Source organism: Ochotona princeps, chromosome Y, assembly GCF_030435755.1.
Source record: "Ochotona princeps isolate mOchPri1 chromosome Y, mOchPri1.hap1, whole genome shotgun sequence".
In the NCBI taxonomy this organism is placed as follows: Eukaryota; Metazoa; Chordata; class Mammalia; order Lagomorpha; family Ochotonidae; genus Ochotona; species Ochotona princeps.
In genome coordinates, this window is record NC_080866.1 from 11,687,365 (window position 1) to 11,975,722 (window position 288,358).

Sequence of the window (288,358 nt, forward strand, 5' to 3'; positions counted from 1 at the left end):
CCACTTCCCAGCCAGCTCCCAGCTTGTGGCCTGGGAAGGCAGTCGAGGATGGCCCAAAGCTTTGGGACCCTGCACCCACATGGGAGACCTGGAAGAGGTTCCAGGTTCCTGGCTTCGGATGTGCACAGCACCGGCCATTGCGCTCACTTGGGGAGTGAATCATCGGACAGAAGATCTTCCTGTCTCTCCTCCTCTCTGTATATCTGACTTTGTAATAAAAAATAAATAAATCTTTTAAAAAAAGAAATGCTTTTTCTGTGTACTGAGATTATCATTGTTTTCCTTTTTTGATAGGCTATAGCATGTGTCACATTTATTGCTGTTCAATATCAAAGAAACACAGCATAATGATGCTTATGGTGAGCTGTGGGATTTGATGAGTAGTGTTTTCCTGAGGATTTTTGCAATCAGTTAATCAGGAATAGGTCTCTCTCTAGTATCACTGTGTTTTGTGATTAAGCAAATCAATGCACTTTGTGATTAAGCACAACATTCTTAGAAGTGTGAGAGGATTTGTGCCTTAAAATTCTTTGGAATGGCTAAAGAAGACTTGCTACTGATTCGTCTTGGAATTTATGGTAAAAGTTCACATTGAAGCCATCTAATCTGAGCTGCATTATGTGGCAACGGTCATAATTCCTTCATATGTAAGTACCTCAGTTATTTCTCTATTTAGGTTTATTATGTCATCATGGCTGAATAGTGCTATATATTTAGAACTTTCTCTGTGCTTGTCTGTTTCAAATCATCTCGTAAGATGACAACAGCATGGGAGTTTGGGGTTTGGGGTTGGGGACAGGGGGCTGTGTAATGCTGGCCCTGCTGGCAGAGGAGAGCAGAGGTGGTGGGTTGTGTGTGACATGGAGAGAGAGGCTGACAGAGTGTGTGTGTGTGTGTGTGTGTGTGTGTGTGACAGAGAGAGAGAGAGACAGACAGAGGGAGAGAGAAAGAGAGAAAGAGACAGAGAGAGAGAAAGATGGGAGTATTGGAAAGTGTGAGAGGTGGCAGGAGGGCAGCAGAGTCCTCCATAGTCTTAACTCTGGCCAAGGCCCTGACTGGATGAGTCACTTCCACTGTGGCAGGGAGCCAGAAGCCAGGCACTTAACCACCCAGAGCAACCCAGCCAGCAGTCCGAATTGCATGGGTGTTGGGCTGTGCATGGTGTGGGGTTGAGCAGCTTGCACCACAGGTGCTCTCGGCTAGCCTGAGCTCTGCTCGGCTCAGGCAGCACCCTGTGAGCATGAGTAGGTCCTGGAGTGCTGAGGCAGACCTGCAGGACCCTGCCCACGAACTGTGTGCAGGCCTGTGGTTAGCCAGACCTGGAGAAGGGAACGTGGCAGTGTTCTGCTGGGTCTCCCGTGGTGTGGTGTAGCCAGAAGCACACTGCTGCTGGACTGCCGAGGTGGCACCGAAAAAGCAGCTCCTGGCAAGCGCAAGTTCAGGCTGCGGCCCAGAGCAGAGCATCAGGGTTGTCGGGAGTAGAATGTGCAACCCCTGTAATTCTGAGCATGGCTGCTGGTGCTGTACCTTGTGGGAGGGGAGGGCGGGCAGCAGAGGCCTGGTGAGCTGAGGTCCAGGCTGTTGGGCAGCACATGGGGCTGTGGAAGGGAAAGCAGTGTGACGCCTGCTGCAGGCTCCATGTTCAGTAGTGCCTCAGGTGTCTCCTTGACCCCAAGTGGATTACACACCACCTGAGCTGAGGAATCTCATCAACAAGCAGGATGAAGATGTGCTGAGCTACGTGGTTGGCTTGGAGGTGGGGATCCGGGTGTGTGTGTGCTGTTGGTGCAAGGGTTGGGTGTTGGCGAGAGTGGATCACGGGGCTGGACGTTTGCTGGGAGGAAGCATGAGAATGTGACCGGGGGTGTGGAGAGAGGGGCGGCATGTGCCTCTGGGCACAGTGGGCTCACCGTGCTCCCCTTGGCAGGTCAAGGAGCTGAGCTGTGGCCAGGGACACTGCAGAATACGCTTTTGCTTCTGGCAGAACCCCTACTTCCGCAATGATGAGATCTGCAAGGATTACTGTCGCAGCGTGCGTGGTAGGCAAGGCCTAGATGGTGCAAGCGATTCGGTGGGTTTCCTGCCCAGCCATGGGTGCTTGTAGAGATCCCATTCCCGCAGGATACAGGGCTGTACGTTCCAGCGCGATCCAGTGGTTCTGTGACTGTGACGGTGAGCCACCCGCCTACAGCCCGGGCCCTGCCCACTCAGCTTCTTGGATTGGCTGAGGGACCATGCCTTCTCAGGCACCAACAGTGTTGCCTGGATGAGAGCACCCCTCATGTGCATCAGCTCACTCGACTCCAGAGCCTTTGCAAGCGTCAGGCAGGAGGCTATCAAATTCTCTGCAACCCTCAAATCCCAAGGAAAGTCACAGAGGCACCAACCCAGGGAGTTGTCTGGGTTGAATGTGACAGGAAGCTTGCCTTGCTGGGTCATGTGTCCATCTGGTGTGGTGCCTTGCCCGCAGCAGGGCATTTGTGCTTCCAGTGACCTCTACAGCCATCTGCAGCAGGACCCAGTAAAGCACGCAGTAGGAAAAATATGCCATGCCTCCCAGGAGGGCAGGATTCCTGAATGTGCTCTTAACACTGTTCCCACAGGGTGCCTTGTGGGAATGTGTTGGGGACATGTCACTTTTCCTCCCAGGTAACTAGTACTTGAGACTTTTCCCTTAATTAGCCACCTTTTCTCTACAGAGGGCTTTATCATGTATCTCACAATTTTACATTCTTGGTGGCACTTTGTACCCTTAAATAACAACATTATCCTTCAGTTTGTTTATTCGTGCACAACAATGTTTTTCAATATTGATAAGAACCCATCTCAATCAACCTATATTCTTATAAATATTGCATTCATATAAATTTTTGGGAAATTTTGTCTCTTCCCCTATCATTTGCTCATATGTTACCACTAATTCATCTCCTTCGTCTCTGAACAAACCAGTACTTGATGTGTTATACTTAATTCTTATACAATGATGTATGCTATGCATGATTGAAATTACTTCCAGGCATGCTAGCATTTTTCAATTCTCTTGTAACATTTTTAATAAGTTTACATTTCCCAAGTAAAGTTTTTAATAGGTTTACATTTTGGCCTCTTAAAATTTAGATTTACACTCTTGTAAGATGGTGTTTAGTATTTCATGTATTTCAAATCATGAAAAAATGTATATGAGAATTTCTACTGTCATTAAGAAGTGTTTTGAATCAATCAGGCACAGAAATCTTGCCAGGCACTGAAAAAACAGTAGTGCAATTAAGATTTCAAAAAAAAAAAAAAATAACCCCCCAAGGATTTTTATTTATGCTGGTATTGAAGACATCATTGCCTATATTAGGATATCAGCACACTTTGTACTCTTCTCCCGAACTGTGGGCTAGTTTGCAATCCCACCAACAGTGAATAATCCAACCATTCCACTCATGGTCATTACCTATACCAAATGAAATCAGGGCATGAAAGGCTTATTTGTAATCCCATGGAATTAGCAAATCAATTCATATGAGCTAAGACAGAGATCCCAGAAGTCCCTCAAGAGTTGACAGTATGAAAGTAATGGGGCTCTTATCCACTATGGAATATTTCACAGTCATTTGAAATAATGACATCTGGGACGGGTGCAGCAAAGAACAGGAGAATCCTTTGACTGTAGTGCTGGCATCCCATATGAGCAGGGGTCTAGTCCTGGCTGCTCCATTTCCAAAAGGGCTCTCTGATTTGGGGCTAGGAAGGCAGCAGAGCAAAGCCTGAGTGCTTGGGCCCAAGCCCCCATGCGGGAAACTTCTAAGAAGTTCCTGATTCCTGTATATTTGTATCAGTTCAGACCTGACTCTTGCATATGGTTACCAGTACAGTGCCCAAATGTGAGGAGGAGCATCACTAACCCCTTATTTGGAGCATTTTATCACAAGGCTTATGTTGTAGGAGCTGGACTCTACACAGAAGAACTCAAACATCCTTGCTTCCTCTTTTCTCTCTCCTTCCAATACAAAAGGGGTTTAGAAATACTTATTTCTGGAACTGCTATTTGAGGGCAGGGTTAACCCATCTCTACAATGGTCTTAGTTCAAAAACTGTACAGAATAGCAAATCCCAGGCTTGGAATAGGAATCTTGTGTGGACTTGATCTACATTACTTTTCCCAATCTGGCACAGAATCACTAAAACACACACAACATGCACGTCACAGAATTTATTGTATTAGGTTGGGTTAACACCACTATTCCCATCTTGCACTTGAGGTCTGTATCTTCCTTCAGTGTTGAGCCAGACATGGTTGTATATTCCATACCAGAGCTTTGAGTGTTTTTACACATCTCTAACAGATTCAATTCTAAATGAAAAGCTCTCTGAAACACACAAATTCATATGGACACATATAATCTCAGAACAACACTAAATGCGTATCAAAATGGAAAGGATCTGCATAGAAAGCTACCCCAACCTCACGTGTGACCCTTCATTAGTGCTCTCACAAGAGATTAAAATCTGTTTTCCCTTATTCCAGAGCAATTGCGAGTATTCACTGAAAGAATACATGGCCCAAGAAAACTAAACTAAAACGACATGTATCATTAAGACCTAAACTCCTAATGGGTCTAAGGGCCAAGACATAACCTAAACATTCAGGGATATTTCTGGAATCAGTGATCAAAGAAACTTAACGTGAAACAAAAATATAACATGCTGGCATGGAGCCGAAGATGGACTTGACATGGATGGCCAGGGAGATGTCTGTTAAAGTGAAGTGATGCTTCAAGCTTGTTTTGTGTCTGAGTGGGTGGCCACGAAGCATGCCAACGTGTGTGCACACACACAATCATGAACAATTTTGCATCATACTTCTCCCCAAATCTGCTTCACTCTGATACCAAGGCTGACCTGAGTTTTGTGAATCCCTTTTGTCTCCACTAAGCCTCAGGTACACCGTTTGGGAAATAAGGGACCATGTCCCTACACACAAGCTCTTACCCAAGGTGACAGGCTGCTCATCACCTTTCTCCATTCCATCTTCAGATACCTGAGTCCCAAGGTAATATGGCAGGGGTTTGAGCCAAATATCCTTGTAGATTATCTGTTAGGAAAAAGGAGAAATCAGCTCACTGTTAAGTTGCCCTGGAACTTACAACATGCACTTAGAACTTTCCCAGTGAGCACCCACCTCAGCAATCCTGCTAGAGTCTACGAAGTTGTGGTCCACAAACCAGTTGAAAATACTGACACTGTTGTTATACTCCATCCGCCTTGGAGCTTCACCCATATAATCCTGAAGCCACTTAATTGGAGAGGAACGATATGCTCTATACCCTATGGGAAGAGAAGAATGCAGGACAGGGCAGGATCACATCTCCAGTTACCCGTCACCCATGTCCAGTATCTAGTCTCTGAGAAACATCTCACCATTGAGGTTAGCTCGATATTCCTTAACAATCACTGTATTAGAGAAGTAGGGATTGCTGCGGAAGAACAACCTGATCTTGAAGCGCTTCCTGGGATGCTTGAGTTTGGCCACCTGTCAGGATAAGATGGAGCATGCTGAGTTTTCACTAATGAGTCCACTTTCAACTGTTCAAAACTACTTCTGCTACTCACAGTGCCTTTTGCATAGGACTAGTCTGAGGCTCAAGGAACTCACCTCTAGGTTGGTCATGCAGCTAAGAATGTCTTCATCCTTATCACAGATGATGGGTGAAATCTGGGAATGGTTCACAAACTACCTATCAAGGAACTTTCAGAAGAAAAACTGTGTGTGTTTGTATGTGTGTTTGTGTGTGTGTGTGTATGTGTGTGTACAAGAGAGCCAAAAGCAAGGGAAATATGGAAAGAACAGGCACTGCAAATGAGAAGCCATTTTTGTTGGGTGCTCCTTAACATATTGTTACGTAGATCTTAGGTCTTCCAAGACTTGTCCCAACATTTCTTTTTCACAACTCAGAAGAAATAAATGAATAGCAAGCATCACATCCTCAGACCTGTTTTACCATACAACACAATCATAAATATTGAACTTGGTTCCCATCATGTGGGACCAGAATTCAGACCTACACAATGCACAGCTGGGTTATTAATATTACTGGATCACAATGTGCTGTCTCAATGCATCCTCAAATAACAGCTCCTGCTGCATGTTAATCTTTAAATGGTGGACAGAGGGAGGGCCTCTGTCCTCAGCAGAGTGAGAGCCCTGATCTTTGTGAGCTAAGCATGAACTGCCACCGCACACTTTATACCTCTGTGTGCCACAGCTTCTTACTGGCAACCTGGCAGAAATGGCAAAGACAAGAGCCTCATTTCTCTGACAGGATCCATACAGAGCTGGTGTTTCCTTTGAGAGCCACCTCAGGCATCATATCTGTTGGCTGTAGTCTTCCAACCAGTTCTCAGGGACTGGGCTGGAGAATCAAACTGTTACCCTAAAGCCTCCAACACAGGGAAGACTGTGCTTCAAAGAACCTTCCTTCTAAGTTGGAAGAATAGCTTGACAATCGGTGGACTTATGCATTACAGTGTAGGTGGTAATTCAGTCAACATGCCCTGCAGTCCTCTCTGGAGTGTGTTTTAATGCCCTGTCGATGAAATTCATTTTCCTCACAACAGACACTTTCTCACAGTGGTGCATTGCCACGATGCTAACTCGGTAAACAGCTACACTCTCGACTGTGACCCGGCAGATAAAAGGATACAACTTTAGACCAGAAGTCAGGGATGTTCTGGATGATCATCCTTCTGCGTTCCATCAGGACCTTGCGTTTTTGCCTCAGCTTCTGCAGCAGCCTCTGCTTCAGCCTCTCACGGGCCCTGGTCGATGGATGTCTCCCAGGGCGCACTTGTAACTGGGGTGTCCCTGACCCAGGCGCCGGTGGGGCCAGCTGGTTCTCATGCCGCCTTTCCTGGTGTGCAACACAGACTGCTAGGAGCTCCTGCTCCTCCCTCTCCTCGACTGCTCGCCTCCCTCCAGCACGCTCCTCCCACCTCCTGCTCAGCCACTACCCCACCACTTCAAAGTATACAGCAGCCATGTTGCTACTGCTGTCGCCCAGCGGGGCCGGGCTGTCTCCCTCACCCACGGGCCTCACTTTCCTGGGGGGCCTCCTCAGAACGGACACGGAGCACCTTGTCACAGCAGTGGACACAAGCCGCCTGTCACCTGACGGCAGTGGTCACTGCGCAGGTCCTGGGGCCTTTCCCTCGAGGAGGATCCTTGTAGGGCCTATGTCCTAAAGCCCCTCTAGGCCCTTCCTTCCCGCCCCCCACCACCGCCATACTCCACCTCAGTGGACCCCGGGCCCGGGTGCGCAGCCGCTGCCATCCCGAACCAAGCCTGTGGACAAGGTCCCGACTTCTCCCTGCCTGAACACCGCCTGGGTCAGCCGAGGGCCCTCACTGTCTCCCGGAAGTGGCGATGTGCTAACACCAGGCGCATGCGCAGAGATCTCGGCGCTGACGCGGGGTGGGGCGACGCAGTGCGTGGAGTTGATCCCCGACCCGCCCCCAGCGTGCTGAGCTCTCCGGGGAAGTCCGGTGTGTGAGCAGGAAAGCAAGTGTGTCCACCTGAGCCGCGCCCGGGCTCCCCGTGCTCAGGGAGGGAGCCTTTCCGGGGTGTGCCCAGCTTGGCCTTTTACCAGGGATGCAGGCTGCGGGTGAAAGGGGCAGACAGCAGCCCTCCTGCCCTTCACGGGGCTGCCTGGGTTCAGCCCTGCTTGTGGGCGATGTTTCTGGTGCAGGCGTGCTGAGATAGCCGTTGTGGGTCAGCCAGAAGAAAAGCATGTGGAAGGACAGGCGCCCAGAGGGTCCTAACTTATGATTGCTCTGATGATGTGTCCTGTGTGGCTTTGGTGGGTCCCCTGCCCTTCCATACCGTTGGTTGCTAGATCCCCTGTCCTTAGGAATTCTATTCGGGCTTACTGGGCCTGTGGTGTAGACAAGCTCTTTGGCAATGTGGCATTTTTGCCACATTCCCGCCCTGGTCCTTATGTTGCAGGTAACTAAATGTTAGCACTGTTGGGAAGCTCGAGGCTTTCAGTCACAGCCTGTGGTGCCGTGATGTTGAAAGAACTTGCATTAGCTTGCTCACTTGCCTGTGCCACTGTCACGTGGCAACCTGGGTGTATAGGGAGTTAAAGGTCGGCATAAGTCCAGGGTCCATAGTCTGTTGTGTGGCTGGGAGGCTCGGGTGTAGTGTGAGGAACGGGGAAAGTAAAAATCCTTTTCGCCGACTTCTGGGGTATGTCATATATGGCGAAATCAGTGTTCCTCCACATAATTCTAGTTTATCTCTCTTGAGTGTGCAGGTTAGGTATGTGGAAGCAGGGCCACAGAGATCAAGGGTGAACAGTGTATACAAGTGCACACACATCAAGGAATACTCATGCATGAATCTGAGTGAGACAAAGACATCTCAACATGTTTTGTTTGTGCCTGGTCAGTTACACACCACGTGTGTAACAGGTACATGCTGGCAGAATGTGGGATTCTAGAGTTCGACCTGGGGCTCTCAACTGAAAGGCAGGCTCCAAGGTACTGGACCCTGTGGAGACAGTTTCCTACAGCATTAGAGAGAGGGTGGTGGTATTGGAGCAGGCGTGTCTCCAGGCGGACTCATAGGGGATGTCAGTGAGTGGGCCAAAATAGCAGCCATATTTTGGTTCTTGTATGCAGTTTCTCACTCCTGCTATTGTTTGGAAAGCAACCCAGGGTTTCAAATGTCAGGTGTTGACAGAGCGGGGTCACAGAACACATGTCCAGGGGCCAGTGCCCTAGCCTAAAACCTCACCTCGCATCCACGAGGAGCCCATCTGGCCACCAGTTTGCATTGTGTCTGTTCCATTTCACATCTAGCTCCTGTTTGTAGTATGGTTAAGAAGCCCAGGATAGACCAAAGCCTAGGGATCCTGCACCCATGTGGAAGAGTTAGAAGAGGTTCCAGGCTAGTGACATTCAGTCAGCTCAGCTGCAGCCATTGTGACCTCTTGGGCAGTGAATTGGCAGATGGGAGATCTTTCTCTGTCTCCCCTTGTTTCTTTAAATCTGCCTTTCCAGTAAAAAGAAATAAATCCTTAAAACAACAATCACGTGTCCACGTGAGTAGTGAGCATGCGGTTTGGGAGAAGCTCTTGATGAGTTGCAGACTATGCCCTGTGTTCTTTAGGACTTAGATGCATACCAGCTCTTTGAGATGTCCCGTCCAGCAGGACAGTCAACAGGGTCGCAACCAACCTCGGAGAGAATGGGGGGCAAGAGACATGAAGAATGGACAGCAAGACAGGTTCTCTGATCAGGCTGACTGATTTTGATTTTCACACACAAGGCTTTAAAATCTGCAAAACAGGATCTATGGGTGAGGGGAAGGAGGAAGCAGGGTCTGGGACATGATTTCACAGCTCTTTCTGGATAGTTATCTCTAAGAGCTCCTTATGCTCGCAAGAGGTGGGCATGGTTTCACAACTCTTTCTGGGTAGCTATTTCCCAAACCCACTTATGTTCTCAAGAGGATGCTGGCAGGTACGGCATGAGCCAACACCCTGTCATGAGCACCAAGGGTGGTCAGAGCAGTGTAGTTTGCTAGATGACTTGTAAACCGCAGGGTGTCTTAAAACTTGGTTTCTCTTGCACTTTGCTAGCTGGTACTTTCCACTGACCTAGATCTATACACAAACATGGCTTCAGTATGGCTATAATATATGGCTCCCACCCTTAAGAGAAAGCAGTAGTTAAGCAGCATGCAAGAAATGTGTTCAATAACATTAGGCCTTTCAAATGTAGGCCAGGGAAGGCAGTGGGTTGGTTTGTGTTTCCTTTCTGGCTAACAAGTGTTGGGTGTTACTAGAACTGAGAGAGCTGCCTGCTGAAGTGTATGTGGGAAGGAAAAACAGACCAGTTGTGATGCCTGAGAATGGGATAAGGGCCAGAGGAACACGGGGCAGTGGTAATGGTTCCCGTGGTTTGCAGACATGAGGGCAGTGATGAAATTTGCCTCTGGGTTGTTCCATGGGAAATATCAGGTCATCTGCACACATGACTAATTTGACTTCCTCTTTTCCTTTATTATGCCATGGATTTGTTTTCTTCTCCTCCCTGTCAGGGTGGCAAATGTTGGCATCCTTGGCTTGTTTCATATCTGAGAGGAGGCCGAGCTTTCCACTTGAGATAAGAATGGCAACTGGTTTTGATATGTATCCTTTATATTTTGAGTAGAGTTTCTTGTATCGAAATCTAAGTCAGGCTGCATCATAAAAGAAGTCTGGCAGAGTTCTGTTCTGCTGACTAGTTACCCATCTACCTTTACTGATGTTCTCTCTTACTTATTTGTCCCTCAGTAGGAGCAGGGTGTGAAAGTCACCCATTGTTACTCTCCTGGGATCTGTCTCTGCCTTTTTATTTATAACATGTTGCTGTGTGCTTCAGGATATCATCTTAGGTATGTGTATATACTGATTCTCCATCGCTGAGTTTTAAACAAAGCTGCTTTCCCCGTCATTATAGGACATCGTGTTAGTTCTTTTGTAGCTTTTCAGTCTCTGTGTTGCGTTGTGAAGACTTTTCTGTTGTGATCTTGTAGGGTTATGCAGTTTTTTAACACTCACCTGAATTTAATCCTCCGGTTAGTCCAATTAACGCATTCACATTCAAGATTTGTTGTAGTGAATTCTCAAGCTTGTGTTTATGTGGATACTTATTTTCCCCTTCACAACTAAAGGAAAAATTGCAATGGACATAACATTTTTGATATCTTTTTCTTCTAAGATCCTTATACACTGTATACATTCACACTGCATGCTGGCCTGATAGCATTCTTCTGACAGTATTGCTGTCAATCTAGGTTTCTTTTTTTTTTTTTTTTTTTACTTTATATGGACACAGCATTTCCCTCCTACTGCCTTTCATCATCTGCTTGTCTTAAGAGTTTGTGAATTTTACTGCTGTATGCTTTGAACGCAATTTTTTTTTTTTGATTTTGAGTGTTGTAATGATTTGAGCCTCTAGATCCACATGGCTCATTTTAGGATCATTTAATACCTGGTGAAATTTCCAGGATTTCATTGAGCAGGTTATCTAATGTTTTTCTTCTCCATCAGGATTGCTCTGTAACACAGTGCACATCAATTGGCATTTGCAATTTTCCCATAATATATTTTTAAAGATTTATCTGTTTTTATTGAAAAGTCAGATGTATGGAGAGGAGGAGGAGAAGAGAGAGGAAGATCTTCTGTCTACTGACTCATTCCCGAAGTGACCGCAAAGGCTGGAGCTGCTTGGGTCCTAAGGCAGTAGCCAGGAGCTTCTTTTGTATCTCCCATGTAGTCTCAGCATCCCAATGGTATTGGCAGTCCTTATCTGCTTTCCAAAGCCACTAACAGTGAGCTGGATGGGCAGCAGACTTTCCTGTGCCCATAGAAGTCTCTGTGTGTGCAAGGTGAGGACTTCAGCCTCTAAGTAGCATGATGAGCCCTTTTCCTGTATCTTCATGTGTGACATAGGTATTTCAAAATCTTTGTCCCCACTCTCAGACAGCAGCAATTAAGCAGCTTATTGTGAACCAGCTAAAAATAATTTTAGGCCTTTCAAATGTGGACCTATTACAGCTGCCCCCCACCCATTTTATCTTTTTCACTTTCTGGCTAGTAAGTGTTGGATGTTAGTAGAACTGTGAGAGGTGCCTCTGGGATGTGGGTGGGAAACAGGAGCTGGCTAATATTGCTGTGATGATAGTGGGCTGAGAATGGGATCATGTGACCAAGCAACACGTGGCAGTGGCAAAAGTTCCTATGGTGGGCAGACATGAGGGCAGTGCTGAAATTTGCCTCTTTAGGTTTTCCCATTAACAGCAACATGTCCTCTGCACACATGAATAACTAGACTGCCTCTCTTGCTCTATTGTGCCAGCTACTTCTTTCTTTCTCCTCCCTGTAAGTGTGGCAGAAGTAGATATCCTTGGCTTGTTTTAGATCTAAGAGGAATTTCAGCGTCTGACAATGTAGTCTGATAAGACTGTTGATTAGATATATGTCCTTCGCAATTTTGAGAACAGTTCCTCTACACCTAATTAGTAAAGTTTTGTTTATTTGTTTATGATGATGGATTTTGAGTCCTAATGATGTGTCTATGTTCAGGTAGCCATCCAATTTTTTTTCTTCATCCTATAGATACTATTGTTACATTCATTGATATACATAAGGTGATATGTATCTGTATTTGTTAGATGAATTTTTTTAATATATTTATTATTTAACTTCAGTAATTACATTGTATTATGTGACACAATTACATAGATACTTGGTATTGCCTGTCATTTATGATTATTAAGGTTTTGGTTTGATTCTCTAGTATCTGCCTCACAGTCTTTTGTTTTCTTTTTTTCTTTTTTTTGCATGCTTAGTAGAGATATGGGCGATAGGTGTTTTCTTTTCTGTTTAAGTCACTCTGTTAAGTTTTGGGTTAAAGTATTACTACTCTCATAAAAGAATGTGGCAGAGTTCTGTTTGCTGACTCTATGCCAGTATCTTAACTGATATTCTTTCTTAATTATCTGACTTGATAGGAACAGGTTATGAAAGTCATCCACTGTTACTCTGTTGCTAACATTTTGCTTTGCAGCTCTGCATATTTTATTGGATGTATCTATATTTGATTTCTATACCTAGTTTCTAATGCAAGGGTTTTTTCTCCATATATAATACTATTTTTAGCTATTTTTGTAGTTTCTTTTCATGTAAAAATGGCAATTTATTTTTATTTATTATGCTGGATGATTTTTTATATATTTTTATCACATAGCTTCATAGGCTCTGGGATTTCTCCTGCCCCCTCCCCAAATACTCCCCCATATGGAATTCCTCCATAGTGTTACAGTAGTATATTTCATAGCCTGTCATGTTTCCTTCATTGTGGGCATGGACCATGCGGAGAGTCCAGCTTCTTATTGTCCAGATAAATTCAGTAGTTTCAGTGGGAGACAATCCTTGGTCTGAAAGTAGAGCTGGCAGAATATCATCCCCTCCAGTGAGATGTCACTACTACACAACTTCAACAACAAGAAGAAGCATCGCAATTAACAACATCATGAAGTTAAATAACATGGTATTGAGTGACCAATATGTTAGAAAATGCAGGTTCTTAACCACATCCTCTAACTAATTCCTTGGCATCTCAATTTTAGTATCAACACAACCGGCTGCTATAGCCTTTTTTTTTTTTCTCCTAAGCTAACACGTTTTTGAGTTTAACCAAAATCGGAGTGGCACAGGAACACTGAAAGGATCAACGTTAACACCCATCATATATATAACAACTGAGTACAAACTTAACATGAACGTTTCTGTGCAGTTACATCTTGTTTAGCATTAACAGTCATAAATTGATAAATTCTTTTCATGAGACAATTAAACCACAATTTTAACTTTGCAGCATATAGTGATTAAGCATGGTTTTACAGAACTTTGCATTTTAACAATTGAAGGATAGGAAAGTTTTAGGCAGGAGAGCAGGGAAATCCCAAACAACCCAGTGAGTGAGGAAGAATTTAACTCTACATCCTGCCTGGTAAAATCGAGGAGGAGCAAATAGGGAGCCTGACCAGTAAGTACAGGCTGAGCAATTATAGGTTAGTTGGCCTTTTCCTTGGCTGTTCCAGACTTTCTATATCAGTGTCTCTCTCTGTCTATCTGAACAGCCAAATGGGAAGCCTGGCCAGTAAGGTACAAGCTGAGTGATTATCAGCTAGCTGACCTTTGCTAGTCTCTGTCTATCTGAACTAATTTGGGGGCTCACAAGCAACCCTGATGGTCGGTGTAAGAGAGGGCTGGTAGCCAAGGCTGGAACTGGATAAGGACCTGAGAAAGCCCCTCTGCTAATGCAGAAGGAAATTTACAATCTTTCCTCTCTCTGGGTGCCACCTGGTTCTCCTGGCTGTAGTTCCAATGTCACCAGACCATATGAGAGTGTTTGGGGCTGCTACCATCCCGTGTGGGAAATCCCATAGGAAATGACTGACCTCAGAGTTCTCAGCCTGCAAGGGCATTCATATTCCTTGTGATCTCCTAAGCAGCTGGGATGCGGTTCTCGGTGTCCATACTGACAATCCTCGATGGAGTATCCATTGCTTCTGTGGCAAAAGCACTTGGGAGGCCTCCGGGAGTCTCCGGGACTAGGATACAGACCTCCTCTTATCCTCCTGTTCCACCCTGAGATCCGCTCCTGCTCTGTGCAGGCAAGTTCCTTCTAAGAGGGTGCCAGGTTTGTTCTTGGATCCCACCACAAATGCCTATGGTTTTTCTAATGTCTAAGGCTCTTAAGAATTTGTTATCTATAAATAATAAGTTACACTTACAGTCTTCCTCAAACATTCTAAGAAGGTGGAGAATTTCTCTGTGCTCCTGACCTGTAGTGGAACAAGAGGAGTATTAAACAAATTTAGTTGCTCAGTTCTTAGAGGCAGTTCCACTGGGGTTCCATCTTCTCTAGGGGCAGCATTGTATTCAAAGGAGCTGCTGCACTTCTGAGGCCAGATGAACCACAGGGAAACCCAGAGTTTTGAGGATCCATCAGGAAATCCTAGGGGCAAGAGCATAGCCTTTCCCATGGATTATCGTGTTCCAGAATATCAATCATTCAGGTATTTTATCAAATACACCATGAGATCAGGGACAGTTGTGCTTGGTGTGCCAATCTTTTAAAATCCCCCATATCACCCAGTGTTGGGAGGGGTCTGGCCTCTTCCTCCTCCATGTTTTTTTTCTATGCTCTTGTGGATTGTGCTGCTGCAAATATAGGATTACACATCCCCATCTCATGTGCAGATTTCATTTCGATTGCGTCTATTCCTAGCAGCAGCATAGCTGGGTCATATGGCAGATTTATTTGCAGTTCTCCAAGCACTCTATATCCGGGTTTCTAGAATGGTTGTATTAGCCTACACTCCCACCAGCAGTGAAGCAGGGTGCCTTTCTCCCCACTTCCACACCAGCAGGTGTTGTTCCTTGAGTTCTGAATGTAAGCAAGTCTCACTGGAGTTACTTGGTCCCTCAACGTGTTTTTCATTTGTATCTCTCTGATTGCTAGGGAGCCTGAGCATCTTTTCATAGGTCTATTAGCCCTGTGAATCTGGCCTTTGGAAAATTGTCTGCTCATTTCCTTTGCCCATTTTGCTATACGTTTTCTTTCTGTTTGTTTGTTTGTTTTTCTGTCGCTCGGTTTTTGAAACTCTTTGTGAATCTATCACTTGTGTAGTGTGAAATACTCTTGTCTCATTCTGTTGGTTTCTTCTTGGTTGTGCTGATTGTTTCCTTTGCAGTGCAGAAGCTTTTTAGTTTGTTCATTTTGGCTTTGGTTGTCTTTGCTTTTGGCATTTTTTTCTAAGAAATTTTTCCCTGTTTCTATATCTTGGAGTGTGCTTCCTATGTTTTCCTTTAATAGTCTGATGGTTTCTGGGTGTGGATTTAGGTCCTTAATCCATCTAGAGCTAATTTTCATGTAATGTGGAAAGTGTGGGTCTTGCTTCTTAATTCTGCAAACTGCTATCCAGTTGTCCTAACGGCATTTTTTGAAGAGAGCAGGATTTTCGCCTGGATTGTTTTCAGTTTTCTTGTCAAAGGTTAGTTGACTACGCATGTGTGGATGCCTTCTGTCCTGTTCCACTGATCTTCTTCTCTGTTTCTGTAGCAGCACCAGACTGTTTTGATACACACTGCTTTGTAGTATGTCTTGAGGTCTGGAATTGTGATTCCTCCAGCTTGATTTCTATTTTTCAGGATAGCTTTCGCTATCCGTGGTCTTTTGTGATTCCTGAGAGACTTTTGTATCTTCTCTTCTATTTCTGAGAAGAATATTGTTGAGATTTTGCTTGGGATTTTGTTGAATCTGTATATTGCTTTTGGTAATGTGATCACTTTGATGATGTTGATCCTGCTAATCCAGGAACATGGTATGGTTCTCCATTTTTCAAGGTCTTCTTCTATTTCCTTTTTTAATGTTTTATTGTTTTCCTCATAGAGGCCTTCCACATATTTAGTTAACCTAATTCCTAGGTATTTGAGATCCCTCTCCTCTATTAAAGGGGGCTGTACTTTCAAATTCCTTCTCATCCTTGGAATGTTTTGTGTATACGAGTGCCATCAATTTGTGTTCATTAATTTTTTTTATCCTGTTACTCTGCCAAAGTCTCTTATGAGTTCTAATAGTCTCTTGACTGAGTCTTTTGGGTCTCCTATGTAGAGAATCATGTCATCTGCAAATAGAGACCATTTCCTTTCCTCTTTTCCAATTTGGATTCCTTTAATTCTTTTTTTCTTGCCTAATATCTCTGGCAAGGACTTCCAATACTATATTGAAGGGTAGTAGTGACAGTGGACATCCCTGTTTAATTCCAGATTTTAGTGGGAAGGCTTCCAATCTTTTTTTCCATTTAGTATGATGCTTGCATTGGGAGTTTCATAAATTGCTTTGATTGTGTTATAGAATGTTCCTTCTGTGCCTGTCTTGCTTAGGGTTTTCAGCATGAAGTCGTGTTGGATTTTATCAAATGCCTTCTCTGCATCTATTGAGAGCATCATATGATGAAAACAAAAGTGTATTCTTGATCTGTAGGATGAAAGGTTCAATAGATATCAACTAAGTCCATTTGCTCCAGAGTTTGGGTGAGTTCTGTGGTTTCTTTGCTGAGTTTCTGTTTCTGTGATCTGTCCACTGATGTTATAGGGGTATTATGGTCACCCACTATGATTGTATTGGAGTCTGTTCCTCCGTTTAAGTCTCTTAATGCTTGTTTCACATTATTAAATGCCTTGGCATTTGGTGCATATATATTATGGTGATCTCTTTTTGTTGAATGGGTCCCTTGATCGTTAGATGGTATCCGTCTCCATCTCTTTTAATGTTTTTCACATCAATGTGAAAGGCTACCCCTGCACGTGTTTCCTTACCATTCACTTGGAATATCTCTTCCCATCCTTCAACTTTCAGTTTCCTCTGATCTTTGTTAGTGAGCTGTGTCTCCTGTAAGCAGCAGATAGATGGGCTTTGCTTTTTGACCCATTCCTCTAATCTCTGGCATTTGATTGATGAATGTAAACCATTTACATTCAATGTTAATATGGATAGGTGGCAATTTGGTTCTGTCATCTTAGTAATGTGTTGTTCTTTGGTTGAGTCTTCTGTTGGCCTTTTCAGTGGGATGTTCTCCACATTTGCCTTTGGTTTTGGTAGCTGCTATTCCTTTCCTCGTTCACTAGAACATCCTTGGGTATTAGCTGTAGGGCTGGTTTGGAGGACACGGGTTCTTGGAGTTTTCCATATTGTGGAAGAATTTTATTTCATTTTCAAAGACAAAGGAGAGCTTTGCAGGATACATTATTCTGAGCTGAAACCTTTTCCTGTTTAGAGCCTGGAATGTTTCACTCCATTCTCTCCTGGTCTGCAGTGTTTCCTCTGAGATGTCAGCTGTGAGTTTGATTGGGGCTCCTCTATAATTCACTTGATTTTTTTTTCACGTGCACATTTAAGGATTTTTTCCTTGTGTTCAACTGAGCAGAGCTTGATTAGCATGTGCCTTGGTGAAGGTCGCTTTTGTCGACCCCATTGGGAGTCATGTGCCCCTCCTGGATGTTGTTTCCCAACTCTTGCCCTAGATTAGGAAAGTTTTGTGTATCATTTCGTTGAAAGCACCTTAAATCCTAGTTACTCTTTCTGCACCTTTTGGAGCTCCCAGAATTCTTATGTTGGGCCTTTTGATTGTATCTTTTATTTCCTGGATATATATCTATATTATATACAGATATATATAGATACATATTTTTTAGCTTGGCCTAGTTCTGCTTCCGTCTTTTTGCTTATTTCCACCTGGTGACAGGAAATATCTTTGAATTCTGATATTCTTTCTCCTGCTTCATTCATTCTATTTTTCATACTCTCCACAGTACTTTTAATTTGCTCCACTGTATTTGTAACTTCTGAAACGTCAGCTTTTATTAGATTCATTTCCTGTGTAACAAACAGATTCTTTACATTCTTTGAATTCTTGTGTTGTGTGCTTCTCACTGTTGGTCAGAAACCTTATACTAAATAAGCTTTATAGTAAATAGCCATATAAGAAATTTTCAGAATTCTGTGTCCCCATGTTTTTCAATGTCTTCCTCAGTTAACTCTGAGGTTGTTAAAGACTTTTGTTCCTCTTCCAGGGAGTCTTCGGTAACACTCATTGTGCCTCTGTCTCTTCTTTTAAGTTTTGACATTGCAATCCTGTTTGGTATATTTTTCTCCTTAGTGCAGTTTTTTGTAACATTTATTTACTTTTATTACAAAGTCAGATATACAGAGAGCAGAGACAGAGAGGAAGATCTTCCGTCCGATGATTCACTCCCCAAGTGAGCCGCAACGGCCGGTGCTGTGCCGATGCAAAGCTGGGAACCTGGAACCTCCTCCAGGTCTCCCACGCGGGTGCAGGGTCCCAAAGCTTTGGGCTGTCCGCGACTGCCTTCCCAGGTACAAGCAGGGAGCAGGATGGGAAGTGGAGCTGCCGGGACTAGAACCAGCGCCCATATGGGATCCCGGGGCGTTCAAGGCGAGGACTTTATCCACTAGGCCACGCCGCTGGGCCCCCTTAGTGCAGTTTTCTAAGATGTGTTATCTACAGATCTAGAAGTCAATTTTTTTGTTTATTTGTTTGATCAGATTCCTGGGTTATAAAACACCAACTGTCCCAGATAACTGGTTTATCACCAGCACTGGTCTGGAGCACTGCCAGAGAGCCAGAGCTGTTAGCTTTCCCATCTGGGACCCAGATCCTGCAGGATGTGAAACTGGTGCTGTCCTCTCTGTGGAATCAGCCAGGTGTGACTAGCTGGAAACGTACCCATTCCGGTGTTTGATCCCTCTGCTGTTAGCTCCGATCCACCGCCAGTCTGCCCTGCTGAGTCTGCAGCTCCTTTTCCGTTCGATGCTGAGCCATAGTATTTGGCAGGATTGGCCAGTCCCAGCCTGTCTTCACCTCCCGAGCGCCCCGTGCGAACCCAAGCTCCCACCTGGCTACTGCAAGGGCTGATCTGTGGCTGCCTCTGGATCCCTGGTTGTCACTGGAGTCCGGATCACAGCTCACAGGTGGCTGCTGGGTTTTCTGTTCCCTGTAACACCGTTCTGCCACCGTAACCTCTTCCCTGTTTCCAGGCGTTCTCCAGGTATCTGCTTGTTGACTTCCTGACCCCTAACTCTTTCTGGAATCTTCTCTCTGTGCTTTACCCTATCCAAAATTTTTCTGTCATCTCAAACATTGAGTTTCTGTCTTTTTGTGTGCTTGTTTTTTGGTGGTATCTTTGAGGGTTGTGGTGGTTTTATCCGTTCAGCTGAATTCAGGTTTCTGGTTGGTGATTTTAATCCATTTTCATTCACAATTACCATCAATAAGAAGTAATACTTGCATTTTGCTTGATGACATTTTAATCCACTGACGTGACAATCTGTCACTCACTCCTACTGAGGTATCGTTTTTCAGTTGTTTTCTTCTTCTTCCTCTTCCTCCTCTGTCTGTTCTCCTATTTGGCCCTTCTTATTCAGCTCAAACGTCATTTTCTTTTATCATTTTCCTCTGTGTGTGATTTTCTCATTTATGTGCCCCTCTGTATTCTCTTGTAACTCACTGAGTTTATTAACACTCGCTATTTTGAATCATGTAACTGTCATTTCATAGAGATGTGATATTTTGGAGTTCTTGTTCAACCAAATTCCTATTTGCTTCATGTGTCCTCATCCTGGTCTGCTCATCTGATCTCCATGCCCATTCTTGTATAGAAAGTTGGTTTTATGGTTCATGAGTTTATGGTTGAGCTGCAATGCAGGGTCTCCAGAAGCATGTTGCCTTGCAAGAAGAATTCCCTTATAATTTCCTGTTTTGTTCTAGGATCTGTTCTGAGAAGCCTTTGGTCACACTTACATCTTTCTAGGCTTCCCTGAAGCTTTCCTCTGGCACATTAGGGGTATCAGGTCATAGATTTAGATTCCTGCTCTGTAGGGTTAAGGTAATTATCTCCTTTTCTAGTTTGCACTCACAATCTCATTTACACATCATGCTTTGCTCAAAAGTCTGATTTTCTTTATTTGTTTGTTTGTTTCTCCCTGGACTGATTTCAGTATGTTTGTAACTATTAGTTGGCTGCTACATAATGTTTTTTGGTGTTCTTTTCTGTAGTCCATTCTTTTTTTGTGAATCCTGATGTGTGTCTTTGTGCCAATTCCATGGAGTTTTGATAACCACTACTTGTCAACATATCATGAAGTCTGGTGTTATGTCTCCACTAAATTTTCACTGTGTAAGAACCAGAATGGTTTTGTTCTCAGTGTGGTGTCTTCCATATGTGCTGAAGTGATATGTATTTCTTCTGATAAAGGCCATGAGAAGAAAGCGATTTGAGCGTGCACGGTGTCCTAATGTCTAAAGGCCTTGCCTTGCTTGCACCTGGAAACCATGGACACCGGCTCCTGTCCTGGCTGCTGCAGTTCAAATTAGTTCCCCGCTCATGGGCTGGGAAAGCTATAGAGGATGGCACAAAGCCTTGGGTCCCTGAACTGTTTGGGGAGCAGAAGAAAGCTCCTGGCTGTTGTGTTGGGATCAGCTCACCTCTGCCCATTGCAGCCACTTGGGGAGTGAACCAGTGGATGGATGATCTTTGTCTTTCTATCTCCTTCTCTCTATTGATCTATCATTCCAGGATAAATAGTTAAATCTTTTCCAAGAAGAAAGAAATAAAAGATTCAGGCAGCTTGCGATGGAAGCAGAAGGATGTGACGTGGGAGCCTCCCCAAGTGATACCACTTGACAAAGTCTGCAATTAGCAAACACAAGCCCTGTGACAGAGCCCAGGATGGAAAGTGTCAAGAGTGTTTGGAAGTGGACATCACTGAGAGAACAAACTGAAAGAGTCTGTATGCCTGGAACTTCATGCTGAATCTCTCCATCCTGCTGTGCTGTGGTAATCCCGTGTTGTCCGTGAAGACATGTAGGCACTAATGGGGACAAATGTTTCTCTGAGAATAAAAACTGCTTGGCGAGCCAAGAGGTGTTCTTTCCTTCAGTTGCTGGGAGAGTTCCCTGAGGCTACCCTCATTGAATCTGCTCTTCTCTCTATGTAATTTTGTCTCGCAAGTATGCTCTGAGCTCCCTTCACAAGTACTCAATGCCATGCGATTTTGGCCTGGGGAGTTTTCAAGGTGGAAGCATGCCATGAGTAGTTCAACTGAGGTCATACTGAATCTGTAGCTTGCTCTTGGGAGCAAAGACATCTTAATCCATACAACAAATATACAAAGCAGGCCTTTTTCATTTGTAAATTGGATGGAGCTCACAAGTTCTTTCTCTGGCATAGTGCCATTTGTGTATACAAAGTTTACTGACTTTTGTGATCTCTGGTAGTAGTCTGTTATTAGTGTATATTCTCTTGTGTGGACAAATCTTTACTTACTTTTATGGGATAATTTACTACTTATAAATTACATAAAGTTTCCTGTTTGCTCTGGTAGTAGTCTCCTGTTTGTGTAGGTAACTGTTTCATGTGCCTCCAGTGCTCTCCTGACTTCCTCTTTTGCATTGTGTAATCATCCATATTTCTATATCTTCTAGAATGTCTCTGGTTAAAACATCCAGGATATATTTAATGGCAGGACTAAGAATGTACATTTTTATCGGTTCAGTATCCTAGTGTTAAGTCCCTAGAAACTTTGCCACATTCAATATGGTGCTGGGCTGTGAGTGCTAAATGTATGCCTTTAACCTTTTGAGAACTATTCCTCATTACAGACTTTGCTTTAGATTTTGAACATGAATACAGGTTATTCCTATCTTTTTTTTAAGAAAAAAGATTTATGTATTTTTATTGTAAAGGCCAATATACCTAGAGGAGCAGAGACACAGGGGAAGCTCTTCTGTCCAATGAGTCACACCCCAAGTGGCCACAATGGCTGGAGTTGAGCCAATCTGAAGCTAGGAGCCAGGAGCTTCTGCCTGGCCTCCCATGCCGATGCAGAGTCCCATGGCTTTGGGCCATGCTCATCTGCTTTTGCAGGCCACAGGCAGGGAGCTGGATGGGAAGCAGGGCCGCCAGGATTAGGAACAGCAGCCATATGGGATCCCATCATTCTCAAAGCAAGGACTTTAACCACCACACTATCACGTCAGGACTGCAGGTTGTATCTTTAAGAAATGCTTTTTCTGGGCCTAGCAGTGTGGCCTAGCGGCTAAAATCCTCACCTTGAACGCCCCGGGATCCCATATGGGTGCCGGTTCTAATCCCAGCAGCTCCACTTCCCAGCCAGCTCCCAGCTTGTGGCCTGGGAAGGCAGTCGAGGACGGCCCAAAGCTTTGGGACCCTGCACCCACATGGGAGACCTGGAAGAGGTTCCAGGTTCCTGGCTTCGGATGTGCACAGCACCGGCCATTGCGCTCACTTGGGGAGTGAATCATCGGACAGAAGATCTTCCTGTCTCTCCTCCTCTCTGTATATCTGACTTTGTAATAAAAAATAAATAAATCTTTTAAAAAAAGAAATGCTTTTTCTGTGTACTGAGATTATCATTGTTTTCCTTTTTTGATAGGCTATAGCATGTGTCACATTTATTGCTTTTCAATATCAAAGAAACACAGCATAATGATGCTTATGGTGAGCTGTGGGATTTGATGAGTAGTGTTTTCCTGAGGATTTTTGCAATCAGTTAATCAGGAATAGGTCTCTCTCTAGTATCACTGTGTTTTGTGATTAAGCAAATCAATGCACTTTGTGATTAAGCACAACATTCTTAAAAGTGTGAGAGGATTTGTGCCTTAAAATTCTTTGGAATGGCTAAAGAAGACTTGCTACTGATTCGTCTTGGAATTTATGGTAAAAGTTCACATTGAAGCCATCTAATCTGAGCTGCATTATGTGGCAACGGTCATAATTCCTTCATATGTAAGTACCTCAGTTATTTCTCTATTTAGGTTTATTATGTCATCATGGCTGAATAGTGCTATATATTTAGAACTTTCTCTGTGCTTGTCTGTTTCAAATCATCTCGTAAGATGACAACAGCATGGGAGTTTGGGGTTTGGGGTTGGGGACAGGGGGCTGTGTAATGCTGGCCCTGCTGGCAGAGGAGAGCAGAGGTGGTGGGTTGTGTGTGACATGGAGAGAGAGGCTGACAGAGTGTGTGTGTGTGTGTGTGTGTGTGTGTGTGACAGAGAGAGAGAGAGACAGACAGAGGGAGAGAGAAAGAGAGAAAGAGACAGAGAGAGAGAAAGATGGGAGTATTGGAAAGTGTGAGAGGTGGCAGGAGGGCAGCAGAGTCCTCCATAGTCTTAACTCTGGCCAAGGCCCTGACTGGATGAGTCACTTCCACTGTGGCAGGGAGCCAGAAGCCAGGCACTTAACCACCCAGAGCAACCCAGCCAGCAGTCCGAATTGCATGGGTGTTGGGCTGTGCATGGTGTGGGGTTGAGCAGCTTGCACCACAGGTGCTCTCGGCTAGCCTGAGCTCTGCTCAGCTCAGGCAGCACCCTGTGAGCATGAGTAGGTCCTGGAGTGCTGAGGCAGACCTGCAGGACCCTGCCCACGAACTGTGTGCAGGCCTGTGGTTAGCCAGACCTGGAGAAGGGAACGTGGCAGTGTTCTGCTGGGTCTCCCGTGGTGTGGTGTAGCCAGAAGCACACTGCTGCTGGACTGCCGAGGTGGCACCGAAAAAGCAGCTCCTGGCAAGCGCAAGTTCAGGCTGCGGCCCAGAGCAGAGCATCAGGGTTGTCGGGAGTAGAATGTGCAACCCCTGTAATTCTGAGCATGGCTGCTGGTGCTGTACCTTGTGGGAGGGGAGGGCGGGCAGCAGAGGCCTGGTGAGCTGAGGTCCAGGCTGTTGGGCAGCACATGGGGCTGTGGAAGGGAAAGCAGTGTGACGCCTGCTGCAGGCTCCATGTTCAGTAGTGCCTCAGGTGTCTCCTTGACCCCAAGTGGATTACACACCACCTGAGCTGAGGAATCTCATCAACAAGCAGGATGAAGATGTGCTGAGCTACGTGGTTGGCTTGGAGGTGGGGATCCGGGTGTGTGTGTGCTGTTGGTGCAAGGGTTGGGTGTTGGCGAGAGTGGATCACGGGGCTGGACGTTTGCTGGGAGGAAGCATGAGAATGTGACCGGGGGTGTGGAGAGAGGGGCGGCATGTGCCTCTGGGCACAGTGGGCTCACCGTGCTCCCCTTGGCAGGTCAAGGAGCTGAGCTGTGGCCAGGGACACTGCAGAATACGCTTTTGCTTCTGGCAGAACCCCTACTTCCGCAATGATGAGATCTGCAAGGATTACTGTCGCAGCGTGCGTGGTAGGCAAGGCCTAGATGGTGCAAGCGATTCGGTGGGTTTCCTGCCCAGCCATGGGTGCTTGTAGAGATCCCATTCCCGCAGGATACAGGGCTGTACGTTCCAGCGCGATCCAGTGGTTCTGTGACTGTGACGGTGAGCCACCCGCCTACAGCCCGGGCCCTGCCCACTCAGCTTCTTGGATTGGCTGAGGGACCATGCCTTCTCAGGCACCAACAGTGTTGCCTGGATGAGAGCACCCCTCATGTACATCAGCTCACTCGACTCCAGAGCCTTTGCAAGCGTCAGGCAGGAGGCTATCAAATTCTCTGCAACCCTCAAATCCCAAGGAAAGTCACAGAGGCACCAACCCAGGGAGTTGTCTGGGTTGAATGTGACAGGAAGCTTGCCTTGCTGGGTCATGTGTCCATCTGGTGTGGTGCCTTGCCCGCAGCAGGGCATTTGTGCTTCCATTGACCTCTACAGCCATCTGCAGCAGGACCCAGTAAAGCACGCAGTAGGAAAAATATGCCATGCCTCCCAGGAGGGCAGGATTCCTGAATGTGCTCTTAACACTGTTCCCACAGGGTGCCTTGTGGGAATGTGTTGGGGACATGTCACTTTTCCTCCCAGGTAACTAGTACTTGAGACTTTTCCCTTAATTAGCCACCTTTTCTCTACAGAGGGCTTTATCATGTATCTCACAATTTTACATTCTTGGTGGCACTTTGTACCCTTAAATAACAACATTATCCTTCAGTTTGTTTATTCGTGCACAACAATGTTTTTCAATATTGATAAGAACCCATCTCAATCAACCTATATTCTTATAAATATTGCATTCATATAAATTTTTGGGAAATTTTGTCTCTTCCCCTATCATTTGCTCATATGTTACCACTAATTCATCTCCTTCGTCTCTGAACAAACCAGTACTTGATGTGTTATACTTAATTCTTATACAATGATGTATGCTATGCATGATTGAAATTACTTCCAGGCATGCTAGCATTTTTCAATTCTCTTGTAACATTTTTAATAAGTTTACATTTCCCAAGTAAAGTTTTTAATAGGTTTACATTTTGGCCTCTTAAAATTTAGATTTACACTCTTGTAAGATGGTGTTTAGTATTTCATGTATTTCAAATCATGAAAAAATGTATATGAGAATTTCTACTGTCATTAAGAAGTGTTTTGAATCAATCAGGCACAGAAATCTTGCCAGGCACTGAAAAAACAGTAGTGCAATTAAGATTTCAAAAAAAAAAAAAATAACCCCCCAAGGATTTTTATTTATGCTGGTATTGAAGACATCATTGCCTATATTAGGATATCAGCACACTTTGTACTCTTCTCCCGAACTGTGGGCTAGTTTGCAATCCCACCAACAGTGAATAATCCAACCATTCCACTCATGGTCATTACCTATACCAAATGAAATCAGGGCATGAAAGGCTTATTTGTAATCCCATGGAATTAGCAAATCAATTCATATGAGCTAAGACAGAGATCCCAGAAGTCCCTCAAGAGTTGACAGTATGAAAGTAATGGGGCTCTTATCCACTATGGAATATTTCACAGTCATTTGAAATAATGACATCTGGGACGGGTGCAGCAAAGAACAGGAGAATCCTTTGACTGTAGTGCTGGCATCCCATATGAGCAGGGGTCTAGTCCTGGCTGCTCCATTTCCAAAAGGGCTCTCTGATTTGGGGCTAGGAAGGCAGCAGAGCAAAGCCTGAGTGCTTGGGCCCAAGCCCCCATGCGGGAAACTTCTAAGAAGTTCCTGATTCCTGTATATTTGTATCAGTTCAGACCTGACTCTTGCATATGGTTACCAGTACAGTGCCCAAATGTGAGGAGGAGCATCACTAACCCCTTATTTGGAGCATTTTATCACAAGGCTTATGTTGTAGGAGCTGGACTCTACACAGAAGAACTCAAACATCCTTGCTTCCTCTTTTCTCTCTCCTTCCAATACAAAAGGGGTTTAGAAATACTTATTTCTGGAACTGCTATTTGAGGGCAGGGTTAACCCATCTCTACAATGGTCTTAGTTCAAAAACTGTACAGAATAGCAAATCCCAGGCTTGGAATAGGAATCTTGTGTGGACTTGATCTACATTACTTTTCCCAATCTGGCACAGAATCACTAAAACACACACAACATGCACGTCACAGAATTTATTGTATTAGGTTGGGTTAACACCACTATTCCCATCTTGCACTTGAGGTCTGTATCTTCCTTCAGTGTTGAGCCAGACATGGTTGTATATTCCATACCAGAGCTTTGAGTGTTTTTACACATCTCCAACAGATTCAATTCTAAATGAAAAGCTCTCTGAAACACACAAATTCATATGGACACATATAATCTCAGAACAACACTAAATGCGTATCAAAATGGAAAGGATCTGCATAGAAAGCTACCCCAACCTCACGTGTGACCCTTCATTAGTGCTCTCACAAGAGATTAAAATCTGTTTTCCCTTATTCCAGAGCAATTGCGAGTATTCACTGAAAGAATACATGGCCCAATAAACTATATAAAACGACATGTATCATTAAGACCTAAACTCCTAATGGGTCTAAGGGCTAAGACATAACCTAAACATTCAGGGATATTTCTGGAATCAGTGATCAAAGAAACTTAACGTGAAACAAAAATATAACATGCTGGCATGGAGCCGAAGATGGACTTGACATGGATGGCCAGGGAGATGTCTGTTAAAGTGAAGTGATGCTTCAAGCTTGTTTTGTGTCTGAGTGGGTGGCCACGAAGCATGCCTACGTGTGTGCACACACACAATCATGAACAATTTTGCATCATACTTCTCCCCAAATCTGCTTCACTCTGATACCAAGGCTGACCTGAGTTTTGTGAATCCCTTTTGTCTCCACTAAGCCTCAGGTACACCGTTTGGGAAATAAGGGACCATGTCCCTACACACAAGCTCTTACCCAAGGTGACAGGCTGCTCATCACCTTTCTCCATTCCATCTTCAGATACCTGAGTCCCAAGGTAATATGGCAGGGGTTTGAGCCAAATATCCTTGTAGATTATCTGTTAGGAAAAAGGAGAAATCAGCTCACTGTTAAGTTGCCCTGGAACTTACAACATGCACTTAGAACTTTCCCAGTGAGCACCCACCTCAGCAATCCTGCTAGAGTCTACGAAGTTGTGGTCCACAAACCAGTTGAAAATACTGACACTGTTGTTATACTCCATCCGCCTTGGAGCTTCACCCATATAATCCTGAAGCCACTTAATTGGAGAGGAACGATATGCTCTATACCCTATGGGAAGAGAAGAATGCAGGACAGGGCAGGATCACATCTCCAGTTACCCGTCACCCATGTCCAGTATCTAGTCTCTGAGAAACATCTCACCATTGAGGTTAGCTCGATATTCCTTAACAATCACTGTATTAGAGAAGTAGGGATTGCTGCGGAAGAACAACCTGATCTTGAAGCGCTTCCTGGGATGCTTGAGTTTGGCCACCTGTCAGGATAAGATGGAGCATGCTGAGTTTTCACTAATGAGTCCACTTTCAACTGTTCAAAACTACTTCTGCTACTCACAGTGCCTTTTGCATAGGACTAGTCTGAGGCTCAAGGAACTCACCTCTAGGTTGGTCATGCAGCTAAGAATGTCTTCATCCTTATCACAGATGATGGGTGAAATCTGGGAATGGTTCACAAACTACCTATCAAGGAACTTTCAGAAGAAAAACTGTGTGTGTTTGTATGTGTGTTTGTGTGTGTGTGTGTATGTGTGTGTACAAGAGAGCCAAAAGCAAGGGAAATATGGAAAGAACAGGCACTGCAAATGAGAAGCCATTTTTGTTGGGTGCTCCTTAACATATTGTTACGTAGATCTTAGGTCTTCCAAGACTTGTCCCAACATTTCTTTTTCACAACTCAGAAGAAATAAATGAATAGCAAGCATCACATCCTCAGACCTGTTTTACCATACAACACAATCATAAATATTGAACTTGGTTCCCATCATGTGGGACCAGAATTCAGACCTACACAATGCACAGCTGGGTTATTAATATTACTGGATCACAATGTGCTGTCTCAATGCATCCTCAAATAACAGCTCCTGCTGCATGTTAATCTTTAAATGGTGGACAGAGGGAGGGCCTCTGTCCTCAGCAGAGTGAGAGCCCTGATCTTTGTGAGCTAAGCATGAACTGCCACCGCACACTTTATACCTCTGTGTGCCACAGCTTCTTACTGGCAACCTGGCAGAAATGGCAAAGACAAGAGCCTCATTTCTCTGACAGGATCCATACAGAGCTGGTGTTTCCTTTGAGAGCCACCTCAGGCATCATATCTGTTGGCTGTAGTCTTCCAACCAGTTCTCAGGGACTGGGCTGGAGAATCAAACCGTTACCCTAAAGCCTCCAACACAGGGAAGACTGTGCTTCAAAGAACCTTCCTTCTAAGTTGGAAGAATAGCTTGACAATCGGTGGACTTATGCATTACAGTGTAGGTGGTAATTCAGTCAACATGCCCTGCAGTCCTCTCTGGAGTGTGTTTTAATGCCCTGTCGATGAAATTCATTTTCCTCACAACAGACACTTTCTCACAGTGGTGCATTGCCACGATGCTAACTCGGTAAACAGCTACACTCTCGACTGTGACCCGGCAGATAAAAGGATACAACTTTAGACCAGAAGTCAGGGATGTTCTGGATGATCATCCTTCTGCGTTCCATCAGGACCTTGCGTTTTTGCCTCAGCTTCTGCAGCAGCCTCTGCTTCAGCCTCTCACGGGCCCTGGTCGATGGATGTCTCCCAGGGCGCACTTGTAACTGGGGTGTCCCTGACCCAAGCGCCGGTGGGGCCAGCTGGTTCTCATGCCGCCTTTCCTGGTGTGCAACACAGACTGCTAGGAGCTCCTGCTCCTCCCTCTCCTCGACTGCTCGCCTCCCTCCAGCACGCTCCTCCCACCTCCTGCTCAGCCACTACCCCACCACTTCAAAGTATACAGCAGCCATGTTGCTGCTGCTGTCGCCCAGCGGGGCCGGGCTGTCTCCCTCACCCACGGGCCTCACTTTCCTGGGGGGCCTCCTCAGAACGGACACGGAGCACCTTGTCACAGCAGTGGACACAAGCCGCCTGTCACCTGACGGCAGTGGTCACTGCGCAGGTCCTGGGGCCTTTCCCTCGAGGAGGATCCTTGTAGGGCCTATGTCCTAAAGCCCCTCTAGGCCCTTCCTTCCCGCCCCCCACCACCGCCATACTCCACCTCAGTGGACCCCGGGCCCGGGTGCGCAGCCGCTGCCATCCCGAACCAAGCCTGTGGACAAGGTCCCGACTTCTCCCTGCCTGAACACCGCCTGGGTCAGCCGAGGGCCCTCACTGTCTCCCGGAAGTGGCGATGTGCTAACACCAGGCGCATGCGCAGAGATCTCGGCGCTGACGCGGGGTGGGGCGACGCAGTGCGTGGAGTTGATCCCCGACCCGCCCCCAGCGTGCTGAGCTCTCCGGGGAAGTCCGGTGTGTGAGCACGAAAGCAAGTGTGTCCACCTGAGCCGCGCCCGGGCTCCCCGTGCTCAGGGAGGGAGCCTTTCCGGGGTGTGCCCAGCTTGGCCTTTTACCAGGGATGCAGGCTGCGGGTGAAAGGGGCAGACAGCAGCCCTCCTGCCCTTCACGGGGCTGCCTGGGTTCAGCCCTGCTTGTGGGCGATGTTTCTGGTGCAGGCGTGCTGAGATAGCCGTTGTGGGTCAGCCAGAAGAAAAGCATGTGGAAGGACAGGCGCCCAGAGGGTCCTAACTTATGATTGCTCTGATGATGTGTCCTGTGTGGCTTTGGTGGGTCCCCTGCCCTTCCATACCGTTGGTTGCTAGATCCCCTGTCCTTAGGAATTCTATTCGGGCTTACTGGGCCTGTGGTGTAGACAAGCTCTTTGGCAATGTGGCATTTTTGCCACATTCCCGCCCTGGTCCTTATGTTGCAGGTAACTAAATGTTAGCACTGTTGGGAAGCTCGAGGCTTTCAGTCACAGCCTGTGGTGCCGTGATGTTGAAAGAACTTGCATTAGCTTGCTCACTTGCCTGTGCCACTGTCACGTGGCAACCTGGGTGTATAGGGAGTTAAAGGTTGGCATAAGTCCAGGGTCCATAGTCTGTTGTGTGGCTGGGAGGCTCGGGTGTAGTGTGAGGAACGGGGAAAGTAAAAATCCTTTTCGCCGACTTCTGGGGTATGTCATATATGGCGAAATCAGTGTTCCTCCACATAATTCTAGTTTATCTCTCTTGAGTGTGCAGGTTAGGTATGTGGAAGCAGGGCCACAGAGATCAAGGGTGAACAGTGTATACAAGTGCACACACATCAAGGAATACTCATGCATGAATCTGAGTGAGACAAAGACATCTCAACATGTTTTGTTTGTGCCTGGTCAGTTACACACCACGTGTGTAACAGGTACATGCTGGCAGAATGTGGGATTCTAGAGTTCGACCTGGGGCTCTCAACTGAAAGGCAGGCTCCAAGGTACTGGACCCTGTGGAGACAGTTTCCTACAGCATTAGAGAGAGGGTGGTGGTATTGGAGCAGGCGTGTCTCCAGGCGGACTCATAGGGGATGTCAGTGAGTGGGCCAAAATAGCAGCCATATTTTGGTTCTTGTATGCAGTTTCTCACTCCTGCTATTGTTTGGAAAGCAACCCAGGGTTTCAAATGTCAGGTGTTGACAGAGCGGGGTCACAGAACACATGTCCAGGGGCCAGTGCCCTAGCCTAAAACCTCACCTCGCATCCACGAGGAGCCCATCTGGCCACCAGTTTGCATTGTGTCTGTTCCATTTCACATCTAGCTCCTGTTTGTAGTATGGTTAAGAAGCCCAGGATAAACCAAAGCCTAGGGATCCTGCACCCATGTGGAAGAGTTAGAAGAGGTTCCAGGCTAGTGACATTCAGTCAGCTCAGCTGCAGCCATTGTGACCTCTTGGGCAGTGAATTGGCAGATGGGAGATCTTTCTCTGTCTCCCCTTGTTTCTTTAAATCTGCCTTTCCAGTAAAAAGAAATAAATCCTTAAAACAACAATCACGTGTCCACGTGAGTAGTGAGCATGCGGTTTGGGAGAAGCTCTTGATGAGTTGCAGACTATGCCCTGTGTTCTTTAGGACTTAGATGCATACCAGCTCTTTGAGATGTCCCGTCCAGCAGGACAGTCCACAGGGTCGCAACCAACCTCGGAGAGAATGGGGGGCAAGAGACATGAAGAATGGACAGCAAGACAGGTTCTCTGATCAGGCTGACTAATTTTGATTTTCACACACAAGGCTTTAAAATCTGCAAAACAGGATCTATGGGTGAGGGGAAGGAGGAAGCAGGGTCTGGGACATGATTTCACAGCTCTTTCTGGATAGTTATCTCTAAGAGCTCCTTATGCTCGCAAGAGGTGGGCATGGTTTCACAACTCTTTCTGGGTAGCTATTTCCCAAACCCACTTATGTTCTCAAGAGGATGCTGGCAGGTACGGCATGAGCCAACACCCTGTCATGAGCACCAAGGGTGGTCAGAGCAGTGTAGTTTGCTAGATGACTTGTAAACCGCAGGGTGTCTTAAAACTTGGTTTCTCTTGCACTTTGCTAGCTGGTACTTTCCACTGACCTAGATCTATACACAAACATGGCTTCAGTATGGCTATAATATATGGCTCCCACCCTTAAGAGAAAGCAGTAGTTAAGCAGCATGCAAGAAATGTGTTCAATAACATTAGGCCTTTCAAATGTAGGCCAGGGAAGGCAGTGGGTTGGTTTGTGTTTCCTTTCTGGCTAACAAGTGTTGGGTGTTACTAGAACTGAGAGAGCTGCCTGCTGAAGTGTATGTGGGAAGGAAAAACAGACCAGTTGTGATGCCTGAGAATGGGATAAGGGCCAGAGGAACACGGGGCAGTGGTAATGGTTCCCGTGGTTTGCAGACATGAGGGCAGTGATGAAATTTGCCTCTGGGTTGTTCCATGGGAAATATCAGGTCATCTGCACACATGACTAATTTGACTTCCTCTTTTCCTTTATTATGCCATGGATTTGTTTTCTTCTCCTCCCTGTCAGGGTGGCAAATGTTGGCATCCTTGGCTTGTTTCATATCTGAGAGGAGGCCGAGCTTTCCACTTGAGATAAGAATGGCAACTGGTTTTGATATGTATCCTTTATATTTTGAGTAGAGTTTCTTGTATCGAAATCTAAGTCAGGCTGCATCATAAAAGAAGTCTGGCAGAGTTCTGTTCTGCTGACTAGTTACCCATCTACCTTTACTGATGTTCTCTCTTACTTATTTGTCCCTCAGTAGGAGCAGGGTGTGAAAGTCACCCATTGTTACTCTCCTGGGATCTGTCTCTGCCTTTTTATTTATAACATGTTGCTGTGTGCTTCAGGATATCATCTTAGGTATGTGTATATACTGATTCTCCATCGCTGAGTTTTAAACAAAGCTGCTTTCCCCGTCATTATAGGACATCGTGTTAGTTCTTTTGTAGCTTTTCAGTCTCTGTGTTGCGTTGTGAAGACTTTTCTGTTGTGATCTTGTAGGGTTATGCAGTTTTTTAACACTCACCTGAATTTAATCCTCCGGTTAGTCCAATTAACGCATTCACATTCAAGATTTGTTGTAGTGAATTCTCAAGCTTGTGTTTATGTGGATACTTATTTTCCCCTTCACAACTAAAGGAAAAATTGCAATGGACATAACATTTTTGATATCTTTTTCTTCTAAGATCCTTATACACTGTATACATTCACACTGCATGCTGGCCTGATAGCATTCTTCTGACAGTATTGCTGTCAATCTAGGTTTCTTTTTTTTTTTTTTTTTTTACTTTATATGGACACAGCATTTCCCTCCTACTGCCTTTCATCATCTGCTTGTCTTAAGAGTTTGTGAATTTTACTGCTGTATGCTTTGAACGCAATTTTTTTTTTTTTGATTTTGAGTGTTGTAATGATTTGAGCCTCTAGATCCACATGGCTCATTTTAGGATCATTTAATACCTGGTGAAATTTCCAGGATTTCATTGAGCAGGTTATCTAATGTTTTTCTTCTCCATCAGGATTGCTCTGTAACACAGTGCACATCAATTGGCATTTGCAATTTTCCCATAATATATTTTTAAAGATTTATCTGTTTTTATTGAAAAGTCAGATGTATGGAGAGGAGGAGGAGAAGAGAGAGGAAGATCTTCTGTCTACTGACTCATTCCCGAAGTGACCGCAAAGGCTGGAGCTGCTTGGGTCCTAAGGCAGTAGCCAGGAGCTTCTTTTGTATCTCCCATGTAGTCTCAGCATCCCAATGGTATTGGCAGTCCTTATCTGCTTTCCAAAGCCACTAACAGTGAGCTGGATGGGCAGCAGACTTTCCTGTGCCCATAGAAGTCTCTGTGTGTGCAAGGTGAGGACTTCAGCCTCTAAGTAGCATGATGAGCCCTTTTCCTGTATCTTCATGTGTGACATAGGTATTTCAAAATCTTTGTCCCCACTCTCAGACAGCAGCAATTAAGCAGCTTATTGTGAACCAGCTAAAAATAATTTTAGGCCTTTCAAATGTGGACCTATTACAGCTGCCCCCCACCCATTTTATCTTTTTCACTTTCTGGCTAGTAAGTGTTGGATGTTAGTAGAACTGTGAGAGGTGCCTCTGGGATGTGGGTGGGAAACAGGAGCTGGCTAATATTGCTGTGATGATAGTGGGCTGAGAATGGGATCATGTGACCAAGCAACACGTGGCAGTGGCAAAAGTTCCTATGGTGGGCAGACATGAGGGCAGTGCTGAAATTTGCCTCTTTAGGTTTTCCCATTAACAGCAACATGTCCTCTGCACACATGAATAACTAGACTGCCTCTCTTGCTCTATTGTGCCAGCTACTTCTTTCTTTCTCCTCCCTGTAAGTGTGGCAGAAGTAGATATCCTTGGCTTGTTTTAGATCTAAGAGGAATTTCAGCGTCTGACAATGTAGTCTGATAAGACTGTTGATTAGATATATGTCCTTCGCAATTTTGAGAACAGTTCCTCTACACCTAATTAGTAAAGTTTTGTTTATTTGTTTATGATGATGGATTTTGAGTCCTAATGATGTGTCTATGTTCAGGTAGCCATCCAATTTTTTTTCTTCATCCTATAGATACTATTGTTACATTCATTGATATACATAAGGTGATATGTATCTGTATTTGTTAGATGAATTTTTTTTAATATATTTATTATTTAACTTCAGTAATTACATTGTATTATGTGACACAATTACATAGATACTTGGTATTGCCTGTCATTTATGATTATTAAGGTTTTGGTTTGATTCTCTAGTATCTGCCTCACAGTCTTTTGTTTTCTTTTTTTCTTTTTTTTGCATGCTTAGTAGAGATATGGGCGATAGGTGTTTTCTTTTCTGTTTAAGTCACTCTGTTAAGTTTTGGGTTAAAGTATTACTACTCTCATAAAAGAATGTGGCAGAGTTCTGTTTGCTGACTCTATGCCAGTATCTTAACTGATATTCTTTCTTAATTATCTGACTTGATAGGAACAGGTTATGAAAGTCATCCACTGTTACTCTGTTGCTAACATTTTGCTTTGCAGCTCTGCATATTTTATTGGATGTATCTATATTTGATTTCTATACCTAGTTTCTAATGCAAGGGTTTTTTCTCCATATATAATACTATTTTTAGCTATTTTTGTAGTTTCTTTTCATGTAAAAATGGCAATTTATTTTTATTTATTATGCTGGATGATTTTTTATATATTTTTATCACATAGCTTCATAGGCTCTGGGATTTCTCCTGCCCCCTCCCCAAATACTCCCCCATATGAAATTCCTCCATAGTGTTACAGTAGTATATTTCATAGCCTGTCATGTCTCCTTCATTGTGGGCATGGACCATGCGGAGAGTCCAGCTTCTTATTGTCCAGATAAATTCAGTAGTTTCAGTGGGAGACAATCCTTGGTCTGAAAGTAGAGCTGGCAGAATATCATCCCCTCCAGTGAGATGTCACTACTACACAACTTCAACAACAAGAAGAAGCATCGCAATTAACAACATCATGAAGTTAAATAACATGGTATTGAGTGACCAATATGTTAGAAAATGCAGGTTCTTAACCACATCCTCTAACTACTTCCTTGGCATCTCAATTTTAGTATCAACACAACCGGCTGCTATAGCCTTTTTTTTTTCTCCTAAGCTAACACGTTTTTGAGTTTAACCAAAATCGGAGTGGCACAGGAACACTGAAAGGATCAACGTTAACACCCATCATATATATAACAACTGAGTACAAACTTAACATGAACGGTTCAGTGCAGTTACATCTTGTTTAGCATTAACAGTCATAAATTGATAAATTCTTTTCATGAGACAATTAAACCACAATTTTAACTTTGCAGCATATAGTGATTAAGCATGGTTTTACAGAACTTTGCATTTTAACAATTGAAGGATAGGAAAGTTTTAGGCAGGAGAGCAGGGAAATCCCAAACAACCCAGTGAGTGAGGAAGAATTTAACTCTACATCCTGCCTGGTAAAATTGAGGAGGAGCAAATAGGGAGCCTGACCAGTAAGTACAGGCTGAGCAATTATAGGTTAGTTGGCCTTTTCCCTGGCTGTTCCAGACTTTCTATATCAGTGTCTCTCTCTGTCTATCTGAACAGCCAAATGGGAAGCCTGGCAGTAAGGTACAAGCTGAGTGATTATCAGCTAGCTGACCTTTGCTAGTCTCTGTCTATCTGAACTAATTTGGGGGCTCACAAGCAACCCTGATGGTCGGTGTAAGAGAGGGCTGGTAGCCAAGGCTGGAACTGGATAAGGACCTGAGAAAGCCCCTCTGCTAATGCAGAAGGAAATTTACAATCTTTCCTCTCTCTGGGTGCCACCTGGTTCTCCTGGCTGTAGTTCCAATGTCACCAGACTATATGAGAGTGTTTGGGGCTGCTACCATCCCGTGTGGGAAATCCCATAGGAAATGACTGACCTCAGAGTTCTCAGCCTGCAAGGGCATTCATATTCCTTGTGATCTCCTAAGCAGCTGGGATGCGGTTCTCGGTGTCCATACTGACAATCCTCGATGGAGTATCCATTGCTTCTGTGGCAAAAGCACTTGGGAGGCCTCCGGGAGTCTCCGGGACTAGGATACAGACCTCCTCTTATCCTCCTGTTCCACCCTGAGATCCGCTCCTGCTCTGTGCAGGCAAGTTCCTTCTAAGAGGGTGCCAGGTTTGTTCTTGGATCCCACCACAAATGTCTATGGTTTTTCTAATGTCTAAGGCTCTTAAGAATTTGTTATCTATAAATAATAAGTTACACTTACAGTCTTCCTCAAACATTCTAAGAAGGTGGAGAATTTCTCTGTGCTCCTGACCTGTAGTGGAACAAGAGGAGTATTAAACAAATTTAGTTGCTCAGTTCTTAGAGGCAGTTCCACTGGGGTTCCATCTTCTCTAGGGGCAGCATTGTATTCAAAGGAGCTGCTGCACTTCTGAGGCCAGATGAACCACAGGGAAACCCAGAGTTTTGAGGATCCATCAGGAAATCCTAGGGGCAAGAGCATAGCCTTTCCCATGGATTATCGTGTTCCAGAATATCAATCATTCAGGTATTTTATCAAATACACCATGAGATCAGGGACAGTTGTGCTTGGTGTGCCAATCTTTTAAAATCCCCCATATCACCCAGTGTTGGGAGGGGTCTGGCCTCTTCCTCCTTCAATTTTTTTTTCTATGCTCTTGTGGATTGTGCTGCTGCAAATATAGGATTACACATCCCCATCTCATGTGCAGATTTCATTTCGATTGCGTCTATTCCTAGCAGCAGGATAGCTGGATCATATGGCAGATTTATTTGCAGTTCTCCAAGCACTCTATATCCGGGTTTCTAGAATGGTTGTATTAGCCTACACTCCCACCAGCAGTGAAGCAGGGTGCCTTTCTCCCCACTTCCACACCAGCAGGTGTTGTTCCTTGAGTTCTGAATGTAAGCAAGTCTCACTGGAGTTACTTGGTCCCTCAACGTGTTTTTCATTTGTATCTCTCTGATTGCTAGGGAGCCTGAGCATCTTTTCATAGGTCTATTAGCCCTGTGAATCTGGCCTTTGGAAAATTGTCTGCTCATTTCCTTTGCCCATTTTGCTATACGTTTTCTTTCTGTTTGTTTGTTTGTTTGTTTGTTTTTCTGTCGCTCGGTTTTTGAAACTCTTTGTGAATCTATCACTTGTGTAGTGTGAAATACTCTTGTCTCATTCTGTTGGTTTCTTCTTGGTTGTGCTGATTGTTTCCTTTGCAGTGCAGAAGCTTTTTAGTTTGTTCATTTTGGCTTTGGTTGTCTTTGCTTTTGGCATTTTTTTCTAAGAAATTTTTCCCTGTTTCTATATCTTGGAGTGTGCTTCCTATGTTTTCCTTTAATAGTCTGATGGTTTCTGGGTGTGGACTTAGGTCCTTAATCCATCTAGAGCTAATTTTCATGTAATGTGGAAAGTGTGGGTCTTGCTTCTTAATTCTGCAAACTGCTATCCAGTTGTCCTAACGGCATTTTTTGAAGAGAGCAGGATTTTCGCCTGGATTGTTTTCAGTTTTCTTGTCAAAGGTTAGTTGACTACGCATGTGTGGATGCCTTCTGTCCTGTTCCACTGATCTTCTTCTCTGTTTCTGTAGCAGCACCAGACTGTTTTGATACACACTGCTTTGTAGTATGTCTTGAGGTCTGGAATTGTGATTCCTCCAGCTTGATTTCTATTTTTCAGGATAGCTTTCGCTATCCGTGGTCTTTTGTGATTCCTGAGAGACTTTTGTATCTTCTCTTCTATTTCTGAGAAGAATATTGTTGAGATTTTGCTTGGGATTTTGTTGAATCTGTATATTGCTTTTGGTAATGTGATCACTTTGATGATGTTGATCCTGCTAATCCAGGAACATGGTACGGTTCTCCATTTTTCAAGGTCTTCTTCTATTTCCTTTTTTAATGTTTTATTGTTTTCCTCATAGAGGCCTTCCACATATTTAGTTAACCTAATTCCTAGGTATTTAAGATCCCTCTCCTCTATTAAAGGGGGCTGTACTTTCAAATTCCTTCTCATCCTTGGAATGTTTTGTGTATACGAGTGCCATCAATTTGTGTTCATTAATTTTTTTTATCCTGTTACTCTGCCAAAGTCTCTTATGAGTTCTAATAGTCTCTTGACTGAGTCTTTTGGGTCTCCTATGTAGAGAATCATGTCATCTGCAAATAGAGACCATTTCCTTTCCTCTTTTCCAATTTGGATTCCTTTAATTCTTTTTTTCTTGCCTAATATCTCTGGCAAGGACTTCCAATACTATATTGAAGGGTAGTAGTGACAGTGGACATCCCTGTTTAATTCCAGATTTTAGTGGGAAGGCTTCCAATCTTTTTTTCCATTTAGTATGATGCTTGCATTGGGAGTTTCATAAATTGCTTTGATTGTGTTATAGAATGTTCCTTCTGTGCCTGTCTTGCTTAGGGTTTTCAGCATGAAGTCGTGTTGGATTTTATCAAATGCCTTCTCTGCATCTATTGAGAGCAGCATATGATGAAAACAAAAGTGTATTCTTGATCTGTAGGATGAAAGGTTCAATAGATATCAACTAAGTCCATTTGCTCCAGAGTTTGGGTGAGTTCTGTGGTTTCTTTGCTGAGTTTCTGTTTCTGTGATCTATCCACTGATGTTATAGGGGTATTATGGTCACCCACTATGATTGTATTGGAGTCTGTTCCTCCGTTTAAGTCTCTTAATGCTTGTTTCACGTTATTAAATGCCTTGGCATTTGGTGCATATATATTATGGTGATCTCTTCTTGTTGAATGGGTCCCTTGATCGTTAGATGGTATCCGTCTCCATCTCTTTTAATGTTTTTCACATCAATGTGAAAGGCTACCCCTGCACGTGTTTCCTTACCATTCACTTGGAATATCTCTTCCCATCCTTCAACTTTCAAGTTTCCTCTGATCTTTGTTAGTGAGCTGTGTCTCCTGTAAGCAGCAGATAGATGGGCTTTGCTTTTTGACCCATTCCTCTAATCTCTGGCATTTGATTGATGAATGTAAACCATTTACATTCAATGTTAATATGGATAGGTGGCAATTTGGTTCTGTCATCTTAGTAATGTGTTGTTCTTTGGTTGAGTCTTCTGTTGGCCTTTTCAGTGGGATGTTCTCCACATTTGCCTTTGGTTTTGGTAGCTGCTATTCCTTTCCTCGTTCACTAGAACATCCTTGGGTATTAGCTGTAGGGCTGGTTTGGAGGACACGGGTTCTTGGAGTTTTCCATATTGTGGAAGAATTTTATTTCATTTTCAAAGACAAAGGAGAGCTTTGCAGGATACATTATTCTGAGCTGAAACCTTTTCCTGTTTAGAGCCTGGAATGTTTCACTCCATTCTCTCCTGGTCTGCAGCGTTTCCTCTGAGATGTCAGCTGTGAGTTTGATTGGGGCTCCTCTATAATTCACTTGATTTTTTTTTCACGTGCACATTTAAGGATTTTTTCCTTGTGTTCAACTGAGCAGAGCTTGATTAGCATGTGCCTTGGTGAAGGTCGCTTTTGTTGACCCCATTGGAAGTCATGTGCCCCTCCTGGATGTTGTTTCCTAACTCTTGCCCTAGATTAGGAAAGTTTTGTGTATCATTTCGTTGAAAGCACCTTAAATCCTAGTTACTCTTTCTGCACCTTCTGGAGCTCCCAGAATTCTTATGTTGGGCCTTTTGATTGTATCTTTTATTTCCTGGATATATATCTATATTATATACAGATATATATAGATACATATTTTTTAGCTTGGCCTAGTTCTGCTTCCGTCTTTTTGCTTATTTCCACCTGGTGACAGGAAATATCTTTGAATTCTGATATTCTTTCTCCTGCTTCATTCATTCTATTTTTCATACTCTCCACAGTACTTTTAATTTGCTCCACTGTATTTGTAACTTCTGAAACGTCAGCTTTTATTAGATTCATTTCCTGTGTAACAAACAGATTCTTTACATTCTTTGAATTCTTGTGTTGTGTGCTTCTCACTGTTGGTCAGAAACCTTATACTAAATAAGCTTTATAGTAAATAGCCATATAAGAAATTTTCAGAATTCTGTGTCCCCATGTTTTTCAATGTCTTCCTCAGTTAACTCTGAGGTTGTTAAAGACTTTTGTTCCTCTTCCAGGGAGTCTTCGGTAACACTCATTGTGCCTCTGTCTCTTCTCTTAAGTTTTGACATTGCAATCCTGTTTGGTATATTTTTCTCCTTAGTGCAGTTTTTTGTAACATTTATTTACTTTTATTACAAAGTCAGATATACAGAGAGCAGAGACAGAGAGGAAGATCTTCCATCCGATGATTCACTCCCCAAGTGAGCCGCAACGGCCGGTGCTGTGCCGATGCAAAGCTGGGAACCTGGAACCTCCTCCAGGTCTCCCACGCGGGTGCAGTGCCCCAATTCTTTGGCCGTCCTCGACTGCCTTCCCATGTCACAAGCAGGGAGCAGGATGGGAAGTGGAGCTGCCGGGACTAGAACCAGGGCCCATATGGGATCCCGGGGCGTTCAAGGCGAGGACTTTATCCACTAGGCCACGCCGCCGGGCCCCCTTAGTGCAGTTTTCTAAGATGTGTTATCTACAGATCTAGAAGTCAATTTTTTTGTTTATTTGTTTGATCAGATTCCTGGGTTATAAAACACCAACTGTCCCAGATAACTGGTTTATCACCAGCACTGGTCTGGAGCACTGCCAGAGAGCCAGGGCTGTTAGCTTTCTCATCTGGGACCCAGATCCTGCAGGATGTGAAGCTGGTGCTGTCCTCTCTGTGGAATCAGCCAGGTGTGACTAGCTGGAAACGTACCCATTCCGGTGTTTGATCCCTCTGCTGTTAGCTCCGATCCACCGCCAGTCTGCCCTGCTGAGTCTGCAGCTCCTTTTCCGTTCGATGCTGAGCCATAGTATTTGGCAGGATTGGCCAGTCCCAGCCTGTCTTCACCTCCCGAGCGCCCCGTGCGAACCCAAGCTCCCACCTGGCTACTGCAAGGGCTGATCTGTGGCTGCCTCTGGATCCCTGGTTGTCACTGGAGTCCGGATCACAGCTCACAGGTGGCTGCTGGGTTTTCTGTTCCCTGTAACACCGTTCTGCCACCGTAACCTCTTCCCTGTTTCCAGGCGTTCTCCAGGTATCTGCTTGTTGACTTCCTGACCCCTAACTCTTTCTGGAATCTTCTCTCTGTGCTTTACCCTATCCAAAATTTTTCTGTCATCTCAAACATTGAGTTTCTGTCTTTTTGTGTGCTTGTTTTTTGGTGGCATCTTTGAGGGTTGTGGTGGTTTTATCCGTTCAGCTGAATTCAGGTTTCTGGTTGGTGATTTTAATCCATTTTCATTCACAATTACCATCAATAAGAAGTAATACTTGCATTTTGCTTGATGACATTTTAATCCACTGACGTGACAATCTGTCACTCACTCCCTACTGAGGTATCGTTTTTCAGTTGTTTTCTTCTTCTTCCTCTTCCTTCTCTGTCTGTTCTCCTATTTGGCCCTTCTTATTCAGCTCAAACGTCATTTTCTTTTATCATTTTCCTCTGTGTGTGATTTTCTCATTTATGTGCCCCTCTGTATTCTCTTGTAACTCACTGAGTTTATTAACACTCGCTATTTTGAATCATGTAACTGTCATTTCATAGAGATGTGATATTTTGGAGTTCTTGTTCAACCAAATTCCTATTTGCTTCATGTGTCCTCATCCTGGTCTGCTCATCTGATCTCCATGCCCATTCTTGTATAGAAAGTTGGTTTTATGGTTCATGAGTTTATGGTTGAGCTGCAATGCAGGGTCTCCAGAAGCATGTTGCCTTGCAAGAAGAATTCCCTTATAATTTCCTGTTTTGTTCTAGGATCTGTTCTGAGAAGCCTTTGGTCACACTTACATCTTTCTAGGCTTCCCTGAAGCTTTCCTCTGGCACATTAGGGGTATCAGGTCATAGATTTAGATTCCTGCTCTGTAGGGTTAAGGTAATTATCTCCTTTTCTAGTTTGCACTCACAATCTCATTTACACATCATGCTTTGCTCAAAAGTCTGATTTTCTTTATTTGTTTGTTTGTTTCTCCCTGGACTGATTTCAGTATGTTTGTAACTATTAGTTGGCTGCTACATAATGTTTTTTGGTGTTCTTTTCTGTAGTCCATTCTTTTTTTGTGAATCCTGATGTGTGTCTTTGTGCCAATTCCATGGAGTTTTGATAACCACTACTTGTCAACATATCATGAAGTCTGGTGTTATGTCTCCACTAAATTTTCACTGTGTAAGAACCAGAATGGTTTTGTTCTCAGTGTGGTGTCTTCCATATGTGCTGAAGTGATATGTATTTCTTCTGATAAAGGCCATGAGAAGAAAGCGATTTGAGCGTGCACGGTGTCCTAATGTCTAAAGGCCTTGCCTTGCTTGCACCTGGAAACCATGGACACCGGCTCCTGTCCTGGCTGCTGCAGTTCCCATTAGCTCCCCGCTCATGGGCTGGGAAAGCTATAGAGGATGGCACAAAGCCTTGGGTCCCTGAACTGTTTGGGGAGCAGAAGAAAGCTCCTGGCTGTTGTGTTGGGATCAGCTCACCTCTGCCCATTGCAGCCACTTGGGGAGTGAACCAGTGGATGGATGATCTTTGTCTTTCTATCTCCTTCTCTCTATTGATCTATCATTCCAGGATAAATAGTTAAATCTTTTCCAAGAAGAAAGAAATAAAAGATTCAGGCAGCTTGCGATGGGAGCAGAAGGATATGACGTGGGAGCCTCCCCAAGTGATACCACTTGACAAAGTCTGCAATTAGCAAACACAAGCCCTGTGACAGAGCCCAGGATGGAAAGTGTCAAGAGTGTTTGGAAGTGGACATTACTGAGAGAATCAATTGAAAGAGTCTGTATGCCTGGAAGTTCTTGCTGAATCTCTCCATCCTGCTGTGCTGTGGTAATCCCGTGTTGTCCGTGAAGACATGTAGGCACTAATGGGGACAAATGTTTCTCTGAGAATAAAAACTGCTTGGCGAGCCAAGAGGTGTTCTTTCCTTCAGTTGCTGGGAGAGTTCCCTGAGGCTACCCTCATTGAATCTGCTCTTCTCTCTATGTCCTTTTGTTTCGCAAGTATGCTCTGAGCTCCCTTCACAAGTACTCAATGCCATGCGATTTTGGCCTGGGGAGTTTTCAAGGTGGAAGCATGCCATGAGTAGTTCAACTGAGGTCATACTGAATCTGTAGCTTGCTCTTGGGAGCAAAGACATCTTAATTCATACAACAAATATACAAAGCAGGCCTTTTTCATTTGTAAATTGGATGGAGCTCACAAGTTCTTTCTCTGGCATGGTGCCATTTGTGTATACAAAGTTTACTGACTTTTGTGGTCTCTGGTAGTAGTCTGTTATTAGTGTATATTCTCTTGTGTGGACAAATCTTTACTTACTTTTATGGGATAATTTACTACTTATAAATTACATAAAGTTTCCTGTTTGCTCTGGTAGTAGTCTCCTGCTTGTGTAGGTAACTGTTTCATGTGCCTCCAGTGCTCTCCTGACTTCCTCTTTTGCATTGTGTAATCATCCATATTTCTATATCTTCTAGAATGTCTCTGGTTAAAACATCCAGGATATATTTAATGGCAGGACTGAGAATGTACATTTTTATCGGTTCAGTATCCTAGTGTTAAGTCCCTAGAAACTTTGCCACATTCAATATGGTGCTGGTCTGTGAGTGCTAAATGTATGCCTTTAACCTTTTGAGAACTATTCCTCATTACAGACTTTGCTTTAGATTTTGAACATGAATACAGGTTATTCCTACCTTTTTTTTTTAAGAAAAAAGATTTATGTTTTTTTATTGTAAAAGCCAATATAACTAGAGGAGCAGAGACACAGGGGAAGCTCTTCTGTCCAATGAGTCACACCCCAAGTGGCCACAATGGCTGGAGTTGAGCCAATCTGAAGCTAGGAGCCAGGAGCTTCTGCCTGGCCTCCCATGCCAATGCAGAGTCCCATGGCTTTGGGACACAGGCCGGGAGCTGGATGGGAAGAAGGGCCGCCAGGATTAGGAACAGCAGCCATATGGGATCCCATCATTCTCAAAGCAAGGACTTTAACCACCACACTATCACGTCAGGACTGCAGGTTGTATCTTAAGAAATGCTTTTTCTGGGCCTGGCAGTGTGGCCTAGCGGCTAAAATCCTCGCCTTGAATGCCCCGGGATCCCATATGGGTGCCGGTTCTAATCCCAGCAGCTCCACTTCCCAGCCAGCTCCCAGCTTGTGGCCTGGGAAGGCAGTCGAGGACGGCCCAAAGCTTTGGGACCCTGCATCCACGTGGGAGACCTGGAAGAGGTTCCAGGTTCCTGGCTTCGGATGTGCACAGCACCGGCCATTGCACTCACTTGGGGAGTGAATCATCGGACAGAAGATCTTCCTGTCTCTCCTCCTCTCTGTATATCTGACTTTGTAATAAAAAATAAATAAATCTTTTAAAAAAAGAAATGCTTTTTCTGTGTACTGAGATTATCATTGTTTTCCTTTCTTGATAGGCTATAGCATGTGTCACATTTATTGCTTTTCAATATCAAAGAAACACAGCATAATGATGCTTATGGTGAGCTGTGGGATTTGATGAGTAGCGTTTTCCTGAGGATTTTTGCAATCAGTTAATCAGGAATAGGTCTCTCTCTAGTATCACTGTGTTTTGTGATTAAGCAAATCAATGCACTTTGTGATTAAGCACAACATTCTTAGAAGTGTGAGAGGATTTGTGCCTTAAAATTCTTTGGAATGGCTAAAGAAGACTTGCTACTGATTTGTCTTGGAATTTATGGTAAAAGTTCACATTGAAGCCATCTAATCTGAGCTGCATTATGTGGCAACGGTCATAATTCCTTCATATGTAAGTACCTCAGTTATTTCTCTATTTAGGTTTATTATGTCATCATAGCTGAATAGTGCTATATATTTAGAACTTTCTCTATGCTTGTCTGTTTCAAATCATCTCATAAAATGACAACAGCACGGGAGTTTGGGGGTTTGGGGTTGGGGACAGGGGGCTGTGTAATGCTGGCCCTGCTGGCAGAGGAGAGCAGAGGTGGTGGGTTGTGTGTGACACGGAGAGAGAGGCTGACAGAGTGTGTGTGTGTGTGTGTGTGTGTGTGTGACAGAGAGAGAGAGAGAGAGACAGAGAGAGAGTAACAGAGAGAGAGAGAAAGATGGGAGTATTGGAAGTGTATGGGTGGCAGGAGGGCAGCAGAGTCCTCCATAGTCTTAGCTCTGGCCAAGGCCCTGACTGGATGAGTCACTTCCACTGTGGCAGGGAGCCAGAAGCCAGGCACTTAACCACCCAGAGCAACCCAGCCAGCAGTCCGAATTGCATGGGTGTTGGGCTGTGCATGGTGTGGGGCTGAGCACCTGCCCCATAGGTGCTCTCGGCTAGCCTGAGCTCCGCTCGGCTCAGGCAGCACCCTGTGAGCATGAGTAGGTCCTGGAGTGCTGAGGCAGACCTGCAGGACCCTGCCCACAAACTGGGTGCAGGCCTGTGGTCAGCCAGACCTGGAGAAGGGAACGTGGCAGTGTTCTGCTGGGTCTCCCGTGGTGTGGTGTAGCCAGAAGCACACTGCTGCCGGACTGCCGAGGTGGCACCGAAAAAGCAGCTCCTGGCAAGCGCAAGATCAGGCTGCGGCCCAGAGCAGAGCATCAGGGTTGTTGGGAGTAGAATGTGCAACCCCTGTAATTCTGAGCATGGCTGCTGGTGCTGTACCTTGTGGGAGGGGAGGGCGGGCAGCAGAGGCCTGGTGAGCTGAGGTCCAGGCTGTTGGGCAGCACACGGGGCTGTGGAAGGGAAAGCAGTGTGACGCCTGCTGCAGGCTCCATGTTCAGTAGTGCCTCAGGTGTCTCCTTGACCCAAGTGGATTACACACCACCTGAGCTGAGGAATCTCATCAACAAGCAGGATGAAGATGTGCTGAGCTACGTGGTTGGCTTGGAGGTGGGGATCCGGGTGTGTGTGTGCTGCTGGTGCAAGGGTTGGGTGTTGGCGAGAGTGAATCACGGGGCTGGACGTTTACTGGGAGGAATCCTGAGAATGTGACCGGGGGTGTGGAGAGAGGGGCGGCATGTGCCTCTGGGCACAGTGGGTTCACCGTGCTCCCCTTGGCAAGTCAAGGAGCTGAGCTGTGGCTAGGGACACTGCAGAATACGCGTTTGCTTCTGGCAGAACCCCTACTTCCGCAATGATGAGATCTGCAAGGATTACTGTCGCAGCGTGCTTGGTAGGCAAGGCCTAGATGGTGCAAGCGATTCGGTGGGTTTCCTGCCCAGCCATGGGTGCTTGTAGAGATCCCAAGGGCTGTACGTTCCAGCGCGATCCAGTGGTTCTGTGACTGTGACGGTGAGCCACCCGCCTACAGCCCAGGCCCTGCCCACTCAGCTTCTTGGATTGGCTGAGGGACCATGCCTTCTCAGGCACCAACAGTGTTGCCTGGATGAGAGCACCCCTCATGTACATCAGCTCACTCAACTCCAGAGCCTTTGCAAGCGTCAGGCAGGAGGCTAGCAAATTCTCTGCAACCCTCAAATCCCAAGGAAAGTCACAGAGGCACCAACCCAGGGAGTTGTCTGGGTTGAATGTGACAGGAAGCTTGCCTTGCTGGGTCATGTGTCCATCTGGTGTGGTGCCTTGCCCGCAGCAGGGCATTTGTGCTTCCAGTGACCTCTACAGCCATCTGCAGCAAGGGACATGTCACTTTTCCTCCCAGGTAACTAGTAGAGACTTTTCCCTTAATTAGCCACCTTTTCTCTACCGAAGGCTTCATCATGTATCTCACAATTTTACATTCTTTGTGGCACTTTGTACCCTTAAATAACAACATTATCCTTCAGTTTGTTTATTCGTGCACAACAATGTTTTTCAATATTGATAAGAACCTATCTCAATCAACCTATATTCTTATAAATATTGCATTCATATAAATTTTTGGGAAATTTTGTCTCTTCCCCTATCATTTGCTCATATGTTACCACTAATTCATCTCCTTCGTCTCTGAACAAACCAGTACTTGATGTAAGTATTACACTTAATTCTTATACAATGATGTATGCTATGCATGATTGAAATTACTTCCAGGCATGCTAGCATTTTTCAATTCTCTTGTAACATTTTTAATAAGTTTACATTTCCCAAGTAAAGTTTTTAATAGGTTTACATTTTGACCTCTTAAAATTTAGATTTACACTCTTGTAAGATGGTGTTTAATATTTCATGTATTTCAAATCATGAAAAAATGTATATGAGAATTTCTACTGTCATTAAGAGGTTTTTTGAATCAATCAGGCACAGAAATCTTGCCAGGCACTGAAAAATCCAGTAGTGCAATTAAGATTTCAAAAAAAATAAATAACCCCCCAAGGATTTTTATTTATGCTGGTATTGAAGACATCATTGCCTATATTAGGATATCAGCACACTTTGTACTCTTCTCCCGAACTGTGGGCTAGTTTGCAATCCCACCAACAGTGAATAATCCAACCATTCCACTCATGGTCATTACCTATACCAAATGAAATCAGGGCATGAAAGGCTTATTTGTAATCCCATGGAATTAGCAAATCAATTCATATGAGCTAAGACAGAGATCCCAGAAGTCCCTCAAGAGTTGACAGTATGAAAGTAATGGGGCTCTTATCCACTATGGAATATTTCACAGTCATTTGAAATAATGACATCTGGGACGGGTGCAGCAAAGAACAGGAGAATCCTTTGACTGTAGTGCTGGCATCCCATATGAGCAGGGGTCTAGTCCTGGCTGCTCCATTTCCAAAGGAGCTCTCTGATTTGGGGCTAGGAAGGCAGCAGAGCAAAGCCTGAGTGCTTGGGCCCAAGCCCCCATGCAGGAAACTTCTAAGAAGTTCCTGATTCCTGTATATTTGTATCAGTTCAGACCTGACTCTTGCATATGGTTACCAGTACAGTGCCCAAATGTGAGGAGAAGCATCACTAACCCCTTATTTGGAGCATTTTATCACAAGGCTTATGTTGTAGGAGCTGGACTCTACACAGAAGAACTCAAACATCCTTGCTTCCTCTTTTCTCTCTCCTTCCAATAAAAAGGGGTTTAGAAATACTTATTTCTGGAACTGCTATTTGAGGGCAGGGTTAACCCATCTCTACAATGGTCTTAGTTCAAAAACTGTACAGAATAGAAAATCCCAGGCTTGGAATAGGAAATCTTGTGTGGACTTGATCTACTTTACTTTTCCCAATCTGGCACAGAATCACTAAAACACACACACAACATGCACGTCAGGACACGTACCCACCACAGTAGCCAGGACCTGCTGGGACCCGCCAGGACCCGCACCCAATGCAGTCACCAAGTGACGCACCCACAGTGAGGGTCCCCACCAGAGGTAGAGGCAGACTACAAGAAGCTGATATTTGAGTGAGTTGGATGGGGGCAGTGGTGGGGTCTGAGGCTTCCAGAGTTGGCTCCCAGGGGCACGCACAGAGCCTGAACACACTTGGTGCTCATCTCCCCTCCCCTCCCCCAAACCCAGTTTCCAGCGTCTGGTGGCACAGGGCAAGTGCCTTGAAACTGCCAAAACTGTGTCTGGGAGGTGACGCACAGCAGTCCAGCTGCTTAATTGCAGCTGTCTGAGAATGGGGACAAAGATTTTGAAATACCTATGTCACACATGAAGATACAGGAAAAGGGGTCATCATGCTACTTAGGGGCCAAGACAAAGAAAGAATCCTGAGACAAGTACAAAGTAGAGAAAAGATCACATACAGGGGAAAACCAATCAGAATCACTGCTGACTTCTCTGAAGAGACATTACAAGCAAGAAGAGAATGGACAAAGATCTTCCAAATCCTGAATCAGAACAACTGTTAACCAAGAATATTGTACCCAGCAAAGTTCTCATTCGTATTTGAGAACGAAATCAGATACTTTCATGGCAAAGAGAAATTAGAAGAATATGCCAGCACAAAACCAGCTCTACTAGTTCTCCTTAGAAATGCACTAAATGCAGAAAAAAAGGAGGCGAATCATAAGCAAAGATGGCAAACAGGAAGGTCTCCCCACTAAAGTCCACACAAGGAAGGGCAATTACACAGATATCAACACACACAAAAACAAGTATGGCAGGGCAAAATCACAACCTCTCAATTTTAACTCTTAACACAAATAGCCTGAACTCACCAATCAAAAGGCACAGATTAACAGAATGGATTATCAAACAGGACCCAACTATTTGTTGCCTACAAGAGACACATCTAACCAGAAAAGACTCGAAGAAACTGAAAGTGAAAGGTTGGAAAAAGATATTTCATGCCAATGGATGAGAAAAAAAGGCTGGGGTAGCTGTCCTAATTTCAGATGATGTGGACTTAAATCTGACACACATCAAAAAGGACAGGGAAGGACATTATATATTGATGAAGGGACTGATCCATCAGGAAGTAATTACCATTGTGAGCATATATTCACCAAATTCCAATGCACCTAGCTACGTGAAGCAATTACTTACAGACTTAAGGGGAGACATAGATATGCACACAATAAGAGTGGGTGATCTTAACACCCCGTTAACAACAATAGACAGATCAACAAAACAAAAACTCAACAAAGACGCAACAGAGCTCATATAAACAATAGAACAACTGGACTTGGTAGACATTTATAGAATTTTTTATTCTAAGGCCACAGATTATACATTTTTTTCAGCAGTGCATAGCACCTTCTCCAGGGTCGACCACATGATAGGACACAAAGCAAATCTAAATAACTTCAAAAAGATAGGAATCATACCATGTACCCTCTTAGACCACCACGGAATGAAATTGGAAATCAGCAATTCAAAATGACCCAGGAAATACAGAAAATCTTGGAGGTTGAACAATATGCTATTAAACGAACAATGGATCAGAGAAGAAATTAAAGATGAGATCAAAAATGTATGAAAACCAATGAAAACTCTGACACAACATTCCAAATCTTATGGGACACAGCCAAAGCAGTGCTACGGGGTAAACTCATCGCAATTGGAGCTCATGTCAAGGCCCAAGAGAGGCACCAAATACAGAAACTAAACACACATCTACAGGAATTAGAAAAACAACAGCAGAAGAGCCCCCCCACACACACACACAATAGGAAACAAGAAATCATCAAAACAAGGGAGGAAATTAATCAGATAGAAATACAAAAAAAATTGTACACAAAATCAATGATTCAAAAAGCTGTTTCTTGAGAAGATAAACAAGATAGACACCCCAGTGGCCCAACTGACAAAGAAAAAACAAGAGAAAGCAAGAATTAACAACATCAAAGATGAAAAAGGCAACATAACAACAGACACTGCAATCATTAAGAACATATTAGTAATTATTACAAAGCACTGTACTCCAACAAATCAGAAGAGCACCAAGAAATGGAAAAGTTCTTAGACTTCTACCACCTGCCAAAACTTAGCAGAGAACCCACAAACGATCTGAACAAACCCATAACTGAAGCAGAGATTGAATCAGTGATTAAAGATCTCCCAACAAAGAAAAGCCCAGGACCAGATGGCTTCACTACAGAATTCTACAAAATATTCCGAATAGAACTAATCCCAATCCTCTACAAACCCATCAAAACAATATAAAAGGAAGCAACCCTTCCAAACTCGTTCTATGAAGCCAACATTACCTTAATCCAAAAACCAGACAGAGAACTAACAGAGAAGGAAAACTACAGACCTATCTCTTTGATGAACATTGATGCTAAGATTCTCAACAAAATCCTAGCCAATAGAATCCAAAAAAACATCAGACAGATCATTCATCCAGATCAAAGAGGATTCATCCCTGAAATGCACGGGTGGTACAACAGTCGGAAATCCATAAATGTGATACACCACATCCAAAAACTGAAAAACAAGAATCACATGATCGTATCAATAGACGCAGAAAAAGCTTTCGACAAAATCCAACACCACTTCCTACTAAAAACTCTAACCAAGGTAGGCATAGATGGAAAAATCCACAACATAATTAAAGCCATATATGAAAAACCCAACGCCAGCATCATACTGAATGGAGAAAAATTGGAACCCTTCCCACTGAGATCTGGAACAAGACAGGGATGTCCACTTTCTCCACTAATATTCAACATAGTCCTAGAGGTACTTGCTGAGGCCATAAGACAAGAAAAAGAAATGAGAGCAATCCAAATGGGAAACGAAGAAGTCAAGCTCTCACTATACGCAGATGGTATGATTCTTTATGTAGAAGAGCCAAGAGACTCAATACAGAGACTGCTAGAACTTATACGAGAGTTTGGTAGAGTGGCAGGATACAAAATTAATTAACAAAAATCAACAGCCATTGTGTATGCGAACAGCCCCAAGATGGAAAAAGATCTAACCAACAAGATACCATTCAAAATAACAGAGAAAAGTATGAAATATCTGGGAATAAATCTAACCAAAAATGTAAGAGACCTATTTGAAGAAAACTACAAACTACTTTAAAAAGAAATTGAACAAGACCTCACAGAATGGAGTAACATCCAATACTCCTGGACAGGTAAAATCAATATCATTAAAATGTCTATACTGCCAAAGGCAATATATACATTCAACGCAATCCCAATCAAATTGCCCAAAACATTCTTCACAGATCTGGAAACAATGATCCAAAGGTTCATCTGGAAACACAAAAAACCACGGATAGCTAGAACCATCCTGAAGAACAGGAAGTTAGCAGGGGGAATCAGAGTTCCGGACCTCTGGACATACTACAGGGCAGTGGTTATCAAAACAGCCTGGTACTGGCACAAAGATAGAGAGGAAGATCAATGGAGCAGAATAGAAACACCAGAAGGGAACCCACACAGATATAGCCAAATAAGCTTTGATAAAAAGACAAACGACAACCCAGGCAAATGGGAACATCTGTTCAATAAATGGTTTTGGGACAACTGGTTGATAGCCTGCAGAAACAAAAAGATAGACCCACATCTCTCACCATATACTAAGATCAAATCCAGATGGATAACAGATCTAAACCTACATCCAGAAACCTTCAAACTTTTGGAAGAAAATGTTGGAAATACTCTGCAAGATCTAGGGGTAGGTCCCGAATTCCTAAAAAGGACACCAAAACCATTAGCAATCAAGACCAGAATAAACAAATGGGACCTCATCAAATGAAGAAGCTTCTGTACAGCAAGTGACATAATCAACAAAATAAAAAAGCAACCCACAGAATGGGAGAAGATCTTCGCACGCTACGTAGGTGATGGAAGGCTAATCTCCAGAAGATACAAAGAACTACAAAACAGCCAAAACACCAAAACAAACAAACCACTCAAGAAATGGGCAGACACTTCACAAAGGAACAAACCCAAATGGCAAATAAACACATGAAAAAATGCTCAAGTAACCTGGCAATAAGGGAAATCCAAATTAAAACATCAATGAGGCACCACCTAATGCCAGTAAGACTGGCCCACATGAATAAAAGCACCAACAACACTTGTTGGCGAGGTTGCAGGGAAATGGGAACCCTACTCCACTGCTGGTGGGGCTGCCGGCTGGTACAGCCTCTATGGAAATCAGTATGAAGAACATTCAAACAACTCAAAATCAACATACTGTATGATCCAGCAATAGCACTCCTAGGAAGATATCCAGAGCACTTTTTTTATGAGAAACCAACATGCACTCCTATGTTCATAGCAGCACAATCAGTAATTGCAAAAACATGGACACAACCAAAATGTCCATCCGCAGAGGATTGGATAAGAAAGCTATGGTTCATCTACTCCAGGGAATACTACTCAGCTATTAAAAAAAACAAAATGCAGTTCTTTGTGGCCAAATGGGCCCAACTGGAAACCATAATGCTAAGGGAAATGAGCCAATCCCAAAAGGTTAAATACCACATGTTTGCCTTAATTTAAGATGATATGATGTTATGTATATCATGTTATGTTATGAATGTTATATGTTGTGTATAAACTAAAATTGAAATGTCAAGGAAGTGGTCACAGAAGGTGGTTAAGAACTCGCATTTACTTTTAACATATTGGTTACTCATTACTATGTCAATTAATTCCATAATGATGTAAATTTTTGCTGAGAGTATGTTGGAGCTTTTAATTGATCTGGATGATACTCTGCTGGCTCTGTTTTCAGACCAGAGAAGGTATACTTAAGAAGCCGTTGAACTTGACTGGATAATTAGATGCTGGATGGACTCCATGTTATATGCTTGCAATGGGGGAATCTCAACTGAACTTGAACTGTAGTTATGCAACAAGGTGGAGAATCCACCGTGGTGGAAGGGTTTGGGGAGGGGTGAGGAGAATCCAAGTACGTATGAAACTGTGTCACATAATACAATGTAATTAATGAATTAAAAAAATAAAATAAATAAATCTTTAAAAAAATATTTGACAGATCTGTAAGTTTCTGTTCCTTTTTCTTCTGTGTATCAGCTTTATTTCTCTATCAAACTAACTTTTGTAAACTTTTATGTTATGGGAAGTGGAGCTGCCAGGATTAGAACCGGTGCCCATACGGGATCCTAGCTTGTTCAAGGCGAGGACCTTAACTGCTAGGCCACGCTGCCAGGCCCCTCTCTTCTGTTATTTTTTAAAAGGGTGTGGAAGAAAGGAGAGATACAACTGTGGCTTTTGGTCTACCACTTTGTGTCAAGGTTAGACACAAACCCAATTGTTTCTAGCTTGTTAATCGCTCCCTTGACCACTGATGCACACAGCTCCTTCAGTCCTACCACTGGAACATCAATGCTGTTCCTTCTAGTCCATGCCATTTAGCAACACACTTTGTTGCCTAGATGTCATATGAATATTCAGCAGTATGTTGTGCCAGATATGTTGTTTTCCAGGGTAGCCTAAAATCGCTTGTATGCTGAATTTCTCTCTGATGTGAACTTCTTAGCATGTTGAGCAAGAATCTACATCCTTGCCATATGGGAGGTGCTTAATATGTTTCATTTCAATACAGTGCACTATTTGAACTTTAAAGTGGAAAAACTGAGATTCGGGGAGAGCTGCTTCTTAGCCTGATAGTATGTGAATTTAGTGACCCAACTGGAATATTTCTGCCACTGGAATACCTGTGCTGACCTTTGAGAATATGCCATTCACCAACACACCTGGTACCTGAGGTATCACATGCCTGGCCTTGAGCGAGATTATAGAGCCCAGTTGCACGTGAACTGCTCAACCTACTTCACTTCAATACAGTATGTACTATAGGTTTTAGACAAAAATGACAGAATTGGTTTCCCAGGAGAGCTTCTTATAAGCCTGATGGTATGTGATGTATAACCAAAAATAATGCAGCAGTTTTGGCACTGGAAGACCTGTGCTGCTCTTTCAGGACTATGACATTCATCAACACACTGAGTTATCTAGGTGCCAAAAGCACCTTCAATAGTGTGTGGTGCAGACCAATTGCTTCCTATGGTATCTGAAAATCGCTTGAACACTGATTTTGTCTCGATGTGGAATTTTTAGAATGTTGAGTGAGAATCTAAAACATTATTTTTTGTGGGATGATCAATGTGATTCATTTAAATGTATTGTGCACTAGAGAATTAGATGAAAAGTGACAAAACTGGGTTTCTGGGAGTGCTATTTGCACACCTGGTGATGCATGAGGTTAGTGATCCAAATGAAGTTCTGTCACTGGAACACTTGTAGTGCTTCTTTGGGAATATGCTGTTTACCCAAACACTGAGTTCACTGGTGTCACATGTGCATTCAAAAATATTTGGTGCCAGAGCAGTTGTTTCAATGATAGCCGAATACTGTTTGTTCACTGAAATTCTCTCTGGATCTGGAGTTCTTAGCATTTTGAGTGAGAATCTACAGCCTAATTTTGTGTGCGGTGCTCAACATGCTCCATTATAATACAGTGCACTATAAGGGCATAAGATGAAACGTTACAAAACAGAGTTTCCAGGAGATACGTTTGTAAGACTGATGATATGTGATGTTAGTGACAAATAGAGTAATTCTGCCACTGAAACACCTGTGTGTTTCCTTCACAATTATTCCATTCACCAACACATTGGGCTCTCTAGGTGTCATATGCACATTCAGCAATCTGTGCCAACCCTGCCTTTATTTAAAATTGTAGCTGAAAATGTCTTGGGCACTGAACTTCTCTCTGGATGTGAAGAGGTTTGATAGTCCAACAGTCCTGAATTGCTACCAATGTCACCAATCCAAACATGATGTAGTGTCTCCCAAATCCACTGTTGCTATAGTCCACCTTAGTGTCTCTGCCGTAATCTTCAGTGCCAAAAATTGGTAGGGACAGCTGAACAATTTGTTCTGACCTCTGTCCTTTGCCATGGTACCAGGTGTTCTGAAGACTCCAATGTACTGCCATATCCTCCATGTACATTTGGATATGCTGTCCTCTGTTCCATCTGAGCAACTGAGGAAGCCCAACTATGATGCATGCCCTCCATGCTTAGACCATGCAACCTGCAATTCTCTCCATGGTTAGGGTTCATAGTCCAGCAATTCAGTTTATAGGTATAGCCAAAGAAACCTCATCTGAGGCCATCCCTGATGTGACTCTTATGTGTGTTTGCCAACACAGGTTCCTGTACAGTTTATCACCCAAATCAGCCTACACTCACCCTGGTAGTTTCAATTGCTTGATCAGTTCTTTCTCTAGCCTTGTGTTTTACTGTATTCAGTGGGTGTTGGAGCCCATCCCAATCCTGCCCACCACATTCTCAGCCTTCAAGTAAGCCAGAGTGAGCCAGTCTAGTCAGAGCAATCCACAAAACCCCCCACCAAGCCTGCCCCTGTCCTGGTTCCAGTGCTTGTCAGTATATACAGCAGACTGGTCCCGCCTGTCCCATATCCCATTCAGCTCTCATACATGTTGATGGGCATTGAAGCCAGCTTCACCAGACCCACAATCAGTCCACACTCATGCCAGTGGGTGTCACCATCACTCTAAGCCATGCCTGTGCCTTACAGAATTTGTCTCCTATGACAGCATCTGCCAGCTAATGCTATAGCTAAACCCAATAAATTCACATCCACACTGGCTTATGCATGTACCAGAAAGCCTGGCTTTTCCCTGATCTAGCTCATGTGTAGGCCATTGGATTTGGCCATGACTGGCCTGGTATACCTCCATCCCAGCTCTCATGCTCACCTGTGAGAGTGGTGGTCCAGCAGGAGCAGCTGGCAGCCTCCTCATTGCGACCATCCCATCACCATCCAAGAATTCACATGTACTGGTTGGGTGATGTGGCCCAGTTGCAGCTCAGCATGCCACATGTCAGGATTTACCAGTGGGTGATCTAGCCTGGCCAGGCTAGTCCTATCATTAATTCCAACTCACATCGGTGGGGGCTACAGCCTAGCCTAACCCTAACCCTAAACCTTACCCTAACCTTGACGCTAACCTACTTCTGACTCTGATCCTGAACCTATCACTAACTCTATGCTGGACCCTAACCCTAAGTATATACTGGACACTGACCTTAACACTAATCTTATCCTTAAACCTAACCTTGCCCTAACCCTATCCCCGACTCTACCTTTACACTAACACTAATCTTAACACTGATCCTATCCCTACCCCTAATGAAACCTAGACACTACCCTGAACCTAACGCTAACCCTATACCTGACCCTGACACTAAAACTAACCCTTACCCTATTCTGACACTGACCTTAACACTAACCCTAATCCTATCCCGGACCCTGACTCTAATAGCAACACTAACCCTGTTCCAAAACCTGGCCATTGCCATAAACCTAACCCTAATCCTGTTTCTGACCATGACCCTAACATTATCCCTGACACTGATCCTAACCCTAACATAATTCTATACCTGACCTTGACCCTAACTTAATCCAATTCTATCCCTGACCTGACCATCACCCTAACCATAACCATAACAGTAACCCTAACCTTATCCCTGACACTGACACTAATCCTAATGCTATACCTATTCTTCAACCTGACCCTAACCCTAACACTAGCCCTAAACCTAATTTGTCCAGTCAGGATTTTGCCTGGAAATGTCTATGAAAGGAAATCTAAAAGACATCATGGTGTTGAAATCAATTCCTCCCATGTTACATGACCCTACAGAGTACAGTATGTGGTGTCAGTGCATTGGTATCCAAGGCTAGTTGAAAATTGCTTTGACGCTGATGGTCTCACTGAATGTGGAGTTGGCAGCATGGCCTATGAGCAGCCACAGTGTTTTGGATGCTCAACAAGTTTCATTTCAACCCTATGCGTTCAAGGCACATTATACATGGAGTTGCCAAAACTGGATTTGTATGGGAGCTGCCAGTAAACGTGATGGTATGTAATGTTTAGGACCCAAATGGAGTTGGTGACACACAAGAACCACTTCTTTGATTCAACTTGAACATACCCCTCAACAACATGCTAATCTTCTTTGGCCATCAGCCTCTGTCACCCACACCAAGATTCAAAAACTCTACAATTCCCCACCTATCTAGCCCTTTGAGAATAGCTAGTAAGATGAATGAGTGTATTAAAGGAACTGCCTGAGAAGAGAATATTGAACACCAACCTATGAAAAAAAAGGTCCTGGATCCATGATAATATGGTGATTGCCAAGTGAAATATTCCGTATTACACAGAACACTGAATCCTACAGATGACACTACTATTACATATGATTGTATTAAACGTTACAAAGGAAAAAGCCAGACTTTGATGAAAGTGTGAATGGATGTCTAGATGGGTCCAGAGGCAAGGTCCAAACCTCAACAGTTTAAGAAGAAATTCCCTAATCAAATATTTAAACTGAACTTCAAAGGATCAATGAGTACCAGATGAGTAACAGTTGCTCTAGTGGTTAAGACACTGGTGGAGGGGTCAGCACTGTGGCCACTACCTATACCTTAACCTGTACTTTAAGCCATTACCTGTGATGCCCACATCCTGCATGAGCATGGGTTGGAGTCCTGGCTGCTCTACCTCTGATCCATTTCAAATAAATATTGGTAACAAAAAATCATTGAGACATCACACTCCGTGTCAGAGTTCCTTCAGTATGACACAGAATGAATCATCCAGACAGAAAGCCAATAAACCTAAATTCAAGTCAAATCATGCTATCCAGCAGATGGGCTTCACAGACAGTTTGCATAATATTTGACCTAATATCTACAAACTACACACTCTTCTCATCAGCATTTGGAACCTTTTCAGAATTAGACCACGTATCATGCTCCAAATCGAGTCTCAGCAAAAGTCAAAAGTATTTTCTCACCCTAACCATTGAAAAGCTACCATGTAATACTGTCCAAAGCTTCTCTGGGTAGCCAAATGAGTACTGCTTCCCAAGCCCTTGCACGACCTGAGAAATTCTCCACTTAGACCTGGAACTGGCACCAACTCATCTGTAGTTCTGTGCAGCCCATCCTGGGAGCCACAGGTGTCCCTGTACTGGGTGTAGCATCTGTGTAGATGGATTCATAATTGTAGTGTGTCTACCCATGATTGGTCAGGCCCTGAAACTTTGGACCTTTTCTCACTGTTTCTCCCCAGCCCCATCAGACACAATATGAGTTCTCTACCCTCAGACACACCCAGCCAGCAAATGTGACCGGGGTCCTTGCAGTCTCAGGAGCATCGGCTTCTCCTATAATTAGCATATAGGAGAGAAACACACATGAATATGTGTTACTCATGATCATAGGCACATACATACATATGTCATTACAATTCCCTGACATGCACACAGGTGCACATTTCCATGACACCCACATAGTCATGCAAACACCTACATGTAAGTGCACCATACATCTATTGGTCTTCAACCCTGAGGCTATAGAGCCTGGAAACAGCAGGTGGAGGTACCAGAAGATGCCATTTCTTGCAACAATATCAGAGCCAAAGTCAAAGAGAGGCCATCATGCTTCACTGGAGATAAGATTCCTCTCCTAAACCCAGTGTCTGTTTAACAACAGGTTTCTCTCCCACAGTCTGTGAACAGATCCGCCTTTCATATACTCAAAAGAAATACAGGTTTACAGCTCCATGAAGTCTTAAGGAAACCTGATCTAGAACCTCTGTCCTAAACAGTAATAGCAGTGGTGGCATGTAACTTGGTCTTCAGGTGTGTATGCAGACAACATTCATTAGCATGAAGAAAACAGGTTGGTGGAAGATGTGTCTAAGGGTCACAAGTCAACATCCCCCCAAAATCTCAGCAACACTCCTCTGTTCTCTAATCCATTTCTCATGAAAGTGGAAACGTGCTTAAACATTTCTTCAGTCTGTACACTGTTGGAGAAACTCATGACTCCAATAGCTCAAGACTTCTCTGAACTAAAGGCTGCTGGCTTGTGTTGGCTGTTAGATGATTTTATCTCTCTTTCACTCTCCTTCTCCACAAACACGCTGCTTCCCCCCACATGTGTTCTCTAGTAAGCTGATGAGTGTAGTCTCAACCACACTCCCTGAAAGCATATGGCTTCTACCTTCTGTGTCCTCTGGTGTGTGATGAAATGTAACTTCTGTGTGAAAACCCTCCTACACTCCCTTCAAATTGAGAGCTTCTCCCTTGTGAGTCTCTTGGTGCCTGGTGAGGTGTGATTTTTGTGTGAAGCATTGCCTGCATTATTTACACTCATTTGGTTTCTTCCCAGTTTGCAAACTCTCTGGTGACAGATAATAATCTGTGACATATCACTGATGCCCTACAAATAGTTGCCATACTCAGTCCCTACTCTGTTTCGGAATGCTACCTCTCACAGAAGATTTGAATGCTTCCTCTGCATTCACTGCCTAGCCTCTTGTGGGATCATCCTCTTTTTCTCACTCTCACTCGAGGCCTCCACTGACTTTTGGGTGGAGGCTGGAAGAAAAAAAGAATGGCCCTTATTTCTCCCTCTGCTTTTTTGTTTTTGAAATGGGTTTGGAATTTTTATGGACCTCTCGTCCTTAACTGTGTCATGGCATCTATGTGGATCAGATGGTGCCCATCCCCTTGAGAATGGTTCCTTGGTTACAGGAGCTGTCTTGCAGATGTTTCTGAGAAGTCCCAAGAGCAGTAACTGAGGATGGCATGTCAAATGAGGAACTTGTGACTGAAAACGACAAGCAAGCATAGGTAACCAGGATGGATTTATGACTACATTGTCTTCCAAAATAAGATGGTTTGAGGTTAGGACAGATACAGACAAACAGCCTGGCTACCTGCTTTCACTTGGGTTAAGCCTGTCCTACTATTTGTTCCTCATGTGCTAGCAACAGCTGGCATCCACCAAGTGAACCTGTGTGATATGTCAATTATCTTCTTTTTTTTTTAATTTCTATGACAGCTTTAGAAATCCAAAAGTTCTGTATCAGCAGATCTTTTCACAAATGAACCAGTCCAATGCAACCCAACTACCATTCTGTAGTTTCACTCTTAGACTACCTTCATAGTTTAGACCTCAGGGACCTCTACCACATCTGTTGAGGATGTCCTCTTCATTCATGTTTCCCTGTACTTCTCTGTCCCCCAAAGCCTTCACTTGGATCCCTGGCACTTTGTCTGAAAAGTTACTTGAGGCTATCTTTTTGTGTTGAAAAGAACTCTGATCACTCAGGGTAGAATTTCCTTCTTGACACTCTTTATGAACAGGAAGAGCTCTATGAAGGAAGAGGCCACACAACAGGAGATCCACAATTTTGGAAGACACATTTTGTTTAAGATGAGCACCTATGAGTAGATCTGTGTTTCTCAACCCAAAATAAGTGCAACTTGATGTTTTGTGTTACTGCTCTGGCTAGGCAAGGGACAGTAATGCCCGTTCCTGAGTCTGAGACAACCTAACTACCACTGACTCATGCCTACGCCAAGGATTGCTTTTCCTCCCTGTCACACAAATCATGTGAAAGACTATCGTCAGGTGTCATGCCTCTCTGAATTGACCAATCTCAGCGTTTGCCTATTTTCCATGCATTGGACCTTCCCACTTCAAAGATTACTCCATCCATTGACTGACTAGCTCTCTGAACCCAATTTCAGATACCCACTGCCCTCTGATAGGTTTACACATAAGACTCTATCAACCTCAGTGAGATGACCCAAATCTCCACAAGAGTCTTTTTCACTCAGGAAAATCTAGATGGGGGAAAACAGCGTGGTGGTGAGGTGCGTTAAGCTTCAGACTGCAGTGCTGCCAGCCTGTATATATGATTGCTGGACTCGTAGCTATGCTGCTTCTGATCAACCCCCCTGAGAGTACATCTGGGAAAACAGCAGACTATGGCCTTAGTTTGTAGATGCCACTATGTGGGAAACCTGAAAGAAATTCTTTGGCCCTGACCTAAATCTGGTCCAGCCCTTGTTGTTGGGGCTATTTGGGAAATGAGCCAGCAGATAATGGATTTCTCTCTTCCCTGTTTGTAGCTTTTCAAGTAAATAGAAAGGTCTTTCTAAAGAGGCAAACAGACATGAAAACCAGACCTATTCTGAAACACTTGGCTGTGCTCATACTCATATTTCACTCAATTGTATTATTCAGCAAATCTCCATTTCCATGGACAGTCTTAAGCACAAAATTCACATGACAACATCCCATTGAAACAATGACTAAATAGAAACATATGGCTTTTTTTTTTGGAGGAGGCGGGGAGCATGGAGAAAATGTAAAATAAACTGTTCATGATCCAGAGGGAACTTCCATAGTAGAAGAGCTGCAAAGTGACCAAGACCTTGTTTTTTGTGTTGGGCCCTCTCCAAAGGGGGTGTTGTGGGATACTTTTGTGCACCATGTATTTAACAAATAAAAGAACTAAATGAAAACGGTATCAATTGTTCCCAGGAGTCAAAGACATAAAAAATGGGTCAGGATTTGGTTACACTGGTTTAAGTCACTGACTATGACACTAGCATGCCGTAGAAGCATTAGATTGAGCTCTGGTTGCTCCATGTTCAATCTCCTGTGTGTTACTGTACCCAGGGAAAGAGCACAAGATGGTTCAAGTGCTGAAATACATGGGAGACCTAGATGCATTCCAGACTCCTGGCTCAAGCCAGAGATAGTTTTGGCAGGTGCAGCATTAAATCTAATTGCATTTATATATGTAAATATATATATACATATATATTATATTACATATTTATATATATCATATGCAGATACATGATTGGTGTAGAGACAGAGAGGAAATCTTCTGCCTTTTGATTCACTCCCCAGTGGCCACAATAACCAGAGATGTGTCCATTCAAATTCTTGAGCCAGGAACTTCTTCCAGGGTCCCCCATGTGGGGATAGGATCCCAAGGCTTGAAGCCATCCTCACGTGCTTTCCCAGACCACAAACAGGATTCTGGAAGGGATTTGGAGTAGTCAGGACATGAACCGGTGTCCACATGGGATCCCAGCATGTCCGAGGTGAGGACCTTAGCCATAGGATGCCATACTATGCCCTAGTGCAGCTTTTGGGGAATAAAACAGTAGGTGGTGATCTCTCCTTTCTATCTCTCTCTATCTCTGTGCTTGAGTCTCTTATAACTCTTCCTTTTATTTGATAAGTAAGTCTTTGTTTTTGCTAAATGGAAATCACATTTGAATTGAACTTTGGCAGCACTTACAATACATTTGACTCCTTAGAGTTGAATCACAAATATTCCCAAGGGGACTCCTTTGCTTATTTCAACACAACAGTGCTCCTTACCTCTCACTGTTGTGAGCTCTTCCTTTTTCTTCCCTTCTTTTTCTTCTCGTTGCTTCCCTTGATACCCAGCTTCTGGCCATACTCATCCCCATACCATATTAGCAGCTCACAGCCTGGTTTGATGACCTGGCAGGTGCGGTAAAATATCTGCCTGTGGTACTGGAAGGCCACCAAATTCTGCTCCTTATCATTGCGGGCACAGTTCACATACCTGGGGTGGAGATAAATGCTGAGTTTGCATGCTCTGTCACGTTCAAATCTCGTGTGTTCTGTAATAGCCTCCACCCTGCTTGAATCCCAATTCTGCAAGATCTCTCCCTGTAAACATATACCTCTCTCATGAGATCACTGAATTCCCAGGTGCAAGTTGTAGATACAGTGTTCATTGTGATAAGTATGCTTTCTTCCTTCCTTCCTCACTAGTCATCCTCAAAACCCAAGCCCACCTTACTCCCACCTTGACTGCCATGAAGCACACAGAGTTTCCCTAAACTCCAAATTTCATTCAGTTTTCTGCTACAGAATTGGATGAGTGGACACACTCCATGCATCTAGATTTCCACACATGCTCCACACCTCAGCTTTCCCAAAGGCAATCCTTTGGAGTTCTTTCTCTTGGACCTTTCTCCTGAATCTTGGGAGTCCAAGATCCAGATCCAGAAATGTAGAGGAGTCTTCATTGTTTCTTATCCTCTCACAGAACTGCTCACAGAAACCTTTGTCCTGATGCAGCTTTCTTCTCTCATCCACATCCCAGGTTTGATTTTGTTTTGCTTAATTGATAAAGTTTAGTGTTTTATTTTTATTTGAGAAGCAGAGAAGCAAAGAGGACAAGGGGAAAAAGACAAAGATGCCAGGAGAACAGGTGGAATGGGGACACAGAAAGGACACAGTGGCAGGCAGGAGCTTCAACCAGGTCTTCCATGTGGGCACAGAGGTCAAAGATTGAGGACATTCTCCAAAACTTCCCTGGATGCATGGGGAAGCCACTGGTTTGGCAGTAGAGCAACCAGTACTTGGGATGCAGGCTTCACAGTCACTGCCTTAGCCCACTGCTTGTCAATGCCTGTCCCCAGAACCCAGCTGTTTACTCTTTTTTTTTTTTATCTTTCACTGTCTCATCGATTGAAGGTCTTATGTCTGAAGTTGTTCTGACAGTGTATAATTGTCAAAAGACTAAGAAACATTACTGCCAGGCACCAATTTCATGGAATCTCCATGTATTTAGGAAATTTTTGACACTGGAAGGGCTTAATCAATGCTAATTAGAGAAAGAGTGAGTCTAATGGCCCCAGTGGATCTAGATTCCTCAAGGCCCATCTTTGTGTTCTGTTTATTAAGCATAGTGATTTATGTTATGGTAAGAAAGCAAGAATTAATAGCATCAAAGATGAAAAAGGCAACATAACAACAGACACCGCAACCATTAAGGACATAATTAGAAATTACTACAAAGCGCTGTACTCCAACAAATCAGAAGACCAACAAGAAATGGAAAAGTTCTTAGGCTCACACCACCTGCCAAAACTTAGCCCAGAGGCAACAAGTGAACTGAACAAACCCATAACCAAAGCGGAGATTGAATCAGTGATTAAAGATCTCCCATCAAAGATAAGCCAGGTCCTGACGAAAACGCTACAGAATTCTACAAAACATTCCGAACACAACTAACCCCAATCCTCTACAAACTCTTCAAAACAATAGTAAAGGAAGCAACCCTGACAAACTCGTTCTAGGAAGTCAACATTAACTTAATCCGAAAACCAGACAGAGAACCCACAGAGAAGGAAAACTACAACCTATCTCTTTGATGAATATTGATGCTAAGATTCTCAACAAAATCCTAGAAAATAGACTTCAAAAACACATCGGACAGATCATTCATTCAGATTAGGTAGGATTCATCCCTGGAATGCAGGAATGGTTCAACATCTGGAAATCCATATATGTGATACACCACATCCAAAAACTGAAAAACAAGAATCACATGATCGTATCAATAGACGCAGAAAAAGCTTTTGACATAATCTAACTCCACTTCCTGCTAAAAACCCTTACCAAGGTAGGCATTGATGGAATAAACCACAACATAATCAAAGCGATATATGAAAAACCCAACGCCAGCATCATACTGAATGGAGAAACACTGGAACCCTTCCCATTGAGATCTGGAACAAGACAGGGATGTCCACTTCCTCCAATACTATTCAACATAGTCCTAGAGGAACTCGCTGAGGCCATAAGACAAGAAAAAGCAATCAGAGGAATCCAAATGGGAAACAAGTCAAGCTCTCACTGTACACTCTCACCATACACTAAGATCAAATCTAAATGGATAACAGATCTAAACCTACATCAAGAAACCTTCAAACCTTTGGAAGAAAAGGTTGGAAATACTCTGCAAGATCTGGGGTTAGGTCCATACTTCCTAAAAAGGACACCAAAGGCAATAGCAATCAAGACCAGAATAAACAAATGGGATTTCATCAAACTAAGAAGCTTCTGTACAGCAAGGGAAATAATCAACAAAGTAACAAAGTAACCCACAGAATGGGAGAAGATATTCACGCACTACTTAGGTGATAGAATATACAAAGAGCTACAAAACAACCAAAATGTCAAAACAAACAAGCCACTCAAGAAATGGGCATGGGAAATGGGCAGACACTTCACAAAAGAACAAACCCAAATGGCAAATAAACATACGAAAAAATGCTCAAGTTCCCTGGCTTTTAATTGATTGGGATGATACTCTGCTGGCTCTGCCTGCCGTCCAGAGAGGGTATGCCTAAGAAGCCGTTGAACTTGGCTGGACAATAAGATGTGGGTTTCTATGTTTGGTATATGCTTGCAATGGAGGAATCTCAACTGAACTTGAACTGTGGTTATGCAAAATGTGGAGGAATCCACTATGGTGGGAGGGTTTGGGGAGGAGTGGGGAGAATCCAAGTACCTATGAAACTGTGTCACATAACGCAATGTAATTAATGAATAAAAAAAAAAGAAATAGTAGTTATATAGAATATGCTTTTAGAAACAGGTCATGACATTCACAGGTCATTAGAATAAACATGAAAGAGGACATATGATGCAAAATTCACGGAGGAAAGTAAAGGAGAAAGGAAAGTGATCTTGTCTTGGAGAGAAATATCCTGTATAGTTGTAACATGCCATGGCTCTTACTTCATCCAGTTGGACAAAGAAGTATCCTTTCCATCCACGTACTCATAGCTGTTCCTGCCCTTGGCTATCTGAGTTTCAAAAAAATAGGTTAATACATTTCTGAAATGGGTGTAGTTCAGCAGAATTATTAACAACTCTATCCTCATGTTCTGTGACATTACATGACTCCAACACATGTTGAGACTTTACATAGTGTTGGTACACATTTATTCTGGTTTATTTCCCTACAGTAGAAGCCCATAGAGGAGATTGCCACTGCTTTATTTTTAACAGCTCAGTGATTTTCTCTAGGCTAATATTTATTTATTTATTGGAATTATTTATTTTTATTACAAAGTCAGATGTACAGAGAAGAGGAGACAGAGAGAGAGATTGGAAGGTCTACCATCTGATGAGCCACTCCCCCAACTAACCACAGCAACCGGTACAGTGCCGATCCGAAGCTGGGAACCAGGAAACTCTTTGGGGTCTCCCATGCAGATGCAGGGTGCCAAGGCGTGGGCTGTCCTCAACTGCTATCCTAGGCCACAAGCAGGGAGCTGGATGGCAAGTGGAACTGCTGGTATTAGAAAGAGTGCCCAGTTTTGATCCCAGCAGGTTCAAAGTGAGGACTTTAGCCACAAGGCCATGACGCCGAGCCCTATGCTAATCTTTACAGCCTGGCTGATCATGTTGGCTCAACTCATGCCATAATGTGTAGAAGGACACATGAACCAGTCTCATGCTAGGCAGTTGAAAAGCCATCAGACTGGAAAGGGATGTGCTTCTTACCTGCCAGCTGTACCCACTCTCGGCTTCCTCTTCCACTTCTGTGATCTTGCCCTCAAAAGGACCAAAGTGCAGCCCCAAAGGCAGATCAGATGCTTCATTAAATACTCCAAGCCCAGCTTCCGGAATGCTCGATGGGCCAACTTGAAGTCCAGTGGGCACACTGAGGAGAGCACGACTAGGATGTCCCTTTTCCACTGGATTGTCCTTTAGAAACACGGGGGGTCCATGAGCAGCACAGCTCTTCAGGAAGCAGATCTGACACTTCTCACAATCTGGAGATGAGAGTGGAAGGGATGAGGAACATATACCAAACATTGCTGGCTATAGAGAGCATCAGAAGCAGCCAAGTGTTCACATCACTCAGTCTCAGTCTTGCACCCCAAGTTACCAGAAGACAGAATGATGTAAGACCAAATTACAAGTGGAATTTCAATTCAGACTATGGGATTTTTCTTTGTGGATGTGCCAAAGGGTCACTTACACAGTCTCACTGAACTCAGTCTCACTGAACTCTTTGTATGTCTGACTCTTTCTTCCTTTCAAGTTGTACATCTGAAATTCTTCATTCTCATCCTTTCTTCTGAGTTCTGAGATGGAGAGACTAAGTCAGTGAAGTTATCAGTTCTTTTGGGTTTAATGTTTCAAATAAAATAAAGGGCTTTCAAGACAAGGAAAAACTGCATGGACATTTGTTTTTCATTACAATCTCTGGTTTTAATTCATTTCCCCTGAAGTTTTAATATCTGTTTATTTAAACAGCAAAGAAAGACACATCTAGAGATTGACACAGCAGTTGAGAGAATCAGAGTATACAGAAGGCAGAGAGAGGTGGGTAGGTTCACTTTTTGAGTAACCTGGATAGCACCCAAATCAGTCTCAGACCAGAAAGCTTTATTCAGTTTTCCCAGGGGGTTGTAAGACCTCAATCACTTATCTCCTCACCAAGTGTTACTAAGTTGTATATCAACAATTTGCTAGAGTCAGAGATAGGGTCAGTTCTGGAACCCAGGCACTCTGCCATGGGAAACAGGCATATTAACTAGTATCTTCACTCCTAGAACAACTGACTTCCTCTCCATGAAGTGTCTGCATATAGGCTAAGTAACCTGATCCCACCCTTTTTTTTTTTTAGATCATCCCCAAAGAGCTTAAAACGTAATCATGTTTCTAGAGGCTCTATTTATTTTGTGTTGAGTGTGACCCAAGCATGCAATTGCATCCCTCACAGCTTGACCATCCTCATCAAGCTTCACCTTCCTTGGGCTTCCTAGTGGGCCTAGAGAGACAGCTCCTGAAATTATTTTCTTACCAAGTTTTTGTGTAGAGTGCTGTCCTGAGCTGTTTGATTCCTTAGGATGGAACACTGCTTTCCGGCCCTTCTTTGAGCCAGTTGTGTTTAGTAAATTTGCAGTTCCTGATGATTCCTTCGTACTGATTTCATTATGTAAAGGCCCGCTGGACTTTCCCTTTAATGAGAAAGTAACATTTTTTTAAACTCATTGTTCAGTGCATTTGTCCTTTGGGATTGCAAAGTGTTTTCAGGTACATGGCATTCTTTAAAGTATCAGCAAACATGGGAACATATGAGGTGATTGAATACTGAAGGGAAAAGCAGTGTCTATGTTTCTAGTGTATTTGGGGATAGATCACATCATTTGAGGCTGTTTCTCTCTAGATGGTTTTCAATTTCCTCTGCACAAATGAAAGTGGAAAAGGGGATAACATTTAGAAAGATAATCTGGAGGACAATATTTGTGAAAGCAGGTTGGTAAGGCTTCTTTAGGAATGTATGTCTTATCAACCTGTGGACCGTGAAGGGAAAATATAGGAAACCACAGACAGGATGAAATACAACTGGAGAATTTGGTGGCATACATGAGGTTAGAAAGAGGTGAAATCAGATAATTGTTCAAAAATTAAGATGGTGATAAAAGCTGAAAAGGACAATATCCTGAGCTTAATTGATTTGGGGATTGGATAAGCTGGTGCCTATATCAATTGGCTTGAACCCAGATGTACTGTTAGATACTTCTCCACAGCTACTCTTGTTGACCTGTAAATTGGCATACATGTAGCTAAAGTTCATTTTGAGATATTACATACTCATTAATTTGATTTAGTAATATCTATAGTGCTACGACCAGTTTACCATGTTTTTATAGCTGAAACCCAAGTCATACATACATATATCATATATATGATACATATAGCAGATATGTATAAGATATATATATCTTTAGAATTCCTTGGACTTGCTTTTCTGTTTTATCAGAAAATGTTGAATGAATTTTCCAGAAAATTTGGGGAAGTTCTTCATGACCCAAACTCTGCCAAAATTTTGGAGAAATATTTGTAATCAACTGGACACTCAAAAGTCACGTTGTATTGTCGAAGCAACAGGAAACAAAAATAATTGCAAACATTGGAAGGACTGCATACTTAGTACCCAGAGAAAGAGGATGTTGTTTTGTCCTACAAGAATGAGGACATGAGTTCAAGATACAATTCTGTTTAATGTATGAGTGAACACAGAGGGAAGTTTAAGTTACTGCCTGTTTGATACATTCTCAGCATTAAAGCCTGGAGTCTTCAGGCTTGGAGGTTCTCTCTCTCTCTCTCCAGTAAGATTTCATGTTAATTCGTAAGGAACATTTCCAGAGGGAAAGAGAGACAACTATTATCAGTCCACTGGATCATTCCCAAGTGATGGCTACAGCCAGAGCCAGGCTGATCTGAAGCCCAGAACCAGGAGCCTCCTCCAGGTCTCCCACGTGGTGCCATGGTCGTAAGGCTTTGGGCCATCCTACACTGCTTTCCCAGGCCATCAGCAGGGAACTGGATGGGAAGTGGAACAGCTGGGAAATGAACTGGCTTCCACATGGGACCTCGGAGTGTGCAAGGTGAGGATTTAGACACTAGGCCCTTGCAGACTTTCTCTGCTCTAAATAAAGTCCCTATGAATTTGTGGACACCCACTCTTATCTCAAACACTTAACAGTACTATACCTCACATTCCTCAACATTTAAAGGAGTGTATTTCAGTAACTGATTCATAGGGTTGTTGGAAGGTTTAACTGTGTGTGTTGATGATAAACCTTACAAAGTCTGAAATACCGTGAAAACAACACAAGAAGTAGCGATTATTTGGCTTGTCTTGCTTAAGGTTCCTGATCATGTTAGCTATTATGAAAGATCATGAGAGGAAGAAGACAGTTAATAGTATACGGTGTCCTTTCTTCTCTTACCTGTGAGGGACTTAAGAGGATCATTATTTATCGATTTATTATTATTTTCTTTTAATGAAAGGGTTTTAAGAGCTACTCACCCTCTGCTGTCTGGTGTGTTTCTTTTTGCAGGTCATGCGACGAGGTTTGACTAGAAGGTGACAAGAAAGCATTGATAAATATTTCAAAACTTTGCAAACTCTTAGCAGAAAAGAATTTTGGATCAGAGAGTAGGGATTCTACCTGTGATCCAGATGTGACATGAAAATATCTTCTAACTATCACTAAGATGTATGTGTATGTGTTGAAGATTTTTATCTTTAAAACAGACCCAAAAAACAAAAGAAATCCTTCATTTCCACCTCCACTCTGACTTATGTCTATTGTGCTCAATTAAATAAAGTAATTTGATTTTCAGAATGTAACTGATGAACAATTTAGGAACAGAAAGAAATTTCCTTGATAAGAAAATAAAAATCATATGGAAAAATCTGTAATTAATTGCATAGTTAGTTTTTAGAAATTGAAAATAATTTCTCTAAGATCAGAAACAAGGAATGGTTTCTACATACTTGCTATTATTATTTGATAAGAAACTTTTCCTAGACAGAACAATGAGGTGAGGAAATAGCTTCTCCAATTTGGAAATGAAGCAACATGTTTTCTACATTTGCATTTGGCATGAGCTTACACATGGAAAACCCTGAAAATTCCATTAACAACCTGTGAGAGTTAATAAAAAAATTTTCATAGTCATCAGAAAGAAAGAAAGTCAACACTTCCAATGAATTGTTGGGCGGCAGTTTAAGTAGTCTACAACAGCAGCAACCCCATTCTTGAGCACTGGTTTCAGTTCCACCTGTCACTTTCACTTCATCACCTGGTGGTGCAATTGGGGAAGCAGGAAGTAATGGCCCTAATACTTGGGATTCTTCTACCCAAATGAAAGCTTCCGGTCTCTAATGTTGACCAGGTTCATCTGCACAGACTAGGGAGTGAATAAATGGGTAGATCTCTCTGTCTCTTTTTCGCTCCCTGTCTCTGACTTTGAACAACATACACAAACCACTTATGTACAAGCTTGGTTGTACTTCCGTCTTGAATTAGTTAGTTCATGTTAAGTGTCAACTGTTCATACATTTTCCACTTTTTGTCTGATTAATAGCATAGTTACTGTTCTAGGATCTTATGTCAGCAGCCTCTGATGGGCACTGTTTTCAAGAGAGTAAATGGTGTTAATCAATTATTGCTGAGTTTGATGCCAAGAATGGTTTTCTGTTGCTGCTTATTTCTCCTGGCCCTCACTTTCTTGACTAGGTCTCTATTCTCAAAAGCATTAGTGTTGTCCAGGGGCTGTGAGTGCCAGCACTCATAAGAAAGCCAGTTGAGGGGGCTCTCAGAGTTAGATTAAAGCAAAATCTTCCCTTTAGGCAATACACCTAGAAGAAGAAGTGGAAGGCAAAGTGATTCATAGCACTCCCAGGATGGACTGGGAGTATTGAGTACAGGTGAGAGGTCTGCATAGTCAGAACACAAACATCCTTGTCCATATTCATCCCTGAACAGGTGGGACAAGGGGAGGGGAAACACACAGGCACAATGGGCTGATGCTGCATAGGTCTGTGTGACTTGCATGCTATATTTCCACTTCATTTTTGAAAGTAGGTCTGCTCTGACTTGCCAATCTTTGCACACTATTCCTTGGAGAACTACATGGAAACATTTTTGAAGGCATCTTGGAATGTTAGAAGACATGAGAGGTTGCTGTGTAATCACAGTGGCTACAGAAGAACAAGGTATCAGCCATGTCCTCTGGTCTCGATACAGTTGTCTATTCTGCCAATGCTAAACATCTGTCCTGAACCTCCTGTGCCAACCTCACTAACACAGCAATGTGCCAGAGGCTCTCACCTCCAGATTTCCCAGTGCTGAAGCTGGGTGTGTCCAAGCTTGCTTTGGCAGGAATCTTGACACATGTAATTCTGGTATCCCACTCCAACTCCTCTGAGTCTGTCATCAAGCAAGAATTCTGAGAGAAGGAAGATGCAGGGGCTTGCTGTGAGCTAGGTCTGAAAACCAGGAACCCAGCCATGGGCTGTGGCACCAGCAAGATGGTGATCAACAGGCAGGCTCTGCCCTCACTGAATTCCTACAGCTCTAGACATCTGCTGTCTCAACAAAGAGAGGTGCATCGTCATGGAAACCAGAATGTGGGGCAGACAGGCAGTTAATGGAATACTGGAATTCAGGGCTCCTTGGGGGTGAGGAGGGGGCCAAGCATGTCAACTTGCAGACCTTCAGGTTTGTACTGAGAATGATGGGCTTCCCCACAGGTGGATAAAATTTGCGGTCTCAGGTGAAACAGGGTTGGAGTCTAAGATGGGAAGCTTATGAGCCTGACTGAAGAGTATGTGCCTTTGGTATTTTGAGGTTACCTAATCCTGGGTAAGTGTATGCATTATTTGAGGCTAAGCATTTGTGTGAATGAGGCTTGGGATCTCTCAAGTTGGGCAGTTTAGGACTGACCCTTGACTTTATGCAAAGGGCAACTCTGTGATTGGTGACATGCTGGGTGGGGGTTATTGCAGCACACCAGGCTTGAGGGCAAAGGGCTCTCTCAGGCCAGTGGACATCGTCTCTCAACTACAAAGGACCCATACTCTATCACCCTGAGGAGATTGGTAGGTGCTCAGGGTGAAGGGGCCTGTGGCACAGGCTAAGGAGAAAGGGGTCACACTACAATGTCACGGCCTGGGCTCTGGTCTATTATTCCTGCTCTCCCAAGTGCTGTTAACCATTGTTGTCCCCTCCTGTGACACGTCTGGGATTACAGAAAATGAGAGTATGAAGTGTGAATATTCTGTATGGTACTGCTTTCTGATGATGCTATGATGAAAGCAGTAGTGCTGGTTGGCAATCTAGGAACTGATGGTGCACGACAGAGGAAGGAGCCACGACTATCAGTCATGGTTACCTCAGCCTTGGGTCCTGTTGGTTTGGGTGGAGCTGAGTTTACTCGCACCCAAGTCCTGGCCCTGTGCACAGCACATCTGTGTCCTACTCAGGGAATAGTAAGACCTCCAAGAGTCAAGCTCAAGTCAAGCTTCAACTTCAGGATGCTGCATTTATGCTGGGCCTTTCTGGAACCAAAGCCAGACTTGTTTTCAATAGCTCAACTCCAGGCAGAAGCAACTGTGTCCTGAGAAGTCAAAATCCATGTGTGTATTGTGTCCTGGGTATGCTGAAGCACATGTGGGCTGTTTCTGGGTGTGCCAGTGTCTATGTGTGTGATGGTTCCTGGGAGTTCAGGGTGTATATGTGTGCTATTTTCTGAAATGTCAGTATCTGAACTAATGCATATTCTTTGGTGTTCAGCACCTCTCCATGTGTACTGCTTTCTGAAAGGCTAGGGGCAATGTGTTAATTATTTTATTGGCGGCAGGGCTCTGAGTTAGGGACTTTCCCTTTGAACCTTGGGATTAGATGTATCTTGTTTCATTGAATTCTGGAGACTGTGCATGTGTTACTTCCTAGAAGTGTGCGGTGATAGCTCTTACTTGTATTGCTCTGGCAGTGGTATTGGTCTCATTTTCAAGTCCTAAGCCATTAGTTATAGCATTATGATTGTACCTGTGAGTTGTGGAGTCTATTTTCTGTTGTTAATATCACATTGCCAGGTCTGTGTTGTAGTGAATGTGTACCTTTGCTAACCCTGATGAATCAATTCATTAAAAATGAAAATGATAAAGAAAGGAAATTGTATTGCTAGGAGAAAAATGACAAAAAGTGAAGCAGAATAAGGGAGAACTTTACAGAACAGAATCAAAACAGGAAATACATATATTTAATACTTGAGGCTATAGCTGAAGGGGAAGATAAAGTATTAGTGACAGAAAAAAATAACGTCAACTTAGAGAAAGATACAAATTTGAATGTCTTTGCCTTGAATAACCACAAAAGTGTTCAGCGGAAGAGAACAAGTAAATTCAAGAGATGTATTAAATGTCACAATGAGCATAGAGAAATATAACAAATGCTAATTTTTTTAAAAACATATTTTTATCGCATTTTCTTTTTTTTTAATTAATTACATTGCATTATGTGATACATTTTTTTTTATGCACTGGGATTTTTCCCTGCCCCTCCCCAAACCCTCCCCCCACGGTGGATTGCTCCACCTTGTTGCATTTCCATAGTTCAAATTCAGTTAAGATTCTTTCATTGGAAGTTTTGACCAATCATAAATTGCAGCATCTTATTGTCCTGGTAAGTTCAATGGTTTCTTGGTGAGACCATCTCTGGTCTGAAGGTAGAGCCAGCAGGGTATCATCACAATCAATTAAAAGCCACAACATAATATTTCCAATCATTTACAACATTATGGCATTAATTGACATGGTATTGGTTAATCAATATGTTAATAGGAAAATGCAGGTTCTCAACCACATCCTGTGGCTTCTTCATAGACATTTCAATTTTGGTTTACATTCAACCGTGTTCTATACACCTTAAAATGGCTTAGATGGCTATTCAGCTGTCTCATGCCTATTTTCATTTTAGTCTTTAGCAGTTTATAGCATTGAAGCATGTTTTCGCTGAACCTGGCTGTTTTTCAGGTGTCTAACTCTATAATTCTAACTGGATATATTTCAACAGTTTAGGTGAGCATGTTTAGCAGGGGTGTGCAGAGAAATGTTCCATACTCTAGTGAGGAGTAACTAAACTTTGTGTCCCACACAGTGAGTTATAAGTGCATCCATGCTAACCATTTCCTGTCTGTTTCTAAGCTTTCCTTGTTGTTCTCTGTCTATCTATTGTAGTTTGGTTTGTTGGTTTGTTTGTGTGTTTGTTTTGAGTGGTTTCTGGAGCCCTCCTGATGGTTATTACGAGAGAGGGTGGGGACCCAAAGTTGGAAGCAGGCAAGGACCAGAGAAAGCTCCTCTCCCTCGTCCCGAAGAAAGTTTACTGTTCTTCTGTGTCTGCGGACCACTCAGGGTTCCTGGTTGTTGTTCCGATGACCTTGGATCCTGCAAGGCAGGACTTGGGCTTCTTCCATCCCATGTGGTAGATCCAAATGGGGGTGGTTGACCTCAGAGTTCTTGGTCTCCGAAGGCACCCCATTTCCTCATGGTCTCCTTGGCAGTAGGGATGTAGTCCTCGGTGCTCCTTGGTACTGATAGTCCTTGGTGAGTATCTGGGAGTATTAAGGGTTGGTATAAAAGCCTCTTCCTGTCCACCTGACCACTCTGAGGTCCCCCCTGCTCTATGCATATGCCCTCCTGTTAAGAGGTTGTTAGGATTACTCCTGATTCCCCCATATGCCTTTGTGTATTTACTATTGTCTAATGCTAATTCGAATCTGTTTCTATGAGTTACCAGTTATGATCCTGATAGGTTATATTTCCCGTCTGCCTCACACCTTCTAGGGTGATGTAGATTTCTCTGTTCTCCCTCCCCTTTTCCAAGTATCATGGGGCCTTACAAGTACATTAGGTTTAATTTTCTTGTTTTTTTTTTTCTCTTGCCTTAATATTTATGCTTACTATTGCTGGGAATCACCAGAAATTCATCTCTGACCTACACTGGGAGTCCATTTGGGCACCATTTCTAATCCCAGTGGCCCTGCTTCTCACCCAGCTCCCTGCTTGTAGCATGGCAAGGCATTTGAAAGATGTGGGACCCTTCATCTATGGGGGAGACCTGGAAGAAGCTCCGGGCTGCTTGCTTCGGGTTGCTTTAGCTCCAGACATTGCAGCTGCTTAGGGAGTGTATCAGTGAACCGATGATCTTCTTCCCAGTCTCTGCATCTCTCTGTATATCTGATTTTCCAATGAAAATATCTTTAAAAAAGATATATATATATCTATATATCTATATATCTATATATATATATCTATATCTATATCTATATCTATATCTATATCTATATCTATCTATCTATCTATATATATATATATATATATATCCTTGTTTTCCAGCTATATATATATATCTATATATATATATCTATATATATAGATATATATATATATATCCTTGTTTTCCAGCTGTCTTTAATCTACGTAATTACCAAATCAGGTTTAGCCCAATACAGTAACTTCTTGCTTTGTGCGAATGCTTACTTCCTGAGAAACACATTCTCATGCAGTTTTCTGTGTGTATAAATACCATGCTGTGTGCTCAAACTAAGATGATTACAATGTTTGTGGGTGATGAGATCACTCTTTTCTGAGAACTTGCTAAATTGTGTTATACAGTGCTTGCTAAGTTGCTTGCTATACTCAACCATGTGCATGCATATCCATATAAAAGCCGTATCCATTGCAACAAAAAGAGGGACACTCTTCTAGGGTTTGCCAGTGGGTGAGCAGGTGCACCAATTATGGCATATCTGTGTAAGAGTATAGAAAAATAATGTCATTGGGAATGGAGCTGAAAGCTTTTTATTTTATGCTGCCATATATTTTTGAATCTGTGTATAATTTAAAGCCATTTATTTTTATTAGAAGGAGTAACGTGGGGACTGGAAAGGGAGGAGAAAGAATAAGGTAGGTAAGGAGAAAGGGAGAGTGGGAAGGAATAGACAGTCTGGGGTAGGATAGAGGAAAGTAGGTCTCTCATCTGCTGATTCAGCCCGAAATTGCTACAAAAGCCAGGAGTAGGCCATTATGATGTTCCCTGCAGGTGTGTAGGTGCCAGAGCACATTGGCTATCTTCCACTATTCTGTCACATTAGCAGGAAGCTTGATAAGAAGAGGAGCACCAAGACTCCAATCATGTCCCAAATGAAATTCTAGGATTCTGGGTGATGCTTTACCGATGCCAGACCTGGCCCTGGAGATACATATGTCATTTCACATTTTCTATAGATGCTTTGTCATATTCTCACACAATGTTGAGTCATGCCAAGTGGAGCATAATGGATAGAGTAATACCGTGCATTAACATCCTACAACCAATTATTAACAAGAGAGGACATGCACTTGGACTGGAAGGGAGGATGTCCTTGTGTGAAGGGATAGTAGTTTCTCTCTGATCCTGCTTCAACATATCTACTAACACATAAACTGGGAGGCAGCAGGTGGTGGCTCCTGAGTCTAGATGTCTGTCACCTGCCAGGGAAATGTAAATGGAATCCTGATTCCAGCCTTTGGCATATCGTAGCTGTGGATGTTGCACATATTTTGAGAGTGAAATAGTGCCACACAGAAGCTCAGCTCCAGGGAGAACAGGTCTGCATTGAGCAGGTCACAGAACAACTGCAGGGCTGACTGCAGATGCACATCTCTGGTTTTCCTTTGGAGGAACACACAGAGTAGATTTCCCATCTCTCAAAGTGGGGCCAGCTGTGGTCATCTTTACACACGTCTGTCCCTGGTGATTTGCGTATTCTGAGAGGCAGCCCAATAGTCACATTGCAGTACCATATCCACTCCTGGGAGAAGCAACCTGATAGATTTGTTTCCATACACAAATTTTTAAAAATGCAGTTTAATTTTTTTTTGTGATGCAGTTCCATAGGCTCTAGCATTTACCTTCCCTCTTACCCCTACTCCACAGCCTATTTTCGCCTCTATCATCACAATAGTGTCCTTCCAAAATAGTCATTAAGTTCATTACTCTGCTATTTAAGTATATCCTGACAATTTAATATGAACAATGCCTTAAAAGGAACCATTATAAATACTATATTATAATACATGTTATATCTTGTATAGTATATCTATGTATTTTTAATTATGTATTTATATTTTATACTTTAAACATTTAATTTTTATTGAGATTTTTTCCTGGCAAAACCATAAGTACATGTAATTTATGCAGTATTTTAATTTGAAACATTTCTGTGCTTCTGTTATATGTATTCATATAACATATCATTTAAAATGATCCACTGTTTTCCTAACATAGTGATTTTCTGAAGAAAAATTCTGAATCCAGGATTACAACATTCATCTGACAATTATTCATGTTAATTCTGCTTTACTTTATTTCAATCTCATTTTGGTTACCCTGTCAGTGAGGATCAGGCCAACAACTTACAGAATATTTCACCTTTTTTATTTTACTTTTTATCCCCCCTACTTCCTTATATGTTAATTTTTATTTAATAGAGTCATTTATCCTTCCAGAATTGTCTGCTTTTTTGAGAGGCTGCCGTGTGTTAGATTCTCGCTTCATCCCTAGGAGTGTGTAGCAGTATGCAGGATCTTGAGGACCCATGTTTTGGTTTAGTTTGAAGACTAAGAAATTTAGAGCCAACAGGTCTTTGCTCTGTTACTCAGACATACAAATAGGGGGATAAATCTGAAAAAATTAGGTTTCTTGTAAAGTGGAATGACTTGTAAGTGTGTTTTGAGTAAGTTCAATTCTGCTAGTTACTCTGATTCATGACATATTTGAATGAGTCTGAGAAATGTAAAATGTTCTCCACTCAGATTTCTCACAGCCAATAAGCTAAATCTATGGCAAATATTTCAGAAAGATATGAAAGCATGCTGTGGGTTTCTATCAGATCATCATATACTATACTTGAAGAACACCTTAGGATCCTTTGTTGTCGAGATGATCTTCTGTCTAGGATGATAACATATAGGAAAATCTTAGCAAAGCACGAAACATTAAAGTCTAACAAACTCTGAGGTTAAATGGAATATCAGTGCCTAGTTTGTAAAATTTGCTTTGTAAAGATCCCTTAATTCTATGGTTAAGTTTTTTCGAGGTATTTACAGAGTTCTCTCAGCTTTGTGAATGGGACCCTATCAGGCATTTCATGTCTCTTTTCATATTCTAGTTTTGAAGAATCGCTGTGTTCCTTTTAGGGAGTCTTACTCACTTCTGTGTTTTTGTTTCTTGTATTTCTGTATTTATTTTTAGGCATATCTAGAAGTAATTTTTGGTTTTTCCTCTGATGGCTTTTATCTTTGAACTACTCTCTGTGACTTGGTTGCGTGACTTCTTCAGTGAAGATCTGGGGGTGTATCGATCGAGGGAATTATCAAGGCATAATCACAGTATCACATCCTCTCTTTCCAGAAGAGCAACAGCCATGATTAGCCCATAGTGGCTACAACTATCAGCACTTGCAGCACACAGAACCTCAGTGTAGGTCTGTAAGTGCAGAGCCCTGCAATGATCCACCTTGGATACATAGAGATCTTTTAGCCTTGATGTCAGACATGTTGAATGCCCAAAGACCCAGCTTTACACCATACACTGTCATGCAGTCACAACATTCCCATAGTCTTTGCATAGAAGACTCCAACAGTCACAAAATGTTGGGAATTCTCTCATTTCTGTGAATCTGCCCCACCTGCAGGGTGAGGAGTGGTGTTCCCAATGCCAGTTATGAATGGCCTGCCTTCGTATTTTTTGCCCAAGAAACTGGGCTCAAAGTCAGTGAGGAACATGCATTATCCTTATAATACAATCATCTAGCAGTGCTCTTGTAGAACTAGGTGTGCACCACAGCCACTACAATCCCTGCTGATCTCAAAGAGGTGGTTTCTCCTGAATAAACCAGGGCACACCAAAGTAACACTATCTCCTACTGGTCCATATGAGTTATATATTTTTAATTATATATATATATATAAACACATATACATCATACATATACGTTATATGTATATATTATACACACATCACATACATATATACATATACATATAACATACATATATACATATATTATGCATACATTATACATATACATTACACATATCCATTATATGTGTATATATGTATATATATTAAAGTTTTATGTATTTTTAATTATATAGTACATTTTGTAACATATATAAATTTTGAACAACTATTGAGGGAAGAAGAAATTGAGAGAATGCAAGAAAATATTGAAACGTGATTAATTGAGTGTGAGTCTGCATGTATCAAGTGTATATGAGCTTCTCAAAGAAAGCATCTGCCACAACAGCAACAGAAGAAAAGCAATGCATTTATTAGATGCTTGTGCACATTTCTTAAAAAAACAAAGCAGGATTATAAACAGAATGAATCATGCTCTCAAATCTTATAGTTTTGTAAAGAAAAGTGATTTTCTAGCACTTTGTGAATTTCCTAAAGAAGGAAAGCTCAGTACATCTGGCTTTTCCCTTTAACTGCTCTTCGAGTCCCTGAACATCAATTCTGAGTTGTGAGGAAGCACTTTTTTGCAGGTCAGTGTTACCCACATGATGTAGGACATTGATTGTTACTGAATTCATTATAAGGCCATGTGCAACTGAAACCACATGCCAAGGTTTACATGTTAAAATGATATCTTGTTTTTATTTGAACCACCAACATGGAAACAGAATGAATGACGCTGTGTGGTTGATTCAGCAGATTGTTCCAAAGAACAATTCAAACTGTAGCCCACATAATTTGGTAAAGAAGACAATCTCCTCATCCAAATTAGAAAATTATCAGAGACGTAAGATTTACAATGCTGACAAATCACTGCATCAGTTGTGAGTAAAGTTAATTTAATCTGGCCTAATTTTCCTTGTGTATGGCAAGTAATCTAACCAGAATTCCCCACATATTAACCTGTGATATATTGACGATAAAGGACTTGGCATTTTCCTGTAATCTGAGTCAAATGTACATTTCATCCTATGGTCAATAAAGGAATGCTGCAATCTTCATGGAATAAGTCTCTTGAATTTTTAGTTTTTCTTGACATTATAATCTTGTAATATATGCAAGGTCAGGTGTATGCTGGAGATTTGAAAATTGAGAGGAGAACTATTTTCTCATTTTTTCTTCTGTGTCACTGCATATTAATATTCCACATATTTGCAACAGAATATTCTGAAAAAACACATGCTAAACTTTCGGAATTGCCTTTGAAATTTGGATAGGATAATTTAACTACACAGATGGAAGAGAAGTTGAAACCTAATTGAATATATATAAAAAGTGAATCCAAACTTGAGTTATCCTATCATCTTATTCTGATACATTTCTCCTTACATTGAAATAAATTATTTAGCATGTTAAACATATATGTTCTTTAAAAATTTTGTCTTCAATAGAGAAATAGGGAAAGACATATCTCAGTGAAATTCCTGGATCAATGACATGCTCTACTGGAATTCTTGTCTTGCCATAAACCTCTTTGGATCCACATTTTTACAGTTGTGCACCCTAGAAAGGAATAGGTGATGGCCAAGAAACATATTTCCTGCTGTTTATGAGGAAGTTTGAGTTTGAGTTTCTTTCTCACACAAATGACTGACCTATTCCTGATGACTGTAAAAATCTCAACAAATGCTGCAAGTTTGCCTTGTGCGTCATTGGGGAGAAGAACAATCAAAAAGAAAGGGGCAGGGGTCTTTGCCTGGAGAGCTATCAAGATTTATTTTCAGGGTTTCAGTTCCTACATACTTATAAAGCAATAACTCAAACACAACTCAGAATTAGATCATGAATGTGAGCAGGAAGTTCAAAGAAAATTAACAAGGGAGCTTTGTCAAAGCACTATTAAAATGCAGAAGAGATAAAGAGTACCGTCTGACCTTGGTTAACTGATTAGACTGACCACAGATGTTCGTCTTTCCTCAAGGAGTGGATGAAAACACCTTGGAGGACTCAGTGGTGGTACCATGTATGCTGGGTGAGAGGCCCTGTTCCTCCTGTTCCTAGATACTCTTTTTGACACATCCCCAACCTTGAATCTGTCACCCCCGATTTACCTTGTTGGATGCATTCCAACAACAAGCATGACCTCACCACATACATTGAAACACTTACACACAGACTTCTCATATCTAACAATAGGAGTTAACTGATGGAGATTGTCAAAGGAAACTGGAAGATAGACTTAGATTAAAGTGAGAATAGCCTTCTTTTGTAGAATTTTAGTATAGGCTGATTTAGTTGCTGGGCTCCATGCAGTAGGTTTGGATAACACAGCAACTTCAAAGGTGTGAAGAGAACAGCTCCCTTGTTTGGCAGGACCTAGGGTAGCTGCCAGCAGTTTGGCAGGGTCTGGTGGGTGTCTCTCTAACCACCTTGACACAGCTTCACCCCCTTTTTGCACAGACACTCAACCACTGCACTAAGAATTCTGTAATCGATTGAGGCATTGCAGTGCAGATCTGCTGTGCAGTGCCAGTTATGGGTTATTTCACTTGCCTTTGCCTAGCTAATTATTATTAGGAACTTGTAACTGGAATAAAGGTTATAACACATCTTCTACTTTGACTTTTGCAACCCTAACCATTAAATATTTTGGAGAGTATAAACCAGACAAAATAATCTCTCTCACTTCCTTACACTTACACTTACACTTACATAGCGTAAAACTTATTTCAAAGTCAACAGATTGTTAATGAAAGAAAAGCTTTGGCCAAGGTAAATTACATGGAATACAAATTACTTGAAAGTGTGTCACTGAAACATAAGTCCACCTAGTACACACCAAAGGGATTTGGTTTATTTTATTTTATTAAATTTATTCATTCATTACATTGTGTTGTAATTTCGCAGGAACCGGGATTCTCCCCCCCAATTCCCCATATCCTCCCCCCATGGTGGGTTCCTCCACCCTGTTGCATAACCATAGTTCAAGTTCAGTGAGATACCCTCTTAGCAAGCATATGCTAAGCATAGAGTCCAACATCTGATAGTCCAGTCAAATCCAACTACTTATTGGGGAGACCCTCTCTGGTCTGAGGGCATAGCCAACAGAGTATCATCCCGGTCAAATAAAACCACTAACATATTATCAGCAACAATTAACATCGTTATGGAATTAATTGATGAAGTATTGAGCAGCCAACATGTTAAAAAATAAATACGATTTCTCTTTTTTTAATATTTTATTTTTTTTTATTCATTGATTACATTGTATTATGTGATACAGTTTCGTGGAAATGGGCGCTTTGATTGGAACTGGAAGCTTGAGACTGATGTAACCGAGGGTTCTAAAATTCAGGGACAGGAGCAGTCTGAAGTGAGCCCGAGAGGAAAAGAACCTTGGTTAACACTATGAGAAATTCCCCACTATCCCCTGGACTGAAAATGGCAGCACACAGCAGAAATAAGAATGCAAAATACTGGGATCAGAAACATGAGAAGGACAAAGAAGGAGCCACGGGCTGCAGAGACTCAAGTGAAATTGGTGAACAAAATTTGGGGAGCAAACCCTGGTGAGTTGTTAACACAGGGAAATGTCCACCCTTAGCAGGAGGCCAAATCAGGTGACCGTAATTCCCAGGCAAACATAGATGAGTCACCAGCACAGGGAAGTGCCTGCCCATAGCAGAAAGAACTTGGGACAAAAACACGGTGAAATTCAATCGAATCTGGGCAGGTTTGGATCTGGGCAGACAGGTCGGAGAGGGCAACAAGGCACAGAAACAAAGAACCTGGGCAACTCTGGTAGCTGGAGCTCCCAGCAATGGGTGGTGCCAATCCCAGGGCCATGAGAAGTTCACAGAAGGGACATTCAAAGCTACCGTAGGGCCCGGTGGTGCAGCCTAGCAACTAAAGTCCTTGCCTTGAATGCACCAGGATCCCATATGGACACCGGCTCTAATCCCGGCAGCTCCACTTCCCATTCAACTCCCTGCTTGAGGCCTGGGAAAGCAGTTGAAACAGTCGGACCCTGCACTCACATGAAAGACCCGGAAGAGGATCCTGGTTCCCTAGCCTCGGATCGGCACAGCACCAGACATTGCGGCTCACTTGGGGAGTGAATCATCGGACAGAATATCTTCCTCTGTATTCCTTCTTCTCTCTACATGCCTGACTTAGTAATACAAATAAATAAATAAATCTTTCCAAGAAAAAAAAAAAAAGGCTAACATAAATCCCAGTTTTAAAGAGCCCACAAAACTACAGACCTAAGTAGGGGGAGGGAAATTCAGATGCCACAAAGAAGAAAAAAAAATCTAGGTCTGCAAGACCTCAGGTCAATCACTTGGTGGCAGCGTGGTCAAGCGATAGAAGCCAGCAATGCCCATTATCACATAGACATGAGGCGAGGTCACAAAAAAATAAATGAGTCAGAGGAAGGAGCCAGTGCCACCTCAAAAAGTCACTGAAAGGCCTGGTCAATCGCAGAGATTACAGATGAAGACTTTGAAGACCTATCCGAGAAGGAGTTCAGCAAAGTAACGATGACACTTTTCAGAAACAATGAGAAACGATGGGAGGAAATTAAGGAATTCAAAAACCACATAATCACAGAAACAATATTAGTCAAAAATGCGATCCTTGACCTGAAGCACAGAATTGAGAGTTTAACCAAAAGAATTATAGCAGCAGAAGGCAGGATATCCAAATTGGAAGATTCCCAGAATGAAAGCAGGAAGATTATTAACCAACTAGAGATACAACTGAACAAAACCAACGAGGCAATGCAGGAGATGAATGCCAACATCAAGAAGTCAAATATCAGAGCTATAGTCTACTAGGAGTAGAAAGAGAGACAGGCATACAATCGGTGCTCAATGAAATTATACAGGAGAATTTCCAAAACACTTGGAACATGAACCAAGTCCAAATCCAAGAAGGGCAGAGAACATCCCACAGATTTGACCCACAAAGATCTTTACCCAGATATGTGGTAATCAAGCTCCCCACTAACGAATACAAAGAGAGAATCCTGACGTTAGCACGAAGCAAAGGCAAGCTTATATTTAGAGGCAGGTCCATCAGGATCACTGCTGACGTCTCAGAACAGACACTCCAAGCAAGAAGGGAATGGAATAAAGTCTTTCAAATCCGGAAACAGAACAATTGTTAACAAAGAATAATGTACTCAGTCAAGATCTTCTTTGCATTCGAGAATGAAACTACATACTTCCATAGAAAGGAGAAATTAGAAGAATGTGCCAGCACAAAACCAGCTCTGCAAAATCTCTTTAGAAATGCGCCTCAGCCAGAGAAAAAGAAAGAAAACCATAAACAAGGATGGCAAATGGGAAGACATCCCCACTAAAGTCCAGGCAAGGAAGGACAATTAGATACCAACAACCTGAAAAACACACGCAACGCAGGACAAAATCGTAATCACTAAATATTAACCCCAAACACAAATGGCCTAAATGCATCAGTCAAAAGACATAGATTAACAGATTGAATCAGTAAACAGGACCTAATGATATGCTGCCTACCAGAGATGCATCCAAGCAGAAAAGATCCTAAGAGACTGAAAGTGAAGGGATGGAAAAAAGATGTTTCATGCCAACCCATGAGAAAAAAAGGCTGCTGTTGTGGTCCTAATTTCAGGTGATATAGACTTCAACGTGACAAACATCAAAAAGGACACACACAGGCATTTTATACTGTTGAAAGGAAAGATCCATTAGGAAGTGATTAGCATGCTTAACATTCATGCTGCAAGTCCAGATGCACCCAGCTATGTGAAACAATTACTTATAGGCATAAAGGGAGATAGAGATGAACATGCAATAATCCTGGGAGATCTGAACACCTCATTGACACCAATAGATAGATCAATGAGACAAAAGCTCAACAGAGAAGCTACAGAGCTCACACAAACAATAGAACAATTGGACCTAGTAGGTATATACAAAACAGTTCATGCTAAGGCCACAGATTACACAATTTATTCAGCAGTGCATGTCACCGTCTCCAGCATAGACAACATGATAAGACACAAAGCAAGTCTAATTACCTTCAAAATATCAGAATCATACCATGTACCTTCTCAGATCATCACAGAATGAAACTGCAAATCAGCAATTCAAAATGCCCCAGGAAATATATAAACTCTTGGTGATGGAATAATATGTTATTAAAGGATTGATGGGCTAGAGAAGAAAGTAAAGATGAGATACAAAATTATGGAAATCATTGAAAACTCACATACAGCAGCCCAAAACTTGTGGGACACTGCCAAACACTGTTACAGTAAGCTTATTGCAATTGGTGCTCATGTCAAGGCCCAAGAAAGACATCAAATACAGGAATTAAGCACACACCTCCAAGAATTGGAAATACAGCAGCAAAATGACACCACAAACAATAGCAAACAAGAAATTTTCAAAGAAAGGGAGGAAATTAATCAAATAGAAATAAAAAGCTATACACAAAATCCATGAATCAAAAAGCTGGTTTCTTGAGAAGATAAATAAAATAGACACCCCACTGGCCTGACTGACAAAGACAAAGCAAGAGAAAGCAAGAATTAGCAGCATCAAAATGTAAAAGGCAATATAACAACAGACAATGCAACCATTAAGAAAATATTTACAAATCACCACAAAGAACTGTACTCCAACAAATCAGAAAACCACCAGGAAATGGAAAGGTTCCCAGATTCCCATCACTTACCAAAATGTACCTGAGAGGCGACAGAAAATCTGAATAAACCTATATCTGAAGCAGAGATTGAATCAGTGATTAAAGATATCCTAACAAAGAAAAGCCCAGATCCAGCTGGCTTCACTGCAGAATTCTACAAGACATTCCAAACAGAACTGACCCCAATCCTCTACAAACTCTTCAAACCAATAGAAAAGGAAGCAACCCTGACAAACTCAATCTATGAAGCCAACATCACTTTAATCCCAAAACCAGATAGAGAATTAACACAAAAGGACAACTACAGACCAATCTCCCTGATCAAAACTGATGCTCAGATTCTCATCAAAATCCTAGCCAATAAAATTCAAAAGCACATCAGACAGATCATTCATCCAGACCAGGGAGGTTTCATCCTGGGAATGAAGGGATGGTTCAACATACAGAAATCCATAAATGTAATACACCACATCCAAAAACTGAAGAACAAAAACCATGTAATAGTAGCAATAGATGCAGAAAAAGTCTTTGACAAAATCCAACATCACTTCATGTTCAAAATTCTAACCAGGGTAAGCATAGAAGGAGCAATCCACAACATAATCAAAGCAATATATGAAAAACCCAATGCCAGCATCATACTGAATGGAGAAAAACTGGATCCCTTCCCACTGAGATCTGGAACAAGATAAGGATGTCCACTATCACCACTGCTATTCAACATAGTCCTAGAGGTACTCGCAGAGGCCATAAGACAAGACAAACAAATCAAAGGAATCCAAATTGGACGTTCAAATGGGAAAGCAAGAATTCAAGCTTTCACCGTTTGCAGGTGACATGATCATCTACACAGAAGAACCAAGAGACTCAATACAGAGACTCCTAGAACTTCTGCAAGAATTTGGTAAAGTGGCAGGGTAAAAAATAAATGAACAAAAATCAACAGCCATAGTGTAAACGAACAGCCCCAAAATGGAAGAAGATCTAACTAGCAAGATACCATTCCAAATAACAGAGAAAAGTATGAATCATCTAGGAATAAATCTAACCAAAAATGTAGGAGACCTTAATGAAGAAAATTATGAAATGCTTAAAAAAGCAATTGAGCAAGACCTCAAAAGATAAAACAACCTCCCATTGTCCTCGGATCGCAAACTCAATATCATTAAAATGCCTATACTACCAAAAGCAATACATACATTCAGCACAATCCCAATCAAATTGTCCAAAACAGTCTACATTGAACTGGATAAAATGATACAAAGGTTCACCTGGAAACACAAAAAACCATGAATAGCTAGAACCACTCTGAAAAACAGGAATTTAATAGGGGGAATCACAATCCAGGACCTCTGGACATACTATCGGGCAGTGGTTATCAAAACAGCCTGGTACTGGCACAAATATAGAGAGGAGGATCAATGGTACAGAATAGAAACACCAGAAGGAAACCCACACAGATACAGCCAACTAATCTTTGAGAAAAAGACAGAGGACAATCCAAGCAAATGGGAAGGACTCTTCAATAAATGATGTTGGGACAACTGGTTGATAGCCTGTAGAAACAAGAAGATAGACCCACATTTTTAACCATGCGCCAAGTTCAAATCTAAATGGATAGAAGACCTAAACCCACACCCAGAAATCTTTGAACTTTTGGAAGGAAATGTTGGAAACACATTGCAAGATTAGGTGTAGGCCCTGACTTCCTAAAAAGGACACCAAAAGCACTAACAATCAAGGCCAAAGTAAACAAATGGGACTTCAAAAAAACGAAGAAACTTCTGTACAGCAAGGGAAACAATCAACAAAGTAAAAAAGCAACTCAAAACTGGGAGACCTTTTCATACTACATAGGTGATATGGGGCTAATCTCCAGAATATACAAGGATCTCCAGAACAACCAAAACAGAAAAACAAACAAACCACTCTAGAAATGGGCAGATGTTTCACAAAGGAACAAACCCAAATGGTAACCAAACAAACATGAAAAAATGCTCATGTTCCTTGGCAATAAGGGAAATCCAAATTAAGACAACAATGGGGTACCACCTAACACCAGTAAGTATGGAACAGATACAAAAAAACACCAACAGCACTTGCTGGTAAGGATGTTGGGAAAAGGGAACCCTACTCCACTGCTGGTGGAACTGCAAACTTGTACAACCTCTGTGGAAATCAGTATGGAGAACACTCAAACAAATGAAAATCTGCATACCATACGATCTAATAATAGCACTCCTAGGAATATAACCAAAACACTTGCTACACAAGAAACCAACATGCATCCCTATGTTTATAGCAGCACAATCAATAATTGCAAAAACATGGAAGCAATCAAAATGCTCATCAACAGAAGACTGGATAAGAAATCTATGGCTCATTGACTCCAGCGAATACTACTTAACTATTAAAAAAACCAAATGCGGGTTTTTTTGTGGCCAAATGGGTCCAACTGGAAACCATTATGCTAAGGGATGAGCCAGTCCCAAAAGGTTAAATACCACATGTTTGCCTTACTATAAGGTGAAAGGATGTCAATCCAGAAAATGGTACCCCTGTATTATAATATTATTATTAGTTTTTAAATTGTGCTGTTTTGGCTTTATCTCTTGATTTTTTTAAGATTCATTTATTTTTGTTGCAAAGTGAGATATACAGAGAGGAGGAGAGACAGAGAGGAAGATCTTCTGTCTGATGATTCACTTTCCAAGTAGGCTCAATGGCCAGTGCTGCGCTGATCCAAAGCCGGGAACCAGCGACCTCTTGCTTGTCTCCCACATGGGTGCAGGGTCCTAAAGTTTTGGGCCATCCTCAACTGCTATATCAGGCCACAAGCAAGAAGTTGGATGGAAAGTAGAGTGGCCAGCCTTAGAACGGAGCCCATATGGGATCCTGGGGCGTTCAAGGTGAGGACTTTAGCCACTAGGCCACGCCACCAGGCCCTGTAATAGTATTTTAACTTCAAGCAGTCTGTGTATCTAATGCATCATGATATTGTGATGTATCAAGGAAGATACAATTAATGTGAATCAGACTGCTTATGTTCTACATGAAAGAATTGTAAAATCTGATATACTTTTAAGACCCTAAGCTACTCAGAAATGGGGTGGAAAAATAGGGAAATCTTCCATCTCCTTAAAAATTTTTGAAGAAGGCATAAAGCATAACCTATCAGAAACATAGCAGGTCATTCATAGACAATAGACTCAAATCAGCATTAAGCCATAGTTAAATTATAAAGACATATAGGGGAATCAAGAGCGATCCTGACCCTCTTAACAGGAGGTCATATGCACAGAGCAGGGGGGAACCCCAGAGTGGAGCAGGTGGACAAAAGGAGGCTTGTATCCCAAGCCTGAAGACTCGGATTCTCACCAAAGACTATCAGTATGGGCACCAAGGACTACATCCTAAGAGACTAGGAACACATGGCGCATTGGAGTGCCTTTTGAGGCTGAGAACTCCAAGGTCACCCAGCCCCATCTGGATCTATCACATGGGCTGGAACAGGCCAAATTCCTTCCTCAACAGACCCAAGGTCATTGGAACAACAGGACCCAAGGAGTCCTGAGTGATTTGCAGAAACAGAAGAACAGCAAAGTTCCTTTGGGACTAGGAAGAGGAGCTTCTTTTGGTCCTTACTTAGCTCCAACATTGGATCCCCACCCTCTCTTGCAATGACCTTCAGGATTGCCCTGGAGTCTCACACCACAAAATTCAATCAATCAATCAATCAATCAATCAATCAATCAGTCAATCAATCAATCAATCAAATATAATAGAAAGTGAGAAAAATACAAGGAAAGCTTAGAACCAAACAGGATATGATCATCGTGGGTCCACATACACCTTACTAGATGGGATGCAAAGATTACTTACTCCTCACTAGGGTATGGGCGATTTCCCTGCACACCCCTACTAAAACAGTTCTACACCTCAACTGTAAATAAAGGCCTGATTAGAATTATAAGCCAGTTTTTAAACTATGCTAAAATTTACCAAGTTCAGCAAAATTATGCATCAACACAATAAATAGCTAAATTATAAAATGAAAACAGAGATGAGACAGCTGAATAGTAGCCTATAGACACTTTAAAGTGTATAGCAGCCGGGGCTGAGTACAAACAAAATGCTGAAGTGTCAATGAAGTAATCACAGGAGGTGGTTCAGAACTTGCACTGTTATAATGCATTGATTATTCAATACTATATCAATTAATTCTATAATGTTGTACAATGTTGTTGATGTTGTGCTGGGGCTTGTAATTGATAAGGACGATATTCTGCCAGTTCTACCTTCAGACCAGAGAAGGTCTCCCCAACAAACTGTTGAATTGATCTGGACAATAAGATGCTGGACTCTATGCTTGGTATATGATTACAACGAAAGAATCTTGACTGAATTTGAACTGTAATACTGCAACAAGTTGGAGGAACCCACCAAAGGAGGAGGGCATGGGGGAATCCCAGAGCCTATGAATCTGTGTCACATGATGCAACGTAATTAATAATAAAAAAAAGCTTACAAAAGTTTCCCGTCACTCCAGTGAAATTGGTGGTATTCACTGCAAGAAGAGATGTGGATAGGACCAGCATGCTCTATTTCCAACAGGAAGAGAAGTATGCAGGACAGGATAGAATCACATTGCCAGTTACCTGTCACTCATGTCCAATATCTAGTCTCTGAGAAACATCTCACCATTGATGTTAGCTCGATATTCCTTAACAATCACTGTGTTAGAGAGATAGGGATTGCTGAGGAAGAACAACCTGATCTTGATGCAGTTCTTGGGAGCTGGAGTTTGGCCACCTGCTAGGAGAAGATGGAGCAGCTCCTGTGTGGATTTCAGTGTCATGTGCAAGGTCAGCCTTTAACTGTTGCCCATATGTCCCTCATTTATGCTGTCTCTGTCACTTTCTCTTGTTGACAAAGAATTAACATTTTAAAAACAGAAGACACACATATTCAAGAGATAGAGTATTTACTTGCTTTAGTTTGAATCTACTTTCTCAAGACAACAGCAGTTATAATCTTAAGACGCCTTTCAGTTTGTTTTATTGTGATGGAAGCTTCATCTAGAAGGCCTACAGGGAAGTGTTGCCCAGAGAACCTCAAAAAAGAACATGCAGGAACCTCAAATACTGTTAAGAAACACCATGTATTTATAAATTGGTACGCAGAAGTCCTAGAGTATTTTTAAATTATTGAGGATATTGACATAAAGACAACTGACTTTGAATCTGGTGTGTTGGCCCAATAAGTACAATCATACTTTGCATGTGCTGTGATCACACATGGATGCTGGTTAGTGACCTGGCTGCTGAAATTGCCACTGAGCACCCTGTTGTGACCTGGGAAAACAGTACTGGATGGCCCAAAGCCTGTGACCCTGCTCCCAAGTGGGAAATCAGGAAGAAGTTTTGAGTTCTTGCCTTCAGATTGGCTAGATTCAGCTCTGGATATTGAGGCTTATTTGGGACTGCAGCATTCGATGGTCAATCTTTCACTCTGAATCTCTTTCACACTGTAAATCTGCCCTTCCAATATAAATAAATAAATAAATAGTTAAAAGTAAACACCAGTCTTCATATATTACTGAAACTATGAGCATATTATTCTTCTGAGGCAGTCATCAAGCTTTGTTCCTATGAGGCTACAACTGATAGAAGGAGACATTTTGACAAGCAGCAATTTATCCAGTTTGTCGATTCTGCTGCTAAAACTACCAATCCTATTATGTTCACTGATAGAGGCTATTTTCTGCTGAATCTTATGGCTATTCCTAATCAGCTTAATCAACTTACTATCTTTCATTGATGTCTTGGATTGATGTTCTTGTCTATTTGCCCTTCTGTATTGTAACTCACTGAGTTTCCTTAGAGTTGCTATTTTGAATCATGCAATTGTTCTTTCACTGAGACATTGAGAGATTTGGGAGCACTCGTACAACCCTGCTTTTGTTTGTTTCATGTGTCCTCATCATAGTCTGCTCATCTAGCTACATGTCCAACTTTGTAGAAGGAGTTGGTTTTATGATTCGTGAGTTTATCTCTCTTCATCATACTTGAATTGGCTTGGGTTTCTTTCGAAGCCATAGGGCGCTTGTATATCAACATTTGCTAACTTCAGCGGAATTATTTTCTTTTTTTTATGTGTAACAAGTTTATTTTATTTTATTTATTTTGTTATTTTTTAATTATTATTTTAATTCATTAATTACATTGTATTATGTGACACAGTTTCATAGGTACTTGGATTCCCTCTTCCCCTCCCCAAACCCTCCCACCATGGTGGATTCCTCCACCTTATTGCATAACCACAGTTCAAGTTCAGTTGAGATTCCCGCATTGCAAGCATATACCAAACATAGAGTCCAGCATCTTATTGTCCAGTCAAGTTCAACGGCTTCTTAGGTATACCCTCTCTGGTCTGAAGACAGAGCCAGCAGAGTATCATCCAGATCAATTAAAAGCCCCAACATACCATCAGCAAAAATTTACATCATTATGGAATTAAGTGACAAAGTACTGAGTAACCAATATGTTAAAAGTAAATGCGAGTTCTTAACCACCTTCTGTGACCACCTCATTGACATTTCAATTTTAGTTGATAAACAACATATCACATACATAACATAACATGTTATGCATAACATCATATCATCTTAAATTAAGGCAAACCTGTGGTATTTAACCTTTTGGGATTGGCTCATTTCCCTTAGCATAATGGTTTCCAGTTTGGCCCATTTGGCCACAAACAACTGCATTTTGGTTTTTTTAATAGCTGAGTAGTATTCCCTGGAGTAGATGAACCATAGCTTTCTTATCCAATCCTCTGCGGATGGGGATTTTGACTGCTTCCATGTTTTTGCAATTACTGATTGTGCTGCTATGAACATAGGAGTGCATGTTGGTTTCTTGTAAAACAGGCGTTTTGCATATATTCCTAGGGGTGCTATTGCTGGATCATACGGTATGTTGATTTTGAGTTGTTTGAATGTCCTCCATACTGATTTCCATAGAGGCTGTACCAGCCTGCAGCCCCACCAGCAGTGGAGTAGGGTTCCCTTTTCCCCGCAACTTTGCCAGCAAGTGTTGTTGGTGCATTTATTCACGTGGGCCAGTGTTACTGGCGTTAGGTGGTACGTCACTGATGTTTTAATTTGGATTTCCCTTATTGCCAGGTTACTTGAGCATTTTTTCATATGTTTATTTGCCATTTGGCTTTGTTGCTTTGTGAATTGTCTGCCCATTTCCCGTGCCCATTTCTTGAGTGGCTTGTTTGTTTTGGTGTTTTGGCTGTTTTGTAGTTCTTTGTATCTTCTGGAGATTAGGCCTCTATCACCTACGTAGTGCGTGAAGATCTTCTCCCATTCTGTGGGCTGCTTTTTTGCTTTATTGATTGTTTCCTTTGCTGTACAGAAGCTTCTTAGTTTGATGAGGTCCCATTTGTTTATAATCGTCTTGATTTCTAGTGCTTTTGGAGTCCTTTTTAGGAGGTAGGGACCTACCCCTAGATCTTGCACAGTATTTCCAACATTTTCTTCCAAAAGTTTGAAGGTTTCTGGATGTAGGTTTAGATCTTTTATCCATTTAGATTTGATCTTTGTGTATGTTGAGAGACGTGGGTCTATCTTTTTGTTTCTACAGGGTATTAACCAGTTGTCCCAACAGCATTTATTGAACAGAACTTCCGATTTGCCAGGATTATTGTTTTTCTTTTGTCAGATTATTTGGCTGTATCTGTGTAGGTTCCCGTCTGGTGTTTCTATTCTGCTCCATTGATCTTCCTCTCTACCTTTGTGCCAGTACCAGGCTGTTTTGATAATCACTGCCCTATAGTATGTCCAGAGGTCTGGAACTGTGATTCCCGCTACTAAAACCCTGTTCTTCAGGATGGTTCTGGCTATTCGTGGTTTTTTGTGTTTCCAGATGAGCCTTTGGATCATTGTTTCCAGTTCCATGAAGAATTTTTTTTTTTTTTTGGCAATTTGATTGAAATTGTGCTGAATGTATATATTGCCTTTGGCAATATAGACATTTTAATGATATTGATTTTACCTATCCAGGAGCATGGGATGTTACTCCATCTTTCAAGGTCTTGTTCAATTTCTTTTTTAAGTGGTTTGCAGTTTTCCTCAAATAGGTCTCCTACATTTTTGGTTAGGTTAATTCTCAGATGCTTCATACTTTTCTCTGTTATTTTGAATGGTATCTTGCTGCTTAGGTCTTTTGCAACTTGGGGCTCTTTGCATACACTATGGCTGTTGATTTTGGTTCGTTAATTTTGTGCCCTGCCACACTACCAAACTCTCGTATAAGTTCTAGGAGTCTCTGTGTTGAGCCTCTTGGCTCTTCTATATAAAGAATCATGTCATCTGCGTATAGTGAAAGCTTGACTTCTTCATTTCCCATTTGGATTCCTTTGATTTCTTTTTCTTTTTCTTATGGCCTCAGCGAGTACCTCTAGGACTATGTTGAATAGCAGTGGATAAAGTGGACATCCTTGTCTTATTCCAGATCTCAGCGGGAAGGGTTCCAGTTTTTCTCCATTCAGTATGATGCTGGTATTGGGTTTTTCATAAATTGCTTTAATTATGTTGTGGATTTTTCCATCTATGCCTACCTTGGTTAGGGTTTTTAGCAGGAAGTAGTGTTGGATTTTGTCGAAAGCTCTTTCTATGACTATTGATACTATCATGTGGTTCTTGATTTGCAATGTTTGGATGTGGTGTATCACATTTATGGATTTCTGGATGTTGAACCATCCCTGCATTCCGGGGATGAATCCTACTTGATCCGGATGAATGATCTGTCGGATGATTTTTGAATTCTATTGGCTAGGATTTTGTTGAGTATCTTAGCATCAATGTTCATCAGAGAGATAGGTCTGTAGTCTTCCTTCTTGGTTGGATCTCTGTCCGGTTTGGGGATTAAGGTAATGTTGGCTTCAGAAAATGAGTTTGGAAGGGTTGCTTCCTTTTCTATTGTTTTGAAGAGTTTATAGAGGATTGGGGTCAGTTCTGTTGGGAATGTCTTGTAGAATTCTGCAGTGAAGCCATCTGGGCCTGTGCTTTTCTTTGTTGGGAGATCTTTAATCACTGATTCAATCTCCACTTCAGTTATGGGTTTGTTCAATTCATTTGTTGTCTCTGGGCTCAGTTTTTGCAGATGGTGTGAGTCTAAGAACCTACCATTTCTTGTTGGTCCTCTGATTTGTTGGAGTACAGTGCTTTGTAGTAATTTCTAATTATGTTCTTAATGGTTGCAATGTCTGTTGTTATGTTGCCTTCTTCACCTTTGATGCTGTTAATTCTTGCTTTCTCTTGCTTTTTCTTTGTCAGTCAGCCAGTGGGGTGTCTATATTGTTTATCTTTTCAAAAAACCAGCTTTTTGATTCATTGATTTTGTGTGTGTGTTTTTTCTTAAATATTTATCTGGTTGATTTCCTCCCTTGTTTTGATGATTTCTTGTTTCCTGTTGTGTGTGGGCCCCTTCTCTGCTGTTTCTTATCCAAATCCTGGAGGTGTATGGTTAGTTCCTGTATTTGGTGCCTCTCTTGGGCCTTGACATGAGCTCCAATTGCAACGAATTATTCCGTAGCACTGCTTTGGCCGTGTCCCACAAGTTTTGGAATGTTGTGTCAGAGTTTTCATTGGATTCCATAATTTTTTTATCTCATCTTTAATTTCTTCCCTGACCCTTTGTTTGTTTAATTTCATATTGTTCAAGCTCCAAGAGTTTCTGTATTTCCTTGAGCATTTTGAATTGCTGATTTCCAGTTTCATTCTGTGGTGGTCTGAGAGGGTACATGGTATGAGTCCTATCTTTTTGAAGTTATTTAGATTTGCTTTGTGTCCTATCATGTGGTCGATCCTGGAGAAGGTGCCATGCACTGCTGAAAAAAATGTATCATCTGTGGCCATGGGGTAAAAAGTTCTATAAATGTCTACTAAGTCCAGTTGTTCTAATGTTTATATTAGCTCTGTTGTTTCTTTGTTGAGTTTTTGTTTTGTTGATCTGTCTATAGTTGTTAGCGGAGTGTTAAGATCGCCCACTATTATTGTGTGTATATCTATGTCTGCCCTTAAGTCTGTAAGTAATTGCTTCACGTAGCTAGGTGCATTGGAATTAGGTGTATATATGTTCACGATTGTAATTACTTCCTGGTAGATCAATACCTTCATCAATATATAATGTCCTTCTCTGTCCTTTTTGATGTCTGTCAGCTTGAAGTTTAAATCATCTGAGATTAGGACAGCTATGTCAGCCGTTATTCTCGTCCATTGGCATGAAATGTGTTTTTCCATCCCTTCACTTTCTTTTATTTTTTTGTTTGTTTTGCATTGGTTGATTTCATTGGTTCTTTTTTTAATTAAATTTATTCATTAATTACATTGTGTCGTAATTACATAGAATCCGGGATTCTCCCCCCACAATCTCCCCATGGAGGGTTCCTCCACCTTGTTGCATAACCATAGTTCAAGTTCAGTTGAGATTCCCTCTTGCAAGTATATGCCAAGCATAGAGTCCAACATCTTATAGTCCAGTCAAGTCCAACTACTTATTGGGTAGACCCTCTCTGGTTTGAGGGCAGAGACAGCAGGGCATCATCCCAGTCAAATAAAAGCACTAATATACCATCAGCAACAATTAACATCGTTATGGAATTAATTGACATAGTATTGAGTAGTCAACATGTTAAAAATAAATGCGCACTTGATGAACTCCACCTTTCCATGTTGGTTTCCTTATATGAGAAAATATATGGTATTTATTCTTTTGTGATTGACTCATTTCGCTGAGCATAATAGTTTCTAGTTGGGGCCACCTGGTTTTGAATAGAATAATATCATCAAGTGCCCATGGAGTATGCGATGGAAACATAGTTCCTAAGAGACTTCTGTGTTTCCTTTTAGTTAAGCATGTGCTGCCTACTCAGTGACACATCACTTAATCAAGGTGTTACAATTTGTCGTTGACGTTGTTGCTGTTGTTATTCATGCTGTGATTGATGTGTTAAATTTGCATTAGTCAGTCATTTTCCTTGTAAAATGCTATGATTTATAGGTAGCTGAAAGAGCTGTGCATTTCGTCCATTTAGTCTAATCAGTATGTGTAAAAGTGCATATGCAGGGTTAAAGATGGGAATTATTGAAAAGATGGTTGATGTTACTGTTAAAATTATTGTACTTCTTTATAAGTAGTTCTGATCTAAAATATAGATTGCTGCAAGTCAGTCCCCCAGCAAGAGATGGTGAGAATTCTCTGTTCTAGGCATGTAGGCATTCCATGGATGAAGTAACAACAGAGTATATTTAGCATGTTGTGAACATGAATATGGCAAATTGGCAGTTTCCGTCAGTTGCTGGCAATAGTTTAGAGTGATGACAAATCTTATTTTGATTTTTTGTGTGTTATTTAGTTATGAGGAAAGTGTATGGTAAGCAGTCCATTTGATGGTTTACTAATTTCCTCGTTGTTCAGAAGTCCGAGTTGATTATGTATTTAATATGATAACCATTTGTGTGCTGTGAATTGCATTAAGAGTTATGTAGGGCAGAGTTGATGCTTACTAAATGTACAAAATGGATTGAAGAGATTAGCCAGTTAAATCTTTTCACCAGTAAGGCACTCAACAGCCCATGAGATATTTATTAGAAATGTCAAGTAAATCCTCTTATTTTTGTATCATAGTGTCAAATAGCAGTAAAATAAACATGTTGAGATCCTTAATCTACTGCTATGTTTCACTGCAAAATTTACCTTTGTTAAAATTTGCTTCTGTTCAAATTTGTTGAGACCACACGTAAAAGTATCCTAATATTACTTTGGTTGGTATTTTCTAATTGCTGTATAATATTTTGGGAATGCAAATTTTATTTGAATGTCAACTACAGTTAAGCATGTGCCGTTTGTTTTTCTTACTCAGGTTTTGTAATTTGATGGAATGTTTTTATCACAATTTAATAAATGTTTGCTTTATTTTTTTAAAAAAATAAATGCAGTTTCTTAACCACTTTCTGTGATCCCCCATTCACAGTTCAATTTTAGTTTATATACTACATATGACATAATATCCATAACATAACATGTTATGCTTAACATCATATCATCTTAAATTAAGGCAAACATGTGGTATCTAACCTTTTGGGTATGGTTTATTTCCCTTAGCATTATGGTTTCCAGTTTGGCCCAAATACAAATGAGAGCTTTGCTGCGTACATTATTCTTGGTTGGCAGTTGTTTCGTTTTAGAATTTGAGAGTTTTTACCCCATTCTCACCTTGCTTGCAGCGTTTCTTCTGATAGGTCGGCTGTGATTCTGATTTGCCTTCCTCTGAAATTAATCTTATCCTTTTTTCTTACTTGTCTTAGAATAGTTTCCTTGTATTCACTTGAAGGTAGCTTGAGGACCACAGGTCTGGGTGAGCATCTGTTTGGATCGAATCTGCTGGGGGTTCTTTGTCCTTCCTGGATTTGTGCTGGATTTATATTTCCTGTGTTCTGGAAGTTCTCCTGTATTATCTCATTGAGCACATTTTGCAAACCTGTCTCCTTTTCCATTCCTTCAGGAAGGCCTATTATTCTAATATTTGACTTTTTGAGGTTGTCTTTCATTTCCTGTATGGACCTATTGGCTTTCTCTAGATTTGTCTCCACCTGTTTGATGAGCTGCTGCCTTTCATTCTGATTGTCTTCCAGTTCTGATATTCTGTCCTCTGCTGTGTTCATTCTGTTGGTTAGGCTTTCAATTTTGTGTTCTATATCAAGGATTCCCTTTTTGACTTGATTTATTTCTGCAGTGACATGGGTTTCGAATACCTTGGACACTTCCCAGCACTTCTCACTGTCTCTGATGTATTTCATCACTAGTTTCTTAAAGTCCTTATCTGGTATTTCATCTATGTCTTCATCTTGCATCTCAGATATTGAGATTAGTTTTTGGCTGTATTAGGAGGGAGTGCTTGATCTTTCCTCTGGGTCATTTTTCTGATACTTCTCCTCATTGTGTTTTTGCTTCTTGTTGTTTTGGGATTTTAGTGTCTGACTTGTTTGTCCACAGCCGTTGCCCTCAGTGCTGTAATCTGTAGGAGGTGTGATCTAGCTGCTGCTGTATGGGGTGCTGGCATAAGCGTTATATTTCTTACTCTATTGGGGAGAGCAGGTGATGGTGTGGTTGTTGTTGGGTTGCTTCGTTTGTGCCTGGGTTTATATTTCTGCCACCTGGCTCCGTTGCAGCTAGTTGGTTAGGAGTTGTCCTACGTGCACCACCACCTCTGAGGCTCCAGCTGAGTAGAGCAGTGGGTGCTGCCTGAGTCACCAGCTGCATGCTGCTCAGAGTTTGTAATCTACAGCCCTGAGCTGGGTCAGAAGGCTTTGTGGGCCAGCCCTAGTGCCAGGCCCCTTCCGCTGCAGCACCCTCTCAAAGGCGTTGCCCCACTGAGGACTTCTGCCTCAGTGCCAAGCCGATACACTCCTTCAGGGCTTAAGATTAGCACCGCAAGTGCCTCTGCTGCTCGAAACTTGAAATCCCCAACCCCGGGCTGGGTTCGAAATTTCTGCGGTCCTCAGCACCACCAAACTCTGCTCTCCGGAATTCCCACTCAGAAGTGCTGCTCCACTGAGAGGTGCAACACCGCTTCCCGCCACAGGGCAGGCAGACTTTTCTGAGCGGGCTGCCACTGGGAGAGCCTGTCAGGTCAATTCCGTTGAGCCGGCTCTGGTTTGGGGTCTCCAGCTGAGCCTGGCAGGGCGTACTGCCTGAGTCACCAGCTACTTGCTGTTCAGGGTCTGTAGATCACAGCCCCGAGCTGGGCCAGGAGGCTTTGTGGGCCAGCCCTAGTGTTGGGCCCCTCCCCCTACAGCTCCCATTCCAAGGCGTTGCCCCACTGAGATTCACTGCCGAGCCGCACCTCGGCTCTGGGTCACAAGCCTAGCACAGGGGGGGTTTCTGCCTCAGTGCCAAGCCGAGATTCTCCTTCAGGACTTGAAGTGAGCACAGAGGAGGACTCTGATGCTTGAAACTTGAAATCCCCAACCCCAGGCTGGGTGGGAAATTTCTGCTGGCCTCAGCGCTGCCAAACTTTGCTCTCCAGAATTCCCACTCAGAAGCGCTGCTCCGCTGAAAGGTGCAACACCGCCTTCGGCCACTGGCAGACAGGCTTTTTTGAGCGGGCTCCTGCTGGGAGAACCTGTCTGGCCCATTCCACTGAGCAGGTTCTGGTTTGGCCTCTCCAGCTGAGCCCAGCAGAGGATTCTGCCTGAGGCAGTGGCTGTTCACTGCTTCAAATTCACAGCCCTGGCACCTATATGAAGCTACTTTCTCAGTTGCACTTTCTCAATGGTGGAAGCGGAGCCCTGAGAGGCACAGAGCTCTGAGGGGCGTGCAGCCGTGCCCCTATTAATTTGCTCCTCTGCCCAGGTTGTGAGGTTCTGCTGAGTGTTGCCTAGCCTCTGGAGCTCAGGCTGAGCCCAGCTAAAGGATCCACTGGATTCTCTAGCAGCCAGTCCAGTGTTCGGAGCTGATATGGGGATTTCTGAGCCCCAGTTCCACAGCACAGTTCCAGTTCCCTCTGCACTCTCTCAAAGCTGCTAAACAGTTGGGAGGAACGCTTCTGGGAAATCTCCCCTGCTTGTCCTCCACTTCTGCAGGGGATGATGACCCCTATGATCAGTCCAGTAGCCTCCTCTTGGGGCTCCTGCCCGCCAGTGGAATGGTGCTCCTGTCGGTGTGGGCGCCTATCCTTCCAGCCACCTCTGTTTTACCTGGGACGATTGAGACTCTGCCTCCTTACCCCTGGCTGGGATCGTGACTCACCAGGTTTCTTGCTGCATGCTGTATTTTCTTTCCCACTTTTTGTGGCTGTTCCTTCACGCTGTGTATATCTTCTTGCTTTAGTGAACTCCAGTGACCTTCCCGCTCTTCTCCCTACAATTTTGGTTTACCTGGCGTGTTTCTCTGCTGGATTGGTTCCCCTCTTTCCCTACTCCACCCTACACCAGCTTTCTGCGATAGGCCATCTTTTTCCTATCCCCCACCCCGATGATTTCCTACCTAACAATTCCACTATACTTTCCTGTGAACTCTAGTAGTAGTCTTATGGTAGTCTGTATTCCCTTGTGCAGATAATAGTTTGATGTGCCCCAATATTCTCCTGACTTCCTCTCTTACACTTTGTATCCACTTGATATTTATTTCTTTGATTAAAATATCCAGGATTCTATTTACTAACTGGAATGAAAGCGTGCATTTTCCTTGTCCCAGGATACTAGCATGTATCTACAGATTTTTCCCTATTCAATCTGATATTGAGCTATGTGTGTTGAAAGCATTGCTCATTTTGAGAAACATTGTTCATTTCCAACTTTGCTTTATGTTTTCAGCACAAAAGCCTATTATATTACAACCAATGTTTTTCCTGGGTCTATTGAGTTAAGCAATGCTTTCATTCGTTTAATAGGTTGTAGTCTTGTGTAATATTTATTGATCTTATATAGGAATAATCGCTGCACAACTTTCATACATTCTCTAAGTGGGTAGTGTTCTTAGTGAGATGAGGGATATGATTAGCTAGCATTTGTTGAGAATTTCTTTTGATTAAGGTTTATGTGGCATTAAGAGAGCATTTATTAGTTACTTTTCTGATTATCAATATAGGTGTGAGCTTATCTTATTCATTTTTTTGTTGCAAGTTGTGACTTGCTGTGTTGTTACATTCATTCACTTCCAGGCATGTTTCAGTTTTCTTTTGATATCTGCCATGGCCAGTTATTCTTCCTGGAGCATGTTATTGCAGTTCTCTTTCTTTGCACACTTCCTACAGTTTCATTAACTGTTGATTCCTTTTCATTTAATGGTGGTCACAAAGTAAACATTCTACAATTCAGTTTTCACAGTCTTAGGTATCTTTTTCCATAGTATATACTATTTCTCTGGTTTTTGATGTGTGTGTGTGTGTGTGTGTGTGTGTGTGTGTGATGAACCTGAAATATCTAAATGTTTGACTATAGTTGTATTGAATCCTTTGTGCTACTTTGCATGTATTAAGAAATGCTTTAAATAAGGTGGTGCCATGATGTTGGTCCATATATACCTTCTAAAAGTATTTCTCTATATTGAATATTGCATTATCTTTTACTGAAACACATCTTCGTTTCTTGTATGATTTTTTTCTGATATCTGAATGACTGATGTCCGTTTTTCTCCATTGACATGGAATTTGTCTACCACTCTTTCACTCTGTATCTGTGTATTTCCATTGGTGAGTTGCAATACTTAGAGACAGCAAATGGACTGTCTTATTATTTAATACATTAGGTAAGTATAATCTTTCAGTTTAAGACTGCAAAGGCCATTTGCATATGGGTTTATTATTGAAAACTAACAATCTGATATTATCATTTTTCCATAAGCATTTCAGTACCTAATTTGTGTCCTTTGCACATTGATCAGGGAGAATTTCTTCTCACATTCTTCTCGCAAAATGATTGTAATTCTGCATTGTTGAGTGCAGCACTTGGTTAATTATTACTTGTGTCAGAATAGGTACTGGTCATTTCCTCAAGTTGCTGATCATTTTGGATTATTGTCCTACCTGATTTTCGTTGTGTTTTCTTTTTGCATTCAACTGGCTGCCATAGATGTGGGGTGTAATTTTTGAGCTGGATTTTGTTTTTTCCAGAATCTAAGTAATGAAGGGGAAAGATGACAGTCTAAGGTGCAGACAGGTTTAACTGAAGGAGAATCATTAGTGAGGGTGAATCACAAAGGGCAGATTCCAGGAAAAGAAATCTGGCCAAGAGCAGTGGAATACCTGGAATCCCCTGCATACAGCAGAAGTGACAAGAGCACAACAGCACAGCAGAAATCAGATATACATGTGGCAGTCAACAAACAGGCATGCCATCCAAACTCCAGGGATAGTCAAAACGTCAGCAGCAGCCAGGTTAGAGATGAAATTCACTGGGAGCTTAGGAATTGAAGACAGAAAGAGAATGGTCATTCTCTTGATGCGCTTGACTGGATATGAGCAGTCACAGATGGAAAAGGTCATTTGGTATATTTGGCATGCACCTTACATCGTTTGGTTTCACTTTTGTTAGTTTATATCATTATTCAGGTGTTTATAAATTTTACCCAACTTCATTCCAGTGTGTCTTGTGTGATAATCTCTACTACACAGATGCCTTTCTCTCTGGAATGTTTCATCATTACTGTTAAAATTTCTACAAGTGCTCTCTATTTTATGCTATTTGTATATATATACAAAGGTATGTAAACATAGACAAAGCTGTGTTTCTTACCCATTTCTTAACCTATTTCCTATTGAATTTCACTATTTTCATCTCATACATTCAAAAATCTTTGGAATTTGAGTTTTGTGTTTTAGTAGTATAATGCATTTGCTGTGGTCAAGACATAAAATGGCATATGGAGAGAAGTGCACTAGGCTGATAAGATGGGTGCCTATGATACTTGAGAACAGTCTTCCTTCAGTATCCACAGGGGCTGTTTGACCTTGAGATTTCAAAGTGTGAGGCAGAAAACTGGAGTATGATTTGAGTAACTGTGTAGGAGTCATTGTGTGGTGCAGAGACACAGCGTAGACTTGTAAGCTGATTCACTATGTGTGGGCACTAGTTCAGGGTTGTTAGCGTGTGCACCACAGAACAAGAGATACCACTAATAGAAAAAGCATTCATGAAATTGAAGATTATGACCGATGTATCAGCGAGTGTTGTCTTAAGGGTTGCAATATCACTTTAAATGGGCACCTTCACTATCCATCGTCAGGACCCATGCTATAGGATCAATTCTTGCAGAGATTCAAAGTGCTGTATCCGAACTCAACTAGCTGCACAATCTGAATTCAAATTGAACTGTACGACTTAGTACTACGTTCTTCTAACAATAATTTGTTGTAACCCATGAAATATGTGAAAATCAAATACACAATATTATTTGCACATGTCGTAAGATCCAGTGAAAATCAGTGAAAGTTTGCATTCTGCAAGAGATACAAATGAGACAAAGAAAGATTCACCAGTGGCTTTTATATGACAGACACAAACAGAGATAAAAAAAGAAAGATGTAATTTGTCTAATGGCAAATTAGTCGCACACTAAATATCGCCAGATGCTTATTTTGAATGGTAACTGATCTCTAAGCCATTAACTTCTGGACAGAACACATTTCTAGTGTCTTCCTTTCGAATAATTCTGTTGTGATGGTAGAATGAATACTCTTTTGCAGGATTGTTTAGTAACTTAGTGAGGCTCCATAGGTAATGTTGAGTTGTTATTCATATTCTTTAAAACCCTGCCAAGATACAAAACATAAAATTATTGTCCAAGTTATAATTTGTGTGTTATCCACGTTAGATTCAGGTGGCAAAAGAGTCCCAGGAGCTTTCATATGCTTGTTTGATAATATACTGTCATGATTTTGCAGTCTGTATCATGTGGATCCCTTACTTTTTCAGTATTATTTTTCAGTAAGTAGTGTAGGATTTTGCAGTATAAATCACATGGATCCCTTAAGTGATAAGTGGAATTTTCAAGTGCTTTGATTTGCAGAAAGAAACTACTTTCCTCCATTTAACATTTAGGGGATGAGTAAAGCAGGGCTGGCTTAGAACAGTACATGTGGAATGTGTATAGTTACTTCTCACTTTCTCGGTAATAAAGACAATAGACAGATTGTGGAAGTTTTCACCATGACTTTCAAATTAGTAAATATTAAATACTAAGAAAATCTCTTCCTCTTGCAAAATTTAATTCTTTTCAGTCACTGTTGTCTTTTGCTGTAAGATCTCTTTGTGAAAAATTTCTTCATTGCCATTAAATATCCTTCATTCTCATCCCACATCCCTATTTCAATTTGGGTCTGCCTATTACTTGGACATTTCATATAAAGAAAACCCTCATCTTTCACGTCCTGCTGCTCTATTTCTGAGTCAGATCCCTGCTAACGAGCATGGGAAGGCAGCAGATGATGACTCAAGCCCTTGTGTCCTTAAATCCACATGAGAGAACTGCAAGGAGCTCCGGGCCCCCAGTCTCCTTACTGCTCAGCTCTGGACATTGCAGTGATTTGGGGAATGAAGCAGTACTTCAGAGACATCTCTGGCTTTCAAATAAGTAAGTTACACTTTAGAAACAAAAAAAAACACTTTACATTCAACACTGAAAAAGACAAATGAAAAAGAGAAAAAAAAAATATCTAAACAGCTACTCAATTACAAGGTTTGCAGCTTTCCAGGAAAGACACAAAGCAACACTCAACATCCTTTCATAAGGAAAAGATACACAGAAAATACAGCAGTAATGCACACCAATCAAAAGAGTCAAGAGCACGCCTAACACAAATTAAAACTTCAATAAAGCATGACAGAAATAGAAATTCTCACTCATTGCTGGTGGAACATGTAATAGTTTGCTGGTTTGGAAGAATATTAAGCAGTTTTTCCCAATGTTAACCTGAGTCTCAGCATATTCTCTAGCACTTCGGAAACCATAAATCATAAAGCTAGAAAAATAGCTTTGAAGATGGCTATCCAAATAACATTAAAATGTGGTAGAATTGAATTCATACACCAAACAACATGAGAAATTGCAATACCCTTCAATAGATGGGAAAATGACAAAATCTTTTTAGTGGTTGTGTAGTGTTCTGTGGAGTAGATGTTCCACATTTTCTGTTAGATGTGCTAAAGAAAGAAAATACCAAGTAAGTACAAACAGACCTTCATTATGCAAAGAGAAGTCTGTTCCTGGGCCTATCTCTTGTGGTGGAGGAATGCACAAGAGAAGAGAGGGTCTCAAGTGTGAAAGACAAGCAGGGTAATGGAGACAACGGTTTTATACCCCCACTGACATGGGCGCTGGCATCAGCCCTGCTTGAGCTCTGATAGGAGAGGGCATGTTGGTCTTTGTCAAGCATCGGCCTGTACATGGCATTGGCAGCCTTCAGGGAGTGCCAGATCTCTGACAGAGCTCACTGTGGTGTCCACCCATTTTCTGTAACCAGATAATTAGGTCATGTAGAGCTTTTTGCTTTTTGCTTTTGTTTGTGTGTTTGTTATTCAGGTGAACTAGCATTTTCCTAATCTTGAGCACTGAGTGAACATAGAAATCAACTCGCAGACATGCAGGTAATGCATCTTAGGAATCTGCATTAAGGAAAAGAACCTACCAACCAGAATGGCAATGGCAAAAGAGAGAAGAAAAGACAGAGGCACTATGAATGTTACTGAAGACTCTCCAGCAAAGGAGCAAAAGCCTCTACTACCCACAAAGATAACTGAGGAAGACAAGAGAGAGCTCATTATAAAATGCCTGACCAACAATGAGAAGGACATACAAGAGTTCAAGGAATTTAAGGAATATGTTATACAGGAAATAATGGAAATGTATTAAAATAAGAACACAGTGGAGCAAATTAAAAGTAAAGTGGAGAGTATCAAAAATAGAAAGAATGAAGCAGAAGAAAGAATGTTAGAATTGGAAGATGTTTTCTGTTACCATGAAGAAATAATAATAAAAAAAAAACCTGGAAGCAGAGATGGGTCAAGCTAAAACAAGTATTCAATAATTAAAAGACATGATTAAAAGGCCCAACATGAGAGTTATGGGAGTTCCAGAAGGCACAGAAGGAGAAGTTGGGATTCAAGCTGTATTTAATGAAATGATAAAGGGAAACTAACCTAATCTGGAGACAGAATTGGAAAACAATATACAGGAGGGTCACCAAACTCTCAACAGGGTTGATTAAAAATGAACTTCACACCAATACATGAAAATCGTGCTCTCTTCATTTGAACAAAAAGGAAAAAATCCTTAAGTGTTCACCTTTAAAGAAATGAAGTGACCTATACAGGAAGCACAATCAATCAATCAGCACAGCTGACCTCACAGGGCAAACACTACAGGCCAGAAGAGAATGGAATGACATATTCCAGATTCTAAAAGCAAACAAGTTCAGCCCAGAATAATGTACCCTGTAAAGTTTGTCTTTGTCTTTGAAAATGAAATAAAATTCTTCCACAATAAAGAAAAACTTCAAGAATTTGCCTCTTCTATACATGCCCCACAAATGATACTCAAAGAAGTTCCCATGAAAGTCAAAAAGGGAAAGCAACTACAAAATGCAAAAGCAAATGTGGAGAACATCCCACTAAAAGGCTAACAGAAGACTCACTCAAGCAACAACCCATCGCTAAAATGACAGGACCAAACTGCCCCTTACCATAATAACGCTGAGCTTAAATGGCTTAAACTCATCAGTCAAATGGCATAAATTAGAGGACCAGATCAAAAAACAAAATACATCAATCTGCTGCTGACAAGAGACACATCTCACCAACAAAGATCAGAGGCAATTGAAAGTGAAAGGATGGGAGAAAATATTGTAAGTGAATCATAAGGAAAAATGCGCAGGGGTAGCCATTCTTGTGTCCGACGACATAGGTTTTGATGTGAAGAACATTAAAGACATAAAGATGGACAACACATAATGATCCAAGAATCCATTCGGCAAGAAGATCATCATAACAAATGTATATGTGCCAAATGCCAAAGCATCTAGCTATGTGAAACAAATATTAATGGCTTTAATGGAAGAAACAGACTCCAAGATGATCATAGTGGGGGATCTTAATACCCCATTAGCATCAATGAACAGATCAAGGAGACAGAAACTAAGGAAAGAAATAGCAGAACTCAACCAAACTTTAAAGCAAATGGACTTAGCTTATATCTCTCAAACAATCCATCATACAGACAGAGAATAAGCCTTTTTTTTATTCAGAGCATGGAACTGTCTCCAGAATTGACCATGTTTCATGCCACAAAATAAGCCTCGGCAAATTTTAAAAATTAAACTTATACCAAGAATCTTCTCAGACAATCTTCGACTGAAGCTAGAAACTAAGAATTCAAAACACCAAACAAGACTTGCTAACACATGCACACTAAATAATATGTTACTAAATGAGTATTTGGTTAGTGAGGAAATCAAAGGGAAATCAATGTGTTGCTAAGAGAAAAGTTCATTTCAATCAGTGCTTATGTCAAGAAACTAGAAAAGCATCAAATAGATCGTCTAACCTTACAGTTCAAGAAGCTAGAAAAACAACAGCAACTCAATCCTGATATTAGAAGCAAGACAAAAAAAAAAAAACACAACAAAATAAGGGAAGGAATAAACAAACAAGAGATAAAAGAACTAGACATAAGACAATGAATCAAAGAGCTGGTTCTTTGAGAAACTTAACAAAACAGACTCCCCACTAGCCCATCAGGAACTATTACAAGCAACTATATGCAGCAAATCACAAGATCTAAAAGAGATGGATAGATCTTTGGACGCATACAATCCAACAAAACTGAATCAAGAAGCAATTAACAACCTAAGTAGACCTATCCCATTGCATTGAAATTGCGTCAGTAATTAAAGCCCTTCCAACCAAGAAATGTCCTATACCAGATGGCTTTACTGTTGAACTCTAACAAATGTTTCAAGATGAACTTTCCTCAATTCTCCACAAGATTTTCCAAATAATAGAAACAGAGGCAAATCTTCCAAACTCTTTCTATGAATCCAATATCACTTTAACACCAAAGCCAGAGAGAGAAACAACAGAAAAAGAGAACTACAGACCGATATCCTTGATGAACATAGATTCAGAGATCCTCAACAAAATGCTAGCCAACCAGATCCAACGACACATCAGATCATTCACCTGGACCATATGGGATGGTTCAACATCCACAAATCAATAAATATGATACAGCACATACACAAATTAAAAATAAAAACCATATGATCTTCTCAACAGATGCAAAGAAGGCATTGGATAAAATCCAACACACTTCATGCTGAAACTCCTAAGTAAGGCAGACATAGAAGGAACATTCCACAACACAATCAAAGCAATATACGAGAAAACCAATGCCAGCATCATACTAAATGGAGAAAGATTGGAAACCTATCCACTACAATCAAGAATTAGACAGGGATGACATCTGTCACCACTACTCTTCACCATAGTATTGGAAGTCCTTACCAGAGCCATCAGGCAAGAAAGAACAGAATTAAAGGAATCCAAACTGGAAATGAGGAACTGAAATTGTTGCTACTTGAAGACTACATGATTCTTTACATACGAGAACCAAAGACTCAGTCAAGAGACTGTTGGAACTCATTAGAGATTTTGGCAGACTAACAGGATACACAAATACTGAGCACAAGTCAATGGTACTGTGTACGCAAACAATTTCAAGGCTGAGAGAGAAATAGTAAGTACAGATCCCTTTAACATAGAAGAGAGCAACCTTAAATGCCTTAAATGGGACTACATCAAACTAAAAAATTTCTGTGCAGCAAAGGAGACAATTATCAAAGGGAGGAAGTAACCAACAGAAACAGAGAAATATTTGCACACCACACAAGTGATAGGAGACTAATATCCAGGATTTACAAATGGCTACAGAATCCCAGAGACAATAAAAAGCAAACAAGCAAACAAGCCTGTAAAGAAATGGGCAAAGGATTGAGCAGACATTTTTCAATAGAACAGACTCAAATGGCTAACTGACATATAAAAAGATACTCAGGCTCTCAAGGCATCGGAGTGATCTAATTGAAAGCCATGTTGAAGTACCAGCTAACTCCAGTGAGACTGGCCTACACTCAGAACTCAAGTAACAATACCTGCTGGCAAAGATGTGGAGAGAAAAGTAGTCTCCTTCACTGCTGGTGGCAGTGTAGGCTAATGCAACCATTGTGGAAATCAGTATAGAGAGTGCTGGGAGAATTGTAAACAAGTCTGCCATATGATACAGTTCTCCTGCTCCTACGAATATACCCAATAGGGATGAAATTTGTATATGTGAAGGGGATCTATAGGCCTATATTTGCAGAAGCAAAATCTACACTGGCAAAGACATGGAAACAATCCAGATGTGCTCCCAAAGAAGAACAGTTAAAGAAGCTGTGCTGCTTCTACTCCATGAAATAGTATTTTCTATTAAGAAGAACAAAATTATGCCATTTACAACCAGGTGGTCCCAAGGAGAGTCCATTATGCTCAGTCAAATATATCAATCCCAGAAGAGCAAATACATAGTTCTCATTAATATTAAGAAACCATCATGGAAAGTATAACTTCAATGACCTGATCCATACTGGTTTTTATGTGTTTGTTAGTTTGTTAGTTTTTGACTATTTTATTTATATTTTTTTGCTGCATCCCATCTTTTAATGTTTTAGAACTCAGTTACATTTATCCCAGATACATTCTTTTCCTGACTGGACAATAAGATGCTGGACTCAATGATTGGTATATGCTTGCAAATGGGGGAATCTCAACTGAACTTGAACTGTGGTTATGCAACAAGGTGTAAGAATGCACCATGGTTGGAGGGTTTGGGGAGTGGTGAGGAGAATGCAAGTACCTATGAAACTGTGTCACATAATACAATATAATAAACGAATCAAAATTAGTAAATAAATAAAAAAGCCATCATGGAAAGTATAACTTCAGTGACCTGATCCATACTGGGTTTTATTTGTTTGTTAGTTTGTTAGTTTTGACTGTTTTATTTATTTATTTATTTATTTTTGTTGCATCCCATCTTTTGATGTTTTAGATTTCAGTTTCATTATCCCAAATACATTCTTTCCTTTATTTGAATTCCTCACTGCCTCGTGGATTACATGGTGGCATCATTTTTCCCAAGAGACTTATTTTTGATAAAGATTGGTTAATTTTTATTGCAAAGTCAGATATACAAAGAGGAGCAGAGATATTGAGGAAGATCTTCCGTCTGATGATTCATTCCCCAAGTGAGTTCAAGGGCCAATGCTGTACTGATCCAGAGCCAGGAGCCAGGAACCTCCTCCATGTCTCCCACATGGGTGCAGGATCCCAAAGTTTTGGGCTATGCTTGACTGCTTTTGCAGGCCACAAACAGGGAGCTGGATGGAAGTGGAGCTGCCGGAATTAGAACCGTTGGTCATATGAGATCCCGGGCACACTCACGGTGAGGACTTTAGCCCCTAGGCCACGCTGCTGGGCCATAAGAGACTTTCGCGGTTTTTTTGTTTGTTTGTTTGTTGGTTGGTTTGTTTTGTCACACTTGTGTTGTTTAATCAGTGGTGGTTTTTTCATGGTGTTGTAATTGCTGTGGTGATTCCTGGTTGCTGTTATTCTAATTCATACCAGTATTTGACTTTGTTTTATGGCTTCTCATTTATGGAAATGAGGGGAACAATGCAACATTCATTCCTGCCTTTAAACAAAAGGTGGGCTCTCAATAAAATTGTTGGAAATATGTAGACAATGGGTTGCTGAACTGTTTGACATTGTCTGCACGAGCAATGCTTGGGCACACTTCAATAAGAGACTGATGCAATTATGACATAATTATGGAATTATGGGGAAGCTTTTGTTGTGCTGTGTGGTAGAATCCCAGTCTATACAATATTGAACCACAAAATTCAAAAATTTCAAAAAATATATACAAAAAAGCAAAAGAATCAGCTAATGAGAAGTACAATGCTCAAGAGTAAAAGCAGAGACCAAATCACAACATAGATAACTGAAGACTCCCCTGCCAAGGAAGAAAAGCCTTTAGCTTCCTCCGTGATAACTGAAGACTACATTGAGAAAATGGGCCTACAGAATGACAGTGGCAGAAGAATAATCTCAGAGTTCAAAGATATTTCTTATTACAATGGGAAAACAATTAAAAGGTGGAAGCAGAGCTGGATAAAGCTATAAAAGGAGAAAAGGTATTTAAGAAGTAAGACACACTATTAAAAGGCCCACATAGAAGAGTTATAGAAATCCTAGAAGGTGCAGAAAGAGAAGTTCTGCTTAAAAATGCACTCAATGGGCCAAGCAGCATGTGCTAACAGCTGGGTTCCTCATCTTGGTGGCGCCCGGGGTCCCGTGTGGGTGCTGGTTCTAATCCTGGCAGCTCCACATCCCATTCGGCTCTCTGCTTGTGGCATGGGTAAGCAGTCGAACACAGTCCAAAGTTCTGGGATCCTGCACCCATGTGGGAGACCCAGAAGAAACACCTGGCTCCTGGCTATGGATTGACTCAGCTCCAGTTGTTGCACTCACTTGTGAAGTGAATCATCGGACGAAAGATCTTCCTCTCTGTCTCTCTTCCTCTCTGTATATGTGACTTTGTAACAAAAATAAATAAATCTTTATCAAAGAAATGAATTCAATGGGCCTGGCATGGTAGTCTAGCGTTCAGAATCATCATTTTTCATGCATCAAGAACTCATAGGACACTAGTTCTAATACACACGACCTGACTTACCCTACAGCTCCTGGCTTGTGTCCTTGGAAAACAGTGAAGGATGGCCCAAACCATGCTATGCTGTACCCAGACTGGAGACCTAGAAGAGGCTCCTGGCTCCTGTTTTCAAATCAACTCAGCTTCTGCCATCACTGATGCTTGGGAAGTGAGTCAACAGGCAGAAGATCTTCCTCTGACTCTCCTGCTCTATATATTTGACTTCCCAATAAACATAAAATAAATCTATTTTAAACAACAAATTCAATGAAATAACAAATGAGAAATTTCATAAACTGCAGAAAGAATAGACATTAACATCAAGAAAGGGCACAGAACACCCTACAGGTGTTTTGATCAAAACTAATCTTGACCACAATGCAAGATAATCAAGCTCTAGTCAATGGAACACAAAGAAGAAATCCTTCAATGCAGTAGAGAAAAAAAAAAAGATCAATTGACATATAGAGGAAGTACAATTAAATTCATAGCTGATCTCTCACAGGAGACTATAGGCCAGAAGAGAATGGTGTGATATATTACAAATTCTGAAAGCAAAGATTGTGAGTTCAGGAAACATCTCAGCAAAACTTTCCTTTGTCATCTTCTCCTAGTTCATCTTCTCCTAGTTTTGGATTTTTATTTATTTTCATTTTTGGTGATTTTTTACATAGGCGATTAGGATGAATAGGGTCAAGGGCTACAGGACAATGGGTGAGATCACAATTTCCACGTTCTCTCTTTTTTTTTTTTTTTATTGCTGAATCTGCAGGAAGGGAGTAGTCAAGGAGAGAAGTCACATTCAGCCTCCTTTATTGACAAGGCAGATAAACAGAGAGGAGGAAAGACAGAGATCTTCTGTTCAATGATTCAGTCTCAAAGTGACCACAATGCCCAGATCTGAGCTGACCTGAAACCAGGAGCCAGGAGCTTCTTCTAGGTCTCCCATGTGCATGCAGGGTCCCAAGGCTTTAGGCCATGTTCGACTGCTTCCCAGGCCACATACAGGGTGCTGGATGGGAAGTGAAGTGGACCACTGGGATTAGAGCCAGCACCCATATGAGATCCTGGCCTGTGCAAGTGAGGACTCTAGGCTACCATGCTGGGCCTGGCTTTGTTTTGTAAAAATGAAGATTCTTCCACAGTAAAGGAAAAAGAATATGCCTTGACTGCTCTCCATGAGCCAGCATGCGGGTGGAGCAGTGGGCAGGCATTCCAAAACCAGGGTGTCTTTGGGAGGAAGAAATGTCTTTGCTTTCACAATATGCCTTATACACAAATCGTCTGGCTCCAATTCTATGAAATCTGTGAGATTGTTCAGTGCACAGCTGTTATCTAAGAGGAAGGAAACTTACAACTGACAGTTCAATCATAACATGCACTTTGCCCCCATGGCGATTTTCTGGTTTCATGGCCCCTACAGAGATAAGCATCAGGATTATTTAGAAGGAGGAGCAAGTGCATGGAAAGAAGCTGCATGGAAATGGAAGCCAAGGAAAAGAAGGGAAATAAGTAGCAAAAAGAAATAGTGTTGGCCTATGCAGAGGGAACCTGCTTTGCAGAGACTGAAAGGAGCATGTGTAGTTCTTGTCCACGTTGGAGGATGTTCCTGGTACTCAGTGACGTGCCTTGGGAGAACACAGTCATCTCCATGCTGCAGCCTCATGCAATTAAAATGTGACAGTTCTCCTCAGCATTCTCATTCTGCAAAATCATTCTGGTACTGGGTCTGTGAGCTGATGTTTACCTAATAGAATGAATTGCCTAGCGAAATGATTCTATCAATGAATACATGATTGTCCCATGACTTACTTTAGGGTGGAGATAGAACGTTGTAGTAGTGGGAGGTGGGGCGCAGCCTCATTCCATGACTGTTCGGAGAATTTCCGCCTCACTCACCTTTTGCTTCCCAAATCACTGAACCCTAATCTTCTTTGGCCATCAGCCTCTGTCACCCACACCAAGATTCAAAAACTCTACAATTCCCCACCTACGTAGCCCTTTGAGAATAGCTAGCAAGATGAATGAGTGTATTAAAGGAACTGCCTGAGAAGAGAATATTGAACACCAACCTATGAAAAAAAAGGTCCTGGATCCATGATAATGTGGTGATTGCCAAGTGAAATATTCCGTATTACACAGAACACTGAATCCTACAGATGACACTACTATTACATATGATTGTATTAAACGTTACAAAGGAAAAAGCCAGACTTTGATGAAAGTGTGAATGGATGTCTAGATGGGTCCAGAGGCAAGGTCCAAACCTCAACAGTTTAAGAAGAAATTCCCTAATCAAATATTTAAACTGAACTTCAAAGGATCAATGAGTACCAGATGAATAACAGCTGCTCTAGTGGTTAAGACACTGGTGGAGGGGTCAGCACTGTGGCCACTACCTGTACCTTAACCTGTACTTTAAGCCATTACCTGTGATGCCCACATCCTGCATGAGCATGGGTTGGAGTCCTGGCTGCTCTACCTCTGATCCATTTCAAATAAATATTGGTAACAAAAAATCATTTAGACATCACACTCCGTGTCAGAGTTCCTTCAGTATGACACAGAATGAATCATCCAGACAGAAAGCCAATAAACCTAAATTCAAGTCAAATCATGCTATCCAGCAGATGGGCTTCACAGACAGTTTGCATAATATTTGACCTAATATCTACAAACTACACACTCTTCTCATCAGCATTTGGAACCTTTTCAGAATTAGACCACGTATCATGCTCCAAATCGAGTCTCAGCAAAAGTCAAAAGTATTTTCTCACCCTAACCATTGAAAAGCTGCCATGTAATACTGTCCAAAGCTTCTCTGGGTAGCCAAATGAGTACTGCTTCCCAAGCCCTTGCACGACCTGAGAAATTCTCCACTTAGACCTGGAACTGGCACCAACTCATCTGTAGTTCTGTGCAGCCCATCCTGGGAGCCACTGGTGTCCCTGTACTGGGTGTAGCATTTGTGTAGATGGATTCATAATTGTAGTGTGTCTACCCATGACTGGTCAGGCCCTGGAACTTTGGACCTTTTCTCACTGTTTCTCCCCAGCCCCATCAGACACAATATGAATACTCTAAACTCAGATACGCCCAGCCAGCAAATGTTACTGGGGTCCTTGCAGTCTCAGGAGCATCGGCTTCTCCTATAATTAGCACATAGGAGAGAAACACACATGAATATGTGTTACTCATGATCATAGGCACATACATACATATGTCATTACAATTCCCTGACATGCACACAGGTGCACATTTCCATGACACCCACATAGTCATGCAAACACCTACATGTAAGTGCACCATACATCTGTTGGTCTTCAACCCTGAGGATATAGAGCCTGGAAACAGCAGGTGGAATATGCCATTTCTTGCAACAATATCAGAGCCAAAGTCAAAGAGAGGCCATCATGCTTCACTGGAGATAAGATTCCTCTCCTAAACCCAGTGTCTGTTTAACAACAGGTTTCTCTCCCACAGTCTGTGAACAGATCCGCCTTTCATATACTCATAAGAAATACAGGTTTACAGCTCCATGAAGTCTTAAGGAAACCTGATCTAGAACCTCTGTCTTAAACAGTAATAGCAGTGGTGGCATGTAACTTGGTCTTCAGGTGTGTATGCAGACAACATTCATTAGCATGAAGAAAACAGGTTGGTGGAAGATGTGTCTAAGGGTCACAAGTCAACATCCCCCAAAAATCTCAGCAACACTCCTCTGATTCTCTAAGTCATTTCTCATGAAAGTGGAAACGTGCTTAAACATTTCTTCAGTCTGTATTGTTGGAGAAATTCATGACTTTAATGTCTCAAGACTTCTCTGAACTAAAGGCTGCTGGCTTGTGTTGGCTGTTAGATGATTTTATCTCTCTTTCACTCTCCTTCTCCACAAACACGCTGCTTCCTCCCACATGTGTTCTCTAGTACGCTGATGAGTGTAGTCTCAACCACACTCCCTGAAAGCATATGGCTTCTACCTTCTGTGTCCTCTGGTGTGTGATGAAATGTAACTTCTGTGTGAAAACCCTCCTACACTCCCTTCAAATTGAGAGCTTCTCCCTTGTGAGTCTCTTGGTGCCTGGTGAGGTGTGATTTTTGTGTGAAGCATTGCCTGCATTATTTACACTCATTGGGTTTCTTCCCAGTTTGCAAACTCTCTGGTGACAGATAATAATCTGTGACATATCACTGATGCCCTACAAACAATTGCCATACTCAGTCCCTACTCTGGGAATGCTACCTCTCACAGAAGATTTGAATGCTTCCTCTGCATTCACTGCCTAGCCTCTTGTGGGATCATCCTCTTTTTCTCACTCTCACTCGAGGCCTCCACTGACTTTTGGGTGGAGGCTGGAAGAAAAAAAGAATGGCCCTTATTTCTCCCTCTGTTTTTTTGTTTTTGAAATGGGTTTGGAATTTTTATGGACCTCTCGTCCTTGACTGTGTCATGGCATCTATGTGGATCAGATGGTGCCCATCCCCTTGAGAATGGTTCCCTGGTTACAGGAGCTGTCTTGCAGATGTTTCTGAGAAGTCCTAAGAGCAGGAACTAAGGATGGCATGTTGAATGAGGGACTTGTGACTGAAGACGACAAGCGAGCATAGGTAACCAGGATGGATCTCGGACTACATTGTGTCTTCTAAAATAAGATGGTTTGAGGTTAGCACAGATACAGACAAGCAGCCTGGCTACCTGCTTTCACTTGGGTTAAGCCTGTCCTACTATTTGTTCCTCATGTACTAGCAACAGCTGGAATCCACCAAGTGATCCTGTGTGGTATGTCAATTATCTTCTTTTTATTTAATTTCTATGACAGCTTTAGAAATCCAAAAGTTCTGTATCAGCAGACATTTTCACAAATGAACCGGTCCAATGCAACCCAACTACCATTCTGTAGTTTCACTCTTAGACTTCCTTCATAGCTTAGACCTCAGGGACCTCTACCACATCTGTTGAGGATGTCCTCTTCATTCATGTTTCCCTGTACTTCTCTGTCCCCCAAAGCCTTCACTTGGATCCCTGGCACTTTGTCTGAAAAGTTACTTGAGGCTATCTTTTTGTGTTGAAAAGAACTCTGATAACTCAGGGTAGAATTTCCTTCTTGACACTCTTTATGAACAGGAAGAGCTCTATGAACGAAGAAGCCACACAACAGGAGATCCACAATTTTGGAAGACACATTTTGTTTAAGATGAGAACCTATGAGTAGATCTGTGTTTCTCAATCCAAAATAAGTGCAACTTGATGTTTTGTGTTACTGCTCTGGCTAGGCAAGGGACAGTAATGCCTGTTTCTGAGTCTGAGACAACCTAACTACCACTGCCTCATGCCTACGCCAAGGATTGCTTTTCCTCCCTGTCACACAAATCATGTGAAAGACTATCGTCAGGTGTCATGCCTCTCTGTATTGACCAATCTCAGCGTTTGCCTATTTTCCATGCATTGGACCTTCCCACTTCAAAGATTACTCCATCCATTGACTGACTAGCTCTCTAACCCCAATTTCAGATACCCACTGCCCTCTGATAGATTTACACATAAGACTCTATCAACCTCAGTGAGATGACCCAAATCTCCACAAGAGTCTTTTTTACTCAGGAAAATCTAGACGGGGGAAAACAGCGTGGTGGTGAGGTGCGTTAAGCTTCAGACTGAAGTGCTGCCAGCTTGTATATATGATTGCTGGACTCCTAGCTATGCTGCTTCTGATCAACCCCCCTTAGAGTACATCTGGGAAAACAGCAGACTATGGCCTTAGTTTGTAGATGCCACTATGTGGGAAACCTGAAAGAAATTCTTTGGCCCTGACCTAAATCTGGTCCAGCCCTTGTTGTTGGGGCTATTTGGGAAATGAGCCAGCAGATAATGGATTTCTCTCTTCCCTGTTTGTAGCTTTTCAAGTAAATAGAAAGGTCTTTCTAAAGAGGCAAACAGACATGAAAACCAGACCTATTGTGAAACACTTGGCTGTGCTCATACTCATATTTCACTCAATTGTATTATTCAGCAAATCTCCATTTCCATGGACAGTCTTAAGCACAAAATTCACATGACAACATCCCATTGAAACAATGACTAAATAGAAACATATGGCTTTTTTTTTTGGAGGGGCCGGGGAGCATGGAGAAAATGTAAAATAAACTGTTCATGATCCAGAGGGAACTTCCATAGTAGAAGAGCTGCAAAGTGACCAAGACCTTGTTTTTTGTGTTGGGCCCTCTCCAAAGGGGGTGTTGTGGGATACATTTGTGCACCAAGTATTTAACAAATAAAAGAACTAAATGAAAACGGTATCAATTGTTCCCAGGTGTCAAAGACATAAAAATGGGTCAGGATTTGGTTACACTGGTTTAAGTCACTGACTATGACACTAGTATGCCGTAGAAGCATTAGATTGAGCTCTGGTTGCTCCATGTTCAATCTCCTGTGTGTTACTGTACCCAGGGAAAGAGCACAAGATGGTTCAAGTGCTGAAATACATGGGAGACCTAGATGCATTCCAGACTCCTGGCTCAAGCCAGAGATAGTTTTGGCAGATGCAGCATTAAATCTAATTGCATTTATATATGTATATATACATATATATACATATATATTATATTACATATTTATATATATCATATGCAGATACATGATTGGTGTAGAGACAGAGAGAAAATCTTCTGTCTTTTGATTCACTCCCCAGTGGCCAAAATAACCAGAGATGTGTCCATTCAAATTCTTGAGCCAGGAACTTCTTCCAGGGTCCCCCATGTGGGGATAGGATCCCAAGGCTTGAAGCCATCCTCACGTGCTTTCCCAGACCACAAACAGGATTCTGGAAGGGATTTGGAGCAGTCAGGACATGAACCGGTGTCCATATGGGATCCCAGCATGTCCGAGGTGAGGACTTTAGCCATAGGATGCCATACTATGCCCTAGTGCAGCTTTTGGGGAATAAAACAGTAGGTGGTGATCTCTCCTTTCTATCTCTCTCTCTCTATCTCTGTGCTTGAGTCTCTTATAACTCTTCCTTTTATTTGATAAGTAATTCTTTGTTTTTGCTAAATGGAAATCACATTTGAATTGAACTTTGGCAGCACTTACAATACATTTGACTCCTTAGAGTTGAATCACAAATATTCCCAAGGGGACTCCTTTGCTTATTTCAACACAACAGTGCTACTTACCTCTCACTGTTGTGAGCTCTTCCTTTTTCTTCCCTTCTTTTTCTTCTCGTTGCTTCCCTTGATACCCAGCTTCTGGCCATACTCATCCCCATACCATATTAGCAGCTCACAGCCTGGTTTGATGACCTGGCAGGTGTGGTAAAATATCTGCCTATGGTACTGGAAGGCCACCAAATTCTGCTCCTCATCATTGCGGGCACAGTTCACATACCTGGGGTGGAGATAAATGCTGAGTTTGCATGCTCTGTCACGTTTAAATCTCATGTGTTCTGTAATAGCCTCCACCCTGCTTGAATCACAATTCTACAAGAGCTCTCCCTGCAAACATATACCTCTCTCATGAGATCACTGAATTCCCAGGTGCAAGTTGTAGATACAGTGTTCATTGTGATAAGTATGCTTTCTTCCTTCCTTCCTCACTAGTCATCCTCAAAACCCAAGCCCACCTTACTCCCACCTTGACTGCCATGAAGCACACAGAGTTTCCCTAAACTCCAAATTTCATTCAGTTTTCTGCTACAGAATTGGATGAGTGGACACACTCCTTACATCTAGCTTTCCACACATGCTCCACAACTCAGCTTTCCCAAAGGCAATCCTTTGGAGTCCTTTCTCTTGGATCTTTCTCCTGGATCTTGGGAGTCCAAGATCCAGATCCAGAAATGTAGAGGAGTCTTCATTGTTTCTTATCCTCTCACAAAATTGCTCACAGAAACCCTTGTCCAGATACAGCTTCCTTCTCTCATCCACATCCCAGGTTTGGTTTTGTTTTGCTTAATTGATAAAGTGTAGTGTTTTATTTTTATTTGAGAGGCAGAGAAGCATAGAGGACAAGGGGAAAAAGACAGAGATGCCAGGAGAATGGGTGGAATGGGGACACAGAAAGGACACAGTGGCAGGCAGGAGCTTCAACCAGGTCTTCCACATGGGCACAGAGGTCAAAGATTGAGGACATTCTCTAAAACTTACCTGGATGCATGGGGTAGCCACTGGTTTGGCAGTAGAGCAACCAGTACTTGGGATGCAGGCTTCACAGTCACTGCCTTAGCCCACTGCATGTCAATGCCTGTCCCCAGAACCCGGCTGTTTCCTCCTTTTTTTTTTTTTGTCTTTCACTGTCTCATCGATTGAAGGTCTTATGTCTGAAGTTGTTCTGACATTGTATAATTGTCAAAAGACTAAGAAACATTACTGCCAGGCACCAATTACATGGAATCTCCATGTATTTAAGAAATTTTTGACACTGGAAGGGCTTAATCAATGCTAATTAGAGAAAGAGTGAGTCTAATGGCCCCAGTGGATCTAGATTCCTCAAGGCCCATCTTTGTGTTCTGTTTATTAGACATTGTGATTTATGTTATGGTAAGAAAGCAAGAATTAACAGCATCAAAGATGAAAAAGGCAACATAACAACAGACACCGCAACCATTAAGAACATAATTAGAAATTACTACAAAGCACTGTACTCCAACAAATCAGAAGACCAACAAGAAATGGAAAAGTTCTTAGGCTCACACCACCTGCCAAAACTTAGCCGAGAGGCAACAAACGAACTGAACAAACCCATAACTGAAGCAGAGATTGAATCAGTGATTAAAGATCTCCCATCAAAGAAAAGCCAGGCCCTGATGAAAACGCTACAGAATTCTACAAAACATTCCGAACACAACTAACCCCAATCCTCTACAAACTCTTCAAAACAATAGAAAAGGAAGCAACCCTGACAAACTCGTTCTATGAAGTCAACATTACCTTAATCCGAAAACCAAACAGAGAACCCACAGAGAAAGAAAACTACAGACCTATCTCTTTGATGAATATTGATGCTAAGATTCTCAACAAAATCCTAGAAAATAGACTTCAAAAACACATCGGACAGATCATTCATTCAGATTAGGTAGGATTCATCCCTTGTATGCAGGAATGGTTCAACATCTGGAAATCCATAAATGTGATACACCACATCCAAAAACTGAAAAACAAGAATCACATGATCGTATCAATAGACGCAGAAAAAGCTTTCGACATAATCCAACACCACTTCCTGCTAAAAACCCTAACCAAGGTAGGCATTGATGGAATAAACCACAACATAATCAAAGCGATATATGAAAAACCCAACGCCAGCATCATACTGAATGGAGAAATACTGGAAACCTTCCCATTGAGATCTGGAACAAGACAGGGATGTCCACTTGCTCAAATACTACTCAACATAGTCCTAGAGGTACTCGCTGAGGCCATAAGACAAGAAAAAGCAATCAGAGGAATCCAAATGGGAAACAAGTCAAGCTCTCACTGTACACTCTCACCATACACTAAGATCAAATCTAAATGGATAACAGATCTAAACCTACATCAAGAAACCTTCAAACCTTTGGAAGAAAAGGTTGGAAATACTCTGCAAGATCTGGGGGTAGGTCCATACTTCCTAAAAAGGACACCAAAGGCAATAGCAATCAAGACCAGAATAAACAAATGGGATTTCATCAAACTAAGAAGCTTCTGTACAGCCAGGGAAATAATCAACAAAGTAACAAAGCAACCCACAGAATGGGAGAAGATATTCACGCACTACATAGGTGATAGAATATACAAAGAGCTACAAAACAACCAAAATGTCAAAACAAACAAGCCACTCAAGAAATGGGCATGGGAAATGGGCAGACACTTCACAAAAGAACAAACCCAACTGGCAAATAAACATATGAAAAAATGCTCAAGTTCCCTGGCTTTTAATTGATTGGGATGATACTCTGCTGGCTCTGCCTTCCGTCCAGAGAGGGTATGCCTAAGAAGCTGTTGAACTTGACTAGACAATAAGACGCTGGACTCTATGTTTGGTATATGCTTGCAATGGGGGATCTCAACTGAACTTGAACTGTGGTTATGCAACAAGGTGGAGGAATCCACCATGGTGGGAGGGTTTGGGGAGGGAGAATCCCAGTACCTATGAAACTGTGTCACATAACACAATGTAATTAATGAATTTAAAATAAAATTTAAAAAAAAATGTAAAAAAAAAATAAATAAAGCTATCTGGAGCGCACCAGATTATACTAACATGCATTCTGTCAGAAGAGCTCTAAATATGTTTCATACTGTCAAAGATCTGCATAGAAAGCTAATCCAACCCTCATATGTGAGCTTTCATTTAATGCCCCCATAAAAGATCAAAATCAGTTTCCTCAGGACCAGCATGGTAGCATACTGGCCAAAGTTCTCACTTTGTATGCTCTGGGATCCATAGAGGTGCCATTTCTCATCTGAGCAACCCTGTGTCCCATCCTGCTCCCAGCTTGTGGCCTAAGGCAATGCTCAAGGATGGTCCAAGCCTTGAGATCCTGCACTGACTTAGGAGACCCGCAAGAGGATCCTCCTTTTTGGCTTCTGATTTTGTCACCTACGGCAATTGCAGCCACTTGGAAAATGAATCATTGGATTAAACATCTTCCTCTCTGTCTTCCTCTCTGTATATCTGACATTCCATTAAGAAAAAAAAAAAAAGCTTAAGACTGATGTAACTGAGGGTTATAAAATTGAGGGACAGGAACAGTCTGAACTGAGCCTGAGAAGAAAGAACCGCGAGGAACACTGTGGGAAATTCCCCACTATCCCCTGGACTGAAAAAAGCGGCACACAGCAGAAAAAAGAACGCAAAATACTGGGATGAGAAACATGAGAAGGACAAAGAAGGAGCCACGGGCTGCAGAGACTCAAGTGAAATTGGTGAACAAAATTTGGGGAGCAAACCCTGGTGAGTTGTTAACACAGGGAAATGTCCACCATTAGCAGGAGGCCAAATCAGGTGACCGAAATTCTCAGGCAAACATAGATGAGTCACCAACACAGGGAAGTGCCCACCCATAGCAAGAAGAACCTAGGACAAAAAACACGGTGAAATTCAATCGAATCTGGGCAGGTTTGGATCTGGGCAGACAGGTCGGAGAGGGCAACAAGGCACAGAAACAGAGAACTTGTTTGATCCTGGTAGCTGGAGCTCCCAGCACTGGGTGGTGCCAATCCCAGGACCACAAGAAATTCACAGAAGGGACATTCAAAAGCTACTGTAATACCCGGCGATGTGGCCTAGCAACTAAAGTCCTTGCCTTGAATGCACCAGGATCCCATATGGACACCAGGCTCTAATCCCGGCAGCTCCACTTCCCATTCAACTCCCTGCTTGAGGCCTGGGAAAGCAGTTGAAAATGGCACAAAGGTTTTGGAACCTGCACTCACATGAAAGACCCGGAAGAGTTTCCTGGTTCCCTAGCCTCAGATCGGCACAGCACCAGACATTGCAGTTCACTTTGGGGTGTGAATCATCGGACAGAATATCTTCCTCTCTATTCCTTCTCCACTCTGTATACCTGACTTTGTAATATAAATAAATAAATCTTTCCAAGAAAAAAAAAAAGCTAACATAAATGTCAGTTTTAAAGAGCCCACAAAATCACAGACCTAAGTAGGGGGAGGGGAATTCAGACGCCACAAAGAAGAAAAAAGCAATCTAGGTCTACAAGACCTCAGGTCACCCAGTAGGTGGCAGTAGAGGTCAACCGATAGAAACCAGCAATGTCCATTATCACATAGACATGAGGCGAGGTCACAAAAAAATAAATGAGTCAGAGGAAGGAGCCAGTGCCACCTCAAAAAGTCACTGAAAGGCCTGGTCAATCACAGAGATTACAGATGAAGACTTTGAAGACCTATCCAAGAAGGAGTTCAGCAAAGTAATGATGAAACTCTTCAGAAACAATGAGAAATGATGGGAGGAAATTAAGGAATTCAAAAACCACATAATCACAGAAACAAAATTAGTCAGAAATCTGAGCCTTGACCTGAAGCACAAAATTGAGAGCTTAGTCAACAGAATTATAGCAGCAGAAGGCAGGATATCCAAATTGGAAGATTCCCAGAATGAAAGCAGGCAGATTATTAACCAACTAGAGATACAACTGAGCAAAACCAACGAGGCAACGCAGGAGATGAATGCCACATCAAGAAGTCAAATATCAGAGCTATAGTCCTTCCAGTAGGAGTAGAAAGAGAGACAGGCATACAATCAGTGCTCAATGAAATTATACAGGAGAATTTCCAAAACACTTGGAACATGAACCAAGTCCAAATCCAAGAAGGGCAGAGAACATCCCACAGATTTGACCCAAAAAGATCTTTACCCATATATGTGGTAATCAAGCTCCCCACTAACGAATACAAAGAAAGAATCCTAACGTTAGCATGAAGCAAAGGCTAGCTTACATTTAGAGGCAGGCCCATCAGGATCACTGCTGACTTCTCAGAACAGACACTCCAAGCAAGAAGGGAATGGAATAAAGTCTTTCAAATCCTGAAACATAACAATTGTTAATAAACAATAATGTACTCAATCAAGATCTTATTTACATTCGAGAATGAAATTACATACTTCTATAGAAAGGAGAAATTAGAAGAATGTGCCAGCACAAAACCAGCTCTACAAAATCTCTTTAGAAATGTGCCTCAGCCAGAGAAAAAGCAAGAAAACCATAAACAAGGATGGAAAATGGGAAGACATCCCCACTAAAGCCCAAGCAACGAAGGACAATTAGATACCAACAACCTGAAAAACACACAAAACTCAGAACAAAACCGTAATCTCTAAATATTAACCCGAAACACAAATGGCCTAAATGCATCAGTCAAAAGACATAGATTAACAGATTGGATCAATAAACAGGACCTAATTATATGCTGCCTACCAGAGACGTATCTAAGCAGAAAAGATGCTAAGAAACTGAAAGTGAATGGATGGAAAAAGCTATGTCATGCCAACCCATGAGAAAAAAAGGCAGCTGTTGTGGTCCTAATTTCAGATGATATAGACTTCAACGTGACAAACATCAAAAAGGACACACACAGGCATTTTATACTGTTGAAAGGAAAGATCCATTAGGACGTGATTATCATGCTTAACATTCATGCTGCAAGTCCAGATGCACCCAGCTATGTGAAACAATTACTTATAGTCACAAAAGGAGATAGAGATGAACATGCAATAATCCTGGGAGATCTGAACACCCCATTGACACCAATAGATAGATCAAGGAGTCATAAGCTCAACAGAGAAGCTACAGAGCTCACACAAACAATAGAACAACTGGACCTAGTAGATATATACAGAACAGTTCATGCTAAGGCCACAGATTACACAATTTATTCAGCAGTGCATGGCACCGTCTTCAGCATAGACAACATGATAAGACACAAAGCAAGTCTAATTACCTTCAAAAATCAAAATCATACCATGTACCTTCTCAGAACATCACGGAATGAAACTGGAAATCAACAATTCAAAATGCCCCAGGAAATACATAAACTCTTAGAGATGGAATAAATGTTATTAAAGGATCAATGGGTTAGAGAAGAAAGTAAAGATGAGATACAAAATTATGGAAATCATTGAAAACTCACATACAGCAGCCCAAAACTTGTGGGACACCGCCAAACACTGTTACAGTAAGCTTATTGCAATTGGTGCTCATGCAAGGCCCAAGAAAGACATCAAATACAGGAATTAAGCACATACCTCCAAGAATTGGAAATACAGCAGCAAAATGACACCACAAGCAACAGCAAACAAGAAATTTTCAAAGGAAGGGAGGAAATTAATCAAATAGAAATAAAAAACTATACACAAAATCCATGAATCAAAAAGCTGGTTTCTTGAGAAGATAAATAAAACAGACACCCCACTGACCTGACTGACAAAGAAAAAGCAAGAGAAAGCAAGAATTAGCATCAAAGATGAAAAAGGCAATATAACAACAGACAATGCAACCAATAAGAAAAATATTTAGAAATCACTACAAAGAACTGTACTCCAACAAATCAGAAAACCACCAGGAAATGGAAAGGTTCCCAGATTCCCACCACTTACCAAAATGAGCCTGAGAGGAAACAGAAGATCTTAATAAACCCATAACTGAAGCAGAGATAGAATCAGTGATTAAAGATCTCCTAACAAAGAAAAGTCCAGGTCCAGCTGGCTTCACCGTAGACCTCTACAAAACATTGCAACCAGAACTAACCCCAATCCTTTACAAGCTCTTCAAAACAATAGAAAAGGAAGCAACCCTGACAAACTCAATCTATGAAGCCAACATCACTTTAATCCCAAAACCAGATAGAGAATTAACCCAAAAGGAAAACTACAGACCAATCTCCCTGATCAACACTGATGCTCAGATTCTTATCAAAATCCTAGCCAATAGAATTCAAAAGCACATCGGACAGATCATGCATCCACAGCAAGTTGGATTTATCCTGGGAATGAAGGGATGGTTCAACATACGGAAATCCATAAATGTGATACACCACATCCAAAAACTGAAGAACAAAAACCATATAATATTGTCAATAGATACAGAAAAAGCCTTTGACAAAATTCAAAATCACTGCATGTTCAAAATTCTAACCAGGGTAAGCATAGAAGGAGCAATCCACAACATAATCAAAGCAATATATGAAAAACCCAATGCCAGCATCATACTGAATGGAGAAAAACTGGATCCCTTCCCACTGAGATCCGGAACAAGACAAGGATGTCCACTATCACCACTGCTATTCAACATAGTCCTAGAGGTACTCGCCGAGGCCATAAGACAAGACAAACAAATCAAAGGAATCCAAATTGGACGTTCAAATGGGAAAGCAAGAATTCAAGCTTTCACCGTTTGCCAGTGACATGATCCTCTACATGAAGAACCAAGAGACTCAATACAGAGACTCCTAGAACTTCTGCAAGAATTTGGTAAAGTGGCAGGTTACAAAATTAATGAACAAAAATCAACAACCATAGTGTATATGAACAGCCCCAAAATGGAAGAAGATCTAACCAGCAAGATACCATTCCAAATAACAGAGAAAAGTATGAATCATCTAGGCATAAATCTAACCAAAAATGTAGGAGACCTTAATGAAGAAAATTATGAAATGCTTAAAAAAGAAATTGAGCAAGACCTCAAAAGATAAATCACCTCCCATGCTCCTGGAAGGGCAAAATCTATATTTTTAAAATACTTATACTACCAAAAGCAATATATACATTCAATGCAATCCCAATCAAATTGCCCAAAACAGTCTATATTGAACTGGATAAAAATGATACAAAGGTTCACCTGGAAACACAAAAAACCATGAATAGCTAGAACCATTCTTAAGGATAGGAACTTAACAGGGGGAATCCCAGTCCGGGACTTCTGGACATACTATAGGGCAGTGGTTATCAAAACAGCCTGGTACTGGCACAAAGATAGAGAGGAGGATCAATTATACAAAACAGAAACACCAGAAGGGAACCCACACAGATACAGCCAAATAATCTTTCACAAAAGACAGAGGACAATCCAAGCAAATGGGAAGGTCTCTTCAATAAATGCTGTTGGGACAACTGGATGATAGAATGTTAGGAGCCAGACTTATGGGCCTTGGACTTATAGCTGCTTAGTTCTTTCACTGCTTCAGTGAAGATAATTACTTCCAGGACAGCCCTCTCTTTTATTCCCTCCCCTAGAAAAGAAAGTATATATACGAGAAGTAACAATAAGGTAGAGGTATAATGGTCCGTGTGTTTCTTAGTCCAGCAGCCAGGGGCTACCAGCCCAGCATTCCCAATCCGCCCTCAGGGTTTTTGCGTTGCGTCCTGCAGGTTGGGACAATAGCTTGTAGAAACAAGAAGATAGACCCACATTTGTAACCATGCAACAATTTCAAATCTAAATGCATAGAAGAATTAAACCCACACCCAGAAATCTTCGAACTTCTGGAAGAAAATGTTGGAAACACATTGCAAAGTTTAGGTGTAGGCCCTGACTTCCTAAAAAGGACAGCAAAAGCACTAGCAGTCAAGGCCAAAGTAAACAAATGGAACTTCAAAAAAACTAAGAAACTTCTGTGCAGCAAGGAAAACAATCAACAAAGTAAAAAGCAACCCACAGAATGGGAGATCTTTGCACACTACATGGGTGATATGGGGCTAATCTCCAGAATATACAAGGATCTCCAGAATAACCAAAACAGCAAAACAAACAAACCACTCAAGAAATGGGCAGATGTTTCACAAAGGAACAAACCCAAATGGCAAACAAACAAACATATGAAAAAAATACTGAAGTTCCTTGGCAATAAGGGAAATCCAAATTAAGGCAACAATGTGGTACCACCTGTCACCAGTAAGGATGGCACACATACAAAAACACCAACAGCATTTGCTGGCAAAGAAGTGGGGAAAAGGGAACCCTACTCCACTGCTGGTAGGGCTGCAAACTTGTACAACCTCTGTGGAAATCAGTATGGAGAACACTCAAACAAATGAAAATCTGCATACCATATGATCTACTAATAGCACTCCTAGGAATATAATCAAAGCACTTGCTACACAAGAAACCAACATGCATCCCTATGTTTATAGCAGCACAATCAATAATTGCAAAAACGTGGAAGCAATCAAAATGCTCATCAACAGAAGACTGGATAAGAAAGCTATGGCTCATTGACTCCATGAAATACTACTTAACTATTAAAAAAATCGAAATGCAGCTTTTTTGCGGCCAAATAGGTCCAACTGGAAACCATTATGCTAAGGGAAATGAGCCAATCCCAAAAGGTTAAATACCACATGTTTGCCTTACTATAAGGGTGTCAATCCAGAAAATGATACCCCTGTATTATAATATTATTATTAGTTTTTAAATTGTGTTGTTTTGGCTTCATCTCTTGATTTTTTTTAAGATTCATTTATTTTTATTGCAAAGTGAGATATACAGAGAGGAGGAGAGACAGAGAGGAAGATCTTCTGTCCGATGATTCACTTTCCAAGTAGGCTCAATGGCCAGTGCTGCGCTGATCCAAAGCTGGGAACCAGGGACCTCTTGCTTGTCTCCCACATGGGTGCAGGGTCCTAAAGTTTTGGGCCATCCTCAACTGCCTTCCCAGGCCACAAGCAGGAGGTTGGATGGAAAGTAGAGCGGCCAGCATTAGAACAGGAGCCCATATGGGATCCTGGGGCGTTCAAGGTGAGGACTTTAGCCACTAGGCCACGCCACCAGGCCCTGTAATAGTGTTTTAACTTCAAGCAGTCTGTGTATCTAATGCATTATGATATTGTGATTTATCAAGGAACATACAATTAATGTGAGTCAGACTGCTTATGTTCTACATGAAAGAATTGTAAAATCAAATATACTTTTAAGACCCTAAGCTACTCAGAAATGGGGTGGAAAAACAGGGAAATCTTCCATCTCCTTAGAGTGTCTGAAGAAGGCACAAAGCATAACCTGTCAGAAACATACCAGGTCATTCATAGACAATAGACTCAAATCAGCATTAAGCCATAGTTAAATTATAAAGACATATAGGGGAATCAAGAGCGATCCTGACAACCTCTTAACAGAGGTTGCACAGAGCAGGGGGGACCCCAGAGTAGAGTAGGTGGACAAGAGGAGGCTTGTATCCCAACCCTGAAACTCGGATTCTCACCAAAGACTATCAGTATGGGCACCAAGGACTACATCCTAAGAGACTAGGAACACATGGCGCATTGGAGTGCCTTTTGAGGCTGAGAACTCCAAGGTCACCCAGCCCCATCTGGATCTATCACATGGGATGAAACAGGCCAAATTCCTTTCTCAACAGACCCAAGGTCATTGGAACAACAGGACCCAAGGAGTCCTGAGTGATTTGCAGAAACAGAAGAACAGCAAAGTTCATTTGGGACTAGGAAGAGGAGCTTCTTCTGGTCCTTACTTAGCTCCAACATTGGATCCCCACCCTCTCTTGCAATGACCTTCAGGATTGCCCTGGAGCCTCACGCCACAAAATTTAATCAATCAATCAATCAATCAATCAATCAATCAATCAATCAATCAATCAAATAGAATAGAGAGTCAGAAAAATACAAGGAAAGCTTAAAACCAAACAGGATATGGTCAGCGTGAATCCACATACACCTTACTAGATGGGATGCAAAGATTACTTACTCCTCACTAGGGTATGAATGATTTCTCTGCACACCCCTACTAAAACAGTTCTACACCTCAACTGTAAACAAAGGCCTGATTAGAAGTATAAGCCAGTTTAAAACTTTCCTAAAATTTACCTAAAATTTTTGCTTCAGCAAAATTATGCATCAACACAATAAATAGCTAAATAATAAAATGAAAACAGATATGAAGCAGCTGAATAGTAGCCTATAGACACTTTTTTTTGGCAGTTCTCAATGAGCCATGTTTATTTTGTCTCAACTTTACAATGGACAAGTGGGTGCTTCCAATAATTCTGCAAATTGTTTTATCTTTAGGCAGGGTATTATCCATTCTGACGCTGTAGCCTAGAATTTATCAGTAATACACTTATATTGCAATTCTTTTCTTTTTTTTTAAATAAGGCAAACATTTATTAAATTGTGATAAAAACATTCCATCAAATTACAAAACCTGAGTAAGAAAAAAAAAAAACAAAACATGCTTAACTGTAATTGACATTCAAATAAAATTTGCATTCCCATAATATTATACAGTAATTAGAAAATACCAGCCAAAGTAATATTAGGATACTTTTATGTGCGGTCTCAACAAATTTGAACAGAAGCAAATTTTAACAAAGGTAAATTTTGCAGTGAAACATAGCAGTAGATTAAGGATCTCAACATGTTTATTTTACTGCTATTTGACACTATGATACAAAAATAAGAGGATTTACTTGAGATTTTTAATAAATATCTCATGGGCTGTTGAGTGCCTTACTGGTGAAAAGATTTAACTGGCTAATCTCTTCAATCCATTTTGTACATTTAGTAGGCATCAACTCTGCCCTACATAACTCTTAATGCAATTCACAGCACACAAATGGTTATCATATTAAATACATAATCAACTCGGACTTCTGAACAACGAGGAAATTAGTAAACCATCAAATGGACTGCTTACCATACACTTTCCTCATAACTAAATAACACACAAAAAATCAAAATAAGATTTGTCATCACTCTAAACTATTGTCAGCAACTGATGGAAACTGCCAATTTGCCATATTCATGTTCACAACATGCTAAATGTACTCTGCTGTTACTTCATCCATGGAATGCCTACATGCCTAGAACAGAGAATTTTCACCATCTCTTGCTGTGGGACCTGACTTGCAGCAATCTATATTTTAGATCAGAACTAATTATAAAGAAGTACAATAATTTTAACAGTAACATCAACCATCTTCTCAATAATTCCCATCTCTAACACTGCATATGCACTTTTACACATGCTGATTAAACTAAATGCACAGCTCTTTCAGCTACCTATAAATCATAGCATTTTACAAGGAAAATGACTGACTAATGCAAATTTAACAAATCAGTCACCGAATGAATAACAGCAGCAACAACGTCAACGACAAATTGTAACACCTTGATTAAGTGATGTGTCACTGAGTAGGCAGCACATGCTTAACTAAAAGGAAACACAAAAGTCTCTTAGGAACTATGTTTCCATCGCATACTCCATGGGCACTTGATGAACTCCACCTTTCCATGCTGGCTTCCTTATATGAGAGAGAATATATGGTATTAATTCTTTTGTGATTGACTCATTTCGCTGAGCATAATAGTTTCTAGTTGGGACCACATGGTTTTGAATAGAATAATATCATTCTTCTTGACAGCTGAATAATATTCCATTGAGTAGATGTATCACAGTTTTTTTTAACCACTCTTCCTTGAACGCACATCTGGTTTGTTTCCATGACATTGCTATTGTGGATTGTGCTGCTCTGAATATAGGATTACAGATCCCCTTTTCGTATGCAGATTTTACTTCTGTTGGATATATTCCTAAGAGCGGGATTGCTGGGTTATATGGCAGGTTTATTTTCAATTTTCCAAGCACTCTCCATATGTATTTCCACAATGATTGTACTAGCCTACACTCCCACCAGCAGTGAAGGAGGGTGCCTTTCTCCCCACATCCACGCCAGCAGGTGTTGTTTTTCGAGTTCTGAATGTAGGCTAGTCTCACTGGAGTTAGGTGGTACCTCAAGGTGGTTTTCATTTGTATCTCTCTGATGGCTAGAGAGACTGAGCATTTTTCATATGTTTATTAGCTATTTGTATCTGTTCTTTTGAGAAACATCTGTTCATTTCCTTTGCCCATTTTGCTATACGTTTATTTTTTCACTACCCTTGGGTTTCTGAAGCTCTTTGTAGATCCTAGATATTAGTCCCCTGTCACTTGTGTAGAATGCAAAATTTTTTTCCCATTCTGTTGGTTGTTTCTTCACTTTTTAAATTGTTTCCTTTACTGTACAGAAACTTTTTAGTTTGATATAGTCCCATTTGTTCATTTTGGATTTGATCGCCGTTGCTTTAGGCATCTTTTCTAAGAAGTCTTTCCCTGTTCCTATATCTTGGAGTGTGCTTCCTATATTTTCCTTTAGTAGTTTAAGGTTTTCTGGGTGTAGGTTTCAATACTTGAGCCAATTAGAGCTGATTTTTGTATAGTGCGACAGGTACGGGTCCTGCTTCTTTATTCTGCAAGCTGCTATCCAGTTGTCCCAACAGCTTTTATTCAATAGACCAGGTTTTTTACCTGGATTGTTTTCTGTTTTCTTGTCAAAGATTAGTTGGCTATACATGTGTGGATTCCCTTCTGCTGTTTCTATTCTGTTCCATTGATCTTCTTCTCTGTCTCTGTACCAGTACCAGACTGTTTTGATAACCACTGCTCTATAGTATGTCTTGAGGTCTGGAATTGTGATTCCTCCAGTTTGATTTCTATTTTTGAGGACAGCTTTAGCTATTCGTGGTCTTTTGTGGTTCCAGATGAACTTCTGTATCATCTTTTCTATTTCTGAGAAGAATGTTGCTGGGATTTTTGATTGGGATTGCTTTGAATCTATATATTGCTTTTGGTAATATGGCCATTTTGATAATGTTGGTACTGCCAATCCAAGAACATGGTAAGGTTCTCCATTTTTCAAGATCTTCTTCTATTTCTTTTTTAAATGATTTATAGTTTTCATCGTAGAGGTCTTTCACATCTTTAGTTAACTTAATTCCTAGGTATTTAAGATTCCTTTCCTCTATTTTAAAGGGAACTGTACTTTCAATTTCTTCCTCAGTGGCGGAATTATTTGTATACACTAGTGCCTTCGATTTGTGTTCATTAATTTTGTATCCTGCTACTTTGCCAAAGTCTATTATGAGTTCCAATAGTCTTTTGACTGAGTCTTTTGGTTCTCCTATATAGAGAATCATGTCATCTGCAAATAGTGATAATTTTAATTCCTCATTTCCAATTTGTATTGCTTTAATTGCTTTTTCTTGTCTAATAGCTCTGGCAAGGACTTCCAAAACTATATTGAAGAGTAGCAGTGAGAGTGGGCATCCCTGTCTAGTTCCAGATTTTAACGGGAAGGCTTCTAGTCTTTCCCCATTTAGTATGATACTGGCTTTGGGTTTATCGTAAATTGCTTTGATTATGTTGTAGAATGTTCCTTCTATGCCTATCTTATTTAGGGTTTTTAACATGAAGTGGTGCTGGATTTTATCAAATGTCTTCTCTGCATATATTGAGAGGATCATATGGTTTTTATGAGTCAACTTGTTGATGTGACGTATCACATTTATTTCAGATACCTTAGAAATACAAAGAATCATCAGGAACTATTATAAGCAACTATATGCGAAAAAATTAGAAAACTTAGAGGAAATGGACAGATTTTTGAACATATACAATCCACCAAAATTGAATCAAGAAGCAATTAACAATCTAAATAGCCCAATAACATGCACTGAGATTGAATCAACAATTAAAGCCCTCCCAACCAAGAAAAGCCTGGGACCAGATGGCTTCACTGCTGAATTCTACCAAACGTTTAAGGAGGAAATAGCCCCAATCTTACACAAGCTTTTTCAAACAATAGAAAAAGAGGCAATTCTTCCAAACTCGTTCTATGAACCTAATATCACTTTAATACCAAAGCCAGAGTGAGAAACAACAGAAAAAGAGAACTACAGACCGATATCCTTGATGAACATAGATGCAAAGTTCTTCAATAAAACACTAGCCAACAGGATCCAACAATACATTAGGCAGTTTATTCACCCGGACCAGGTGGGATTCATCCCAGGTATGCAGGAATGGTTCAATATTCGCAATACAATTCTTATTCTACAACTTATCCATCACTTAATGGGAGAAATACATCAAAGGATAAAAAAACTTAAAGTCCTAAGACAAAAATTTTAAACATTAAATCACCCTATAGCTGCAGGCTCTGCAACCTCATAAACAATCAATCAAAAGTGTATCTTTATGATGTTAGTAAAATCATCCTATATTTCCTCCTGTTAAAAAATTATGAAACAGCTAAAACAACTACATTTTCTATGTTCTAAAGACTTGCAAGGACAGGTTAACCTTTAAGGTCACAGTGACTATATTTTTTTCCCATAGCAGGATAGCCTTTAGGGTCACAGTAGCTATATTTTTTGTCATATCAGGAGGGCTTTTAGGGTCACAGTAACAGGATGGCCTTTAGAGTCACAGTAACAGGACAGCCTTTAGGGTCATAGTAGCTATATGTTTTTGTCATAGCAGTTTCAGCCCATATTCCCATCACTTCCATTAGTTTGCTTTTTTTTATTTTATCAATTTCATTGCATTATGTGACACATTTTTTAATGCACTAGGATTCCCTCAGCCCCTCCCGAAGCCCTCCCCCCATGGTGGATTGCTCCACCTTGTTTCATTTCCATAGTTCAAGTTCAGTTGAGATTCTTTCATTGGAGGTTTTGATCAATCATAAAGTTCAGCATCTTATTGTCCTGGTAGGTTCAATGGCTTCTTGGTGAGACCATCTCTGGTCTGAAGACAGAGCCAGCAGAGTATCATCCTAATCAGGTAAAAAACCCAACATAATATTTACAACCATTTACGACATTATGGCATTAATTGACATGGTATTGATTAACCAATATGTTACTAGGGAAATGCAGGGTCTCAACCACAACTTGTGGCTTCTTCATAGACATTTCAATTTTGGTTTATATTCAACCATGTTCTATATACCTTAAAATGGCTATAGATTGCTATTCAGCTCTCTTGTCTATTTTAATGTTAGTATTTAGCATCTTATAGCATTGAAGCATGATTTTGCTGACCCTAGTTCGTTTTTGGGTAGTCTAACTCTATAACTTTAACAGGACATATGTCAACAGTTAAGGTGAACGTTTTTGGGAGGGGTGTGCAGAGAAATATTCCATACCCTAGTGAAGAGTAACTGATCTTTGTGTCCCACCCAGTGAGGTATAAGTGCATCCTGGCTGACCACTACCTGTCTTTTTCTAAGCTATCCTAATTGTTCTCTGTCTATCTGTTCTAGTTTGTTCATTTGTTTGTTTGGGGTTTCTGGAGCGATCCTGATCGTCCTTACGAAAGAGGGTGGGGACCCAAAGTTGGAAGCAGGAAAGGGCCAGAGAAAGCTCCTCTCCCTAGTTCTGAAGGAAGTTTACTGTTCTTCTGTTTCTGTGGACTGCTCAGAGATTCTGGCTGTCGTTCCAATGACCCTGGATCTTGCAAGGCAGGAATTGGTTTTCTTCCTTCCCACATTGTAGATCCAAATGGGGATGGGTGACCTCAGAGTTCTTGGCCTAGGAAGGCACTCCATTTCCCCCGTGGTCTCCTTGGCAGTAGGGATGTAGTCCTCGGCGCTCATACTGATAGTCCTTAGTGAGGCTCTGGGTGTCTTCAGGGTTGGGATACATGCCTCCTCCTGTCCCCCTGCTCCACTCTGGGGTCCCCCCCTGCTCTATGCGTATGACTTCCTGTTAAGAGGCTGTTAGGATTGCTCCTGATTCCCCCCACATGTCTTTGTAGTTTTGCTATTGTCTAATGCTGACTCAAGTCTGCTGTCTATGAGTTACCAGTTATGATCCTGATAGGTTATACTCCCCGTCTGCCTCACACCTACTAGGGTGATGTTAGATTTCTCTGCTCTCCCTCCTCATTTCCAAGTATCATAGGGCCTTACAAGTTTATTAGGTTTTACTATTCTTGATGTAGATCATAAGCAATCTGACGCATATCGATTGTTGTTTCACTGGTTACTTCACAAGGTCTTATTGCATGAGATACAGGCTGTTTGGGGTTGAAATAGTATTACTGTTTTCTGGATCAACATAATTTCATAACAGCTACATCAATCACAACAACAACAACACCAACAACAGATTATAGCACCCTGATAAAATAATGCGCCTCTGAGTAACCAACACATGCTTAACTAAAAGGAAACATAGAAGTCTTTTGGGAAAAATGATGCCATCATCTACTTCATGAGCACGTGATGAATTCTACTAGCGAAAAGAGATTATTTGGAAGCAACCATTCTGACATAAAAACATCAAAACATATCAGAAAGTGTTGCAGTCTGGCCTGACCCTGTGCGTCTTGTCCCAGTGCATACTTGTGCCAAGGGAGACCACTCTATCCTGACTAGACGCAGCCCCTTTCCAGCTCACGTGCCCCTTGGTGGGAACCTCCACCCAGCTACAGTGTTCCCTTAGACCCTCAACCGCAGCCTGTTCCCAGCCAGGGATCTGCCTGCCTGTGGTTGCTCTGAGTCAGCTTGGCCTAGCCCTTCAACTGTCACAAACTTAGCCTTAGACACTGTGGATCAGCGTCCGTGGCTCATGTAGACCAGTTGGTATAAAAACTTAGTCGGGCATGTCCTGTGCTTCACCCTGGTTACCAACCTTAATTGTGGGCTAAGGTGTGCTCTGTATTGCCCAGCGCACCCATTCCATTGGCATTTTAATACATTAACCAGCTGTTGATGCAGCTTTTCCCAGCCTTTCTGACCCCCAGTTCACCAGTGGGAGATATAATTCTCCTGGGGAACTTCACGTTTCTCCCCCTTTGAGCTCCTCCCGGATCCCGTTCACCTACATGCCACTGCGCTTTGGGCCAGTGCCGGTGCAATCCAGCCCTCCCCTTTGCCCTGCTTGAGCTGGTGAACGTTGTAGTCCGGCCCACCCCGCACCCCCTCAGAATGCACACTCTAGTGCCGCTGCCCAAACTAGTCCAGATTGCCGTCGGTTCTCAAATCTGTGGTCAAAGGCATGCTTCCCAGTCACACCTAGTTTAGTCCATCACCATTCCATCTCTAAAAGTGACCTGTGGGGTTAGAATTTCTATAGTGTTTGACCCTCGCCTCCCCAACTGAGTCTTCCCCCGATATGTTTCTCTGGCATGTTGTTAATGTCACAGTCCTGCTTAAGGTGACCGGACTCCGCTGGGTCAGTTCTGTTTCCAGCTCTGTCATCCACCTGGACCAATGGTTATTGTGTTCCAGCTCAATCCTACCGACTTCACACTCATTCCCACATAAATCAATGTGAGCTGTAGCCCTGTTGGGATGAATCGGCACAACCTCCACCCGATCTACACCAGTCCCTGCTTTCCATGCATGTGAGTGAGTTACCGCAGTCTTGTTCAGTCTGTTCTACCTCTCATTAAACTCTGGAAATTATTGATACATTTTGAAGCCCAACTCAACCGGACCAACCCTCTACCCATCCCAGATAAATACTGGCATGTGCGTTTCTGTTTAGCTACCTACCTCTATCTTGGTTTTGTGTTCATTAGAGGGGTAGTTACCTAAGAGGAAGATGCCTACTATCTCCTACTAGGCCACTCGAGCTTCTGGGTCTTAGTTTGGTTGGCCAAGGTTCCAATCCCTCCCCAACTCGCCCCACCTCTACCTTAAGGCAGAGGGGCGGAGCTAGCCCTCTAGCCCCGTTCAGAGGTTCCCTCATGGTGGGCTTACCCAGGGGGAGGTGGTAGCTCTTCGGCCTGGGAAATAGCCAGGGACCCCCTCACTGCCTTGCAGCAGTGGTCTTGGCATGCTGAGTCCTCGTTCTTGGATCCGTCCTGGCTGGGCCGCTCTCCCAGGGCCGTTCTGAGCCCTGGGGGGCAGCCAGCTGCCTCTACGCCAAGAATCCAATCCCTCCCCCACTCGCCCCACCTTTAGCTTATGGCCGAGGAGCGGAGCTAGCCCTCTAGCCTCATTTCGGAGATTCCCTCATGGTGGACTTAAAGGGGGCAGGTGGTAGCGCTTGGGCCTGGGAAATAGCCAGGGACCCCCTCACTGCCTTGCTACGGTGGTCTTGGCATGCTGAGTCCTCGTTCTTGAATCCGGCCTGGCTGGGCTGCTCTCTCAGGGCCGTCCCGAGCCCTGGGGGGCAGCCAGCTGCCTCTACGCCAAGATTCCAATCCCTCCCCCACTCTCCCCACCTCTACCTTATGCCCAAGGGGCGGAGCTAGCCCTCTAGCCCTGTTCCGGAGGTTGCCTCATGGTGGGCTTACGCAGGGGGAGGTGGTAGCTCTTGGGCCTGGGAATTAGCCAGGGACTCCCTCACTGCCTTGCGGCTGTGGTCTTGGCATGCTGAGTCCTCGTTCACAGATCCGTCCTGGCTGGGCTGCTCCCCCAGGGTCGCACTTCCATTAGTTTGTAAAATTCTTATCAAGCCATTTTTCTGAAAGCATGCTATATGTCTGGGTCAGATTTCAGAGCACTGGGTAGGCACACAATAAGGTGTCCAGAAATGACATGGGTTTAATTGTACTCCTGTGTACAGTTAAATGCCCCCTCACCAAGACATTATCAATAACATTAACTCTCAAGTGCATGTTGGTTACAAAAGCCATGGCACAGAGGCAAACAATGCCTCAATAGATTACAAAATTCTTAGTGGGGTGGTTGAGTGTCCATGTAGAAAGGGGGTGGAACTGTGTCAAGGTGGTCAGAGAGAAATCCACCAGGCCCTGCCAAGCAGGGGAGCTGTTCTCTTCACATCTTGGTGTTATTCACATCTACTGCACGGACCCCAGCAGGAAAGGGTCGCTATTTGAGAGCATGATTCATTCTCTGTTTATAATCCCTCTTTCTTCTTTTAAGAAATGTGCACAAGCATCTAATAAATGCATTGCTTTTCTTCTGTTGCTGCTGTTGCAGATGCATTATTTGAGAAGCTTATATACACTTGATACATGCAGATTCAAACTCAATTAATCACGTTCAAATATTTTCTTGCATTCTCTCAATTTCTTCTTCCCTTGAATAGTTGTTCAAAATTTATATATGTTACAATATGTAATATATAATTAAAAATACATATATTTTAATATATACACATACACATATATAATGTATATGTATAATGTATGTATGATATATGTATATATGTATGTGTATATCTATATATGTATATGTTATGTGTATATGTATATGTGTGTGTGCATATGTATGTATTTATTTATAAATGTATATAATGTATGTATAACATATGTATAATATAAACATATAATGTATATGTATAATGTGTATGTGTAATGTATATGTATATATGCATATATAATTAAAATATATAACTCATATGGATCAGTAGGAGATAGTGTCACATTGGTGTGCCCTGGTTTATTCAGGAGAAACCACCTCTTTGAGATCAGCAGGGATTGTAGTGGCTGTGGTGCACACCTAGTTCTACAAGAGCACTGCTAGGTGATTGTATTATAAGGATAATGCATGTTCCTCTCTGACTTTGAGCCCAGTTTCTTGGGCAAAAAATACGAAGGCAGGCCATTCATAACTGGTGCTGGGAACACTACTCCTCACCCTGCAGGAGGGGCAGATTCACAGAAATGAGAGAATTCCCAACATTTTGTGACTGTTGGAGTCTTCTATGCAAAGACTATGGGAATGCTGTGACTGCATGACAGTGTATGGTGTAAAGCTGGGTCTTTGGGCATTCAACATGTCTGACATCAAGGCTAAAAGATCTCTATGTATCCAAGGTAAATCATTGCAGGGCTCTGCACTTACAGGCCTACACTGAGGTTCTGTGTGCTGCAAGTGCTGATAGTTGTAGCCATTATGGGCTAATCATGGCTGTTGCTCTTCTGGAAAGAGAGGATGTGATACTGTGATTATGCCTTGATAATTCCCTCGATCGATACACCCCCAGATCTTCACTGAAGAAGTCACGCAACCAAGTCACAGAGAGTAGTTCAAAGATAAAAGCCATCAGAGGAAAAACCAAAAAGTACTTCTAGATATGCCTAAAAATAAATACAGAAATACAAGAAACAAAAACACAGAAGTGAGTAAGACTCCCTAAAAAGAACACAGCAATTCTTCAAAACTAGAGTATGAAAAGAGACATGAAATGCCTGATAGTGTCCCATTCACAAAGCTGAGAGAACTCTGTAAATACCTTGAAAAAAACTTAACCATGGAATTAAGGGATCTTTACAAAGCAAATTTTACAAACTAGGCACTGATTTTTTATTTAACCTCAGAGTTTGTTAGACTTTAATCTAATGTTTCGTGCTTTGCTAAGATTCTCCTATATATTATCACCCTAGACAAAAGATCATCTCGACAACAAAGGATCCTAAGGTGTTCTTCAAATATAGAATATGATGATCTGATCTGATAGAAACCCACAGCATGCTTTCATATCTTTCTGAAATATTTGCCATAGAGTTTAGCTTATTGTCTGTGAGAAATCTGAATGGAGAACATTTTACATTTCTCAGACTCATTCAACTATGTCATTAATCAGAGTAACTAGCAGAATTGAACTTACTCAAAACACACTTACAAGTCATTCCACTTTACAAGAAACCTAATTTTTTCAGATTTATCCCCCTATTTGTATGTCTGAGTAACAGAGCAAAGACCTGTTGGCTCGAAATTTCTTAGTCTTCAAACTAAACCAAAACATGGGTCCTCAAGATCCTGCATACTGCTACACACTCTTAGGGATGAAGATAGAATTAACACATGGCAGCCTCTCAAGAAAGCAGATAATTCTGGAGGGATAAATGACTCTGTTAATTAAAAATTAACATATAAGGAAGTAGGGGGAGATAAAACATAAAATAAATAAGATGAAATATTTTGTAAGTTGTTGGGCGGATCCTCACTAATAGGGTAACCAAAATGAGATTAAAATAAAGTAAAGCAGAATTAACATGAATAATTGTCAGATGAATGTTGTAATCCTGGATTCAGAATTTTTCTACAGAAAATCCCTATGTTAGGAAAAAGCTGGATGGTGGATAATTTTAACTGATATGATATATGAATACATATAACAGAAGCAGAGAAATTGTTGCAATTTAAAATACTGCATAAATTACATGTACTTATGGTTTTGCCAGGAAAAAATCTCAATAAAAATTAAATGTTTAAAGTATAAAATATAAATATATAATTAAAAATACATAGATATACTATACAAGATATAACATGTATTATAATATAGTATTTATAATGGTTCCTTTTAAGGCATTGTTCATATTAAATTGTCAGGATATACTTAAATAGCAGAGTAATGAACTTAATGACTATTTTGGAAGGACAACACTATTGTGATGATAGAGGCAAAAATAGGCTGTGGAGTAGGGGTAAGAGGGAAAGCAAATCCTAGAGCCTATGGAACTGCATCACACACAAAAAAAATATTAAACTGCATTTTTTAAAAAATTGTGTATGAAAACAAATCTATCAGGTTGCTTCTCCCAGAAGTGAATATGGTACTGCAATGTGACTATTGGGCTGCCTCTAAGAATATGCCAAACACCAGGGACAGACGTGTGTAAAGATGACCACAGTTGGCCCCACTTTGAGAGATGGGAAATCTACTCTGTGTGTTCCTCCAAAGGAAAACCAGAGATGTGCATCTGCAGTCAGCCCTGCAGATGTTCTGTGACCTGCTCAATACAGACCTGTTCTCCCTGGAGCTGAGCTTCTGTGTGGCACTATTTCACTCTCAAAATATGTGCAACATCCACAGCTACGATAAGCCAAAGGCTGGAATCAGGATTCCATTTACATTTCTCAGGCAGGTGACAGACATCTAGACTCAGGAGCCATCACCTGCTGCCTCCCAGTTTATGTGTTAGTAGATATGTTGAAGCAGGATCAGAGGGAAACTAATATCCCTTCACACAAAAGGACATCCTCCCCAAGTGCATGTCCTCTCTTGTTAATAATTGGTTGTAGGATGTTAACGCACAGTATTACTCTATGCATTATGCTGCACTTCGCATGACTCAACACTGTGTGGGGTTATATGACAAAGCATCTATAGAAAATGTGAAATGACATATGTATCTCCAGGGCCAGGTCTGGCATCGGTAAAGCATCACCCACAATCCTAGAATTTCATTTGGGACATGATTGGAGTCTTGGTGCTCCTCTTCTGATCAAGCTTCCTGCTAATGTGACAGAATAGTGGACGAGAGCCAATGTGTTCTGGCACCTACACACCTGCAGGGAACATCATAATGGCCTACTCCTGGTTTTTGTAGCAATTTCAGGCTAAATCAGCAGATGAGAGACCTACTTTCCTCTATACTACCCCAGCCCGTCTATTCCTTCCCACTCTCCCATTCTCCTTACCTATGTTATTCTTCCTCCTCCCTTTCCAGTCCCCACGTTACTCCTTCTAATAAAAATAAATGGCTTTAAATTATACACAGATTCAAAAATGTATGGCACCATAAAATAAAAAGCTTTCAGCTCCATTCCCAATGACATTATTTTTCTATACTCTTACACAGATATGCCATAATTGGTGCACCTGCTCACACACTAACAAACCCTAGAAGAATGGCCATCTTTTTGTTGCAATGGATAGGGTTTTTATATGGATATGCATGCACATGGTTGAGTATAGCAAGCAACTTAGCAAGCACTGTATAACACAATTTAGCAAGTTCTCAGAAAAGAGTGATCCCATCACCCACAAACATTGCAATCATCTTAGTTTGAGCACACAGCATGGTATTTATACACACAGAAAACTGCATGAGAATGTGTTTCTCAGGAAGTAAGCATTCTCACGAAGCAAGAAGTTACTGTATTGGGTTAGACCTGATTTGGTAATTACGTAGATTAAAGACAGCTGGAAAACAAAGTCATTCTGCATTTACCTTTGAAAATTTCACAAAATAAATTTGACAGAACCAGAAATCTATTATGATATATATATATACAAATAATATATATTAGTATCTTTTTCAAAAGATATTTTTATTGGAAAATCAGATATACAGAGAGACGCAGAGACAGGGGAGAAGATCATCGGTTCACTTATTCACTCCCTAAGCAGTTGCAATGGCTGGAGCTAAGGCAACCCGAAGCAAGCAGCCCGGAGCTTCTTCCAGGTCTCCCCCATAGATCAAGGTTCCCAAGTCTTTCGAATGCCTTACCATGCTACAAGCAGGGAGCTGGGTGAGAAGCAGTGCCATTGCGATTAGAAATGGTGCCCAAATGGGTTCCCAGTGTAGGTCAGAGATGAAATTCTGGTGATTCCCAGCAATAGTAAACATAAACATTGGTGCAAGAAAAAAAAAAAAAAAACAAGAAAATTAAACCTAATGTACTTGTAAGGCCCCATGATACTTGGAAAAGGGGAGGAAGAACAGAGAAATCTACATCACCCTAGAAGGTGGGAGGCAGACGGGAAATATAACCTATCAGGATCATAACTGGTAACTCATAGAAACAGATTCGAATTAGCATTAGACAATAGTAAATATACAAAGGCATATGGGGGAATCAGGAGTAATCCTCACATCCTGTTAACAGGAGGGCATATGCATACAGCAGGGGGAACACCAGAGTGGTCAGGCAGGCAGGAGGAGGTTTTTATCCCAAACATGAAGACTCCCAGATACTCACCAAGGATTATCAGTACCAAGGAGCACCGAGGACTACATCCCTACTGCCAAGGAGACCATGAGGAAATGGAGTGCCTTTGGAGACCAAGAACTCTAAGGTAAACCACCCCCATTTGGATCTACCACATGGGATGGAAGAAGCGCAAATTCTGCCTTGCAGGATCCAAGGTCATCGGAACAACAACCAGGAACCCTGAGTGGTGCGCAGACACAGAAGAACAGTAAACTTTCTTCGGGATGAGGGAGAGGAGCTTTCTCTGGTCCTTGCCTGCTTCCAACTTTGGGTCCCCACCCTCTCTCGTAATAACCATCAGGAGGGCTCCAGAAACCACTCAAAACAAACACATAAACAAACCAACAAACCAAACTAGAATAGATAGACAGAGAACAACAAGGAAAGCTTAGAAACAGACAGGAAACGGTTAGCATGGATGCACTTATAACTCACTGGGTGGGACACAAAGATTAGTTACTCCTCCACTAGGGTATGGAATATTTCTCTGCACATCCCTGCTAAACATGCTCACCTAAAATGTTGACATATATCCAGTTAGAATTATAGCGTTAGACCACCTGAAAAGCAGCCAGGTTCAGCGAAAACATGCTTCAATGCTATAAACTGCTAAAGACTAAAATTAAAATAGGCATGAGACAGCTGAATAGCAATCTAAGCCATTTCAAGGTGTATAGAACACGGTTGAATATAAACCAAAATTGAAATGTTTATGAAGAAGTCACTGGATGTCGTTGAGAACCTGCATTTTCCTAGTAATGTATTGATTAATCATTACCATGTCAATTAATGCCATAATGTTGTAAATGGTTGGAAATATTATGTTGGGACTTTTAATTGATTGGGATGATACTCTGCCGGCTCTACCTTCAGCCCAGAGATGGTCTCATCAAGAAACCATTGAACTTACCAGGATAATAAGATGCTGGACTTTATGATTGGTCAAAAGCTCCAATGAAAGAATCTCAACTAAATTTGAACTGTGGAAATGCAACAAGGTGGAGCAATCCACCGTGGGGGGAGAGTTTGGGAAGGGGCAGGGAAAAATCCCAGTGCATAAAAAAAAAATGTATCACATAATGCAATGTAATTAATTAAAAAAAGGAAATGAAATAAAAATATGTTTTTAAAAAAATTAGCATTTGTTATATTTCTCTATGCTCATTGTGGCATTTAATACATCTCTTGAATTTAATTGTTCTCTTCTGCTAAACAATTTTGTGGTTATTCAAGGCAAAGACATTCAAATTTGTATCTTTCTCTAAGTTGACGTTATTTTTTTCTGTCACTAATACTTTATCTACCCCTTCAGCTATAGATTCAAGTATTAAATATATGTATTTCCTGCTTTGATTCTGTGCTGTAAAGTTCTCCCTTATTTTGCTTCATTGTTTTGTCATTTTTCTCCTAGCAATACAATTTCCTTTGTTTATCATTTTCATTTTCAATGAATTGATTCATCAGGGTTAGCAAAGGTACACATTCACTACAACACAGACCAGGCAATGTGATATTAACAAAGGGCCCCTTCACCCTGAGCACCTAACAATCTCCTCAGGGTGATAGAGTATGGGTCCTTTGCAGTTGAGAGACCATGTCCACTAGCCTGAGAGAGCCCTTTGCCCTCAAGACTGGTGTGCTGCAATAACCAACACTCAGCATGTCACCAATCACAGAGTTGCCCTTTGAATAAAGTCCAGGGCCAGTCCTAAACTGCCCAGCTTGAGAGATCCCAAGCCTCATTCACACAAATGCTCAGCCACTTACCCAGGATTCAGTAACCTCAAAGTACCAAGCACATACTCTTTATTCAGGTTCATAAGCTTCCCATCTTAGACTCTAACCCTGTTTCACCTGAGACCGCAAACTTTACCCACCTGTGGGGAAGTCCATCATTCTTCAGTACAAACCTGAAGGTCTGCAAGTTGACATGCTTGGCCCCCTCCTCACCCCCAAGGAGCCCTGAATTCCAGTATTCCATTAACTGCCTGTCTGCCCCACATTCTGGTTTCCATGACAATGCACCTCTCTTTGTTGAGACAGCAGATGTCTAGAGCTGTAGGAATTCAGTGAGGGCAGAGCTTGCCTGTTGATCACCATCCTGCTGGTACTTCAACCCATGGCTGGGTTCCGGGTTTTCAGGCCTAGCTCACAGCAAGCCCCTGCACCTTCACTCTCTCAGAATTCTTGCCTGATGACAAACTCAGAGGAGTTGGAGTGGGATACCAGAATCACATGTGTCAAGGTTCCTGCCAAAGCAAGCTTGGACACACCCAGCTTCAGCACTGGGAAATCTGGAGGTGAGAGCCTCTGGCACATTGCTGTGTTAGTGAGGTTGGCAAGGGAGGTTCAGGACAGATGTTTAGCATTGGCAGAGTAGACAACTGTATTTAGACCAGAGGACATGGCTGATACCTTGTTCTTCTGTAGCCACTGTGATTACACAGCAACCTCTCATGTCTTCTAACATTCCAAGATGCCTTCCAAAAAATTTCCATGTAGTTCTCCAAGGAATAGGGTGCAAAGACTGGCAAGTCAGAGAAGACCTACTTTCAAAAAATGAAGTGGAAATATAGCATGTAAGTCACAAAGACCTATGCAGCATCAGCCCATTGTGCCTGTGTGTCTCCTCCCCTTGTCCCACCTGTTCAGGGATGAATATGGACAAGGATGTTTGTGTTCTGAATATACAGACCTCTCACCTGTACTCAATACTCCCCGTCCATCCTGGGAGTGCTATGAATCGCTTTGCCTTCCATTTCTCCTTCTAGGTGTATTGCCTAAAGGGAAGATTTTGCTTTAATCTTAATCTAAAGCCCCCTCAACTGGCTTTCTTATGAGTGCTGGCACTCACAGCCCCTGGACAACACTGATGCTTTTGAGAATAGAGACCTAGTCAAGAAAGTGAGGGCCAGGAGAAATAAGCAGCAACTGAAAACCATTCTTGGCATCAAACTCAGCAATATTTGATTAACACCATTTACTATCTTGAAAACAGTGCCTGTCAGAGGCTGCTGACATAAGATCCTAGAACAGTAACTATGTTATTAATCAGACAAAAAGTGGAAAATGTATGAACGGTCGACAGTCAACATGAACTAACTAATTCAAGACGGAAGTACAACCAAGCTTATACATAAGTGGTTTGTGTATGTTGTTCAAAGTCAGAGAAAGGGAGAGAAAATGAGACAGAGAGATCTACCCATTTATTCACTCCCTAGTCTGTGCAGATGAACCTGGTCAACATTAGAGACTGGAAGCTTTCATTTGGGTAGAAGAAACCCAAGTATTAGGGCCATTGCTTCCTACTTCCCCAATTGCACCACCAGGTGAAGAAGTGAAAGTGACAGATGAAACTGAAACCAGTGCTCAAGAATGGGATTGCTGATGTTGTAGACTACTTAAGCTGCTGTCCAACGATTCATTGGAAGTGTTGACTTTCTTTCTTTCTGATAACAATGCTAGTTTCTCTTTTATTAACTCTCACAGGTTAATGGAATTTTCAGGGTTTTCCCTGTGTAAGCTCATGCCAAATGCAAATGTAGAAAACATGTTGCTTTATTTCCAAATTGGAGAAGCTATTTCCTTGCCTCATTGTTCTGTCTAGGAAAAGTTTCAGATCAAATAATAGTAGCAAGTATGTAGAAACCATTCCTTGATCTGATCTTAGAGAAAAAAAATTCAATTTCTAAAAACTAAGTATGCAATTAACTACAGATTCTTCCATATTTTTATTTTCTTTTCAAGGAAATTTCCTTCTATTCCTAAATTGTTCATCAGTTACATTCTGAAAATCAAATTACTTTATTTAATTGAGCACAATAGACATAAGTCAGAGTGGAGGTGGAAATGAAGGATTTCTTTTGCTTTTTTGGGTCTGTTTTAAAGGAAAAATCTTCAACACATACACACACATCTTAGTGATAGTTAAAAGATATTTTCATGTCACATCTGGATCACAGGTAGAATCCCTACACTCTGATCCAAAATTCTTTTCTGCTAAAAGTTTGCAAAATTTTGAAATATTTATCAATGCTTTCTTGTCACCTTCTAGTCAAACCTCGTTGCATGACCTGCAAAAAAGAAACACACCAGACAGCAGAAGGTGAGTAGCACTTAAAACCCTTTCACTAAAAGAAAATAATAATAAATCAATAAATAATGATCCTCTTAAGTCCCTCACAGGTAACAGAAGAAAGGACACCGTATACTATTAACTGTCTTCTTCCTGTGATGATCTTTGATAATAGCTTTCATAATAGATCTTTCATAATAGATCATGAACCTTAAACAAGACAAGCCAAATAATCACTACTTCATCTGTTGTTTTCACAGTATTTCAGATTTTGTAAGGTTTATCATCAACACACACAGTTAAACCTTCCAACAACCCTATGAATCAGTTACTGAAATACTCTCCTTTAAACGTTGAGGAATGTGAGGTATAGTACTGTTAAGTGTTTGAGATAAGAGTGGTGTCCACAAATTCATAGGGACTTTACTTAGAGCAGAGAAAGTCTGCAAGGGCCTAGTTGCTAAATCCTTACCTTGCACACCCTGAGGTCCCATGTGGAAGCCAGTTCATTTCCCAGCTGTTCCACTTCCCATCCAGTTCCCTGCTGATGGCCTGGGAAAGCAGTGTAGGATGGCCCAAAGCCTTAGGACCATGGCACCACGTGGGAGACCTAGAGGAGGCTCCTGGTTCTGGGCTTCAGATTACCCTGGCTCTGGCTGTAGCCATCACTTGGGAATGATCCAGTGGATTGATAATATTTGTCTCTCCTTCCCTCTGGAAATGTTCCCTTAGAAGAACCATACAATTTTAAGGGAGAGAGAGAGAGAGAACATCTAAGCCTGAAGACTCCAGGGTTTAACGTGGAGAATGTATCAAACAGGCAGTAACTTAAACTTCCCTCTGTGTTCACTCATACATTAAACAGAATTGTATCTTAAACTCATGTCCTCATTCTTGTAGGACAAAACAACATCCTCTTTCTCTGGGTACTAAGTAAGCAGTCCTTCCAATGTTTGCAATTATTTTTGTTTCCTGTTGCTTCAGCAATACAATGTGACTTATGAGTTTCCAGTTGATTACAGATACTTCTCCAAAATTTTGGCAGAGTTTAGGTCATGAAGAACTTCCCGATATTTTCTGGAAAATTCATTCAACATTTTCTTTTATTTATTTATTTATTTATTTATTTATTTATTTATTTATTTATTTATTTATTTATTTGTTTTTTATTACAGCCAGATATATACAGAGGAGAGACAGAGAGGAAGATCTTCCGTCCGATGATTCACTCCCCAAGTGAGCCGCAACGGGCCGATGCGCGCCAATCCGATGCCGGGAACCTGGAACCTCTTCCGGGTCTCCCATGCGGGTGCAGTGTCCCCATGCATTGGGCCGTCCTCAACTGCTTTCCCAGGCCACAAGCAGGGAGCTGGATGGGAAGTGGAGCTTCCGGGATTAGAACCGGCGCCCATATGGGATCCCGGGGCTTTCAAGGCGAGGACTTTAGCCGCTAGGCCACGCCGCCGGACCCCAACATTTTCTGATGAAACAGAAAAGCAAGTCCATGGAATTCTAAAAATATATATATCTTATATACATCTGCTATATATATTATATGTATGATATATGTATGTATGACTTGGGTTTCAGCTATAAAAACATGGTAAAATGGTCGTAGCACTATAGATATTACTAAATCAAATTAATGAGTATGTAATATCTCAAAATGAACTTTAGCTACATGTATGCAAATTTGCAGGTCAAGAAGAGTAGCTGTGGAGAAGTATCTAACAGTACACCTGGGCTCAAGTCAATTGATATAGGCACCAGCTTATCCAATCCCCAAATCAAATATGCTCAGGATATTGTCATTTTCAGCTTTTTAACCATCTTACTTTTTGAACAATCATCTGATTTCACCTTTTTCTAAGCTCATGTATGCCACCAAATTCTCCAGTTGTATTTCATCCTGTCTTTGCTTTCCTATATTTTCCCTTCACGTTCCACAGGTTGATAAGACAAACTTTTCTTTTTTTATTATTATTATTTATTATTTAACTTCATTAATTACATTGTATTATGTGACACAGTTACATAGATACTTGGGTTCTCCCCACTCCTCCCCAAACCCTCCCACCATGGTGGATTAATCCACCTTGTTGCATAACCACAGTTCAAGTTCAGTTGAGATTTCCCCATTGCAAGCGTATACCAAACATAGAGTCCAGCATCTTATTGTCCAGTCAAGTTCAACGGCTTCTTAGGTATACCCTCTCTGGTCTGAAGACAGAGCCAGCAGATTATCATCCCAGTCAATTGGAAGCTCCAACATAAAATCAGCAAAAATTTACATCATTATGGAATTAATTGACATAGTAATCAGTAACCAATATGTTAAAAGTAAATGCGAGTTCCCAGCCAACTTCGGTGACCACCTCACCTATACTTCAATTTTAGTTTATACACAACATATAATATTCAAAACATAACATGTTATACGTAACATCATATCATCTTAAATTAAGGAAAACATGTGGTATTTAACCTTTTGGGAAGACATACTTTTCTAAAGAAGCCCTACCGACATGCTTTCACAAATTTTGTTCTCCAGATTATCTTTCTAAATGTTCACTCCTTTTCCACTTTCACTTATGCAGAGGAAATTGAAAACCATCTGGAGAGAAACAGCCTCAAATGATGTGATCTATCCCCAAATACACTAGAAACATAGACAGTGCTTTTCCCTTCAGTATTCAATCACCTCACATAGTTCCCTTGTTTGCTGATACTTTAAAGAATGCCATGTACCTGAAAACAACTTGCAATCCCAAAGGACAACTGGACTAAACAGTGAGTTTAAGAAAACATGCTACTTTCTCATTAAAGGGAAAGTCCAGTGGGCCTTTACATAATGAAATCAGTACGAAGGAATCATCAGGAACAGCAAATTTGCTAAACACAACTGGCTCAAAGTTATGGATTTGTTCAGTTCGTTTGTTGCCTCTGGGCTAAGTTTTGGCAGGTGGTGTGAGCCTAAGAACTTTTCCATTTCTTGTTGGTCTTCTGATTTGTTGGAGTACAGTGCTTTGTAGTAATTTCTAATTATGTCCTTAATGGTTGCGGTGTCTGTTGTTATGTTGCCTTTTTCATCTTTGATGCTGTTAATTCTTGCTTTCTTACCATAACATAAATCACAATGTCTAATAAACAGAACAAAAAGATGGGCCTTGAGGAATCTAGATCAACTGGGGCCATTAGACTCACTCTTTCTCTAATTAGCATTGATTAAGCCCTTCCAGTGCCAAAAATTTCTTAAATACATGGAGATTCCATGTAATTGGCGCCTGGCAGTAATGTTTCTTAGTCTTTTGACAATTATACACTGTCAGAACAACTTCAGACATAAGACCTTCAATCGATGAGACAGTGAAAGACAAAAAAAAAAAAAGGAGGAAACAGCCGGGTTCTGGGGACAGGCATTGACATGCAGTGGGCTAAGGCAGTGACTGTGAAGCCTGCATCCCAAGTACTGGTTGCTCTACTGCCAAACCAGTGGCTTCCCCATGCATCCAGGTAAGTTTTAGAGAATGTCCTCAATCTTTGACCTCTGTGCCCACATGGAAGACCTGGTTGAAGCTCCTGCCTGCCACTGTGTCCTTTCTGTGTCCCCATTCCACCCATTCTCCTGGCATCTCTGTCTTTTTCCGCTTGTCCTGTATGCTTCTCTGCTACTCATATAAACATAAAATACTAAACTTTATCAATTAAGCAAAACCAAACCAAACCTGGGATGTGGATGAGAGAAGGAAGCTGCATCTGGACAAGGGTTTCTGTGAGCAGTTCTGTGAGAGGATAAGAAACAATGAAGACTCCTCTACATTTCTGGATCTGGATCTTGGACTCCCAAGATCCAGGAGAAAGATCCAAGAGAAAGGACTCCAAAGGATTGCCTTTGGGAAAGCTGAGTTGTGGAGCATGTGTGGAAAGCTAGATGCAAGGAGTGTGTCTACTCATCCAATTCTGTAGCAGAAAACTGAATGAAATTTGGAGTTTAGGGAAACTCTGTGTGCTTCATGGCAGTCAAGGTGGGAGTAAGGTGGGCTTGGGTTTTGAGGATGACTAGTGAGGAAAGAAGGAAGAAAGCATACTTATCACAATAAACACTGTATCTACAACTTGTACCTGGGAATTCAGTGATCTCATGAGAGAGGTATATGTTTGCAGGGAAAGCTATTGCAGAATTGTGATTCAAGCAGGGTGGAGGCTATTACAGAACACATGAGATTTAAACGTGACAGAGCATGCAAACTCAGCATTTATCTCCACCCCAGATATGTGAACTGTGCCCGGAATGATGAGGAGCAGAATTTGGTGGCCTTCCAGGACCACAGGCAGATATTTTACCACATCTGCCAGGTCATCAAACCAGGCTGTGAGCTGCTAATATGGTACGGGGATGAGTATGAAAAGAAGTTGGGTACCAAGGGAAGCAACGAGAAGAAAAAGAAGGGAAGAAAAAGGAAGAGCTCACAACAGTGAGAGGTAAGTAGCACTTTTTTCCTGAGGAAAAAAGACTCTTGTGGAGATTTGGGTCATCTCACTGAGGTTGATAGAGTCTTATGTGTAAATCTATCAGAGGGCAGTGGGTATCTGAAATTGGGGTCAGAGAACTAGTCAGTCAATGGATGGAGTAATCTTGAAAGTGGGAACGTCCAATGCATGAAAAATAGGGAAACGCTGAGATTGGTCAATACAGAGAGGCATGACACCTGATGATAGTCTTTCACATGATTTGTGTGACAGGGAGGAAAAGCAATCATTGGCATAGGCATGAGGCAGTGGTAGCTAGGTTGTCTCAGACTCAGGAACGGGCATTACTGTCCCTTGCCTAGCCAGAGCAGGAACACAAAACATCAAGTTGCACTTATTTTCGGTTGAGAAACACAGATCTACTCATAGGTGCTCATCTTTAACAAAATGTGTCTTCCAAATTTGTGGATCTCCTGTTGTGTGGCTTCTTCCTTCATAGAGCTCTTCCTGTTCATAAAGAGTGTCAAGAAGGAAATTCTACCCTGAGTGATCAGAGTTCCTTTCAAACACAAAAAGATAGCCTCAAGTAACTTTTCAGACAAAGTGCCAGGGATCCAAGTGAAGGCTTTGGGGGACAGAGAAGTACAGGGAAACATGAAGGAAGAGGACATCCTCAACAGATGTGGTAGAGGTCCCTGAGGTCTAAGCTATGAAGGAAGTCTAAGAGTGAAACTACAGAATGGTAGTTGGGTTGCATTGGACTGGTTCATTTGTGAAAATGTCTGCTGATACAGAACTTTTGGATTTCTAAAGCTGTCATAGAAATTAAATAAAAAGAAGATAATTGACGTACCACACAGGATCACTTGGTGGATTCCAGCTGTTGCTAGTACATGAGGAACAAATAGTAGGACAGGCTTAACCCAAGTGAAAGCAGGTAGCCAGGCTGCTTGTCTGTATCTGTGCTAACCTCAAACCATCTTATTTTAGAAGACACAATGTAGTCCGAGATCCATCCTGGTTACCTATGCTCGCTTGTCGTCTTCAGTCACAAGTCCCTCATTCAACATGCCATCCTTAGTTACTGCTCTTAGGACTTCTCAGAAACATCTGCAAGACAGCTCCTGTAACCAGGGAACCATTCTCAAGGGGATGGGCACCATCTGATCCACATAGATGCCATGACACAGTTAAGGACGAGAGGTCCATAAAAATTCCAAACCCATTTCAAAAACAAAAAAGCAGAGGGAGAAATAAGGGCCATTCTTTTTTTCTTCCAGCCTCCACCCAAAAGTCAGTGGAGGCCTCGAGTGAGAGTGAGAAAAAGAGGATGATCCCACAAGAGGCTAGGCAGTGAATGCAGAGGAAGCATTCAAATCTTCTGTGAGAGGTAGCATTCCCAAACGGAGTAGGGACTGAGTATGGCAACTGTTTGTAGGGCATCAGTGATATGTCACAGATTATTATCTGTCACCAGAGAGTTTGCAAACTGGGAAGAAACCCAATGAGTGTAAATAATGCAGGCAATGCTTCACACAAAAATCACACCTCACCAGGCACCAAGAGACTCACAAGGGAGAAGCTCTCAATTTGAAGGGAGTGTAGGAGGGTTTTCACACAGAAATTACATTTCATCACACACCAGAGGACACAGAAGGTAGAAGCCATATGCTTTCAGGGAGTGTGGTTGAGACTACACTCATCAGCTTACTAGAGAACACATGTGGGAGGAAGCAGCGTGTTTGTGGAGAAGGAGAGTGAAAGAGAGATAAAATCATCTAACAGCCAACAAAAGCCAGCAGCCTTTAGTTCAGAGAAGTCTTGAGATATTTAACTCATGAATTTCTCCAACAGTGTACAGACTGAAGAAATGTTTAAGCACGTTTCCACTTTCATGATGAGAAATGGGTTAGAGAAACAGACGAGTGTTGCTGAGATTTTTGGGGGATGTTGACTTGTGACCCTTAGACACATCTTTCACCAACCTGTTTTCTTCATGCTAATGAATGTTGTCTGCATACACACCTGAAGACCAAGTTACATGCCACCACTGCTACTACTGTTTAGGACAGAGGTTGTAGATCAGTTTTCCTTAAGACTTCATGGAGCTGTAAACCTATATTTCTTTTGGGTATATGAAAGGCGGATCTGTTCACGGACTGTGGGAGAGAAACCTGTTGTTAAATACACATTGGGTTTAGGAGAGGAATCTTATCTCCAGTGAAGCATCATGGCCTCTCTTTGACTTTGGCTCTGATATTGTTGCAAGAAATGACATCTTCTGCTACCTCCGCCTGCTGTATCCAGGCTCTATACCCTCAGGGTTGAAGACCAACAGATGTATGGTGCACTTACATGTAGGTGTTTGCATGACTATGTGGGTGTCATGGAAATGTGCACCTGTGTGTGTGTCAGGGAATTGTAATGACATATGTATGTATGTGCCTGTGATCATGAGTAACACATATTCATGTGTGTTTCTCTCCTATATGCTAATTATAGGAGAAGCCGATGCTCCTGAGACTGCAAGGACCCAGGTAACATTTGCTGGCTGGGTGTGTCTGAGGGTAAAGAATTCATATTGTGTCTGATGGGGCTGGGGAGAAACAGTGAGAAAAGGTCCAAAGTTCCAGGGCCTGACCAGTCATGGGTAGACACACTACAATTATGAATCCATCTACACAAATGCTACACCCAGTACAGGGACACCTGTGGCTCCCAGGACGGGCTGCACAGAACTACAGATGAGTTGGTGCCAGTTCCAGGTCTAAGTGGAGAATTTCTCAGGTCGTGCAAGGGCTTGGGAAGCAGTACTCATTTGGCTACCCAGAGAAGCTTTGGACAGTATTACATGGCAGCTTTTCAATGGTTAGGGTGGGAAAATACTTTTGACTTTTGCTGAGACTCGATTTGGAGCATGATACGTGGTCTAATTCTGAAAAGGTTCCAAATGCTGATGAGAAGAGTGTGTAGTTTGTAGATATTAGGTCAAATATTATGCAAACTGTCTGTGAAGCCCATCTGCTGGATAGCATGATTTGACTTAAATTTAGGTTTATTGGCTATCTGTCTGGATGATTCATTCTGTGTCATGCTGAAGGAACTCTGACACGGAGTGTGATGTCTAAATGATTTTTTGTTACCAATATTTATTTGAAATGGATCAGAGGTAGAGCAGCCAGGACTCCAACCCATGCTAATGCAGGATGTGGGCATCACAGGTAATGGCTTAAAGTACAGGTTAAGGTACAGGTAGTGGCCACAGTGCTGGCCCCTCCAAAAGTGTCTTAACTAGAGCAACTGTTATTCATCTGGTATCCATTGATCCTTTGAAGTTCAGTTTAAATATTTGATTAGGGAATTTCTTCTTAAACTGTTGAGGTTTGGACCTTGCCTCTGGAACCATCTAGACATCCATTCACACTTTTATCAAAGTCTGGCTTTTTCCTTTGTAGCATTTAATGCAATCATATGTAATAGTAGTGTCATCTGTAGGATTCAGTGTTCTATGTAATACGGAATATTTCACTTGGCAATCACCACATTATCATGGATCCAGGACCTTTTTATTCATAGGGTGGTGTTCAATATTCTCTTCTCAGGCAGTTCCTTTAATACATACGTTCATCTTACTAGCTATTCTCAAAGGGCTACGTAGGTGGGGAATTGTAGAGTTTTTGAATCTTGGTGTGGGTGACAGAGGCTGATGGCCAAAGAAGATTAGGGTTCAGTGATTTGGGAAGCAAAAAGTGAGTGAGGCGGAAATTCTCCGAACAGTCATGGAATGAGGCTGCCCCCCACCTCCCACTACTACAACGTTCTATCTCCACCCTAAAGTAAGTCATGGGACAATCATGTATTCATTGATAGAATCATTTCACTAGGCAATTCATTCTATTAGGTAAACATCAACTCACAAACCCAGTACCAGAATGATTTTGCAGAATGAGAATGCTGAGGAGAACTGTCACATTTTAATTGCATGAGGCTTCAGCATGGAGATGACTGTGTTCTCCCAAGGCACGTCACTGAGTACCAGGAACATCCTCCAACGTGGACAAGAACTACACATGCTCCTTTCAGTCTCTGCAAAGCAGGTTCCCTCTGCATAGGCCAACACTATTTCTTTTTGTTACTTATTTCCCTTCTTTTCCTTGGCTTCCATTTCCATGCAGCTTCTTTCCATGCACTTGCTCCTCCTTCTAAATAATCCTGATGCTCATCTCTGTAGGGGCCATGAAACCAGAAAATCGCCATGGGGGCAAAGTGCATGTTATGATTGAACTGTCAGTTGTAAGTTTCCTTCCTCTTGCCTAACAGCTGTGCACTGAACAATCTCACAGATTTCATAGAATTGGAGCCAGACGATTTGTGTATAAGGCATATTGTGAAAGCAAAGACATTTCTTCCTCCCAAAGACACTCTGGTTTTGGAAGGCCTGCCCACTGCTCCACCCGCATGCTGGTCCATGGAGAGCAGTCAAGGCATATTCTTTTTTCTTTACTGTGGAAGAATCTTCATTTTTACAAAACAAAGCCAGGCCCAGCACGGTAGCCTAGAGTCCTCACTTGCACAGGCCAGGATCTCATATGGGTGCTGGCTCTAATCCCAGTGGTCCACTTCACTTCCCATCCAGCACCCTGTGTGTGGCCTGGGAAGCAGTCAAGCATAACCTAAAGCCTTGGGACCCTGCATGCACATGGGAGACCTAGAAGAAGCTCCTGGCTCCTGGTTTCAGGTCAGCTCAGATCTGGGCATTGTGGTCACTTTGAGACTGAATCATTGAACAGAAGATCTCTGTCTTTCCTCCTCTCTGTTTATCTGCCTTGTCAATAAAGGAGGCTGAATGTGACTTCTCTCCTTGACTACTCCCTTCCTGCAGATTCAGCAATAAAAAAAAAAAAAAGAGAATGTGGAAATTGTGATCTCACCTAATGTCCTGTAGCCCTTGACCCTATTCATCCTAATCACCTATGTAAAAAATCACCAAAAATAGGAGAATATAAATAAAAATCCAAAACTAGGAGAAGATGACAAAGGAAAGCTTTGCTGAGATGTTATCCTGAACTCACAATCTTTGCTTTCAGAATTTGTAATATATCACACCATTCTCTTCTGGCCTATAGTCTCCTGTGAGAGATCAGCTATGAATTTAATTGTACTTCCTCTATATGTCAATTGATCTTTTTTTTTTTTTCTCTACTGCATTGAAAGATTTCTTCTTTGTGTTCCATTGACTAGAGCTTGATTATCTTGCACTGTGGTCAAGATTAGTTTTGATCAAAACACCTGTAGGGTGTTCTGTGCCCTTCCTGGATGTTAATGTCCATTCTTTCTGCAGTTTATGAAATTTCTCATTTGTTATTTCATTGAATTTGTTGTTTAAAATAGATTTATTTTATGTTTATTGGGAAGTAAAATATATAGAGCAGAGGAGTCAGAGGAAGATCTTCTGCCTGTTGACTCACTTCCCAAGCATCAGTGATGGCAGGAGCTGAGTTGATTCGAAAACAGGATCCGGGAGCCTCTTCTAGGTCTCCAGTCTGGGTGCAGCATCGCATGGTTTGGACCATCCTTCACTGTTTTCCAAGGACACAAGCCAGGAGCTGTAGGGTAAGTCAGGTCGTGGGTATTAGAACTAGTGTCCTATGAGTTCTTGATGCATGAAAAATGATGATTCTGAACGCTAGACTACCATGCCAGGCGCATTGAATTCATTTCTTTGATAAAGATTTATTTATTTTTGTTACAAAGTCAGATATACAGAGAGGAAGAGAGACAGAGAGGAAGATCTTCCATCCAATTATTTACTCCACAAGTTAGTGCAACAGCTGGAGCTGAGTCAATCCATAGCCAGGAGCCAGGTGTTTCTTCTGGGTCTCTCACATGGCTGCAGGATCCCAGAACTTTGGACTGTGCTCGACTCTTACCCAGGCCACAAGCAGAGAGCCGGATGGGACGTGGAGCTGCCAGGATTAGAACCAGCACCCACACGGGACCCCGGGCGCCACCAAGATGAGGAACCCAGCTGTTAGCGCATGCTGCTTGGCCCATTGAATGCATTTTTAAACAGAACTTCTCTTTCTGCACCTTCTAGGATTTCTATAACTCTTCTATGTGGGCCTTTTAATAGTGTGTCTTACTTCTTAAATACCTTTTCTTCTTTTATAGCTTTACCCAGCTCTGCTTTCACCTTTTAATTGTTTTCCCATTGTAATAAGAAATATCTTTGAACTCTGAGATTATTCTTCTGCCACTGTCATTCTGTAGCCCCATTTTCTCAATGTAGTCCTCAGTTATCACTGAGGAAGCTAAAGGCTTTTCTTCCTTGGCAGGGGAGTCTTCAGTTATCTATGTTGTGATTTGGTCTCTGCTTTTACTCTTGAGCATTGTACTTCTCATTAGCTGATTCTTTTGCTTTTTTGTATATATTTTTATTTTGAAAATTTTGAATTTTGTGGTTCAATATTGTATAGACTGGGATTCTACCACACAGCACAACAAAAGCTTCCCCATAATTCCATAATTATGTCATAATTGCATCAGTCTCTTATTGAAGTGTGCCCAAGCATTGCTGGTACAGACAATGTCAAACAGTTCAGCAACCCATTGTCTACATATTTCCAACAATTTTATTGGGAGCCCACCTTTTGTTTGGAAGCAAGAATGAATGTTGCATTGTTCCTCTCATTTCCATAAATGAGAAGCCATAAAACAAAGTCAAATACTGGTATGAATTAGAATAACAGCAACCAGGAATCACCACAGCAATTACAACACCATGGAAAAACCATCACTGATTAAACAACACAATTGTGACAAATCAAACCAACCAACCAACAAACAAACAAACAAAAAAAAAACCGCGAAAGTCTCTTATGTCCTAGCAGCGTGGCATAGCGGCTAAATTCCTCACCGTGAGCGTGCCCGGGATCCCATATGAGCAACGGTTCTAATTCTGGCAGCTCCGTGTCCCATCCAGCTCCCTGTTTGTGGCCTGCAAAAGCAGTCAAGCATAGCCCAAAGCTTTGGGATCCTGCACCCGTGTGGGAGACATGGAGGAGGTTCCTGACTCCTTGCTCTGGATCAGCACAGCATTGGCCCTTGAGCTCACTTGGGGAATGAATCATCAGACGGAAGATCTTCCTCAATATCTCTGCTCCTCTTTGTATATCTGACTTTGCAATAAAAATTAACCAATCTTTATCAAAAATAAGTCTCTTGGGAAAAATGATGCCACCATGTAATCCACGAGGCAATGAGGAATTCAAATAAAGGAAAGAATGTATTTGGGATAATGAAACTGAAATCTAAAACATCAAAAGATGGGATGCAGCAAAAAAAAAAAAAATTCTATAAATAAAACAGTCAAAAACTAACAAACTAACAAACAAATAAAACCCGGTATGAATCAGGTCACTGAAGTTATACTTTCCATGATGGCTTCTTTTTTTATTTATTTATTAATTTTGATTCATTTATTATATTGTATTATGTGACACAGTTTCATAGGTACTTGGATTCTCCTCACCACTCCCCAAACCCTCCAACCATGGTGGATTCTTACACCTTGTTGCATAACCACAGTTCAAGTTCAGTTGAGATTCCCCCATTGCATGCATATACCAAACATAGAGTCCAGCATCTTATTGTCCAGTCAGGAAAAGAATGTATCTGGGATAAATGTAACTGAGTTCTAAAACATTAAAAGATGGGATGCAGCAAAAAATATAAATAAAATAGTCAAAAACTAACAAACTAACAAACACATAAAAACCAGTATGGATCAGGTCATTGAAGTTATACTTTCCATGATGGTTTCTTAATATTAATGAGAACTATGTATTTGCTCTTCTGGGATTGATATATTTGACTGAGCATAATGGACTCTCCTTGGGACCACCTGGTTGTAAATGGCATAATTTTGTTCTTCTTAATAGATAATACTATTTCATGGAGTAGAAGCGGCACAGCTTCTTTAACTGTTCTTCTTTGGGAGCACATCTGGATTGTTTCCATGTCTTTGCCAGTGTAGATTTTGCTTCTGCAAATATAGGCCTATAGATCCCCTTCACATATGCAGATTTCATCCCTATTGGGTATATTCGTAGGAGCAGGAGAACTGTATCATATGGCAGACTTGTTTACAATTCTCCCAGCACTCTCTAAACTGATTTCCACAATGGTTGCATTAGCCTACACTGCCACCAGCAGTGAAGGAGACTACTTTTCTCTCCACATCTTTGCCAGCAGGTATTGTTACTTGAGTTCTGAGTGTAGGCCAGTCTCACTGGAGTTAGCTGGTACTTCAACATGGCTTTCTTTTTTTTTTTTTTTTTTTCATTTTTTTAAAATTATTTATTATTTAACTTCAGTAATTACATTGTATTATGTGACACAGTTACATAGATACTTGGGTTCTCCCCACTCCTCCCCAAGCCCTCCCACCATGGTGGATTCCTCCACCTTGTTGCATAACCACAGCTCAAGTTCAGTTGAGATTTCCCTATTGCAAGCGTATACCAAACATAGAGTCCAGCAACTTATTGTCCCGTCAAGTTCAACGGCTTCTTAGGTATACCCTCTCTGGTCTGAAGACAGAGCCAGCAGAGTATCATTCCAGTCAATTGAAAGCTCCAACATAAAATCAGCAAAAATTTACATCATTATGGAATTAATTGACATAGTAATGAATAACCAATATGTTAAAAGTAAATGCGAGTTCCCAGCCACCTTCTGTGACCACCTCACCTATACTTCAATTTTAGTTTATACACAACTTATAACATTCAAAACATAACATGTTATACATAACATCATATCATCTTAAATTAAGGCAAACATGTGGTATTTAACCTTTTGGGATTGGCTCATTTCCCTTAGCATGATGGTTTCCAGTTTGGCCTATTTGGCCACAAAGAACTGCATTTTGTTTTCTTTAATAGCTGAGTAGTATTCCATGGAGTAGATGAACCATAGCTTTCTTATCCAATCCTCTGTTGATGGGCATTTTGGTTGCTTCCATGTTTTTGCAATTACTGATTGTGCTGCTATGAACATAGGAGTGCATGTTGGTTTCTTGTAAAACAGGCGTTTTGCATATATTCCTAGGGGTGCTATTGCTGGATCATACGGTATGTTGAATTTGAGTTGTTTGAATATTCTCCATACTGATTTCCATAGAGGCTGTACCAGCCTGCAGCCCCACCAGCAGTGGAGTAGGGTTCCCTTTTCCCCGCAACCTCGCCAACAAGTGTCGTTGGTGCTTTTGTTCATGTGGGCCAGTCTTACTGGCGTTAGGTGGTACCTCATTGATGTTTTAATTTGGATTTCCCTTATTGCCAGGGAACTTGAGCATTTTTTCATATGTTTATTTGCCATTTGGGTTTGTTCCTTTGTGAAGTGTTTGCCCATTTCCCGTGCCCATTTCTTGAGCAGTTTGTTTGTTTTGACATTTTCGTTGTTTTGTAGCTCTTTGTATATTCTGGAGATCAGCCCTCTATCACCTATGTCGTGTGCGAAGATCTCCCATTCTGTGGGTCGTGTTTTTACTTTGTTGATTGTTTCTCTAGCTGTACAGAAGCTTCTTAGTTTGATGAGGTCCCAATTGTTTATTTTGGTCTTGATTTCTACTGCATCTGGAGTCTTTTTTAGGAAGTGAGGGCCTACCCCTAAGTGTTCCAGTGTGTTTCCAACATTTTCTTCCAAAAGTTTGAAGGTTTCTGGATGTAGGTTTAGATCTTTTATCCATTTAGATCTGATCTTAGTGTATGGTGAGAGATGTGGATCTATTTTTTTGTTTTTGCAGGCTATCAACCAGTTGTCCCAACAGCATTTATTGAACAGACCTTCCCATTTGTCTGGATTGTCGTTTGTCTTTTTGTCAAAGATTATTTGGCTGTATCTGTGTGGGTTTCCTTCTGGCGTTTCTATTCTGCTCCATTGATCTTCCTCTCTATCTTTGTGCCAGTACCAGACTGTTTTGATAACCACTGCCCTATAGTATGTCCAGAGGTCCGGAACTGTGATTCCCCCTGCTAACTTCCTGTTCTTCAGGATGGTTCTAGCTATCCGTGGTTTTTTGTGCTTCCAGATGAACCTTTGGATCATTGTTTCCAGTTCCATGAAGAATGTTTTGGGCAATTTGATTGGGATTGCGTTGAATGTATATATTGCTTTTGGCAGTATAGACATTTTAATGATATTGATTTTACCTATCCAGGAGCATGGGATGTTACTCCATCTTTTGAGGTCTTGTTCAATTTCTTTTTTAAGCAGTTTGTAGTTTTCTTCAAATAAGTCTTCTACATTTTTGGTTAGATTTATTCCCAGATATTTCATACTTTTCTCTGTTATTTTGAATGGTATCTTGCTGGTTAAGTCTTTTTCCATCTTGGGGCTGTTCGCATACACTATGGCTGTTGATTTTAGTTCATTAATTTTGTACCCTGCCACTCTACCAAACTCTCGTACAAGTTCTAGCAGTCTCTGTATTGAGTCTCTTGGCTCTTCTACATAAAGAATCATATCATCTGCATATAGTGAGAGTTTGACTTCTTCATTTCCCATTTGGATTCCTCTGATTTCTTTTTCTTGTCTTATGGCCTCAGCGAGTACCTCTAGGACTATGTTGAATAGTAGTGGAAAAAGTGGGCATCCCTGTCTTGTTCCAGATCTCAGTGGGAAGGGTTCCAGCTTTTCTCCATTCAGTATGATGCTGGCGTTGGGTTTTTCATATATGGCTTTAATTATGTTGTGGATTTTTCCATCTATGCCTACCTTGGTTAGGGTTTTTAGTAGGAAGTGGTGTTGGATTTTGTCGAAAGCTTTTTCTGCATCTATTGATACTATCATGTGATTCTTGTTTTTCAGTTTTTGGATGTGGTGTATCACATTTATAGATTTTCGAATGTTGAACCATCCCTGCATTCCAGGGATGAATCCTCTTTGATCTGGATGAATGATCTGTCTGATGTGTTTTTGAATTCTGTTGGCTAGGATTTTGTTGAGAATCTTAGCATCAATGTTCATCAAAGAGATAGGTCTGTAGTTTTCCTTCTCTGTTAGTTCTCTGTCTGGTTTTGGGATTAAGGTAATGTTGGCTTCATAGAATGAGTTTGTCAGGGTTGCCTCTTTTTCTATTGTTTTGAAGAGTTTGTAGAGGATTGGGGTCAGCTCTGTTTGGAATGTTTTGTAGAATTCTGGAGTGAAGCCGTCTGGGCCTGGGCTTTTCCTTGTTGGGAGGTCTTTAATCACTGATTCAACCTCTACTTCAGTTATGGGTTTGTTCAGGTCGTTTGTTGCCTCTGGGCTAAGTTTTGGCAAGTGGTAGAAGTCTAAGAACTTTTCCATTTCTTGGTGATCTTCTGATTTGTTGGAGTACAGTGCTTTGTAGTAATTTCTAATTATGGCCTTAATGGATGCGGTGTCTGTTGTTATGTTGCCTTTTTCATCTTTGATGCTGTTAATTCTTGCCTTCTCTTGTTTTTTCTTTGTCAGTTGGGCCAGTGGGGTGTCTATCTTGTTTATCTTCTCAAAAACCCAGCTTTTTGATTCATTGATTTTGTGTATGGTTTTTTTTATTTCTATCTGGTTGATTTCCTCCCTTGTTTTGATGATTTCTTGTTTCCTATTGTGTGTGGGCTCTTCTGCTGTTGTTTTTCCAGTTCCTGGAGGTGTGTGTTTAGTTCCTGTATTTGGCGCCTCTCTTGGGCCTTGACATGAGCTCCAATTGCAATGAATTATCCCATAGAACTGCTTTGGCCGTGTCCCACAAGTTTTGGAATGTTGTGTCAGAGTTTTAATTGGTTTCCATAAATTTTTTGATCTCATCTTTAATTTCTTCTCTGATCCATTGTTCGTTTAGTAGCATATTGTTCAGCCTCCAAGTGTTTCTGTATTTCCTGGCGCATTTTGAATTGCTGATTTCCAGCTTCATTCCGTGGTGGTCTGAGAGGGTACATGGTATGATTCCTATCTTTTTGAAGTTATTTAGGTTTGCTTTGTGTCCTATCATGTGGTCAATCCTGGAGAAGGTGCCATGCACTGCTGAAAAAAAATGTATAATCTGTGGCCTTAGGGTAAAAAATTCTATAAATGTCAACCAAGTCCAGTTGTTCTATTGTTTGTATGAGTTCTGTTGTTTCTTTGTTGAGTTTTTGTTTTGTTGATCTGTCTATAGTTGTTAGTGGGGTGTTAAGATCACCCACTATTATTGTGTGCATATCTATGTCTCCCCTTAAGTCCGTGAGTAATTGCTTCACGTAGCTAGGTGCGTTTGAATTTGGTGCATATATGTTCACAATGGTAATCACTTCCTGATGGATCAGTCCCTTCACCAATATATAATGTCCTTCCCTGTCCTTTTTGATGTGTGTCAGATTGAAGTCCACATCATCTGAAATTAAGACAGCTACCCCAGCCTTTTTTTCTCGTCCATTGGCATGAAATATCTGTTTCCAACCTTTCACTTTCAGCTTCTTCGAATCTCTTCTGGTTAGATGTGTCTCTTGTAGGCAACAGATAGTTGGGTGCTGTTTGATAATCCATTCTGTTAATCTATGCCTTTTGATTGGTGAGTTCAGGCCATTTGTGTTGAGAGTTAAAATTGAGAGGTTGTGATTTTGCCCTGCCATACTTGTTTTTGTGGGTGTTGATATCTGTGTTATTGCCCTTCCTTGTGTGGACTTTAGTGGGGAGATCTTCCTGTTTGCCATCTTTGCTTATGATTCACCTCCTTTTTTTCTGGAATTAGTGCATTTCTAAGGAGATTTTGTAGAGCTGGTTTTGTGCTGGCATATTCTTCTAATTTCTCTTTGCTGTGGAAGTATTTGATTTCGTTCTCAAATACGAATGAGATCTTTGCTGGGTACAATAGTCTTGGTTGACAGTTGTTCTGATTCAGGATTTGGAAGATCTTTGTCCATTCTCTTCTTGCTTGTAAGGTCTCTTCAGAAAAGTCAGCCGTGATCCTGATTGGTTTTCCCCAGTATGTGATCTTTTCTCTGCTTCGTACTTGTCTCAGGATTCTTTCTTTGTCTTCGTTGGAGTGGAACTTGAGCACCATATGTCTGGGTGAAGATCGCTTTGGGTCATATCTGCTGGGAGTCCTCTGACCGTCCTGGATTTGAGCTGGATTCATGTTCCAAGTGTTTTGAAAGTTTTCCTGTATAATTTCGTCGAGCACCATTTGCATTCCTGATTCTTTTTCTGCTCCTTCAGGAAGGCCAATAATCCTAATATTTGATTTTCTGAGGTTGTCTTTCATTTCTTGTATGGTCTTATTGGCTTTGTTCAGACTTGTCTCCAGCTGTTTAATGAACTGGGTGTGTTCGTTTTGTGTGTCTTCTGTTTCAGAGATCCTCTCTTCTGCTGTATTTGTTCTGTTGGTTAGGCTCTCAATTTTGTGCTCTAAGTCAAGGATTTTACTTTTCATTTGTTGTATTTCTGAGGCTATGTGGTTCTTGAATTCCTTGAAGTCCTCCCAATTCTTCTCATTGTCTCTGACATATTTTACCATTATTTTTTTGAATTCCTTGTCTGGTAGATCTTCTATGTCTTCATCTCACATCTCCGAAATAGACATTGGCTTTCGATCCTTTATTGGTAGGGTGTTGGCACTCTCATCTGGATCATTACCTTTTCTGGTATTTCTTCCCATTGTGTTAGTGTTTCTTTTTTGAGAGACCTAGGCACCAGTGTGCTGAGGGGTCTCCAAGCACTATCCTGTAGAGATTGGAGTCTGCAAGCATGGAGTAGCAGGGTGTGGGAATTTTCAAGGCACTTTTGGTGCGTCTCCAGAACACTGGACCTCAGGGCGCCACTTCCAGGGCCCAGAGGATTCAAAGCGCACTCTCAGCTTGTCCCCTACACGTATGAGACCACAGGACGTGGGGGAGTGAAGGCACTCTCTGTGCGCGCCCCCTGTGCACTGGATCACAGGGCTCGGAGCAAGGTACTATAGGGCGTGGGGTGTTCCAGGTGCTCTCTGGAAGCGCCTCCTGCGCAGGCCCGCCCACCCCAGCACTTGCAGGGGACCGACCGCCCCGGCGCTAGCAGGGAACTGCCCAGCCCAGAGGCGTGCTTGGGTTCCTGTGGGATAGCACCGCCCAGCTGAGTGCCAGAATGCAAAGGCACAGGGGAGTATCCAGTGTGCCTTTTGCCTTTCTCCCAGACACAGTTTTGGCAGTTTCAAGGCACTCGCTCTGTGTCTCTAGAAGCTGGAGTCTGGGGGGGGGAGGGGCGGGGAGACGAGCACCAATTGTGTTCAGGCCCTGTGCGTGTCCCTGGGGGGCCAACTCCCGAAGCCTCCAACCCACCACTGTCCCCACCCAACTCACTCAAACCTCAGGTTCTTGCAGTCTGCCTCTTCCTCTGGTGGGAATCCTGGCCAACGGTGCGTCTCCCGACTGCTGCGTCTCGGCGGGTCGCGATGGAGCCTGGAGGGTGCGGCTGGTGCAGGTCCCGGGGCTTGGCGACCAGGGTGGGCAGATGCCAGCAGGTCCCGGTGATTCAGGGTCCTGGTGTCCGCAGCGAGGCAGGTCCTGGCGAGTCCTGGTGACCAGGGTGAGCAGATGCCAGCGGGTCCCAATCACCGCCGGTCCTCACGGCCACAGCGTCTGTGGGTCGGTCTTTGGGTGGGTCGGCGGCTTTCAGCGTCTGCACTCAGAGGTGACTCAGCAGGTCAGGAGCGGAAAGTCGTCTTCCCTGTCCTTTGCTTTGTTTTTCCCTGGTTGCTCTTCCGAGTTGTGTGGATTTTCTTGGCTCCACACTGTCCAGGGAACTTCACGTTCTTCTCCCTGTAGTTCTATGCTGCTCCACTTACGCTTTTGTCGCGTTCTAGCCCTCTCTGTCTGTGAGCTCTCTCACAGTCTTCCTCCTGTGTCGGCCATCTTGCGAGTCTCCTCCAACATGGCTTTCAATTAGATCTCTCCGATGGCTTGAGAGCCTGAGTATCTTTTTATATGTCAGTTAGCCATTTGAGTCTGTTCTATTGAAAAATGTCTGCTCAATCCTTTGCCCATTTCTTTACAGGCTTGTTTGCTTGTTTGCTTTTTATTGTCTCTGGGATTCTGTAGCCATTTGTAAATCCTGGATATTAGTCTCCTATCACTTGTGTGGTGTGCAAATATTTCTCTGTTTCTGTTGGTTACTTCCTCCCTTTGATAATTGTCTCCTTTGCTGCACAGAAATTTTTTAGTTTGATGTAGTCCCATTTAAGGCATTTAAGGTTGCTCTCTTCTATGTTAAAGGAATCTGTACTTACAATTTCTTTCTCAGCCTTGAAATTGTTTGCGTACACAGTACCATTGACTTGTGCTCAGTAATTGTGCATCCTGCTTACTCTACCAAAATCTCTAATGAGTTCCAACAGTCTCTTGACTGAGTCTTTGGTTCTCGTATGTAAAGAATCATGTAGTCTTCAAGTAGGAATAATTTCAGTTCCTCATTTCCAGTTTGGATTCCTTTAATTCTGTTCTTTCTTGTCTGATGTCTCTGGTAAGGACTTCCAATACTATGGTGAAGAGTAGTGGTGACAGATGTCATCCCTAATTCTTGATTTTAGTGGATAGGTTTCCAATCTTTCTCCATTTAGTATGATGCTGGCATTGGTTTTCTCGTATATTGCTTTGATTGTGTTGTGGAATGTTCCTTCTATGTCTCTCTTACTTAGGAGTTTCAGCATGAAGTGTGTTGGATTTTATCCAATGCCTTCTTTGCATCTATTGAGAAGATCATATGGTTTTTATTTTTAATTTGTGTATGTGCTGTATCATATTTATTGATTTGTGGATGTTGAATCATCCCACATGGTCCAGGTGAATGATCTGATGTGTCGTTGGATCTGGTTGGCTAGCATTTTGTTGAGGATCTCTGAATCTATGTTCATCAAGGATATCGGTCTGTAGTTCTCTTTTTCTGTTGTTTCTCTCTCTGGCTTTGGTGTTAAAGTGATATTGGATTCATAGAAAGAGTTTGGAAGATTTGCCTCTCTTTCTATTATTTGGAAAATCTTGTGGAGAATTGAGGAAAGTTCATCTTGAAACATTTGTTAGAGTTCAACAGTAAGGCCATCTGGTATAGGACATTTCTTGGTTGGAAGGGCTTTAATTACTGACGCAATTTCAATGCAATGGGATAGGTCTACTTAGGTTGTTAATTGCTTCTTGATTCAGTTTTGTTGGATTGTATGCGTCCAAAGATCTATCCATCTCTTTTAGATCTTGTGATTTGCTGCATATAGTTGCTTGTAATAGTTCCTGATGGGCTAGTGGGGAGTCTGTTTTGTTAAGTTTCTCAAAGAACCAGCTCTTTGATTCATTGTCTTATGTCTAGTTCTTTTATCTCTTGTTTGTTTATTCCTTCCCTTATTTTGTTGTTTTTTTTTTTTGTCTTGCTTCTAATATCAGGATTGAGTTGCTGTTGTTTTTCTAGCTTCTTGAACTGTAAGGTTAGACGATCTATTTGATGCTTTTCTAGTTTCTTGACATAAGCACTGATTGAAATGAACTTTTCTCTTAGCAACACATTGATTTCCCTTTGATTTCCTCACTAACCAACTACTCATTTAGTAACATATTATTTAGTGTGCATGTGTTAGCAAGTCTTGTTTGGTGTTTTGAATTCTTAGTTTCTAGCTTCAGTCGAAGATTGTCTGAGAAGATGCTTGGTATAAGTTCAATTTTTAAAATTTGCCGAGGCTTATTTTGTGGCATGAAACATGGTCAATTCTGGAGACAGTTCCATGCTCTGAATAAAAAAAAAAGGCTTATTCTCTGTCTGTATGATGGACTGTTTGAGAGATATAAGCTAAGTCCATTTGCTTTAGAGTTTGGGTGAGTTCTGCTATTTCTTTCCTTAGTTTCTGTCTCCTTGATCTGTTCATTGATGCTAATGGAGTATTAAGATCCCCCACTATGATCATCTTGGAGTCTGTTTCTTCCATTAAAGCCATTAATATTCGTTTCACATAGCTAGATGCTCTGGCATTTGGCACATATACATTTGTTATGATGATCTTCTTGCCGAATGGATTCTTGGATCATTATGTGTTGTCCATCTTTATGTCTTTAATGTTCTTCACATCAAAGCCTATGTCATCGGACATAAGAATGGCTACCCCTGCACATTTTTCCTTATGATTCACTTACAATATCTACTCCCATCCTTTCACTTTCAATTGCCTCTGATCCTTGTTCGTGAGATGTGTCTCTTGTCAGCAGCAGATAGATGCATTTTGTTTTTTGATCTGGTCCTCTAATCTATGCCATTTGACTGATGAGTTTAAGCCATTTAAGTTCAGAGTTATTATGGTAAGGGGCAGTTTGGTCCTGTCATTTTAGCGATGGGTTGTTCCTTGAGTGAGTCTTCTGTTAGCCTTTTAGTGGGATGTTCTCCACATTTGCTTTTGCTTTTTGTAGTTGCTATCCCCTTTGACTTTCATGGGAACTTCTTTGAGTATCATTTGTGGGGCATGTATAGAAGAGGCAAATTCTTGAAGTTTTTCTTTATTGTGGAAGAATTTTATTTCATTTTCAAAGACAAAGGAGAACTTTGCAGAGTACATTATTCTGGGCTGAACTTGTTTGCTTTTAGAATCTGGAATATGTCATTCCATTCTCTTCTGGCCTGTAGTGTTTGCCCTGTGAGGTCAGCTGTGCTGATTGATTGATTGTGCTTCCTGTATAGATCACTTCATTTCTTTAAAGGTGAACACTTAAGGATTTTTTCCTTTTTGTTCAAATGAAGAGAGCACGATTTTCATATATTGGTGTGAAGTTCATTTTTAATCAACCCTGTTGAGAGTTTGGTGACCCTCCTGTATATTGTTTTCCAATTCTGTCTCCAGATTAGGTTAGTTTCCCTTTATCATTTCATTAAATACAGCTTGAATCCCAACTTCTCCTTCTGTGCCTTCTGGAACTCCCATAACTCTCATGTTGGGCCTTTTAATCATATCTTTTAATTATTGAATACTTGTTTTAGCTTGACCCATCTCTGCTTCCAGGTTTTTTTTTTTTTTTTTTTAATTCTTCATGGTGACAGAAAATATCTTCCAATTCTAACATTCTTTCTTCTGCTTCATTCTTTCCTTGTTTGATACTCTCCACTGTACTTTTAATTTGCTCCACTGTGTTCTTATTTTAATACATTGCCATTATTTCCTGTTTAACATATTCCTTAAATTCCTTGAACTCTTGTATGTGCTTCTCGTTGTTGGTCAGGCATTTTATAATGAGTTCTCTCTTGTCTTCCTCAATTAATTCTGAGGGTAGCAGAGGCTTTTGCTCCTTTGCTGGAGAGTCTTCAGTAACATTCATAGTGCCTCTGTCTTTTCTTCTGTTTTTGCCATTGCCATTCTGGTTGGTAGGTTCTTCTCCTTAATGCAGATTCCTAAGATGCATTACCTGCATGTCTGTGAGTTGATTTCTATGTTCACTCAGTGCCCAAGATTAGGAAAATGCCAGTTCACCTGAATAACAAACACACAAACAAAAGCAAAAAGCAAAAAGCTCTACATGACCTAATTATCTGGTTACAGAAAATGGGTGGACACCACAGTGAGCTCTGTCAGAGATCTGGCACTCCCTGAAGGCTGCCAATGCCATGTACAGGCCGATGCTTGACAAAGACCAACATGCCCTCTCCTATCAGAGCTCAAGCAGGGCTGATGCCAGCGCCCATGCCAGTGGGGGTATAAAAACGTTGTCTCCACTACCCTGCTTGTCTTTCCCACTTGAGACCCTCTCTGCTCTTGTGCATTCCTCCACCACAAGAGATAGGCCCAGGAACAGACTTCTCTTTGCATAATGAAGGTCTGTTTGTACTTACTTGGTATTTTCTTTCTTTAGCACATCTAACAGAAAATGTGGAACATCTACTCCACAGAACACTACACAACCACTAAAAAGATTTTGTCATTTTCCCATCTATTGAAGGGCATTGCAATTTCTCATGTTGTTTGGTGTATGAATTCAATTCTACCACATTTTAATGTTATTTGGATAGCCATCTTCAAAGCTACTTTTCTAGTTTTATGGTTTATGGTTTCCGAAGTGCTAGAGAATATGCTGAGACTCAGGTTAACATTGGGAAAAACTGCTTAATATTCTTCCAAACCAGCAAACTATTACATGTTCCACCAGCAATGAGTGAGAATTTCTATTTCCGTCATGCTTTATTGAAGTTTTAATTTGTGTTAGGAGTGCTCTTGACTCTTTTGATTGGTGTGCATTACTGCTGTATTTTCTGTGTATCTTTTCCTTATGAAAGGATGTTGAGTGTTGCTTTGTGTCTTTCCTGGAAAGCTGCAAACCTTGTAATTGAGTAGCTGTTTAGATATTTTTTTTTCTTTTTCGTTTGTCTTTTTCAGTGTTGAATGTAAAGTGTTTTTCTTTGTTTCTAAAGTGTAACTTACTTATTTGAAAGCCAGAGACGTCTCCGAAGTACTGCTTCATTCCCCAAATCACTGCAATGTCCAGAGCTGAGCAATTAGGAGACTGGGAACCCAGAGCTCCTTGCAGTTCTCTCATGTGGATTTAAGGACACAAAGGCTTGAGTCATCATCTGCTGCCTTCCCATGCTCGTTAGCAGGGATCTGACTCAGAAATAGAGCAGCAGGACGTGAAAGATGACGGTTTTCTTTATATGAAATGTCCAAGTAATAGGCAGACCCAAATTGAAATAGGGATGTGGGATGAGAATGAAGGATATTTAATGGCAACGAAGACATTTTTCACAAAGAGATCTTACAGCAAAAGACAACAGTGACTGAAAAGAATTAAATTTTGCAAGAGGAAGAGATTTTCTTAGTATTTAATATTTACTAATTTGAAAGTTATGGTGAAAACTTCCACAATCTGTCTATTGTCTTTATTACCGAGATAGTGAGAAGTAACTATACACATTCCGCATGTACTGCTCGAAGCCAGCCCTGCTTTACTCATCCCCTAAATGTTAAATGGAGGAAAGTAGTTTCTTTCTGCAAATCAAAGCGCTTGAAAATTCCACTTATCACTTAAGGGATCCATGTGATTTATACTGCAAAATCCTACACTACTTACTGAAAAATAATACTGAAAAAGTAAGGGATCCACATGATACAGACTGCAAAATCATGACAGTACATTATCAAACAAGCATATGAAAGCTCCTGGGACTCTTTAGCCACCTGAATCTAATGTGGATAACACACAAAGTACAACTTGGACAATAAATTTATGTTTTGTATCTTGGCAGGGTTTTAAAGAAATGAATAACAACTCAACATTACCTATGGAGCCTCGCTAAGTTACTAAACAATCCTGCAAAAGAGTATTCATTCTACCCTCACAACAGAATTATTCGAAAGGAAGACACTAGAAATGTGTTCTGTCCAGAAGTTAATGGCTTAGAGATCAGTTACCAATCAAAATAAGCATCTGGCGATATTTAGTGTACGACTAATTTGCCATTAGACAAATTACATCTTTCTTTTTTTTATCTCTGTTTGTTTCTGTCATATAAAAGCCACTGGTGAATCTTTCTTTGTCTCATTTGTATCTCTTGCAGAATGCAAACTTTCACTGATTTTCACTGGATCTTACGACATGTGCAAATACTATTGTGTATTTGATTTTCACATATTTCATGGGTTACAACAAATTATTGTTAGAAGAACGTAGTACTAAGTCGTACAGTTCAATTTGAATTCAGATTGTGCAGCTAGTTGAGTTCGGATACAGCACTTTGAATCTCTGCAAGAATTGATCCTATAGCATCGGTCCTGACGATGGATAGTGAAGGTGCCCATTTAAAGTGATATTGCAACACTTAAGACAACACTCGCTGATACATCGGTCATAATCTTCAATTTCATGAATGCTTTTTCTATTGATGTTATCTCTTGTTCTGTGGTGCACACGCTAACAACCCTGAACTAGTGCCCACACATAGTGAATCAGCTTACAAGTCTACGCTGTGACTCTGCACCATACAATGACTCCTACACAGTTACTCAAATCACACTCCAGTTTTCTGCCTCACACTTTGAAATCTCCAGGTCACACAGCCCCTGTGGATACTGTAGGAAGACTGTTCTCAAGTATCATAGGCACCCATCTTATCAGCCTAGTGCACTTCTCTCCATATGCCATTTTATGTCTTGACCACAACAAATGCATTATAGTACTAAAACACAAAACTCAAATTCCAAAGATTTTTGAATGTATGAGATGAAAATAGTGAAATTCAATAGGAACTAGATTAAGAAATGGGTAAGAAACACAGTTTTGCCTATGTATACATACCTTTGCATATATAAACAGATAGCATAAAATAGAGAGCACTTGTAGAAATTATAACAGTAAGGATGAAACATTCCAGAGAGAAAGGCATCTGTGTAGTAGAGATTATCACACAAGACACACTGGAATGAAGTTGGGTAGGAAAATAATCCAAAATGATCAGCAACTTGAGGAAATGACCAGTACCTATTCTGACACAAGTAATAATTAACCAAGTGCTGCACTCAACAATGCAGAATTACAATTATTTCACGAGAAGAATGTGGGAAGAAATTCTCCCTGATCAATGTGCAAAGGACACAAATTAGGTACTGAAATGCTTATGGAAAAATGATAATATCAGATTGTTAGTTTTCAATAATAAACCCATTTGCAAATGGCCTTTAAACTATTAAACCAAAAGATTCTACTTACCTACCATATTAAATAAAAAGACAGTCCATTTGCTGTCTCTAAGTATTGCAACTCACCAATGGAAATACACAGATACAGAGTGAAATAGTGGTAGAGAAATTCCATGTCAATGGAGAAAAACGACATCAGTCATTCAGATATCAGAAAAAAATCATACAAGAAACGAAGATGTGTTTCAGTAAAAGATAATGCAATATTCAATATAGAGAAATACTTTTAGAAGGTATATATGGACCAACATCATGGCACCACCTTATTTAAAGCATTTCTTAATATATGTAAAGTAGGACAAAGGATTCAATACAACTATAGTCAAACATTTAGATATTTCAGCTTCATCACACTCACACACACACACACACACACATCAAAAATGAGAGAAATAGTATATACTACGGAAAAAGATACCTAAGACTGTGAAAACTGAATTGTAGAATGTTTACTTTGTGACCACCATTAAATGAAAAGGAATCAACAGTTAATGAAACTGTAGGAAGTTTGCAAAGAAAGAGAACTGCAATAACATGCTCCAGGAAGAATAACCGGCCATGGCAGATATCAAAAGAAAACTGAAACATGCCTGGAAGTGAATGAATGTAACAACACAGCAAGTCACAACTTGCAACAAAAAAAATGAATAAGATAAGCTCACACCTATATTGATAATCAGAAAAGTAACTAATAAATGATCTCTTAATGCCACATAAACCTTAATCAAGAGAAATTCTCAACAAATACTAGCTAATCTTATCCCTCATCTCACTAAGAACACTACCCACTTAGAGAATGTATGAAAGTTGTGCAGCGATTATTCCTATATAAGATCAATAAATATTACACAAGACTACACCCTATTAAACAAATGAAGGCATTGCTTAACTCAATAGACCCAGGAAAAACATTGGTTGTAATATAATAGGCTTTTGTGCTGAAAACATAAAGCAAAGTTGGAAATGAACAATGTTTCTCAAACTGAGCAATGCTTTCAACACACATAGCTCAATATCATATTGAATAGGGAAAAATCTGTAGATACATGCTAGTATCCTGGGACAAGGAAAATGCACGCTTTCATTCCAGTTAGTAAATAGAATCCTGGATATTTTAATCAAAGAAATGAATATCAAGTGGATACAAAGTGTAAGAGAGGAAGTCAGGAGAATATTGGGGCACATCAAACTATTATCTGCACAAGGGAATGCAGACTACCATAAGACTACTACTAGAGTTCACAGGAAAGTATAGTGGAATTGTTAGGTAGAAAATCATCGGGGTGGGGGATAGGAAAAAGATGGCCTATCGCAGAAAGCTGGTGTAGGGTGGAGTAGGGAAAGAGGGGAACCAATCCAGCAGAGAAACACGCCAGGTAAACCAAAATTGTAGGGAGAAGAGCGGGAAGGTCACTGGAGTTCACTAAAGCAAGAAGATCTACACAGCGTGAAGGAACAGCCACAAAAAGTGGGAAAGAAAATACAGCACGCAGCAAGAAACCTGGTGAGTCACGATCCCAGCCAGGGGTAAGGAGGCAGAGTCTCAACCGTCCCAGGTAAAACAGAGGTGGCTGAAAGGATAGGCGCCCACACCGACAGGAGCACCATTCCACTGGCGGGCAGGAGCCCCAAGAGGAGGTTACTGGACTGATCATAGGGGTCATCATCCCCTGCGGAAGTGGAGGACAAGCAGGGGAGATTTCCCAGAAGCGTTCCTCCCAACTGTTTAGCAGCTTTGAGAGAGTGCAGAGGGAACTGGATCTGCGCTGTGGAACTGGGGCTTAGAAATCCCCATATCAGCTCCGAACACTGGACTGGCTGCTAGAGAATCCAGTGGATCCTTTTGCTGGGCTCAGCCTGAGCTCCAGAGGCTGGGCAACACTCAGCAGAACCTCACAACCTGGGCAGAAGAGCAAACTAGTAGGGGCACGGCTGTGCGCCCCTCACAGCTCTGTCCCTCTCAGGGCTCCGCTTCCACCATTGAGAAAGTGCAACTGAGAAAGTAGCTTCATATAGGTGCCAGGGCTGTGAATTCAAAGCAGAGAACAGCCACTGCCTCAGGCAGAATCCCCTGCTGGGGTCAGCTGGAGAGGCCAAACCAGAACCAGCTCAGTGGAATGGGCCAGACAGGTTCTTCCAGCAGGACCCTGCTCAAAAAAGCCTGTCTGCCCAGTGGCGGAAGGCGGTGTTGCACCTTTCAGCGGAGCAGCGCTTCTGAGTGGGAATTCTGGAGAGCAAAGTTCGGCAGCGCTGAGGCCAGCAGAAATTTCCCACCCAGCCTGGGGTTGGGGATTTCAAGTTTTGAGTAGCAGAGGCACTTGCGGGGCTAATCTTAAGCCCTGAAGGAGTGTATGGGCTCGGCACTGAGGCAGAAAACCCCACTGTGCTAGGCTTGTGACCCAGAGCCGACGTGTGGCTCGGCAGAGTGAATCTCAGTGGGGCAACGCCTTGGAATGGGAGCTGTAGGGGGAGGAGCCCAACACTAGGGCTGGCCCACAAAGCCTCCTGACCCAGCTCGGGGCTGTGATCTACAGACCCTGAACAGCAAGTAGCTGGTGACTCAGGCAGTACGCCCTGCCAGGCTCAGCTGGAGACCCCAAACCAGAGCCGGCTCAGCGGAATCGACTTGACAGGCTCTCCCAGTCGCAGCCCGCTCAGAAAAGTCTGCCTGCCCTGTGGCGGAAAGCGGTGTTGCACCTCTCAGTGGAGCAGCACTTCTGAGTGGGAATTCTGGAGAGCAGAGTTTGGGGGCGCTGAGGCCCGCAGAAATTTCCAACCCAGCCCGGGGTTGGGGATTTCAAGTTTCGAGCAGCAGAGGCACTTGCGGTGCTAATCTTAAGCCCTGAAGGAGTGTATCGGCTCGGCACTGAGGCAGAAGTCCTGAGTGGGGCAACGCCTTTGAGAGGGAGCCTCAGGATAAGGGGCCTGGCACTAGGGCTGGCCCACAAAGCCTTCTAACCCAGCTCAGAGCTGTAGATTACAAACTCTGAGCAGCATGCAGCTGGTGACTCAGGCAGCATCCACTGCTCTACTCAGCTGGAGCCTCAGAGGTGGTGGTGCACGTAGGACAAGTCCTAACCAACTAGCTGCAACAGAGCCAGGTGGCAGAAATATAAACCCAGGCACAAACGAAGCAACCCAACAACAACCACACCATCACCTGCTCTGCCCAATAGAGTAAGAAATATAACGCTTATGCCAGCACCCCATACAGCAGCAGCTAGATCACACCTCCTACAGATTACAGCACTGAGGGCAACGGCTGTGGACAAACAAGTCAGACACTAAAATCCCAAAACAACAAGAAGCAAAAACACAATGAGGAGAAGTATCAGAAAAATGACCCAGAGGAATGATCAAGCACTCTCTCCTAACACAGCCAAAAGCTAATCTCAATACATGAGATGCAAGATGAAGACATAGATGAAATACCAGATAAAGACTTTAAGAAACAAGTAATGAAATACATCAGAGACAGTGAGAAGTGCTGGGAAGTGTCCAAGGTATTCAAAACCCATGTCACTGCAGAAATAAATCAAGTCAAAAAGGGAATCCTTGATATAGAACACAAAATTGAAAGCCTAACCAACAGAATGAACACAGCAGAGGACAGAATATCAGAATTGGAAGACAATCAGAATGAAAGGCAGCAGCTCATCAAACAGGTGGAGACAAATCTAGAGAAAGCCAATAGGTCCATACAGGAAATGAAAGACAACCTCAAAAAGTCAAATATTAGAATAATAGGCCTTCCTGAAGGAGTCGAAAAGGAGACAGGTTTTCACAATGTGCTCAATGAGATAATACAGGAGAACTTCCAGAACACAGGAAATATAAATCCAGCACAAATCCAGGAAGGACAAAGAACCCCCAGCAGATTCGATCCAAACAGATGCTCATCCAGACCTGTGGTCCTCAAGCTACCTTCAAGTGAATACAAGGAAACTATTCTAAGACAAGTAAGAAAAAAGGATAAGATTACTTTCAGAGGAAGGCAAATCAGAATCACAGCCGACCTATCAGAAGAAATGCTGCAAGCAAGGTGAGAATGGGGTAAAAACTCTCAAATTCTGAAACAAAACAACTGCCAACCAAGAAAAATGTACCCAGCAAAGCTCTCATTTGTATTTGGCCCAAACTGGAAACCATAATGCTAAGGGAAATAAACCATACCCAAAAGGTTAGATGCCACATGTTTGCCTTAATTTAAGATGATATGATGTTAAGCATAACATGTTATGTTATGGATATTATGTCATATGTAGTATATAAACTAAAATTGAACTGTGAATGGGGGGTCACAGAAAGTGGTTAAGAAATCGCATTTATTTTTTTTTAAAAATAAAGCAAACATTTATTAAATTGTGATAAAAGCATTCCATCAAATTACAAAACCTGAGTAAGAAAAACAAACGGCACATGCTTAACTGTAGTTGACATTCAAATAAAATTTGCATTCCCAAAATATTATACAGCAATTAGAAAATACCAACCAAAGTAATATTAGGATACTTTTACGTGTGGTCTCAACAAATTTGAACAGAAGCAAATTTTAACAAAGGTAAATTTTGCAGTGAAACATAGCAGTAGATTAAGGATCTCAACATGTTTATTTTACTGCTTTTGACACTATGATACAAAAATAAGAGGATTTACTTGAGATTTTTAATAAATATCTCATGGGCTGTTGAGTGCCTTACTGGTGAAAGATTTAACTGGCTAATCTCTTCAATCCATTTTGTACATTTAGTAAGCATCAACTCTGCCCTACATAACAATTAATGCAATTCACAGCACACAAATGGTTATCATATTAAATACATAATCAACTCGGACTTCTGAACAACGAGGAAATTAGTAAACCATCAAATGGACTGCTTACCATACACTTTCCTCATAACTAAATAACACAAAAAAAATCAAAATAAGATTTGTCATCACTCTAAACTATTGCCAGCAACTGATGGAAACTGCCAATTTGCCATATTCATGTTCACAACATGCTAAATGTACTCTGCTGTTACTTCATCCATGGAATGCCTACATGCCTAGAACAGAGAATTTTCACCATCTCTTGCTGTGGGACCTGACTTGCAGCAATCTATATTTTAGATCAGAACTACTTATAAAGAAGTACAATAATTTTAACAGTAACATCAACCATCTTCTCAATAATTCCCATCTTTAACACTGCATATGCACTTTTACACATACTGATTAGACTAAATGCACAGCTCTTTCAGCTACCTATAAATCATAGCATTTTACAAGGAAAATGACTGACTAATGCAAATTTAACACATCAATCACAGCATGAATAACAACAGCAACAACATCAACGACAAATTGTAACACCTTTATTAAGTGATGTGTCACTGAGTAGGCAGCACATGCTTAACTAAAAGGAAAAACAGAAGTCTCTTAGGAACTATGTTTCCATCGCATACTCCATGGGCACTTGATGATATTATTCTATTCAAAACCAGGTGGTCCCAATTAGAAACTATTATGCTCAGCGAAATGAGTCAATCACAAAAGAATAAATACCATATATTCTCTCTTATATAAGGAAGCCAACATGGAAAGGTGGAGTTCATCAAGTGCGCATTTATTTTTAACATGTTGACTACTCAATACTATGTCAATTAATTCCATAACAATGTTAATTGTTGCTGATGGTATATTAGTGATTTTATTTGATTGGGATGATACCCGGCTGTCTCTGCCCTCAGACAAGAGAGGGTCTACCCAATAAGTAGTTGGACTTGACTGGACTATAAGATGTTGGACTCTATGCTTGGCATATACTTGCAAGAGGGAATTTCAACTGACCTTGAGCTATGGTTATGCAACAAGGTGGAGGAACCCTCCATGGGGAGATTGTGGGGGGAGAATCCCGGATTCTATGTAATTACGACACAATGTAATTAATGAATAAATTTAATTAAAAAAAAGAACCAATGAAATCAACCAAAGGAAAAAAAAAAAAAAAGAAAAAAAAAGAAAGTGAAGTGATGGAAAAACAGATTTCATGCCAATGGATGAGAAAAAAGGCTGGCCTAGCTGTCCTAATCTCAGATGATTTAAACTTCAAGCTGACACACATCAAAAAGGACAAAGAAGGACATTATATATTGGTGAAGGGATTGATCCACCAGGAAGTAATTACAATCGTGAATATATATACACCTATTTCCAATGCAACTAGTTTGTAAGCAATTATTTACAAACTTAAGGGGAAACATAAATATACACGTAATAATAGTGGGTGATCTTAACACTCCGCTAACAACTATAGAAAGATCAACAAAACAAAAGCTCAAAAAAGAAACAACAGAGATTATATCAACATTAGAACAACTGGACTTAGTAGACATTTATAGAACTTTTTACCCCATGGCCACAGATTATACATTTTTTTCAGCAGTGCATGGCACCTTCTCCAGGACCAACCACATGATAGGACACAAAGCAAATCTAAATAACTTCAAAAAGATAGGACTCATACCATGTACCCTCTCAGACCACCACGGAATGAAACTGGAAATCAGCAATTCAAAATGCTCAAGGAAATACAGAAACTCTTGGAGGTTGAACAATATGCTATTAAACAAACAATGGGTCAGGGAAGAAATTAAAGATGAGATCAAAAAACTTATGGAAACCAATGAAAACTCTGACACAACATTCCAAAACTTGTGGGACATGGCCAAAGCAGTTCTATGGGATAATTCATTGCAATTGGAGCTCATGTCAAGGCCCAAGAGAGGCACCAAATACAGGAACTAACCATACACCTCCAGGGTTTGGAAACAACAGCAGAAGAGGCCCACACACAACAGGAAACAAGAAATCATCAAAACAAGGGAGGAAATCAACCAGATAGAAATAAAAAAAAACCACACACACAAAATGAATGAATCAAAAAGCTGGTTTTTTGAAAAGGTAAACAAAATAGACACCCCACTGGCCTGACTGACAAAGAAAAAACAAGAGAAAGCAAGAATTAACAGCATCAAAGGTGAAAAAGGCAACATAACAACAGACATTACAACAAACAAGAACATAATTAGAAATTACTACAAAGCACTGTACTCCAACAAATCAGAAGACCAACAAGAAATGGAAGGTTCTTAGACTCACACCACCTGCAAAACCTGAGCCCAGAGGCAACAAATGAATTGAACAAACCCATAACTGAAGTGGAGATTGAATCAGTGATTAAAGATCTCCCAACAAAGAAAAGCACAGGCCCAGATGGCTTCACTGCAGAATTCTACAAGACATTCCCAACAGAACTGACCCCAATCCTCTACAAACTCTTCAAAACAATAGAAAAGGAAGCAACCCTTCCAAACTCATTCTATGAAGCCAACATTACCTTAATCCCCAAACCGGACAGAGATCCAACCAAGAAGGAAGACTACAGACCTATCTCTCTGATGAACATTGATGCTAAGATACTCAACAAAATCGTAGCCAATAGAATTCAAAAAAACATCCGACAGATCATTCATCTGGATCAAGTAGGATTCATCCCCGAAATGCAGGGGTGGCTCAACATAAGGAAATCCATAAATGTGATACACCACATCCAAAAACTGCAAAACAAGAACCCTATAATAGTATCAATAGATACAGAAAAAGCTTTCAACAAAATCCAACACCACTTCCTGCCAAAAAACCCTAACCAAGGTAGGCATAGATGGAAAAATCCACAACATAATTAAAGCAATTTATGAAAAACCCAACGCCAGCATCATACTGAATGGAGAAAAACTGGAACCCTTCCCGCTGAGATCTGGAATAAGACAAGGATGTCCACTTTCTCCACTGCTATTCAACATAGTCCTAGAGGTACTCGCTGAGGCCATAAGAAAAAGAAAAAGAAATCAAAGGAATCCAAATGGGAAATGAAGAAGTCAAGCTTTCACTATACGAAGATGACATGATTCTTTATATAGAAGAGCCAAGAGGCTCAACACAGAGACTCCTAGAACTTATACGAGAGTTTGGTAGTGTTGCAGGGTACAAAATTAATGAACCAAAATCAACAGCCATAGTGTATGCAAACAGCCCCAAGTTGCAAAAGACCTAACCAGCAAGATACCATTCAAAATAACAGAGAAAAGTATGAAGCATCTGAGAATTAACCTAACCAAAATGTAGGAGACTTATTTGAGGAAAACTACAAACCACTTAAAAAAGAAATTGAACAAGACCTTGAAAGATGGAGTAACATCCCATGCTCCTGGATAGGTAAAATCAATATCATTAAAATGTCTATATTGCCAAAGGCAATATAACCATTCAGCGCAATTCCAAATCAAATTGCAAAAAAAAAAAAAAAAAAAAAAAAAAAATTCTTCATGGAACTGGAAACAATGATCCAAAGGCTCATCTGGAAACACAAAAAACCACGAATAGCCAGAACCATCCTGAAGAACAGGGTTTTATTAGCAGGAATCACAGTTCCAGAGCTGTGGACATACTATAGGGCAGTGGTTATCAAAACAGTCTGGTACTGGCACAAAGGTAGAGAGGAAGATCAATGGAGCAGAATAGAAACACCAGACGGGAACCTACACAGATACAGGTAAATAATCTTTAATAAAAGACAAAAAATAATCCTGGCAAATTGGAAGATCTGTTCAATCAATGCTGTTGGGACAACTGGTTGATAGCCTGTAGAAAAAAAAGCTAGACCTGCATCTCTCACCATACACCAAGATCAAATCTAAATGGATAAAAGATCTAAACCAACATCCAGAAACCTTCAAACTTTTGGAAGAAAATGTTGGAAATACTGTGCAAGATCTAGGGGTAGGTCCCTACTTCCTAAAAAGGACTCCAAAAGCACTAGAAAACAAGACCAGAATAAACAAATGGGACCTCATCAAACTAAGAAGCTTCTGTACAGCAAAGGAAACAATCAATAAAGCAAAAAAGCAGCCCACAGAATGGGAGAAGATCTTCACGCACTACGTAGGGAATAGAGGGCTATATCCAGATTATACAAAGAACTACAAAACAGCCAAAACACCAAAACAAACAAGCCACTCAAGAAATGGGCATGGGAAATGGGCAGACAATTCACAAAGCAACAAAGCCAAATGGCAAATAAACATATGAAAAAATGCTCAAGTAACCTGGCAATAAGGGAAATCCAAATTAAAACATCAGTGAGGTACTACCTAACACCAGTAACACTGGCCCACGTGAATAAATGCACCAACAACACTTGCTGGCAAAGTTGCGGGGAAAAGGGAACCCTACTCCACTGCTGGTGGGCTGCACGCTGGTACAGCCTCTATGGAAATCAGTATGGAGAACATTCAAACAACTCAAAATCAACATACCGTATGATCCAGCAATAGCACCCCTAGAAATATATCCAAAACGCCTGTTTTACAAGAAACCAACATGCACTCCTATGTTCATAGCAGCACAATCAGTAATTGCAAAAACATGGAGCAGCCAAAATCCCCATCCGCAGAGGATTGGATAAGAAAGCTATGGTTCATCTACTCCAGGGAATACTACTCAGCTATTAAAAAAACCAAAATGCAGTTGTTTGTGGCCAAATGGGCCCAACTGGAAACCATAATGCTAAGGGAAATGAGCCAATCCCAAAAGGTTAAATACCACAGGTTTGCCTTAATTTAAGATGATATGATGTTATGCATAACATGTTATGTTATGTATGTGATATGTTGTGTATCAACTAAAATTGAAATGTCAATGAGGTGGTCACAGAAGGTGGTTAAGAACTCGCATTTACTTTTAACATATTGGTTACTCAGTACTATGTCAATTAATTTCATAATGATGTAAATTTTTGCTGATGGTATGTTGGGACTTTTAATTGATCTGGATGATACTCTGCTGGCTCTGTCTTCAGACCAGAGAGGGTATACCTAAGAAGCCGTTGAACTTGACTGGACAATAAGATGCTGGACAATATGTTTGGTGTATGCTTGCAATGCGTGAATCTCAACTGAGCTTGAACTGTGGTTATGCAACAAGGTGGAGGAATCCACCATGGTGGGAGGGTTTGGGGAGGGGAGGAGGGAATCCAAGTACCTATGAAACTGTGTCACATAATACAATGTAATTAATGAATTAAAATAATAATTTAAAAATAGCAAAATAAATAAAATATAATAAACTTGTTACACATAAAAAAAAGAAAATAATTCCACTGAAGTTAGCAAACATTGATATACAAGCTGCCCTATGGCTGCGAAAGAAACCCAATCCAATTCAAGTATGATGAAGAGAGATAAACTCACGAATCATAAAACCAACTCCTTCTAGAAAGTTGGACATGTAGCTAGATGAGCAGACTATGATGAGGACACATGAAACAAACAAAAGCAGGGTTGTACGAGTGCTCCCAAATCTCTCAACGTCTCAATGAAAGAACAATTGCATGATTCAAAATAGCAACTCTAAGGAAACTCAGTGAGTTACAATAAAGAAGTGCAAATAGACAAGAACATCAATCCAAGATATCAATGAAAGATAGTAACTTGATTAAGCTGATTAGGAATAGCCTTAAGATTCAGCAGAAAATAGCCTGTATCAGTGAACATAATAGGATTGGTAGTTTTAGCAGCAGAATCGACAAACTGGATAAACTGCTGCTTGTCAAAATGTCTCCTTCTATCAGTTGTAGCCTCATAGGAACAAAGCTTGATGACTGCCTCAGAAGAATAATATGCTCATAGTTTCAGTACTATATGAAGACTGGTGTTTTCTTTTAACTATTTATTTATTTATTTATTTCTATTGGAAAGGCAGATTTACAGTGTGAAGGAGATTCAGAGTGAAAGATTGACCATCGAATGCTTCAGTCCCAAATAAGCCCCAATATCCAGAGCTGAATCTAGCCAATCTGAAGGTAAGAACTCAAAGCTTCTTCCTGATTTTCCACTTGGGAGCAGGGTCACAGGCTTTGGGAGATCCAGTACTGTTTTCCCAGGTCACAACAGGGTGCTTAGTGGCAATTTCAGCAGCCAGGTCACTAAGCAGCATCCATGTGTGATCACAGCACATGCAAAGTATGGTTGTACTTATTGGGCCAACACACCAGATTCAAAGTCAGTTGTCTTTATGTCAATATCCTCAATAATTTAAAAATACTCTAGGACTTCTGCGTACCAATTTATAAGAAATACATGGTATTTCTTAACAGTATTTAAGGTTCCTGCATATTCTTTTTTGAGGTTCTCTGGGCAACACTTCCCTGTAGGCCTTCTAGATGAAGCTTCCATCACAATAAAACAAAGTGAAAGGTGTCTTAAGATTATAACTGCTGTTGTCTTGAGAAAGTAGATTCAAACTAAAGCAAGTAAATATTCTATCTCTTGAATATGTGTGTCTTCTGTTTTTAAAATGTTAATTCTTTGTCAACAAGAGAAAGTGACAGAGACAGCATAAATGAGGGACATATGGGCAACAGTTAAAGGCTGAAAGACTAGATATTCACCTTGCACATGACACTGAAATCCACATAGGAGCTGCTCCATCTTCTCCTGGCAAGTGGCCAAACTCCAGCTCCCAAGAACTGCATCAAGATCAGGTTGTTCTTCCTCAGCAATCCCTATCTCTCTAACACAGTGAATGTTAAGGAATATCGAGCTAACATCAATGGTGAGATGTTTCTCAGAGAGTACACATAGGACATGAGTGACAGGTAACTGGCGATGTGATTCTATCCTGTCCTGCATACTTCTCTTCCTGTTGGAAATAGAGCATGCTGTTCCTATCCACATCTCTTCTTGCAGTGAATACCACCAATTTCACTGGAGTGACGGGAAACTTTTGTAAGCTTTTTTTTATTATTATTATTAATTACATTGCATCATGTGACACAGATTCATAGGCTCTGGGATTCCCCCATGCCCTCCCCATGCCCTCCTCCCTTGGTGAGTTCCTCCAACTTGTTGCAGTATTACAGTTCAAATTCAGTCAAGATTCTTTCATTGTAATCATATACCAAGCATAGAGTCCAGTATCTTATTGTCCAGATCAATTTAACAGTTTGTTGGGGAGACCTTCTCTGGTCTGAAGGTAGAACTGGCAGAATATCGTCCTTATCAATTACAAGCCCCAGCACAACATCAACAACATTGTACAACATTATAGAATTAATTGATATAGTATTGAATAATCAATACATTATAACAGTGCAAGTTCTGAACCACCTCCTGTGATTACTTCATTGACACTTTAGCATTTTGTTTGTACTCAGCCCCGGCTGCTATACACTTTAAAGTGTCTATAGGCTACTATTCAGCTGTCTCCTGTCTGTTTTCATTTTATAATTTAGCTGTTTATTGTGTGGATGCATAATTTTGCTGAACTTGGTAAATTTTAGCATAGTTTAAAAACTGGCTTATAATTCTAATCAGGCCTTTGTTTACAGTTGAGGTGTAGAACTGTTTTAGTAGGGGTGTGCAGGGAAAAAGCCCATACCTAGTGAGGAGTAAGTAATCTTTTTTTTTTTTTAATAATTATTTATTATTTAACTTCAGTAATTACATTGTATTATGTGACACAGTTACATAGATACTTGGGTTCTCCCCACCCCTCCCCAAACCCTCCCACCATGGTGGATTCCTCCACCTTGTTGCATAACCATAGCTCAAGTTCAGTTGAGATTTCCCCATTGCTAGCGTATACCAAACATAGAGTCCAGCATCTTATTGTCCCGTCAAGTTCAACGGCTTCTTAGGTATACCCTCTCTGGTCTGATGACAGAGCCAGCAGAGTATCATTCCAGTCAATTGAAAGCTCCAACATACCATCAGCAAAAATTTACATCATTATGGATTTAATTGACATAGTAATGAGTAACCAATATGTTAAAAGTAAATGCGGGTTCCTAGCCACCTTCTGTGACCACCTCACCTATACTTCAATTTTAGTTTATACACAACATATAACATTCAAAACATAACATGTTATACATAACATCATATCATCTTAAATTAAGGCAAACATGTGGAGGAGTAAGTAATCTTTGCATCCCATCTAGTAAGGTGTATGTGGATCCACGATGATCATATCCTGTTTGGTTCTAAGCTTTCCTTGTATTTTTCTCACTTTCTATTATATTTGATTGATTGATTGATTGATTGATTGATTGAATTTTGTGGTGTGAGGCTCCAGGGCAATCCTGAAGGTCATTGCAAGAGAGGGTGGGGATCCAATGTTGGAACTAAGTAAGGACCAAAAGAAGCTCCTCTCTCTAGTCCCAAAGGAACTTTGCTGTTCTTCTGTTTCTGCAAATCACTCAGGACTCCTTGGGTCCTGTTGTTCCAATGACCTTGGGTCTGTTGAGGAAGGAATTTGGCCTGTTGCATCCCATGTGATAGATCTAGATGGGGCTGGGTGACCTTGGAGTTCTCAGCCTCAGAAGGCACTCCAATGCCCCATGTGTTCCTAGTCTCTTAGGATGTAGTCCTTGGTGCCCATACTGATAGTCTTTGGTGAGAATCCGAGTCTTCAGGCTTGGGATACAAGCCTCCTCTTGTCCACCTGCTCCACTCTGGGGTTCCCCCCTGCTCTGTGCATATGACCTCCTGTTAAGAGGTTGTCAGGATCGCTCTTGATTCCCCTATATGTCTTTATAATTTAACTATGGCTTAATGCTGATTTGAGTCTATTGTCTATGAATGACCTGGTATGTTTCTGATAGGTTATGCTTTATGCCTTCTTCAGACATTCTAAGGAGATGGAAGATTTCCCCTGTTTTTCCACCCCATTTCTGAGTAGCTTAGGGTCTTAAAAGTATATTAGGTTTTACAATTCTTTCATGTAGAACATAAGCAGTCTGATTCACATTAATTGTATGTTGATACATCACAATATCATAATGCATTAGATACACAGACTGCTTGAAGTTAAAATACTATTACAGGGCCTGGTGGCGTGGCCTAGTGGCTAAAGTCCTCACCTTGAACGCCCCAGGATCCCATATGGGCTCCTGTTCTAATGCTGGCCACTCTACTTTCCATCCAACTTCTTGCTTGTGGCCTGGGAAGGCAGTTGAGGATGGCCCAAAACTTTAGGACCCTGCACCCATGTGGGAGACAAGCAAGAGGTCGCTGGTTCCCGGCTTTGGATCAGCACAGCACTGGCCATTGAGCCTACTTGGAAAGTGAATCATCGGACAGAAGATCTTCCTCTCTGTCTCTCTTCCTCTCTGTATATCTCACTTTGCAATAAAAATAAATGAATCTTAAAAAAAATCAAGAGATGAAGCCAAAACAGCACAATTTAAAAACTAATAATAATATTATAATACAGGGGTACCATTTTCTGGATTGATATCCTTTCACCTTATAGTAAGGCAAACATGTGGTATTTAACCTTTTGGGACTGGCTCATTTCCCTTAGCATAATGATTTCCAGTTGGACCCATTTGGCCACAAAAAAAACCCGCATTTTGTTTTTTTTCATAGTTAAGTAGTATTCGCTGGAGTCAATGAGCCATAGATTTCTTATCCAGTCTTCTGTTGATGAGCATTTTGATTGCTTCCACGTTTTTGCAATTATTGATTGTGCTGCTATAAACATAGGGATGCATGTTGGTTTCTTGTGTAGCAAGTGTTTTGGTTATATTCCTAGGAGTGCTATTATTAGATCGTATGGTATGCAGATTTTCATTTGTTTGAGTGTTCTCCATACTGATTTCCACAGAGGTTGTACAAGTTTGCAGTTCCACCAGCAGTGGAGTAGGGTTCCCTTTTCCCAACATCCTTACCAGCAAGTGCTGTTGGTGTTTTTTTGTATCTGTTCCATACTTACTGGTGTTAGGTGGTACCCCATTGTTGTCTTAATTTGGATTTCCCTTATTGCCAAAGAACATGAGCATTTTTTCATGTTTGTTTGGTTACCATTTGGGTTTGTTCCTTTGTGAAACATCTGCCCATTTCTAGAGTGGTTTGTTTGTTTTTCTGTTTTGGTTGTTCTGGAGATCCTTGTATATTCTGGAGATTAGCCCCATATCACCTATGTAGTATGAAAAGGTCTCCCAGTTTTGGGTTGCTTTTTTACTTTGTTGATTGTTTCCCTTGCTGTACAGAAGTTTCTTCGTTTTTTTGAAGTCCCATTTGTTTACTTTGGCCTTGATTGCTAGTGCTTTTGGTGTCCTTTTTAGGAAGTCAGTGCCTACACCTAATCTTGCAATGTGTTTCCAACATTTCCTTCCAAAAGTTCAAAGATTTCTGGGTGTGGGTTTAGGTCTTCTATCCATTTAGATTTGAACTTGGCGCATGGTTAAAAATGTGGGTCTATCTTCTTGTTTCTACAGGCTATCAACCAGTTGTCCCAACAGCGTTTATTGAAGAGTCCTTCCCATTTGCTTGGATTGTCCTCTGTCTTTTTCTCAAAGATTATTTTCCTGTATCTGTGTGGGTTTCCTTCTGGTATTTCTATTCTGTACCATTGATCCTCCTCTCTATATTTGTGCCAGTACCAGGCTGTTTTGATAACCACTGCCCTATAGTATGTCCAGAGGTCCTGGATTGTGATTCCCCCTATTAAGTTCCTATTTTTCAGAGTGGTTCTAGCTATTCATGGTTTTTTGTGTTTCCAGGTGAACCTTTGTATCATTTTATCCAGTTCAATATAGACTGTTTTGGGCAATTTGATTGGGATTGTGCTGAATGTATGTATTGCTTTTGGTTGTATAGGCATTTTAATGATATTGATTTTGCACTTCCAGGAGCATGGGAGGTTGCTTTATCTTTTGAGGTCTTGCTCAATTTCTTTTTTAAGCATTTCATAATTTTCTTCATAAAGGTCTCCTACATTTTTGGTTAGAATTATCCCAGATGATTCATACTTTTCTCTGTTGTTTTGAATGGTATCTTGCTGGTTAGATCTTCTTCCATTTGGGGGCTGTTCGTATATACTATGGCTGTTGATTTTTGTTCATTTATTTTTTACCCTGCCACTTTACCAAATTCTTGCAGAAGTTCTAGGAGTCTCTGTATTGAGTCTCTTGGTTCTTCTGTGTAGAAGATCATGTCACCTGCAAACGGTGAAAGCTTGAATTCTTGCTTTCCCATTTGAACGTCCAATTTGGATTCCTTTGGTTTGTTTGTCTTGTCTTATGGCCTCTGCGAGTACCTCTAGTACTATGTTGAATAGCAGTGGTGATAGTGGACATCCTTGTCTTGTTCCAGATCTCAGTGGGAAGGGATCCAGTTTTTCTCCATTCAGTATGATGCTGGCATTGGGTTTTTCACATATTGCTTTGATTATGTTGTGGATTGCTCCTTCTATGCTTACCCTGGTTAGAATTTTGAACATGCAGTGATGTTGGATTTTGTCGAGGGCTTTTTCTGTATCTATTGATAATATTATATGGTTTTTGTTCTTCAGTTTTTGGATGTGGTGTATTACATTTCTGGATTTCTGTGTGTTGAACCATCCCTTCATTCCAGGATGAAACCTACCTGGTCTGGATGAATGATCTGTCTGATATGCTTTTGAATTTTATTGGCTAGGAATTTGATGAGAATCTGAGCATCAGTGTTGATCAGGGAGATTGGTCTGTAGTTGTCCTTTTGTGTTAATTCTCTATCTGGTTTTGGGATTAAAGTGATGTTGGCTTCATAGATTGAGTTTGTCAGGGTTGCTTCCTTTTCTATTGGTTTGAAGAGCTTGTAGAGGATTGGGGTTAGCTCTGGTTGCAATGTATTGTAGAGGTCTACGGTGAAGCCAGCTGGACCTGGGCTTTTCTTTGTTAGGATATCTTTAATCACTGATTCTATCTCTGCTTCAGATATAGGTTTATTCAGATTTTCTGTCACCTCTCAGGTACATTTTGGTAAGTGATGGGAATCTGGGAACCTTTCCATTTCCTGGTGGTTTTCTGATTTGTTGGAGTACAGTTCTTTGTGGTGATTTCTAAATATTTTCTTAATGGTTGCAATGTCTGTTGTTATATTGCCTTTTTCATCTTTGATGCTGCTAATTCTTGCTTTCTCTTGCTTTGTCTTTGTCAGTCAGGCCAGTGGGGTGTCTATTTTATTTATCTTCTCAAGAAACCAGCTTTTTGATTCATGGATTTTGTGTATAGCTTTTATTTCTATTTGATTAATTTCCTCCATTCCTTTGACCTCTGTGCCCACGTGGAGGTCAAAAATTTCCTAAATACATGGAGATTCCATGAAATTGGTGCCTGGCAGTAATGTTTCTTAGTCTTTTGACAATTATACACTGTCAGAACAACTTCAGACATAAGACCTTCAATCGATGAGACAGTGAAAGATAAAAAAAAAAAAAAGAGTAAACAGCTGGGTTCTGGGGACAGGCATTGACAAGCAGTGGGCTAAGGCAGTGACTGTGAAGCCTGCATCCCAAGTATTGGTTGCTCTACTGCCAAACCAGTGGCTTCCCCATGCATCCAGGGAAGTTTTGGAGAATGTCCTTTGTTTCTGGATTTGAAAGACTTTATTCCATTCCCTTCTTGCTTGGAGTGTCTGTTCAGGGACGTCAGCAGTGATCCTGATGCGCCTGCCTCTAAATGTAAGCTTGCCTTTGCTTCGTGCTAACGTCAGGATTCTCTCTTTGTATTCGTTAGTGGGGAGCTTGATTACCACATATATGGGTAAAGATCTTTTTGGGTCAAATCTGTGGGATGTTCTCTGCCCTTCTTGGATTTGGACTTGGCTCATGTTCCAAGTGTTTTGGAAATTCTCCTGTATAATTTCATTGAGCACCGATTGTATGCCTGTCTCTCTTTCTACTCCTACTGGAAGTACTATAGCTCTGATATTTGACTTCTTGATGTTGGCATTCATCTCCTGCATTGCCTCGTTGGTTTTGTTCAGTTGTATCTCTACTTGGTTAATAATCTTCCTGCTTTCATTCTGGGAATCTTCCAATTTGGATATCCTGCCTTCTGCTGCTATGATTCTGTTGGCTAAACTCTCAATTCTGTGCTTCAGGTCAAGGATCGCATTTTTGACTAATTTTGTTTCTGTGATTATGTGGTTTTTGAATTCCTTAATTTCCTCCCATCGTTTCTCATTGTTTCTGAAAAGTGTCATCATTACTTTGCTGAACTCCTTCTCGGATAGGTCTTCAATGTCTTCATCTGTAATCTCTGCGATTGACCAGGCCTTTCAGTGACCTTTTGGGGTGGCACTGGCTCCTTCCTCTGACTCATTTATTTTTGTGACCTCGCCTCATGTCTATGTGATAATGGGCATTGCTGGCTTCTATCGCTTGACCACGCTGCCACCAAGTGATTGACCTGAGGTCTTGCAAACCTAGATTTTTTTTTTCTTCTTTGTGGCATCTGAATTTCCCTCCCCCTACTTAAGTCTGTGGTTTTGTGGGCTCTTTAAAACTGGGATTTATGTTAGCCTTTTTTTCTTTCTTGCAAAGATTTATTTATTTATTTATTTATATTACAAAGTCAGGCATGTAGAGAGAAGAAGGAATACAGAGGAAGATATTCTGTCCGGCGATTCACTCCCCAAGTGAGCCGCAATGCCTGGTGCTGTGCCGATCCGAGGCTAGGGAACCAGGATCCTTTTCCGGGTCTTTCATGTGAGTGCAGTGTCTGACTTTTTCAACTGCTTTCCCAGGCCTCAAGCAGGGAGTTGAATGGGAAGTGGAGTTGCCGGGATTAGAGCCGGTGTCCATATGGGATCCTGGTGCATTCAAGGCAAGGACTTTAGTTGCTAGGCCACACCACCGGGCCCTACGGTAGCTTTGAATGTCCCTTCTGTGAACCTCTCATGGCCCTGGGATTGGCACCACCCATTGCTGGGAGCTCCAGCTACCAGAGTTGCCCAGGTTCTTTGTTTCTGTGCCTTGTTGCCCTCTCCGACCTGTCTGCCCAGATCCAAACCTGCCCAGATTCGATTGAATTTCACCGTGTTTTTCTCCCAAGTTCTTTCTGCTATGGGCAGGCACTTCCCTGTGTTGGCAACTCATCTATGTTCGCTCCCAGAATTTCGCTCACCCGATTTGGCCTCCTGCTAAGGGTGGACATTTCCCTGTATTAGCAACTCACCAGGGTTTGCTCCCCAAATATCACTCGCCAATTTCACTTGAGTCTCTGCAGCTCGGGGCTCCCTCTTTGTCCTTCTCATGCTTCTGATCCCAGTATTTTGCGTTCTTATTTCTGCTGTGTGCTGCCTTTTTCAGTCCAGGGGATAGTGGGGAATTTCTCATAGTGTTCCCCAAGGTTCTTTTCCTTTCGGGCTCACTTCAGACTGCTCCTGTCCCTGAATTTTAGAACCCTCGGTTACATCAGTCTCAAGCTTCCAGTTCCAATGAAAGCTCCCAGTTCCAACGAAACTGTATCACATAATACAATGTAATCAATGAATAAAAAAATAAAATATTAAAAAAAGAGAAATCGCATTTATTTTTTAACATGTTGGCTGCTCAATACTATGTCAATTAATTCCATAATGATGTTAATTGTTGCTGATAATATGTTAGTGGTTTTATTTGACCGGGATGATACTCTGTTGGCTATGCCCTCAGACCAGAGAGGGTCTCCCCAATCAGTAGTTGGACTTGACTGGACTATCAGATGTTGGACTCTATGCTTAGCATATTCTTGCTAAGAGGGTATCTCACTGAACTTCAACTATGGTTATGCAACAGGGTGGAGGAACCCACCATGGGAGGAGGATATGGGGAATTGGGGGGGAGAATCCCGGTTCCTGCGAAATTAAACACAATGTAATGAATGAATAAATTTAATAAAATAAAATAAACCAAATCCCTTTGGTGTGTACTAGGTGGACTTATGTTTCAGTGACACACTTTCAAGTAATTTGTATTCCATGTAATTTACCTTGGCCAAAGCTTTTCTTTCATTAACAATCTGTTGACTTTGAAATAAATTTTATGCTATGTAAGTGTAAGTGTAAGTGTATGCAGGCCCCGGTCTCCCAAGGATTAACTCCACAGCTTAGCTTGTTTCTCAGAGCATAACAGGATTGGTAATTTTGGCCTGATACATATAGCCACTGGCTTAACCGCAAGTTCCTGCTTCCTATTTGTCAAGTTATCTGCCAATTGATTGGATAAAACTCAAGGGATTTAGGGTGGCCACTAGAGGATTGGATAAACACTGGGAGGAACTGAAGGGATTTAGGGTTGCCACTACTGGGAGGAACTGAAGGGATTTAGGGTGGCCACTACTGGGAGGAGCTAAGCAGAGTATAAAAGAAAGTCTGGAGTTGCAATAAAGATCAATCTGTCATCGATCGGCATTCGGTGTACTGCGTGTTGCCTTGTCTTGTCTCTCTGCGTTGTCTGCGTTGCAACCCTAGTCCCTCCGCTCGGCTCGGGGTACGTGGCGACGAGGGTGTTCCCAACAAGTGTAAGTGTAAGGAAGTGAGAGAGATTATTTTGTCTGGTTTATACTCTCCAAAATATTTAATGGTTAGGATTGCAAAAGTCAAAGTAGAAGATGTGTTATAACCTTTATTCCAGTTACAAGTTCCTAATAATAATTAGCTAGGCAAAGGCAAGTGAAATAACCCATAACTGTGTGCAGTGGTTGAGTGTCTGTGCAAAATGGGGTGAAGCTGTGTCAAGGTGGTTAGAGAGACACCCACCAGACCCTGCCAAACTGCTGGCAGCTACCCTAGGTCCTGCCAAACAAGGGAGCTGTTCTCTTCACACCTTTGAAGTTGCTGTGTTATCCAAACCTACTGCATGGAGCCCAGCAACTAAATCAGCCTATACTATAATTCAAAAAAGAAGGCTATTCTCACTTTAATCTAAGTCTATCTTCCAGTTTCCTTTGACAATCTCCATCAGTTAACTCCTATTGTTAGATATGAGAAGTCTGTGTGTAAGTGTTTCAATGTATGTGGTGAGGTCGTGCTTGTTGTTGGAATGCATCCAACAAGGTAAATCGGGGGTGACAGATTCAAGGTTGGGGATGTGTCAAAAAGAGGATCTAGGAACGGGGGAACAGGACCTCTCACCCAGCATACATGGTACCACCACTGAGTCCTCCAAGGTGTTTTCATCCACTCCTTGAGGAAAGGCGAACATCTGTGGTCAGTCTAATCAGTTAACCAAGGTCAGACGGTACTCTTTATCTCTTCTGCATTTTAATAGTGCTTTGACAAAGCTCCCTTGTTAATTTTCTTTGAACTTCCTGCTTACATTCATGATCTAATTCTGAGTTGTGTTTGAGTTATTGCTTTATAAGTATGTAGGAACTGAAACCCTGAAAATAAATCTTGATAGCTCTCCAGGCAAAGACCCCTGCCCCTTTCTTTTTGATTGTTCTTCTCCCCAATGACGCACAAGGCAAACTTGCAGCATTTGTTGAGATTTTTACAGTCATCAGGAATAGGTCAGTCATTTGTGTGAGAAAGAAACTCAAACTCAAACTTCCTCATGAACAGCAGGAAATATGTTTCTTGGCCATCACCTATTCCTTTCTAGGGTGCACAATTGTAAAAATGTGGATCCAAAGAGGGATATGGCAAGATAAGAATATCAGTAGAGCATGTCATTGATCCAGGAATTTCACTGAGATATGTCTTTCCCTATTTCTCTATTGAAGACAAAATTTTAAAAGAACATATATGTTTAACATGCTAAATAATTTATTTCAATGTAAGGAGAAATGTATCAGAATAAGATGATAGGATAACTCAAGTTTGGATTCACTTTTTATATATATTCAATTAGGTTTCAACTTCTCTTCCATCTGTGTAGTTAAATTATCCTATCCAAATTTCAAAGGCAATTCCGAAAGTTTAGTATGTGTTTTTTCAGAATATTCTGTTGCAAATATGTGGAATATTAATATGCAGTGACACAGAAGAAAAAATGAGAAAATAGTTCTCCTCTCAATTTTCAAATCTCCAGCATACACCTGACCTTGCATATATTACAAGATTATAATGTCAAGAAAAACTAAAAATTCAAGAGACCTATTCCATGAAGATTGCAGCATTCCTTTATTGACCATAGGATGAAATGTACATTTGACTCCGATTACAGGAAAATGCCAAGTCCTTTATCGTCAATATATCACAGGTTAATATGTGGGGAATTCTGGTTAGATTACTTGCCATACACAAGGGAAATTAGGCCAGATTAAATTAACTTTACTCACAACTGATGCAGTGATTTGTCAGCATTGTAAATCTTACGTCTCTGATAATTTTCTAATTTGGATGAGGAGATTGTCTTCTTTACCAAATTATGTGGGCTACAGTTTGAATTGTTCTTTGGAACAATCTGCTGAATCAGCCTCACAGCGTCATTCATTCTGTTTCCATGTTGGTGGTTCAAATAAAAACAAGATATCATTTTAACATGTAAACCTTGGCATGTGGTTTCAGCTGCACATGGCCTTATAATGAATTCAGTAACAATCAATGTCCTACATCATGTGGGTAACACTGAACTGCAAAAAAGTGCTTCCTCACAACTCAGAATTGATGTTCAGGGACTCCAAGAGCAGTTAAAGGGAAAAGCCAGATGTACTGAGCTTTCCTTCTTTAGGAAATTCACAAAGTGCTAGAAAATCACTTTTCTTTACAAAACTATCAAGATTTGAGAGCATGATTCATTCTGTTTATAATCCTGCTTTGTTTTTTAAGAAATGTGCACAAGCATCTAATAAATGCATTGCTTTTCTTCTGTTGCTGCTGTTGCAGATGCTTTATTTGAGAAGCTCATATACACTTGATACAAGCAGACTCACACTCAATTAATCACGTTCCAATATTTTCTTCCATTCTCTCAATTTCTTCTTCCCTTAAATAGTTGTTCAATATTTATATATGTTACAATATGTACTATGTAAGGGTATGTACTATGTAAGGGTATGTACTATGCTGGGTAGGGGCAGCAGTGGGTCGGAGGCTCCGGGAGTTAACTCTCCAGTGGCAGGCACAGACCCTGAACATCCTTGGTACTCATCTCCCCACCCCTCCAACCCCCCCCCCGGGCGATTCCAGCCTCTGGGGACACAAGGCAAGTGCGTTAAAACTGCCAAAGCTGTCTTGGAGTTGACGCACAGTGGTCCTGTGCGCTGAGGAGAAAGGCAGAAGGCACACTGAATACTCCCCCGTGCCTTGCAGACTGGCACACAGCTAGGCGGTACTGACCCACAGGAACCCACACCTCTGGACTGTGCGGACCCGGGTGTGCCTCTGGGCTGGGCAGTCCTGTACAAGCGCTGGGGCGGGCGGTCCCCTGCACTCGGGTGGGCGGTCCCGTGCTGCTGGGGTGGGCGGACCTGCGCAGGAGGCGCTTCTAGAGAGCATCTGGAACAACCCACGCCCTACAGTCCTGTGCTTGGAAAACACACCAGGAGGGCACTGCGGACCCGCGTGCAGGAGGCGTTCCCAGAGAGCGCCTGGAACCTCCACGCCCTGCAGTCCCTGACACTGGGGACACACTGAGAAAGCACCTAGAATCCTCTGTGCCCTGTGTTCCTGCGCAAAGGGGGCGCACACAGAGTGCCTTCATTCCCCCACGTCCTGTGGTCTCATACGTGTAGGGGACAAGCTGAGTGTGCGCTTTGAATCTGCTGGGCCTTGGAAGTGGCGCCCTGTGGTCCAGTGTACTGGAGACGCACCAAAAGTGCCTTGAAAATTCCCGCACCCTGCTACTCCACACCTGCACGCTCGGATCTCTACAGGATAGCGCTTGGAGACCCCTCAGCAAGCTGGTGCCTGGGTCTCTCAAAAAAAACACTAGACTAGGGTGAGAATCCAGCAACACCTTGGGCCACAAATATGGGAAGAAATAAGAGAGTTAGTGACGTAGACACAGCTTGCTCCGCCCCAAAAAGCCACCATAAAGCCTGGTCAATCGCAGAGATTAGAGATGAAGAAATTGAAGACGTCACTGATAAGGAGTTCAGAAAAATAATTATAAAACTCTTCAGAGACAATGAAAAGCGATGGGACGAGCTCAAAGATTTTAAAAACCACATAACCACAGAAACAATATCGCTCAAAAACGAGATCCTAGACTTGAAGAACAAAGTTGAGAGCTTAGCCAACAGAATTACAGCAGCAGAAAACAGGATATCCGACTTGGAAGATTCCCAGAATGAAAACAGGCAGATTATTAACCAACTAGAGTCACAACTACACAAGGCAACCAAGACGATCCAAGAGATGAACGACAACATCAAGAAGTCAAATATCAGAATCATGGGGCTCCCAGAAGGAGTGGAAAGAGAGACAGGCATACAACCAGTACTTGAGGAAATTATGCAGAAGAACTTCCAAAATACCTGGAACATGAACCCAATCCAAATTCAGGAAGGCCAGAGGACTCCCCACAGGGTGGACCCAAAACGATCCTCCCCAAGACACGTGGTAATCAAGCTACCCTCCAATGAATACAAAGAAAGAATCCTAAGGTTAGCACGAACCAAAGAGAAGCTTACATTTAGGGGCAGGACCATCAGAATCACTGCCGACTTCTCAGAACAGACGCTCCAGGCAAGAAGAGAGTGGAACAAAATCTTTCAAGTACTGAAAGAGAACAACTGTCAACCAAGAATACTCTACCCAGCAAAGATTTCATTTGTATACGAGAATGAAACTAGATACTTCCACAGCAAAGAGAAATTAGAAGAATATGCCAACACAAAACCAACTCTACAAAATCTCCTTAGAAATGCGCTACTCCCAGAGAAAAAGGAAGCAAGCCATAAGCAAGGATGGCAATCAGGGAGATCTCAATAAAGTCCATCCACAGAAACGACAATCAATTACCAACAACCTCAAAAACACAGGTATATGTCACGGCAAAATTATAATTTCTCAATATTAACCCTCAACACAAATGGCTTAAATTCATCACTCAAAAGGCACCGATTAGCAGACTGGGTTAAAAATCAGGACCCAACTATATGCTGCTTGCAAGAAACACATCTAACCAGAAGGAACTTCAGGAAACTTAAAGTGAAAGGGTGGAAACAAATATTCCATGCCAATGGACGAGAAAAAAAGGCTGGTGTGGCAGTCCTATTCTCAGATGATACGGACTTCAAAGTAACAAATGTCAAAAAGGATAGGGAAGGGCGCTACATCTTCTTGAAAGGGAGGATCCAACAAGAACCAATCGCCATTCTTAACATTTATGCTCCTAGCCCGGATGCACCCAGCTACGTGAAACAACTACTTTTGGACTTAAAGGGAGACATAGATGAACATACGATAATTCTGGGAGACCTGAACACCCCACTAACACCAATAGATAGATCAACGCAGCAAAAGCTCAACAGAGAAGCCACAGATCTCACACACACAATAGAACAACCGGACCTAGTAGACGTCTATAGAATATTTCATCCTAAGGCCACAGACTACACCTTCTTCTCAGCAGTGCATGGCACCTTCTCCAGGATAGACCACATAATAGGACACAAAGCAAGTTTAACTAATTACAAAAATATCAGAATCGTACCATGTACCTTCTCAGACCATCACGGAGTGAAACTGGAAATCAACAACTCAAAATGTCCCAGGAAACATGTAAACTCCTGGAGGCTGAACAATATGCTATTAAACGAACAATGGGTTAGAGAAGAAATTAAAGACGAGATCAAAAAATTTATGGAAATCAACGAAAACCCAGATACAAAAGTCCAACACTTATGGGACACCTCCAAAGCAGTGTTGCGTGGTAAGTTTATTGCAATAAGCGCGCACGTCAAAGCCCAAGAAAGGCAACAAATGCAAGAATTAAGGACACACCTCCAGGAACTGGAAAAGCAACAGCAGAAAGACCCCACAAGCAAGAGGAAACAAGAAATTATCAAAACAAGACAAGAACTAAATCAGAAAGAAATTAAAAAAACCATTCAGAAAATAAATGAATCAAAAAGCTGGTTCCTTGAGAGGTTAAACAAAATAGATACCCCATTGGCCCGATTGACAAAGAAAAAACAAGACAAAGCAAGAATTAGCAGTATCAAAGATGAAAAAGGCAACATAACAACAGACGCTACTACCATTAAGGAAATAATTAGAAATTATTACAAAGAACTATATGCCAACAAATTCGATAACCACTTGGAAAGGGAAAGATTCCTAGACTCCCACCACTTACCAAAACTCACCCCAGAAGCAACAGAAGACCTGAATAAACCCATTACTGAATCAGAGATAGAATCAGTGATTAAAGAGCTCCCAACAAAGAAAAGCCCAGGCCCAGATGGTTTTACCACAGAATTCTACAAAACATTCCAACCAGAGCTAACCACAATCCTTTACAAGCTCTTCAAAACAATAGAAAAGGAAGCAACTCTTCCAAACTCATTCTATGAAGCCAATATCACCTTAATCCCCAAACTGAATAGAGAATTAACAGAGAAGGAAAACTACAGACCGATCTCCCTGATGAACGTTGACGCTAAGATTCTCAACAAAATCCTAGCCAATAGAATACAAAAAAACATCAGACAGATCATCCACCCAGACCAAGTAGGTTTCATCCAGGGAATGCAGGGATGGTTCAACATAAGAAAATCCATAAATGTGATACATCACATCCAAAAACTGAAAAACAAAAACCATATAATAGTATCAATAGATGCAGAAAAAGCCTTCGACAAAATTCAACACCCCTTCATGTTAAAAACCCTAACCAGGGTGGGGATAGAATGAACAATCCACAACATAATCAAAGCAATATATGAAAAACCCAATGCCAGCAACATACTGAATGGAGAAAAACTGGATCCCTTCCCACTGAGATCTGGAACAAGACCAGGCTGCCCACTATCACCACTGCTATTCAATATAGTCCTAGAGGTACTTGCAGAAGCCATAAGACAAGACAAAGAAATCAAAGGAATCCAAACTGGAAATGAAGAAGTCAAGCTTTCACTATTCGCAGACGACATGATTCTCTACATAGAAGAACCAAAAAACTCAATACAAATACTCCTAGAACTCATACGAGAATTTGGCAGAGTGGCAGGATACAAGATAAATGAACAAAAATCAATAGCCATGGTGTATGCAAATGGCCGCAAGATGGAAGAAGATCTAACCAACAAGCTACCATTCAAAATAACAGAGAAAAGCATGAAATATCTGGGAATAAATTTAACCAAAAGCGTAGATGACCTTTATGAAGAAAATTACAAAACACTCAAAAATCAAATAGAACAAGACCTCGAAAGATGGAACAACATCCCATGCTCCTGGATAGGCAAAATTAATATCATCAAAATGTCTATACTACCAAAAGCAATATATACATTCAATGCAATCCCAATCAAATTACCCACAGCATTCTTAGTCGAACTGGAAAAAATGATACACAGATTCATCTGGAAACACAAAAAACCACGAATAGCCAGAACCACTCTGAAGAACAGGCACTTAACAGGGGGAATCACAGTACCGGATCTATGGACATACTATAGGGCAGTGGTCATCAAAACAGCCTGGTACTGGCACAAAGATAGAGAGGAAGATCAGTGGAGCAGAATAGAAACAACAGATGGAAACCCACACAGATACAGTCAATTAATCTTCGACAAAAAGACAGACAACAACCCAAGCAAATGGAAAGGTCTGTTCAATAAATGCTGTTGGGACAACTGGTTAATAGCCTGCAGAAACAAAAAGATAGACCCACATCTCTCACCATACACCAAGATCGAATCTAAATGGATAAAAGACCCAAACCTACATCCAGAAACCTTCAAACTTTTGGAAGAAAATGTTGGAAACACACTGCAACACTTAGGGGTAGGCCCTCACTTCCTAAAATAGACTCCAAATGAGTAGAAATCGAGACCAAAATAAACAATTGGGACCTCATCAAACTAAAAAGCTTCTGTACAGCTAGAGAAACAATCAATAAAGTAAAAAGGCAACCCACAGAATGGGAGAAGATCTTCGCACACGACATAGGTGATAGAGGGCTAATCTCCAGAATATACAAAGAGCTACAGAGAAACCAAAACACCAGAACAAACAAACTGCTCAAGAAATGGGCACGGGAAATGGGCAAACACTTCACAAAAGAACAAACCCAAATGGCAAACAAGCATATGAAAAAATGCTCAAGTTCCCTGGCAATAAGGGAAATCCAAATGAAGACAACAATGAGGTACCACCTAACTCCAGTAAGGATGGCACACATACATAATACCACCAACACTTGCTGGCGAGGATGTGGGGAAAAGGGAACCCTTCTCCACTGCTGTTGGGAGTGCAGACTTGTACAGCCTCTATGGGAATCAGTTTGGCGAATACTCAAACAACTGAAAATCAACATACCATATGATCCAGCAATAGCACTCCTTGGGATATATCCAAAACATCTTCTACTCCAGAAACCAACATGCACGCCTATGTTCATAGCAGCACAATCTACGATCGCAAAAACCTGGAAGCAGCCAAAATGCCCATCAGTGGAAGACTGGCTAAGAAAGCTATGGTTCATCTACTCCATGGAATACTACTCAGCTATTAAAAAAAACGAAATGCAATTCTTTGTGGACAAATGGGCCCGACTGGAATCCATCATGCTAAGAGAAATGAACCAATCCCAAAAGGTTAAATACCACATGTTTGCCTTAATCTGAGATGAAAAGAGAACAACTTGGAAAATAGTACCTGTATATTGTAATATTAGTGCAATCTCTAACAACCTGTATCCAATGCAATAAGATAAGGCGATATAATCTATAAAACAACAATTAATGTCAGAATACTTAAGATCTACATCGAAAATCTGTAAAACCTACTATACCCTCAATACACTATGTTAACCTGTAATGGGGGGGAGTGCAGGGAAATCTTTCAGGACCATAAAAAGAGTGAGAAAAAAGTACAATATAGCCTATCAAGATCAAATCTGGTAATTCATAGATAACAGACTCAAAGCGGCACTAAACAACACTAAAACTACTATACCAATGCATGAGGGGGGAATCGGGTGCGATCCTGACAACCTCTTAACAGGAGGTCATGTGCGTGGAGTAGGGGAGCACTCCAGAGTGGAGCAGGTGGTAAGGAGGAAGCTTGGATCCCAACCATGAAGACTCCCAGACCTTCACCACAAACTATTAATACGAGCAACAAGGACTATATCCCAACTGCCAAGGAGGCCACAGGGAATTGGATGCCCTCGGAGGCCGAGTACTCTGAGGTCACCCACCCCCAACCGGAGCTTCCACAGGGGATGGAAGAAGTCCAAACACTACCGTGCAGAAACCAACGTCATCGGAAAGACAACCAGAAGCCCTGAGTGGTCTGCAGAAACAGAAGAACAATAAACGTCCTTCGGGACCAGGGAGGAGAGCTTTCTCTGGTCCGAGCCTGGCTCCACCTCTGGACCCCCCTCCCTCGCAATGACCATCGGGATCGCTTCGAAAACCCCTCACAGCAAACAATCATACAAACTAAAAAAAAAAAAAAAAAAAAAAAAACCCTAAACTAAATAAACAACAGAAAGTAGAACTTGAAATCGGACAGGAAAGAGCTGGCATGGATTGGCTCATGCCTCGCTGGGTGGGTCACAAAGATTAGTTTTACTCCTCACCATGGTGTTGAGGATTTTCCTGCACCCCCCCCCCACCAAAAAAAATGTTCTGCACCTAAAATGTTGACATATATCTTGTTAGAGTTACAAGCCAGTCTGGATTATCCTAAAATCTGCCAAGATCAGCAAAATTTTACTTCAACACAACAACTGGCTAAATACTAAGATGAAATGGACACGAAACAGCTGAATGGTGCCTTATGGCCATTTTAAGGTATAGAGCAGCCGGTCCTGTATATGAACTAAATTGAAATGTCAATGAGCTAATCATAGGTTGTGGCTAGGACTTGTTTTCCTTTTTTTTTTTTTTTTAATTTATTTTTTTTCTTTTTAATACACTGGTTACTCAAAACCATGTCAATTCCATAACATTGCAAATTGCTGTTGATGTTATATTGGGACTCTTAATTGACTGTGATGATATTCTGCCAGCTCAAACTTCAGACCAGAAATGGTCTCCCCAAGAAACTGTTCAACCCATCTGGACAATAAGTAGCTGGACTCTATGCTTGGTATATGTTTGCAATGAAAGAATCTTGATTGAATTTGAACTGTAATACTGCATCAAGGTGGAGGAATCCACCAGGGGGGAGGGGAGGGGGAGGGAGGGGAGGATACCCAGAGCCTATGAAACTGTCACATAATGCAAAATAATTAACAATAAAAAAAATACATATACCTTTAATATATATACATATATACACATATAATGGATATGTGTAATGTATATGCATAATGTATGTATAATATATGTATATATGTATGTTATATGTATATGTATATATGTATATATGTATGTGATGTGTGTATAATATATACATATAACGTATATGTATGATGTATATGTGTGTGTATATATATATATATATATATAATTAAAAATATATAACTCATATGGACCAGTAGGAGATAGTGTTACTTTGGTGTGCCCTGGTTTATTCAGGAGAAACCACCTCTTTGAGATCAGCAGGGATTGTAGTGGCTGTGGTGCACACCTAGTTCTACAAGAGCACTGCTAGATGATTGTATTATAAGGATAATGCATGTTCCTCACTGACTTTGAGCCCAGTTTCTTGGGCACAAACTACGAAGGCAGGCCATTCATAACTGGCGCTGGGAACACCACTCCTCACCCTGCAGGTGGGGCAGATTCGCAGAAACAAGAGAATTCCCAACATTTTGTGACTGTTGGAGTCTTCTATGCAAAGACTATGGGAATGCTGTGACTGCATGATAGTGTATGGTGTAAAGCTGGGTCTTTGGGCATTCAACATGTCTGACATCAAGGCTAAAAGATCTCTATGTATCCAAGGTAAATCATTGCAGGGCTCTGCACTTACAGGCCTACACTGAGGTTCTGTGTGCTGCAAGTGCTGACAGTTGTAGCCACTATGGGCTAATCATGGCTGTTGCTCTTCTGGAAAGAGAGGATGTGATACTGTGATTATGCCTTGATAATTCCCTCGATCGATACACCCCCAGATCTTCACTGAAGAAGTCACGCAACCAAGTCACAGAGAGTAGTTCAAAGATAAAAGCCATCAGAGGAAAAACCAAAAAGTACTTCTAGCTATGCCTAAAAATAAATACAGAAACACAAGAAACAAAAACACAGAAGTGAGTAAGACTCCCTAAAAGGAACACAGCGATTCTTCAAAACTAGAATATGAAAAGAGACATGAAATGCCTGATAGGGTCCCATTCACAAAGCTGAGAGAACTCTGTAAGTACCTCGAAAAAAACTTAACCATGGAATTAAGGGATCTTTACAAAGCAAATTTGACAAACTAGGCACTGACATTCCATTTAACCTCAGAGTTTGTTAGACTTTAATCTAATGTTTCATGCTTTGCTAAGATTTTCCTATATATTATCACCCTAGACAGAAGATCATCTCGACAACAAAGGATCCTAAGGTGTTATTCAAGTATAGTATAAGATGATCTGATAGAAAGCCACAGCATGCTTTCATATCTTTCTGAAATATTTGCCATAGAGTTTAGCTTATTGCCTGTGAGAAATCTGAGTGGAGAACATCTTACATTTCTCAGACTCATTCAACTATGTCATGAATCAGAGTAACTAGCAGAATTGAACTTACTCAAAACACACTTACAAGTCATTCCACTTTACAAGAAACCTAATTTTTTCAGATTTATCCCCCTATTTGTATGTCTGAGTAACAGAGCAAAAACCTGTTGGCTCTAAATTTCTTAGTCTTCAAACTAAACCAAAACATGGGTCCTCAAGATCCTGCATACTGCTACACACTCCTAGGGATGAAGCGAGAATCTAACACACGGCAGCCTCTCAAGAAAGCAGACAATTCTGGAGGGATAAATGACTCTATTAAATAAAAATTAACATATAAGGAAGTAGGGGGGATAAAAAGTAAAATAAAAAAGGTGAAATATTCTGTAAGTTGTTGGCCTGATCCTCACTGACAGGGTATCCAAAATGAGATTGAAATAAAGTAAAGCAGAATTAACATGAATAATTGTCAGATGAATGTTGTAATCCTGGATTCAGAATTTTTCTTCAGAAAATCACTATGTTAGGAAAACAGTGGATCATTTTAAATGATATGTTATATGAATACATATAACAGAAGCACAGAAATGTTGCAATTTAAAATACTGCATAAATTACATGTACTTATGGTTTTGCCAGGAAAAAAATCTCAATAAAAATTAAATGTTTAAAGTATAAAATATAAATATATAATTAAAAATACATAGATATACTATACAAGATATAACATGTATTATAATATATTATTTATAATGGTTCCTTTTAAGGCATTGTTCGTATTAAATTGTCAGGATATACTTAAATAGCAGAGTAAAGAACTTAATGACTATTTTGGAAGGACAACACTATTGTGATGATAGAGGCGAAAACAGGCTGTGGAGTACAGGTAAGAGGGAAGGTAAATGCTAGAGCCTATGGAACTGCATCACAAAAAAAGATTAAACTGCATTTTTTAAAATTTGTGTATGAAAACAAATCTATCAGGTTGCTTCTCCCAGGAGTGGATATGGTACTGCAATGTGACTATTGGGCTGCCTCTAAACATACGCAAATCACCAGGGACAAACGTGTGTAAAGATGACCACAGTTGGCCCCACTTTGAGAGATGGGAGATCTACTCTGTGTGTTCCTCCAAAGGAAAACCAGAGATGTGCATCTGCAGTCAACCCTGCAGTTGTTCTGTGACCCGCTCAATGCAGACCTGTTCTCCCTGGAGCTGAGCTTCTGTGTGGCACTATTTCACTCTCAAAATATGTGCAACATCCACAGCTACGATAAGCCAAAGGCTGGAATCAGGATTCCATTTACATTTCTCAGGCAGGTGACAGACATCTAGACTCAGGAGCCACCACCTGCTGCCTCCCAGTTTATGTGTTAATAGATATGTTGAAGCAGGATCAGAGAGAAACTACTATCCCTTCACACAAGGACATCCTCCATTCCAGTCCAAGTGCATGTCCTCTCTTGTTAATAATTGGTTGTAGGATGTTAATGCACGGTATTACTCTATCCATTATGCTCCACTTGGCATGACTCAACATTGTGTGGGACTATGACAAAGCATCTATAGAAAATGTGAGATGACATATGTATCTCCAGGGCCAGGTCTGGCATCGGTAAAGCATCACCCAGAATCCTAGAATTTCATTTGGGACATGATTGGAGTCTTGGTGCTCCTCTTCTGATCAAGCTTCCTGCTAATGTGACAGAATAGTGGAAGATAGCCAATGTGCTCTGGCACCTACACACCTGCAGGGAACATCATAATGGCCTACTCCTGGCTTTTGTAGCAATTTCGGGCTGAATCAGCAGATGAGAGACCTATTTTCCTCTATCCTACCCCAGACTGTCTATTCCTTCCCACTCTCCCTTTCTCCTTACCTACCTTATTCTTCCTCCTCCCTTTCCAGTCCCTACGTTACTCCTTCTAATAAAAATAAACGGCTTTAAATAATACACAGATTCAAAAATATATGGCAGCATAAAATAAAAAGCTTTCAGCTCCATTCCCAATGACATTATTTTTCTATACTCTTACACAGATATGCCATAATTGGTGCACCTGCTCACCCACTGGCAAACCCTAGAAGAGTGTCCTTCTTTTTGTTGCAATGGATAGGGCTTTTATATGGATATGCATGCACATGGTTGAGTATAGCAAGCAACTTAGCAAGCACTGTATAACACAATTTAGCAAGTTCTCAGAAAAGAGTGATCTCATCACCCACAAACATTGTAATCATCTTAGTTTGAGCACAAAGCATGGTATTTATACACACAGAAAACTGCATGAGAATGTGTTTCTCAGGAAGTAAGCATTCTCACAAAGCAAGAAGGTACTGTATTGGGCTAGACCTGATTTGGTAATTACGTAGATTAAAGACAGCTGGAAAACAAATATATATATACATATATATATATATATATATATATATATATATATATATATATATATCTTTTTAAAAGATATTTTCATTGGAAAGTCAGATATACAGAGAGACGCAGAGACAGGGGAGAAGATCATCGGTTCACTGATTCACTCCCTAAGCAGCTGCAATGTCTGGAGCTAAAGCAACCCGAAGCAAGCAGACAGGAGCTTCTTCCAGGTCTCCCCTATATATGAAGGGTCCCACATCTTTCAAATGCCTTACCATGCTACAAGCAGGGAGCTGGGTGAGAAGCAGGGCCACTAGGATTAGAAATGGTGCCCAAATGGACTCCCAGTGTAGGTCAGAGATGAATTTCTGGTGATTCCCAGCAATAGTAAGCATAAATATTAAGGCAAGAAAAAAAAAAAAAAAAACAGGAAAATTAAACCTAATGTTCTTGTAAGGCCCCATGATACTTGGAAAAGGGGAGGGAGAACAGAGAAATCTACATCAACCTAGAAGGTGTGAGGCAGACGGGAAATATAACCTATCAGGATCATAACTGGTAACTCATAGAAATAGATTCGAATTAGCATTAGACAATAGTAAATATACAAAGGCATATGTGGGAATCAGGAGTAATCCTAACAACCTCTTAACAGGAGGGCATATGCATAGAGCAGGGGGGACCTCAGAATGGTCAGGCGGACAGGAGGAGGCTTTTATACCAATCCTTAATACTCCCAGATACTCACCAAGGACTACCAGTACCAAGGAGCACCGAGGACTACATCCCTACTGCCAAGGAGACCATGAGGAAATGGAGTGCCTTCAGAGACCAAGAACTCTGAGGTCAACCACCCCCACTTGGATCTACCACATGGGATGGAAGAAGCCCAAGTCCTGCCTTGCAGGATCCAAGGTCATCGGAACAACAACCAGGAACCCTGAGTGGTCCGCAGACACAGAAGAACAGTAAACTTTCTTCGGGACGAGGGAGAGGAGCTTTCTCTGGTCCTTGCCTGCTTCCAACTTTGGGTCCCCACCCTCTCTCGTAATAACCATCAGGAGGGCTCCAGAAACCACTCAAAACAAACACACAAACAAACCAACAAACCAAACTAGAATAGATAGACAGAGAACAACAAGGAAAGCTTAGAAACAGACAGGAAATGGTTAGCATGGATGCACTTATAACTCACTGTGTGGGACACAAAGTTTAGTTACTCCTCACTAGGGTATGGGACATTTCTCTGCACACCCCTGCTAAACATGCTCACCTAAACTGTTGAAATATATCCAGTTAGAATTATAGAGTTAGACCACCTGAAAAACAGCCAGGTTCAGCGAAAACATGCTTCAATGCTATAAACTGCTAAAGACTAAAATGAAAATAGGCATGAGACAGCTGAATAGCCATCTAAGCCATTTTAAGGTGTGTAGAACACGGTTGAATGTAAACCAAAATTGAAATGTCTATGAAGAAGTCACAGGATGTGGTTGAGAACCTGCATTTTCCTATTAACATATTGATTAACCAATACCATGTCAATTAATGCCATAATGTTGTAAATGATTGGAAATATTATGTTGTGGCTTTTAATTGATTGTGATGATACCCTGCTGGCTCTACCTTCAGACCAGAGATGGTCTCACCAAGAAACCATTGAACTTACCAGGACAATAAGATGCTGCAATTTATGATTGGTCAAAACTTCCAATGAAAGAATCTCAATTGAATTTGAACTATGGAAATGCAACAAGGTGGAGCAATCCACCGTGGGGGGGAGGGTGTGGGGAGGGGCAGGGAAAAATCCCAGTGCATAAAAAAAAATGTATCACATAATGCAATGTAATTAATTTAAAAAAAAAGAAAATGAAATAAAAATATGTTTTTTAAAAAATTAGCATTTGTTATATTTCTCTATGCTCATTGTGACATTTAATACATCTCTTGAATTTACTTGTTCTCTTCCGCTGAACACTTTTGTGGTTATTCAAGGCAAAGACATTCAAATTTGTATCTTTCTCTAAGTTGACATTATTTTTTTCTGTCACTAATACTTTATCTTCCCCTTCAGCTATAGCCTCAAGTATTAAATATATGTATTTCCTGTTTTGATTCTGTACTGTAAAGTTCTCCCTTATTCTGCTTCACTGTTTTCTCATTTTTCTCCTAGCAATACAATTTCCTTTCTTTATCATTTTCATTTTTAATGAATTGATTCATCAGGGTTAGCAAAGGTACACATTCACTACAACACAGACCTGGCAATTTGATATTAACAACAGAAAATAGACTCTACAACTCACAGGTACAATCATAATGCTATAACTAATGGCTTAGGACTTGAGAATGAGACCAATACCACTGCCAGAGCAATACAAGTGAGAGCTATCACCGCACACTCCTAGGAAGTAACACATGCACAGTCTCCAGAATTCAAGGAAACAAGATACATCTAATCCCAAGGTTCAAAGGGAAAGCCCCTAACTCAGAGCCCTGCCGCCAATAAAATAATTAACACATTGCCCGTAGCCTTTCAGAAAGCAGTACACATGGAGAGGTGCTGAACACCAAAGAATATGCATTAGTTCAGATACTGACATTTCAGAAAATAGCACACATATACACCCTGAACTCCCAGGAACCATCACACACATAGACACTGGCACACCCAGAAACAGCCCACATGTGTTTCAGCATACCCAGGACACAATACACAACATGGATTTTGACTTTTCAGGACACAGTTGCTTCTGCCTGGAGTTGAGCTATTGAAAACAAGTCTGGCTTTGGTTCCAGAAAGGCCCAGCATAAATGCAGCATCCTGAAGTTGAAGCTTGACTTGAGCTTGACTCTTGGAGGTCTTACTATTCCCTGAGTAGGACACAGATGTGCTGTGCATAGGGCCAGGACTTGGGTGCGAGTAAACTCAGCTCCACCCAAACCAACAGGACCCAAGGCTGAGGTAACCATGACTGATAGTCGTGGCTCCTTCCTCTGCCGTGCACCATCAGTTCCTAGATTGCCAACCAGCACTATTGCTTTCATCATAGCATCATCAGAAAGTAGTACCATACAGAATATTCACACTTCATACTGGCATTTTCTGTAATCCCAGACGTGTCACAGGAGGGGACAACAATGGTTAACAGCACTTGGGAGAGCAGGAATAATAGACCAGAGCCCAGGCCGTGACATTGTAGTGTGACCCCTTTCTCCTTAGCCTGTGCCACAGGCCCCTTCACCCTGAGCACCTACCAATCTCCTCAGGGTGATAGAGTATGGGTCCTTTGCAGTTGAGAGACCATGTCCACTAGCCTGAGAGAGCCCTTTGCCCTCAAGCCTGGTGTGCTGCAATAACCCCCACCCAGCATGTCACCAATCACAGAGTTGTCCTTTGAATAAAGTCCAGGCCACTCCTAAACTGCCCAACTTGAGAGATCCCAAGCCTCATTCACACAAATGCTTAGCCTCAAATAATGCATACACTTACCCAGGCTTCAGTAACCTCAAAGTACCAAAGGCACATACTCTTCAGTCAGGCTCATAAGCTTCCCATCTTAGACTCCAACCCTGTTTCACCTGAGACCGCAAACTTTATCCACCTTTGGGGAAGCCCATCATTCTCAGTACAAACCTGAAGATCTGCAAGTTGACATGCTTGGCCCCCTCCTCACCCCCAAGGAGCCCTGAATTCCAGTATTTCATTAACTGCCTGTCTGCCCCACATTCTGGTTTCCATGACGATGCACCTCTCTTTGTTGAGACAGCAGATGTCTAGAGCTGTAGGAATTCAGTGAGAGCAGAGCCTGCCTGTTGATCACTATCCTGCTGGTGCCACAGCCCATGGCTGGGTTCCTGGTTTTCAGACCTAGCTCAGAGCAAGCCCCTGCATCTTCCTTCTCTCAGAATTCTTGCTTGATGACAGACTCAGAGGAGTTGGAGTGGGATACCAGAATCACATGTGTCAAGATTCCTGCCAAAGCAAGCTTGGACACACCCAGCTTCAGCACTGGGAAATCTGGAGGTGAGAGCCTCGGGCACATTGCTGTGTTAGTGAGGTTGGCACAGGAGGTTCAGGACAGATGTTTAGCATTGGCAGAATAGACAACTGTATCGAGACCAGAGGACATGGCTGATACTTTGTTCTTCTGTAGCCACTGTGATTACACAGCAACCTCTCATGTCTTCTAACATTCCAAGATGCCTTCAAAAATGTTTCCATGTAGTTCTCCAAGGAATAGTGTGCAAAGATTGGCAAGTCAGAGCAGACCTACTTTCAAAAATGAAGTGGAAATATAGCATGCAAGTCACACAGACCTATGCAGCATCAGCCCATTGTGCCTGTGTGTTTCCCCTCCCCTTGTCCCACCTGTTCAGGGATGAATATGGACAACGATGTTTGTGTTCTGACTATGCAGACCTCTCACCTGTACTCAATACTCCCAGTCCATCCTGGGAGTGCTATGAATCGCTTTGCCTAGCACTTCTTCTTCTAGGTGTATTGCCTAAAGGGAAGATTTTGCTTTAATCTAACTCTGAGAGCCCCCTCAACTGGCTTTCTTATGAGTGCTGGCACTCACAGCCCCTGGACAACACTGATGCTTTTGAGAATAGAGGCCTATAAAGAAAGTGAGGGCCAGGAGAAATAAGCAGCAACTGAAACCACTTTTTGGATCAAACTCAGCAATATTTGATTAACACCATTTACTATCTTGAAAACAGTGCCCATCAGAGGCTGCTGACTTATATAACATCCTAGAACAGTAACTATGCTATTAATCAGACAAAAAGTGGAAAATGTATGAACAGTTGACACTTAGCATGAACTAACTAATTCAAGACGGAAGTACAACCAAGCTTGTACATAAGTGGTTTGTGTATGTTGTTCAAAGTCAGAGACAGGGAGCGAAAAAGAGACAGAGAGATCTACCCATTTATTCACTCCCTAGTCTGTGCAGATGAACCTGGTCAACATTAGAGACTGGAAGCTTTCATTTGGGTAGAAGAATCCCAAGTATTAGGGCCATTACTTCCTGCTTCCCCAATTGCACCACCAGGTGATGAAGTGAAAATGACAGGTGAAACTGAAACCAGTGCTCAAGAATGGGGTTGCTCATGTTGTAGACTACTCAAACTGCCACCCAACAATTCATTGGAAGTGTTGACTTTCTTTCTTTCTGATGACTATGCTATTTTTTTTATTAAGTCTCACAGGTTGTTAATGGAATTTTCAGGGTTTTCCATGTGTAAGCTCATGCCAAATGCAAACGTAGAAAACATGTTGCTTCATTTCCAAATTGGAGAAACTATTTCCTCACCTCATTGTTCTGTCTAGGAAAAGTTTCAGATCAAATAATAGTAGCAAGTATGTAGAAACCATTCCTTGTTTCTGATCTTAGAGAAATTATTTTCAATTTCTAAAAACTAACTATGCAATTAATTACAGATTTTTCCGTATGATTTTTATTTTCTTTTCAAGGAAATTTTTTTCTGTTCCTAAATTGTTCATCAGTTACATTCTGAAAATCAAATTACTTTATTTAATTGAACACAATAGACATAAGTCAGAGTGGAGGTGGAAATGAAGGATTTCTTTTGTTTTTTGGGTCTGTTTTAAAGATAAAAATCTTCAACACATACACATACATCTTAGTGATAGTTAAAAGATATTTTCATGTCACATCTGGATCACAGGTAGAATCCCTACTCTCTGATCCAAAGTGCTTTTCTGGTAAGAGTTTGCAAAGTTTTGAAATATTTATCAATGCTTTCTTGTCACCTTCTAGTCAAACCTCATCGCATGACCTGCAAAAAGAAACACACCAGACAGCAGAAGGTGAGTAGCTCTTAAAACCCTTTCACTAAAAGAAAATAATAATAAATCGATAAATAATGATCCTCTTAAGTCCCTCACAGGTAAGAGAAGAAAGGACACCGTATACTATTAACTGTCTTCTTCCTCTCATAATCTTTCGTAATAGCTAACACGATCAGGAACCTTAAACAAGACTTCTTGTGTCGCTACTTCTTGTGTTGTTTTCACGGTATTTCAGACTTTGTAAGGTTTATCATCAACACACACAGTTAAACCTTCCAACAACCCTATGAATCAGTTACTGAAATACACTCCTTTAAATGTTGAGGAATGTGAGGTATTGTACTGTTAAGTGTTTGAGATAAGAGTGGGTGTCCACACCTTCATAGGGACTTTATTTAGAGCAGAGAAAGTCTGCAAGGGCCTAGTGGCTAAATCCTCACCTTGCACACTCCGAGGTCCCATGTGGAAGCCAGTTCATTTCCCAGCTGTTCCACTTCCCATCCAGTTCCCTGCTGATGGCCTGGTAAAGCAGTGTAGGATGGCCCAAAGCCTTACGACCATGGCACCACGTGGGAGACCTGGAGGAGGCTCCTGGTTCTGGGCTTCAGATCAGCTTGGCTCTGGCTGTAGCCATCACTTGGGAATGATCCAGTGGACTGATAATAGTTGTCTCTCTTTCCCTCTGGAAATGTTCCTTACGAATTAACATGAAATCTTACTGGAGAGAGAGAGAGAGAACCTCCAAGCCTGAAGACTCCAGGCTTTAATGCTGAGAATGTATCAAACAGGCAGTAACTTAAACTTCATTAAACAGAATTGTATCTTGAACTCATGTCCTCATTCTTGTAGGATAAAACAACATCCTCTTTCTCTGGGTACTGAGTACGCAGTCCTTCCAATGTTTGCAATTATTTTTGTTTCCTGTTGCTTCGACAATACAACGTGACTTTTGAGTGTCCAGTTGATTACAAATATTTCTCCAAAATTTTGGCAGAGTTTGGGTCATGAAGAACTTCCCCAAATTTTCTGGAAAATTCATTCAACATTTTCTGATAAAACAGAAAAGCAAGTCCAAGGAATTCTAAAGATATATATACATCTTATACATATCTGCTATATGTATCATATATATGATATATGTATGTATGACTTGGGTTTCAGCTATAAAAACATGGTAAACTGGTCGTAGCAGTATAGATATTACTAAATCAAATTAATGAGTATGTAATATCTTAAAATGAACTTTAGCTATATGTATGCAAATTTACAGGTCAACAAGAGTAGCTGTGGAGAAGTATCTAACAGTACATCTGGGTTCAAGCCAATTGATATAGGCACCAGCTTATCCAATCCCCAAATCAATTAAGCTCAGGATATTGTCCTTTTCAGCTTTTATCACCATCTTAATTTTTTTTCTAACCTCATGTATGCCACCAAATTCTCCAGTTGTATTTCATCCTGTCTGTGCTTTCCTATATTTTCCCTTCACGGTCCACAGGTTGATAAGACATACTTTCCTAAAGAAGCCCTACCAACCTGCTTTCACAAATATTGTCCTCCAGATTATCTTTCTAAATCTTCTCCCCTTTTCCACTTTCATTTGTGCAGAGGAAATTGAAAACCATCTAGAGAGAAACAGCCTCAAATGATGTGATCTATCCCCAAATACACTAGAAACATAGACACTGCTTTTCCCTTCAGTATTCAATCACCTCCTATGTTCCCATGTTTGCTGATACTTTAAAGAATGCCATGTACCTGAAAACACTTTGCAATCCCAAAGGACAAATGCACTGAACAATGAGTTTAAAAAAATGTTACTTTCTCATTAAAGGGAAAGTCCAGCGGGCCTTTACATAATGAAATCAGTACGAAGGAATCATCAGGAACTGCAAATTTACTAAACACAACTGGCTCAAAGAAGGGCCGGAAAGCAGTGTTCCATCCTAAGGAATCAAACAGTTCAGGACAGCACTCTACACAAAACTTGGTAAGAAAATAATTTCAGGAGCTGTCTCTCTAGGCCCACTAGGAAGCCCAAGGAAGGTGAAGCTTGATGAGGATGGTCAAGCTGTGAGGGATGCAATTGCATGCTTGGGTCACACTCAACACAAAATATATAGAGCCTCTAGAAACATGATTACATTTTAAGCTCTTTAGGGAATATCTAAAAAAAAAAAAAAATAGTGGGATCAGGTTACTTAGCCTATATGCAGACACTTCATGGAGAGGAAGTCAGTTGTCCTAGGAGTGAAGATACTAGTTAATATGCCTGTTTCCCATGGCAGAGTGCCTGGGTTCCAGAACTGACCCTATCTCTGACTCTAGGAAATTGTTGATATACAACTTAGTAACACTTGGTGAGGAGATAAGTGATTGAGGTCTTACAACCCCCTGGGAAAACTGAATAAAGCTTTCTGATCTGAGACTGATTTGGGTGCTATCCAGGTTACTCAAAAAGTGAACCCACCCACCTCTCTCTGCCTTCTGTATACTCTGATTCTCTCAACTGCTGTGTCAATCTCTAGATGTGTCTTTCTTTGCTGTTTAAATAAACAGATATTCAAACTTCAGGGGAAATGAATTAAAACCAGAGATTGGAATGAAAAACAAATGTCCATGCAGTTTTTCCTTGTCTTGAAAGCCCTTTATTTTATTTGAAACATTAAACCCAAAAGAACTGATAACTTCACTGACTTAGTCTCTCCATCTCAGAACTCAGAAGAAAGGATGAGAATGAAGAATTTCAGATGTACAACTTGAAAGGAAGAAAGAGTCAGACATACAAAAAGTTCAGTGAGACTGAGGATGATGACTACCTGTGTAAGTGACCCTTTGGCACATCCACAAAGAAAAATCCCATAGTCTGAATTGAAATTCCACTTGTAATTTGGTCTTACATCATTCTGTCTTCTGGTAACTTGGGGTGCAAGACTGAGACTGAGTGATGTGAACACTTGACTGCTTCTGATACTCTCTATAGCCAGCAACGTTTGGTATACTTTCCTCATCCCTTCCACTCTCATCTCCAGATTGTGAGAAGTGTCAGATCTGCTTCCTGAAGAGCTGTGCTGCTCATGGACCCCCCGTGTTTCTAAAGGACAATCCAGTGGAAAAGGGACATCCTAGTCGTGCTCTCCTCAGTGTGCCCACTGGACTTCGAGTTGGCCCATCGAGCATTCCGGAAGCTGGGCTTGGAGTATTTAATGAAGCATCTGATCTGCCTTTGGGGCTGCACTTTGGTCCTTTTGAGGGCAAGATCACAGAAGTGGAAGAGGAAGCTGACAGTGGGTACAGCTGGCAGGTAAGAAGCACATCCCTTTCCAGTCTGATGGCTTTTCAACTGCCTAGCATGAGACTGGTTCATGTGTCCTTCTACACATTATGGCATGAGTTGAGCCAACATGATCAGCCAGGCTGTAAAGATTAGCATAGGGCTCGGCGTCGTGGCCTTGTGGCTAAAGTCCTCACTTTGAACCTGCTGGGATCAAAACTGGGCACTCTTTCTAATACCAGCAGTTCCACTTGCCATCCAGCTCCCTGTTTGTGGCCTAGGATAGCAGTTGAGGACAGCCCACGCCTTGGCACCCTGCATCTGCATGGGAGACCCCAAAGAGTTTCCTGGTTCCCAGCTTCGGATCGGCACAGTACCGGCTGCTGTGGTTAGTTGGGGGAGTGGCTCATCAGATGGTAGACCTTCCAATCTCTCTCTCTGTCTCCTCTTCTCTGTACATCTGACTTTGTAATAAAAATAAATAATTCCAAAAAATAAATAAATATTAGCCTAGAGAAAATCACTGGGCTGTTAAAAATAAAGCAGTGGCAATCTCCTCTATGGGCTTCTACTGTAGGGAAATAAACCAGAATAAATGTGTACCAACACTATGTAAAGTCTCAACATGTGTCGGAGTCATGTAATGTCACAGAACATGAGGATAGAGTTGTTAATAATTCTGCTGAACTACACCCATTTCAGAAACGTATTAACCTATTTTTTTGAAACTCAGATAGCCAAGGGCAGGAACAGCTATGAGTACGTGGATGGAAAGGATACTTCTTTGGCCAACTGGATGAGGTAAGAGCCATGGCATGTTACAACTATACAGGATATTTCTCTCCAAGACAAGATCTCTTTCCTTTCTCCTTTACTTTCCTCCGTGACTTTTGCATCATATGTCCTCTTTCATGTTTATTCTAATGACCTGTGAATGTCATGACCTGTTTCTAAAAGCATATTCTATATAAATACTATTTCTTTTTTTTTTATTCATTAATTACATTGCATTATGTGACACAGTTTCGTAGGTACTTGGATTCTCCCCACTCCTCCCCAAACCCTCCCACCATAGTGGATTCCTCCACATTTTGCATAACCACAATTCAAGTTCAGTTGAGATTCCTCCATTGCAAGCATATACCAAACATAGAAACCCGCATCTTATTGTCCAGCCAAGTTCAACGGCTTCTTAGGCATACCCTCTCTGGACGGCAGGCAGAGCCAGCAGAGTATCATCCCAATCAATTAAAAGCCAGGGAACTTGAGCATTTTTTCGTATGTTTATTTGCCATTTGGGTTTGTTCTTTTGTGAAGTGTCTGCCCATTTCCCATGCCCATTTCTTGAGTGGCTTGTTTGTTTTGACATTTTGGTTGTTTTGTAGCTCTTTGTATATTCTATCACCTATGTAGTGCGTGAATATCTTCTCCCATTCTGTGGGTTACTTTGTTACTTTGTTGATTATTTCCCTTGCTGTACAGAAGCTTCTTAGTTTGATGAAATCCCATTTGTTTATTCTGGTCTTGATTGCTATTGCCTTTGGTGTCCTTTTTAGGAAGTATGGACCTACCCCCAGATCTTGCTGTGTATTTCCAACCTTTTCTTCCAAAGGTTTGAAGGTTTCTTGATGTAGGTTTAGATCTGTTATCCATTTAGATTTGATCTTAGTGTATGGTGAGAGTGTACAGTGAGAGCTTGATTTGTGTCCCATTTGGATTCCTCTGATTGCTTTTTCTTGTCTTATGACCTCAGCGAGTACCTCTAGGACTATGTTGAATAGTATTGGAGGAAGTGGACATCCCTGTCTTGTTCCAGATCTCAATGGGAAGGGTTCCAGTGTTTCTCCATTCAGTATGATGCTGGCGTTGGGTTTTTCATATATCGCTTTGATTATGTTGTGGTTTATTCCATCAATGCCTACCTTGGTTAGGGTTTTTAGCAGGAAGTGGTGTTGGATTATGTCGAGAGCTTTTTCTGCGTCTATTGATACGATCATGTGATTTTTGATTTTCAGCTTTTGGATGTGGTGTATCACATATATGGATTTCCGGATGTTGAACCATTCCTGCATTCCAGGGATGAATCCTACCTAATCTGAATGAATGATCTGTCCGATGTGTTTTTGAATTCTATTTTCTAGGGTTTTGTTGAGAATCTTAGCATCAATATTCATCAAAGAGATAGGTCTGTAGTTTTCTTTCTCTGTTGGTTTTCTGTCTGGTTTTCGGATTAAGGTAATGTTGACTTCATAGAACGAGTTTGTCAGGGTTGCTTCCTTTTCTATTGTTTTGAAGAGTTTGTAGAGGATTGGGGTTAGTTGTGTTCGGAATGTTTTGTAGAATTCTGTAGCGTTTTCTTCAGGGCCTGGCTTTTCTTTGATGGGAGATCTTTAATCACTGATTCAATCTCTGCTTCAGTTATGGGTTTGTTCAGTTCGTTTGCTGCCTCTGGACTAAGTTTTGGCAGGTGGTGTGAGCCTAAGAACTTTTCCATTTCTTGTTGGTCTTCTGATTTGTTGGAGTACAGCGCTTTGTAGTAATTTCTATTTATGTCCTTAATGGCTGTGGTGTCTGTTGTTATGTTGCCTTTTTCATCTTTGATGCTGTTAATTCTTGCTTTCTTACCATAACATAAATCACTATGCTTAATAAACAGAACACAAAGATGGGCCTTGAGGAATCTAGATCAACTGGGGCCATTAGACTCACTCTTTCTCTAATTAGCTTTGATTAAGCCATTCCAATGTCACGTGGAAGACCTGGTTGAAGCTCCTGCCTGCCACTGTGTCCTTTCTGTGTCCCCATTCCACCCGTTCTCCTGGCATCTCTGTCTTTTTCCCCTTGTCCTCTTTGCTTCTCTACCTCTCAAATAAAAACACTGGCTGTATTTCCAATTCTTGGAGGTGTGTGCACAAGCATCTAATAAATGCATTGCTTTTCTTCTGTTGCTGCTGTGGCAGGTGCTTTATTTGAGAAGCTCATATGCACTTGATACATGCAGACTCACACTCAATTAATCACGTTCCAATATTTTCTTGCATTCTCTCAATTTCTTCTTCCCTTAAATAGTTGTTCAATATTTATATATGTTACAATATGTACTATATAATTAAAATAAATATAGCTTTAATATATATACATATATACACATATAATGGATATGTGTAATGTATATGCATAATATATGCAATGTATATGTATGTATGTATGTTATATGTATATGTATATGTATATGTATATATGTATGTGATGTGTGTATAATATATACATATAATGTATATGTATGATGTATATGTGTATATATATATATAATTAAAAATATATAACTCATATGGACCAGTAGGAGATAGTGTTATTTTGGTGTGCCCTGGTTTATTCAGGAGAGAGAAACCACCTCTTTGAGATCAGCAGGGATTGTAGTGGCTGTGGTGCACACCTAGTTCTACAAGAGCACTGCTAGGTGATTGTATTATAAGGATAATGCATGTTCCTCACTGACTTTGAGCCCAGTTTCTTGGGCAAAAAATACGAAGGCAGGCCATTCATAACTGGCATTGGGAACACCACTCCTCACCCTGCAGGTGGGGCAGATTCACAGAAATGAGAGAATTCCCAACATTTTGTGACTGTTGGAGTCTTCTATGCAAAGACTATGGGAATGTTGTGACTGCATGACAGTGTATGGTGTAAAGCTGGGTCTTTGGGCATTCAACATGTCTGAGATCAAGGCTAAAAGATCTCTATGTATCCAAGGTGGATCATTGCAGGGCTCTGCACTTACAGGCCTACACTGAGGTTCTGTGTGCTGCAAGTGCTGACAGTTGTAGCCACTATGGGCTAATCATGGCTGTTGCTCTTCTGGAAAGAGAGGATGTGAAACTGTGATTATGCCTTGATAATTCCCTCGATCGATACACCTCCAGATCTTCACTGAAGAAGTCACGCAACCAAGTCACAGAGAGTAGTTCAAAGATAAAAGCCATCAGAGGAAAAACCAAAAAGTACTTCTAGATATGCCTAAAACTAAATACAGAAATACAAGAAACAAAAACACAGAAGTGAGTAAGACTCCCTAAAAGGAACACAGCGATTCTTCAAAACTAGAATATGAAAAGAGACATGAAATGCCTGATAGGGTCCCATTCACAAATCTGAGAGAACTCTGTAAATACCTCGAAAAAAACTTAACCATGGAATTAAGGGATCTTTACAAAGCAAATTTTACAAACTAGGCACTGATATTCCATTTAACCTCAGAGTTTGTTAGACTTTAATCTAATGTTTCGTGCTTTGCTAATATTTTCCTATATATTATCACCCTAGACAGAAGATCATCTCGACAACAAAGGATCCTAAGGTGTTCTTCAAGTATAGTATAAGATGATCTGATAGAAACCCACAGCATGCTTTCATATCTTTCTGAAATATTTGCCATAGAGTTTAGCTTATTGGCTGTGAGAAATCTGAGTGGAGACATTTTACATTTCTCAGACTCATTCAACTTTGTCATGAATCAGAGTAACTAGCAGAATTGAACTTACTCAAAACACACTTACAAGTCATTCCACTTTACAAGAAACCTAATTTTTTCAGATTTATCCCCCTATTTGTATGTCTGAGTAACAGAGCAAAGACCTGTTGGCTCTAAATTTCTTAGTCTTCAAACTAAACCAAAACATGGGTCCTCAAGATCCTGCATACTGCTACACACTCCTAGGGATGAAGCGAGAATCTAACACACGGCAGCCTCTCAAGAAAGCAGACAATTCTGAAGGGATAAATGACTCTATTAAATAAAAATTAACATATAAGGAAGTAGGGGGAGATAAAACGTAAAATAAATAAGGTGAAATATTTTGTAAGTTCTTGGGCGGATCCTCACTGACAGGGTAAACCAAAATGAGATTGAAATAAAGTAAAGCAGAATTAACATGAATAATTGTCAGATGAATGTTGTAATCCTGGATTCAGAATTTTTCTTCAGAAAATCCCTATGTTAGGAAAACAGTGGATCATTTTAAATGATATGTTATATGAATACATATAACAGAAGCACAGAAATGTTGCAATTTAAAATACTGCATAAATTACATGTACTTATGGTTTTGCCAGGAAAAAATCTCAATAAAAATTAAATGTTTAAAGTATAAAATATAAATATATAATTAAAAATGCATAGATATACTATACAAGATATAACATGTATTATAATATAGTATTTATAATATTTCCTTTTAAGGCATTGTTGATATTAAATTGTCAGGATATACTTAAATAGCAGAGTAATGAACTTAATGACTATTTTGGAAGGACAACACTATTGTGATGATCGAGGCAAAAATAGGCTGTGGAGTAGGGGTAAGAGGGAAGGTAAATGCTAGAGCCTATGGAACTGCATCACAAAAAAAGATTAAACTGCATTTTTTAAAATTTGTGTATGGAAACAAATCTATCAGGTTGCTTCTTCCAGGAGTGGATATGGTACTGCAATGTGACTATTGGGCTGCCTCTCAGAATATGCCAAACACCAGGGACAGACGTGTGTAAAGATGACCACAGTTGGCCCCACTTTGAGAGATGGGAGATCTACTCTGTGTGTTCCTCCAAAGGAAAACCAGAGATGTGCATCTGCAGTCAGCCCTGCAGTTGTTCTGTGACCTGCTCAATGCAGACCTGTTCTCCCTGGAGCTGAGCTTCTGTGTGGCACTATTTCACTCTCAAAATATGTGCAACATCCACAGCTACGATAAGCCAAAGGCTGGAATCAGGATTCCATTTACATTTCTCAGGCAGGTGACAGACATCTAGACTCAGGAGCCACCACCTGCTGCCTCCCAGTTTATGTGTTAATAGATATGTTGAAGCAGGATCAGAGAGAAACTACTATCCCTTCACACAAGGACATCCTCCATTCCAGTCCAAGTGCATGTCCTCTCTTGTTAATAATTGGTTGTAGGATGTTAATGCACGGTATTACTCTATGCATTATGCTCCACTTGGCATGACTCAACACTGTGTGGAAATATGACAAAGCATCTATAGAAAATGTGAAATGACATATGTATCTCCAGGGCCAGGTCTGGCATCGGTAAAGCATCACCCAGAATCCTAGAATTTCATTTGGGACATGATTGGAGTCTTGGTGCTCCTCTTCTGATCAAGCTTCCTGCTAATGTGACAGAATAGTAGACGAGAGCCAATGTGCTCTGGCACCTACACACCTGCAGGGAACATCATAATGGCCTACTCCTGGCTTTTGTAGCAATTTCGGGCTGAATCAGCAGATGAGAGACCTACTTTCCTCTATCCTACACCAGCCTGTCTATTCCTTCCCACTCTCCCTTTCTCCTTACCTACCTTATTCTTTCTCCTCCCTTTCCAGTCCCCACGTTACTCCTTCTAATAAAAATAAATGGCTTTAAATTATACACAGATTCAAAAATATATAGCAGCATAAAATAAAAAGCTTTCAGCTCCATTCCCAATAACATTATTTTTCTATACTCTTACACAGATATGCCAAAATTGGTGCACCTGCTCACCCACTGGCAAACCCTAGAAGAGTGTCCCTCTTTTTGTTGCAATGGATAGGGCTTTTATATGGATATGCATGCACATGGTTGAGTATAGCAAGCAACTTAGCAAGCACTGTATAACACAATTTAGCAAGTTCTCAGAAAAGAGTGATCTCATCACCCACAAACATTGTAATCATCTTAGTTTGAGCACACAGCATGGCATTTATACACACAGAAAACTGCATGAGAATGTGTTTCTCAGGAAGTAAGCATTCTCACAAAGCAAGAAGGTACTGTATTGGGCTAGACCTGATTTGGTAATTACGTAGATTAAAGACAGCTGGAAAACAAGGATTTTTATATATATATATATATATATATATATATATATATATATATATATATGATATTTTCATTGGAAAATCAGATATACAGAGAGACGCAGAGACAGGGGAGAAGATCATCGGTTCACTGATTCACTCCCTAAGCAGCTGCAATGTCTGGAGCTAAAGCAACCCGAAGCAAGCAGCCCGGAGCTTCTTCCAGGTCTCCCCCATAGATGAAGGGTCCCACATCTTTCAAATGCCTTACCATGCTACAAGCAGGGAGCTGGGTGAGACGCAGGACCACTGGGATTAGAAATGGTGCCCAAATGGACTCCCAGTGTAGGTCAGAGATGAATTTCTGGTGATTCCCAGCAAAAGTAAGCATAAATATTAAGGCAAGAGAAAAAGAAAAAACAAGAAAATTAAACCTAATGTTCTTGTAAGGCCCCATGATATCTGGAAAAGGGGAGCGAGAACAGAGAAATCTACATCACCCTAGAAGGTGTGAGGCAGACGGGAAATATAACCTATCAGGATCATAACTGGTAACTCATAGAAACAGATTCAGATTAGCATTAGACAATAGTAAATATACAAAGGCATATGGGAGAATCAGGAGTAATCCTAACAACCTCTTAACAGGAGGGCATATGCATACAGCAGGGGGGCCTCAGAGTGGTCAGGCGGACAGGAGGAGGCTTTTATACCAACCCTTAATACTCCCAGATACTCACCAAGGACTATCAGTACCAAGGAGCACCGAGGACTATATCCCTACTGCCAAGGAGACCATGAGGAAATGGAGTGCCTTCGGAGACCAAGAACTCTGAGGTCAACCACCCCCATTTGGATCTACCACATGGGATGGAAGAAGCCCAAGTCCTGCCTTGCAGGATCCAAGGTCATCGGAACAACAACCAGGAACCCTGAGTGGTGCGCAGACACAGAAGAACAGTAAACTTTCTTCGGGATGAGCTAGAGGAGCTTTCTCTGGTCCTTGCCTGCTTCCAACTTTGGGTCCCCACCCTCTCTCGTAATAACCATCAGGAGGGCTCCAGAAACCACTCAAAACAAACACACAAACAAACCAACAAACCAAACTAGAATAGATAGACAGAGAACAACAAGGAAAGCTTAGAAACAGACAGGAAACGGTTAGCATGGATGCACTTATAACTCACTGTGTGGGACACAAAGATTAGTTACTCCTCACTAGAGTATGGGACATTTCTCTGCACACCCCTGCTAAACATGCTCACCTAAACTGTTGAAATATATCCAGTTAGAATTATAGAGTTAGACCACCTGAAAAACAGCCAGGTTCAGCGAAAACATGCTTCAATGCTATAAACTGCTAAAGACTAAAATGAAAATAGGCATGAGACAGCTGAATAGCCATCTAAGCCATTTTAAGGTGTATAGAACACGGTTGAATGTAAACCAAAATTGAAATGTCTATGAAGAATCCACAGGATGTGGTTGAGAACCTGCGTTTTCCTATTAACATATTGATTAACCAATACCATGTCAATTAATGCCATAATGTTGTAAATGATTGGAAATATTATGTTGTGGCTTTTAATTGATTGTGATGATACCCTGCTGGCTCTACCTTCAGACCAGAGATGGTCTCACCAAGAAACCATTGAACTTACCAGGACAATAAGATGCTGCAATTTATGATTGGTCAAAACTTCCAATGAAAGAATCTCAACTGAATTTGAACTATGGAAATGCAACAAGGTGGAGCAATCCACCGTGGGGGGAGGGTGTGGGGAGGGGCAGGGAAAAATCCCAGTGCATAAAAAAAAAATGTATCACATAATGCAATGTAATTAATTAAAAAAAAAGAAAATGCGATAAAAATATGTTTTTAAAAAAAATTAGCATTTGTTATATTTCTCTATGCTCATTGTGACATTTAATACATCTCTTGAATTTAATTGTTCTCTTCCGCTGAACACTTTCGTGGTTATTCAAGGCAAAGACATTCAAATTTGTATCTTTCTCTAAGTTGACGTTATTTTTTACTGTCACTAATAATTTATCTTCCCCTTCAGCTATAGCCTCAAGTATTAAATATATGTATTTCCTGTTTTGATTCTGTACTGGAAAGTTCTCCCTTATTCTGCTTCACTTTTTGTCATTTTTCTCCTAGCAATACAATTTCCTTTCTTTATCAGTTTCATTTTTAATGAATTGATTCATCAGGGTTAGCAAAGGTACACATTCACTACAACACAGACCTGGCAATGTGATATTAACAACAGAAAATAGACTCCACATCTCACAGGTACAATCATAATGCTATAACTAATGGCTTAGGACTTGAAAATGAGACCAATGCCACTGCCAGAGCAATACAAGTGAGAGCTATCACCGCACACTCCTAGGAAGTAACACATGCACAGTCTCCAGAATTCAAGGAAACAAGATACATCTAATCCCAAGGTTCAAAGGGAAAGTCCCTACCTCAGAGCCCTGCCTCCAATAAAATAATTAACACATTGCCCGTAGCCTTTCAGAAAGCAGTACACATGGAGAGGTGCTGAACACCAAAGAATATGCATTAGTTCAGATACTGACATTTCAGAAAATAGCACACATATACACCCTGAACTCCCAGGAACCATCACACACATAGACACTGGCACACCCAGAAACAGCCCACATGTGCTTCAGCATACCCAGGACACAATACACAACATGGATTTTGACTTTTCAGGACACAGTTGCTTCTGCCTGGAGTTGAGCTATTGAAAACAAGTCTGGCTTTGGTTCCAGAAAGGCCCAGCATAAATGCAGCATCCTGAAGTTGAAGCTTGACTTGAGCTTGACTCTTGGAGGTCTTACTATTCCCTGAGTAGGACACAGATGTGCTGTGCATAGGGCCAGGACTTGGGTGCGAGTAAACTCAGCTCCACCCAAACCAACAGGACCCAAGGCTGAGGTAACCATGACTGATGGTCGTGGCTCCTTCCTCTGCCGTGCACCATCAGTTCCTAGATTGCCAACCAGCACTACTGCTTTCATCATAGCATCATCAGAAAGCAGTACCATACAGAATATTCACACTTCATACTGGCATTTTCTGTAATCCCAGACGTGTCACAGGAGGGGACAACAATGGTTAACAGCACTTGGGAGAGCAGGAATAATAGACCAGAGCCCAGGCCGTGACATTGTAGTGTGACCCCTTTCTCCTTAGCCTGTGCCACAGGCCCCTTCACCCTGAGCACCTACCAATCTCCTCAGGGTGATAGAGTATGGGTCCTTTGCAGTTGAGAGACCATGTCCACTAGCCTGAGAGAGCCCTTTGCCCTCAAGCCTGGTGTGCTGCAATAACCCCCACCCAGCATGTCACCAATCACAGAGTTGTCCTTTGAATAAAGTCCAGGCCACTCCTAAACTGCCCAACTTGAGAGATCCCAAGCCTCATTCACACAAATGCTTAGCCTCAAATAATGCATACACTTACCCAGGCTTCAGTAACCTCAAAGTACCAAAGGCACATACTCTTCAGTCAGGCTCATAAGCTTCCCATCTTAGACTCCAACCCTGTTTCACCTGAGACCGCAAACTTTATCCACCTTTGGGGAAGCTCATCATTCTCAGTACAAACCTGAAGGTCTGCAAGTTGACATGCTTGGCCCCCTCCTCACCCCCAAGGAGCCCTGAATTCCAGTATTCCATTAACTGCCTGTCTGCCCCACATTCTGGTTTCCATGACGATGCACCTCTCTTTGTAGAGACAGCAGATGTCTAGAGCTGTAGGAATTCAGTGAGGGCAGAGCTTGCCTGTTGATCACTATCCTGCTGGTGCCACAGCCCATGGCTGGGTTCCTTATTTTCAGACCTAGTTCACAGCAAGCCCCTGCATCTTCCTTCTCTCAGAATTCTTGCTTGATGACAGACTCAGAGGAGTTGGAGTGGGATACCAGAATCACATGTGTCAAGATTCCTGCCAAAGCAAGCTTGGACACACCCAGCTTCAGCACTGGGAAATCTGGAGGCGAGAACCTCGGGCACATTGCTGTGTTAGTGAGGTTGGCACAGGAGGTTCAGGACAGATGTTTAGCATTGGCAGAATGGACAACTGTATCGAGACCAGAGGACATGGTTGATACCTTGTTCTTCTGTAGCCACTGTGATTACACAGCAACCTCTCATGTCTTCTAACATTCCAAGATGCCTTCAAAAATGTTTCCATGTAGTTCTCCAAGGAATAGTGTGCAAAGATTGGCAAGTCAGAGGAGACCTACTTTGAAAAAATGAAGTGGAAATATAGCATGCAAGTCACACAGACCTATGCAGCATCAGCCCATTGTGCCTGTGTGTTTCCCCTCCCCTTGTCCCACCTGTTCAGGGATGAATATGGACAAGGATGTTTGTGTTCTGACCATGCAGACCTCTCACCTGTACTCGATACTCCCAGTCCATCCTGGGAGTGCTATGAATCGCTTTGCCTTCCATTTCTCCTTCTAGGTGTATTGCCTAAAGGGAAGATTTTGCTTTAATCTAACTCTGAAAGCCGCCTCAACTGGCTTTCTTATGAGTGCTGGCACTCACAGCCCCTGGACAACACTGATGCTTTTGAGAATAGAGACCTAGTCAAGAAAGTGAGGGCCAGGAGAAATAAGCAGCAACTGAAAACCATTCTTGGCATCAAACTCAGCAATAATTGATTAACACCATTTACTCTCTTGAAAACAGTGCCCATCAGAGGCTGCTGACATAAGATCCTAGAACAGTAACTATGCTATTAATCAGACAAAAAGTGGAAAATGTATGAACAGTTGACACTTAACATGAACTAACTAATTCAAGACGGAAGTACAACCAAGCTTGTACATAAGTGGTTTGTGTATGTTGTTCAAAGCCAGAGACAGGGAGTGAAAAAGATACAGAAAGATCTACCCATTTATTCACTCCCTAGTCTGTGCAGATGAACCTGGTCAACATTAGAGACCAGAAGCTTTCATTTGGGTAGAAGAATCCCAAGTATTAGGGCCATTACTTCCTGCTTCCCCAATTGCACCACCAGGTGATGAAGTGAAAGTGACAGGTGGAACTGAAACCAGTGCTCAAGAATGGGGTTGCTCATGTTGTAGACTACTCAAACTGCCACCCAACAATTCATTGGAAGTGTTGACTTTCTTTCTTTCTTTCTGATGACTATGCTATTTTTTTTATTAAGTCTCACAGGTTGTTAATGGAATTTTCAGGGTTTTCCATGTGTAAGCTCATGCCAAATGCAAATGTAGAAAACATGTTGCTTTATTTCCAAATTGGAGAAGCTATTTCCTCACCTCATTTTTCTGCCTAGGAAAAGTTTCAGATCAAATAATAGTAGCAAGTACGTAGAAACCATTCCTTGTTTCTGATCTTAGAGAAATTATTTTCAATTTCTAAAAACTAACTATGCAATTAATTACAGATTTTTCCGTATGATTTTTATTTTCTTTTCAAGGAAATTTCTTTCTGTTCCTAAATTGTTCATCAGTTACATTCTGAAAATCAAATTACTTTATTTAATTGAACACAATAGACATAAGTCAGAGTGGAGCTGGAAATGAAGGATTTCTTTTGTTTTTTGGGTCTGTTTTAAAGATAAAAATCTTCAACACATACATATACATCTTAGTGATAGTTATAAGATATTTTCATGTCACATCTGGATCACAGGTAGAATCACTACACTCTGATCCAAAATTCTTTTATGGTTAGAGTTTGCAAAATTTTGAAATATTTATCAATGCTTTCTTGTCACCTTCTAGTCAAACCTCGTCGCATGACCTGCAAAAAGAAACACACCAGACAGCAGAAGGTGAGTAGCTCTTAAAACCCTTTCACTGAAAGAAAATAATAATAAATCAATAAATAATGATCCTCTTAATTCCCTCACAGGTAAGAGAAGAAAGGACACGATATACTATTAACTGTCTTCTTCCTCTCATGATCTTTCGTAATAGCTAACATGATCAGGAACATTAAACAAGAATTCTTGTGTCGCTACTTATGTGTTGTTTTCATGATATTTCAGACTTTGTAAGGTTTATCATCAACACACGCAGTTAAACCTTCCAACAACCCTATGAATCAGTTACTGAAATACACTCCTTTAAATGTTGAGGAATGTGAGGTATAGTACTGTTAAGTGTTTGAGATAAGAGTGGGTGTCCACACCTTCATAGGCCTTTATTTAGAGCAGAGAAAGTCTGCAAGGGCCTAGTGGCTAAATCCTCACCTTGCACACTCCGAGGTCCCATGTGGAAGCCAGTTCATTTCCCAGCTGTTCCACTTCCCATCCAGTTCCCTGCTGATGGCCTGGTAAAGCAGTGTAGGATGGCCCAAAGCCTTATGACCATGGCACCACGTGGGAGACCTAGACGAGGCTCCTGGTTCTGGGCTTCAGATCAGCCTGGCTCTGGCTGTAGCCATCACTTGGGAATGATCCAGTGGACTGATAATAGTTGTCTCTCTTTCCCTCTGAAAATGTTCCTTACGAATTAACATGAAATCTTACTGGAGAGAGAGAGAGAGAACCTCCAAGCCTGAAGACTCCAGGCTTTAATGCTGAGAATGTATCAAACAGGCAGTAACTTAAACTTCCCTCTGTGTTCACTCATACATTAAACAGAATTGTATCTTGAACTCATGTCCTCATGCTTGTAGGACAAAACAACATCCTCTTTCTCTGGGTACTAAGTACGCAGTCCTTCCAATGTTTGCAATTATTTTTGTTTCCTGTTGCTTCGACAATACAACGTGACTTTTGAGTGTCCAGTTGATTACAAATATTTCTCCAAAATTTTGGCAGAGTTTGGATCATGAAGAACTTCCCCAAATTTTCTGGAAAATTCATTCAACATTTTCTGATGAAACAGAAAAGCAAGTCTAAGGAATTCTAAAGATATATATATCTTATACATATCTGCTATATGTATCATATATATGATATATGTATGTATGACTTGGGTTTCAGCTATAAAAACATGGTAAAATGGTCGTAGCACTATAGATATTACTAAATCAAATTAATGAGTATGTAATATCTCAAAATGAACTTTAGCTACATGTATGCCAATTTACAGGTCAACAAGAGTAGCTGTGGAGAAGTATCTAACAGTACACCTGGGTTCAAGCCAATTGATATAGGCACCAGCTTATCCAATCCCCAAATCAATTAAGCTCAAGATATTGTCCTTTTCAGCTTTTATCACCATCTTAATTTTTGAACAAATACCTGATTTCACCTCTTTCTAACCTCATGTATGCCACCAAATTCTCCAGTTGTACTTCATTCTGTCTGTGCTTTCCTATATTTTCCCTTCACGGTCCACAGGTTGATAAGACATGCTTTCCTAAAGAAGCCCTACCAACCTGCTTTCACAAATATTGTCCTCCAGATTATCTTTCTAAATCTTCTCCCCTTTTCCACTTTCATTTGTGCAGAGGAAATTGAAAACCATCTAGAGAGAAACAGGCTCAAATGATGTGATCTATCCCCAAATACACTAGAAACACAGACACTGCTTTTCCCTTCAGTATTCAATCACCTCATATGTTCCCATGTTTGCTGACACTTTAAAGAATGCCATGTACCTGAAAACACTTTGCAATCCCAAAGGACAACTGGACTAAACAGTGAGTTTAAGAAAACATGTTACTTTCTCATTAAAGGGAAAGTCCAGCGGGCCTTTACATAATGAAATCAGTACGAAGGAATCATCAGGAACTGCAAATTTACTAAACACAACTGGCTCAAAGAAGGGCCGGAAAACAGTGTTCCATCCTAAGGAATCAAACAGCTCAGGACAGCACTCTACACAAAAACTTGATAAGAAAATAATTTCAGGAGTTGTCTCTCTAGGCCCACTAGGAAGCCCAAGGAGGGTGAAGCTTGATGAGGATGGTCAAGCTGTGAGGGATGCAATTGCATGCTTGGGTCACACTCAACACAAAATAAATAGAGCCTCTAGAAACATGATTACATTTTAAGCTCTTTGGGGATTATTTAAAAAAAAAAAGGTGGGATCAGGTTACTTAGCCTATATGCAGACACTTCATGGAGAGGAAGTCAGTTGTTCTAGGAGTGAAGATACTAGTTAATATGCCTGTTTCCCATGGCAGAGTGCCTGGGTTCCAGAACTGACCCTATCTCTGACTCTAGCAAAATGTTGATATACAACTTAGTAACACTTGGTGAGGAGATAAGTGATTGAGGTCTTACAACCCCCTGGGAAAACTCAATAAAGCTTTCTGATCTGAGACTGATTTGGGTGCTATCCAGGTTACTCAAAAAGTGAACCTCGCCACCTCTCTCTGCCTTCTGTGTACTCTGATTCTCTCAACTGCTGTGTCAATCTCTAGATGTGTCTTTCTTTGCTGTTTAAATAAACAGATATTCAAACTTCAGGGGAAATGAATTAAAACCAGATTGTAATGAAAAACAAATGTCCATGCAGTTTTTCCTTGTCTTGAAAGCCCTTTATTTTATTTGAAACATTAAACCCAAAAGAACTGATAACTTCACTGACTTAGTCTCTCCATCTCAGAACTCAGAAGAAAGGATGAGAATGAAGAATTTCAGATGTACAACTTGAAATTCCACTTGTAATTTGGTCTTACATCATTCTGTCTTCTGGTAACTTGGTGTACAAGACTGAGACTGAGTGATGTGAACACTTGGCTGCTTCTGATGCTCTCTATAGCCAGCAACGTTTGGTATATGTTCCTCATCCCTTCCACTCTCATTTCCAGATTGTGAGAAGTGTCAGATCTGCTTCCTGAAGAGCTGTGCTGCTCATGGACCCCCCATGTTTCTAAAGGACAATCCAGTGGAAAAGGGACATCCTAGTCGTGCTCTCCTTAGTGTGCCCACTGGACTTCGAGTTGGCCCATCGAGCATTCCGGAAGCTGGGCTTGGAGTATTTAATGAAGCATCTGATCTGCCTTTGGAGCTGCACTTTGGTCCTTTTGAGGGCAAGAACACAGAAGTGGAAGAGGAAGCTGACAGTGGGTACAGCTGGTAGGTAAGAAGCACATCCCTTTCCAGTCTGATGGCTTTTCAACTGCCTAGCATGAGACTGGTTCATGTGTCCTTCTACACATTTATGGCATGAGTTGAGCCAACATGATCAGCCAGGCTGTAAGATTACCAAAGGGCTTGGCGTCGTGGCCTTGTGGCTAAAGTCCTCACTTTGAACCTGCTGGGATCAAAACTGGGCACTCTTTCTAATCCCAGCAGTTCCACTTGCCATCCAGCTCCCTGCTTGTGGCCTAGGATAGCAGTTGAGGACAGCCCACGCCTTGGCACCCTGCATCTGCATGGGAGACCCCAAAGAGTTTCCTGGTTCCCAGCTTCGGATCGGCACAGTACCGGCTGCTGTGGTTAGTTGGGGGAGTGGCTCATCAGATGGTAGACCTTCCAATCTCTCTCTCTGTCTCCTCTTCTCTGTACATCTGACTTTGTAATAAAAATAATAGCAAAAAATAAATAAATATTAGCCTAGAGAAAATCACTGGGCTGTTAAAAATAAAGCAGTGGCAATCTCCTCTATGGGCTTCTACTGTAGGGAAATAAACCAGAATAAATGTGTACCAACACTATGTAAAGTCTCAACATGTGTTTGAGTCATGTATTGTCACAGAACATGAGGATAGAGTTGTTAATAATTCTGCTGAACTACACCCATTTCAGAAACGTATTAACCTATTTTTTTTTTAATTTTATTTTAAATTCATTAATTACATTGTATTATGTGACACAGTTTCATAGATACTTGGATTCTCCCCACCCCTCCCCTAACCCTTCCACTACGGTGGATTCCTCCACCTTGTTGCATAACCACAGTTCAAGTTCAGTTGAGATTCCCCCATTGCAAGCATATACCAAACATAGAGTCCAGCATCTTATTTTCCAGTTAAGTTCAACGGCTTCTTAGGTATACACTCTCTGGTCTGAAGACAGAGCCAGCAGACTATCATCCCGATCAATTAAAATCCTAGAAAATAGACTTCAAAAACACATCGGACAGATCATTCATTCAGATTAGGTAGGATTCATCCCTGGAATGCAGGAATGGTTCAACATCCGGAAATCCATATATGTGATACACCACATCCAAAAACTGAAAAACCAGAATCACATGATCGTATCAATAGACGCAGAAAAAGCTTTTGACATAATCCAACACCACTTCCTGCTAAAAACCCTAACCAAGGTAGGCATTGATGGAATAAACCACAACATAATCAAAGCGATATATGAAAAACCCAACGCCAGCATCATACTGAATGGAGAAACACTGGAACCCTTCCCATTGAGATCTGGAACAAGACAGGGATGTCCACTTCCTCCAATACTATTCAACATAGTCCTAGAGGAACTCGCTGAGGCCATAAGACAAGAAAAAGCAATCAGAGGAATCCAAATGGGAAACAAGTCAAGCTCTCACTGTACACTCTCACCATACACTAAGATCAAATCTAAATGGATAACAGATCTAAACCTACATCAAGAAACCTTCAAACCTTTGGAAGAAAAGGTTGGAAATACTCTGCAAGATCTGGGGGTAGGTCCATACTTCCTAAAAAGGACACCAAAGGCAATAGCAATCAAGACCAGAATAAACAAATGGGATTTCATCAAACTAAGAAGCTTCTGTACAGCCAGGGAAATAATCAACAAAGTAACAAAGTAACCCACAGAATGGGAGAAGATATTCACGCACTACATAGGTGATAGAATATACAAAGAGCTACAAAACAACCAAAATGTCAAAACAAACAAGCAACTCAAAAAATGGGCATGGGAAATGGGCAGACACTTCACAAAAGAACAAACCCAACTGGCAAATAAACATACGAAAAAATGCTCAAGTTCCCTGGCTTTTAATTGATTGGGATGATAGTCTGCTGGCTCTGCCTGCCGTCCAGAGAGGGTATGCCTAAGAAGCCGTTGAACTTGGCTGGACAATAAGATGCGGGTTTCTATGTTTGGTATATGCTTGCAATGGAGGAATCTCAACTGAACTTGAACTGTGGTTATGCAAAATGTGGAGGAATCCACTATGGTGGGAGGGTTTGGGGAGGAGTGGGGAGAAACCAAGTACCTATGAAACTGTGTCACATAATGCAATGTAATTAATGAATAAAAAAAAAGAAATAGTATTTATATAGAATATGCTTTTAGAAACAGGTCATGACATCCACAGTTCATTAGAATAAACATGAAAGAGGACATATGATGCAAAAGTCACGGAGGAAAGTAAAGGAGAAAGGAAACTGATCTTGTCTTGGAAAGAAATATCCTCTTCTAGTTGTAACATGCCATGGCTCTTACCTCATCCAATTGGCCAAAGAAGTATCCTTCCCATCCACGTACTCATAGCTGTTCCTGCCCTGGCTATCTGAGTTTCAAAAAAATAGTTTAATACGTTTCTGAAATGGGTGCAGTTCAGCAGAATTATTAACAACTCTATCCTCATGTTCTGTGACATTACATGACTCCGACACATGTTGAGACTTTACATAGTGTTGGAACACATTTATTCTGGTTTATTTCCCTACAGTAGAAGCCCATAGAGGAGATTGCCACTGCTGTATTGTTAACAGCCCAGTGATTTTCTCTAGGCTAATATTTATTTATTTTTGGAATTATTTATTTTTATTAGTAAGATGTACAGAGAGGAGGAGACAGAGAGAGAGAAAGATCTATCATCTGATGAACCACTCCCCCAACTAACCACAGCAGCCGGTACTGTGCCGATCCGAAGCTGGGAACCAGGAAACTCTTTGGGGTCTCCCATGCAGATGCAGGGTAACAAGGCGTGGGCCGTCCTCAACTGCTATCCTAGGCCACAAGCAGGGAGCTGGATGGCAAGTGGAACTGCTGGTATTAGAAAGAGTGCCCAGTTTTGATCCCAGCAGGTTCAAAGTGAGGACTTTAGCCACAAGGCCACGACGCCGAGCCCTATGCTAATCTTTACAGCCTGGTTGATCATGTTGGCTCAACTCATGCCATAAATGTGTAGAAGGACACATGAACCAGTCTCATGCTAGGCAGTTGAAAAGCCATCAGACTGGAAAGGGATGTGCTTCTTACATGCCAACTGTACCCACTGTCAGCTTCCTCTTCCACTTTTGTGATCTTGCCCTCAAAAGGACCAAAGTGCAGCCCCAAAGGCAGATCAGATGCTTCATTAAATACTCCAAGCCAGCCTCTGGAATGCTATATGGGCCAATTTGAAGTCTAGTAGGCAAACTGAGGAGAGCATGACTAGGATGTCCCTTTTCCACTGGATTGTCCTTTAGAAACATGGGGGGTCCATGAGCAGCACAGCTCTTCGGGAAGTAAGTCTGACACTTCTCACAATCTGGAGATGAGAGTGGAAGGGATGAGGAACATATATCAAACGTTGCTGGCTATAGAGAGCATCAGAAGCAGCCAAGTGCTCACATCACTCAGTCTCAGTCTTGCACCCCAAGTTACCAGAAGACAGAATGATGTAAGACCAAATTACAAGTGGAATTTCAATTCAGACTATGCGATTTTTCTTTGTGGATGTGCCAAAGGGTCGCTTACACAGGTAGTCATCATCCTCAATCTCACTGAACTCTTTGTATGTCTGACCTTTTCTTCCTTTCAAGTTGTACATCTGAAATTCTTCATTCTCATCCTTTCTTCTGAGTTCTGAGATGGAGAGACTAAGTCAGTGAAGTTATCAGTTCTTTTGGGTTTAATGTTTCAAATAAAATAAAGGGCTTTCAAGACAAGGGAAAACTGCATGGACATTTGTTTTTCATTCCAATCTCTGGTTTTAATTCATTTCCCCTGAAGTTTGAATATCTGTTTATTTAAACAGCAAAGAAAGACACATCTAGAGGTTGACACAGCAGTTGAGGGAATCAGAGCATACAGAAGGCAGAGAGAGGTGGCGAGGTTCACTTTTTGAGTAACCTGGATAGCACCCAAATCAGTCTCAGATCAGAAAGCTTTATTGAGTTTTCCCAGGGGGTTGTAAGACCTCAATCACTTATCTCCTCACCAAGTGTTACTAAGTTGTATATCAACAATTTCCTAGAGTCAGAGATAGGGTCAGTTCTGGAACCCAGGCACTCTGCCATGGGAAACAGGCATAGTAACTGGCATCTTCACTCCTAGGACAATTGAATTTCTCTCTGTAAAGGTTTTGCATATAGGCTAAGTAACCTGATCCCACTTTTTTTTTTTTTTAGATAATCCCCAAAGAGCTTAAAATATAAACATGTTTCTAGAGGCTCTATTTGTTTTGTGTTGAGTGTGACCCAAGCATGCAATTGCATCCCTCAAAGCTTGACCATCCTCATCAAGCCTCACCCTCCTTGGGCTTCCTAGTGGGCCTAGAGAGACAACTTCTGAAATTATTTTCTTACCAAGTTTTTGTGTAGAGTGCTGTCCTGAGCTGTTTGATTCCTTAGGATGGAACACTGCTTTCCGGCCCTTCTTTGAGCCAGTTGTGTTTAGTAAATTTGCAGTTCCTGATGATTCCTTCGTACTGATTTCATTATGTAAAGGCCCGCTGGACTTTCCCTTTAATGAGAAAGTAACATGTTTTCTTAAACTCACTGTTTAGTCCAGTTGTCCTTTGGGATTGCAAAGTGTTTTCAGGTACATGGCATTCTTTAAAGTATCAACAAACAAGGGAAGTATGTGAGGTGATTGAATACTGAAGGGAAAAGCTATGTCTGTGTTTCTAGTGTATTTGGGGATAGATCACATCATTTGAGGCTGTTTCTCTCCAGATGGTTTTCAATTTCCTCTGCATAAGTAAAAGTGGAAAAGTAGAGAACATTTAGAAAGATAATCTGGAGAACAAAATTTGTGAAAGCATGTCGGTAGGGCTTCTTTAGAAAAGTATGTCTTCCCAAAAGGTTAAATACCACATGTTTGCCTTAATTTAAGATGATATGATGTTATGTATAACATGTTATGTTTTGAATGTTATATGTTGTGTATAAACTAAAATTGAAGTATAGGTGAGGTGGTCACAGAAGTTGGCTGGGAACTCGCATTTACTTTTAACATATTGGTTACTGATTACTATGTCAATTAATTCCATAATGATGTAAATTTTTCTGATGGTATGATGGAGCTTCCAATTGACTGGAATGATAATCTGCTGGCTCTGTCTTCAGACCAGAGAGGGTATACCTAAGAAGCCGTTGAACTTGACTGGACAATAAGATGCTGGACTCTATGTTTGGTATACGCTTGCAATGGGGAAATCTCAACTGACCTTGAGCTTTGGTTATGCAACAAGGTGGATTATTCCACCATGGTGGGAGGGTTTGGGGAGGAGTGGGGAGAACCCAAGTATCTATGTAACTGTGTCACATAATACAATGTAATTAATGAAGTTAAATAATAAATAATAATAATAAAAAAAGAGAATTTTGTCTTATCAACCTGTGGAACGTGAAGGGAAAATATAGGAAAGCAAAGACAGGATGAAATACAACTGGAGAATTTGGTGGCATACATGAGCTTAGAAAAAGGTGAAATCAGACGATTGTTCAAAAAGTAAGATGGTGAAAAAAGCTGAAAATGACAATATCCTGAGCATATTTGATTTGGGGATTGGATAAGCTGATGCCTATATCAATTGATTTGAGCCCAGGTGTACTGTTAGATACTTCTCCACAGCTACTCTTCTTGACCTGCAAATTTGCATACATGTAGCTAAAGTTCATTTTGAGATATCGCATACTCATTTATTTGATTTAGTAATATCTATAGTGCTACGACCATTTTACCATGTTTTTATAGCTGAAACCCAAGTCATACATACATATATCATACATATAATATATATAGCAGATGTATATAAGATATATATATTTTTAGAATTCCATGGACTTGCTTTTCTGTTTCATCAGAAAATGTTGAATGAATTTTCCAGAAAATATCGGGAAGTTCTTCATGACCTAAACTCTGCCAAAATTTTGGAGAAGTATCTGTAATCAACTGGAAACTCATAAGTCACGTTGTATTGCCGAAGCAACAGGAAACAAAAATAATTGCAAACATTGGAAGGACTGCTTACTTAGTACCCAGAGAAAGAGGAGGTTGTTTTGTCCTACAAGAATGAGGACATGAGTTCAAGATACAATTCTGTTTAATGTATGAGTGAACACAGAGGAAAGTTTAAGTTACTGCCTCTTTGATACATTCTCCACGTTAAACCCTGGAGTCTTCAGGCTTAGATGTTCTCTCTCTCTCTCTCCCTTAAAATTGTATGGTTCTTCTAAGGGAACATTTCCAGAGGGAAGGAGAGACAAATATTATCAATCCACTGGATCATTCCCAAGTGATGGCTACAGCCAGAGCCAGGCTAATCTGAAGCCCAGAACCAGAAGCCTCGTCTAGGTCTCCCACGTGGTGCCATGGTCGTAAGGCTTTGGGCCATCCTCCACTGCTTTACCAGGCCATCAGCAGGGAACTGGATGGGAAGTGGAACAGCTGGGAAATGAACTGGCTTCCACATGGGACCTCGGAGTGTGCAAGGTAAGGATTTAGACACTAGGCCCTTGCAGACTTTCTCTGCTCTAAATAAAGTCCCTATGAATTTGTGGACACCACTCTTATCTCAAGCACTTAACAGTACTATACCTCACATTCCTCAACGTTTAAAGGAGAGTATATCAGTAACTGATTCATAGGGTTGTTGGAAGGTTTAACTGTGTGTGTTGATGATAAACCTTACAAAGTCTGAAATACCGTGAAAACAACAGAAGAAGTAGTGATTATTTGGCTTGTCTTGTTTAATGTTCATGATCTATTATGAAAGATCTATTATGAAAGCTATTATCAAAGATCATCACAGGAAGAAGACAGTTAATAGTATACGGTGTCCTTTCTTCTGTTACCTGTGAGGGACTTAAGAGGATCATTATTTATTGATTTATTATTATTTTCTTTCAGTGAAAGGGTTTTAAGAGCTACTCACCTTCTGCTGTCTGGTGTGTTTCTTTTTTGCAGGTCATGCGACGAGGTTTGACTAGAAGGTGACAAGAAAGCATTGATAAATATTTCAAAACTTTGCAAACTTTTAGCAGAAAAGAATTTTGGATCAGAGTGTAGGGATTCTACCTGTGATCCAGATGTGACATGAAAATATCTTTTAGCTATCACTAAGATGTGTGTGTATGTGTTGAAGATTTTTTCTTTAAAACAGACCCAAAAAAGCAAAAGAAATCCTTCATTTTCACCTCACCTCTGACTTATGTCTATTGTGCTCAATTAAATAAAGTAATTTGATTTTCAGAATGTAACTGATGAACAATTTAGGAATAGAAGGAAATTTCCTTGAAAAGAAAATAAAAATATGGAAGAATCTGTAGTTAATTGCATACTTAGTTTTTAGAAATTGAATTTTTTTTCTCTAAGATCAGATCAAGGAATGGTTTCTACATACTTGCTACTATTATTTGATCTGAAACTTTTCCTAGACAGAACAATGAGGCAAGGAAATAGCTTCTCCAATTTGGAAATAAAGCAACATGTTTTCTACATTTGCAATTGGCATGAGCTTACACAGGGAAAACCCTGAAAATTCCATTAACAACCTGTGAGAGGAAAATGCAAGTTCTCAACGACATCCAGTGACTTCTTCATAGACATTTCAATTTTGGTTTATATTCAACCGTGTTCTATACACCTTGAAATGGCTTAGATGGCTATTCAGCTGTATGCCTATTTTCATTTTAGTCTTTAGCAGTTTATAGCATTGAAGCATGTTTTCGCTGAACCTGGCTGTTTTTCAGGTGGTCTAACGCCATAATTCTTACTGGATATATGTCAACATTTTGGTGAGCATGTTTAGCAGGGATGTGCAGAGAAATATTCCATACCCTAGTGGAGGAGTAACTAATCTTTGTGTCCCACCCAGTGAGTTATAACTGCATCCATGCTAACCGTTTCCTGTCTGTTTCTAAGCTTTCCTTGTTTTTCTCTGTCTATCTATTGTAGTTTGGTTTGTTGGTTTGTTTATGTGTTTGTTTTGAGTGGTTTCTGGAGCCCTCCTGATGGTTATTACGAGAGAGGGTGGGGACCCAAAGTTGGAAGCAGGCAAGGACCAGAGAAAGCTCCTCTCCCTCATCCCGAAGAAAGTTTACTGTTCTTCTGTGTCTGCGCACCACTCAGGGTTCCTGGTTGTTGTTCCGATGACCTTGGATCCTGCAAGGCAGAATTTGCGCTTCTTCCATCCCATGTGGTAGATCCAAATGGGGGTGGTTTACCTTAGAGTTCTTGGTCTCCAAAGGCACTCCATTTCCTCATGGTCTCCTTGGCAGTAGGGATGTAGTCCTCGGTGCTCCTTGGTACTGATAATCCTTGGTGAGTATCTGGGAGTCTTCATGTTTGGGATAAAAACCTCCTCCTGTCTGCCTGACCACTCTGGTGTTCCCCCTGCTGTATGCATATGCCCTCCTGTTAAGAGGTTATGAAGATTACTCCTGATTCTCCCATATGCCTTTGTATATTTACTATTGTCTAATGCTAATTCGAATCTGTTTCTATGAGTTACCAGTTATGATCCTGATAGGTTATATTTCCCGTCTGCCTCACACCTTCTAGGGTGATGTAGATTTCTCTGTTCTCCCTCCCCTTTTCCAAGTATCATGGGGCCTTACAAGTACATTAGGTTTAGTTTTCTTGTTTTTTTTTTTTTTTTCTTGCACCAATGTTTATGTTTACTATTGCTGGGAATCACCAGAAATTCATCTCTGACCTACACTGGGAACCCATTTGGGCACCATTTCTAATCGCAATGGCACTGCTTCTCACCCAGCTCCCTGCTTGTAGCATGGTAAGGCATTCGAAAGACTTGGGAACCTTGATCTATGGGGGAGACCTGGAAGAAGCTCCGGGCTGCTTGCTTTGGGTTGCCTTAGCTCCAGCCATTGCAACTGCTTAGGGAGTGAATCAGTGAACTGATGATCTTCTCCCCTGTCTCTGCATCTCTCTGTATATCTGATTTTCCAATAAAAATATCTTTTGAAAAAGATACTAATATATATATTATTTGTATATATATATATATATATATATCATAATAGATTTCTGGTTCTGTCAAATTTATTTTGTGAAATTTTCAAAGGTAAATGCAGAATGACTTTGTTTTCCAGCTGTCTTTAATCTACGTAATTACCAAATCAGGTCTAACCCAATACAGTAACTTCTTGCTTCGTGAGAATGCTTACTTCCTGAGAAACACATTCTCATGCAGTTTTCTGTGTGTATAAATACCATGCTGTGTGCTCAAACTAAGATGATTGCAATGTTTGTGGGTGATGGGATCACTCTTTTCTGAGAACTTGCTAAATTGTGTTATGCTGTGCTTGCTAAGTTGCTTGCTATACTCAACCATGTGCATGCATATCCATATAAAAGCCCTATCCATTGCAACAAAAAGAGGGACACTCTTCTAGGGTTTGCCAGTGGGTGAGCAGGTGCACCAATTTTGGCATATCTGTGTAAGAGTATAGAAATATAATGTCATTGGGAATGGAGCTGAAAGCTTTTTATTTTATGGTGCCATACATTTTTGAATCTGTGTATAATTTAAAGCCATTTATTTTTATTAGAAGGAGTAACGTGGGGACTGGAAAGGGAGGAGGAAGAATAAGGTAGGTAAGGAGAATGGGAGAGTGGGAAGGAATGGACGGGCTGGGGTAGTATAGAGGAAAGTAGGTCTCTCATCTGCTGATTTAGCCTGAAATTGCTACAAAAACCAGGAGTAGGCCATTATGATGTTCCCTGCAGGTGTGTAGGTGCCAGAACACATTGGCTCTCGTCCACTATTCTGTCACATTAGCAAGAAGCTTGATCAGAAGAGGAGCACCAAGACTCCAATCATGTCCCAAATGAAATTCTAGGATTGTGGGTGATGCTTTACTGATGCCAGACCTGGCCCTGGAGATACATATGTCATTTCACATTTTCTATAGATGCTTTGTCATATTCCCACACAGTGTTGAGTCATGCGAAGTGGAGCATAATGTATAGAGTAATACTGTGCGTTAACATCCTACAACCAATTATTAACAAGAGAGGACATGCACTTGGGGAGGATGTCCTTTTGTGTGAAGGGATATTAGTTTCCCTCTGATCCTGCTTCAACATATCTACTAACACATAAACTGGGAGGCAGCAGGTGATGGCTCCTGAGTCAAGATGTCTGTCACCTGCCTGAGAAATGTAAATGGAATCCTGATTCCAGCCTTTGGCTTATCGTAGCTGTGGATGTTGCACATATTTTGAGAGTGAAATAGTGCCACACAGAAGCTCAGCTCCAGGGAGAACAGGTCTGTATTGAGCAGGTCACAGAACATCTGCAGGGCTGACTGCAGATGCACATCTCTGGTTTTCCTTTGGAGGAACACACAGAGTAGATTTCCCATCTCTCAAAGTGGGGCCAACTGTGGTCATCTTTACACACGTCTGTCCCTGGTGTTTGGCATATTCTTAGAGGCAGCCCAATAGTCACATTGCAGTACCATATTCACTTCTGGGAGAAGCAACCTGATAGATTTGTTTTCATACACAATTTTTTAAAAAATGCAGTTTAATATTTTTTTGTGTGTGTGATGCAGTTCCATAGGCTCTAGCATTTACCTTCCCTCTTACCCATACTCCACAGCCTATTTTTGCCTCTATCATCACAATAGTGTTGTCCTTCCAAAATAGTCATTAAGTTCATTACTCTGCTATTTAAGTATATCCTGACAATTTAATATGAACAATGCCTTAAAAGGAACCATTATAAATACTATATTATAATACATGTTATATCTTGTATAGTATATCTATGCATTTTTAATTATATATTTATATTTTATACTTTAAACATTTAATTTTTATTGAGATTTTTTCCTGGCAAAACCATAAGTACATGTAATTTATGCAGTATTTTAAATTGTAATAATTTCTCTGCTTCTGTTATATGTATTCATATATCATATCAGTTAAAATTATCCACCATCCAGCTTTTTCCTAACATAGGGATTTTCTGTAGAAAAATTCTAAATCCAGGATTACAACATTCATCTGACAATTATTCATGTTAATTCTGCTTTACTTTATTTTAATCTCATTTTGGTTACCCTATTAGTGAGGATCCGCCCAACAACTTACAAAATATTTCACCTTATTTATTTTACGTTTTATCTCCCCCTACTTCCTTATATGTTAATTTTTAATTAACAGAGTCATTTATCCCTCCAGAATTATCTGCTTTCTTGAGAGGCTGCCATGTGTAGCAGTGTGTAGCAGTATGCAGGATCTTGAGGACCCATGTTTTGGTTTAGTTTGAAGACTAAGAAATTTCGAGCCAACAGGTCTTTGCTCTGTTACTCAGACATACAAATAGGGGGATAAATCTGAAAAAAATTAGGTTTCTTGTAAAGTGGAATGACTTGTAAGTGTGTTTTGAGTAAGTTCAATTCTGCTAGTTACTCTGATTCATGACATAGTTGAATGAGTCTGAGAAATGTAAAATGTTCTCCATTCAGATTTCTCACAGCCAATAAGCTAAACTCTATGGCAAATATTTCAGAAAGATATGAAAGCATGTTGTGGGTTTCTATCAGATCAGATCATCATATTCTATATTTGAAGAACACCTTAGGATCCTTTGTTGTCGAGATGATCTTTTGTCTAGGGTGATAATATATAGGAAAATCTTAGCAAAGTGCGAAACATTAGATTAAAGTCTAACAAACTCTGAGGTTAAATAAAAAATCAGTGCCTAGTTTGTAAAAGTTGCTTTGTAAAGATCCCTTAATTCCATGGTTAAGTTTTTTTCGAGGTATTTACAGAGTTCTCTCAGCTTTGTGAATGGGACCCTATCAGGCATTTCATGTCTCTTTTCATATTCTAGTTTTGAAGAATCACTGTGTTCCTTTTAGGGAGTCTTACTCACTTCTGTGTTTTTGTTTCTTGTATTTCTGTATTTAGTTTTAGGCATATCTAGAAGTACTTTTTGGTTTTTCCTCTGATGGCTTTTATCTTTGAACTACTCTCTGTGACTTGGTTGCGTGACTTCTTCAGTGAAGATCTGGGGGTGTATCGATCGAGGGAATTATCAAGGCATAATCACAGTATCACATCCTCTCTTTCCAGAAGAGCAACAGCCATGATTAGCCCATAGTGGCTACAACTGTCAGCACTTGCAGCACACAGAACCTCAGTGTAGGCCTGTAAGTGCAGAGCCCTGCAATGATTTACCTTGGATACATAGAGATCTTTTAGCCTTGATGTCAGACATGTTGAATGCCCAAAGACCCAGCTTTACACCATACACTGTCATGCAGTCACAGCATTCCCATAGTCTTTGCATAGAAGACTCCAACAGTCACAAAATGTTGGGAATTCTCTCGTTTCTGTGAATCTGCCCCTCCTGCAGGGTGAGGAGTGGTGTTCCCAGCACCAGTTATGAATGGCCTGCCTTCGTAGTTTGTGCCCAAGAAACTGGGCTCAAAGTCAGAGAGGAACATGCATTATCCTTATAATACAATCATCTAGCAGTGCTCTTGTAGAACTAGGTGTGCACCACAGCCACTACAATCCCTGCTGATCTCAAAGAGGTGGTTTCTCCTGAATAAACCAGGGCACACCAATGTGACACTATCTCCTACTGGTCCATATGAGTTATATATTTTAATTATATATGCATATATACATATACATTACACATACACATTATACATATATATTATATGTTTATATTATACACATGTTATACATACATTATATAAATTTATAAATAAATACATACATATGCACACACATATATACATATACACATAACATATACATATATAGATATACACATACATATATACATATATCATACATACATTATACATATACATTATATATGTGTATGTGTATATATTAAAATATATGTATTTTTAATTATATATTACATATTGTAACATATATAAATTTTGAACAACTATTCAAGGGAAGAAGAAATTGAGAGAATGCAAGAAAATATTTGAACATGATTAATTGAGTTTGAATCTGCATGTATCAAGTGTATATAAGCTTCTCAAATAATGCATCTGCAACAGCAGCAACAGAAGAAAAGCAATGCATTTATTAGATGCTTGTGCACATTTCTTAAAAGAAGAAAGAGGGATTATAAACAGAGAATGAATCACGCTCTCAAATAGCGACCCTTTCCTGCTGGGGTCCGTGCAGTAGATGTGAATAACACGAAGATGTGAAGAGAACAGCTCCCATGCTTGGCAGGGCCTGGTGGATTTCTCTCTGACCACCTTGACACAGTTCCACCCCCTTTCTACATGGACACTCAACCACCCCACTAAGAATTTTGTAATCTATTGAGGCATTGTTTGCCTCTGTGCCATGGCTTTTGTAACCAACATGCACTTGAGAGTTAATGTTATTGATAATGTCTTGGTGAGGGGGCATTTAACTGTACACAGGAGTACAATTAAACCCATGTCATTTCTGGACACCTTATTGTGTGCCTACCCAGTGCTCTGAAATCTGACCCAGACATATAGCATGCTTTCAGAAAAATGGCTTGATAAGAATTTTACAAACTAATGGAAGTGCGACCCTGGGGGAGCAGCCCAGCCAGGACGGATCTGTGAACGAGGACTCAGCATGCCAAGACCACAGCCGCAAGGCAGTGAGGGAGTCCCTGGCTAATTCCCAGGCCCAAGAGCTACCACCTCCCCCTGCGTAAGCCCACCATGAGGCAACCTCCGGAACAGGGCTAGAGGGCTAGCTCCGCCCCTTGGGCATAAGGTAGAGGTGGGGAGAGTGGGGGAGGGATTGGAATCTTGGCGTAGAGGCAGCTGGCTGCCCCCCAGGGCTCGGGACGGCCCTGAGAGAGCAGCCCAGCCAGGCCGGATTCAAGAACGAGGACTCAGCATGCCAAGACCACCGTAGCAAGGCAGTGAGGGGGTCCCTGGCTATTTCCCAGGCCCAAGCGCTACCACTTGCCCCCTTTAAGTCCACCATGAGGGAATCTCCGAAATGAGGCTAGAGGGCTAGCTCCGCTCCTCGGCCATAAGCTAAAGGTGGGGCGAGTGGGGGAGGGATTGGATTCTTGGCGTAGAGGCAGCTGGCTGCCCCCCAGGGCTCAGAACGGCCCTGGGAGAGCGGCCCAGCCAGGACGGATCCAAGAACGAGGACTCAGCATGCCAAGACCACTGCTGCAAGGCAGTGAGGGGGTCCCTGGCTATTTCCCAGGCCGAAGAGCTACCACCTCCCCCTGGGTAAGCCCACCATGAGGGAACCTCTGAACGGGGCTAGAGGGCTAGCTCCGCCCCTCTGCCTTAAGGTAGAGGTGGGGCGAGTTGGGGAGGGATTGGAACCTTGGCCAACCAAACTAAGACCCAGAAGCTCGAGTGGCCTAGTAGGAGATAGTAGGCATCTTCCTCTTAGGTAACTACCCCTCTAATGAACACAAAACCAAGATAGAGGTAGGTAGCTAAACAGAAACGCACATGCCAGTATTTATCTGGGATGGGTAGAGGGTTGGTCCGGTTGAGTTGGGCTTCAAAATGTATCAATAATTTCCAGAGTTTAATGAGAGGTAGAACAGACTGAACAAGACTGCGGTAACTCACTCACATGCATGGAAAGCAGGGACTGGTGTAGATCGGGTGGAGGTTGTGCTGATTCATCCCAACAGGGCTACAGCTCACATTGATTTATGTGGGAATGAGTGTGAAGTCAGTAGGATTGAGCTGGAACACAATACCCGTTGGTCCAGGTGGATGACAGAGCTGGAAACAGAACTGACCCAGCGGAGTCCGGTCACCTTAAGCAGGACTGTGACATTAACAACATGCTAGAGAAGCATATCGGGGGAAGACTCAGTTGGGGAGGCAAGGGTCAAACACTATAGAAATTCTAGCCCCACAGGTCACTTTTAGAGATGGAATGGTGATGGACTAAACTAGGTGTGACTGGGAAGCATGCCTTTGACCACAGATTTGAGAACCGACGGCAATCTGGACTAGTTTGGGCAGCGGCACTAGAGTGTGCATTCTGAGGGGGTGCGGGGTGGGCCGGACTACAACGTTCACCAGCTCAAGCAGGGCAAAGGGGAGGGCTGGATTGCACCGGCACTGGCCCAAAGTGCAGTGGCATGTAGGTGAATGGGATCCGGGAGGAGCTCAAAGGGGGAGAAACGTGAAGTTCCCCAGGAGAATTATATCTCCCACTGGTGAACTGGGGGTCGGAAAGGCTGGGAAAAGCTGCATCAACAGCTGGTTAATGTATTAAAATGCCAATGGAATGGGTGCGCTGGGCAATACAGAGCACACCTTAGCCCACAATTAAGGTTGGTAACCAGGGTGAAGCACAGGACATGCCCGACTAAGTTTTTATACCAACTGGTCTACATGAGCCACGGACGCTGATCCACAGTGTCTAAGGCTAAGTTTGTGACAGTTGAAGGGCTAGGCCAAGCTGACTCAGAGCAACCACAGGCAGGCAGATCCCTGGCTGGGAACAGGCTGCGGTTGAGGGTCTAAGGGAACACTGTAGCTGGGTGGAGGTTCCCACCAAGGGGCACGTGAGCTGGAAAGGGGCTGCGTCTAGTCAGGATAGAGTTGTCTCCCTTGGCACAAGTATGCACTGGGACAAGACGCACAGGGTCAGGCCAGACTGCAACACTTTCTGATATGTTTTGATGTTTTTATGTCAGAATGGTTGCTTCCAAATAATCTCTTTTCGCTAGTAGAATTCATCACGTGCTCATGAAGTAGATGATGGCATCATTTTTCCCAAAAGACTTCTATGTTTCCTTTTAGTTAAGCATGTGTTGGTTACTCAGAGGCGCATTATTTTATCAGGGTGCTATAATCTGTTGTTGGTGTTGTTGTTGTTGTGATTGATGTAGCTGTTATGAAATTATGTTGGTCCAGAAAACAGTAATACTATTTCAACCCCAAACAGCCTGTATCTCATGCAATAAGACCTTGTGAAGTAACCAGTGAAACAACAATCGATATGCGTCAGATTGCTTATGATCTACATCAAGAATAGTAAAACCTAATAAACTTGTAAGGCCCTATGATACTTGGAAATGAGGAGGGAGAGCAGAGAAATCTAACATCACCCTAGTAGGTGTGAGGCAGACGGGGAGTATAACCTATCAGGATCATATCTGGTAACTCATAGACAGCAGACTTGAGTCAGCATTAGACAATAGCAAAACTACAAAGACATGTGGGGGGAATCAGGAGCAATCCTAACAGCCTCTTAACAGGAAGTCATACGCATAGAGCAGGGGGGGACCCCAGAGTGGAGCAGGGGGACAGGAGGAGGCATGTATCCCAACCCTGAAGACACCCAGAGCCTCACTAAGGACTATCAGTATGAGCGCCGAGGACTACATCCCTACTGCCAAGGAGACCACGGGGGAAATGGAGTGCCTTCCTAGGCCAAGAACTCTGAGGTCAACCACCCCCATTTGGATCTACAATGTGGGATGGAAGAAAACCAATTCCTGCCTTGCAAGATCCAGGGTCATTGGAATGACAGCCAGAATCCCTGAGCAGTCCGCAGAAACAGAAGAACAGTAAACTTCCTTCAGAACTAGGGAGAGGAGCTTTCTCTGGCCCTTTCCTGCTTCCAACTTTGGGTCCCCACCCTCTTTCGTAAGGACGATCAGGATTGCTCCAGAAACCCCAAACAAACAAATGAACAAACTAGAACAGATAGACAGAGAACAACTAGGATAGCTTAGAAAAAGACATGTAGTGGTCAGCCAGGATGCACTTATACCTCACTGGGTGGGACACAAAGATCAGTTACTCTTCACTAGGGTATGGAATATTTCTCTGCACACCCCTCCCAAAAACGTTCACCTTAACTGTTGACATATGTCTTGTTAAAGTTATAGAGTTAGACTACCCAAAAACGAACTAGGGTCAGCAAAATCATGCTTCAATGCTATAAGATGCTAAATACTAACATTAAAATAGACAAGAGAGCTGAATAGCAATCTATAACCATTTTAAGGTATATAGAACATGGTTGAATTTAAACCAAAATTGAAATGTCTATGAAGAAGCCACAGGTTGTGGTTGAGAACCTGCATTTCCCTAGTAACATATTGGTTAATCAATACCATGTCAATTAATGCCATAATGTCGTAAATGGCTGTAAATATTATGTTGGGTTTTTTACCTGATTAGGATTATACTCTGCTGGCTCTGTCTTCAGACCAGAGATGGTCTCACCAAGAAGCCATTGAACCTACCAGGACAATAAGATGCTGAACTTTATGATTGATCAAAACCTCCAATGAAAGAATCTCAACTGAACTTGAACTATGGAAATGAAACAAGGTGGAGCAATCCACCGTGGGGGGAGGGCTTCGGGAGGGGCTGAGGGAATCCTAGTGCATTAAAAAATGTGTCACATAATGCAATGAAATTGATAAAATAAAAAAAAGCAAACTAATGGAAGTGATGGGAATATGGGCTGAAACTGCTATGACAAAAACATATAGCTACTATGACCCTACAGGCTGTCCTGTTACTGTGACTCTAAAGGCCATCCTGTTACTGTGACCCTAAAAGCCCTCCTGATATGACAAAAAATATAGCTACTGTGACCCTAAAGGCTATCCTGCTATGGGAAAAAAATATAGTCACTGTGACCTTAAAGGTTAACCTGTCCTTGCAAGTCTTTAGAACATAGAAAATGTAGTTGTTTCAGCTGTTTCATAATTTTTTAACAGGAGGAAATATAGGATGATTTTACTAACATCATAAAGATACACTTTTGATTATTTGATTGTTTATGAGGTTGCAGAGCCTGCAGCTATAGGGTGATTTAATGTTTAAAATTTTTGTCTTAGGACTTTAAGTTTTTTTATCCTTTGATGTATTTCTCCCATTAAGTGATGGATAAGTTGTAGAATAAGAATTGTATTGCGAATGTTGAACCATTCCTGCATACCTGGGATGATTCCCACCTGGTCCGGGTGAATAAACTGCCTAATGTATTGTTGGATCCTGTTGGCTAGTGTTTTATTGAAGAACTTTGCATCTGTGTTCATCAAGGATATCGGTCTGTAGTTCTCTTTTTCTGTTGTTTCTCACTCTGGCTTTGGTATTAAAGTGATATTAGGTTCATAGAACGAGTTTGGAAGAATTGCCTCTTTTTCTATTGTTTGAAAAAGCTTGTGTAAGATTGGGGCTATTTCCTCCTTAAACGTTTGGTAGAATTCAGCAGTGAAGCCATCTGGTCCCAGGCTTTTCTTGGTTGGGAGGGCTTTAATTGTTGATTCAATCTCAGTGCATGTTATTGGGCTATTTAGATTGTTAATTGCTTCTTGATTCAATTTTGGTGGATTGTATATGTTCAAAAATCTGTCCATTTCCTCTAAGTTTTCTAATTTTTTCGCATATAGTTGCTTATAATAGTTCCTGATGATTCTTTGTATTTCTAAGGTATCTGAAATAAATGTGATACGTCACATCAACAAGTTGACTCATAAAAACCATATGATCCTCTCAATATATGCAGAGAAGACATTTGATAAAATCCAGCACCACTTCATGTTAAAAACCCTAAATAAGATAGGCATAGAAGGAACATTCTACAACATAATCAAAGCAATTTACGATAAACCCAAAGCCAGTATCATACTAAATGGGGAAAGACTAGAAGCCTTCCCGTTAAAATCTGGAACTAGACAGGGATGTCCACTCTCACTGCTACTCTTCAATATAATTTTGGAAGTCCTTGCCAGAGCTATTAGACAAGAAAAAGCAATTAAAGCAATACAAATTGGAAATGAGGAATTAAAATTATCACTATTTGCAGATGACATGATTCTCTATATAGGAGAACCAAAAGACTCAGTCAAAAGACTATTGGAACTCATAATAGACTTTGGCAAAGTAGCAGGATACAAAATCAATGAACACAAATCGATGGCACTAGTGTATACAAATAATTCCGCCACTGAGGAAGAAATTGTAAGTACAGTTCCCTTTAAAATAGAGGAAAGGAATCTTAAATACCTAGGAATTAAGTTAACTAAAGATGTGAAAGACCTCTACGATGAAAACTATAAATCATTTAAAAAAGAAATAGAAGAAGATCTTGAAAAATGGAAAACCTTACCATGTTCTTGGATTGGCAGTACCAACATTATCAAAATGGCCATATTACCAAAAGCAATATATAGATTCAAAGCAATCCCAATCAAAAATCCCAGCAACATTCTTCTCAGAAATAGAAAAGATGATACAGAAGTTCATCTGGAACCACAAAAGACCACGAATAGCTAAATCTGTCCTCAAAAATAGAAATCAAACTGGAGGAATCACAATTCCAGACCTCAAGACATACTATAGAGCAGTGGTTATCAAAACAGTCTGGTACTGGTACAGAGACAGAGAAGAAGATCAATGGAACAGAATAGAAACAGCAGAAGGGAATCCACACATGTATAGCCAACTAATCTTTGACAAGAAAACAGAAAACAATCCAGGTAAAAAACCTGGTCTATTGAATAAAAGCTGTTGGGACAACTGGATAGCAGCTTGCAGAATAAAGAAGCAGGACCCGTACCTGTCGCACTATACAAAAATCAGCTCTAATTGGCTCAAGTATTGAAACCTACACCCAGAAAACCTTAAACTACTAAAGGAAAATATAGGAAGCACACTCCAAGATATAGGAACAGGGAAAGACTTCTTAGAAAAGATGCCTAAAGCAACGGCGATCAAATCCAAAATGAACAAATGGGACTATATCAAACTAAAAAGTTTCTGTACAGTAAAGGAAACAATTTAAAAAGTGAAGAAACAACCAACAGAATGGGAAAAAAATTTTGCATTCTACACAAGTGACAGGGGACTAATATCTAGGATCTACAAAGAGCTTCAGAAACCCAAGGGTAGTGAAAAAATAAACCCTGTAGCAAAATGGGCAAAGGAAATGAACAGATGTTTCTCAAAAGAACAGATACAAATAGCTAATAAACATATGAAAAATGCTCAGTCTCTCTAGCCATCAGAGAGATACAAATGAAAACCACCTTGAGGTACCACCTAACTCCAGTGAGACTAGCCTACATTCAGAACTCGAAAAACAACACCTGCTGGCGTGGATGTGGGGAGAAAGGCACCCTCCTTCACTGCTGGTGGGAGTGTAGGCTAGTACAATCATTGTGGAAATACATATGGAGAGTGCTTGGAAAATTGAAAATAAACCTGCCATATAACCCAGCAATCCCGCTCTTAGGAATATACCCAACAGAAGTAAAATCTGCATACGAAAAGGGGATCTGTAATCCTATATTCAGAGCAGCACAATCCACAATAGTAATGTCATGGAAACAAACCAGATGTGCGTCCAAGGAAGAGTGGTTAAAAAAAATTGTGGTACATCTACTCAATGGAATATTATTCAGCTGTCAAGAAGAATGATATTATTCTATTCAAAACCATGTGGTCCCAACTAGAAACTATTATGCTCAGCGAAATGAGTCAATCACAAAAGAATTAATACCATATATTCTCTCTCATATAAGGAAGCCAGCATGGAAAGGTGGAGTTCATCAAGTGCCCAAGGAGTATGCGATGGAAACATAGTTCCTAAGAGACTTTTGTGTTTCCTTTTAGTTAAGCATGTGCTGCCTACTCAGTGACACATTACTTAATCAAGGTGTTACAATTTGTCGTTGACGTTGTTGCTGCTGTTATTCATTCGGTGACTGATTTGTTAAATTTGCATTAGTCAGTCATTTTCCTTGTAAAATGCTATGATTTATAGGTAGCTGAAAGAGCTGTGCATTTAGTTTAATCAGCATGTGTAAAAGTGCATATGCAGTGTTAGAGATGGGAATTATTGAACAAATGGTTGATGTTACTGTTAAAATTATTGTACTTCTTTATAATTAGTTCTGATCCAAACATAGATTGCTGCAAGTCAGGTTTCCCAGCAAGAGATGGTGAAAATTCTCTGTTCTAGGCATGTAGGCATTCCATGGATGAAGTAACAGCAGAGTATATTTAGCATGTTGTGAACATGAATATGGCAAATTGGCAGTTTCCATCAGTTGCTGGCAATAGTTTAGAGTGATGACAAATCTTATTTTGATTTTTTGTGTGTTATTTAGTTATGAGGAAAGTGTATGGTAAGCAGTCCATTTGATGGTTTACTAATTTCCTCGTTGTTCAGAAGTCCGAGTTGATTATGTATTTAATATGATAACCATTTGTGTGCTGTGAATTGCATTAATTGTTATGTAGGGCAGAGTTGATGCTTACTAAATGTACAAAATGGATTGAAGAGATTAGCCAGTTAAATCTTTTCACCAGTAAGGCACTCAACAGCCCATGAGATATTTATTAAAAATGTCAAGTAAATCCTCTTATTTTTGTATCATAGTGTCAAATAGCAGTAAAATAAACATGTTGAGATCCTTAATCTACTGCTGTTTCACTGCAAAATTTACCTTTGTTAAAATTTGCTTCTGTTCAAATTTGTTGAGACCGCACGTAAAAGTATCCTAATATTACTTTGGCTGGTATTTTCTAATTACTGTATAATATTATGGGAATTCAAATTTTATTTGAATGTCAACTACAGTTAAGCATGTTTTTTTTTTTTTTTTTCTTACTCAGGTTTTGTAATTTGATGGAATGTTTTTATCACAATTTAATAAATGTTTGCCTTATTTAAAAAAAAAGAAAAGAATTGCAATATAAGTGTATTACTGATAAATTCTAGGCTACAGCGTCAGAATGGATAATACCCTGCCTAAAGATAAAACAATTTGCAGAATTATTGGAAGCACCCACTTGTCCATTGTAAAGTTCAAACAAAATAAACATGGCTCATTGAGAACTGCCAAAAAAAAGTGTCTATAGGCTACTATTCAGCTGCTTCATATCTGTTTTCATTTTATTATTTAGCTGTTTATTGTGTTGATGCATAATTTTGCTGAAGCAAAAATTTTAGGAAAGTTTTAGGAAAGTTTTAAACTGGCTTATAATTCTAATCAGGCCTTTGTTTACAGTTAAGGTGTAGAACTATTTTACTAGGGGTGTGAAGAGAAATCATTCATACCCTAGTGAGGAGTAAGTAATCTTTGCATCCCATCTAGTAAGGTGTATGTGGATTCACGCTGATCATATCCTGTTTGGTTTTAAGCTTTCCTTGTATTTTTCTGACTCTCTATTCTATTTGATTGATTAATTGATTGATTGATTGATTGATTGATTGATTGATTGATTGAATTTTGTGGCGTGAGGCTCCAGGGCAATCCTGAAGGTCATTGCAAGAGAGGGTGGGGATCCAGTGTTGGAACTAAGTAAGGACCAGAAGAAGCTCCTCTCCCTAGTCCCAAAGGAACTTTGCTGTTCTTCTGTTTCTGCAAATCACTCAGGACTCCTTGGGTCCTGTTGTTCCAATGACCTTGGGTCTGTTGAGGAAGGAATTTGGCCTGTTGCATCCCATGTGATAGATCCAGATGGGGCTGGGTGACCTTGGAGTTCTCAGCCTCAGAAGGCACTCCAATGCCCCATGTGTTCCTAGTCTGTTAGGATGTAGTCCTTGGTGCCCATACTGATAGTCTTTGGTGAGAATCCGAGTCTTCAGGCTTGGGATACAAGCCTCCTCTTGTCCACCTACTCTACTCTGGGGTCCCCCCTGCTCTGTGCAACCTTTGTTAAGAGGTTGTCAGGATCGCTCTTGATTCCCCTATATATCTTTATAATTTAACTATGGCTAAATGCTGATTTGAGTCTATTGTCTATGAATGACCTGCTATGTTTCTGACAGGTTATGCTTTATGCCTTCTTCAGACACTCTAAGGAGATGGAAGATTTCCCTGTTTTTCCACCCCATTTCTGAGTAGCTTAGGGTCTTAAAAGTATATTTGATTTTACAATTCTTTCATGTAGAACATAAGCAGTCTGACTCACATTAATTGTATGTTCCTTTATACATCACAATATCATAATGCATTAGATACACAGACTGCTTGAAGTTAAAACATTATTACAGGGCCTGGTGGCGTGGCCTAGTGGCTAAAGTCCTCACCTTGAACGACCCAGGATCCCATATGGGCTCCTGTTCTAATGCTGGCCGCTCTACTTTCCATCCAACCTGCTGCTTGTGGCCTGGGAAGGCAGTTGAGGATGGCCCAAAACTTTAGGACCCTGCACCCATGTGGGAGACAAGCAAGAGGTCCCTGGTTCCCAGCTTTGGATCAGCGCAGCAGTGGCTAATGAGCCTATTTGGAAAGTGAATCATCAGACAGAGGATCTTCCTGTCTCTCCTCCTCTCTGTATATCTCACTTTGCAATAAAAATAAATGAATCTTAAAAAAATCAAGAGATGAAGCCAAAACAGCACAATTTAAAAACTAATAATAATATTATAATACAGGGGTATCATTTTCTGGATTGACACCCTTATAGTAAGGCAAACATGTGGTATTTAACCTTTTGGGATTGGCTCATTTCCCTTAGCATAATGGTTTCCAGTTGGACCTATTTGGCCGCAAAAAAACTGCATTTCGATTTTTTAATAGTTAAGTAGTATTTCATGGAGTCAATGAGCCATAGCTTTCTTATCCAGTCTTCTGTTGATGAGCATTTTGATTGCTTCCACGTTTTTGCAATTATTGATTGTGCTGCTATAAACATAGGGATGCATGTTGGTTTCTTGTGTAGCAAGTGTTTTGGTTATATTCCTAGGAGTGCTATTAGTAGATCATATGGTATGCAGATTTTCATTTGTTTGAGTGTTCTCCATACTGATTTCCACAGAGGTTGTACAAGTTTGCAGCCCCACCAGCAGTGGAGTAGGGTTCCCTTTTCCCAACATCCTTACCAGCAAGTGCTGTTGGTGTTTTTGTATGTGTGCCATCCTTACTGGTGACAGGTGGTACCACATTGTTGTCTTAATTTGGATTTCTCTTATTGCCAAGGAACTTCAGTATTTTTTTCATATGTTTGTTTGTTTGCCATTTGGGTTTGTTCCTTTGTGAAACATCTGCCCATTTCTTGAGTGGTTTGTTTGTTTTGCTGTTTTGGTTATTCTGGAGATCCTTGTATATTCTGGAGATTAGCCCCATATCATCCATGTAATGTGCAAAGATCTCCCATTCTGGGGGTTGCTTTTTACTTTGTTGATTGTTTCCCTTGCTGCACAGAAGCTTCTTAGTTTTTTTGAAGTTCCATTTGTTTATTTTGGCCTTGACTGCTAGTGCTTTTGCTGTCCTTTTTAGGAAGTCAGGGCCTACACCTAAACTTTGCAATGTGTTTCCAACATTTTCTTCCAGAAGTTCGAAGATTTCTGGGTGTGGGTTTAATTCTTCTATGCATTTAGATTTGAAATTGTTGCATGGTTACAAATGTGGGTCTATCTTCTTGTTTCTACAAGCTATTGTCCCAACCTGCAGGACGCAACGGAAAAATCCTGAGGGCGGATTGGGAATGCTGGGCTGGTAGCCCCTGGCTGCTGGACTAAGAAACATACGGACCATTATACCTCTACCTTATTGTTACTTCTCGTATATATACTTTCTTTTCTAGGGGAGGGAATAAAAGAGAGGGCTGTCCTGGAAGTAATTATCTTCACTGAAGCAATGAAAGAACTAAGCAGCTATAAGTCCAAGGCCCATAAGTCTGGCTCTTAACATTCTATCATCCAGTTGTCCCAACAGCATTTATTGAAGAGACCTTCCCATTTGCTTGGATTGTCCTCTGTCTTTTGTCAAAGATTATTTGGCTGTATCTGTGTGGGTTTCCTTCTGGTGTTTCTGTTTTGTATAATTGATCCTCCTCTCTATCTTTGTGCCAGTACCAGGCTGTTTTGATAACCACTGCCCTATAGTATGTCCAGAAGTCCCGGACTGGGATTCCCCCTGTTAAGTTCCTATCCTTAAGAATGGTTCTAGCTATTCGTGGTTTTTTGTGTTTCCAGGTGAACCTTTGTATCATTTTTATCCAGTTCAATATAGACTGTTTTGGGCAATTTGATTGGGATTGCATTGAATGTATATATTGCTTTTGGTAGTATAAGTATTTTAAAGATATAGATTTTGCCCTTCCAGGAGCATGGGATGTGATTTATCTTTTGAGGTCTTGCTCAATTTCTTTTTTAAGCATTTCATAATTTTCTTCATTAAGGTCTCCTACATTTTTGGTTAGATTTACTCCTAGATGATTCATACTTTTCTCTGTTATTTGGAATTGGGGCTGTTCATATACACTATGGCTGTTGATTTTTGTTCATTAATTTTGTAACCTGCCACTTTACCAAATTCTTGCAGAAGTTCTAGGAGTCTCTGTATTGAGTCTCTTGGTTCTTCTATGTAGAGGACCATGTCACTGGCAAACGGTGAAAGCTTGAATGCTTGCTTTCCCATTTGAACGTCCAATTTGGATTCCTTTGATTTGTTTGTCTTGTCTTATGGCCTCTGCGAGTACCTCTAGGACTATGTTGAATAGCAGTGGTGATAATGGACATCCTTGTCTTGTTCTGGATCTCAGTGGGAAGGGATCCAGTTTTTCTCCATTCAGTATGATGCTGGCATTGGGTTTTTCATATATTGCTTTGATTATGTTGTGGATTGCTCCTTCTATGCTTACCCTGGTTAGAATTTTGAACATGCAGTGATTTTGAATTTTGTTGAAGGCTTTTTTTGTATCTATTGACAATATTATATGGTTTTTTTTCTTCAGTTTTTGGATGTGGTGTATCACATTTATGGATTTCCGTATGATGAACCATCCCTTCATTCCCAGGATAAATCCTACTTGCTGTGGATGCATGATCTGTCCGATGTGCTTTTGAATTCTATTGGCTAGGATTTTGATGAGAATCTGAGCATCAGTGTTGATCAGGGAGATTGGTCTGTAGTTTTCCTTTTGGGTTAATTCTCTATCTGGTTTTGGGATTAAAGTGATGTTGGCTTCATAGATTGAGTTTGTCAGGGTTGCTTCCTTTTCTATTGGTTTGAAGAGCTTGTAAAGGATTGGGGTTAATTCTGGTTGCAATGTATTGTAGAGGTCTACGGTGAAGCCAGCTGGACCTGGACTTTTCTTTGTTAGGAGATCTTTAATCACTGATTCTATCTCTGCTTCAGTTATGGGTTTATTCAGATCTTCTGTTTCCTCTCAGGTTCATTTTGGTAAGTGGTGGGAATCTGGGAACCTTTCCATTTCCTGTTGGTTTTCTGATTTGTTGGAGTACAGTTCTTTGTAGTGATTTCTAAATATTTTTCTTATTGGTTGCATTGTCTGTTGTTATATTGCCTTTTTCATCTTTGATGCTGCTAATTCTTGCTTTCTCTTGCTTTTTCTTTGTCAGTCATGTCAGTGGGGTGTCTGTTTTATTTATCTTCTCAAGAAACCAGCTTTTTGATTCATGGATTTTGTGTATAGTTTTTTTATTTCTATTTGATTAATTTCCTCCCTTCCTTTGAAAATTTCTTGCTTGCTGTTGCTTGTGGGGTCATTTTGCTGCTGTATTTCCAATTCTTGGAGGTGTGTGCTTAATTCTTGTATTTGATGTCTTTCTTGGGCCTTACATGAGCACCAATTGCAATAAGCTTACTGTAACAGTGTTTGGCGGTGTCCCACAAGTTTTGGGCTGCTGTATGTGAGTATTCAATGATTTCCATAATTTTGTATCTCTTCTTCAATTTCTTCTCTAACCCATTGATCCTTTAATAACATTTATTCCATCTCTAAGAGTTTATGTACTTCCTGGGGCATTTTGAATTGTTGATCTCCAGTTTCATTCCGTGAAGTTCTGAGAAGGTACATGGTATGATTTTGATTTTTGAAGGTAATTAGACTTGCTTTGTGTCTTATCATGTTGTCTATGCTGGAGACGGTGCCATGCACTGCTGAATAAATTGTGTAATCTGCGGCCTTAGCATGAACTGTTCTGTATATATCTACTAGGTCCAGTTGTTCTATTGTTTGTGTGAGCTCTGTAGCTTCTCTGTTGAGCTTATGACTCCTTGATCTATCTATTGGTGTCAATGGGGTGTTCAGATCTCCCAGGATTATTGCATGTTCATCTCTATCTCCTTTTGTGACAATAAGTAATTGTTTCACATAGCTGGGTGCATCTGGACTTGCAGCATGAATGTTAAGCATGATAATCACTTCCTAATGGATCTTTCCTTTCAACAGTATAAAATGCCCGTGTGTGTCCTTTTTGATGTTTGTCACGTTGAAGTCTATATCATCTGAAATTAGGACCACAACTCCTGCCTTTTTTTCTCATCGGTTGTCATGACATAGCTTTTTCCATCCCTTCACTTTCAGTTTCTTAGCATCTTTTCTGCTTAGATACGTCTCTGGTAGGCAGCATATAATTAGGTCCTGTTTATTGATCCAATCTGTTAATCTATGTCTTTTGACTGATGCATTTAGGCCATTTGTGTTTCGGGTTAATATTTAGAGATTACGATTTTGTCCTGAGTTGCGTGTGTTTTTCAGGTTGTTGGTATCTAATTGTCCTTCCTTGCTTGGGCTTGTTTATGGTTTTCTTGCTTTTTCTCTGGCTGAGGCACATTTCTAAAGAGATTTTGCAGAGCTGGTTTTGTGCTGGCACATTCTTCTAATTTCTCCTTTCTATGGAAGTATGTAATTTCATTCTCGAATGTAAATAAGATCTTGATTGAGTACATTATTGTTTATTAACAATTGTTCTGTTTCAGGACTTGAAAGACTTTATTCCATTCCCTTCTTGCTTGGAGTGTCTGTTCTGAGAAGTCAGCAGTGATCCTGATGGACCTGCCTCTAAATGTAAGCTAGCCTTTACTTCATGCTAACGTTAGGATTCTTTCTTTGTATTCGTTAGTCGGGAGCTTGATTACCACATATCTGGGTAAAGATCTTTTTGGGTCAAATCTGTGGGATGTTCTCTGCCCTTCTTGGATTTGGACTTGGCTCATGTTCCAAGTGTTTTGGAAATTCTCCTGTATAATTTCATTGAGCACCGATTGTATGCCTGTCTCTCTTTCTACTCCTACTGGAAGGACTATAGCTCTGATATTTGACTTCTTGATGTGGCATTCATCTCCTGCATTGCCTCGTTGGTTTTGCTCAGTTGTATCTCTAGTTGGTTAATAATCTGCCTGCTTTCATTCTGGGAATCTTCCAATTTGGATATACTGCCTTCTGCTGCTATAATTCTGTTGACTAAGCTCTCAATTTTGTGCTTCAGGTCAAGGCTCAGATTTCTGACTAATTTTGTTTCTGTGATTATGTGGTTTTTGAATTCCTTAAGTTCTTCCCATCATTTTTCATTGTTTCTGAAGAGTTTCATCATTACTTTGCTGAACTCCTTCTTGGATAGGTCTTCAATGTCTTCATCTGTAACCTCTGTGATTGACCAGGCCTTTCAGTGACTTTTTGAGGTGGCACTGGCTCCTTCCTCTGACTCATTTATTTTTTTGTGACCTCGCCTCATGTCTATGTGATAATGGACATTGCTGGTTTCTATCGGTTGACCTCTACTGCCACCTACTGGGTGATCTGAGGTCTTGTAGACCTAGATTGCTTTTTTCTTCTTTGTGGCGTCTGAATTCCCCTCCCCCTACTTAGGTCTGTGATTTTGTGGGCTCTTTAAAACTGGCATTTATGTTAGCTTTTTTTTTTTTTTTTCTTGGAAAGATTTATTTATTTATATTACAAAGTCAGGTATACAGAGTGGAGAAGGAATAGAGAGGAAGATATTCTGTCTGATGATTCACACCCCAAAGTGAACTGCAATGTCTGGTGCTGTGCCTATCTGAGGCTAGGGAACCAGGAACCTCTTCCGGGTCTTTCATGTGAGTGCAGGTCCAAAACCTTTGTGCCATTTTCAACTGCTTTCCCAGGCCTCAAGCAGGGAGTTGAATGGGAAGTGGAGCTGCCGGGATTAGAGCTGGTGTCCATATGGGATCCTGGTGCATTCAAGGCAAGGACTTTAGTTGCTAGGCCACACCGCCGGGTATTACAGTAGCTTTTGAATGTCCCTTCTGTGAATTTCTTGTGGTCCTGGGATTGGCACCACCCAGTGCTGGGAGCTCCAGCTACCAGGATCAAACAAGTTCTCTGTTTCTGTGCCTTGTTGCCCTCTCCGACCTGTCTGCCCAGATCCAAACCTGCCCAGATTCGATTGAATTTCACAGTGTTTTTGTCCCAGGTTCTTCTTGCTATGGGTGGGCACTTCCCTGTGTTGGTTACTCATCTATATTTGCCTGAGAATTTCAGTCACCTGATTTGGCCTCCTGCTAAGGGTGGACATTTCCCTGTGTTAACAACTCACCAGGGTTTGCTCCCCAAATTTTGTTCACCAATTTCACTTGAGTCTCTGCAGCCCGTGGCTCCTTCTTTGTCCTTCTCATGTTTCTGATCCCAGTATTTTGCGTTCTTTTTTCTGCTGTGTGCCGCTTTTTTCAGTCCAGGGGATTGTGGGGAATTTCCCACAGTGTTCCTCGCGGTTCTTTCTTCTCAGGCTCAGTTCAGACTGTTCCTGTCCCTCAATTTTAGAACCCTCAGTTACATCAGTCTTAAGCTTTTTTTTTTTTCTTAATGGAATGTCAGATATACAGAGAGGAAGACAGAGAGGAAGATGTTTAATCCAATGATTCATTTTCCAAGTGGCTGCAATTGCCGTAGGTGACAAAATCAGAAGCCAAAAAGGAGGATCCTCTTGCGGGTCTCCTAAGTCAGTGCAGGATCTCAAGGCTTGGACCATCCTTGAGAATTGCCTTAGGCCACAAGCTGGGAGCAGGATGGGACACAGGGTTGCTCAGATGAGAAATGGCACCTCTACGGATCCCAGAGCATACAAAGTGAGAACTATGGCCAGTATGCTACCATGCTGGTCCTGAGGAAACTGATTTTGATCTTTTGTGGGGGCATTAAATGAAAGCTCACACATGAGGGTTGGATTAGCTTTCTATGCAGATCCTTGACAGTATGAAACATATTTAGAGCTTTTCTGACAGAATGCATGTTAGTATAATCTGGTGCGCTCCAGATAGCTTTATTTATTTTTTTTTTACATTTTTTTAAAAATTTTATTTTAAATTCATTAATTACATTGTGTTATGTGACACAGTTTCATAGGTACTGGGATTCTCCCCACCCCTCCCCAAACCCTCCCACCATGGTGGATTCCTCCACCTTGTTGCATAACCACAGTTCAAGTTCAGTTGAGATTCCCCCATTGCAAGCATATACCAAACATAGAGTCCAGCATCTTATTGTCTAGTCAAGTTCAACGGCTTCTTAGGTATACCCTCTCTGGTCTGAAGACAGAGCCAGCAGAGTATCATCCAGATCAATTAAAAGCTCCAACATACCATCAGCAAAAATTTACATCATTATGGAATTAATTGACATAGTAATGAGTAACCAATATGGTAAAAGTAAATGCGATTTCTTATCCACCTTCTGTGACCACCTCATTGACATTTCAATTTTGGTTTATACACAACATATAACATTCATAACATAACATGTTATACATAACATCATATCATCTTAAATTAAGGCAAACATGTGGTATTTAACCTTTTGGGATTTGCTCATTTCCTTTAGCATTATGGTTTCCAGTTTGGCCCATTTGGCCACAAACAACTGCATTTTGTTTTTTTTAATAGCTGAGTAGTATTCCATGGAGTAGATGAACCATAGCTTTCTTATCCAATCGTCTGCTGATGGGCATTTTGGCTGCTTCCATGTTTTTGCAATTACTGATTGTGCTGCTATGAACATAGGAGTGCATGTTAGTTTCTCATAAAACAAGTGTTCTGGATATATTCCTAGGAGTGCTATTGCCGGGTCATACGGTATCTTGTATTTGAGTTGTTTGAATGTTCTCCATACTGATTTCCATAGAGGCTGTACGAGCGTGCAGCCCCACCAGCAGTGGAGTAGGGTTCCCTTTTCCCCGCAACCTCGCCAACAAGTGTTGTTGGTGCTTTTATTCATGTGGGCCAGTCTTACTGGCGTTAGGTGGTACCTCATTGATGTTTTAATTTGGATTTCCCTTATTGCCAGGTTACTTGAGCATTTTTTCATATGTTTATTTGCCATTTGGGTTTGTTCCTTTGTGAAGTGTTTGCCCATTTCCCGTGCCCATTTCTTGAGTGGCTTGTTTGTTTTGACATTTTGGTTGTTTCATAGCTCTTTGTATATTCTGGAGATCAGCCCTCTATCACCTATGTCGTGTGCGAAGATCTTCTCCCATTCTGTGGGTTGCCTTTTTACTTTGTTGATTGTTTCTCTAGCTATACAGAAGCTTCTTAGTTTGATGAGGTCCCAATTGTTTATTTTGGTCTCGATTTCTACTGCATTTGGAGTCTTTTTTAGGAAGTGAGGGCCTACCCCTAAGTGTTGCAGTGTGTTTCCAACATTTTCTTCCAAAAGTTTGAAGGTTTCTGGATGTAGGTTTAAATCTTTTATCCATTTGGATTTGATCTTAGCATATGGTGAGAGATGTGGGTCTATCTTTTTGTTTTTGCAGCCTATCAACCAGTTGTCCCAACAGTATTTATTGAACAGACCTTCCCATTTGCCTGGGTTGTCGTTTGTCTTTTTGTCAAAGAGTATTTGGCTGTATTTGTGTGGGTCCCCATCTGGTGTTTCTATTCTGCTCCATTGATCTTCTTCTCTATTTTTTTGACAGTACCAGACTGTTTTGATAACCACTGCCCTATAGTATGTGCAGATGTCTGGAACTGTGATTCCCCCTGCTAACTTCCTGTTCTTGAGAATGGTTCTAGCTATTCGTGGTTTTTTGTGTTTCCAGATGAACCTTTGGATCATTGTTTCCAGATCTGTGAAGAATGTTTTGGGCAATTTGATTGGGATTGCGTTGAATGTATATATTGCCTTTGGCAGTATAGACATTTTAATGATATTGATTTTACCTATCCAGGAGCATGGGATGTTACTCCATCTTTCAAGGTCTTGTTCAATTTCTTTTTTAAGTATTTTGTAGTTTTCCTCAAATAGGTCTCCAACATTTTTGGTTAGGTTAATTCCCAGATACTTCATGCTTTCCTTTGTTACTTTGAATGGTATCTTGCTGGTTAGATCTTTTTCCAACTTGGGGCTGTTCGCATACACTATGGCTGTTGATTTTTGTTCATTAATTTTGTACCCTGCCACTCTACCGAACTCTCATATAAGTTCTAGTAGTCTCTGTGTTGAGCCTTTTGGCTCTTCCATATAAAGAATCATGTCATCTGCATATAGTGAAAGCTTGACTTCTTCGTTTCCCATTTGGATTCCTTTGATTTCTTTTTCTTGTCTTATGGCCTCAGCGAGTACCTCTAGAACTATGTTGAATAGCAGCGGAGAAAGCAGACATCCCTGTCTTGTTCCAGATCTCAGTGGGAAGGGTTCCAGTTTTTCTCCATTCAGTATGATGCTGGCATTGGGTTTTGCATATATTGCTTTGATTATGTTGTGGATTTTTCCATCTATGCCTACATTGGTTAGGGTCTTTAGCAGGAAGTTGTGCTGGATTTTGTCGAAAGCTTTTTCTGCATCTATTGATACTATCATGTGATTCTTGTTTTTCAGTTTTTGGATGTGGTGTATCACATTTATGGATTTCCGAATGTTGAACCATCCCTGCATTCCAGGGATGAATCCTACTTGATCTGGATGAATGATCTGTCTGATGTGTTTTTTGCATTCTGTTGGCTAGGATTTTGTTGAGAATCTTAGCATCAATGTTCATCAGAGAGATAGGTCTGTAGTTTTCCTTCTCTATAGGATCTCTGCCCGGTTTTGGGATTAAGGTAATGTTGGCTTCATAGAATGAGTTTGGAAGGGTTGCTTCCTTTTCTATTGTTTTGAAGAGTTTGTAGAGGATTGGGGTTAGTTCTGTTCGGAATGTTTTGTAGAATACTGGAGTGAAGCCGTCTGGGCCTGGGTTTTTCTTTGTTGGGAGGTCTTTAATCACTGATTCAATCTCTGCTTCAGTTATGGGTTTGTTCAGGTTGATTGTTGCCTCTGGGTTAAGTTTCGGCAGGTTGTGTGAGTCTAAGAACTTTTCCATTTCTTGTTGGTCTTCTGATTTGTTGGAGTACAGAGCTTTGTAGTAATTTCTGATTATGTTCTTAATGGTTGTAATGTCTGTTGTTATGTTGCCTTTTTCATCTTTGATGCTGTTAATTCTTGCATTCTCTTGTTTTTTCTTTGTCAGACGGGCCAGCGGGGTGTGTATTTTGTTTATATTTTCAAAACAACAGCTTTTTGATTCATTGATTTTGTGTATGGTTTTTTTAATTTCTATCTGGTTGATTTCCTCCCTTGTTTTGATGATTTCTTGTTTCCTGTTGTGTGTGGGGCTCATCTGTTGCTGCTTTTCCAATTCCTGGAGGTGTGTGGTTAGTTCCTGTATTTGGCGCCTCTCTCGGGCCTTGACATGAGCTCCAATTGCGATGAGTTTACCCCGTAGCACTGCTTTGGCCGTGTCCCACAAGTTTTGGAATGTTGTATCAGAGTTTTCATTGGTTTCCATAAATTTTTTGATCTCATCTTTAATTTCTTCCCTGACCCATTGTTTAATTTCATATTGTTCAACCTCCAAGCGTTTCTGTATTTCCTTGGGCATTTTGAGTTGCTGATTTCTAGTTTCATTCCGTGGTGGTCTGAGAGGGTACATGGTATGATTCCTATCTTTTTGAAGTTATTTAGATTTGCTTTGTGTCCTATCATGTGGTCGATCCTGGAGAAGGTGCCATGCACTGCTGAAAAAAATGTATAATCTGTGGCCTTAGGATAAAAAATTCTATAAATGTCTATCAAGTCCAGTTGTTCTAATGTTTGTACGAGCTCTGTTGTTTCTTTGTTGAGTTTTTGTTTTGTTGATCTGTCTATAGTTGTTAGCGGGGTGTTAAGATCGCCCACTATTATTGTGTGTGTATCTATGTCTCCCCTTAAGTCTGTAAGTAGTTGCTTCACGAAGTAGGCGCATAGGAATTAGGTGCATATATGTTCACGATTGTAATTACTTCTTGATGGATCAGTCCCTTCACCAATATATAATGTCCTTCTCTGTCCTTTTTGATGTCTGTCAGCTTGAAGTCTAGGTCATCTGAGATTAGAACAGCTAAGCCAGCCTTTTTTTCTCGTCCATTGACATGAAATGTCTTTTTCCATCCTTTCACTTTAAATTTCTTATAGGATTTTCTGGTTAGATGTGTCTCTTGTAGGCAACATATAGTTGAGTGCTGTTTGATGATCCATTCCGTTAATCTATGCCTTTTGATTGGTGAGTTTAAGCCATTTGTGTTTAGAGATAATATTGAGAGGAATTGGTTTTGGGCTGCCATGAGTGTAAGTGTGCAAGTGTGTATTTGCGACTATTAGAGTTTTTGATTGGTTGACTTTTCTTGTATGGATTTTAGTGGGGAGGTCTTCCCATTTGCCATCTTTGATTTTGGTTTGTATTTTTTCTTTCTGGGTTTAGCACCTTCCTGAGGAGATTTTCCAGAGCTGGTTTCGTGTTGATGTATTCTTCGAGTTTCTCTTTACTGTTGAAGTATTTGATTTCATTCTCAAATATAAATGAGAGCTTTGCTGGGTACATTATTCTTGGTTGGCAGTTGTTTTGTTTCAGGATTTGATAGGTTTTACCCCATTCTCTCCTTGCTTAGAGCGTTTCTTCTGATAGGTCGGCTGTGATCCTGATTTCCCTTCCCCTGAAAGTAATCTTATCCTTTTTTCTTACTTGTCTTAGAATGGTTTCCTTGTATTCACTTGAAGGTAGCTTGAGGACCACATGTCGGGGAGACGATTTGTTTGGGTCGTATCTGTTGGGGGTTCTTTGTCCTTCCTGGATTTGTGCTGGATTTATATTTCCAGTATTCTGGAAGTTCTCCTGTATTATCTCATTGAGCACTCGTTGCAAGCCTGTCTCCTTTTCCACTCCTTCGGGAAGGCCTATTATTCTAATATTTGACTTTTTGAGGTTGTCTTTCATTTCCTGTATGGACCTATTGGCTTTCTCTAGATTTGTCTCCAACTGTTTGATGAGCTGCTGCCTTTCATTCTGATTGTCTTCCAATTCTGATATTCTGTCTTCTGCTGTGTTCATTCTGTTGGTTAGGCTTTCAATTTTGTTCTCTATATCAAGGATTCCCTTTTTGACTTGATTTATTTCTGCAGTGATATGGTTTTCGAATGCCTTAGACTCTTCCCAGCACTTTTCACTCTTTCTGACGAATTTCATCATTAGCTTCTTAAAGTCCTTATCTGATAGTTCCTCTATGTCTTCATCTTGCATCTCAGATATTGGGATTAGTTTTTGGTTGTATTGGGAGGGAGTGCTTGAGCTTTCCTCTGGGTCATTGCTTTTTCTGATACTTCTCCTCCTTGTGTTTTTGCTTCTTGTTGTTTTGAGGTTTTAGCGGTGATTCAGCTGAGCCGGCTCTGGTTTGGGGTCTCCGGCTGAGCCCAGCAGGGCTTACAGCCTGAGTTACCAGCTGCTTTCAGGGTCTGTAGATCACAGCCCCAAGCTGGGTCAGGAGGCTTTGTGGGCCAGCCCTAGTGCCAGGCCCCTTCCCCTGTGGCTCCCTCTCAAAGGCAGTGCCCTATAGATTCACTCTGCCGAGCCGCGCCTGGGCTTTGGGTCACAAGGCTAATACAGCGGGGGACTCTGCCTCAGTGCTGAGCCGAGACTCTCCTTCAGGGCTTGAGGTTAGCACAGCAAGGGCTCCTGCTGCTCGGAGCCTAAAATCCCCAACCCCAGCCTGTGCTGGGCTGGAAATCTCCACTGCCCCAGTGCCAAACTCGGAAGCGTTGCTCCACTGAGGGCTGCAACACCACAGGCAGGTCTTTCCAAGCGGGCTCCTGCTGGGAAAACCTGTCCGGCCAGTTCAGCTGAGCCAGCTCCAGTCTGGCCTCTCTAGCTGAGCCCAGCTGGGGACTCTGCCCTGAAGAAGTCACTTCCTCAGCTGCACTCTCTCAAGGATGGAATCGGATCTCTGAGAGGCACAGAGCCCTTGAGGTGAGACATGCCCCCACTAGTCTGCTCCTCTGCCCAGGACGTGAGGCCCTGTCGAGCGTTGCCCAGCCTCTGGGGCTCAGGGCGAGTCCAGCAACAAGATCCACGGACTCTCCCCCAGCCAGTCCACAGCTCGGAGCCGATATGGGTATCTCTGAGTCGCAGTCCCACAGCGCTGCTCCTGTTCCCTCTGCACTCTCCCACCGCCGCTGAGCAGCGGGTAGGCAAGCCTCTGGGAAATCTCCCCTGCTTTTCCTCCACTTCTGCAGGGATAATGCACCCAATGATCAGTCCAGTAGCCTCCTCTGGGGGCTCCTGCCTTCCAGGGGACTGGTGCCCCTGTCGGTGTGGGCGCCTATCCTTCCAGCCGCCTCTGTTTTCCCTGGGAAGGTTGAGCCTCTGCTGCCTTCCCCCTGCCTGGGATCGTGACTCACCAGGTTTCTCGCGGCATGCTGTATTTTCTTTCCTACTTTTTGCGGCTGTTCCTTCACGCTGTGTAGATCTTCTTGCTTTAGTGAACTCCAGTGACCTTCTCGCTCTTCTCCCTACAGTTTAGCGCCTCCTGGCCTGTTTCTCTGCTGGATCGGCTCCCCTCCTTCCCTACTCCACCCTACACCAGCTCTCTGCAGTCGGCCATCTTTTGTTTTTCTCTCCAGATAGCTTTAAATTTAGAATTTGATCTGTTGGAGATGCGTAAAAATGCTCAGAATTCTGGCATTTATGATATGACCTTCTCTGCCATGGCACTTGAAGGGAGATACAGAGGTCACAGTGAAACTTGTAGTAAAAAATGTGTTAGGGCCAGCGGCATGGCCTAGTGGCAAAAGTCCTCTCCTTGAATGACCCGGGATCCCATATGGGCACCGGTTCTAATCCTGGCAGCTCAACTTCCCATCCAGGTCTCTGCTTGTAGCCTGGTAAAGCAGTCGAGGACGACCCAAAGCTTTGGGACCCTGCACCGTATGGGAGACCCGGAAGAGGTTCCTGGTCCCGGCATTGGATTGCCGCATAACGGCCCATTGCGGCTCACTAAGGGAGTGAAACATCTGATGGAAGATCTTCCTCTCTGTCTCTCCACCTCTCTGTATATCCGACTTTCCAATATCAATAAAATCTTGAAAAAATGTGTTAATTTACAATAATATTGAATAAGCAACAAATTCTGTGATATATATGTCATTTGTGTTTTTGATTCTGTGCCAGACTGGGAAAAGTAATGTAGATCAAGTCCAGCTATTTGTGGGACTTCATGTGATAGAATGTGTCTGTTCCATGGATTTTACACCATGAGCTGAAATGAACAAACAGACTGAAATATTGCACTAGAGACATGAAGCTATTAAATTTCCAGTTAGCAAAACCATATATGCACATTTATTCACTGTTCATAGATGATCCTAGATGTGGAATTTTGTGGTAACATTTCTAGCTGTTTAAATTCATAGCCATACTCATGAGCATGTGTTAAAAAAATCACTCTTAGCATCTCACACAGACTCTATTGCATGTTTGTATCAGTGAGTGTTACAGCAATGTTAATTCATGAAGTTTCCAAGTAAAGTGGCCAATTCATCTTCTGTGTAGGCTAATGTAAATTATTTCAATGCTTGGAGATGTCAGACTAAAAATTATGAAACTCACCTGTAGCTTGCTAAAACTGTGCAAAGTTGCTACTCTTGTCTCTGGCTGCTGGATAAGAATGGCTAAACCTCAGATGGGAAATGGTATTCTCTGCCAAAGATGGAAAGGATCATTGGTATCTTTGGCATGCACCTTACATAGTTTGGTTTCACTTGTTGTTAGCTTTTACCATCATTCATTGGCAATGAAATTCAACACTTCAAAACCAGATTTGGTACCACTTGCCACAGTATTTACAAATCGATTTGTGTCACTCCTCTCCCTTATAATGACTCCATTGTCTCTCACAGAAATATTAAAGTTCACCTCCAAGTGTATGGAATGACACATCTCCTAGTCTTTGCATCCACAAATTAAATGCCCAGATTTCTGCCATCTCTCACTCTCAACTTCAGGCCATTAAATGGGATGTGTTGCTAATCAATTTTTGCAATCTCTTTCATCTTTCATTTCTGACAAGACATTTCCTCCATTTTCTCTTATTTTCAGAATCACACTAATTGCTCTCCTCTTTGTATTGTCTTTTGGCCCATTCATGTTCCAATGACTGAGCTCCATGATTCAAACACTCGCAGAGAACTCCACACGCTCAAATTTAATGATAAGAGTAGGGGAAGTGCTGGGGTACATGCAGTGGATGTGGCGGACAAAGGTGTGAAGATTATTTGTCCATTGCAGGCATGGCCTCAAGCAATTACCTGCTCTATGGCAGGGTCCGGTGGATGTCTCTACAACAACCTGAATGCAGCTCTAACTTCCTTTGCATGAACACACTGGACCACCCTGATGAAGAATTCAAACCCTTTCAGGCATTATTTGCTACCATAGAGTTGGCTTTATACTTAGTGTGTGCTTGGAGGATAAGGTCAATAATAACATCTTGCAAAAGGGCCTTTTATTATGTTTACTGCCTTGGCTGTCTCCATTGACCCCATGCTAATCAAGGGACTCGTATTTAGGGTTTCATTCTTGCCTTGTTCTTTAGATTCTCATTTGCTTTGTGATAAAAGATTTAGTTATAGCATAAGATTTGTACTAGGAACTTCTATTGATTTTAGGTGAAACCAATGGCAGAATTACACTTGGATACACCCTTTTGACATTGATGTCAAACATCTGTGTCAGAACTTGAGATTGCTTCTGTAAAATAAAGGGTGCAGCTTTCCCGCATTGTCCATTGTGATCCTGGAATTGTAGTGGTCTGTTTTATTCCTCTTGGTGCATCACCCATGCAGCCTTCTTGAATTCTGAACCCAGATGGAGCTGGACTCTGGCAAAAGAATTCTATGATGAACATTATAGAATACTAATTAAGCTAAACTAAATTAAATCATATCTAATGAAACCATATCAAAATAAACTAGATTAGAGATATACAGAAATTAAAGCATGGAGAAATTCACCATGTTTCTAGACTTGTATAATCAGCATCATGAAAATGTTCATATAGGGTAAAGGGTGGTTGTTTACCAAATAAATCCTCAATTTACACATGTCAGGACACACTATGGCTACCGATTTTAATCCTGGTTTCCATCCAGCTCCATGCTTGTGGCCTGGAAAAACAGGCAGGAATGGCCCAAAACCTTGGGACCCTGCAACTATGATCGAGACCAGGAAGAGGATCCTGGTTCCAGAATTTGGGTTGGCTCAGCTCTGCCTGCTGTTGCCACTTGGAGAGTGAATCAGCAGAGGGGCAATCTTCCTCTCTGTTTCTCCTCCTCTCTTTTCATCTGACTGTGCACTAAAATGCATATAAATATTTAAAGAACAGGTCTATATTACTAAAAGTAATGAAGCAATTCAAGAACTCCAATCAAATTCCAAACAACAATCTTCTCAGAAAAGACAAGAGATAATGAACAGCCAAGTCTAATCCTAGGAAAATAAAAGCTGAAGGGACCACAATTGCACACAAGACATAGATAGAACAAAGCAGTGCCATCAAAACAGTCTGGCAATGAGAACATTTTGCTGTTCAAGTTAAACAATGTAAAGATATTTAGAAAAATGTTACTTTTATCTTTTCTATGGTAAAACAGTCTTTTGCAAGACAACAGGTTCTTAAAACTGCACAATTTTGTTAAAAATAATCTTGAAATACTTCATTTAAACGAAATCCCTTTGGTGTGTACTATGTGGACTTATGTTTCAGTGACATACTTTCAAGTAATTTGTATTCCATGTAACTTACCTTGGCCAAAGCTTTTCTTTCATTAGCAATCTGTTGACTTTGAAATAAGTTTTACGCTATGTAAGTGTAAGTGTAAGGAAGTGAGAGAGATTATTTTATCTGGTTTATACTCTCCAAAACATTTAATGGTTAGGGTGACAACAGTCAAAGTAGAAGATGTGTTATAACCTTTATTCCAGTTACAAGTTCCTAATAATAATTAGCTAGGCAAAGACAAGTGAAATAACCCATAACTGGCAGTGCACAGCAGTTCTGCACTGCAATGCCTCAATCGATTACAGAATTCTTAGTGCAGTGGTTGAGTGTCTGTGCAAAAAGGGGATGAAACTGTGTCAAGGTGGTTAGAGAGACACCCACCAGACCCTGCCAAACTGCTGGCAGCTACCCTAGGTCCTGCCAAACAAGAGAGCTGTTCTCTTCACACCTTTGAAGTTGCTGTGTTATCCAAACCTACTGCATGGAGCTCAGCAACTAAATCAGCCTATACTATAATTCTACAAAAGAATGATATTCTCACTTTAATGTAAGTGTACCTTCCAATTCCCATTGACATTCTCCATCAGTTAACTCTTATTGTTAGATATGAGAAGTCTGTGGGTAAGTGTTTCAATGTATGTGGGGAGGTCGTGCTTGTTGTTGGAATGCATCCAACAAGGTAAAATGGGGGTGACAGATTCAAGGTTAGGGATGTGTCAAAAAGAGGATCCAGGAAGAGGAGGCACAGGGCCTCTCACTCAGCATACATGGTAGATGGAGTTTGCAAAATTTTGAAATATTTATCAATGCTTTCTCATCACTTTCTAGTCAAAACTTGTCGCATGACCTGCAAAAAGAAACACACCAGACAGCAGAAGGTGAGTAGCTTTTAAAACCTATTCACTAAAAGAGATAATAATAAATCAATAAATAATATTCCTCTTAAGTCCCTCACAGGTAAGAAAGAAAGGTAACTGTCTTCTTCCTGTCATGATCTTTCATAATAGCTTTCATAATAGATCTTTCATAATAGATCATGAACATTATACAAGACAAGCCAAATAATAGCTACTTCTTGTCTTGATGTCACAGAATTTCAGACTTTGTTTGTAAGGTTTATCATCAACACACACAGTTAAACCTTCCAACAACCCTATGAATCAGTTACTGAAATACACTCATTTAAACGTTGAGGAATGTGAGGTATAGTACTGTGAAATGTTTGAGATAAGAGTGGGTGTCCGCACCTTCATAGGGACTTTATTTAGAGCAGAGTCTGCAAGGGCCTAGTGGCTAAATCCTCACCTTGCACACGCCGAGGTCCCTTGTGGAAGCCAGTTCATTTCCCAGCTGTTCCACTTCCCATCCAGTTCCCTGCTGATGGCCTGGGAAAGCAGTGGAGGATGGCCCAAAGCCTTAGGACTATGGCACCATGTGGGAGACCTGGAGGAGGCTCCTGGTTCTGGGCTTCAGATCAGCTTTGCTCTGGCTGTAGCCGTGACTTGGGAATGATTCAGTGGATTGATAATATTTATCTCTCTTTCTCTCTGGAAATGTTCCTTACAAAGAAACACAAAATTTTAAGGGAGAGAGAGAGAGAGCATCCAAGCCTGAAGATTCCAGGCTTTAATGCTGAGATTGTATCAAACAGGCAGTAACTTAAACTTCCCTCTGTGTTCATTCATACAGTAAACAGAATTGCATCTTAAACTCATGTCCTCATTCTTGTAGGACAAAACAACCTCCTCTTTCTCTGGGTACTAAGTACGCAGTCCTTCCAATGTTTGCAATTATTTTTGTTTCCTGTTGCTTCGACAATACAACGTGACTTCTGAGTTTCCATTTGATTACAAATACTTCTCCAAAATTTTGGCAGAGTTTGCATCATGAAGAACTTCCCCAAATTTTCTGGAAAATTAATTCAACATTTTCTGATAAAACAGAAAAGCAAGTCCATGGAATTTTAAAGAAATATGTATATATATATTCATACACACACACACACACACACACACATATATGTATATCTTACTGAAGTGGGACTCAGGTATAAAAACATGGTAAACTGGTAGCAGTATTATAAAAATATTATGAAATGCACATCGATGAATATGTAATATCTCAAAATGAACTTAAGTTACTTGCATGCCAATTTACAGGTCAGGAAGAATAGCTGTGGAGAAGTATCTAACAGTACACCTGGGCTCAAGCCAATTAAAACAGGCCCAGATCATCCAATCCCCAAATCAATTATGCTCAAGATACTGTCATTTTCAGCTTATATCACCATTTTATTTTTTGAACAATCATCTGATTTCACCTCTTCCTAACCTCATGTATGCCACAAAATTCTCCAGTTGTATTTCATCCTGTCTGTGCTTTCCTATATTTTGCCTTCATGGTCCATAGGTTGATAAGACATACTATTTAAAAAAATATTTATTTTTATGACAAAGTCAGATATACAGAGTGGAGGAGAGACAGAAAAGATCTTCCATCCGATCATCCACTCCCCAAGTGAGCCGCAAGGGCCAGAACGCATCAATCCGAAGACAGGAACCAGGAACATCTTCTGGGTTACTTATGCACGTGCAGTGTCCCAATGCATTGGGCTGTCCTCAATTGCTTTCCCAGGCCACAAGCAGGGAGCTGGATTGGATGTAGAGCTGCCAGGATTAGAACCGGTGCCCATATAATCCTGGGGTGTAAAAAGCGAGGACTTTAGTCATTAGGCCATGCCGCCGAGCCCAAGACATACTTTTCTAAAGAAGCCCTACCGACATGCTTTCCCAAACGTTGTTCTCCAGATTACCTATCTAAATGTCCTCCCCTTTTCCACTTTCACTTCTGCAGAGAAAATTGAAAACCATCTGGAGAGAAACCGCCTCAAATGATGTGATCTATCCCCAAATACACTAGAAACACAGACACTGCTTTTCCCTTCAGTATTCAATCACCTCACATAGTTCCCATGTTTGCTGATACATTAAAGAATGCCATGTACCTGAAAACACTTTGCAATTACAAAGAACAACTGGACTGAACAGAGAGTTTAAAAAAAAACATGTTACTTTCTCACTAAAGGGAAAGTCCAACGCGTCTTTACATAATGAAATCAGTACGAAGGAATCATCAGGAACAGAAAATTCACTAAACACAACTGACTCAAAGAAGGGCCAGAAAGCAGTGTTCCATCTTAAGGAATCAAAGAGCTCAGGACAGCACTCTACACAAAAACTTGGTAAGAAAATAATTTCAGGAGTTGTCTCTCTAGGCCCACTAGGAAGCCCAAGGAGGGTGAGGCTTGATGAGGATGGTCAAGCTGTGAGGGATGCAATTGCATGCTTGGGTCATACTCAACACAAAACAAATAGAGCCTCTAGAAACATGATTATATTTTAAGCTCTTTGGGGGATTATCTAAAAAAAAAATAATAATCGGGATCAGGTTGCTTATCTTATATGCAAAACCTTTACAGAGAAAAATTCAGTTGTCCTAGGAGTGAAGATGCCAGTTACTATGCCTGTTTCCCATGGCAGAGTGCCTGGGTTCCAGAACTGACCCTAACTCTGACTCTAGCAAATTGTTGATATACAACTTAATAACACTTGGTGAGGAGATAAGTGCTTGAGGTCTTACAACCCCCTGGGAAAACTGAATAAAGCTTTCTGATCTGAGACTGATTTGGATGCTATCCAGGTTACTCAAGGAGTGAACCTCCCCACCTCTCTCTGCCTTCTGTATGCTCTAATATTCTCAACTGCTGTGTCAATCTCTAGATGTATCATTCTTTGTTGTTTAAGTAAACAGATATTCAAACTTCAGGGGAAATGAATTAAAACCAGAGATTGTAATGAAAAACAAATATCCATGCAGTTTTTCCGTGTCTTGAAAGCCCTTTATTTTATTTGAAACATTAAACCCAAAAGAACTGATAACTTCACTGACTTAGTCTCTCCATCTCAGAACTCAGAAGAAAAGATGAGAGTGAAGAATTTCAGGTGTAGAACTTGAAAGGAAGAAAGGGTAAGACATACAAAGAGTTCAGTGAGATTGAGGATGATGACTACCTGTGTAAGCGACCCTTTGGCACATCCGCAAAGAAAAATCTGAATTGAAATTCCACTTGTAATTTGGTCTTACATCATTCTGTCTTCTGGTAACTTGGGGTGCAAGACTGAGACTGAGTGATGTGAGCACTTGGCTGCCTCTGATGCTCTCTATAGCCAGCAACATTTGATATACTTTCCTAATCCCTTCCACTCTCATCTCCAGATTGTGAGAAGTGTCAGATCTGCTTCCTGAAGAGCTGTGCTGCTCATGGACCCCCCGTGTTTCTAAAGGACAATCCAGTGGAAAAGGGACATCCTAGTCATGCTCTCCTCAGTGTGCCCACTGGACTTCGAGTTGGCCCATCGAGCATTCCGGAGGCTGGGCTTGGAGTATTTAATGAAGCATCTGATCTGCCTTTGGGGCTGCACTTTGGTCCTTTTGAGGGCAAGATCACAAAAGTGGAAGAGGAAGCCAACAGTGGGTACAGCTGGCAGGTAAGAAGCACATCCCTTTCCAGTCTGATGGCTTTTCACCTGCCTAGCATGAGACTGATTCATGTGTCCTTCTACACATTATGGCATGAGTTGAGCCAACATGATCAACCAGGCTGTAAAGATTAGCATAGGGCTCGGCGTCATGGCCTTGTGGCTAAAGTCCTCAGTTAGAACCTGCTGGGATCAAAACTGGGCACTGTTTCTAATCCCAGCAGTTCCACTTGCCATCCAGCTCCCTGCTTGTGGCCTAGGATAGCAGTTGAGGACAGTCCAAATCCTTGGACCCTGCACCTGCATGGGAGATCCCAAAGAGTTTCCTGGTTTCCAACTTGGGATCAGCACAGCACTGGCTGTTGTGGTTAGTTGGGGGAGTGGCTCATCACATGGTAGGTCTCTCTCTCTCTCTCTCTCTCATCCTCTCTGTACATCTGACTTAGTAATAAAAATAAATAATTCCAATAAATAAATAAATATTAGCATAGAAAATATCACTGGGCTGTTAAAAATAAAGCAGTGGCAATCTCCTCTATGGGCTTCTACTGTAGGGAAATAAACCAGAATAAATGTGTACCAACACTATGTAAAGAATCAACATGTGTGGGACTCATGTAATGTCACAGAACTTGATGATAGTGTTGTTAATACTTCTGAAGAACTACCCCCATTTCAGAAACATGTAAACCTATTTTTTTGAAACTCAGATAGCCAAGGGCATGAGCAGCCATGAGTACATGTATGGAAAGGATACTTCTTTTGCCAATTGGATGAGGTAAGAGCCATGGCATGTTACAACTACAGAGGATATTTCTCTCCAAGACAAGATCACTTTCCTTTCTCCTCTACTTTCCTCAGTGACTTTTACATTATATGTCTTCTTTCATGTTTATTCTAATGACCTGTGAATTTAATGACCAGTTTCTAAAAGCACATTGTATATAAACACTATTTCTTTTTTTATAAGATATCACTATGCTTAATAAACAGAGCACAAAATGGGCCTTGAGGAATCTAGATCAACTGGGGCCATTAGACACATCCTTTCTCTAATTAGCATTGATCAAACCCTTCCAGTGTCAAAAATTTCCTAAATACATGGAGATTCCATGAGATTGGTACCTGGCAGTAATGTTTCTTAGTCTTTTGACAATTATACACTGTCAGAACAACTTCAGACATAAGACCTTCAATCGATGAGACAGTGAAAGATAAAAAAAAAAAAAAAAGAGGAAACAACCGGGTTCTGGCAACAGTCATTGACATGCAGTGGGCAAAGGCAGTGACTGTGAAGCCTGCATCCCAAGTACTGGTTGCTCTACTGCCAAACCAGTGGCTTCCCTGCTTAGTACTTGTCTCAGGATTCTTTCTTTGTCTTCATTGGAGTGGAACTTGAGCACCATATGTCTGGGTGAAGATCGCTTTGGGTCATATCTGCTGGGAGTCCTCTGACCGTCCTGGATTTGGGCTGGGTTCATGTTCCAAGTGTTTTGGAAATTTTCCTGTATAATTTCGTCGAGCACCATTTGCATTCCTGACTCTTTTTCCGCTCCTTCAGGAAGGCCAATAATCCTAATATTTGATTTTCTGAGGTTGTCTTTCATTTCTTGTATGGTCTTATTGGCTTTGTTCATATATGCACCAAATTCAAACGTGAAGCAATTACTCATGGACTTAAGGGGAGACATAGATATGCACACAATAATAGTGGGTGATCTTAACACCCCACTAACAACAATAGACAGATCAACAAAACAAAAACTCAACAAAGAAACAACAGAGCTCATACAAACAATAGAACAACTGGACTTGGTTGACATTTATAGAATTTTTTACCCTAAGGCCACAGGTTATACATTTTTTTCAGCAGTGCATGGCACCTTCTCCAGGATCGACCACATGATAGGACACAAAGCAAACCTAAATAACTTCAAAAAGATAGGAATCATACCATGTACCCTCTCAGACCACCATGGAATGAAGCTGGAAATCAGCAATTCAAAATGCCCAAGGAAATACAGAAACTCTTGGAGGCTGAACAATATGCTACTAAACGAACAATGGATCAGAGAAGAAATTAAAGATGAGATCAAAAAATTTATGGAAACCAATGAAAACTCTGACACAACATTCCAAAATTTGTGGGAAACTGCCAAAGCAGTGGTACGGGGTAAACTCATGGCAATTGGAGCTCATGTCAAGGCTCAAGAGAGGCGCCAAATACAGGAACTAAACACACACCTCTAGGAATTGGAAAAACAACAGCAGAAGTGCCCCACACACAATAGGAAACAAGAAATCATCAAAACAAGGGAGGAAATCAACCAGATAGAAATAAAAAAAAACATACACAAAATCAATGAATCAAAAAGCTGGTTTTTTGAGAAGATAAACAAGATAGACACCCCACTGGCCCGACTGACAAAGAAAAAACAAGAGAAGGCAAGAATTAACACATCAAAGATGAAAAAGGCAACATAACAACAGACACCGCATCCATTAAGGCCATAATTAGAAATTACTACAAAGCACTGTACTCCAACAAATCAGAAGATCACCAAGCAATGGAAAAGTTCTTAGACTTCTACCACCTGCCAAAACTTAGTCCAGAGGCAACAAACGACCTAAACAAACCCATAACTGAAGTAGAAATTGAATCAGTGATTAAAGACCTCCCAACAAAGAAAAGCCCAGGCCCAGACGGCTTCACTACAGAATTCTACAAAACATTCCGAACAGAACTGACCCCAATCCTCTACAAACTCTTCAAAACAATAGAAAAAGATGCATCCCTGACAAACTCATTCTATGAAGCCAACATTACCTTAATCCCAAAACCAGACAGAGAACTAACAGAGAAGGAAAACTACAGACCTATCTCTTTGATGAATATTGATGCTAAGATTCTCAACAAAATCCTAGCCAATAGAATTCAAAAACACATGAGACAGATCATTCATCCAGATCAAGTAGGATTCATCCCTGGAATGCAGGGATGGTTCAACATTCGCAAATCCATAAATGTGATACACTACATGCAAAAACTGAAAAACAAGAATCACATGATAGTATCAATAGATGCAGAAAAAGCTTTCGACAAAATCCAACACCACTTCCTACTAAAAACCCTAACCAAGGTAGGCATAGATGGAAAAATCCACAACATAATTAAAGCCATATATGAAAAACCCAACGCCATCATCATATTGAATGGAGAAAAGCTGGAACCCTTCCCACTGAGATCTGGAACAAGACAGGGATGTCCATTTTCTCCACTACTATTCAACATAGTCCTAGAGGTACTCGCTGAGGCCATAAGACAAGAAAAAGAAATTAGAGGAATCCAAATGGGAAACGAAGAAGTCAAACTCTCACTATATGCAGATGATATGATTCTTTATGTAGAAGAGCCAAGAGACTCAATACAGAGACTGCTAGAACTTGTACGAGTGTGTGGTCGAGTGGCAGGGTACAAAATTAATGAACAAAAATCAACAGCCATAGTGTATGCGAACAGCCCCAAGATGGAAAAAGACTTAACCAGCAAGATACCATTCAAAATAACAGAGAAAAGTATGAAATATCTGGGAATAAATCTAACCAAAAAAGTAGGAGACGTATTCGAAGAAAACTACATACTACTTAAAACAGAAATTGAACAAGACCTCAAAAGATGGAGTAACATCCCATGCTCCTGGATAGGTAAAATCAATATCATTAAAATGTCTATACTGCCAAAAGCAATATATACATTCAATGCAATCCCAATCAAATTGCCCAAAACATTCTTCATGGAACTGGAAACAATGATCCAAAAGTTCATCTGGAAGCACAAAAAACCACGGATAGCTAGAACCATCCTGAAGAACAGGAAGTTAGCAGGGGGAATCACAGTTCCAGACCTCTGGACATACTATAGGGCAGTGGTTATCAAAACAGCGTGGTACTGGCACAAAGATAGAGAGAAATATCAATGGAGCAGAATACAACCACCAGAAGGGAATAAACACAGATACAGCCAAATACTCTTTGACAAAAAGACAAACGACAATCCAGGCAAATGGGAAGGTCTGTTCAATAAATGCTGTTGGGACAACTGGTTAATAGCCTGCAGAAACAAAAAAATAGATCCACATCTCTCACCATATGCTAAGATCAGATCTAAATGGATATCAGATCTAAACCTACATCCAAAAACCTTCAAACTTTTGGAAGAAAATGTTGGAAACACACTGGAACACTTAGGGGTAGGCCCTCACTTCCTAAAAAAGACTCCAAATGCAGTAGAAATCGAGACCAAAATAAACAATTGGGACCTCATCAAACTAAGAAGCTTCTGTACAGCTAGAGAAACAATCAACAAAGTAAAAAGGCAACCCACAGAATGGGAGAAGATCTTTGCACACGACATAGGTGATAGAGGGCTGATCTCCAGAATATACAAAGAGCTACAAAACAACCAAAATGTCAAAACGAACAAGCCACTCAAGAAATGGGCACGGGAAATGGGCAAACACTTCACAAAGGAACAAAGCCAAATGGCAAATAAACATATGAAAAAATGCTCAAGTTCCCTGGCAATAAGGGAAATCCAAATTAAAACATCAATGAGGTACCACCTAACGCCAGTAAGACTGGCCCACATGAATAAAAGCACCAACAACACTTATTGGCGAGGTTGCGGGGAAAAGGGATCCCTACTCCACTGCTGGTGGGGCTGCAGGCTGGTACAGCCTCTATGGAAATCAGTATGGAGAATATTCAAACAACTCAAATTCAACATACCGTATGATCCAGCAATAGCACTCCTAGGAATATATCCAGAACAATTGTTTTATGAGAAACCAACATGCACTCCTATGCTCATAGCAGCACAATCAGTAATTGCAAAAACATGGAAGCAACCAAAATGCCCATCAACAGAGGATTGGATAAGAAAGCTATGGTTCATCTACTCCAGGGAATACTACTCAGCTATTAAAAAAAACAAAATGCAGTTGTTTGTGGCCAAATGGGCCAAACTGGAAACCATAATGCTAAGGGAAATGAGCCAATCCCAAAAGGTTAAATACCACATGTTTGCCTTAATTTAAGATGATATGATGTTATGTATAACATGTTATGTTTTGAATGTTATATGTTGTGTATAAACTAAATTGAAGTATAGGTGAGGTGGTCACAGAAGGTGTCTGGGAACTGGCATTTACTTTCAACATGTTGGTTACTCATTACTATGTCAATTAATTCCATAATGATGTAAATTTTTCTGATGGTATGATGGAGCTTTCAATTGACTGGGATAATACTCTGCTAGCTCTGTCTTCAGACCAGAGAGGGTATACCTAAGAAGACGTTGAACTTGACTGGACAATAAGATGCTGGACTCTATGTTTGGTGTATGCTTGCAATGGGGTAATCTCAACTGAACTTGAGCTGTGGTTATGCAACAAGGTGGAGGAATCTACCATGGTGGGAGGGTTTGGGGAGGGGTGGGAGAACCCAAGTATCTATGTAACTGTGTCACATAATACAATGTAATTAATGAAGTTAAATAATAAAAAAAAAAGAAGAGGCAAATTCTTGAAGTTTTTCTCTATTGTGGAAGAATTTTATTTCATTTTCAAAAACAAAGGAAATCTTTACAGGGTACATTATTCTGGGCTGAACTTGTTTGCTTTTAGAATCTGGAATATGTCATTCCATTCTCTTCTGGCCTGTAGTGTTTGCCCTGTGAGGTCAGCTGTGCTGATTGATTGATTGTGCTTCCTGTATAGGTCACTTCATTTCTTTAAAGGTGAACACTTAAGGATTTTTTCCTTTTTGTTCAAATGAAGAGAGCACGATTTTCATGTATTGGTGTGAAGTTCATTTTTAATCAACCCTGTTGAGAGTTTGGTGACCCTCCTGTATATTGTTTTCCGATTCTGTCTCCAGATTAGGTTAGTTTCCCTTTATCATTTCATTAAATACAGCTTGAATCCCAACTTCTCCTTCTGTGCCTTCTGGAACTCCCATAACTCTAATGTTGGGCCTTTTAATCATGTCTTTTAATTATTGAATACTTGTTTTAGCTTGACCCATCTCTGCTTCCAGGTTTTTTTTTTTATTATTTCTTCATGGTGACAGAAAATATCTTCCAATTCTAACATTCTTTCTTCTGCTTCATTCTTTCTATTTTTGATACTCCCCTCTTTGCTTTTAATTTGCTCCACTGTGTTCTTATTTTAATTCATTGCCATTATTTCCTGTGTGACATATTCCTTAAATTCCTTGAACTCTTGTATGTGCTTCTTGTTGTTGGTCAGGCATTTTATAATGAGCTCTCTCTTGTCTTCCTCAGTTAACTTTGTGGGTAGTAGAGGCTTTTGCTCCTTTGCTGAGAGTGTTCAGTAACATTCACAGTGCCTCTGTCTTTTCTTCTGTCTTTTGCCATTGCCATTCTGGTTGGTAGGTTCTTCTCCTTAATGCAGATTCCTAAGATGCATTACCTGCATGTCTGTGAGTTGATTTCTATGTTCACTCAGTGCCCAAGATTAGGAAAACACCAGTTCACCTGAATAACAAACAGAGAAACAAAAGCAAAAAGCAAAAAGCTCTACATGACCTAATTATCTGGTTACAGAAAATGGGTGGACACCACAGTGAGCTCTGTCAGAGATCTGGCACTCCCCGAAGGCCGCCAATGCCATGTACAGGCCGATGCTTGACAAAGGTCAACATGCCCTCTCTTATCAGAGCTCAAGCAGGGCTGATGCCAGTGCCCATGTCAGTGGGGGTATAAAACCGTTGTCTCCATTACCCTGCTTGTCTTTCCCACTTGAGACCCTCTCTTCTCTTGTGCATTCCTCCACCACAAGAAATAGGCCCAGGAACAGACTTCTCTTTGCATAATGAAGGTCTGTTTGTACTTAGTTGGTATTTTCTTTCTTTAGCACATCTAACAGAAAATGTGGAACATCTACTCCACAGAACACTACACAACCACTAAAAAGATTTTGTCATTTTCCCATCTATTGAAGGGCATTGCAATTTCTCATGTTGTTTGGTGTATGAATTCAATTCTACCACATTTTAATGTTATTTGGATAGCCATCTTCAAAGCTATTTTTCTAGTTTTATGATTTATGGTTTCCGAAGTGCTAGAGAATATGCTGAGACTCAGGTTAACATTGGGAAAAACTGCTTAATATTCTTCCAAACCAGCAAACTATTACATGTTCCACCAGCAATGAGTGAGAATTTCTATTTCTGTCATGCTTTATTGAAGTTTTAATTTGTGTTAGGCGTGCTCTTGACTCTTTTGATTGGTGTGCATTACTGCTGTATTTTCTGTGTATCTTTTCCTTATGAAAGGATGTTGAGTGTTGCTTTGTGTCTTTCCTGGAAAGCTGCAAACCTTGTAATTGAGTAGCTGTTTAGATATATTTTTTTCTCTTTTTCATTTGTCTTTTTCAGTGTTGAATGTAAAGTGTTTTTCTTTGTTTCTAAAGTGTAACTTACTTATTTGAAAGCCAGAGACGTCTCTGAAGTACTGCTTCATTCCCCAAATCACTGCAATGTCCAGAGCTGAGCAGTAAGGAGACTGGGAGCCCGGAGCTCCTTGCAGTTCTCTCATGTGGATTTAAGGACACAAGGGCTTGAGTCATCATCTGCTGCCTTCCCATGCTCATTAGCAGGGATCTGACTCAGAAATAGAGCAGTAGGACGTGAAAGATGAGGGTTTTCTTTATATGAAATGTCCAAGTAATAGGCAGACCCAAATTGAAATAGGGATGTGGGATGAGAATGAAGGATATTTAATGGCAATGAAGAAATTTTTCACAAAGAGATCTTACAGCAAAAGACAACAGTGACTGAAAAGAATTAAATTTTGCAAGAGGAAGAGATTTTCTTAGTATTTAATATTTACTAATTTGAAAGTTATGGTGAAAACTTCCACAATCTGTCTATTGTCTTTATTACCGAGATAGTGAGAAGTAACTATACACATTCCACATGTACTGTTCTAAGCCAGCCCTGCTTTACTCATCCCCTAAATGTTAAATGGAGGAAAGTAGTTTCTTTCTGCAAATCAAAGCGCTTGAAAATTCCACTTATCACTTAAGGGATCCATGTGATTTATACTGCAAAATCCTACACTACTTACTGAAAAATAATACTGAAAAAGTAAGGGATCCACATGATACAGACTGCAAAATCATGACAGTATATTATCAAACAAGCATATGAAAACTCCTGGGACTCTTTAGCCACCTGAATCTAATGTGGATAACACACAAAGTACAACTTGGACAATAACTTTATGTTTTGTATCTTGGCAGGGTTTTAAAGAATATGAATAACAACTCAACATTACCTATGGAGCCTCACTAAGTTACTAAACAATCCTGCAAAAGAGTATTCATTCTACCATCACAACAGAATTATTCGAAAGGAAGACACTAGAAATGTGTTCTGTCCAGAAGTTAATGGCTTAGAGATCAGTTACCAATCAAAATAAGCATCTGGTGATATTTAATGTGCGATTAATTTGCCATTAGACAAATTACATCTTTCTTTTTTATCTCTGTTTGTGTCTTTCATATAAAAGCCACTGGTGAATCTTTCTTTGTCTCATTTGTATCTCTTGCAGAATGCAAACTTTCACTGATTTTCACTGGATCTTACGACATGTGCAAATAATATTGTGTATTTGATTTTCACATATTTCATGGGTTACAACAAATTATTGTTAGAAGAACGTAGTACTAAGTCGTACAGTTCAATTTGAATTCAGATTGTGCAGCTAGTTGAGTTCGGATACAGCACTTTGAATCTCTGCAAGAATTGATCCTATAGCATCGGTCCTGACGATGGATAGTGAAGGTGCCCATTTAAAGTGACATTGCAACCCTTAAGACAACACTCGCTGATACATCGGTCATAATCTTCAATTTCATGAATGCTTTTTCTATTAGTGTTATCTATTGTTCTGTGGTGCACACGCTAACAACCCTGAACTAGTGCCCACACATAGTGAATCAGCTTACAAGTCTACGCTGTGTCTGCACCACACAATGACTCCTACACAGTTACTCAAATCATACTCCAGTTTTCTGCCTCACACTTTGAAATCTCCAGGTCACACAGCCCCTGCGGATACTGTAGGAAGACTGTTCTCAAGTATCATAGGCACCCATCTTATCAGCCTAGTGCACTTCTCTCCATATGCCATTTTATGTCTTGACCACAACAAATGCATTATACTACTAAAACACAAAACTCAAATTCCAAAGATTTTTGAATGTATGAGATGAAAATATTGAAATTCAATAGGAAATAGGTTAAGAAATGGGTAAGAAACACAGCTTTGTCTATGTTTACATACCTTTGTATATATATACAAATAGCATAAAATAGAGAGCACTTGTAGAAATTTTAACAGTAAGGATGAAACATTCCAGAGAGAAAGGCATCTGTGTAGTAGAGATTATCACACAAGACACACTGGAATGAAGTTGGGTAAAATTTATAAACACCTGAATAATGATATAAACTAACAAAAGTGAAACCAAACAATGTAAGGTGCATGCCAAATATACCAAATGACCTTTTCCATCTGTGACTGCTCATTATCCAGTCAAGCGCATCAAGAGAATGACCATTCTCTTTCTGTATTCAATTCCTAAGCTCCCAGTGAATTTCATCTCTAACCTGGCTGCTGCTGACGTTTTGACTATCCCTGGAGTTTGGATGGCATGCCTGTTTGTTGACTGCCACATGTATATCTGATTTCTGCTGTGCTACTGTGCTCTTGTCACTTCCGCTGCATGCAGGGGATTCCAGGTATTCCACTGCTCTTGGCCAGATTTCTTTTCCTGGAATCTGCCCTTTGTGATTCACCCTCACTTATGATTCTCCTTCAGTTAAACCTGTCTGCACCTTAGACTGTCATCTTTCCCCTTCAATACTTAGATTCTGGAAAAAACAAAATCCAGCTCAAAAATTACACCCCACATCTATGGCAGGCAGTTGATGCAAAAAGAAAACACAATGAAAATCAGGTAGGAAAATAATCCAAAATGATCAGCAA

At 41.1% G+C, this 288,358-nt stretch overlaps 4 protein-coding genes and 3 long non-coding RNA genes across 7 annotated transcripts; 3 read left to right on the forward strand and 4 right to left on the reverse strand.

Annotated features, from left to right (window-relative positions):
* Positions 1 to 1,679: 1,679 nt before the first annotated feature.
* On the forward strand, positions 1,680 to 2,198 carry LOC131478746 (uncharacterized). Its single transcript, XR_009244607.1, has 3 exons — positions 1,680 to 1,756; positions 1,928 to 2,039; positions 2,122 to 2,198. It is a non-coding gene; the product is annotated as an uncharacterized LOC131478746 (long non-coding RNA).
* A 2,630-nt stretch (positions 2,199 to 4,828) lies between these two features.
* On the reverse strand, positions 4,829 to 5,438 carry LOC131478721 (testis-specific Y-encoded protein 2-like). Its single transcript, XM_058659296.1, has 3 exons — positions 5,410 to 5,438; positions 5,171 to 5,316; positions 4,829 to 5,083 (listed from the first exon to the last, which is right to left on the reverse strand). Exons 2-3 carry the CDS (start codon positions 5,267 to 5,269, stop codon positions 4,829 to 4,831), a joined length of 354 nt encoding a protein of 117 aa, XP_058515279.1. The 5' UTR covers positions 5,270 to 5,316; positions 5,410 to 5,438.
* A 13-nt stretch (positions 5,439 to 5,451) lies between these two features.
* LOC131478798 (uncharacterized) lies at positions 5,452 to 6,855 on the reverse strand. Its single transcript, XR_009244612.1, has 3 exons — positions 6,693 to 6,855; positions 5,645 to 5,722; positions 5,452 to 5,521 (listed from the first exon to the last, which is right to left on the reverse strand). It is a non-coding gene; the product is annotated as an uncharacterized LOC131478798 (long non-coding RNA).
* A 17,111-nt stretch (positions 6,856 to 23,966) lies between these two features.
* LOC131478747 (uncharacterized) lies at positions 23,967 to 24,485 on the forward strand. The gene is made up of 3 exons (XR_009244608.1): positions 23,967 to 24,043; positions 24,215 to 24,326; positions 24,409 to 24,485. It is a non-coding gene; the product is annotated as an uncharacterized LOC131478747 (long non-coding RNA).
* Positions 24,486 to 26,574: 2,089 nt separating this feature from the next.
* On the reverse strand, positions 26,575 to 91,213 carry LOC131478780 (testis-specific Y-encoded protein 2-like). Its single transcript, XM_058659352.1, has 4 exons — positions 91,175 to 91,213; positions 27,455 to 27,600; positions 27,265 to 27,367; positions 26,575 to 26,644 (listed from the first exon to the last, which is right to left on the reverse strand). The coding sequence occupies exons 2-4, from the start codon at positions 27,551 to 27,553 to the stop codon at positions 26,604 to 26,606; spliced, it is 243 nt and encodes an 80-aa protein (XP_058515335.1). The 5' UTR covers positions 27,554 to 27,600; positions 91,175 to 91,213; the 3' UTR covers positions 26,575 to 26,603.
* Positions 30,279 to 238,419, reverse strand: LOC131478722 (histone-lysine N-methyltransferase PRDM7-like; the record flags this gene model as incomplete). The annotated part of the gene is given in 9 exon segments (XM_058659297.1): positions 30,279 to 30,394; positions 32,877 to 32,983; positions 66,201 to 66,268; positions 120,028 to 120,175; positions 236,236 to 236,294; positions 236,998 to 237,107; positions 237,110 to 237,268; positions 237,478 to 237,585; positions 238,308 to 238,419. Coding segments are annotated over 9 exon segments (987 nt in total), but the record flags the coding sequence as incomplete, so codon positions are not given.
* A 36,168-nt stretch (positions 238,420 to 274,587) lies between these two features.
* On the forward strand, positions 274,588 to 279,065 carry LOC131478723 (histone-lysine N-methyltransferase PRDM7-like). Its single transcript, XM_058659298.1, has 4 exons — positions 274,588 to 274,623; positions 276,830 to 276,986; positions 278,021 to 278,292; positions 278,994 to 279,065. The coding sequence occupies exons 1-4, from the start codon at positions 274,588 to 274,590 to the stop codon at positions 279,063 to 279,065; spliced, it is 537 nt and encodes a 178-aa protein (XP_058515281.1).
* The last annotated feature ends 9,293 nt before the right edge of the window (positions 279,066 to 288,358 follow it).

Bases quoted from the DNA above. Each gene is read 5' to 3' on its own strand.
- LOC131478723 (XM_058659298.1), top strand. From the start codon at position 274,588: ATGACCTGCAAAAAGAAACACACCAGACAGCAGAAG. The intron at 274,624-276,829 runs GTGAGTAGCTTT...TTCTCACTAAAG, and splicing joins AACACACCAGACAGCAGAAG to GGAAAGTCCAACGCGTCTTT. The intron at 278,293-278,993 runs GTAAGAAGCACA...TTTGAAACTCAG, and splicing joins ACAGTGGGTACAGCTGGCAG to ATAGCCAAGGGCATGAGCAG.
- LOC131478780 (XM_058659352.1), bottom strand. From the start codon at position 27,553: ATGGGTGAAGCTCCAAGGCGGATGGAGTATAACAACAGTGTCAGTATT. The intron at 27,368-27,454 runs GTGGGTGCTCAC...TTTTCCTAACAG, and splicing joins ACTCTAGCAGGATTGCTGAG to ATAATCTACAAGGATATTTG. The intron at 26,645-27,264 runs GTAAGAGCTTGT...TGTGTGTTTCAG, and splicing joins TGAGCAGCCTGTCACCTTGG to AGAGCTTTTCATTTAGAATT.
- LOC131478721 (XM_058659296.1), bottom strand. From the start codon at position 5,269: ATGGGTGAAGCTCCAAGGCGGATGGAGTATAACAACAGTGTCAGTATT. The intron at 5,084-5,170 runs GTGGGTGCTCAC...TTTTCCTAACAG, and splicing joins ACTCTAGCAGGATTGCTGAG to ATAATCTACAAGGATATTTG.